The sequence below is a fragment of the Podarcis pityusensis genome (assembly GCF_964106645.2).
Source record: "Podarcis pityusensis genome assembly, chromosome: 18".
In the NCBI taxonomy this organism is placed as follows: Eukaryota; Metazoa; Chordata; class Lepidosauria; order Squamata; family Lacertidae; genus Podarcis; species Podarcis pityusensis.
Genome location: NC_138043.1, coordinates 6,670,199 through 6,958,556, shown reverse-complemented (window position 1 = coordinate 6,958,556; position 288,358 = coordinate 6,670,199). Strand labels below are relative to the sequence as shown.

The 288,358-nt window shown below is 48.4% G+C and overlaps 1 protein-coding gene across 5 annotated transcripts; it reads left to right on the top strand.

The window, feature by feature from the left end:
• Positions 1-102,670: 102,670 nt before the first annotated feature.
• On the top strand, positions 102,671-281,097 carry SEMA6B (semaphorin 6B). Of its 5 annotated transcripts, none has more exons than XM_080988822.1 (17): positions 102,671-103,363; positions 220,122-220,254; positions 223,765-223,891; positions 230,010-230,073; positions 236,118-236,180; positions 245,900-246,001; positions 247,896-247,986; positions 250,104-250,223; positions 252,306-252,394; positions 252,508-252,725; positions 254,675-254,806; positions 257,187-257,336; positions 260,023-260,217; positions 263,054-263,194; positions 268,982-269,059; positions 270,647-270,705; positions 273,525-281,097. In XM_080988822.1, exons 2-17 carry the CDS (start codon positions 220,149-220,151, stop codon positions 274,535-274,537), a joined length of 2,748 nt encoding a protein of 915 aa, XP_080844948.1. In that variant the 5' UTR covers positions 102,671-103,363; positions 220,122-220,148; the 3' UTR covers positions 274,538-281,097. The 5 variants fall into 5 exon arrangements, with proteins under 5 accessions (XP_080844948.1, XP_080844949.1, XP_080844950.1 ...); XM_080988823.1 differs by lacking the exon at positions 102,671-103,363 and adding an exon at positions 139,292-139,762; XM_080988824.1 differs by lacking the exon at positions 102,671-103,363 and adding an exon at positions 154,768-155,561.
• The last annotated feature ends 7,261 nt before the right edge of the window (positions 281,098-288,358 follow it).

Genomic DNA, 288,358 nt, shown 5'->3' with positions numbered 1-288,358 from the left:
GTTGGGAAAGATGGAGGGCACAAGGAGAAGGGGACGACGGAGGATGAGATGGTTGGATAGTGTTCTTGAAGCTACAAACATGAGTCTGACCAAACTGCGGGAGGCAGTGGAAGACAGGAGTGCCTGGCATGCTCTGGTCCAGGGGGTCATGAAGAGTCGGACACAACTAAACGACTAAACAACAACAACAACCTGACTCGAAAGCCTTTGTTGCCTGCATCCCAGCTCAGGGAAAGGACGTCTGCTTTGAGGGTGGCAGCGGAGCTGTGAGCTTGGTGGGAAAGCCAAGTGAGGTGCCACTTTTGCAACCCATTTGCAGAAGCCTTTCCTTTCCGCTCGGCAGATTTGCAGCCCTGCTGGGACCTCACCCCGGGCCAACTTTTACACCCTCCTTAACTCATTTATTGCCTGGGTTTAAATGGTTCCCTTTTAGTTAATCCAGGAGCCGTCAGAAGCGCTTGACTTTCCTGCATTCTCCTTTTCCTCCCTTGGTCCCCAGAGAAATCGCTTTGTGGATGTTTGCCGCTGACTCAACTCCACGCTCAGGGCTGCCTGTATTCCTCTGGATGGAGGCTGAAACTGAGAGCCACGTCTCAGCGCTGGCCCCTCACCGGCACCAGGTGGGCGCCGCAGAACCACCGCTTCCCCCCAATTCCCCCTCCCCACCTTCTCTGAAAGCTAGAGGTTTCTTTTCCCCAAAGGCCCACTTCTGCAGCTGCTTCCTTTAAAATAAAAATGAAAAAGAACAAAAATTAAAAAGCCAGCTAGCCAGCAGCTGCCTGGAGTTGATGGATTGAAAGTCAATCTGTTTAGACAAGGTATCAAACTACTCTTTCCCTGCAGATCTCCAGATACTACAATTCATGGCTCGAGACCAGTCTTTATCAGCAGTCTTCGGATCTGCTTACTCGCTCCGCCATCGAGGGAAGAGTGCGAGGAAAGGTTTGCAAGACCCTCTATCCACAGGGCATGGGGTTAAGTTTAAGGTAGTGGCATTGTCCTCAATAAAAGGCTGATCGCCGAAGAATTGATGCTTTTGAATTATGGTGCTGGAGGAGACTCTTGAGAGTCCCATGGACTGCAAGAAGATCAAACCTCTCCATTCTGAAGGAAATCAGCCCTGAGTGCTCACTGGAAGGACAGATCCTGAAGCTGAGGATCCAAGACTTTGGCCACCTCATGAGAAGAGAAGACTCCCTGGAAAAGACCCTGATGTTGGGAAAGATGGAGGGCACAAGGAGAAGGGGACGACAGAGGACGAGGTGGTGGGACAGTGTTCTCGAAGCTACCAGCATGAGTTTGACCAAACTGCGGGGGCAGTGGAAGACAGGAGTGCCTGGCGTGCTCTGGTCCAAGGGGTCACAAAGAGGTGGACACAACTAAGCGACTAAACAACAACAACAAAAGCTGGCTTTTGGGCCCTAACAGGACTGGCCAGGCTGCATCTAAAGTCCCAACTTCTACTCAAAGTGGGACCACTGAAATTAACAGGCTCATGTAAGTCATGTCCTTTAAATTCGACGTGTCTACTCTGAGCATGGTTAACCTTGGACGCAACTCACTATGTCCAGTTCTGGGTGAAAGGTAAGGCAAAGGACCCCTAGACGATTAAGTCCAGTCAAAGGTGACTGTGGGGTTGCGGTGCTCATCTCGCTTTCAGGCTGAGGGAGTCGGCATTTGTCTGCAGACAGCTTTCTGGGTCATGTGGCCATCAGGACTAAACCGCTTCTGGCGCAACTGAACACCATGACAGAAACCAGAGCGCACAGAAATGCCATTTACCTTCCTGCCGGAGTGGTACCTATTTATCTACTTGCACTTGACGTGCTTTTGAACTGCTAGGTTGGCAGGAGCTGGAGCAGAGCAACGGGAGCTCACCCCATCTTGGGGATTCGAACTGCCGACCTTCCGATTGGCAAGCCCAAGAGGCTCAGTGGTTTAGACCACAGCGCCACCCGCATCCCACATGTTAAGAATGCCACTGAGAAACATAGAAGGCTGACCAGGATTGTGAGACCAAATCCTATGAGGAGGGAGGGGGGGCAAAGCGGAGAATTTTGGTTCCCCCCACTTTCTCATTTTTCCAGTCTCATATCCTCAACCGTCCCAATCTGAGTGGGACTTCCTGGAATTACAGAAGCCACCCTAGCTTGTGCTTTGTCACGAATCAGCTGGCTCGCACCAGAGCGCTGGACCAAAAGATACTGATTATTTTTTCCCCATCGCATGAGTTATCTGGCTCTCGCGCGAGCTAAGGACCCCCCAAAAATGAGCACCTGCGTTTTGATTAGTGGGATGTTGGAGGGCATGCAATCTTAAATTGCGTTCTCTACCTTCCCACATCAATTTGTGATTTCCTTTAAAGTCCTCGTGGGGATTCGCCAGCGTTTTAGTGTAAATTTTCCCTAATCAGCACCTGCCCGCCTGCAATTTTGCCTAATCTACATGTTTCCGCAAAGCAATTCCACCTAATGGAATGTGCTTTTGTATACTTTCCGTGGGTGGATGAAAGGGGAGAACTGGGCAAAAGAAAGTTGAGGCGTTCTCAAAGTAAAGGAAGGATTGAACTCTGATTAATAAGAATACACACAGAGGCTTGAACCAGCAAGACTCTGGGAAGGATGCGTATAATAATCTCTCTCTGTGTCTCTCTCTGTCCCTCCACCCCTCGGCCCAGGTCGTTTTATTCACAAAAGAACTTTTTACAGAGTGTTTGTAAGAACCAATCAGATTTCTTCTAAGCATTTCAACAAACCCCACGCGGGAACAAAGTTAAACTACAAACACTAGTTAGGCATGCATACTTTTGGGTAAATGAATGAAAACTACAAAGGAAAACTACAAAACTACAATTCAGCAACCCCGGAGGTCATAAACGATCATTACACATGATAAGAAGGATGGCCAGGAGGACAGCGATCATTATCACCTTTATGTGAAACCTGTTTCCTGGCCCTAAGATTAACATCCTAAAATTAACATATCAGAAACTGCCCACTGTCTTTGATGACCCAGGACGCCTGCCTCTCTAAGTGGGTATGTGACTTGTCAAGAAAGAGAAATGGAACAGGGATGCAGAGGTGTTCATTGATCAAGAATCATATCAAAATAGTTTAAACCCAGTCAACGCAATGCTTTCATTGCTGACACAGATGGCTTACTCTATATTTGTTATAATTCCTCATAGCAATCCCACCTGATCACTACAAAAGTGTGTGTGTGTCCTTTTGGGACGCAGCAACTAGGAAATAAAAATATTGCTTCGTTCCGATCCTTGCAAACTCACGCTTGCTGCTGGGCGCAACCAACAGATTTTTCTGACTTCAGTTTCAGAACTACTACTGCCACCCCCAGACACAGCCATGAGGTGGAGCCGGATCAAAAGGAAGTTCAAATTCTGGGCGGAGCCTAGAGGAATGTGGAAGGTTGAGTGGAGGCTCTGGAGCAAAATGTGGGCGGGGCATGGAAGAATCTGGAACAGGGGTCTGCAACCCGCGGCTCCGGAGCCGCACGTGGCTCTTTTACACCTTTGCCGCGGCTCCGGGGCAGATACTAGCGAGGGGAGGAGGCGCATTGTGCGCCCCGACACTCCCCACTGTGGCGGGCGCTGTACTGGCTGTGACGTCGCAGGGGGGCGGTGCGTGCGTTAGTCACGCACCGGCCCAACATCACCTTCCCGCCCGCCCGCCCGCCCGCTACATTGAAAGGGGGCATGTACGCTGGTCACTGTTTTGAAGGGGAGTGAAGAACACACACACACAAAAAAAGGTAACTTGTTAATTTAACGTTTATTTCTATGAGGAGGAGTAATTCTGAGGGGTCAAACAAAGAAATAATAAAAAAGTGACAAAAAAGTTATTTTTATAATGACGAGTTTTGCGGCTCCCAGTTTTTTTTTTTCCAGAAACGGGTCCAAGTGGCTCTTTTTGTCTTAAAGGTTCCAGACCCCTGATCTAGAATGCCTGGGGCCAGTTTGGGGCGGAGCTTGATGGGTCAATGGGTGGAGCCTGGTGAAATCTAGATTTTATAGATTCTAAACCAGGGCTCAGCAACCTTTATCAGCAGGAGGCCGGTCCACCGTCCCTCAGACCATGTGGTGGGCTGTACTGTATTTTGGAGGGAATTCCTGTGCCCCACAAATAACCCAGAGATGCATTTTAAATAAAAGGACACATTCTACTCATGTCAAAACATGCTGATTCCCAGACAGTCCGCGGGCCGGATTGAGAAGGTGATTGGGCCACATCCGGCCCCCGGGCCTTTGGTTGTCTACCGCTGTCCTAGGCTGCCTCACTTCATTAAAGATGAATGGGAACCCTTTACAAAGTATTTGAAGATGCACCAAAGTGAATTGGACTCCCTGGCAGGTTTTGAATAAACATTCACAAACTTTTGATTGACAATAATCAGTTAAACAATTTAAGGAGATATACAACTTTGTAACATGCAGAGAACAGCATTCACAAAGAAACCAAAGACTGGAACTGAGGGAAGGCCGGGGATGTTTTGTGTGGGAGGGTGGGGGGAGGGAGGAAAATGGGGGGAAATTTAGGATGACATGTTTTTGGATAATATGTTTTGTTTAAATTTTTAATAAAAAAATTCAAACAAACAAATTATATAATATCTATATCAATATCGATATACATTATATTGATATACATCTATCTATATCTATCTATCTATCTATTTATCTATCTATCTATCTATCTATCTATCTATCTATCTATCTATCTATCATCTATATCTATCTATCTATCTATCATCTATCTATCTATCATCTATCTATCTATCTATCTATCTATCTATCTATCTATCTTCTATCTATCTATCTATCTATCATCTATCTATCTATCTATCTATCTATCTATCTATCTATCTATCTATCATCTATCATCTATCATCTATCATCTATCATCTATCATCTATCATCTATCATCTATCATCTATCATCTATCTATATCTATATTTATATTTATATCTAGGGACATGGGTGGCGCTGTGGGTTAAACCACAGAGCCTAGGACTTGCCGATCAGAAGGTCGGCGGTTCGAATCCCCGCGACGGGGTGAGCTCCCATTGCTCGGTCCCTGCTCCTGCCAACCTAGCAGTTCAAAAGCACGTCAAAGTGCAAGTAGATAAATAGGTACCACTCCGGTGGGAAGGTAAACAGCGTTTCCGTGTGCTGCTCTGGTTCCCCAGAAGCGGCTTAGTCCTGCTGGCCACATGACCCGGAAGCTGTACGCCGGCTCCCTCGGCCAATAAAGCGAGATGAGCGCCGCAACCCCAGAGTCGGTCACGACTGGACCTAATGGTCAGGGGTCCCTTTACCCCTTTACCTTTACCTATATATATTTATTATGACTGCCTCACTTCAGACTGCCTGAGAAGAACGTGTGTGTGTGTGTTTTAATGCTCAGACCCGCTAAAAACGCCTGGCTCACGGCAGACCCTCTGCATCCCTCTTTCAAAGAAGAGAGGCAGAAAATCTAATGCAAAAGAGTGCTTGCAAGCGCTGCATCCTGTTCCCTCTGTTTAAAGCCTTGAGATTTTGGCACGGTCAAAACCCAAGAAGGAAGCTTTAAACACAGTATTTTCCAAATACTGCTGAGCTTAGGAACAACGGCACGTGCGGAGTGACGACGAAATCCCCCCCCCCCACCTGCCTCAGCGGAAAACTCTGACTCCTTGACTGTCAAATATATACAAAGCTGTGAGCGCCCGGGGGGGGGGGCAGGGGGGTGTCGACCAGTCTTCTTTCCAGTCCTTCTCTCCTTTCTTTATCTTTTCTCCCCCAAAAAGACTCTGCATTAGGGAAAAAACCCCAGTTCAGCCTGACTTGGGGTCATTTTTTAAATACTGTATTCTGTGGCGGAATGGAATGGGGTGGGGTGGGGTGGGGGGAGAGACAGGATCAAGCTGCTTTTTGTCATGGGGATGGAAGGAGGGGAGGTAATGGCAGGGAATGCATTGAATGTTTAAGGACCGGCCAACTTAAGCGCTGGCGCCCAGTGCCAAAAGAGGATGGAGTTTGGCAGCTCGTTTTCTCATGCAAAACATTTTGTTGCCTCAGCGGGGGGCGGGGGGGGGGCGGGGGGATTGCTGCATCTGATCCTAAATATTTTGAAGTAGAGGGGATTAAGTCCCACCGGAGAGAGCAATATGGGAGGGGAGAGAAAAGAGACAACAGAAAGATTAGGTGTTTGGGTAAACAGCAGTCCGGAAGAATTCTGCTTGCGGGGAAAAAAGTGGATATACAGTGGTACCTCGGGTTACGTACTTAATTCGTTCCAGAGGTCCGTTCTTAACCTGAAACTGTTCTTAACCTGAAGCACCACTTTAGCTAACGGGGCCTCCCGCTGCGCCGCCACCGCACGATTTCTGTTCTCATCCTGAAGCAAAGTTGTTAACCCGAGGTACTATTTCTGGGTTAGCGGAATCTGTAACCTGAAGCATATGTAACCTGAAGTGTCTGTAACCCGAGGTTCCACTGTATGTTCTCTGTCCCCACAGGAGGAATGGGTGCTGGGTTCAAATCCTAACTCAGCCACGGGGGTCCTAGGCCTTGTCACACATTTCTGGTGTGAGGATTCTGCAGCCCAGTGGCCTTATTTTAATTTCATGTGACTTCCTGAGACGAGGATGGTCAGAGAGCGATGGAGTGTCGCAGAAAAAGAGACGGGAGGGGGATGAGGTGCAAAGAAAATTAAATTAAGCGAGATCTAATTTTTCTGAAGGCGTGATCCTAATTCAATTGCAACACCTGATTGCAGATAGTCCTTTGGCCACCACGCAGTCTAGGTTCGCTGGGGCATGCCAGATATTCAGACCGGACCGGAAGACACCAGAAACAGATTAATAGGGCAGAATTTTATTTGCGAGAAAGGTTGTTCTCTTATGCAGAAGTGAGGGTAAAGATTAAACCAGCAGATCAATACCTATTCCAGCAAGCAGCTGTGTCTTCCAGAATGACAGAGTTACCCCTCCCTTCTGAAGCTTGGAGACTAATTTGGGGTCCTCATCCTTATAGCCTTAAAATTATGTCAATGCCCAGCTTTTTGGACCTATGCAAATCACGACACTGCCCCCTGGTATTTAATTGGCTACTTATCCCTAAATGGATGACCACTTCCCCCATAAGGGACACACCTATTTCTGATTTGATAGTTTCTTCAAGATATCATTGAAAAGGGCTGTTCCTCTTACTCTTCCATCCTGACTTCTTAACCCAGCTCCTGTTTTTCCCCAGCCAAAATAGGCATAAAGGGTAAAGGGACCCCTGACCATTAGGTCCAGTCGTGGCCGACTCTGGGGTTGCAGCGCTCATCTTGCTTTATTGGCCAAGGGAGCCGGCGTACAGCTTCCGGGTCATGTGGCCAGCATGATTAAGCCGCTTCTGGTGAACCAGAGCAGCGCACGGAAACACTGTTTACCTTCCCGCTGGAGTGGTACCTATTTATCTACTTGTACTTTGACGTGCTTTGAAACTGCTAGGTTGGCAGGAGCAGGGACTGGGCAACGGGAGCTCACCCCGTCGCGGGGATTTGAACCGCCGACCTTCTGATCGGCAAGTCCTAGGCTCTGTGGTTTAACCCACAGCGCCACCCGCGTCCCGTATTTAATTGGCTACTTATCCCTAAATGGATGACCACCTCCCCTTGTAAGAGACATACCTATTTCTGATTTGATAGTTTCTTCAAGATATCATTGAAACGGGCTGTTCCTCTTACACTTCCATCCTGACTTCTTAACCCAGCTCCTGTTTTTCCCCAGCCTAAATAGGCATAAAGGGTAAAGGGACCCCTGACCATTAGGTCCAGTCGTGACCGACTCTGGGGTTGTGGCTCTCATCTCACTTTATTGGCCGAGGGAGCCAGCGTACAGCTTCTGGGTCATGTGGCCAGCATGATTAAGCCACTTCTGGCGAACCAGAGCAGTGCACGGAAACGCCGTTTACCTTCCCGCTGGAGCGGTACCTATTTATCTACTTGCACTTTGATGTGCTTTCGAACTGCTAGGTTGGCAGGAGCAGGGACCAAACAACGGGAGCTCACCCCGTCGCGGGTATTTGAACCGCCGACCTTCTGATCGGCAAGCCCAAGAGGCTCAGTGGTTTAACCCACAGCGCCACCTGCGTCATAGCTGAACACAATTTCCTCCACACACAGACCTCGTGTTCGCTTTCCTCCTTGCGTGGCAATTTCAGTTCTTCATTCTTGTTGGACATCTACGGCCTTATCCTGGTTTTCTGACACTTATACCTGAACATACTAGAATGTGCCTGCAATTAACGTTCTTCTATTTCGTATCTTTCAATTGGTCAATCCTGCTTTCACTCAGAGCCCTGTGCTCATGATTTTACTCTTTTCTAATTCTGAAATTTAGCCAGCACGGTGGTTTGCATTGTGAAGCCTGGTCCCTTCAAGCACTTTTGAGATCAGAACACTGGTGTATAATGAGTAGTGGGGAATCTCAGAGGAGAGAGAGAGAGAGAGAGAGAGAGAGAGAGAGAGAGAGAGAGAGAGATGGGATAGAGCAAAAAGGAATAGATAGATCATAGAATCATAGAATTGTTGAGTCAAGTTTGGTTATCCAGGCCAACTCCTTGCAAATACAGTGGTACCTCAGGTTACATACTGTCAGAGTTGCTTCCAGATCCTAGCTCACAGAGGATCACGCTAGCCAGCGATCATTAAATAAAAGTCTTTATTGAGTTACAGTTTCCATTCTCAAGCTGCTGCGTGCAACCCTACGTCTAATGGTTAGATCGGCGAAGCTCCATCTGAGTCTCCGCCCCTTGTACACCAACTTAATATCCTATCCTTGCTCCACCTTTTCCGCCTGACTGTTCTTCTCTGGGTCCCTCTCCCCCCCGGGGTCTCTTCCTTCCGGGATTCCTCTGACGCTGACCCCCCTGACTCTTCTCCCTCCTTTCGGCGGGCTTTAGGACCTGGCTCCCTTTCCGGGCTGCCTACTGCGCCACCTTCCTGTGCATTTGAACTTGGCGCGCGCGCCCAACCTTCCACCTTCCGTCTGACCGTTTCTTCGCTCCCCGATGGAGGTGTGGCCACTCCTGACTCGTGCCCTCCCCCCTGTTGTGAGCTGCCAGCGCTTGATCCCTGGCGCCCTTCCTCTTCCCTGCTCTCTGGCGGTGACGCTGGTCCTGATTTCCAACTGCTCCCCTCTGAGTCCCCTCTGGCTCTATCTTCCTGGGGTGTCCCCCTAGGCTCCCCCCTTGCCCTGGCCACTGGTGCTCCTTTCTGTGAATCTTCTGATTCACTGGAAAGACTCGGAGATCTCGGGTCGTCGTCATCACTCATCTTTTCTTCTGCCTCCTCTCCCTCGCTCTCTGTTTCCTCCCTTGCCCTTGCCTCTGCTCCTGAACCCCTGACACATACGATTCAGGTTACAGACTCCGCTAACCCAGAAATAGTGCTTCAGGTTAAGAACTTTGCTTCAGGATGAGAACAGAAATTGTGCTCCTGCGGCGCGGCAGCAGCAGGAGGCCCCATTAGCTAAAGTGGTGCTTCAGGTTAAGAACAGTTTCAGGTTAAGTACGGAGCTCCGGAACGAATTAAGTACTTAACCCGAGGTACCACTGTACAGCAATCACCGCTAAAGACTCTCTGGAAGACCTCCTGAGGGAGTCCGTTCCATTGTCGACAGCTCTTCCCGTCATAAAGTTATTCCCAATGTTTAGTCCTGATCTCCTTTCTTGTAACTTGAAGCAATTGGTTTGGGTCCTACCCACTGGAGCAATTAATCTCCTCCAGTGGGCATATTTGGGCAGAGTCAGACTGAAGGAATTGATCAGAGGCAGGACAAGATGACCTTCAAGAACCCTCCAGACCATATGATTCTGTGATTTTATTTTAGCATGCAGGAGGAGGTCGTGAACAGACTGGACTCTGACCTGCTTTCTCGAAAACAATCTGAAGCATTGCAAACTGAATGGCCGAAGGGGTAGCTGTTGGCGTTTCGGAAATTCAGTGGCCAGAAAAGAGCCATCATCTCCCAGTCAAGCTGATTAGGGGGAACGAGGCTGTGACAAGGGGAGAAATTGTGGGAATGTTCAGGGATGCAGGAGAGGATATATTGTTTGATTACATCCTTTCCAACATGTGTTAACAAGTTCTACAATTTAGCAGAGTAACATTCCCCCTTTTAAACCTGCACAGCGGATGCGTTTGCTCAGGCTCGCTAAAGCCTCTAAAATAAGTTTCCTTGGTAATTTCCCCTTTAGCCCCTCATAAAAAGATAGACACATCACAGTCTTCTATAAAAGTATGTTGTTGTTGTTGTTTAGTCGTTTAGTCGTGTCCGACTCTTCGTGACCCCATGGACCAGAGCATGCCAGGCAGTCCTGTCTTCCACTGCCTCCTGCAGTTTGGTAGCTTCGAGAACACTGTCCCACCATCTCGTCCTCTGTTGCCCCCTTCTCCTTGTGCCCTCCATCTTTTGCAACATCGGGGTCTTTTCCAGGGAGTCTTCTCTTATCCTGAGGTGGCCAAAGTATTGGATCCTCAGCTTCAGGATCTGTCCTTCCAGTGAGCACTCAGGGCTGATTTCCTTCAGAATGGAGAGGTTTGATCCTCTTGCAGTCCATGGGACTCTCAAGAGTCTCCTCCAGACCATAATTCAAAAGCGTCAATACTTTGGCGATCAGCCTTCTTTATGGTCCAGCTCTCACCTCCATACATCACTACTGGGAAAACCTTAGCTTTAACTGTATGGACCTTTGTTGGCAAGGTGATGTCTCTGCTTTTGTAAGATGCTGTCTAGGTTTGTCATTGCTTTTCTCCCAAGAAGCAGGCGTCTTTTAATTTTGTGACTGCTGTCACCAGAGTTTACTCACACATTCTGTTCACAAATGGATCCCAGAAGGCAGACTCAAGTTGCAAAAGTAAGATACCTGGAAACTATCCCATAAGGCGATAGCCCCTTTGTCCTCTTGGCTGGAAGATGTTGCTTCTTTGACAAATGTAGTCAGAGAGAGATAGCGACCTCCACTGAGGTATTTTGTTACCTGCATAGGTAAGGTCACGGCCACCTCTGGTCACATGTAGAGGAAGTCTGTCCCAGCCTAGGAGGAAACAGGAAGTTCTGACAGGCTGGTCCAGACATCCTCTTTTTATGTCCACTCTAGGGATGTTGTACTTGACTGCTCTGTGTTTCACATCCCACAGAAATTAGGTAGGAGATGCTGCCTAGGCATGGAAGGCATCTAGAGCAGCAGCAGTCCAGAGGGGTCCTAGTCCGAAGGCAGGGAAGGTAGAAAATGCTGATTGCTAAAGGCATTGGACACAACAAATTCATAACTTCATTTATGGTGGATTCGCAAAATAGACAAGCAGAGAAGCAGCGGCACAAGGAGTGAAACAAAGTGTGCTGGTCCCGTAGGTTTCCGTGAGGCGTAGTCCAAGTCCAGTCCGAGGTCGAGGGTGCAGTATTGAGGCCGTCCGTCAAAGCTGAGGCTGGGTCCAAAGCAGGGAGTCGGGCGAGGTCAGGAGCTCCTGCAGGACAGGATGCAGGCAGGCACTGGCCACCAACAACGTTGCTGCCGCAGCTTGGCACTGGGGCTGGCTGGCTTTTATCTGCCCCGAGGCATAGGGTGGCCCTGGTCCACAGGTGACTTGCCTCTCCTGGCCTGGAGGCCAGCACTCCTCCTGCAGGAACTTAGTTCCCTCCGCCTCTGCCCTGAGCCTCTGCAGCTCAGGAGAGGCTGGAGGGTTACCGGACCCAGAGGCAACCTCCTCTTCCTCTGACGGGGCTGGGAGAGGAGCACCTGCAGGTAATGGGTCCTCCATCACCTCAGGAGCCAGAGTAGACTCAGCTGGTGCCTGCACCTGGGGACCCAGCACAGGTGAGGACCCTTCAGGCTCAAGCCCCAGCCCCGGCTCAGCTGGTTCTGGAGGCGGGGACTCCTGTGCAGGCTGGGATCCCGCGGGTTCAGCCTCCGAGTCCGAATCCCAGGCCATCACACAAAGTATTTTTATTTTTTTTGCACGTTCTAGATTCAGGTAGGTAGCCGCGTTGGTCTGACGCAGTCAAAATACATTAAAAAAATAAAAAAATTGTCCAGTAGCACCTTAGAGACCAACTAAGTTTGTTCTTGGTATAAGCTTTTGTGCGCATGTACACTTCTTCTTCAGATACACTGAAACAGAAGTCACCTTATATAATTGAAAAAGTGATCTGATGCCTGTTCACTGACTCTATGCAAAAATTAGGCCTTCTTGGGCAGGCCCTGGGAAAAAGATAATTGGTTGTGAAGCAGTCTCGGTCACCCCTTTCGCTACTCAGTCACAATTAGAGACGGGTGTATCTGTCAATTTCAGTTTCTCATTTTTACGGTCTTAAAATAACATCCCCCGTCTCGCTTTCCTCCTTACAATCTTCACATCAGTTTGCAATTGATTTTTCTTTTAAAAAGAAAAAGGGGAAAAAAATGTCCTCGTGAATCCTGGGAACTATAGTGTGCTAATGGTGCTGGGGGCTGCAGCTCTGTGAAGGGGGGGCAACTACATTAGTCAGCAAAGCATGAGACTCTTAATCTCTGGGTCTCGGGTTCAAGTCCCACATGGGGCAAAAGATTTCTGCATTGCAGGAAGTGGGGCTTGTGGTCCCTTCCAATTCTACAATTCTATGATTCTACGAACAAGGGATGCAGGTGGTGCTGTGGGTTAAACCACAGAGCCTTGGACTTGCCGATCAGAAGGCTGGTGGTTCGAATCCCTGTGACGGGGTGAGCTCCCGTTGCTCAGTCCCTGCTCCTGCCAACCTAGCAGTTCGAAAGCACGTCAAAGTGCAAGTAGATAAATAGGTACCGCTCCGGCGTGAATGTAAAAGGTGTTTCCGTGCGCTGCTCTGGTTCGCCAGAAGCGGCTTTGTCATGCTGGCCACATGACCCGGAAGCTGTACCCCGGTTCCCTTGGCCAGTAAAGCGAGATGAGCGCCGCAACCCCAGAGTCGGTCACGACTGGACCTAATGGTCAGGGGTCATGATTCTACGAATCTGCATTTCCTGGGCTTCCCCGGGGGAACCTATGCATTTTAAATATGCGGCATGGACATAGAACCATAGAAAGCTGGAAATGGCCATGTGTTATAAGGGGGAAAAACTTCTCTCTTTCTCTTATGGGGTATCCAGGAGCCCGTATAGAGTCCTTAAGTAGGAGAAAATAACAGAGGCCAACCAGATAATATTGAGAAGCAAAGTGGCTAGTAAGCCTGATATTTATTAAAGGAAATAAACTGTTGCAACAGGGTCACCATTCACCATATGCAGGAGGGAGAGAACAACAACAACAACAACAACAACAACAACAACAACAACAACAACTTATTATTTGTACCCCACCCATCTGGCTGGGTCTCCCCAGCCACTCTGGGCGGCTTCCAACAAAGATTAAAAATACATTAAAATGCCACACATTAAAAACTTCCCTGAACAGGGCTGCCTTCAGATGTCTTCTAAAATGACAGGTAGTTCTTTATCTTTTTGACATCTGATGGGAGGGCGTTCCACAGGACGGGCGCCACTACCAAGAAGGCCCTCTGCCTGGTTCCCTGTAGCTTTGCTTCTCACAGTGAGGGAACCGCCAGAAGGTCCTCAGCGCTGGACCTCAGTGTCCGGGCAGAACGATGGGGGTGGAGGCGCTCCTTCAGGTATATTGGGCCGAGGCCGTTTAGGGCTTTAAATGTCAACACCGACACTTTGAATTGTGCTCGGAGAACTCTGAGCAACGGTGCACAAACCCTTATATAGACTTTTGAGATTGCCCACTCTGTAGCCCAAGACCAACCCCCTAAACATCATACATACATCACAGAAGGAGGCGGTCTGCAGCAGAAATCCTGTTTGCCAGGATACCTGATAACGGTCACTGATTGCTTTACCTGGGCAGCCTGGCCGTTCTTTTGTGATGGTAAATACTTTTATTTCCTGAATCCAGGTCACAGGCTCACCCTATTCATACACAAATACGCCCACAAATACGCCTGACTCCACCCTCTCTCCTTATAAAAACTTACATGAAAATGGCCCCCTAATTTTTCTCACAGGCTCATAAACAGCTAGGCCTGCTGAGCATTTAATGTCCCCAACCCTAATCTGCGGGTTGCCATGTGATTGGATTTCACTTTGATCCTGATTTGATGTATTTTAATTGATTGCTTGATTTTATGTTGATATGTTATATAGCTGATGTTAGCCACTCTGAGCCGGGTTTTGGCCGGGGAGGGCAGGGTATAAATAAAATTTATTATTATTATTACTATTACTATTATTATTATTATCATGAAAGGATTTGTAAGCAAAAGACAATGGAGAGGCTTTCTCATTTCCTTCCTCCTTGCAGAGAAATATTTGAGGTCAATTTGGGAGAGTCAAAATGGCTCTCCTGTACTATTTCAGACATGGGACGCGGGTGGCGCTGTGGGTTAAACCCCAGAGCCTAGGGCTTGCCAATCAGAGGGTCGGTGGTTCGAATCCCTGCGATAGAGTGAGCTCCCGTTGCTCGGTCCCTGCTCCTGCCAACCTAGGAGTTTGAAAGCACGTCAAAGTGCAAGTAGATAAATAGGTACCGCTTCGGCGGGAAGGTAAATGGCATTTCCTTGCACTTCTCTGGTTCGCCAGAAGTGGCTTAGTCATGCTGGCCACATGACCCGGAAAAACTGTCTGCGGACAAACGCCGGCTCCCTCGGTCAGTAAAGCGAGATGAGCGCCGCAATCCCAGAGTCGGCCATGACTGGACCTAATGGTCAGGGATCCCTTTACCTTTACCTTTACAGTGGTATCTCAGGTTACATATGCCTCAGGTTACAGATGCTTCAGGTTACAGACTCCGCTAACCCAGAAATATTACCTCAGGTTAAGAACTTTGCTTCAGGCTGAGAACAGAAATCGCACAACGGCGGCACGGCGGCAACAGGAAGCCCCATTGGCTAAAGTGGTGCTTCAGGTTAAGAACAGTTTCAGGCTAAGAACGAACCTCTGGAACGAATTAAGTACTTAACCCGAGGTACCACTGTACTGTTTCAGACACATGGTTTATATACTTATGTATGTGTTTGCCTGGTACATTTATGAACATTTGATTTTGTATTTGAGACCTTAGAATTCTTTACAGCACACGAGAGTCACCTAACCCAACCCCCTGAGACGCAGGAATCTTTTACCCAGCTTGGGGCTCGAACCCACAACCCGGAGATCAAGATTCTCATGGTCTACCCACTGAGCTCGTCGGCTCAGACTACCGGTGTTCTTGTCCCGCAAAGCAAGACAATAATAATAATAATAATAATAATATTATAATAATTTATTATTTATACCCCACCCATCTGGCTGAGTTTCCCCAGCCACTCTGGGCGGCTCCCAATCAAATGTTAAAAACAGTACAGTGTTAAATATTAAAAACTTCCCTAAACAGGGCTGCCTTCAGAAATCTTTTAAAGATAGGATAGCTGCTTATTTCCTTCACATCTGAAGGGAGGGCGTTCCACAGGGCGGGTGCCACTACCGAGAAGGCTCTCTGTCTGATTCCCTGTAACCTCACTTCTCGCAATGAGGGAATCACCAGAAGGCCCTTGTCGCTGGATCTCAGTGTCCGGGCTGAACGATGGGGGTGGAGACGCTCCTTCAGGTATACTGGACCGAGGCTGTTTAGGGCTTTAAAGGTCAGCACCAACACTTTGAATTGTGCTTGGAAACATACTGGGAGCCAATGTAGGTCTTTCAAGACCGGTGTTACATGGTCTCGGCGGCCGCCCCCAGTCACCAGTCTAGCTGCCGCATTCTGGATTAATTGCAGTTTCCGGGTCACCTTCAAAGGTAGCCCCACGTAAAGCGCGTTGCAGTAGTCTAAGCGGGAGATAACCAGAGCATGGACCACTCTGGCCAGACAGTCTGCGGGCAGGTAGGGTCTCAGCCTGCGTACCAGATGGAGCTGGTAGACAGCTGCCCTGGACACAGAATTAACCTGTGCCTCCATGGACAGCTGTGAGTCCACAATGACTCCCAGGCTGCACACCTGGTCCTTCAGGGGCACAGTTACCCCATTCAGGACCAGGGCATCCCCCCCCACCCGCCTGCTTCCTATTCCCCAAAAACAGTACTTTTGTCTTGTCAGGATTCAACCTCAATCTGTTAGCCGCCATCCATCCTCCAACCGCCTCCAGGCACTCACACAGGACCTTCACCACCTTCACTGGTTCTGATTTAAAGGAGAGGTAGAGCTGGGTGTCATCTGCATACTGATGAACACCCAGCCCAAACCCTCTGATGATCTCTCCCAGCAGCTTCATATAGATATTAAAAAGACAAGGAGCAATGGGTTGGCTCTGCTGGAGGACACAGCTACCTATGCAGGAAGAAGGAGCAAGCAGATGCAGGGAGGATGAGGGAAGGGAGCAGACTGGGGTTTGCACTGGTCACTGCCCTTTGAGTCCGAGGTAAGTTCATGACTGAGTGCGAAGCCCCCTGCAAAGAGCCTTTAATCTTTGGCGCTAGGTAACCTGTTTATCTCTCGGCGCATGTGACAGAAGTCGACTCCCCTGGCAAGCCCCGGCAGTGATGCTATCTTCTGAAGATTTAGAACTTCAAATCCTCCTTCCTCAAAGCATCTAAATACCTTTTCATCATCGCGGACTAGATATAATTATCTGCGCGCACAGATATAGAGATACAGATCTCTCTCTCTCTGAATTTATATTTTAGAAATAGCTGCTCTGCAACACCAAAGGGGAGAAAATAAATTCGGCGTTTCCGGGAGCAATTTCTGCGAGGTGCTTTCATTACTAATTGCAGGGTGCAATCCTGACCTGCCACAGCACTCCCTGTCCTGGGGGCTTCTGACACACCGCAGGCGATATCCTGCTTGTGGCGGGAGCGGTGCTCAGCCACTGTTTTTGGGGCAGATTGGTGAGAGCTTCTGACTCTCAAAAGTTAACAGCAGCAACAGCAAACCACAACTTTCCCCATAAATTAGGTAAAGGTAAAGGGACCCCTGACCATTAGGTCCAGTCGTGGCCGACTCTGGGGTTGCGGCGCTCATCTCACTTTATTGGCCGAGGGAGCTGGCGTACAGCTTCCGGGTCATGGGGCCAGCATGACTAAGCTGCTTCTGGCAAACCAGAGCAGCGCACGGAAACACCGTTTACCTTCCCGCCGGAGGGGTGCCTATTTATCTACTTGCACTTTGACGTGCTTTCGAGCTGCTAGGTGGGCAGGAGCAGGGACTGAGCAACAGGGGCTCACCCCGTCGCGGGGAGTCAAACCGCCAACCTTCTGATTGGCAAGTCCTAAGCTCTGTGGTTTAACCCACAGCACCACCCGCGTCCCCCGATAAATTAGGGGGCTGAAAAAATAATTCCGGGCACGAGCATTTCAAGCTTCTACTGCTTTGCAAACTCCAACCGTTCCCGACGATTTCCTCTGTTTGTTTGTTCTTGGTTCTGTGTGCGATTGCTGCTTATCTGTATGTTGTGCAAATGTTCTGGTATCTGTCCCGAGGAAGGGCAGCTTATAAATCTTTTAAATAAATAACAGAGCATAACAGAGAGGCCCAGAACAGAGGCTCCAGCATTGCCGGCAGACTGAGAATGGTGGCTGGCAATGTAAGAGCAGTTGCTGGATCAGGCCGGTGGCACATCTAGCCCAGGGGCCAACCAGATCCCTGTGGGGAGTGAAAAAGCAGGTCCCCTGTGCACGTCATTTGATCCACCTGTGAATCCCCATTAAACACTATTTGTGCAGGAAATTGCAGTCAAATACAACTAGCAAGCACAGGGTTAGTAAGTGCACGGAAGAGTTAAGGTCATAGGGCTGAATTCCTAGACTCAGCTAAGTCACGCCCCCTCTTCTCTGATGAGAGAGGAAAGGGAGCTTTGCTTTCTCCCTTCCTGTGGTTTCCAGCAACTGGGAGTCAGAAGAATTGCTTCCTCTTGCAATTGTTATAAGAATTTTAATTTTTTTTTTAATATAGATTTTTATTGGTTTTACAGCATTTTTTAAACAATACAAACAAATAAAAAGACAAACAAACATGTATAATTTCACAACCTTTTTTCCATAACCTTCGTTTCTCGGACTCCCCCATACCTCCCCTTTCTGCATCCCTGTTTGCAAAATTATTTCAGCAGCTTTTGAGCAATTTTATCAAATATATGTCCTCTTAGTCCTTTCTCTAACTTAATCTTATGTCACTGTTTCCCCTTTTCTCTCAGCACCTCGGCATTTTAGCATTCATCAATTTTATAATAGCTCTTAAGATAAGTTTTAAATTTCTTCCAGTCCTCTTCCGCCGTCTCTTTCCTCTGATCACGGATTCTGCCAGTCATCTCAGCCAGTGTCATATAGTCCATCACTTTCATCTGCCAGAATTTTAAGGTCATATATATATATATATATATAATAAATGTTCATAAATGTACCAATGTCTGGAGCAGCACAGGAAGACATTCCTGAAACCATATTGACTCCCAAACTGACCAAATGTTTTCTCTGCAAGGAGGGGGTAAGGAAACTTTCCCATTGTCTCAGGAAGCGGGTAATAACCAGGCAATCCGATAAGGCATTATCAGAGAACCTGCCAGACAAGAGTTAAACAACACACTCAGATTTCTGTTGTAGACTGCCTTTTCTGTGATGTAGGTAAGATGTATCTGGGGGTGGTGGTCTTGAGCTATACCCCTTCTGTGATGTAGGTGTGATGTATGGAGGGGTGGTCTTGCGTTCCAAGGCAGAGAATTTAAAATGTCTACATAAGGGTGGGAACACCTTTCTTCGGGGTCCTCCTCTCTCCTGCATGTGAGGGGAGCACCCTGTTGCAACAGATCAATAACGATCAGGCTTACGAGCTGCTTTGCTTCTCAATATTCTCTGGTTGGCCTCTGTTATTTTCTCCTACCAATAGGGAACCCACGTAAGGACTCTATATGGGCTCTTGGATACCCTATAAGGGAAAAGGGGCAGATTTTGTTTACAACACTGTGAAGGGCCAGCAGCCTTCGATAACCCTCTCCTCCGTGAATTTTTCTAATCAGAGGTGGATTTAGGGGAGCGTGACTGGTTCAGTCGCACTGGCGCAGAGCCTCAGGGGTGCTGCTGGGGACACCCCAAGTATTATTTAAAATAGAGTGTGAGAGACAGGATGTGCCAAATTTTAGCATTGCACCAACCACCACTGAAATCTGAGATCCGCCCCCATGCCCATCACCGTGTTCGTTTGCATTTTTAGTGCAGAAAGTATTGATGTGATGTGTAGAGATCTTTCCTACTTAATTCAAGAGGGTTCTGGAAGCTCCTCTGTGTGAAAGAAACAAGAAGAAAGTTCATGATGTTTGGGTTATTCCTTCCGAGAAGCTGAGTACAGCTGGTTTAAACTGGTTCTGTTATCTCTTCTGTCAAGGTCACACTGACTATAAAAGTAAGGCCAGAAGGAGACTGGGTTTCACTTTCTCTTTCTATCCCTTTTCCTTCTGGTGTGGTGTTTTGTACATGGTGTGCTATAGTGTCAAGGTTTAGACTTATTATAAGTTCTTGTAAGTTAAGTTAAGTCTGCTGCAACTGGATCTCTTATAGATAGTGGCAATCATGAATGAGGAGAGTCTCCACCCCCCTCGTTCTGCTCGGATGCTGAGGTCCAGCGCCGAGGGCCTTCTGGTGGTTCCCTCACTGCGAGAAGCAAAGCTACAGGGAACCAGGCAGGGGGCCTTCTTGGTGGTGGCGCCCGCCCTGTGGAATGCCCTCCCACTAGATGTCAAGGAAATAAACAACTACCTGACATTTAGAAGACATCTGAAGGCAGCCCTGTTCAGGGAAGTTTTTAATGTGTGACATTTTAAGGTATATTTAATCTTTGTTGGAAGCCTCCCAGAATGGCTAGGGAAACCCAGCCAGATGGGCAGGGTACAAATAATAAATTATTTTTTTTTTTAAGTTAGCAAGTTTATTATATCCTGAAAATGTTACACATGTACACAAAAGAGCAGAGAGCAGTGCAGGCCCGGGTTGCCCCTTCAGTGTTGGTTCTCTAGGCCTCTTCATCACAAGGGTCCGTCTCAGAAGTTCTTTAGCCGTTCAAGACTTGGTCCTTCCTTGTCACAAATGTGGGAGGGAATACCTGGCATATTGCCATCATCCCAAACTGGAACTGGATATGTACTGTATTTTTTGCTCTATAAGACTCACTTTTCCCCTCCTAAAAAGTAAGGGGAAATGTGTGTGCGTCTTATGGAGCGAATGCAGGCTGCACAGCTATCCCAGAAGCCAGAACAGCAAGAGGGATTGCTGCTTTCACTGCGCAGCGATCCCTCTTGCTGTTCTGGCTTCTGAGATTCAGAATATTTTTTTCTTGTTTTCCTCCTCCAAAAACTAGGTGTGTCTTATAGTCTGGTGCGTCATAGAGCGAAAAATACGGTATATGGTACAGCCTGGGTCATCACGGCGCTGTATTTTGTTAAGGGACTGACCCACAGTGCCACCAAAGCCATGAAACCAATGCCGAAAGAGAGAACGACAACTAGATCCTTTCCCCATGCATTTTTCAGAAATGGGATAATTTTGCTCAGCGCAGCCATCTTGAAAGGAAAGCGGAGGAGCAATTATTAATTATTATTATTATGTATTGGATTTGTGACCATTATTGTGCTGGTCCCAGGGGGTTACCTTGCGGCGTGGTCCAAGTCCAGTCTGAGGTTGAGGGTGTGGTATAGAGGCTGTCCGTCAATGCTGAAGCAGGGTCCAAGGCAAGGAGTCGGGTGTGGTCAGGAGCTCTGGCAGAAGAGCAGAACAGGGTGCCGGCAGGAACAGGTTACTGCAACCTGGGCCTGGGCTGGCTGGCTTTTATCTGCCCCGAGGCATAGGGCGGCCCCGGTCCACAGGTGACTCGCCTCTTCTGGCCTGGAGGCGAGCACTCCTCCTGCAGGAACTTAGTTCCCTCCGCCTCTCTGCCCTGAGCCTCTGCAGCTCAGGAAAGGCTGGAGGGTTACCGGACCCAGAGGCAACCTCAGCTTCCCCTGACGGGGCTGAGAGTGGAGCACCTGCAGGCAATGGGTCCTCCATCACCTCAGGAGCCAGAGCAGACTTAGCTGGTGCCTGCACCTGAGGATCCAGCACAGGTGAGGACCCTTCAGGCTCATGCCCCAGCCCCGGCTCAGCTGGTCCTGGAGGCGGGGACTCCTGTGCAGGCTGGGATTCCTTAGGTTCAGCCTCTGAATCCGATTCCCAGGCCATCACAATTCTGCTCATTTGCCTTCAGTAGCAGTCGTCCCTGAGTTGGTCTGGCATTGGAAACAGACCAAAGTACAGTGAACTTCAAAAGTAGGAAGTGCAGAAGAAATAGTAAATCATCGTGGAGGAAGCAGGAGGGGTATCTTTCACTGGAAGGGGCTGACTGAGCGCCGCACGGGGTGTGGGGCGTGCTCTTTGATGGGAGATCAAAGCCCGCTGGTTCTAATTGTCACAGTTCCAGGGGCCCTGGGTTTTAGAAGCTAATGGGAGAATTATGCTTTTAAGGCTGACATTACTAGCTTCTCCTCCATAGAAGGTAAGAAAGGATTGCTCAGAGGGAGGAAACTTGGCTGTTCCTCTTTGTGCCCACCCTGCAGGAGACGGCTAGTAATTAAGAGCTCTGAGTGGTGACACAGATGCCTGTTTTTTTTGGGGGGGGGGCTCCTGCCTTCAGCAAAGGAGTGCGCCACAGGCTTCGAACGGAGCTGAGCTGTTGATTAAATGAAAGGTATATCCCCCCACTTAATCTCACGTATAATTACATTGCAGGTAGAGCAAAAAGCTCGCTAACATTTGATGGCCCGGGTTCCGCGCTGCTGCAAGGTGGCTTCGAGTTTCCTCGCTGGCCGGCTCAGGCGTAGGGCTGATTCTCGCTGGGTGACAGATACCGGCATCCAGAGGTGTGTGCCGTGAATTTCAAATCCATTTTCCATAACCTTTCCCAATCGGAAATCTGAATAGTAAAGGTAAAGGGACCCCTGACCATTAGGTCCAGTCGTGACCGACTCTGGGGTTGCGGCGCTCACCTCGCTTTACTGGCCGAGGGAGCCGGCGAACAGCTTCCGGGTCATGTGGCCAGCAGGATTAAGCCGCTTCTGGCGAACCAAAGCAGCGCACAGAAAAGCCGTTTACCTTCCCACTGGAGCGGGACCTATTTATCTACTTGCATTTTGACGTGCTTTTGAACTGCTAGGTTGGCAGGGGCAGGGACTGAGCAACGGGAGCTCACCCCGTCGCGGGGATTCGAACCGCCGACCTTCTGATCAGCAAGTCCTAGGCTCTGTGGTTTAACCCACAGCGCCACCCCAAATCCCTTGCCCAGTGTGGATCTTGTTCCCTATCCAGACCTTGATGGCTGGGTGCTGTTCAAGGTGCTGCTTTTGCTTGCCTTCCTACGTAAGGGTTTTGGCCCTGACTTTGCCCATCTTGCCTGGACCTTCCTCACTTGTTCCTCACATGGCTTGTCCCAGCCTAGCTTGATGAAAGCATGAGTGCCTTGACTTCACTGGAGTCAGCAGAGAGCAGTCAATCTCCTTTGAGCAATGGATACATCTTTGGTGCGGTTGGAGGGGAACAGTGGGGCAATAGCAGAGAAAGATAATTTTCTTCCTTTTTTTTTATAAAAAAAATTATTTTCCTTTAAACAGCTTTCTCAACAATACATTGATCCACATAAAAACCCTTTTTTGCTCTGCCGAGCTTACAACTTCCCTCCTTCCTCGTGCAATCTAACTCTTTACAATGTCTACATTGTAGGATTTACTTCAATCCTGCTAGTGTCTTCAAATTTTTACCATTATCATTCAAATATACAATAGATTTACTCCAGTCTCTTTGGAATTTCTGATTGTCCTGGTCTTGGATCCTGCAGGTCAGTTCGGCCAATTCAGCAAAGTCCACCATCTTCACCTGCCACTCCGCAATGGTAGGTATTTATTGTAATTTCCATTTTTGGGCCAACAAAGTTCTTGCTGCAACTGTGGCGTACATAAATAGTCTTTGATATATCATTTCCCATCAAGCCTAGCAAAAACGCTTCCGGATTTTTGGGGAAAGTATATCTGAACATCTTCTTTAATTCATTGTAGATCAATTCCCCAAATGCTTTAACTTTATCACAAGTCCACCACACATGATAAAAGTCAGAGAAAGATAATTTTCAAGCAGACATTGCTAATTCCTAATCCTTAGGGATAATACGTACCCAGATTTCCCCTTCGTTTGGCGCTCAGGAATTCCCTGATTTAAATGGCCCTGCTGTAGGTAGATGGCAGGCAAATCCTCATCAGAATATCTGCTATGAGCAAACTGGAAGCATCTCGGAATCTGGGATGGGAGGAAGGAGGAAACATGTTGCTGTCACTTCTGGGGTTTGCCAAAAGCGTTCTCTCTTTCCCCTTGGATCTCATTTAGAGTGTTATGCCTCTTGGCCTCTTACAAGTTGCCTGTGGCTTCCTCAAGAAGGAGCTTACAAGGTGTTTGAGCTATTGAAAACCGACCAGAGAAGAGCTGAACATGCTCCAGGATAAGGCCGATGAAGACACATGTCATTTAGGAGTCATTTTGGACTCACAGCTGTCCATGGAAGCGCAGGTCAGTTCTGTGTCCAGGGCAGCTGTCTACCAGATCCACCTGGTATTCAGACTGAGACCCTCCCTGCCCATGGACTGTCTCGCCAGAGTGGTGCATGCTCTAGTTATCTCCTGCTTGGACTACTGCCATGCGCTCTACGTGGGGCTACCTTTGAAGGTGACCTGGAAACTACAACTAATCCAGAATGCAGCAGCTAGGCTGGGGACTGGGAGTAGCCGTCGAGACCACATAACACTGGTCCTGAAAGACCTACATTGGCTCCCAGTACGTTTCCAAGCACAATTCAAAATGTTGGTGCTGACCTTTAAAGCCCTAAACAGCCTCGTTCCAGCATATCTACAGATACACAGTGTGTCTGAAGAAGTATATTCAGTGTATCTGAAGAAGTGTGCATGCACACGAAAGCTCATACCAATAACAAACTTAGTTGGTCTCTAAGGTGCTACTGGAAGGAATCTTTTCATTTTGTTTCGACTACGGCAGACCAACATGGCTACCTACCTGTAACTAGTTCAATACAAGTTTATCGTTCTAGCCAAAGGCTGCGACAAACCCGCAGCTACAGCAGTGCCAATAAAACAATACAGATCACACATCCATAATATGAGCCAATTTCCAGGATGTAAGGGGAAAGTTATCAGAGAAACCAACAAACTGAAATCCAGCTTCTTTTCAGATTAAATCTCCGAATCGCCACAACTATTTACATTGATTTTATCTAACTCCTTTTTCCTGTTCTTCGTTTGCTTGTTTGTTTGCAACCAGTGCACAGAAGGGCATTTGCTGTGTTACAAAGCGATTATTGTCACTCAAAAGAAACTGGACCATTTCTGCTGCGACGCAACCTGCTTCCTTTTGTGTACAAAGGTTTCAGAAAGCGATCTCCTAGGTCTCTCTATATAAGGGGCAAACTAACAGTGAAGCTGAGGCTCCAATACTTTGGCCACCTCATGAGAAGAGAAGACACCCTGGGAAAGACCCTGATGTTGGGAAAGATGGAGGGCACAAGGAGAAGGGGACGACAGAGGACGAGATGGTTGGATAGTGTTCGCGAAGCGACCAGCATGAGTTTGACCAAACTGCGGGAGGCAGTGGAAGACAGGAGTGCCTGGCGTGCTCTGGTCCATGGGGTCATGAAGAGTTGGACACGACTAAACAACAACAAACAGTTACTGAGTGATTTCTTCCACCTCAGGTTGACCGCAAATATGACGTCTGTCTGTGTACGGGATTTTGTTGTAGTTGTCGTCTAAGACTGCGGTTAGCGTCACATGGAAAAACAGCTCAGTAAAGGTATTCCTTAAGGAAGTTTGGTGGGAGTTTGGTCAGATAACTAGGTCTAAAATGCCCTCAAGAGCGGATACCTAGGGGGAAATCTGGTGTTTCTAATTAGTTGTGGGTCCCTTCAAAGTCAATCCTTTAGTTGTCACTTACTCAAGGTCAAAGCAGAGCTCAGTTCTGGAAAATACCATATTTTTCGCTCCATAAGACGCACCTTTTTCCTCCTAAAAAGTAAGGGGACATGTTTGTGCGTCTTATGGAGCGAATGTGTGGTCAATCGCTGGCTCCCTTTCCAGCCCCGGCCCCTTGCCCAGGCCTCCATTGTTGAATGTTCTGCAGACAGAGGCTGTTTGTTTCCCCAGCGACATATGACTGGCTGATTAGATTATCTGTCTGGAAACTGTAGAAACGGCTCCCTTTCCTTTCCTAAAGAAGCTGCAAAACTGTGAGTTGAACCCCATAAAAACAGGATTTTTTCCCTTTGCAAAGTAAGCTCAACAAGTTTGAGCTGATCCTCAAAAAAGGGGGCTTTTCCCCTTTCCTCCTCTAAAAACTAGATGCGTCTTATGGTCAGGTGTGTCTTATGATGCGAAAAATATGGTTATCATAGTTGATAAGATCTTGACAAGGCTTTCCAGGGTTGGTTATCACTCAATTCCATATAGTATCGAGCGGGGGAACGCTTAAAAGGCATACAGTCATACCTTGGATCTCGAATGCCTTGGCTCCCAAACGATTAAACCCTGGAAGTGAGTGCTCTGGTTCATGAACGTTCTTTTGGAAGCCGAACGTCCGGCTTGGCTTCCAATTGGCTGCAGGAACTTCCTGCAGCCAATCAGAAGCCGTGCTTTGGTTTCCAAACGTTTAGGAAGTCGAATGGACTTCTGGAATGGATTCCATTTGACTTCCAAGGTACGACAACCAAGGCACGGCTTCCATCGGACGTTCAGGTTCCAAAGAACGTTCGCAAACCGGAACACTCACTTCCAGGTTTGCAGCGTTCGGCAGCCAAAATGTTCAACTCGCAACGCGTTTGGGATCCAAGGTACAACTGCATGTTAATTTGGATTCTTGTTTTTGTACTTGTGGGCTGGGGGGGTTGTATTTGCGTAGGGGCTTTTGTTGGGTGTGTGTGTGTTTTTATGGGTTTGTATTCTTTGGTATTGTTAACCATTCTAATTATTTTTATTATGTATTTTGGTATTTTCATATTGTAACTTTGTTTTGTGAACTGCCCTAAGACCCAAGGGTATAGGGCGGTATGCAAATTTAATTAATTAATTAATAATGGCACTTCAACAATGTCCCTATGGTTTTCTGTTCCCTGACTTTCAGTGCCTCCATATGACACTTCTAAGAGACGGATAATAATAATAATAATAATAATAATAATAATAATAATAATTTATTTATACCCCACCCATCTGGCTGGGTTTCCCCAGCCTGGACTCCAGGCAGTTCCCAACAGCAGCAGCAGCAGCAGCAGAAGAAGAAGAAGAAGAAGAAGAAGAAGAGGTGATAAAATATCAAACATTAAAAACTTCCCTAAACAGGGCTGCCTTCAGAGGTCTTCTAAAAGTCAGATAGTTGTTTATTTCCTTGATATCTGATGGGAGGGCATTCCACAGGGCGGGCGCCACCACCGAAAAGTCCCTCTGCCCTTTTTCACTAAAGAGTACACCCAGGAATCTGAGGGCATCCCTTTGAGTGCAACAAGGACTACAGCCGCGCTCCAAAATCTCAGCAAATTTTCATGTCCATTCACCAAATCAGCCCCCGGTTTCAGGGATCCGTTTTCGCTGCCTTGTTATTCCAAGAAGCATTCTGGGAGAGAAATGGCCGCTGCTTGCCAAATAGAGGCTGAATCAGCAGCGCAACTGGTTGTTTTCCCCAGCCTCTGAAGTTCCCCCCACTCTTGATTTCTCTTCTGCAAATGGAGATGTTCGATCATGAGGGTGTGATAGGAATTTTATGGTCTTAGAATCATAGAATCATAGAATCATAGAATCCTAGAGTTGGAAGAGACCACAAGGGCCATCGAGTCCAACCCCCTGCCAAGCAGGAAACACCATCAGAGCACTCCTGACATATAGTTGTCAAGCCTCTGCTTAAAGACCTCCAAAGAAGGAGACTCCACCACACTCCTTGGCAGCAAATTCCACTGTCGAACAGCTCTTACTGTCAGGAAGTTCTTCCTAATGTTTAGGTGGAATCTTCTTTCTTGTAGTTTGGATCCATTGCTCCGTGTCCGCTTCTCTGGAGCAGCAGAAAACAACCTTTCTCCCTCCTCTATGTGACATCCTTTTCTATATTTGAACATGGCTATCATATCACCCCTTAACCTCCTCTTCTCCAGGCTAAACATGCCCAGCTCCCTTAGCCGTTCCTCATAAGGCATCGTTTCCAGGCCTTTGACCATTTTGGTTGCCCTCCTCTGGACACGTTCCAGTTTGTCAGTGTCCTTCTTGAACTGTGGTGCCCAGAACTGGACACAGTACTCCAGGTGAGGTCTGACCAGATCAGAATACAGTGGCACTATTACTTCCCTTGATCTAGATGCTATACTCCTATTGATGCAGCCCAGAATTGCATTGGCTTTTTTAGCTGCCGCGTCACACTGTTGGCTCATGTCAAGTTTGTGGTCAACCAAGACTCCTAGATCCTTTTCACATGTACTGCTCTCAAGCCAGGTGTCCCCCATCTTGTATTTGTGCCTCTCATTTTTTTTGCCCAAGTGCAATACTTTACATTTCTCCCTGTTAAAATTCATCTTGTTTGTTTTTGCCCAGTTCTCTAATCTGTCAAGGTCGTTTTGAAGTGTGATCCTGTCCTCTGGGGTGTTAGCCACCCCTCCCAGTTTGGTGTCATCTGCAAATTTGATCAGGATGCCCTTGAGTCCATTAGATATATGGTAATGTTCATAACTATACCAATCAAGCACATACATAGATCAGCACAGGAAGGCCAACCTGGAACCATTTTGATTCCTAAACTGAGCCAATGTTTTCTCTGCAAGGTCAAACTGGAAAAGCTTCCCGATTGTCTTTTCCTTCACAAATCCTGTCTTAAGGGTATGTCTGTGTTTGAATAGGGTGTGAGCCTGTGACCTGGCCCAGGAACTAAGTATTTATCATTACAAAAGACTGGCCAGGCTCCCCAGGCAATCCAATCAAGTAACCTGCCAGACAGGAGATAAACAACAACAGGAGAAAAACAGTATTAAAATTTCTGTTTTAGACCGCCTTTTCTGTGATGCAGGTGTGGTGTATCTGAGGGGTGGTCTTAGGTTACACGCCTTCTGTGATGTATGTATGATGTTTCTGGGGGTGGTCTTGATCTACAGGGTGGCAATTTCAAAAGTCTTTATAAGGTCTTGCACACCATTTTTGTGGGTCCCTCCTCTCTCCTGCAAGTGAGGGGAGCACCCTGTTGCAACAGTTCAATAAAGGCCAAGCCTACAGGCTGCTGTTTTGCTCCAAATTATCCTGGTTGGTGTCTTTGTTTTTGTCCAAGGGAGCCCTCGGATTTTTCTGTTAACAAGGGGCAAGGGCAGGGAGCGACAACAGCACAGCTCTGGACAAAGCAGAGGTAAAACATTCAGCGTAGAATCTCATTCCACCCCTAATCTGTTTCCTGGCATGTCTCCAAGGCTTTCTGGCAAACTCTGAGCTATGTAACAGCAGCTCTCTTGTAAAGAAGTTATATATTCCAAAGAGGTGGATTTTTTCTGTTTTATTTTGTTATTTTAGCTAATCCTTTCTGGCGCTGTTTAGCCAATTTTGGCACACTCTGTTAAATCTTGTCTCCTGCGCTCGCTGGAGAATGTGGCAGTTTTAACCCCCACCCCATAACCTCTCCCCTCAAGAGATGTCTCTTTACGACTGATTAATTATGCAATTTTTTAAAAGGAAACGAGTCAGGAAAGAGAGGAACGGAAAGAGAAAAGGGACTGAATGGAGAGAAAAATGCAGGAGCGACAACAACGTAAAGTGAGACTTGTGGGAAGAGTTTTTTGGGCGAAGAATTCCTCACAACAGTATGACCGAGCTCCTCAGATAGGGAGAGATTTCTGGTACAGTGGTACCTCAGGTTAAGTACTTAATTCGTTCCGGAGGTCCGTACTTAATCTGAAACTGTTCTTAACCTGAAGCACCACTTTAGCTAATGGGGCCCCCCGCTGCTGCCACCACTGCACGATTTCTGTTCTCATCCTGAAACAAAGTTCTTAACCTGAAGCAATATTTCTGGGTTAGCGGAGTCTGTAACCTGAAGCGTCTGTAACCTGAAGCGTATGTATCCAGAGGTACCACTGTATAGGGATTGGTGAATGTGCAAGTTTTCTCCCTGTTTCTCATTTTCCCAATTGTAAGTTCAGTTCACATCAGTTTTGGGGTGTTTTGGTGTGTTTTTAAATAAAACTTCATGAAAATTCACCTGTATTTTAGTGAAAATTTATCTTGGTATACACCTTTGTATGAAAATTTGCCCAATGTACACATTCTCCCCCCGTCCCGAGCAGTTTCCCCTAATATAATACATTTTATGTCTTCTTTTGGGAGGAGGGTAAATAGTAATTTGTTCTATTGTTCCTGGATGCATTGTACGGTGGTACCTTGGTTTACAGACGCTTCCGGTTACAGACTCCGCTAACCCAGAAATAGTACCTCAGGTTAAGAACTTTACCTCAGGATGAGAACAGAAATCGCACGGCGGCAGCAGGAGACCCCATTAGCTAAAGTGGTACCTCAGGTTAAGAACAGTTTGAGGTTAAGAACGGGCCTCCAGAACAAATTAAGTTCTTAACCCTAGGTACCACTGTATATACATCAACCTTTGAAATAACTGTTACGGATTCAAAAATGACACATATCTGTACTGCTGAAGACGTCTTTATTATTCTTTACCTAGATATTATACTTGAAAAGAAAGAAAAAATATACAAAATAACAATAATGTACTTTATGCTCTTTTGTCACCAATCAATGCATTTTTATGCACACTTTACTTAGCCGGAGAGCCACATTTCAAAATGTGGAGAAGTGTGAAGGATGACTGTGTTTCAGTTTTTGCGTGTGTTTGGAAAGGTAGATTCAAATACGGCAGATACACCGAATCACATTCCTCCTCTGTCCCTAGAGGCAGATCGTGCTGATATTTTATTTATTGAACTGGAGCTCCCCCTTTCCATTACTCCTCAGCTAAAAAGAACTTGCAGGGCTGTATATCTACAATCAATTAAAACAAGAGTCCCTAAGAAACAAGGAAAAAGGGATGTGGAATTAAAACGATATATAATCTATTCACTGCTCTGGGCGGTGGGAATGTTCTAATCTGTAGTGTTACTGTCTCACCACTTGGGGCAGCAGCACATAGATTGGTGGGTTCTATGTTCCTAGCTCAGGCAGCTCCTGATTGTAGTTTAGCTCCTGTGAGGGAAGGAAATGGTCAGTTTGGCTGGTAAACCTCGCACACCTAGACATGAGAGGAGCTACTGTACATGTTGGTGGCAGGAAATGTTAGTAGTGCAGGAAGGTAGAGGGGAAGAGATTCCAGAAGTGATGGAGGCTAAGGTAAAGGTATAAGGTAAAGGATCCCTGGTATGTATGGAAGTGAAAGCTGGACCATAAAGAAGGCTGATCGCCGAAGAATGGATCCTTTTGAATTCTGGTGCTGGAGGAGACTCTTGAGAGTCCCATGGACTGCAAGAAGATCAAACCTCTCCATTCTGAAGGAAATCAGCCCTGAGTGCTCATGGGAAGGACAGATCCTGAAGCTGAGGCTCCAATACTTTGGCCATGAGAAGAGAAGACTCCCTGGAAAAGACCCTGATGCTGGGAAAGATGGAGGGCACAAGGAGAAGGGGATGACAGAGGACGAGATGGTTGGATAGTGTTCTCAAAGCTGCCAGCATGAGTTTGACCAAACTGCGGGAGGCAGTGGAAGACAGGAGGGCCTGGCATGCTCTGGTCCATGGGGTCACAAAGAGTCGGACACGACTAAACGACTAAACAACAACAACAAAGGACCCCTGGATGGTTAAGTCCAGTTAGAGGAGACTATGGGGTTGCAGCGCTCATCTCACTTTCAGGCCGAGGGAACCAGCGTTTATCCACAGACAGCTTTCCAGGTCATGTGGCCAGCAGGACGAAACTGCTTCTGGTGCAACGGGACACCGTGATGGAAGCCAGAGTGCATGAAACACCATTTATCTTCCTGCCACAGTGGTACCTATTGATCTACTTGCACTGGTGTGCTTTCGAACTGCTAGGTTGGCAGGAGCTGGGACTGAGCAACAGGAGCTCACCCCGTCGCAGGGATTCAAACCGCCGACTTTCCAATTGACAAGCCTAGGAGGCTCGGTGGTTTAGAACACAGCGCCACCCACGTCCCTGGAGACTAAGGAAAGAGATCTGGACCAGATAGTGGGTTGGAACGCAGGGGAAATGGACTTGGTGTGGGGGACTTTTAGCTCACGCAAAGACTAAAGGATCAGATGGGTTGTATTAGCAACTGAGACCCCAATAAGCTATTTTGGAGTTGTCTGTTTATTTTGGAGTTGTTTGTTGTAAAGAATGTATATTATGTGAATAAAATAATAAAGGATTTTTTTTTTAAAAAAAGTTAGCATCAATCAGGATAGACAATAATGAGTCTGATGGATACAGAGCAGCTTCCAGTGTGAATTAAGGATCCTAGCGGGTCAGGGATTCCCTAGGGGCTGTGCTGAGTTGAAAGCTAAAGCTTAGGCCAGGGACGGATGGGGAAACTGAAGCCCTCTGGATGTTCCTGGACTCCAACTCCCATAATTCCTGGCTAGGACTGGCAGGAGGTGAAGTCCAGGAATAGCTAGAAGGCCACCATCTTAGGCTGCAATCACATATAGGTGAAGGTAAAGGACCCCAATGACAAACCTAGACAGCATCTTAAAAAGCATAGCAGAGACATCACCTTGCCCACAAAGGTCCGTATAATTCAAGCTATGGTTTTCCCAGTAGTGATGTATGGAAGTGAGAGCTGGACCATCAAGAAGGCTGATCGCCAAGGAATGGATGCTTTTGAATTCTGGTGCTGGAGGAGACTCTTGAGAGTCCCATGGACTGCAAGAAGATCAAACCTCTCCATTCTGAAGGAAATCAGCCCCGAGTGCTCACGGGAAGGACAGATCCTGAAGCTGAGGCTCCAAGACTTTGGCCACCTCATGAGAAGACAAGACTCCCTGGAAAAGACCCTGATGCTGGGAAAGATGGAGGGCAGAAGGAGAAGGGGACGACAGAGGACGAGATGGTGGGACAGTGTTCTCGAAGCTACCAACATGAGTTTGACCAAACTGCGGGAGGCAGTGGAAGACAGGAGTGCCTGGCGTGCTCTGGTCCAGGGGGTCACGGAGAGTCGGACACGACTAAACGACTAAACGACGACAACAACAAAGGACCCCTGGATGGTTAAGTCCAGTCAAAGGCCAACTATAAAGGGAAGTGCCGGCAAACATCCCTCCCCTGGCCTTGAAGTGCCTCTCTCGTTTCCCAAAAGAGCCAACCCGCCACACTCACTTCCGCAGCGTCTGAAACGGTTTGCAAACATTTTCACAAGATCCTAGAGGTTGCTCAGTTCTGTGTGTGGAAACAAATCGGCACACCCTCATTTCTCTTGCTCTTATGTCAAGGCAGAGAAACACTCTGCGCGCTTGTTAATTAGACCCGCAGTGACAAACCTCCCATGATTCGATGGCAGTTCTTTGCCTTCCGACGGAGCAAATGGAAATTGCTTTGACAAAAGGAGGCGTCAGCGCAACGTGGGAGATAGATGGATGGAATCGCAAAGGGAAGGAGACGCCAGTCCGCCCCCCGCCCCCGAGAGAGGCTCCACTACCAGCTTGGATTGAATGCCTCTGAAGATCAAGGCCCATCAAATGACAGCTGAGACGGCAGTGTCAGATGTCCCTGCAAGGATCCAGACTTTGGGAAAAAGTCTTTTGGGGAAAGTGTTCAAATACATAGAGGGCACTTCCAGCTAGCAAAATCATGGCTTAGGGCAGAGCTTTCCAAACTTCTCATGTTCATGACACACTTTTTGGACAAGAGGCATTTCGTGACATGGTAATTCAGTTTTGCTAGCAAACCAGAGTTTAAACCAACCCCTTTCCAGCTGGGGCGGAACACGGGGAGCATTCGTGTGACACACCTTCTTCTTCTTCTGCAATTAGATAAATGGGTAGCGGGAAGGTAAACGGCATTTTTGTGCTCTCTGGTTTCCGTCACGGTGTCCTGCCAACCTAGCAGTTCGAAAGCACGCCAGCGCAAGTAGATAAATAGGTACTGCTGTGGCGGGAAGGTAAACGATGTTTCCGTGTGCTCTGGTTTCCATCACGGTGTCCCGTTGCACCAGAAGCAGTTTAGTCCTGCTGGCCCCATGACCCGGAAAGCTGTCTGCGGACAAATGCTGGCTCCCTTGGCCTGAAAGCGAGATGAGCTCTGCAACGCCAGAGTCGCCTTTGACTGGACTTAACCGTCCAGGGGTCCTTTACCTTTACCTTTACTGGGAAGGCTATTGCCTGTAGTTCAGTGGTTCACCACATGGAGGAGTCTCATGCCAGCCTAGCAGCTCGTGACATGATGCACACAACCATAAAACTCCTCGGGTGTCCCCAACCCAGTCACTCTTCCTCAGTCAACTCACAAGTTTGCTGTAATTATTGTTTTATTTTTATTATTTATTAAATTTATCTACTGCCCTTCCTCCAAAGATCACAGTGCGGTTCACAACATAAAAATGCAAAATGAGTATGGAAAATATATAATAAAACCAAAATGTGCAGGAGACACCCTATAGGCTTCCCTAAGCTCCTTGGGGAAAGGGGAACCAAATAAATAACTGGCTGTTTCAGGGGGTTGGGCTAGATGACCCTTGGGGTCCCTTCCAACTCTACAATTCTATTGTCGGTCTCAGCCACAGATGAACAAACAGGCCAATTTTCAGTTTTCCAAGTTTCTTACTTTCCAAGTCTTAAATTATCCACATTTCGTCGTGAGAACCCTTCAATTTTTGCATGCGAACTTTTCCTAACAAACATATATATATATGTATTGCAAAACACTTTCCCCAAATATAATGCACTGCTGTAAATTATTTTTGCCAATAATAATAATAATAATAATAATAATAATAATAATAATAATATTAATTTATTTATACCCCGCCCATCTGGCTGGGCTTCCCCAGCCACTCTGGGCGGCTTCCGACAAAATAGTAAAATACAGTAATCCATCAAACATTAAAAGCTTCCCTAAACAGGGCTGCCTTAAGATGTCTTCTAAAAGTCTGGTAGTTGTTTTTCTTTTTGACATCTGGTGGGAGGGCGTTCTACAGGCAGGGCGCCACCACCGAGAAGGCCCTCTGCCTGGTTCCCTGTAACCTCACTTCTCGCAGCGAGGGAACCGCCAGAAGGCCCTCGGCGCTGGACCTCAGTGTCTGGGCTGAACTATGAGGGTGGAGAAGCTCCTTCAGGTATACTGGACCGAGGCATGTTTTTGTGGACACTTTACCCATGTATATGCATTTTCTTACACATTACTCTGCTCGAGGACTACATTGCGAAATTCAGAGAAGTGCAAATTTGAAAAGAACGGCTGAAACGAATGGTGCTCCATTTTGTTCTGGAAAGTGCAAATTAAACAGGTTTGCCTTTAAATGCAAACTGAATTGCTCCCCCATCCCTAAGCTCAGCTCAACAGCCATCCTGCCCCCCTGTGCAACAGCAGCTAATAGATTTACCTGGAGTTTATGGAAATAATCTTTTCAGTGTGCTCTGAGCACCTGTAAAACCCTACAGAACCCAAAAGGTTTACTGTATTTATCAAACAGTGGCTTGCTTTTAATAGGAAAGGTTCTCAACAGTGTCTCCCTCTTTAATTCGGACAACTGCCCTCTCCACACCATCAGCAGCAGTCTGTGGGAAGACTGTGCGGGAGAGATTTTATTTTTAAATAGCACCTAAAACCCCGTGATTGACGGCCCTAAGATCTCCTGGCAAGTTGCTTGCTTTATTGCCGGGGATAAAAAGTTCCATGTATCCTCCATCACACGGAACGCTCATTTCATTGTTTTATGACCCTTCTCTATTTCTTCCCGTGTTTGTTATAAATTAGAAATTGATGGCTTTTCGGTCGCTTCTTGAAATTTCAGTTGTTTCTTGAAATCTGAAGAAGACTGCACAGGGAAGAGGACCTTTATAAACCCCACATGAAGTGGAATTATAGGAGAGATGAGTGTTGGATTTAATCCACTGAGAGCAGTCAAGTACAACATTCCTTGTTTTCCTAGAGTGGACATGCAAGGGAATGTTTGGTCCAGCCAGTCGAAACTTCCTGTTCCTCCTGGCCTGGAGCATCTTTCCTTGCATGTGACTAGTGGTTGCGCGTGACCTTTCCAGACCTGGTAAAAGGACAAGGCATGCTGCCACTCTCCCTCTTTTCCATCTTCCTTTCATCCTGCGAACTTCCCGGACTGCTAAGTGCAGTCATTAGGTAAACCCACATATGGGGTAAACCTGTTTTTATACTTTTGTAACTTTGTGGGGCTACCTTTGAAGGTGACCCAGAAACTACAACTAATCCAGAATGCGGCAGCAAGACTGGTGACTGGAAGCGGCTGCCGAGACCACATAACATTGGTCTTGAAAGACCTACATTGGCTCCCAGTATGTTTCTGAGCACAGTTCAAAGTGTTGGTGCTGACCTTTAAAGCCCTAAACGGCCTAGGTCCAATATATCTGAAGGAGCGTCTCCATCCCCATTGTTCTGCCCTGACACTGAGGTCCAGCGCCGAGGGCCTTCTGGTGGTTCCCTCCCTGTGAGAAGCCAAGTTACAGGGAACCAAGCAGAGGGCCTTCTTGGTAGTGGCACCCGCCCTGTGGAACACCCTCCCACCAGAGGGCTAAATCTGAATTCTAGCTAAATCTGTATTCATGATGCCCGTTCTCCTCTCAGCAGGACCCACCAAGTCAGGTCTCTGATCGGGAGCCAGAAGGCCCCGTGAAGCTTTGCTGCAGGTTTTATTTTGTTATATTTTATTTACATCCCAATTTTCCTTCAAGGCGCGTACATAGTTTTCCGGCTCCATTTTATCCTACCTTGCGAGGTAGGTAAAGGTAAGGTAAAGGACCCCAGGACGGTTAAGTCCAGTCCAAGGCGACTACGGGGTTGCGGCGCTCATCTTGCTTTCAGGCCGAGGAAGTCAGCGTTTGTCCGCAGACAGCTTTCCGGGTCATGTGACCAGCAGCACTAAACCACTTCTGGCGCAACGGGATACCGTGACGGAAACCAGAGCGCACAGAAATGCTGTTTACCTTCCTGCCGCAGCAGTACCTATTTATCTACTAGCACTGGTGTGCTTTCGAACTGCTAGGTTGGCCAGAGCTGGGACAGAGCAATGGGAGCTCACTCGGTTGTGGGGATTCGAACCACTGACCTTCCGATCGGCAAGCTCAGTGGTTTAGACCACAGCGCCACCCGCATCCCTTTACCCTACACCCTGTGAAGTAAGTTAGGCTGAGAGGCAGTGACTGGTCCAAGGTGGAGCTTAGTGGTTGAGTGGGGATTTGAACCCTCAACCTCGCAGGTCCTAGTCCAACACTCTAACCACTACGCTACACTGGCTCCGATTGCTTATATTGTTGAAGTCTTTTGCACGTATACCCAAGCAAGCCTTCATTATACCTCCCACCACACCAGATTTTTTCCCCCTTTAATAAATTGGGATTTAGAAAAAGCTATAAAGAAATGATCAAATATATTTTTTATATATCAAAAGCAGAACGTTAATCTAGATCAAAGCACAAGCCAGAGAGAGAGAGAGAGATAAAGAAAATGAAATAAAGATATAGAGGTTGTCAAATGGCTTGGCTCCTGGACAAATCGGCTCCTGACCTCCGCAAATCCGGATGGATGTGTTCCAGTTTTCGAATGCTTTTCAGAAGCCGAATTTCCGACACGGCTTCCGTTTGAGTTCAGGAAGTTCCTGCAGCCAATTGGAAGCCGCGCCTTGGTTTTCGAATGGTTTAGGGAGTCGAACGGACTCCTGGAATAGATTACCGTATTTTTCGCTCCATAAGACACACCAGACCACAAGATGCACCTAGTTTTTGGAGGAGGAAAACAAGAAAAAAAATATTCTGAATCTCAGAAGCCAGAACAGCAAGAGGGATCACTGTGCAGTGAAAGCAGCAATCCCTCTTGCTGTTCTGGCTTCTGGATAGCTGCGCAGCCTGCATTCGCTCCATAAGACGCACACACATTTCCCCTTACTTTTTAGGAGGGAAAAAGTGAGTCTTGCAGAGCAAAAAATACGGTAAGTTCGAGAACCAACCATTGTAGAGAGGAAAGAGGAAAATAGAGAAGAAATAAGGGGGGGGGGGATTAAATAAAGGAAAATAAACAACTTCTGATTCCTGGTCTATCAGCTATTTATAAACGTTATTAAACCCACCCACTCCGCTATTACACCTAACAAAACCGCTTTATGTAAACCAACATTATCTCCAGCCTGAAGTCGGTTCACTTTTCTTTGTGCAAAAAATCTATAAGGGTTTTCCAATCTTTAGTAAATGTTAACAATGACTTTCCTTTGGTTGAACACAACAGATTATTCCAACTTCTTACATACCTTGAGGGTGAGGTGGAGCAAGCTTATTTTCTGCTGTTCAAGAGGGTCAGACTTGAACTAAGAAATTCAAAGGATGGGAAGGGAGGAAGGAGATTCCGACCCAAAATCAGGAAGAACCTTCTGATGGTAGGAGACGTTGGGCAGTGGAACAGACTCCCTCGGGAGGTTGTGGACTCTCCTTCCTTGGAATATTTTTTCACAGGTCGGATAGCCATATTTCAGGGGGGTGGGTGGGTTCTGCTCTCATTCCTGCATTGCAGGGGGTTGGACGACATTTCCAAGAGGTCCGGAGGGTGGCAACACGAGAACGGGGCCTTCTTTGCAGTGGCTCCTTGTTTGTGGAACGCTCTCCCCAGTGAAGTTCACCTGGCGCCTTCATTATACACCTTTAGGCGCCAGGCAAAAATGTTCCTTTTTAACCAGGCCTTTGGTTGATGATGATGATAATAATAATTTATTTGCACCCCGCCCTCCCCGGCCAGAGCTGGGCTCAGGGCAGCTAACATCATAAAACTAGCACAGTATACAAAGAACATAAAAACAGGCAATCAATTAATTAAAATATATCTTAAAATTAGTTCAGAGCAAATTAAAATCTGGACAGATGGCAGTCCACGGGTAAAATAGAGAGTGGTTAATATTCTCCAGGGCCAACTGTTACCACTGGTCTTATAAAGGACCTGTGAGTGGGCTAGGAAAGAAAAGATTCAGACTGAACCCTGACCAAAGGCCTGGCAGAACAGCTCCATCTTGCAGGCCCTGCGGAAAGATGTCAAATCCCGCAGGGCCATGGTCTCTTCTGAGAGAGCGTTCCACCAGGCAGGGGCCATGGCCGAAAAGGCCCTGACTCTGGTCGAGGCCAGTCTAATCTCCCTGGGGCCTGGGATCTTAGGGTGTTATTATTTGCAGACCTTAAGGTCCTTCGTGGGGCATACCAGGAGAGACGGTCCCGTAGGTATGAGGGTCCTAGGCCATATAGGGCTTTAAAGGTTAAAACCAGCACCTTAAACCTGACCCTGTACTCCACCGGGAGCCAGTGCAGCTGGTATAGCACCGGGTGAATGTGATCCCGCGGCGAAGACCCCCTGCAGATCTGATTTACATCCCTACGCCCTTGTAAAATGTTATTTTTTTGGGGGGGTGTTGGCTATTGGGTTGTTGTTTTTATTTTTATTATGTATTTTGTGGTTACACATCTTGATTTTATTCTGTGAACCACCCTGAGGCCCCCCCGGGTATTAAAGGTAAAGGTAAAGGAACCCCTAACCATTAGGTCCAGTCGTGACCGAATCTGGGGTTGCGATGCTCATCTCGCTTTATTGGCCGAGGGAGCCGGCGTACAGCTTCCGGGTCATGTGGCCAGCATGACTAAGCCGCTTCTGGCGAACCAGAGCAGCGCACGGAAACGCCATTTACCTTCCCGCCGGAGTGGTACTTATTTATCTACTTGCACTTTGACGTGCTTTCAAACTGCTAGGTGGGCAGGAGCAGGGACCGAGCAACGGGAGCTCACCCCGTCGCAGGGATTTGAACCGCCGACCTTCTGATCGGCAAGTCCTAGGCTCTGTGGTTTAACCCACAGCGCCACCCGCGCCCCTTCCCCTGGTTATAGGGCGGTATATAAATTCAATAAATAATACAATGATAAAAATTACTCAGGGGTGGGGGTGTCCCTTCCAACTCTACGATTCCATGAGTTTCGTGTGCTGATTTACACGCTGTGCTTTAAAAAACTGCACCCCGCGTTACGAGGGACTGTGTTGTTATCGCTACGTAGAAAAGGTTATCGAATCACCTCCCGCACCCGAGACCAGTGTGGTTGTAGTGGTTTAGAGTGGTGGACTCGTAATCTGGTGAATCGGGTTTGAGTCTCCGCTCCTCCACCTGCAGCTGCTGGGTGATCTTGGGCCAGTCACACTTCTCTGAAGTCTCTCAGCCCCACTCACCTCACAGAGTGTTTGTTGTCGGGGAGGAAGGGAAAGGAGAATGTTAGCCGCTTTGAGACTCCTTTGGGTAGTGATAAAGCGGGATATCAAATCCAAACTCTTCTTCTTCTTCTTTTTAAAGAAACGGTGAGGTTTGCAATGGGCAACTAGACCAGCTAAGGCTGAAATCTTCCAAGCTCCGAGTGTGGATGAAACAGGCCGTGCGCTACACGCTGCTAATTCAAAAGGGTTCCTGCCTATTTTGTAGTAATCCTATGCTGGGCTTCTCGAAGATGCCGATGCGTTCTTACAAGGTTTTCCGCAGCTGAGCTGCATTTGCTAATTAACCTCGGGGGACTCCCAACCCTTTCTAAGTAGAGACACTTAATTCTGGTGGCTGTTGGAGCATATGGCTGCCTCGTGCGTAGGGCTGTTTTCATAGACTCCGGGTGATAATCTCCACCCCCACCCCCATTCAGTTCCTAATGAAAAGTGTTGCAACAGATGCGCCACGGGCCAAACCCCAAATTTACCGTATTTTTTGCTCTATAAGACTCACTTTTCCCCTCCTAAAAAGTAAGGGGGAATGTGTGTGCGTCTTATGGAGCGAATGCAGGCTGCGCAGCTATCCCAGAAGCCAGAACAGCAAGAGGGATTGCTGCTTTCACTGCGCAGCGATCCCTCTTGTTGTTCTGGCTTCTGAGATTCAGAATATTTTTTTTCTTGTTTTCCTCCTCCAAAAACTAGGTGCGTCTTGTGGTCTGGTGCGTCTTATAGAGTGAAAAATACGGTACTTACAGTCATACCTTTTGTTACGCTTGCTTCAGGATAAATCTTTTCAGGTTGCGTCCCGCGGCAACCCGGAAGTACCGGAAAGGGTTACTTCCGGGTTTCACCGCTCGTGCATGCGCAGACGCTCAAAATGACATCATGCGCAGAAATGGCGAATCGTGACCCTTGCACGCGGGTTGCATTCTGCTCATGTTGCGAATGGGGCTTCGGAATGGATCCCGTTCGCAACCAGAGGTACCACTGTATTTATTTTATTTACTAAATCTGCACGCTGCCCTTCACCCGAAGATCACAAGACTGTTCCCAAATTGTCACCAGGGACCCCAAAATCCACCTTCCCCATGGTTCTGTGGTGTCAAGGCAGTGGTCAGCAAAGACTCACAAGGTGTCCGGGAAATTAACTCTTTATTCAGGCCTTGTGTGCACGTCAAGTTGTCCCAGTCGGTCTTGCCAGAGCGCATGAATTGCTGTTTACCCTCCCACCGCAGTGGTACCTATTTATCTACTTGCACTGGCGTGCTTTCGAACTGCTATGTTGGCAGGAGCTGGGACAGAGCAACGGGGGCTCACTCTGTCGCAGTGATTCGAACTGCCACCCTTCCAATTGGCAAGCCCAAGAGGCTCAGTGGTTTAGACCACAGCGCCACCCGCGTCCAAAGGGGGGGGGATGGTATTGGTATGCAAAACATGCGTATATCTGGATAATTCTGCACTAAAAGGCTGATGGATTTGCACGAGGGGTTCCACCCCTCCCAAAAAACACTCCTCAAAAAACACAAATCTCAGTTGTACGGGTGTATGTATATATCTCAATTTTAACTCTTGAGCTATTGCTGCGATCTGCTCCGATTGTATATTTTATTTTTATGATAAATTTTTGTGTGTGTGTTTTTATTGTTGCTTTTATTGTGTTATGTTACGTGAGCTGGTCTTTCACCATAATAAATTATCTATCTGTCCACTCCTCTGTAGAATGTTGTGGAAATCTGGAGAACGAGAAACAGAAAGTGACTTGTTGTGTCCCTCACTGGCGGCTGGCCTTGAAAACACTCCCTGGGGCTCCAATTCTGCCTAGTCTATCTCCCGCTATTCCCTCTCCTGTCTTCCTGGTCCATCCTCCGAAGGCTCCCTTGTTCCTCTCCTTCCAACAACCAACCTTCTCCAAGGACGTCCTGTCAGGCTCGTTTTGAAGACTCCTCAGCCTGGACTCCTCCTGCCGCCCGACTCCCCTCGCCTTCCTTCTCCTTTGGGTGGTGAATAATTAATTTTCCCATCAGAAGGAAAAGCTCTCACTCACCACCCCCAGCGCCACGCCAGCCAGTCACCCACACCTTCCCCATTAATCTTTCAGAGCTTCTGCGAAAACGCTCGCCTGCCAAGGGTGGGGTGGAGACACAAAGGAAGTGGGGTGGGGGGAATCGATTGTCACCGGGTGCGGTGGACGGCGGTGATCAAAGGTGCCTCTGAACATCCATGCTGTGTCTAAGCAGAAAAGGCAGCTGGAAATGGACGGCCGGCTGAATCCTAACAGGAAACCGTCCGACAGGACCTTTCTTCCTAAAGATAGCTGTTGCTACTATGCTTGGTCTCATCAGAGACTCATTGCACCCCAGTAGGGGGACTCTTGTCACCCCCTGAAGCCACTTGAAAGCCCAGTTGCTCCTCCCTATTCCTGCTCCAGGTTCTGCCCCCCCCCCCGATTCTCGGTAGTGAAGTAGGGCCTTCTTGGTAGTGGCACCCGCCCTGTGGAACGCCCTCCCACCAGATGTCAAAGAGAAAAATAACTACCAAACTTTTAGAAGACATCTGAAGGCAGCCCTGTTTAGGGAAGCTTTTAATGTTTAAGAGGTTATTGTATTTTAGTGTTTTGTTGGAAGCTGCCCAGAGTGGCTGGGGAAACCTAGCCAGATGGGTGGGGTATTTTTATTTTATATTATTATTATTATTATTATTATTATTATTATTATTATTGTGGTACCTCAGGTTAAGAACTTAATTCGTTCTGGAGGTCCGTTCTTAACCTGAAACTGTTCTTAACCTGAGGTACCACTGTAGCTAATGGGGCCTCCCGCTGCTGCCGCTGTGCAATTTCTGTTCTCATCCTGAAGCAAAGCTCTTAACCCAAGGTACTATTTCTCTGTTAGAGGAGTCTGTAACCTGAAGCATCTGAAACTGAAGGTCTGTAACCCAAGGTACCACTGTATTATTATTATTATTATTATTATTATTATTATTATTATTATGTGGAGTCAGAATCTCCTTTATTGTAACTTGAAGCCATTGGTTCGGGTCCTACATTTCAGAGCAATACTAAACAAGCTTGTTCCCTCCTCCACGTGACAGCCCTTAAAATATTTGAAGATGGCTATCGTATCTCCTCTCTGTCTCCTCTTTTCCAGGCTAAGCATACCCAGATCCTTCAACCATTCCTCATCAGGCTTGGTTTCCAGACGCTGGATCATCTCGGTTTCCCTCCTCTGCACACCTTCCAGCTTGTCAACATCCATCTTAAATTGTGGTGCCCAGAACTGGTCTGAGGCCTGAGGCGGTACTATAAATCAGTAACTCGATAAAAGGAGAAATGAGACCAACAAAAACCAAGGCACGTGTAGGCTTCAGATCTTAAAAGGTCCACAGCCACTGGATGTGGTTTGACCAAGGCAAAAGAACAGGCCTTAAGATATTTGAAGATGGCTCTCATATCTCCTCTCAGTCTCCTCTTATCGAGGCTAAACATACCCAGCTCCTTCAACCGTTCCTCATCAGGCTTGCTTTCCAGACCCTTGATCATCTTGGTCGCCCTCCTCTGCACACCTTCCAGCTGGTCAACATCCTTCTTAAATTGTGGTGCCCAGAATTGGGCACAGTATTCCAGGTGTGGCTTGACCAAGGCAAAAGAACAGCCCTTAAGATAATTGAAGATGGCTATCATATCTCCTCTCAGACTACTGTTTTCCAGGCTAAACATGCCCAGCTGCTTCAACTGTCCCTCATATGGCTTGCTTTCCAGACCCTTGATCATCTTGGTCTCCCTCCTCTGCCCACCTTCCAGCTGGTCAACATCCTTCTTAAATGGTGGTGCCCAGAATTGGACACAGTATTCCAGGTGTGGCTTGACCAAGGCAAAAGAACAGCCCTTAAGATAATTGAAGATGGCTATCATATCTCCTCTCAGACTACTGTTTTCCAGGCTAAACATGCCCAGCTGCTTCACTGTCCCTCATATGGCTTGCTTTCCAGACCCTTGATCATCTTGGTCTCCCTCCTCTGCCCATCTTCCAGCTGGTCAACATCCTTCTTAAATTGTGGTGCCCAGAATTGGACACAGTATTCCAGGTGGGGTCTGACCAAGGCAGAACAGAGTGGTTCTGTTGCTTCTTCCCATTCAGTGTATACCTAGCATTGAGGAGGGAGGCAAAGGCTTTAAACTACCCCCAAAAAACCAACCACCTCAGTCTGGCAAGTCACCCAGTAGCCACTGTTCTGAGCAGCCGCCATTGTTCCCTATGCCTTTCTCAAGGGTTTGGCTCGACGCAGCTCAGTTTCCCTTGCAGCCAATGGCTTCCTTTCCACTTGAACCCGACAACGGAGTCTAAAGACCCTCCTTCACAGTGGCGGCAGCTAGTGTGCCAACTTGGGGTTGGGGTGCCGTGGGGAGGGGCGCCATTCTGACAGGGCGAAACCCGGGGACAAAAGTGTCTGTTGTAAGGAAACTCTTTTTAAACTCAGGGAAACCAGCCAAAGATCTAGAGTCTTTTTTTCTGTCTTCTATAATCAAAGGCGACAGTATTAGCATACCTCTCCCCCCCCCCCCAATATTTGCATCTGAATACATAATTAATTTTCAAGAAAGTAACCCATCCTTGCTTCATATTTGTCTTGCTGGAAAATGCTCTTTGGAGATTTTATTATAATTTTTGAGTGGGGGGTGGGGAGGCGGGGTGGGAGAAATATTAACTTCAAAAGCAAAGCTCCTTTGAATCCTTTTTGAACCTCGCTGATAAATATTCCTTCGTTAAGCAACCGGGGGAGGGGCAGGGGGGAGCGTTCTGGCATCACCTCTGTATGTGAGAGAGACGTGTTTCTATGCAGTTCTGGGTTGCAAGAAATACTTTTAAAAGCTTGCAATTAGCAGCAAACAAAACCCAGCGTTAGCCTGAGATAGATACAGATAGATATAGATAGATGATAGATGATAGATGATAGATGATAGATGATAGATAGCTAGATAGATGATAGCTAGATAGAGGATAGCTAGATAGCTAGATAGCGATAGATAGATAGATAGATAGATAGATAGATAGATAGAGGATAGATAGACAGACAGCTAGCTAGCTAGCTAGATATACAGTGGTACCTCAGGTTAAGTACTTAATTCGTTCCGGAGGGCCGTTCGTAACCTGAAACTGTTCTTAACCTGAAGCACCACTTTAGCTAATGGGGCCTCTTGCTGCCGCCGGAGCACAATTTCTGTTCTCATCCTGAAGCAAAGTTCTTAACCCGAGGTACTATTTCTGGGTTAGCGGAGTCTGTAACCTGAAGCATATGTAACCTGAAGCGTATGTAAACTGAGGTACCACTGTATAGATAGATAGATAGATAGATAGATAGATAGATAGATGCTGGATACAACTTTTGAGGTCAAGTGACTGCCTAAAGGAGAAAGCAAGTGGGGCTTGGAGACCCCCACCACGCCCTAAGAGCATGCAAAATAGGGTCCCCACAGCCAACGTCTGCTACAGTCGTGCTCCCCACGGCCTAAATGCTTCGGCAATATGTGAAGGAACTTCATGTGTGCCCACTGACGCACACATCCTTGCATAAACAAATGGATTGGGACCCTGAACATTCCAGTGGAGTACATGGATACTGGGTGGGTGAGGAGGGTACAGGTTGGCAGTGGGGTTGATGCTTGGTTGCTGAAAATGACCACTGTGCTTTTCTTACCCTTAAGTCAAGTGCACTCGTCAGAGTGGTGCATGCTCTGGTTGTCTCCCGCTTGGACTACTCCCATGCGCTCTACTTGGGGCTACCTTTGAAGGTGACCTGGGAACGACAACTAATCCAGATTGCAGCAGCTAGACTGGTGACTGGGAGCGGCCGCCAGGACCACATAACACCGGTCCTGAAAGACCTACATTGGCTCCCAGTATGTTTCCAAGCACAATTCAGATTGTTGGTGCTGACCTTTAAAGCCCTAAACAGCCTCGGTCCAGTATACCTGAAGGAGCATCTCCACCCCCATCATTCTGCCCAGACACTGAGGTCCAGCACCGAGGGCCTTCTGGTGGTTCCCTCACTGTAAGAAGCAAAGCTACAGGGAACCAGCCAGAGGGCCTTCTCAGTGGTGGCGCCCACCCTGTGGAACACCCTCCCATCAGATGTCAAGGAAATAAACAACTACCTGAGTTTTAGATGATATCTGAAGGCAACCCTGTTTAGGGAAGTTTCTAATGTTTGATAGTTTATCCCTTTTTTATTCTGTTGGGAGCTGCCCAGAGTGGCTGGGGAAACCCAGCCAGATGGGTGGGGTATAAATTTATTATTATTATTTGCCCAATAAAGCCGATCTTTATGTGGTTAACTACTGAGATCCACCTCTTTCACGTATGGGTCATGGCTTTGGGGTGAATATGCTGCCATGCATTGCCCAATTTTAACTGTACACCAGGATGCCAGGGCAAATTTCATCCTCCGAGGGGCAACATGCGATCGTGAAAATTACAACGCAAAGCTCCCCTGTTTTTCTGAGTTAACTGATTGCTCCCCCTGACGAAACAATTAACACTAGATTTCCAGAAGTGCCTTTTGCATTGTCTGAAAGATCACACAAAATGCAAGAATTGACAGGAAAGGAAATGTCAGGAAGACGGAGCAAAGTGCCATCTGATTATATTAGGTAAAGGTAAAGGGACCCCTGATCATTAGGTCCAGTCGTTACCGACTCTGGGGTTGTGGCGCTTATCTCATTTTACTGGCTGAGGGAGCCGGTGTACAGCTTCCGGGTCATGTGGCCAGCATGACTAAGCCACTTCTGGCAAACCAGAGTAGCACACGGAAACGCCGTTTACCTTCCCGCCGGAGCTGTACCTATTTATCTACTTGCACTGGCGTGCTTTCGAACTGCTAGGTGGGCAGGAGCTGGGACCGAGCAATGGGAGCTCACCCCGTCGCGGGGATTCGAACCGCCGACCTTCTGATTGGCAAGTCCTAGGCTCTGTTTATGTATAAAACATTATATTATTATGTATCTTGTCCAATGGCCTACTTCTGTATTTTGCTTGGTTTTGTGGCCTTTCGAACCATCCCGTCTCTCTCTCTCTCTCTCTCTCTCTCTCTCACACACACACACACACACACATGCACACCCCTTGGCACATAAGCAACCCTCTCCCCTGGTAAGGCTCTTTTGGAGCCCAAGTTCCCAGGCCCTCAAAGCAGTGGTGGCTGGGATGGCACGAGACCCAGAGAGACAGCTTGAAGAGAGCCTGCTTGCGAAAGGGACATCGATTGTGGCAGCCACCTCAAGCGTGGCTAACTCTGGAGCCTTGCTGGAAAGCAGAAGAAAGGGGGAAGCCGAGAGGATCACATTTTTGCCCCCAAATGTATCTTAGGCAACACAGGCAGGGAGAGAAAGCTTTGGGAGCACGGCTAGCGATTTGCGCTCTGTTGAGTTTGGAGGGCGTCCACTGGGAACAGGGCTGGGCAAGCGAAGGCGACCATGAATCCAAAGCAAATTAAGAAAACTAAGGAAGAAGGACTGCAAGAAGATCAAACCTCTCCATTCTGAAGGAAATCAGCCCTGAGTGCTCACTGGAAGGACAGATCCTGAAGCTGAGGCTCCAAGACTTTGGCCACCTCAGGAGAAGAGAAGACTCCCTGGAAAAGACCCTGATGTTGGGAAAGATGGAGGGCACAAGGAGAAGGGGATGACAGAGGATGAGATGGTGGGACAGTGTTCTCGAAGCTATGAACATGAGTTTGACCAAACTGCGGGAGGCAGTGGAAGACAGGAGTGCCTGGCGTGCTCTGTACCTTCCAGAAGAAACCAGAGGCCTTTCTCCTGGGCATGGTCGGCCAATTGGTGCCAAAGAAGGATAGAACTTTTTTTATGTATGCAACAACAGCAGCAAGAATACTCATCGCAAAATACTGGAAGACACAAGATTTACCCACTCTGGAAGAATGGCAGATGAAAGCAATGGACTATATGGAACTGGCGGAGATGACTGGCAGAACCCGAGACCAAGGTGAAGAGTTGGTGGAAGAAGATTGGAAAAAATTTAAAATTTATTTACAGAAACATTGCAAGATCCAGGAATGCTAGAAGGATGTTGGAATGAAGCAATGTGGTTTTAGCAGAAATGATATAAAAGATTAGGTAAAAATTGATTTTTTAAGTGGTGAAACGAGAATGTAAAATTATAGTACACTAAGATAAATTATTAGGATAAAATCCAAGCGGAAAGGATTTGCTGAAATATTTAACTGAACTAGAATACAAAAAAGGGAGGTGTGAGGAGGTCAGGGAAACAAGTAAATGAAAGATAAGACATGGAAAGATGGAAATGTTTTTAATTGTTTATATTTTCTTGTATTTTGTATTTTTTGCTCTCTTTTTTTTTTCCTTTTCTTTTTCCTTTTCCTTTTCTCTTTTTTGTAACTTCTTTGAAACTCTAATAAATATATATATATTTTTTTTAAAAAGGAGTGCCTGGCGTGCTCTGGTCCAGGGGGTCACAAAGACACGACTAAACGACTAAACAACAACAACAACAAGGAAGAAGGTCTTCTTCTGAGGTGCCACAAGACTGATTTGAGCAGCTGGGGAATTTGGATCTGACAGAGCAGCCTAGTCTTTATTTTGAACCCTCCTACACATGGGAAAAACACTTTATTATTAACCTGATATTATAAAAATTAAGCCACTTCTTTTTTTAAAAGAAGACAGATCTACATGACAATGAACATAAGGACAAAAGGAGAGGCTTGCTGCTGAATCAGATGACTCCAACTTCTTGGTTCCCATCTTGGCTGAAGCTGTTTGACAAGCTCTGCAGAGAGAGAAGGTGGACACAGGCTTCTTGCCTGAGCACCAGGGTGTTGGTCTCTGTGAGGAGGCCCTTGCCTATGCGCAACAGCAGAATAAAAGGAAAAACAGCCTTTAACACAACAAAACCATCACCATCATTTTATTTGTGTACCACCTTTCCATAGTTCTAGGGATGCGGGTGGCGCTGTGGGTTAAACCACAGAGCCTAGGACTTGCCGATCGGAAGGTCGGCGGTTCGAATCCCCGTGACGAGGTGAGCTCCCATTGCTCGGTCCCTGCTCCTGCCAACCTAGCAGTTCGGAAGCACGCCAGTGCAAGTAGATAAATAGGTACCGCTCCGGCGGGAAGGTAAACGGCATTTCCGTGCGCTGCTCTGGTTCGCCAGAAGCGGCTTAGTCATGCTGGCCACATGACCCGGAAGCTGTACGCCGGCTCCCTCGGCCAGTAAAGCGAGATGAGTGCCTTAACCCCAGAGTCGGCCACGACTGGACCTAACGGTCAGGGGTCCCCTTTCCTTTTTTCCTTCCATAGTTCTAGCAAGATGTCAGTCTGTACCTGTGCAAGATCTCAAAGTAGCTGTCTTATTAGAAAAGAATTTCAGAAATAGACTGGAAAGAGAAGTTGCTGAATTGCAACTTATTACCAAATTTAAAACCATGGCGAGACCTGGTCTGAATAGAGACATTGGATTCTTATCTCATTATACATGATAAAGCTATTTTTAGCCATATCACCCCTTGCTTTTTCCTGTAAGACCAATTGCAGTTGTTAACAGTCCCCAGAGCCGTCCGCGACTGGACTTAACGGTCAGGGGTCCCTTTACCTTTTAAAAGAGGGAGAGAGACAGACCAAAATTAACAGAGTCACCTGTTATGTATTCAGTGGTCTGTGTTTGCCTGAGCTTGAGTCTGGACTAAGGATTCTGAGCTCCTGTGTTCTGGTTCGATACGTGATGTCCAATCACAGAACATTTCGGGATTTGGGCCTCTGCCATTGGCCCTTGAGTCGTGATTCACAGCTTGGAAGTTTAGACAGCCAATCACGTTGGGAGTGGGAGCGGCCCAGGCTTCCAGGAATGTATATAAGCAGCTGCTTTGCCCTAGTTTCCCAGTTATGTAGTTCAATAAAGGTTCTTGCTGTTATCACTGTGTCTTGCCTCATGGGAACCAACCTACACTTCACCCCCACCCCCAGTTCTTAATTGTGCACCCCCCCATCTTTCCATTCAGAACTACCAGGGGAGGTGAATGGAAACAAGGAAGAAGTGAGCGAGAAAGCCCCTCCTCTTATCTGATGCATTCAAATAAAGCAGATATTGTGGTTTTAGAGCAAAAGCTTCTCCTCTACTCGGGTCATTAGACTGTCACACCTTTAACAAACCATTTTGCTCCCAATTGATTTAATGGGGGTCTAATATACCCCTGTGTGCTTTTAGCGGGAGCTCAAATTAAACACACAATTAGGGGAATCTGAAAAAGGATAAGCTTAGAACATTATTGTTGCACCAAGGGGCACGGACTAAGCCTTGCTCCCTGTTGCAAACTTGTGAATATTCTGTAGGTCCGGTTTTCAACAGCTTGGCTTCAGAAGCGAGAACGCATTCGCCAATTGATATTCAGAATTCCTATTTCCTTTAAAAAGAAGGAGGAAGTTTTACTTTTGCCGTGGATCTAGATGTAAGGGAAACAGACTTACATGGTGCCTTCAAGAGTTCAAAGCATTGAAATAATCCTTACAACTCCTGGATTCCTTTCTCTCACCCTCCAGGCCACCCAGTGAGTAAGACCATAATCAGAGGATCTCCTTTGGGCGAACCTTCCATCTCAAGTGTGGTGGGCGAGACAAGGGGATACGTTTTCGGTTTTGAACCTTTCAATTGCTTTCTTTGAAGAGAATACATTGATGTCTTTCCAGTTCCAAGTGAAGACTCCTTAATCTTCTGAGACTCTGTTGCTCTTCTAGGAGTTAGGACTCAATGAGGCTTACTTCTAAGTAGGCAAGCACTGGGCTGCCCTGTGAGTTGTTGCTGGCGTCCATCTCTCTTGAGAGACAATGTGAAGGAATGACCGCTCCCCGCATAAAACGGTGGGCGACCTTTGCGTGGACGCGCGCAGCCCCTGGATCTGGAGCGGCTCCATCAGCATAGGCTTGGCTTCGCCTTCCCTCAGGTGGGATACCTGGAGGTCTCCACCTACCCCACTCAGCTGTCTAATCCCACCTGGGGGAAGTGTTGCCAAGGAGACCAGGCCAGGTAGGGGAGGGATTACCTGCCCACACAATAGAGGGAGGATCTTACCTGGGAATCCTCACTTGGCTTCAGAGCTTCTCCCACCCTACCCACCCTCAGTTAATGTCTTATTTTGCAGGTTAACTTTTCTTCACAGGTATGCGGGCGCTGCTATGTTAAGGTCACTGTCAAAGGGCCAGAAAGGAATTTCCCTGCATTGGCAGGTTTCGCCTTTCCCGTAGCAAAACATCACAACTTTGGCGGTATCAGGCCTTGGGCGGAATCCTTTTGTCCATCTTCCTCTTTGCAGCGGCGATACCAGGGTTCCCCGTTAAAGGGGTTTCTGAAGGGAGGCTTTGACCGTACACTGAAAGGTCGTCATTGCTCTCCCCTCTGGCGGCGGCGTAACAGGGGCGGCTATCTCTGCTTGAACATATGTTCTCCAGAGCCGGCCCATCCCCCACACAAACACTGGATAACCCTGATGCTCCCTAGGTCCCCGGCTGGGGACTGGGGAGGGAGAACGCCCAATGCCTGAGCCAAGGTCTACTCACATTTGAAATTTAATAAAGTTGTGGCCAATTTAATCCCATAGCACGTTGTCTTGAGTCGTTATTCCACATGATGGGGGGACCGCTCGGGATCTGGGGACTCCGCCTGTCCATGCAATGGGTTTCTGTGCAGTCAGTTTGAAACGGGACCCAACCCCCCCCCCCCCGTTTTCTTCTTTCTCCAAGAGCATTTCTAAAATGCATTAACTTGAGCTGTTGAGCAAATGCATAACAAGAACACAGCTGAATAAACAAAGCTCTCTCCTTTATCAGTCAAGACAATGAACGACCTTGGCTGTTCCAGTGGAGTAGGGATGACATGTCTGAGTCTTATCTTACCACACTCTGACGCACAGACCTAGTTCGGGAACATCGCCAGAGTGTGTTCTTGGAGTTGGTGACCTCTTGCTCCAAGATAAGAGTATAGGAACAGGAATACCCTTTTATGGTCAGAAGTACAGGAAGGAAAACTCTTTTATGGTTAACAAGGCCCCCCTCTCTAGCCTCACTGATGGGGTCCAAAGGAAAGCAGAGCTAGACATTGGGCACCAGCTTGGCTTCAGGAGTTGCCTGAAGGAGGCCTACAAGGCGCTACCCAACCATCTCAGGTTGGATTTGGGTAGGGCAGTGGTTTTCAACCTGTGGGTCCCCAGATGTTGTTGGACTACAACTCCCATCATTCCTAGCCAGCATGACCAGTGGTCAGGGATGATGGGAGTTGTAGTCCAACAACATCTGGGGACCCACAGCTTGAGAACCACTGGTGTAGGGCATGGGTAGGCAAACAATGGCCTGGGGGGTCAGATCCAGCCCAATAGCCTTCTAAACGGAAGCGCAACACTCCGAAAAAAAGTTCGAAAAACAGAACACTTACTTCCAGGTTTGCAGTGTTTGGGTGCCAAGTTATTTGAGTACCAAGGTGTTTGAGAACCAAGGTACCACTGTATTTGTCTGGATTTGCTAAATTCAGAGAAGTGTGGATTTCAAAGGATGGCTGTTGTTTTGGTTCGCCTATTGTTTCAGGAAACATGAAACGAGCCCATTTACCGAATTTTTTGCTCTATATAACTCACTTTTTCTCTCCTAAAAAGTAAGGGGGAATTTGTGTGCGTCTTATGGAGTGAATGCAGGCTGCACAGCTATCCCAGAAGCCAGAACAGCAAGAGGGATCGCTGCTTTCGCTGCGCAGCGTTCCCTCTTGCTGTTCTGGCTTCTGGGATTCAAAATATTTTTTTTTTCTTGTTTTCCTCCTCCAAAAACTAGGTGTGTCTTATGGTCTGGTGCATCTTATAGAGCGAAAAATACGGTATTTATTCAGTGTGAAACATATATACCTCTCCATTGCCAAAACCCCTAAGTGGAATTTCTTCCCCAACTTTAACTTGGAGCTAGTCTGAGGCTTTGAGCTGCTCTGTTGTTCATTAATTGATTTGCGTGTGTGTGTGTCTTGTTTCCTGCTGCGGTTGGGCACCACCTGGAGTCTTATGTTCAGTTCTGAGCACCACAGTTCAGGAAAAATATCAACAAGCAAGGAAATGTGGAGGATTCGATCGTGCTGGGGAACATGCCAGGCCTCCCTGCCGCTCCTTCTTCCAAGCCAATGCCCTTATTTCGCACAGTATGGTTCCCATCCTTCAATTGACCTGTTAGGTAGGCATTTGGCATACAGTTCGGGCAGGCAAGGGGGTTTAAAAACTGAGTTGACAGGCACCTGGAAGCATTATTGGGTTAAGGGCACACTGGAGTCCCCTTCCTCTTTTTAAAATAATTTTTATTTGACTTTACAAATTCATTCACACAAGTAATTTTATTACAGATGTTAAAATTTGCACAGGATTCTTCCGAATATCAATACTTCCCTCCTCCCCTCCGTGGGTTCTTTAAATAACTTTTTTAAACTGAATATTATAAGTCCATTTAATTTACCATCCTTCCTTCCTCATGTTTGTAAGTTCAGCAGGGAAGCTTGGATAGGCTAGTTTTAGCCTTTAAGTAATCCAGGATGCTATGGTTTTCCCAGTAGTGATGTATGGAAGTGAGAGCTGGACCATAAAGAAGGCTGGTCGCCAAAGAATTGATGTTTTTGAATTATGGTGCTGGAGGAGACTCTTGAGAGTCCCATGGACTGCAAGAAGATCAAACCTCTCCATTCTGAAGGAAATCAGCCCTGAGTGCTCACTGGAAGGACAGATCGTGAAGCTGAGGCTCCAAGACTTTGGCCACCTCATGAGAAGAGAAGACTCTCTGGAAAAGACCCTGATGCAGGGAAAGATGGCGGGCACAAGGAGAAGGGGATGACGGAGGACGAGATGGATGGACAGTGTTCTCGAAACTACAATCATGAGTTTGACCAAACTGTGGGAGGCAGTGGAAGACAGGAGTGCCTGGTCCATGGGGTCACGAAGAGTCGGACATGACTAAACACCAACAACAAAAAATACCAGCTATAATTTCACTTGAGTCCCCTTCTCCTGCCTTCGGCTTGGGTGTCTTTGGGGGGTGCCCTTTAGGCCTGGAATTCACAATTTACCTAAAGGTAAAGGGACCCCTGACCATTAGGTCCAGTCGTGACCGACTCTGGGGTTGCGGCGCTCATCTCGCTTTATTGGCCGAGGGAGCCGGCGTACAGCTTCTGGGTCATGTGGCCAGCAGGACTAAGCCGCTTCTGGTGAACCAGAGCAGCGCACGGAAATGCCATTTACCTTCCTGCTGGAGTGGTACCTATTTATCTACTTGCACTTTGACGTGCGTTCGAACTGCTAGGTTGGCAGGAGCAGGGACCGAGCAACGGGAGCTCACTCCGTAGTGGGGATTCGAAACGCCGACCTTCTGATCAGAAAGTCCTAGGCTCTGTGGTTTAACCCACAGCGCCACCCGCGCCCTATTTGCATTTTGGGGGATGCTAAATGGTGGTGTCCGTGTTGGGTGAACGTGCCCAAGGCTCATTCAGCAAGGAAGGTGAGTATTATTCCATCCCTCCGCTCAGGAGCCACAGAATGTGCCAGGGGTTAGGAGCGATGCTCTCCTCCTAGATGTTAAACTGAAGCTTCCTGCCGGTGCTTACATAATTTGCTTATTTGTTGGCAGATCATCCATTGTTGCAATTAATAAATATGCCCTTTCCACCATTACTTGTCTCTTGAGCCTCCTTCTTCCAGGGCAATTAATTTCACTCATTTGGCAAAGGGCTCTCCAGGAGTTCCCTCGGACTGTGCAAAAGGAAGAACAGCAGACTCACGAGTGCCAGCTCAGCCCTCATTCCCCACCTCCCCCTCCCCGTTTTTGCACGAGGCATCCATGAGTCTCTGCACTGAGCACAGTTGGAAACCTTCGTGCATGGAGGAGGTGATGAAGCACATTCAGCCCAAATGCGCAAAGACGTCCCCTGCAGATGGCCTGCTCAGCGCACGAAGGAGAGGGCAGGGCTGCTGAGGTTACAGGGAACCAGGCAGAGGGCCTTCTCGGTGGTGGCGCCTGCCCTGTGGAACGCCCTCCCACCAGATGTCAAGGAGATAAACAACTACCTGACTTTTAGAAGACATCTGAAGGCAGCCCTGTTTAGGGAAGTTTTTAATGTTTGGTGCTTTATCGTGTTTTCAATATTCTGTTGCAAGCTGCCCAGAGTGGCTGGGGAAACCCAGCCAGATGGACGGGGTATTATTATTATTATTATTATTATTATTATTATTATTATTATTTTGTAGGAGGGGGACACTGGTATCACAGCTCATCATTGGGGGCTGTCCCCATGTGCCATTACCCTTACACTATGAAGAAGACGCAGGGTGAGCAAACTTTTTCAGCAGGGGGCCTGTCCACTGTCCCTCAAACCTTGTGTGGGGCTGGACTATAATTTCTGGGAGAAAATGAACACATTCCTGTGCCCCACAAATAACCCAGAGATGCATTTTAAATAAAAGGACACATTCTACTCATGTAAAAACACAATAATTCCCGGACTGTCCACAGGCCGCATTTAGAAGGCGATTGAGCTGGATCCGGCTCCCAGGCCTTAGTTTGCCTACCCATGAAGAAGAGGAACCTGCCTCCAGGGTCATGGATCTGCTGCATCTACTTTTTGCCAGACATCTGCCAGCGTTACTTCAACTGTGCTTCCTGCATTGCAGAGGTCAGGGTGCCTCCTCCTCCTCCTCCTTATTATTATTATTATTATTATTATTATTATTATTATTATTTGTTGTTGTTGTTGTTTAGTCGTTTTGTCGTGTCCGACTCTTTGTGACCCCATGGACTAGAGCACGCCAGGCACTCATATGCCTGTTGTCTTTGTCCATGGAGTTTTCTTGGCAGGGATACCGGAGTGGCTTGCCGGTTCCTGCTCCAGGTGGATCACGTTTGGTCAAAACTCTCCATTATGACCTGTCCATCTTGGGTGTCCCTGCACGGCATAGCTCATAGCTTCTCTGAGTTATTCAAGCCCCTTTGCCACGGCAAGGCAGTGATCCATGAAGGGGATTATTGTTATTATTATTATTATTAGACCCTTGAGGGGGGAGTTGAGTTGTAAAAGTCCAGCCCAATTTATTCTTCTATCAATTGATAACCCTCTCCCCCTTCCAGTTTTAGACAACTTCCAAGCACTTTTGAAAGACAATCTCGACTCTCCCTTTTAATGCGAACCCTTTTCTTAGGCTTCTGAAGTGGCGCCAAGGTCCAGGCAAACCCTTAGCAAACTACAGTTCCCACAAGTCTTTTTTTTGGGGGGGGAGAAACCGTGCTCTACAAATATACATTGTTGAGGGGTTGTTGTTGTTTAGTCGTTTAGTCGTGTCCGACTCTTCGTGACCCCCTGGACCAGAGCACACCAGGCACTCCTGTCTTCCACTGCCTCCCGCAGTTTGGTCAAACTCATGCTGGTAGCTTCGTGAACACTGTCCAACCATCTCGTCCTCTGTCGTCCCCTTCTCCTTGTGCCCTCCATCTTTCCCAACATCAGGGTCTTTTCCAGGGAGTCGAGTCTTCTCCTGAGGTGGCCAAAGTCTTGGAGCCTCAGCTTCAGGATCTGTCCTTCCAGTGAGCACTCAGGGCTGATTTCCTTCAGAATGGAGAGGTTTGATCTTCTTGCAGTCCATGGGACTCTCAAGAGTTTCCTCCAGCACCATAATTCAAAAGCATCCATTCTTCAGCGATCAGCCTTTTTTATGGTCTAGCTCTCACTTCCATACATCACTACTGGGAAAACCATAGCTTTTACTATACGGACCTTTGTTGGCAAGGTGATGTCTCTGCTTTTTAAGACGCTGTCTAGGTTTGTCATTGCTTTTCTCCCAAGGGACCATTGGTTAAATTCAGGAAGGCAAAGCGTGCGCTCATACACAGAATCTGCATTCCTGCTTCTGCTTCCCTGGATAAAATGCGTGGCAACTAGATTACCCAGTAATGAGCTTGGCACTCTGCATGTGCTCAGAGGCCCTGCTGCCTATCATTGCTTCATAGCAAAATGGAGTAAGTGAATAACAACGTAGGACAGCATATGGGTTGTAATGCGTGATGTTTATATATTTTTCATGTACACAGGGCATTATTTCATATTTGAATTATTTTGTAGTTGTGCTGAAGAAGATTCCAGCGAAACAGTCAGATTATCTGGGATCACTGTCCTACGTTGTTATTCACTTACTACTTCGGCACCATGAACGCCTAAAAAAGTTTTACCGCTTAGCCCACTGGATAGCATCTATTACTTTGTGTCAACTATAGACTTATTATACATCTACGGACTTTCAAAGATTGACAGATGTGTGTTCATTTGATTTCAAATATATTAGAGAATTAGGGATGCAGGTGGCGCTGTGGGTTAAACCACAGAGCCTAGGACTTATTGATCAGAAGGTCGGTGGTTCGAATCCCCGCAATGACGGGGTGAGCTCCCGTTGCTCAGTCCCTGCTCCTGCCAACCTAGCAGTTTGAAAGCACGTCAAAGTGCAAGTAGATAAATAGGTACCGCTCCGGCAGGAAGGTAAACGGCGTTTCTGTGCGCTGCTCTGGTTCGCCAGAAGCGGCTTAGTCCTGCTGGCCACATGACCCGGAAGCTGTACGCCGGCTCCCTCGGCCAATAAAGCGAGATGAGCGCCGCAACCCCAGAGTCGTCCGTGGCTGGACCTAATGGTCAGGGGTCCCTTTACCTTTACTATATTAGAGAATGTACAAGTGCACATATTTTGTTTTTGTTTTTGTTGTACTAAATTATGTATATTATGCAATAAGAATTGCAGTGCTATCTAGTACAGTGGTACCTCAGGTTAAGTACTTAATTCGTTCCGGAGGTCCGTACTTAACCTGAAACTGTTCTTAACCTGAAGCACCACTTTAGCTAATGGGGCTTCCTGCTGCCGCTGCGCCGCCAGAGCCCGATTTCTGTTCCCATCCTGAAGCAAAGTTCTTAACCTGAAGCACTATTTCTGGCTTAGCGGAGTCTGTAACCTGAAGCGTATGTAACCTGAGGTACCACTGTACTAAATTATGTATATTATACAATAAGAACTGCAGTGCTATCTAGTATACTGGTCTTCGCGTTGCTTGTGTTGTTTGTTGTGTTAAGTTTGCAACACAGGGGTTTGTTGTTCTAACATTGCTTCACAAGCTGCAGGGAAAAGTACGCACCCCTTTTCAGATTAAGCTTTGTCTCCCCTTTCCTTGAGCGCTCTCTCTCTCACACACACTAATCCCCCCGACACACCGCACCCTGAGAGACAAATTACTCTTTGCTTCTGATTTCTGAACGAGATTTGGGCTCCCTCAGCCTCTCTTCAATCACAAAAGTCCCCCCCCCACCTTACTGTAAAGAGATTTACCAGGGAAGCTTTAAAGAAGAGGAGGCCGGGGAAGGGGGTGGAGGATGAGTCGAGAAGAAGCAAAAATAGCCGTGTTCCCATTTTGCGACTTCTCTGCTCGTCCCCATTCCCCTGAGCGAGGCTGCGTCTTGTTACCTCCCTCTCTAAAACCAAAGAGCAGGAGGTCTTCTTTTGTGGTAAAACCTCAAATCCAGCTGCTCTGCCACTGAACTATGGCCTATCCCTTAAGAAGAAAGTGAGACGCTAGTTCTCAATATTCTGAGTGAAGGGCTGGTTTCAGTAGGAACATAGTGTAATGAGAACTTTAAGGTCTTAGATGTATAATAAAGGTAAAGATGTACAGTGGTACCTCAGGTTACATACGCTTCAGGTTACAGACGCTTCAGGTTACAGACTCCGCTAACCCAGAAATAGTGCTTCAGGTTAAGAACTTTGCTTCAGGATGAGAACAGAAATCGTGCTCCAGCGGCACAGCAGCAGCAGTAGGTCCCATTAGCTAAAGTGGTGCTTCAGGTTAAGAACAGTTTCAGGTTAAGTACGGACCTCCGGAACGAATTAAGTACTTAACCTGAGGTACCACTGTATGAAAGGTACCACTGTATAGTAAAGCTGCTCCACTACCGGCTGGGTCAGGAGAGGCTAAGGTGGCCCCTGGGTCTAGTAACCCACCAACGTCTCCCGAGCTGCAGAGACTGAGGTCTGAGAGAAGGAGAGACCTGAGTACCCGCAGGAGGAGTGCTCGCCTTCAGACGAAACAGGGAGGTGAGTCGCTGGGGGATCAGGACCAGCCGCTACCGCGACAAAGATAAAAGGCTGTCGGACCCCGCCCCAGGTTGAGGGAGCAACATTGCTGTATGCGAGATCCTGCCTGAGATCCTGTACCTGTCCTTGCCTGGTTTCTTGCCTCGTGTCCTGCCTTGATCCTGTTGGACTGACTCCTAGAGGAACCTTTGGATTCTGGACCGGATCTGGACAACGTTTCACGGATTACCCCCAAGCCCAGCACAGCCAGTAAGTTCCCAACATAGAAGCTGAGTGTAAAGGGGCCAAACCGCACATTATCATGGAATAGTAGACCTGGAAGAGTCTTGGAGGATCATCTAGTCCAACCTGGCAATGCAAGGATCTCAGTGAAGCATAATAATAATTTATTATTTATTACCCGCCCATCTGGCTGGGTTTCCCCAGCCACTCTGGGCAGCTTCCAACAGAACACTAAGATACAATAACCTATTAAACATTAAAAAGCTTCCCTAAACAGGGCTGCCTTCAGATGTCTTCTAAAAGTCTGGTAGTTGTTTTTCTCTTTGGCATCTGGTGGGAGGGCGTTCCACAGGGCGGGCGCCACTACCGAGAAGGCCCTCTGCCTGGTTCCCTGTAACTTGGCTTCTCGTGGCGAGGGAACCGCCAGAATGCCCTCAGAGCTGGACCTCAGTGTCCGGGCAGAACGATGGAGGTGGAGACGCTCCTTCAGGTCTACTGGGCCGTTTAGGGCTTTAAAGGTCAGCCCTAACACTTTGAATTGTGCTCGGAAACATACTGGGAGCCAGTGTAGGTCCATGACATATAGCCGTCCAACCTCTGCTTAAAAACCTCCAAGGAAGGAGAGTCCACAGCCTCCTGAGGGAGACCGTTCCACTGTCAAAACGCTCTTAGCATCGGAAAGTTCTTCCTGATGTTTAGTTTGAATCTCCTGTCTTGTAATTTGAAGCCACTGATTTGAGTCCTACCCTTCAGAGCAGGAGAAAAAGAAAAAAGCTTGCTCCATTTTCCATGTGGCAACCCTTCATATATTTGAAGATGGCTCTCATATCTCCTCTTAGTCTCCTCTTTTCCAGGCTAAACATACACAGCTCCTTCAACCATTCCTCATATGGTTTGGTTTCCAGACCCTTGGTCACCTTGGTTGCCCTCCTCTGCACACGCTCCAAGAAATTTTTGCAACCGTAAGGTAAAGGTAAAGGGACCCCTGACCATTAGGTCCAGTCCTGGCCAACTCTGGGGTTGCGGCGCTCATCTCGCTTTATTGGCTGAGGGAGCTGGCGTTTGTCCGCAGACAGCTTCCGGGTCATGTGGCCAGCAAGACTAAGCCGCTTCTGGCAAACCAGAGCAGCGCACGGAAACGCCGTTTACCTTCCCGCCGGAGTGGTACCTATTTATCTACTTGCACTTTGATGTGCTTTCAAACTGCTAGGTTGGCAGGAGCAGGGACCGAGCAACGGGAGCTCACCCCGTTGTGGAGATTCAAACTGCCGACCTTCTGATCGGCAAGCTCTAGGCTCTGTGGTTTAACCCACAGCGCCACCCACGTCCCTTTGCTACTGTGCCCCACTCCAAAAAAAGAAGAAGAACCCTACAGAAAATGAAACCCCTCTCATTGTTCCATAAGAGGAAATATTGTGCAAGAGATTTCTTTTCCAAGGCATCACAACGCTGGGTTCAAACCCAGAACCCTGAGATTCTCACGCTCTACCTGCGGAGGTATCCCTTATGCAGCCTCCAGGACCCAGTGGCCCGTGGAGAGGACTGCATGCGTATCCCATGTCAGCCCTACTCAGTGTAGACCCACTGGAAATAATGAACATGGCTAACTTTTGCCCGTCGATTTCGACAGGCCTACTCTAAGTAGGGCTTCGATTGGATACTACCCAGGCTCGGAGTTTTTAAATGGGTTTTAGGAAGCTTCGAGAATTCTCCCTAGATTCTGGAGTCCTGAATTAGCTGGTCTTGTTCCCCATGTGTGTTGGGGGAGGCAGCCGCCTATTGTTCTGCCGTTCTATTTCTGAATTTTCAACAGAGTTCTGCAGGTGCGAATCTTGCCCAAGCTAGGGCTGGATGAAACCATCTGTTTCAGGTCCATGCCATTTTTGCACATGTTCCTTAGTCAGTGCATTCTGTTTTGTTTCCACCTTAATACACTGATTAAATCACATTTAAAGACACATTTAAATTAATAGGATAATAGAATTTCAGAGTCCGAAGGGAGTGCTGAGGGTCATCTAGTCCAACCCCCTGCAATGCAGGAATCACAGCTCAAGAATCCCTGACAGATGGCCACCCAACCTCCAAATGCTTGTGAAACATGGACCACTTATAAACACCATCTCCAGCTCCTCGGAAGATTCCATCAACAGTGTCTCTGAAAAAATTTACACATCACTTGGGAAGATAGGCAAACAGATGTCAGTGTACTTGAAGAAGCAAAGATCACCCGTGTCAAAGAAATGATTCTTCAACATCAACCTCGTTGGACTGGTCATGTTGTGTGGATGGCTGCAACTACTCTATTCCAAACTTTAAAATGGAAAGCGTAATGCTGGTGGTCAACAAAAGAGGTTTAAAGACTCTCTCAAGGCAAATCTTTAAAAATGTAGTATAAACACTGACAAGTGGGAAACACTGGCTTGCGAGCGCTCCAGTTGGAGAACAGCCTTTACCAAAGGTGTCATGGGCTTTGAAGACATGAACTCAGGACGCAAGAGAGAAACGTGCTAAGAGGAAGGCACGCTTGGCAAATTCACACCATGATCAACTCCTGCCCGGAAACCTATGTCCGCACTGTGGAACGACTTGTGGATCCAGAATTGGCCTCCATAGTCACTTACAGACTCATGGTGGAAGACATTATGGAAGACAATCTTACTCGGCTACGAGGGATCACAGAAGAAGAAGAAGAAGAAGAAGAAGAAGAAGAAGAAGAAGAAGAAGAAGAAGAAGAAGAAGAAGAAGAAGAAGAAACCTTCAAGGAAGGAGAGTCCACCACCTTCCAAGGGAGTCCATTTCAGCTTTTACCACCAGAAAGTTCTTCCTAAATGTTCAGTCAGAATCTCCTTTCTTTGTTATTTGAATCCACTGGTTTGGGTTCTGCCCTCTGGGGCAGCAGAAAAGAAGCTTTTTCCATCTTCCAAGTGACAGCCCTTCAGATATTTGAGGATGGCTATCACATCACCTGTCAGTCTGCTCTTCTGTAGGCTGAAGATATCCAAGTCCCTCAACTTGTTCATGTTTTTAAATCTCTGCTCTCTCAAAAGGCATGTTTCTATGGAACGACTGAATTTAGGGCTTGCATCCAATTGTAGTTATTCTTGGAGTAGACCCATTGGGCTGTGGCTCAGTGGTCCTGGGGACTGACCCCAACACCGGAAATGATATATAATGAATTCGAGAAAAGAAGTTTAAAAGTAACTTTCCAAAAAAACATCAACAGAGTCCTTTCTGTTGGGGATTATCCACAGGGTGTCAAAAAAGATTATTTATGTATGCTACTCCTGCGGCCCATGTTTTGTTAGCCACCAAATGAAAAACGAGCGAGGTCCCAGTTAAAGAAGAATGGCAGCTTAAACTAGGGTTAGGCAACTTAAGGCCCAGGGGCCGGATCCGGCCCAATTGCCTTCTCAATCCGGCCAGGGGATGGTCTGGGAATCAGCATGTTTTTACATGAGTAGAATGTGTGCTTTTATTTAAAATGCATCTCTGGGTTATTTGTGGGGCAAAAGAATTCATTCATATTTTCCCCCCAGAATATAGTCCGGCCCCCACAAGGTCTGAGGGACAGTGGACTGGCCCCCTGCTGAAAAAGTTTGCTGACCCCTGACTTAAACTGATGGGATACGCGCATCTTGCAGATTTAACATATAGAATAAGAGAACAAGAAGAATGTACGTTTAAAGAAGACTGGAAAATGTTTACTGAATATATGAGTGAAAGCTGTGTTTATTTAAAAACACTGGTAGCATTAAGATAAATTAAACAGTGTAAATGAGTTTTGATGGATGTAACAATGGATTCCCTAATGGTTTAGTTCATGTAAAATATGCAGGGATGTATGGTATGTAAAATGAACCTCGGAAAGAGAAGAAGGGAAGTCATTGATTTAAGATTGTTTAAATGAATATTTTGAAATGTAAATTAGAAAATTTGATAAAAATTATATACAAACAAATCCCCAACACTGGGAGGTTGAGAGAGACCTCTGTCTGAAACTAAGGAAAGATGCTACCAGTCCGTGAAGATGATACTGAGCTAAATGGACCAATGGCCTTATTTGGTCTTTGGCAGGTTTCTACATTTCACTTAGAGTAGACCCATTGAAATTAATGGGCATGGATTTCCACAGGGCAACTCTGAGCAGAATTGGTTGGATATGACCCAAAGACTATAACGAAGGAGGGCTGAGCCAAAACTTCACTCAGGTTAAAAAGGAAATGGGTCGAACCTCTTTTTCAATATCTCCAAATCAGAAACACCATAAACGGGCTATTAACTTTTCATGGTTCATTAAGGGACTGTACAAGTTCTGAGTTGTTAATTTCAATTGTTAACCAACCACGTGGTCCGTTAATTCTGAAATAATTGCCAGTCTAGATCTGTCTGCAACCGGCATTCAGTAAAGTGGGAATTTAGAAATGTCATCTGAAATACCATCAGATAATTGAGAATGGATCTGAAGGAAGGCTCGCCATTTTACTCTTTCTATGCATGTTAAATAAAATGTTGTGTGATCTTTAGCTAGTTAGCGCTGAACATCTGCCAGATTAACCAAGATCAATGCAAGGGGAAGTGATTAATGTAGGCAATGGCAAATGAACAGAGCAAGTAAATTTTGTGTAGTAGTCATAGTCATCGTCATCATAGTAACAACAACAACAACAACAACAACAACAACAACAACAATTTATTACTTATACCCTACCCATCTGACTAGGTCCCCCCCAGCCACTCTGGGCAGCTTCCAACATAATAAAAGCACAGCAAAGCATCAAACATTAAAAACTTCCCTAAACAGGGCTGTCTTCAGATGTCTTCTAAAAGTCAGATAGTTGTTTGTTTCCTTGACATCTAACGGGAGAGCGTTCCACAGGGCGGGTGCCACCACCGAGAAGGCCCTCTGCCTGGTTCCCTGTAACTTGGCTTCTCGCAGTGAGGGAATGGCCAGAAGGCCTTTGGAGCTGGACCTTAGTGTCCGAGATGAATGATGGGGGTGGAGACGCTCCTTCAGAGATACTGGGCTGAGGCCATTTAGGGCTTTCAAGGTCAGCACCAAGCCTTTGGATTGTGCTCGGAAACATACTGGGAGCCAATGTAGGTCTTTCAGGACTGGTGTTATATGGTCTTGGCAGCTGCTCCCAGTCACCAGTCTAGCTGCCGCATTCTGGATTAGTTGTAGTTTCCAGGTCACCTTCAAAGGTAGCCCCACATAGCGCACATTGCAGTAGTCTTGGGAGCTGCAACATGGCTCCCTCTTTCTCTAGCATCAGACAGCAAAGAGAAAAAGAACAAAGGACAATAATCCCACTTCATGGAACACAGTAACACAAACATCCTGTCTCCGTCACTTCCCACTCTGTGGAATCAAAACATACACCGTCATGTGAAAGACAACAATCCCATGACTGCAGTCATGGAGCAGGAATTCTAACAGGGGCCTCCCTGAGCCAGACGTGGCACGCTCCGATGGGTGGCTGAGAGGAGAGGAGCGGGCTGACCCAGAGCGGAGAAGGGAGCGTGCCCTGACTCTCCTTCCCAGACACTCAGCCTGTGGCACCCTCCAAAATCTGGCGCCCTGGCACCCTGCGCCACTAATGTCTATTGGTTGTGCATATATCTTTCGCTCCATAAGACACACCCGACCATAAGACGCACCTAGTTTTTAGAGGAGGAAAACAAGAAAAAAAAATTCTGAATGAAACAGTGGGTGTATGATTTTTGTGGTTCATGCTGTGGCCACAGACATGACATGTGATTTGACGGTGAGTTTGGGTAGCCCAGTGCAAAAATCCTGAGGATCCATGTGCTTTTACCTCCCAACTCCCAGGCAGCCTCCTTTATCTCTAGAGTCCCTTATCTCCCTCCCCGATTGCTTGCCGATCAGCTGCTCAGCGGGTTTGTTTCAACACCCCCTTCCCTCTTTCTTTAAAAGAAAATAATGATCTCCTTTTTGCCCCTGGGCAATTCGGCTCCAGGGACCACACATTAGCTCCATAAGATGCACAGACATTTCCCCTTACTTTTTAGGAGGAAAAAAGTGTGTCTTATGGAGTGAAAAATACGGTATTTGTAATGAAGATGGAGAGAGGCAAACATGAAAGGCAGGTTCCAAGACCCTCCACCTAACCCTGCCAGGTAGCTCAGGCAAATGTGGAAGTGCCTTTGCATTCCCATAGCATTGCGCCTCACACATAATGAGCTGTCTTGGATGTTGTTTGTTTTCTTTCCTAAAGGGGAGCGCAGCGACAGTAGCTTTGCAGAGATCTCCTTTGCTCCTTTGCAATCTCCCTGGCAAATCGCATAGACTGTGCGTCTTTTATGGATGAGCCCTATTAAGTTAACATCCTTCTCCCCTGTTCCTGCTCCCCCCTCTCTCTCCCTCTCTCTCCCTTTCTGCAATGCCAGCATGACAGCGAACAATATCATTACGGCACAGAGGACGCATGTCGGGAGTGGGGCAGCTAGCACCAAAACATGCTTTAAGATGCTCAGTCTAGCCTGAAACGCACTTAAATCATTCCCGGGTAAACAATGAGCAGATATGATGAGCAATTAGTTTTCATTAGTGGGGTTGTTAGAGCTACCTCCGGGCTGCAGAAGCAGCGCCGGACTTCGCTGGGTGGCACTCGGTGACCTTCAAGCAGGCCTGGAGGAAAGATCTTGAGAAATTTGAAAGCAGAAGCAGGTGTTCCAACAGGAGACTTTCAGAAGCAAACACAGGGCTGTTGCATTGCTCGCACAAGGAACAGGATGAGGCTGTCACAGAATTCTGACGGAAACGGGAACAGAACGTGCTGATGCTCGCTTATTCGTTCTGTGTCAGGAGTGCAAATCGATCCAGCAAATATGGACAGCATTCGCTGTAGGGTTTTCTGCCCCAGTATTCACGGTTGTTGATTTCAGTCCACAAACGGAACCTGAATTGATTATATTTCCCCCACCCCACCCCCAGTTGTATTGCATTTCCCTTTGCACGGCGTGGCACAATGTAAGAAAGAAAAGCAGCCACACTGTTGTTGTTGTTTAGTCGTTTAGTCGCGTCCGACTCTTCATGACCCCCTGGACCAGAGCACGCCAGGCCCTCCTGTCTTCCACTGCCTCCCGCAGTTTGGTCAAACTCATGTTGGCAGCTTCGATGGCAAGAGTCTTATTAGCACAAGGATGGAAGAATGAGGAAATCCCAATGAAAGAACAGTGGCAAGAAAAACTGATGAACTATGCGGAAGTGGGAGGAGCAGGTCTGCAATAAATCACAGGGAGTAAGCGAAGTTAACACTTTATTACAAGAAACAGGCTGCTTGGTAGTGCCAGGCCTAGTATAATAATAATATGTTGTTGTTTAGTCGTTTAGTCGTGTCCGACTCTTCGTGACCCCCTGGACCAGAGCATGCCAGGCACTCCTGTCTTCCACTGCCTCCCGCAGTTTGGTCAAACTCATGTGCGTAGCTTTGAGAACACTGTCCCACCATCTCGTCCTCTGTCGTCCCCTTCTTGCTCCCTCCATCTTTCCCAACATCAGGGTCTTTTCCAGGGAGTCTTCTCTTTTCCTGAGGTAGCCAAAGTCTTGGAGCCTCAGCTTCAGGATCTGTCCTTCCAGTAAGCACTCAGGGCTGATCTCCCTCAGAATGGATAGGTCTGATCTTCTTGCAGTCCATGGGACTCTGAAGAGTCTCCTCCAGCACCAGAATTCAAAAGCAATGTAAGAAAGAAAAGCAGCCACACACAAAAATCGCAGTTGAAAATCATGCAGAATCTAGCATGGCGCATGGCAATTGCTACAAGGGGCGGGGAAATCACAAAGGGGGACCGCCTCAGAAATCTGCAAGTGATGCACAGGGGGCGGGGGAATAAACCTAATCTGGGAACCACGGATGTAACCATAATGCGATTAACTGCACGGCATTCTGCTATAGTGGACAGGGTGACGTTTAATATCGTTTTTGTCGAAAAGTGAACTGTAGCCTAACGGAAACGGTGCCGCATGGGGCGAAAGTGTTAGATCCCCAGTGTGGGGTTTGCAGTTTCATAACTTGGGTCGGTGAGACATTGTTTGCAAAAGCTGCTTTGGACATTCTCCACAGACAGGTTTCATCAGGCAGGGTTATTTATTTATTTATTTATGACACCGCTTGATTGTGATAAAAGAGAAACCTCGAAGCAGTCTACGAAAAGAATGAAACAATACGATTATCAGCGGCAAAATTTTATTTGAAAAAGAAAACTAGCAGGGTACTACTACTACTAATAAACTGTTTCCCCCCTGGCGGGACTCAAGGATGCTTACAGATAAAAATGAGAATAGAAAAAAAAAAACATAGAGGGAAAAACATTTTTTTTAAAAAAACACCTATTAAACATTAGTAGAATTAAACTATATAATATATAAAATACAGTGGAAACTTGGTTTTTGAACGTAATCCATTTCGGAAGGGTCTTATAACAAAAAAAAGGGGAGGGAGTCAGACTTGGCCTGTTGGAACAGCTCCATCTTGCAGGCCCTGAAGAAAGATGTCAAATCCCGCAGGTCCCTGGTCTCTTGCGACAGAGCGTTCCACCATGTTTCTTGCCCAAAAAATGGAAAGAAGAAGAAGTCCCAGCAAAGGAAGAAGGGATATAAAAACTCATGGAATATGCAGAAATGGAGAAAACTTACCAGAAGGATAAGAAATCAAGATAACAAACTTTTTATAAAAGAATGGAAATGCTTTATTGAATATTTACAGATAAATTGCAAACAGATAAAAACATTGGCAGGGTTTTTGTTAATAGCCTGCAGTTTCCTAAGAGTAGATATTTAAAGTAGATAATTAAATGAGCAAATTAAATGAATTTGGATATGCAGAAGATATTAAAAAATAATTGTAAGGAACCGCAGAAAGAGGGGGGAGGAAGTCAGACTTTGAAATGTTGATTGTAAAACTAGCTAAACGTATAAACTTGAAAAGTATAAATAAAAACTTTTAAAAGGGGGGCGGGGGAGAATGTTGACCCTGCACTCAGCAAAGGAGTTGAACTGGATCTTGGCCCTGCATTGGCCATGGGAGTTGTAGTTCAGCAACATATCTGGAAGGCCAAAGATTCTCCATGCCTGAACTAGATGAACTCCAGCCTCCAAGCATAGCTGTCAACCATGTTTTTGCCTGACGCCTAAAGGTGTATAATGACGGCGCCAGGTGAACTTCCCTGGGGAGAGCATTCCACAGACGGGGAGCCACTGCAGAGAAGGCCCCGTTCTCGTGTCGCCACCCTCTGGACCTCTCGAGGGGGGGCACACGAAGGAGGGCCTCAGAAGATGACCACAGGGTCCGGGTAGGTTTATTTATTCAAATAAGATCTGATGCGTAGCAACATGTTGAAAGAAGGCAGCCTGGGAAGTCGTGACGTTCAAACCGGATCGAGAGGCTCATAGATTTGATCCCGGAGTGGATCCTAAGCGCATGGCAATCGTCGTTGCTCTGCACCTGTTCCCTGCCTCGGGCCAACTTTGGAGGGAACTTGTACATAGCTGTCAACTGTCCCTTATTTGGTGGGAAAGTCCCTTATCCCAGCGCCGTGTCCCGCTGCTGTCCCTTACTGATGATGTCCCTTAAATTTCCCGGGTTTCAAAGGAAGCAGCTCCTCTCCCTCCCTCCCTGCCGGCCAGGGAGGAGGGAGGCTCCAACTGTGTTGCTTGGCTGCATTGCTCACCCAATAAGGAGTCTAAGAACGACTGGGGGGGTGGAGCTTGCATGCCTTGTGCTGATCAAATCGGCCGCATTGCCTGGGGACGCGCCTTTGCTCAGCACTTCCCAGCGGAGAGGTGACGGTGGTTTTCCTTGCTGCATCCCCTTTGCCGGGTTGCTGCGCTGTGGGAACCACTACTTGAGGCTTCGTTTGGCTGCTGGCTGGGCTTTCTGCCTTTGGCTCGGAGGGGCTCAGAAGTTGAACATACCTGTGCCTGGAAAATCCCTTATTTTGGCTGCTGACCCCTTATTTTCGAGGCTGCTGGTCCCTTATTTTCAAATCTGTAAGTTGACAGCTATGCCTCCAATTCTAATATGGACAGATCTGTGCCATGCATTGACAAATGCACATTAAAAGCGTGTGACAACCCCCCCCCCCGAATTATGGGAATTGTAGTTCGTTAAGGGCGCTGGGAATTGTAGCTCTGTGAGGGGGACAACTACAGCTGCAGGATTCATTTGTGGAAATCATGCACGTTGCATGTGCTCTAAATGCATGGCGTGAATCGGCGCTTATTCCCCGAAACTCTTATGCATCCGTTCTAGTCCCGCCGTCTGCAGCAACAGAGAACATATCATCAGCACGCTGTCCTTCCTTTTACAAAGGCGTTTAAAAGAAAAATAGCGGAGAGGTTTGTTGGCTGTCACCCCCCCCACCTCTCCCTTCTACTGCTTCCCCAATCCAAAGCAATTCCTTCCACCGCGGAAGCTTGCAAACGTCTCCCCCCCCTGCCCCCCTCCGCTCGGCGATCCGTCTTTGCTAAGCAGATCATGCGAAGGAAACGGCACATTATCCTAATTGGCGGCAATAAAATCCCCATCTTTCTTTCGCTGGCGGTACCGGTGTTTGTTATGTAGGGAGAGAGGCAGTTACAAGGGGGCGGAGCGGGGGGGCGGTTTGTCTCCTGCTGCCACAGGGGAATGAAAGCCTGGAGCAGGGGTCAGCTAACTTTTTCAGCACGGGGCCGGTCCACTGTCCCTCAGACCTTGTGGGGGGGGGGGCGGACTATATTTTGAAAGAAAAAAATGAACAAATTCCTATGCCCCACAAATAACCCAGAGATGCATTTTAAATAGAAGCACACATTCTTCTCATGTAAAAACACGCTGATTCCCGGACTGTCTGCAGGCCAGATTTAGAAGGCGGTTGGGCTGGATCCGGCCCCTGGGCCTTAGTTTGCCTACCCATGTCCAAGAACAGGGGTCAGCAACCTTTTTCAGCCATGGGCCGGTCCACCGTCCCTCAGACCTTGTGGGGGGGGCCGGACTATATTTTGAAAAAAGTTTATAGACCAAAGATTATATCTGTATGCAACAACAGCAGCTAGAGTTTTGATAGCCCAAAAGTGGAAGGCACAGGAGATTCCGACTGTAAGGGAATGGCAGATAAAGTTGGTCGAATACACTGAAATGGCAAAACTGACACACAGAATTCACAATCAGGAGGAGACGAAGTACCAAAAAGAATGGAGTAAATTCATGGTTTATATAAGTGAGAACTGTAGAAATATGAAAACGTTGGGAGGTTTGAATTAATTCTTATGTCATGGTGTAATTTTTAACCAATGAAACTATGAATTACAGATTGGAATAAGAAAACGGCTCTATGGAGTATAAAGTAGGATGTTTGTAACAAGACTTGATGTTTCTGTTGGCTGGTGTTGGTGTTCTTAAATCTCAATAAAAAGCATTGGGGGGGACGAAATAATGAACGAATTCCTAATGTGACCAATGGTAGTTGTAAATGAATATAGGCAGACAATAAGACTTGTATATACAGGAGTATTTATTGGACTATAGACACTCTATGGACAAATACAAAAGAAGAACAATAATATACAAAACGGATGAAGACAATGCGAAAAAGTTAGATGTGATATCAAAGGCCAGAAGCGGGAAGGAGGGAAGTCAGCTCTGGGAAGCAGGTGTAAATGTAACACAATATGTGCAAATGAAAACCAATAAAGAATATTATGGGAGGGAGAAAAGAAAGAAAAATGAACAAAGCTCAAACAGTTCCCAGTTCAAAAGTGTGGGAAAAGATTAGTTTCAAAATGTGCACTCTTTGAGAGAACTATGTGTTTTGAGAGAGACCACATGTTGAAGTTTGGATTTCAGGGCACACAGGAGGCAGGAGGGGGCTAATGTTCAGCCCCCTGACCTACTTTTGGGATGTCGCTGCTGTTTTCGGGGCCTATTTTGATAGGCTAGAGACTTCTCTGTCTATATGGTTGCATGATCTACATCACGGAAGTGTTCCTCTGCCTTCCATTGGTCGTGGGAATGTAGAGAAGTTAAAAAAAAAGTGGGCAATGATATATAATGAATTGAAGAAAACGTTTAAAACGACATTTGTTAAAAAACCAGAAGCATTTTTGTTAGGGATTGTAGGACAAGACCTGCCAAGGAAAATAAAGAATTTATTTATGTATGCAACAATAGTGGCAAGAGTCTTGATAGCACAAGGATGGAAGAATGAGGGAACCCCGACAAAAGAACAGTGGCAAGAGAAATTGATGAACTATGCAGAATTGGCTAAACTGACACACAAACTGCGAGACAAGGACAACTGTGGCTTCAAAGAAGAATGGGAACTTTCCACAAATTACTTAAAAAGACAACAAAATGAACCAGACTCCTTGGCAGGTTCTGAATAAACATACACAAATTTGTTGATTGATAACATGGTAGACAGGATTCGTGTATGGATTCGTATAATTTTATAACATGCAGAGAATAATATGTGCTGAGAAATCAGAGAGAGGAGCTGAGGGAAGTCTCTGGGGAGGGGAGGGAGTGTTTGAGGAGGGGGTGGGAAAAAAGGGGAGAAAATAATGAATATGATATGTATAGTTAAAGCTATGGTTTTCCCAGTAGTGATGTATGGAAGTGAAAGCTGGACCATAAAGAAGGCTGATCGCCGAAGAATGGATGCTTTTGAATTCTGGTGCCGGAGGGGACTCTTGAGAGTCCCATGGACTGCAAGAAGATCAAACCTCTCCATTCTGAAGGAAATCAGCCCTGAGTGCTCACTGGAAGGACAGATCCTGAAGCTGAGGCTCCAATACTTTGGCCACTTCATGAGAAGAGAAGACTCCCTGGAAAAGACCCTGATGTTGGGGAAGATGGAGGGCACAAGGAGAAGGGGACAACAGAGGACGAGATGGTTGGACAGTGTTCTCGAGTTTACCAGCATGAGTTTGACCAAACTGCAGGAGGCAGTGGAAGACAGGAGTGCCTGGCGTGCTCTGGTCCATGGGGTCACGAAGAGGCGGACATGACTAAACAACAACAATGTTTTGATATGTTGTTATGTTGAAATTGTTAATAAAAACATTTTTTTAAAAAAGGACTTCTTGGTTTAGAGGAAAGGAGAGCGACATAACCGAAGCTTATGAAATTGTGCTGTGGGATGGGGAAAGTGGATAAAGTTTTCCTCCCCCTCTCATGAGCACTAGAACTTGTGGCCATCCCATGAAGCTGAGGACAGAGGAAAAAGTCCGTCATCACACCGCATTTTTGAGGAGCCGCTTCTTCACAAGTTAGACCCGGCTCCTTGGTTAGCTCATGTGTCCAACAGCTGTGCCTTAGAAGTCTCCTTCAAAGAAGCCTTCAGGGCTTGGAAGAACACGCTGGAACATCTCTGGGGAACCTTGCTATGCCTTGAGCTTGCCTGTATAGGTGGACCTTGAACCAGTGGAGGGTTTTCCCCCTGGAAAAATGGTGGACGAACTCACCACGAATTTCTTTGTCTGTTTGTTGCAGGCCCAGTCGCAGTTCCGACCCCCGAGCGGTGGCTAAATGTAGGGTGTGATTAATAAACTCAAGCAGACAATTATCTGGATTAGAAATGGCCACCACTTTATGGATTACAGATATAGGTGGATTTTTGGCTCAGGCACTGGGTGTAAAGGTAAAGGTCAGAATCAGAATCAGAAGGTCGGCAGTTCGAATCCGCACAACGGAGTGAGCTCCCGTTGCTCGGTCCCTGCTCCTGCCAACCTAGCAGTTCGAAAGCACCTCAAAGTGCAAGTAGATCAATAGGTACCACTGTGGCGGGAAGGTAAACGGCGTTTCCGTGCGCTCTGGTTTCCATCACGGTGTCCTGTTGCACCAGAAGTGGTTTAGTCCTGCTGGCCACATGACCCGGAAAGCTGTCTGCGGACAAACGCCGGATCCCTCGTCCTGAAAGCGAGATGAGCACCGCAACCCCATAGTCGCCTTTAGCTGGACTTAATCGTCCAGGGCTCCTTTACCCTTTAGCTTACCTTCACAGGACATAAACTACAGTGGCACCCCCCAGACTCGCAGTTGAAACTTTGGAATAATCTTTTCCCATAGGAATCTGTGTTTGAGGAGCAGAGTTTAGGGGGGATTTGGTCTTTTGTGCCTTCTGAAAAACACAAGAAAGAAAGAAAGAAAGAAAGAAAGAAAGAAAGGAAAGAAGGAAGGAACTTTGGAGTAATCTTTGCCCATAGGAATCTGTCTTTGAGGAGCAGAGGTTAGGGGAAATTGGTCTTATGTTCCTTCTGAAAAACAAGAAAGAAAGAAAGAAAGAAAGAAAGAAAGAAAGAAAGAAAGAAAGAAAGAAAGAAAGGAGGTCTGCTGCTACAAAAGATGCAAAGGAATGGAAATAATGAAAGCAAGGCGACTGCAATGGGCAAACGATGAAACAAATGCCATTTTAGCAAATTAATAAGGGAACAAAAGCAGAGTTTAACCACGGAAGCGAATGGAGAAATAGCCAGTTTTTTAGGGGGAAGATTTGTGTTCAACTCTTTATTTCGACGCAGCAGCCAGATTTTGTTAAAGATGCTTCCCCCTCCCCCATGGTCATTTGGCAAGCTTAACGAGCGTTGGGCACGGTGCACTAACGAAAGAGATTATGAAGTCCTTGTGAAGAAGGTGCTGTAATGAGTCTAGAAAGCTCCATTGCAGGGACCTGGTCTACAGGTTGATTAGCATTTTTCTCTATTTCACGGAAGATGAAGTCCCCAAATACCACAGCCGCACTGAATAAGTCCACCATGAGTGGTGTAAAGGAGCTGGAACATTAGACGCCTCTCCAGTAATTAGCCGCAGGTGTTTTATAGACACAGTGAATTTTAAGAAGTGTACGATGCCAGCAGCCCAGCACTTCGAGTCTGGCTTTCTTGTCCTAAGTAGACATTGAACTACTACTACTACTGCTACTAATTTTTTATTTATACCCCGCCCTCCCCAGCCAAGGGCGGGCTCAGGGCGGCTAACAAGCAATAATAAAAACAAGTTGAATGATTACAACTTAAAACAAAATTAAAATAAAACATTAAAATATTGAAACATTAAAATATTAAAATGTAGCCTCATCGCAGGAGGAGAAGGAAAAGAAAAAAGAAAGAGAGGGAGGGAATCAAATTGGCTCCAAGCCAAAGGCCAGGCGGAACAACTCTGTCTTACAGGCCCTGCGGAAAGAAATCAGATCCTGCAGGGCCCTGGTCTCAGGAGACAGAGTGTTCCACCAGGCCGGAGCCAGTGTTGAAAAGGCCCTGGTACTGGTTGAAGCCAATCTAACTTCCTTAGGGCCCGGGACCACAAGGGTGTTGCTATTTATGGACCTTGAGGCTCTCCATGGGGCATACCGGGAGAGGCGGTCCCGTGGGTACGAGGGTCCTAGGCCGTGAAGGGCTTTAAAGGTCAAAAGCAGCACCTTAAATCTGATCCTGTACTCCACCGGGAGCCAGTGCAGCTTGAAAAGCACTGGGTGAATATGCTCCCATGGCAGAGACCCCGTGAGGAGTCTCACTGCAGCATTCTGCACCCGCTGGAGTTTCTGGGACAGCTTCAAGGGCAGCCCCGCGTAGAGCGAATTACAGTAGTCAAGCCTGGAGATGACCGTCGCATGGATCACTGTGGCCAGGTCGGGGCGGGGTTTGCTCTGTTATATCAAACACCATCAGCTAAAAAGACCCCAAATTAGAAAAAAATATTTGTAATGTGCTCCATAGAATGAACAAGGACAACGAGAAATAATCCAAATAAGGCAATAAATAAGAACAACCAGTTATGGTTCCATTTTGGCCATTAAGTCTTTCAAGTATGTCTGAATTAGTCCTAAATAAAGATGGGAGAATCTGACCATTTGTTTCTGTCAGCTTCTTATCCCACCCCCACCCCAAGTCATCAGTTCGGATTCCGACATCTGTGTGTGAATTCTTTCTTTCAAGGTAGGTCCTTGTGAACGTTCCCCAGAATGTTAGTGCAAAGGTGTGGGACACTTGGAAGGTTCTACACTTAGGTAGGAATAACTAGCTGCACAAATATAAGGTGGGGGACACTTGGCTTGCTGGTAGTACATGTGGAAAGGATCTAGGGGTCTTGGTGGATCACTGTTGACCACAGTCAACAGTGTGATGCAGCAGCAAAAAAACCTAATGTTCTTCTAAGCTGCATCCACAGAAGTCTAGGGTCCAGATCAAGGGAAATAATAGTTCCGCTCTGTTCAGCAGTAGTCAGACCCCACCTGGAATGTTGTTGTTGTTGTTGTTGTTGTTGTTGTTTAATCATTTAGTTGTGTCCAACTCTTCGTGACCCCCCTGGACCAGAGCACGCCAGGCACTTCTGTCTTCCACTGCCTCCCACAGTTTGGTCAAACTCATGCTGGTAGCTTCGAGAACACTATCCAACCATCTCGTCCTCTGTCGTCCCCTTCTCCTTGTGCCCTCCATCTTTCCCAACATCAGGGTCTTTTCCAGGGAGTCTTCTCTCCTCATGAGGTGGCCAAAGTCTTGGAGCCTCCGCTTCAGGATCTGTCCTTCCAGTGAGCACTCAGGGCTGATTTCCTTCAGAATGGAGAGGTTCGATCTTCTTCTTGCAGTCCATGGGACTCTCAAGAGTCTCCTCCAGCACCAGAATTCAAAAGCATCCATTCTTCGGTGATCAGCCTTCTTTATGGTCCAGCTTTCACTTCCATACATCACTACTGGGAAAACCATAGCTTTTACTATATGGACTTTTGTTGGCAAGGTGATGTCTCTACTTTTTAAGATGCTGTCTAGGTTTGTCATTGCTTTTCTCCCAAGAAGCATGCGTCTTTTAATTTCGTGGCTGCTGTTACCATCATGGAATACTGTGTCCAATTCTGGGCACCACAGTTTAAGAAGGATGTTGACAAGCTGGAAGCTGTGCAGAGGAGGGCAACCAAGATGATCAAGGGTCTGGAAACCAAGCCTGATGAGGAACGGTTGAAGGAGCAGGGTATGTTTAGCCTGGATAAGAGGAGACTGAGAGGAGATATGAGAGACATCTTCAAATATCTCAGGGCCTGCCACATGAACTCATAGGTTAAGAGAACTGTAGAGTAGATATGATCAGCATCTTCAAATATCTTAAGGGCTGTCACATGGAGAAGGGATCGTACTTGTTTTTTCCTGCTCTGGAGGGTAGGACTCAAACCAGTGGCTTCAAGTTACAAGAAAGAAGATTCCGACTAACATCAGGAAGAACTTTCCGAGCTGTTTGACAAAGGAACGGACACCCTCGGAAAGTGGTGGCCTCTTCTTCCTTGGAGGTTTTTAAGCAGAGGTTGGAGGGCCATCTGTCATGGATGCTTCATGTGATGGCCTGGGAATCAGACTCGGAGGCTTAACCTGAGGAATCCCATCCTGCACAGGAGTCCCTGCCTCCAGAACCAGCTGAGCCGGGGCTGGGGCATGAGCCTGAAGGGTCCTCACCTGTGCTGGATCCTCAGGTGCAGGCATCAGCTGAGTCTGCTCTGGCTCCTGAGGTGATGGAGGACCCATTGCCTGCAGGTGCTCCACTCTCAGCCCCGTCAGGGGAAGAGGAGGTTGCCTCTGGGTCCGGTCACCCTCCAGCCTCTCCTGAGCTGCAGAGGCTCAGGGCAGAGAGGTGGAGGGAACTAAGTTCCTGCAGGAGGAGTGCTCGCCTCCAGGCCAGGAGAGGTGAGTCACCTGTGGACCGGGGCTGCCCTGTGCCTCGGGGTAGATAAAAGCCAGCCAGCCCAGTCCCAGGTTGTGGGAGCAACATTGTTGGTAGCCTGTTCCTCCCTGCACCCTGTCCTGCTCTTCTGCCAGAGTTCCTGACCCCACCCAACTCCCCGCCTTGGACCCCGTTTCAGCTTTGACGGACAGCCTCCATACCACACCCTTGACCTCGGACTGGACTCGGACCTCACCGCACTGTTAACCCTCGGGACCAGCACACTTCAGTTGAGATTCCTGCATTGCAGGGGTTGGACCAGATGACCCTATGGGTCCTTTCCAACTACTTGACAAGAGACATCACTGATGCATTAATGATTTGCAGTATCTGGCAAATGGGCCTTGAATGGGAAGTCCTGGTATTTCCCCCCCCCCCCCATGTTTAATACATAAAGTGGGATTTAAACAAATTGCAGCAGATAAAGTTAGGAATAGTCAATACGCATGTTGACATTGGTTATGCGTGTATATGGGTTGTGAAGGACATTGTACATATTGATTTGTTTAAGAGGGCCACCAATATTTCCTTGTTTCATCGGCAGTGATATGAATATATTGATTTCGGAGAGACTTAGAGGCCGCCTATTTCCTTTTATCTTTTCGGACATAAGCTGTGATTTGTGGGCTTTGAAGCTTGTGTAGAACTCAGGAGTTTGGCTTGGCACCCAAGTACCTAAGAGAACGTCTCCCCCAACATCAACCACCTGCAATCCTTTTTGAAATGGATGCCGTGGACCAGCCAAAGCCAGTTTCTTTACAACACTACACGCAGGTGTGGCTGTTTGGATATCTGTATCTGCAGTGCATATAGTGATGTTTGGCTACTAATTCCTTGTGTTTGGATAAGTGATTTTGGGGGGGGCATAACGAGTGTTTGGCTAGCTGGACTTGCATGTACTAGAAGGAGACTTGGGGCTGCTGGAACGAGGACAGGGCCCTGGGCAGCAGCAAGGGTGCTGGGCTAGAGTTCAAGAGGAAGGGCTTCAGGACCACGGACAGCAATCCTGCAACAGAGAGAAGGAAACTTGTTGCATCAGCACTGGCTTGTGGAACCTGCCAGATCTTTATTGCTTGCCCAGTGTGATGGCCTGGGACTCGGGTTCGGACTCGGAACCAGAGGAGTCTCAGTCTGCACTTGATCCTTTGCCTCAGGCATCATCTGAACCAAGTCTGGGCCTGATCCTGAAGAGTCCCAGTCTGCACAGGTTCCCCTGCAACAAGCACCAGCTGGGCCGAGTCAGGGGCCTGAGCCTGCCCTGGCTCCAGATGCGGGGATGACCTCGTTGCCTCCAGCTGGGCCATCGCTTACAGCTGCTCCATTGCCGATTGGGTCTGGGGAGGCTGAGGCAGCCCCTGGGTCTAGTAACCCACCGACATCTCCTGAGTTGCAGAGACTGAGGTCTGAGAGAAGGAGAGACCTGAGTACTCGCAGGAGGAGTGCTCGCCTTTGGGCAAGACAGGGAGGTGAGTCACTGAGGGATCAGGACTGGCCGTTACCCCGACAGAGATAAAAGGCTGTCGGACCCCGCCCCAGGTTGCGGGAGCAACATTGCTGTTTGCCAGATCCTGCCTGAGATCCTGTACCTGTCCTTGCCTGGTTTCCTGCCTCGTGTCCTGCCTTGGCCCTGTTGGACTGACTCCCAGTGGAACCTTTGGATTTTGGACCAGTCCTGGACCGTGTTTCACAGGTTACCCCTGGGCCCAGCACACCCTGGAAGGTCCAGCATGAAGTTCTAGCTTCTATGTGCTGTAGCTGGTGACTTAAAGGGTCAACGTCCTTTGGTCTCACCATTGGGTCCTTCTAGGTTGCAGGTTTTGGGGCTGTAGAGAGCTGGATCCATGGAAGTTCTGCGGGGCTTTTTTGATCCTCAGAGGAGTTGGTAGTCGATCCCATGGAGCCCATAGGCAAAGGCACACCTTTGGGGTTCAGGTGTCTGGGAGCAAGATCTGGTGCTGGTCGGATGGGTTTGGGAGTGAGCTTATCTTCTTCTCCTGAGGGACTCAGAGTCTGGAGGTTCAGGGGAGCATGGGCATCCTATCTTCTTCTTCTTCTTCTTCTTCTTCTTCTTCTTCTTCTTCTTCTTCTTCTTCTTCTTCTTCTTCTTCTCCTCCTCCTCCTCCTCCTCCTCCTCCTCCTCCTCCTCCTCCTCCTCCTTCTTTTCTTCTCCTTCTTCTTCTTCTTCTTCTTCTTCTTCTTCTTCTTCTTCTTCTTCTTCTTCTTCTTCTTCCACTCGTAGCCAAGTAAAATTGTCTTCCATAAACACAGTTTAAACCTGAGTCTGTTGATCATGGTGAGGGTTTGCCAAACGTGCCTTCCTCTTAGCACGTTTCTCACTTTTTGTCCTGAGTTCGAGTGTCTTCAAAACCCATGACACCTTTGGTAAAGGCTGTTCTCCAACTGGAGCGCTCGCAGGCCAGTGTTTCCCAGTTGTCAGTGTTTATACTACATTTTTTAAAGATTTGCCTTGAGAGAGTCTTTGAACTTCTTTTGTTGACCACCAGCATTACGCTTTTCATTTTTAAGTTCGGAATAGAGTAGCTGCTTTGGAAGACGATCATCAGGCATCCGCACAACATGACCAGTCCAATGAAGTTGATGTTGAAGAATCATTGCTTCAACACTGGTGATCTTTGCTTCTTCCAGTACACTGGCATTAGTTTGCCTGTCTTCCCAAGTGATGTGTAAAAAATTTCAGAGACACCGTTGATGGAATATTTCGAGGAGTTGTAGATGGCGTTTATAAGTGGTCCATGTTTCAAAAGCATACAGTAAGGTTGGTAGTACAATAGCTTTGCAAACAAGCATTTTGGTTTCCCTGTGAATGTCCCGGTCCTCAAACACTCCAATCAGGAGAAAGCTGCACTCGCAGAGCTCAGGCAATGCTGGATTTTGGCATCAATATCTGAAAAGATAACTGCACAGGTAGGAAAAGTGACTTATAGAATGGGCTGGGAGTATGGAAAAACTACTCCAGGGACCTGAGGTAAGGGGGCTTGTCCCAAAGTCTGAAAAATGAGATAGTAATCTACAATAAGATTAATAGGACCCTGCAGGTGTATAGAAAGTTAGGAGTTAACATCTTAGCCTCCTGCAGATCTTTTAATGCTTGGTAAGTGTTACTTATTTGAAAACTCAAGCTCCTGGATTGCATCCAACTAAATTCTACTTAAAGTCGATCCCTTGAAATCAAAAGACCTAAGTAAGTCATGTCCAATGATTCCCATGGGTCTGCTCAGAGTATGGATAGCATTGGCTATAGCCCCTAATATTTTGTACCGTACATTTCCTTCCAAAAAAGGAAGGCCTCAACAGCTGGGTGACAGCAAAATAAATACGACAATCAACAGAAATATCAATTCAATACCAGGGAGGAGCGTAGCAATCCAATTAATGAATGCAATTCAGGATTCATAACCATGAAATCAAATCTCTAAAGTGTAAACATCTGCATAAATAAGTGGATAAATATCTGTTTAGGCCCATAGAAATTAGTGCACATAATTTTGCTCCATTAATGTCACTAATGGCTAAGTTAGGTCCATTCATCTCACTGGATAAACGTAGATTTACAGTACAGTGATACCTCAGGTTAAGTACTTAATTCATTCCGGAGGTCCGTACATAACCTGAAACTGTTCTTAACCTGAAGCACCACTTTAGCTAATGGGGCCTCTTGCTGCCGCCTTGCCGCCGGAGCACGATTCCTGTTCTCAACCTGAAGCAAAGTTCTTAACCTGAAGCACTGTTTCTGGGTTAGCGGAGTCTGTAACCTGAAGCGTATGTAACCTGAACCGTATATAACCCGAGGTACCACTGTATATCCATTGTCTCATCTCGTCATTTCTAGGGTCTGGGAGTGCGATCACACGCGCCACCAGCCCAGAAAAGCTTCAGAAAGTATACGTCACAGCTCTACTGATTAAAACTGGCCTGAAAATTAAGCTTTCATTGGCGAATGTACTGATTCAACCCAGTGAGGCTTGCAGCACTAATGCATGGCCTTTGGCACTAATGGTGTCTAGGATCAAGTCACCAGAGGCTTTGTCTTTCTTCGCTGTAAGTGCTCTCACATCACAACCCCTTCAAGATTGCTTTGAGGGGCCAGCGGTCGCGTTTTATCAGGCTGCATGTGTGCATTGGCTACGTTGATAAGGGAACACAGAAGCGAGTGGAATTAAATTACTGGAAAGGTGCAGCCCTCTCTTACGCTGCAAGTTCCAGAATTGACTGTGGACGTTCCCTTCCTGAAGCCAGAATTATGAAGGCAAGGAATGAAAGGAAGAAGGAAGGTGGAAGAAAGAGAGAAGGGGAGAAACCTCTCTGCTTCTTGGGCGATGTGAGTCCTGATCTCAGGACAGAATTCTGGTGTGGGTTGACAAGTTGAGAGTCTCACCTTCCCTGCCCACTCCATTGTCAGCTCCTGAGACAGAGCAGAGAGGCTGGGACCTCTGCTATGGAGTCTTCTGACTCAGAGGACAGCATACTTCAGCCTCAGGTGTATGTATATACCTGAAGGAGCGTCTCCACCCCCATCGTCCATCCCAGACACTGAGGTCCAGCTCTGAGGGCCTTCTGGTGGTTCCCTCCCTGCGAGAAGCCAAGCTACAGGTAACCAGGCAGAGGGCCTTCTTGGTGGTAGTGCCCGCCCTGTGGAACGCCCTCCCACTAGATGTCAAGGAGATAAACAACTACAGTCAAACCTTGGTTCCTGAATGCCTCCGTTATCGTACGTTTCGGCTCCCGAATGCTGAAAAATCGGCAGTAAATGGTTTTCGAACGATTTTCAGAAACAGAACATGCTATGCGGCTTCCATTTTTAGTTTCCCTATTGCATTAAGGCTTCCGCTTTCAGTTTTCAGTTGTTGAATGTTTCGGAAGTCGAACGGTCTTCTGGAACGGATTACATTTGGCAACAGAGGTTTGATCCTTTGCCTCAGGCATCATCTGAACCAAGTCTGGGGCCTGATCCTGAAGAGCCCCAGTCTGCACAGGTTCCCCTGCAACAAACACCAGCTGGGCCGAGTCAGGGGCCTGAGCCTGCCCTGGCTCCAGGTGCGGGGATTACCTCATTGCCTTCAGCTCGGCCATCACTTCCAGCTGCTCTGCCACCAGTTGGGTCAGGAGAGGTTGAGGTGGCCTCTGAGTCTAGTAACCCACCGACGTCTCCCAAGCTGCAGAGACTCAGGCCTGAGAGAAGGAGAGACCCGAGTACTCGCAGGAGGAGTGCTCACCTTTGGGCAAGACAGGGAGGCGAGTCACCAGGGGATCAGGACTGGCCGTAACCCTGAAAAAGATAAAAGGCTGTTGGACCCCGCCCCAGCTTGCGGGACCAACATTGCTGTTTGCTAGAACCTGCCTGGTTTTGTGCCTTGGCCCTGTTGGACTGACTCCTCGCAGAATCCTTGGATTCGGGACCAGACCTGGACTGTGTTGCTCGGTTTAAGAAAAAGAAGAAGAAGAAGAAGAAGAAGAAGAAGAAGAGTTTGGATTTGATATCCCGCCTTTCACTCCCCTTCAGGAGTCTCAAAGCGGCTAACATTCTCCTTTCCCTTCCTCCCCCACAACAAACACTCTGTGAGGTGAGTGAGGCTGAGAGACTTCAGAGAAGTGTGACTGGCCCAAGGTCACCCAGCAGCTGCATGTGGAGGAGCGGAGACACAAACCCGGTTCCCCAGATTACGAGACTACCGCTCTTAACCACTACACCACATTGGCTCTCCGGACCCAGCACAACTGCAGAGGTTGGAGTTCCTTCCAGCGGTTCTAATGTGACAATATCACCCACCCCAGAAGAAGCATGAAATCCAGGCAGGTAGGGTGGGAGTGGGGTGCAGCCACTGCACCGTGTCCCTCTGGCCCTCCAACTATCCCTCCATCAAGACCCACCTTGGCAGTTCATGTGACAGGTTGCCGGCGGTGCTTTGAGAGTAGGCCTTTGCAGCAGAAGTCCAGGGCCCTCTCTGGAGAATTTGGGGGAGGGCCTGATCACAGCAGGGCCGGCGCCTCACAATTTTGAAGCAATGCTCATTATTGTTTAAAGAGGAGACTGTCCAACAGAACCTCTGCGTGCAGTTAGCACGGGAGGGCTGTGCCGGGACAATGGGTCTTCTTCCTACCTCCGCACACCCTCCTGTAATCTCTCGCTCTGCCCCCCAGCCTGCCACACAGACTGCCAGCTGCATCAGAAGTGTCTAATCTTAGCAGCAGTCTCTTGTTCCCTCCCCCGTCACCCCCCGCCAAGCCATCCCTCTCAGCTTCACCATGGAGATCAAAGCAGTCTCCCTCCCTCTGCCTCTCCTGTTGCTGCTGTTTCATTAGGGATGTGACTCTCCTCTGCCAAACTGGGGCTTCAGAAGGAAGGAAGGAGACAGGGCCGAGAGGAGAGCCGCCAAGATGCCAATTAGCGAGGCATAAAGCCTCGGCACAATCCGCAGGAATGTCCTCGGTGGGTGCACCACCAGAGGAACGGCACCCACTCTGAAACGCCAGCTGCATCCGTCACCCATCTGCTTCTGGAGACAAGTCAAAGCCCCTAGAGATGGGCAGAAGGGGCAGTGCCCTCAGCCAGCCCCCGCCTGCCTGCCTTCTTCCTTCCCACCAGCCCAGGTCTGGCAATGATGCCTGTCCTTTTTCTCCTCCTCCTTCTCAGTGTTGCTCCCTCTGCAACTCAGCAGGGAGGACAGAAGCAGCTGGCTCCGTGGGAGGAGCGGGTCTGCAATAAATCACAGGGAGTCAGCGAAGTTAACACTATATTACAAGAAGCAGGCTGTTTGGTAGTGCCGGGCCTAGTACAGTGGTACCTCGGGATGCGAAGGGGATCCGTTCTGGAGCCCCGTTCACATCCTGAATGGAACGTAAGACACGACGGCGCATGCGCGTGACATCATTTTGACTGTCTGCGCATGCGCAAGCGGTGAAACCTGGAAGTAACGCGCTCTGCGACTTCTGGCTTGCCGCAGAGCGCAACCCAAAAGCACTCACCCTGAAGCACATTCAACTCGAGGTATGACTGTATAATAATAATATGTTGTTGTTTAGTTGTTTAGTCGTGTCTGCCTCTTCGTGACCCCATGGACCAGAGCATGCCAGGCACTCCTGTCTTCCACTGCCTCCCGCAGTTTCGTCAAACTCATGTTAGTAGCTTCAAGAACACTGTCCAACCATCTCGTCTTCTGTCATCCCCTTCTCCTTGCTCCCTCCATCTTTCCTAATATCAGGGCCTTTTCCAGGGAGTCTTTTCTTCTCATGAAGTGGCCAAAGTACTGGAGCCTCAGCTTCAGGATCTGTCCTTCCAGTGAGCACTCAGGGCTGATTTCCTGATAATAATAATAATAATAATAATAATAATAATAATAATAATAATTTATTGCTTATACCCCACCCATCTGGCCAGACCTCCCCAGCCACTCTGGGCAGCTTCCAACAGAAAAAAGCAATAAAACATCAAACATTAAAAACTTCCCTGAACAGGGCTGCCTTCAGACGTCTTCTAAAAGTCAGATAGTTGTTTATTTCCTTGACATCTGATGGGAGGGTGTTCCACAGGGCGGGCGCCACCACCGAGAAGGCCCTCTGCCTGGTTCCCTGTAGTTTTGCTTTTCGCAATGAGGGAACTGCCAGAAGACCCCTGGTGCTGGATCTCCGTGTCCAGGCTGAACAATGGGGGTGGAGACGCTCCTTCAGGTCTACTGGGCCAAGGCCGTTTAGGGCTTTAAAGGTCAACACCAAAACTTTGAATTGTGCTCGGAAACATAATGGGAGGCAATGTAGGTCTTTCAAGAGAAGTTTTTAATGTGTGACATTTTAAATGTATTTTTAATCTTTGTTGGAAGCTGCCCAGAGTAGCTGGGGAAACCCAGCCAGATGGGCGGGGTACAAATAATAAATGATGATGATGATGATGATGATGATGATGCAGGAGGTGGTGTGGGTTGCGCCCCTTGGGGCCTAGATCTGCTGTCCCTCCTAGCTGTCTCTGTGCCCCACTTACTGTGGAAACGCCTTTCAGTGGGGCAAGAGAGGTGTGTGTGTGTGTGTCTGCTTCTCAATGTCAGCCCCATGAAACATGGCTGTCTTTCTCCAGTTACGGACGAGTGTTTTATATTCCGGCAGCCTTCTGTCGAATGTGGCAGCTGAAGTTGTAATGCTTGCTTCAAACTGCTGCTTCTCTTGATTGTTTTATAACCATCGCTCCGAAATTATCCCTTTGGATTGGGCTAGGCTCCCTTCCACACACCCCCTCTGCCCCCTGCCCCACAAACCACCAGAGTGGTGCTTTTCCCACCAGACGGGTCCGGCGTAAAATGTTTTCGGCAAATCATTTCTTTCTTTTATAAGATCGTTCGGCGCTCGCCCTTCGTCTATGATCCCAGGCTGAGTTATACAATACAATAAAACAACACAGCCATAAAAACCCACAGCTTTATAAAGGCAGATTAAAGCACAACAGAGCTCTGGAAGCATGCAGGCTGCCAGCTGAGCTCCTCACTTGCAGCAGTAACAAAAATCCTTAATGCATATCCTTAATGCAAATGTCCTGGCACATGACCTCCATGCAGGAAGAGGCTTTGTCAGAGTTCAAGGACGGCCAGCCAGGCAAAAGCACTCAAGGAGAATGTGAAGCAAATTCAATGAGGGGAAGGAGCACGCAGTGGTATAGCGTGGATTGCTGGTACCCGGGGCAGGCAAACTGCTGACGCCACAGGAGTGGGCCCCCACCACTGGAACCAAGCGGGGCCGTTCTGTGCCTCCTGCCTATCCATGCAGGGGGTGGGGTGGGGGAACATGACTGGCCAACGTGGCCCTTGGTGCTGCAAGCTTCAGCCCCTAGGAGTTGGCCCCTATGCCCCCAACTCTATGATTCTATAATCCTCTTGGTTGCCTTCCTCTGACACAGACTCAGTGTAGACCCACTGATGCATCGCATTTAGGCCCAGTCGTGCCAGTCGGCCTACTCTGCGTAGCTCAGTTGGCTACAACACAATTTGCAAAACCATAAAAAGGTAAAGGTAAAGGGACCCCTGACCATTAGGTCCAGTCGTGGACGACTCTGGGGTTGCGGCACTCATCTCGCTTTACTGGCCGAGGGAGCTGGCGTACAGCTTCCGGGTCATGTGGCCAGCATGACTGAGCCGCTTCTGGCGAACCATAGCAGCGCACAGAAATGCCGTTTACCTTCCCGCCAGAGTGGTACCTATTTATCTACTTGCACTTTGACGTGCTTTCAAACTGCTAGGTTGGCAGGAGCAGGGACCGAGCAACAGGAGCTCACCCTGTCACGGGGATTCAAACTGCTGACCTTCTGATCGGCAAGTCCTGGGCTCTGTTGTTTAACCCACAGTCACCACCCATGCAAAACCATACACGAACTGAAATGCCATCTCTCTTTGAAAATTTGCACTTTTCTGAATTTTGTGGTGCCCTTCTCTAGCCAAACAATGTGTGCCCTCTAGGTTCAAGTGTTCCTGGCAATGCAAGCCTACCTGAGCTTAGGGGGCTGAGGTGATTATAACCTGCTGTTGTATTTTTTTTTCTTTTTGTATGTTTTCTAAAGCATGGTTGTGAATTATTCTTGGGTTCTTACCGTTTTACCTTTTTGTAGCTCCTTTGAGGTTGTTATTGTTGTTGCTTTAACAATCAAACAGCGTATCAGTTTTATGGAATAAATAGCCACCTGTCGCGGGTGGTGCGGTGGGTTAAACCACAGAGCCTAGGGCTTGTCGATCAGAAGGTCGGCGGTTCGAATCCCCGCGACGGGGTGAGCTCCCGTTGCTCAGTCCCTGCTCCTGCCAACCTAGCAGTCCAAAAGCACATCAAAGTGCAAGTAGATAAATAGGAACCGCTCCGGCGGGAAGTTAAATGGTGTTTCCGTGTGCTGCTCTGGTTCGCCAGAAGCGGCTTAGTCCTGCTGGCCACATGACCCGGAAGCTGTACACCGGCTCCCTGGGCCAATAAAGCGAGATGAGCGCTGCAACCGCAGAGTTGTCCGCGACTGGACCTAATGGTCAGGGGTCCCTTTACCTTTTAGCCAGCTGTCCAGTCAGCTTCCGGACCTGGAATTAGAACAGAGGGAGGGGACCACCTTGCCATTCCTTCCCCTTCTTGTCATGAAATGGAGACGAAGTTTCATGGCTTGAGCCCCTTTGGATTCTTGGCTGCCGCTAAGGGGTGGGAGGGGAGAGAGAGAGAGAGAGAGAGAGAGAGAGAGAGAGAGAGAGGCCTGCTGTCTCCTATCAGGCTGCCTTTAATTGGATCAGCCTCAGAGCTGTTCTCTCAAAACCCTTTCCTCCCTTGAGGATTTGCTCAGATACAGCAGCGAGGTTTCTTTTACTCTCGGATGCCATGGAGACTGCTGTGGCTCAGACAAATGTGTAACCAGAGAGCAGGGGGGGGCGGAGACACATTTTTTCCATTCTCCTGTTGAACATTCCATGACATCACAGCTGCACAGCCAATGGCAGAGGGCGGTCGGGTTTTGCCTTATTAAAAAGGTAAAGGACCCCTGACAGTTAAGTCCAGTTGCGAACAACTCTAGGGTTGCGGCACTCATCTCGCTTTAATGGCCAAGGGAGCCGACGTTTGTCCACAGACAGTTTTTCCGGGTCGTGTGGCCAGCATGGCTTCTGAACTTAAACTGATGGAATATGTGCAGCTTGTGGACCTAACATATAGAATAAGAGAACAAGAAGAACATAGGTTTAAAGAAGACTGGAAGATGTTTGTTGAATATATGGGGGTGGTGGAATTGTGTATATTTGAAAACTTGGGCAGCGTTAAGATGAATTCAACAGTGTAAATAGGTTTTGGTGGATGTAATAATGGAAGACTGAATGGTTTAGTTTATATGAAATATGCAGGGATTTATGTTGTGCAAATAGGGACGTGGGTGGCGCTGTGGGTTAAACCACAGAGCCTAAGACTTGCCGATCAAAAGGTCGGCTGTTCGAATCCCCGTGACGGGGTGAGCTCCCGTTACTCGGTCCCTGCTCCTGCCCACCTAGCAGTTTAAAAGCACATCAAAGTGCAAGTAGATAAATAGGTACCACCCCGGCAGGAAGGTAAATGTCATTTCCGTGTGCTGCTCTGGTTCGCCAGAAGCGGCTTAGTCCTGCTGGCCACATGACCCGGAAGCTGTACGCTGGCTCCCTCGGCCAATAAAGCGAGATGAGCACCGCAACCCCAGAGTCGGCCACGACTGGACCTAATGGTCAGAGGTCCCTTTACCTTTACCTTTTATGTTGTGCAAAATGAACCATGGAAGGACAAGAAGGGAAGTCACTGATATTTTAAGGTTGTTTAAATGGATATTCTAAAATGCAAAACAGAAACGTTAATAAAAATTATAGGGGCAGGGTGGAGGGAGGGACAAAGTCTATTTTGATAGCACCCCCAAGGAGAGAATGGCTGCACTCATCGGGTGAGATTCAGAGCAGGCTGCTCCCCCCCCTCCCAGTGCCGGCCTTTGATTCCCACTTCAAATGCCAGGTAAGGTTGACTCGATTCCTTCCTGCCCTTGTTCCTGAAGCAGATATTTGCTCCCTCCTTCTCCCTCGTCTGGGGTGGGGGCACCGTTAGGCAGCTTACCCCAGCTGCCCGAATGCCCCGCCATCTGCCCCCATGTTGTTGTTTGTTGTTGTTGTTTAGTTGTTTAGTCGTGTCCGACTCTTTGTGACCCCATAAACCAGAGCACGCCAGGCACTCCTGTCTTCCACTGCCTCCCGCAGTTGGGTCAAACTCATGCTGGTAGCTTCGAGAACACCATCCAACCATCTCATCCTCTGACGTCCCCTTCTTCTTGTGCCCTCAGTTTTTCCCAACATCAGGGTCTTTTCCAGGGAGTCTTCTCTTCTCATGTGGTGGCCAAAGTATTGGAGCCTCAGCTTAACGATCTGTCCTTCCAGTGAGCACTCAGGGCTGGTTTCCTTCAGAATGGAGAGGTTTGATCTTCTCGCAGTCCATGGGACTCTCAAGAGTCTCCTCCAGCACCAGAATTCAAAAGCATCAATTCTTCGGCAATCAGCCTTCTTGATGGTCCAGCTTTCACTTCCATACATCACTACTGGGAAAACCAGAGCTTTAACTATACGGACCTTTGTTGGTAAGGTGATGTCTCTGCTTTTTAAGATGCTGTCTAGGTTTGCCATCGCCTTTCTCCCAAGGAGCAGGCGTCTTTTAATTTCATGACTGCTGTCACCATCTGCAGTGATCTCTGCCCCCATGAACCAACCCGAACTGGGCACAAGGCAGTGCACCCACAATCTCACCCCCCCTTGTGGCTGTTTCGTCAGAACTTCCTCGTCTTACATATTCCCCCTCGCACGGGAAACTGCCAGGACCGATGCTTCGGGGAGCGGGTGCGACTCGAAGGAAGTGGGCCACGAATGCCTCTTCAGGCCCCCCACCCCCAAGCCAAAGCTTTAATTGCATGAACCACTTAAGTGACAATTGCGACTGGAGAGCCTGGTGGCAACAAAATGGGACCAAGCGACTGATGTCTCAAGAGTCGGGCGGAAAACAATGAGCCCAGCCATCAGAAGGATTCCGTGGTGATAGCTAGTGAGAGGTGGCAGAGAAATGAAGAGAGCCTGGGGGTGGACAGAATGACGGCGACAAAGCGGGGAGGACGGGAGAGAGGATGGGGAGGGCTTGTGGGGGAGACCAGTGTAATGCCAATGGATGGGGATGTGATGGCCTGGGACTCGGGCTCAGAACCAGAGGAGTCTCAGTCCGCACCGGATCCTTTGCCTCAGGCGGCAGCTGAACCTAGTCTGGGGCCTGATCCTGAAGAGCCCCAGTCTGCACAGGTTCCCCTGCAACAAGCACCAGCTGGGCCGAGTCAGGGGCCTGATCCTGCCCTGGCTCCAGATGCGGGAATTCCCTTGTTGCCTTCAGCTGGGCCATCACTTACAGCTGCTCCACTACTGGTTGGGTCAGGGGAGGCTGAGGCGGTCCCTGGGTCTAGTAACCCACCGACGTCTCCCGAGCTGCAGAGACTGAGGTCTGAGAGAAGGAGAGACCTGAGTTCTCGCAGGAGGAGTGCTCGCCTTTGGGCGAAACAGGGAGGTGAGTCGCCGGGGGATCAGGACTGGCCGTAACCCCGACAGGGATAAAAGGCTGTCAGACCCCACCCCAGGTTGCGGGGGCAATATTGCTGTTTGCTAGAACCTGACTGAGACCCTGTGCCTGACCTTGCCTGGTTTCCTGCCTCGTGTCTTGACTTGGCCCTGCTGGACTGACTCCTCGCGGCCTCCTTGGATTCTGGACCGGACCTGGACTGCGTTGCTCAGGTTAACCCCCGGGCCTAGCACAGGGGGGCTAGATTTGTGCAGCACTTCTTTCATTCTGTGGGTGGGCTTTCTGTGTATGGCAGACCCTCCAACGACAGCCCCCAGTTTACAGAAGCCGCCCCGGTTTCTGATCTGATCCCAGAATGTTCCTCTTCTCCTTAGGACATCCCTGTTTTCATCGACAAAGTCTTGGAGGGTAGGGGTAGGACACAGGTGGCGCTGTGGTCTAAACCACTGAGCCTCTTGGGCTTGCCAGTTGGAAGGTCAGCAGTTCAAATCTCTGCAACGGGGTGAGCTCCCATTGCTCGGTCCCAGCTCCTGCCAACCTAGCACTTTGAAAGCACGCCAGCACAAGTAGATAAATAGGTACTGCTCCAGCGGGAAGGTAAACGGCGTTTCCGTGTGCTCTGGTTTCCGTCACAGTGTCCCATTGCACCAGAAGCGATTTAGTCCTGCTGGCCACATGACCCGGAAAGCTGTTTGCATACAAACGCTAGCTCCCTCGGCCTGAAAGCGAGATGAGCACAGCAACCCCATAATAATAATAATAATAATAATAATAAATCAGGTGACAGCAAGAACTGCAAGGTTTTTAGCGGGGGCAATTAGAATAAGATCTACTATTTAATTATTGATGTAACCCCCCCAACAAAAATGCTTTTTCTATAGTTAAGTTGTTACCTCTGTCTTCAAGACATTTTATTCTATTTTATTGCTATTGCTAGTGGCTGAAAGATTCTGCTGATTCTGATGCATGAATCAGTGCCGGAATTATGTATAAGCCAGGCACAGGCAAACTCCGGCCCTCCAGATGTTTGGGACTACAATTCCCATCATCCCTGACCACTGGTCCTGATGAAGAAGAGAAGAAGAGTTTGGATTTGATACCTCGCTTTATCACTACCCGAAGGAGTCTCAAAGCAGCTAACATTCTCCTTTCCCTTCCTTCCCCACAACAAACACTCTGTGAGGTGAGTGGGGCTAAGAGACTTCAAAGAAGTGTGACTGGCCCAAGGTCACCCAGCAGCTGCATGTGGAGGAGTGGGGAATCGAACCCGGTTCACCAGATTACGAGTCTACCGCTCTTAACCACTACACCCACACTGGCTCCCACACTGATAGCTAGGGATGATGGGAATTGTAGTCCCAAACATCTGGAGGGACGGATTTTGCCTATGCCTGGTATAAGCTAAACAAGTTATAGCTTAGGGCCCCACTCTCTTGGGCCTCCCCCCAAAATCGCCTTCTCAATCCAGCCCATGGACAATCTGGGAATCAGCATGTTTGTACATGAGTAGAATGTGTCCTTTAATTTAAAATGCATCTCTGGGTTATTTGTGGGGCATAGGAATTCATTCATTCTTTTCCCTTCAAAATATAGTCTGGCCCCCCACAAGGTCTGAGGGACAGTGGACCAGCCCCCTGCTGAAAAAGTTTGCTGACCCCTGGCCTAGGGCATGGGTAGGCAACCTAAGGCCCGGGGGCTGGATCTGGCCCAATCACCTTCTAAATCCAGCCCTTGGATGGTCTGGGAATCAACGTGTTTTTACATGAATAGAATGTGTCCTCTTATTTAAAATGCATCTCTGGGTTATTTGTGGGGCATAGGAATTCGTTCATTTTTTATTCCCCCCCCCCAATATAGTCCGGCCCCCCACAAGGTCTGAGGGACAGTGGACCGGCCCCCTGCTGAAAAAGTTTGCTGAGCCCCGGCTTAGTACGTTTCCGAGCACAATTCAAAGTTTTGGTGCTGACCTTTAAAGCCCTAAACAGCCTCAGTCCAGTATACCTGAAGGAGCGTCTCCACCCCCATCATTCTGCCCGGACACTGAGGTCCAGCTCCGAGGGCCTTCTGGTGGTTCCCTCCCTGGGAGAAGCCAAGTTACAGGAAACCAGGCAGGGGGTCTTCTCTGTGGTGGCACCTGCCCTGTGGAACGCCCTCCCACCAGGTGTCAAAGAGAACAACAACTACCAGACTTTTAGAAGACATCTGAAGGCAGCCCTGTTCAGGGAAGCTTTTAATGTTTGATGCATTAATGTATTTTAGTACAGTGATACCTCAGGTTATATATGCTTCAGGTTACATATGCTTCAGGTTACAGACTCCGCTAACGCAGAAATAGTGCTTCAGGTTAAGAACTTTGCTTCAGGTTGAGAACAGAAATCGTGCTCCGGCGGCGCGGCGGCAGCAGGAGGCCCCATTAGCTAAAGTGGTGCTTCAGGTTAAGAACAGTTTCAGGTTAAGTACGGACCTCCGGAACGAATTAAGTACTTAACCTGAGGTACCACTATATTTTGTTGGAAGCCACCCAGAGTGACTGGGGAAGCCCAGCCAGATGGGTGGGGTATAAATATATTATTATTATTATTATTATTATTATTATTATTATTATTATTATACCTAAATCCGGCACTGTGCGTGATGATTCCTTGCGCCACCAGCCTTTTTGGAACGAGCTCCTAAGTGGCAGTCAGCCTGGAACCAAGTCACAAGGAAAGCGGTGTCAGGGAGGGGCCGATTTTTGCCTCCCCGATGGACTCTGCTTGCATGCGACTCGGTGGAGTGAATCTGCCGGAGGAAACGGCTCTCTGCGCACAGACCTGTTTTCTAGTTCCAAGTGGTTGGTTTCTATCTCCTTTCCCTTTGTTTCCCACAACCACAGCATGGGCTCTTTTGTAGCGCAGCCTATTTTCCTTTGAAGGAATCAAAAGGAAAGGTGGCTTTGCCTCAAAACCAAAAGCCATTTAAAAGGTGGGATATATTCCCCCCCCCTTTTTAAAAAAAGAATCGCCTGGAAAACGTAGAGCCGGAACAGAAAGGAACAGCGTGATCCGGAATACATGTCTACTCTGAAGTAGGTCGTGCTGTGTTCAGTGGGGCTTACTCTCAGGAAAACAGGCATTGGGTTGTGGCATGAGATATGATGATGATGATGATGATGATGATGATGATGATAATAATAATAATAATAATAATAATAATAATAATTTATTATTTATACCCCGCCCATCTGGCTGGGTTTCCCCAGCCACTCTGAGTAGTTTCCAACTGAATATTAAAAACAGTACAGCATCAGACATTAAAAACTTCCCTAAAGAGGGCTACCTTCAGTTGTCTTTTAAAAGTAAAATAGTTGTTTACTGTCTTGACATCTGCTGGGAGGGCGTTCCACAGGGCAGGCGCCACTACCGAGAAGGCCCTCTGCCTGGTTCCGTGTAACCTTACTTCTCGCAATGAGGGAACCGCCAGAAGGCCCTCGGCGCTGGATCTCAGTGTCCGGGCTGAACGATGGGGGTGGAGACGCTCCTTCAGGTATACTGGACCGAGGCCGTTTAGGGCTTTCAAGGTCAGCACCAACACTTTGAATTGTGCTCGGAAACGTACTGGAAGCCAATGCAGATCTCTCAGAACCGGTGTTATGTGGTCCCGGCGGCCACTCCTAGTCACCAGTCTAGCTGCCACATTCTGGATTAATTGCAGTTTCCGGGTCACCTTCAAAGGTAGCCCCACATAAAGTGCGTTGCAGTAGCCCAAGCGGGAGATAACCAGAGCATGTGTCACTCTGGTGAGACAGTCTGCGGGCAGGTAGGGTCTCAGCCTGCGTTCCAGATGGAGCTGGTAGACAGCCGCCCTGGACACAGAATTGACCTGCCGCTCCATGGACAGCTGTGAGTCCAAAGTGACTCCCAGGCTGCGCACCTGGTCCTTCAGGGGCACAGTTGCCCCATTCAGGACCAGGGAGTCCTCCACACCTGCCTGCCCCCTGTCCCCCAAAAACAGTACTTCTGTCTTGTCAGGATTCAATCTCAATCTGTTAGCCGCCATCCATCCTCCAACCGCCTCCAGTTTGAGTTTGGAATAGCAGCGATATTCCACTCACTTTTCCAACGGCGTTGTGATTTGAGATGGGGATTGTGGATGTTGAGTTTTAAACCAAACTCACTACAATTGACACTTTCCAAATAAATACGCAAACCTGTTTTAATCCGTGCTATTTCTCCTGCATTTCTGCAGGAAAAAAGCCCTGGTTTTAATGTCCAGGAAACAACTCTCATTTGAAATCTTCTCGGAATTTTGCAATGCACTTCTCGAACAACAGAATATGTATTTATTTTATAAAATCTATGCGCCGCTTGTTTGCAAGGGGGGGGGGGAATCCCTTCGGAGTTTTCAGAGGGGATGAAAACGTTCAAGAAATTGGAGTCCAGGGTTTGGCATTAGCACTGAGGAGATGGTGATTTGCATTCAGGGGCCTCACACGGTAAAAATAAGATAACAAGGACATGAAAATCAGCAAAGCGTAGTGTCTAAAGCACACGTCCTACAATTTACTTTAGGGGAACAAATCCTACACTTAACAGATGAGCACGGTACAAAGGCCACTTTATATCTCACTAACTTCCCGATGAAAAAACATAACTCTGGGTGAAGGAGAATATTTTTTGCCTGGTGCTTAAAGGCAGACAAAGATGGTGCCTGATACATTTTCCTGGGGAGAACATTCCACAAGCAGGAAGCCACCACCGAGGGGGCCTGTTCTTGGTCACCTTCCAGCTTGTCAACATCCTTCTTAAATTGTGGTGCCCAGAACTGGACACAGTATTCCAGGTGTGGTTTGACCAAGGCAAAAGAACAGCCCTTAAGATATTTGGAGATGGCTATCATATCTCCACTCAGTCTCCTCTTCTCCAGGCTAAACAAACCCAGCTCTTTCGACCGTTCTTCATCAGGCTTGACTTCCAGACCCTTGATCATCTTGGTCGCCCTCCCCTGCACACCTTCCAGCTGGTCAACATCCTTCTTAAATTGTGGTGCCCAGAACTGGACACCGTATTCCAGGTGTGGTCTGACCAAGGCAGAACAGAGTGCTTCTATTCTTTCCCTGGACATTAACCTTCTGTGGATGCAGCCGAGAGTAGCATTAACTGATAGGTGATCTGTTGCTGGCCCCCGAGAGCTATTACCTGAGAAATCAGGTGCTGCAAAGGAGGCAGCGGGCGGCAGGTTCAGGAGCACATTTCTCCAAGGCAGCTGATGCACACGGCTTGTTATCACCTCAAAACATAATTCCCACTCCCATCTCTCTTTATGTTGTGCTCGTAAATAACAATGGCCGCGTAACGGCTGCCAGTTTCCACCGATGCCATCTTTAATTGTTAACACGGCGATCAATCTGCAGGAGAGGAGGAGCAACAGATTTCCGAGCCGCCGGTGGAAGCCTTCCAAACACTGCCGCAACCCAGAGGACTGCTGAGACCACCTCCTCTCCTTTCCCTGCCCTCTTATTTAAATTAATTTATTTCCATCCTACCTACCTCATGGGCAGAGGAATCCTAAAGATGATTCCATGATGGAACAGAGGAACCTGAGAATTGGTTCATCTTCAAGCTTTCACTTTTAAAAAATCATTTTTATTCAATTCTACACTCTACATTAAAAGGGACGTGGGTGGCGCTGTGGGTTAAACCACAGAGCCTAGGACTTGCCGATCAGAAGGTCGGCGGTTCAAATCCCCATGACGGGGTGAGCTCCCGTTGCTCAGTCCCTGCTCCTGCCAACCTAGCAGTTTGAAAGCACAAAGTGCAAGTAGATCAATAGGTACCACTCCGGCGAGAAGGTAAACAGTGTTTCCGTGCGCTGCTCTGGTTCACCAGAAGCGGCTTAGTCCTGCTGGTCACATGACCGGGAAGCTGTACGCCGGCTCCCTCGGCCAGTAAAGTGAGATGAGCGCCGCAACCCCAGAGTCGGTTACGACTGGACCTAATGGTCAGAGGTCCCTTTACCTTTACACTCTACATTTGAATTCAAACATTAATCATAATCACCAATATTTAGGATTCCGTGAATCCTTAGACTTCCTTTCCATTATCAACCTGTTTCTGCTGCATCATACATTTTCTCTATTTTCCTTAAAATTTTTACCTTAGCTTTTAATACATTACAAGCGTTACTCGAATCCTGCCAAAGTTTTTAGTTGTTTACAGTGTTCTCTTAGTAGATTGTAATCCCCCCCCCCCATTCCTTATTAAAGTTTCTATCTTCCTGGTTTCTGATTTTCCTGGTCATTTTCACCATTTCCATCATCTTCATCAACCATTCCTCTCTGGTTGGGACTTTATCTTCTTTCCATCTCAGGGCCAAAAGAATCTGCTCTGCTGTCGTTGAATACATAAATAGTATTTTCTGCTCCTTTGGTATCTCTGCATCTGAAACTCCAAGTAAAAAAGCTTCTGTTTTCCCCCACAAACATTATTTTAAACACTTTTTTCACCTCATTATAAATCATTTCCCAGAATGCTTTTGTTATCGTGTACATCCACATGTGGTAGAACACACCTTCCTTCTCCTTACATTTCCACAAAATATTTGAAGCACTTCTATACATCTTTGCCATCTTCAAGCTTTCAAGGCACACACCTTCACAGACCTTGTGTGGTAGGAAAGGGTGGGGTAAAAAATTAAATATATTTATTTAAAATCTCCCCCCGCCCCGAGCCCCAGAATGAACATTGTTTCCCTAATAAAGTATGAAAACTGCAAGCTTTCCCTGAGTGGTTGAACTGTGAAGACTTTCCTTTAGCTTTCTTTATTCTTATTTTTCTCCAACACAACATCATCCTTCATTTTAACTTCCTTTGCTTCTGCCTGCAGTAAGATCTGAGGTTTGCCTCCATCGTGAAGATTCGTTGGCAGTGGAAATTATTCAGGGCATTGCAAAATTCAGATCTGGATGGAACTGTCAACTTAGGAATCTTAAATTCATTTCTCTTCATTTTTGTAGAATTTTTCTTTCTTTCTTTTTTTTTTAACCCTCATGAAAATTTATCAGCACTTAAGTGTGAATTTCTACTTGCTAACACGTTTGTGTATGTTCTTTTGGCTAATGCACACATTTTTATTTTTATTTTGCAAGCAATTTCCCCTGATATAATGATTTTTGTTTGTCGTTTTAACCAGTGCATTTATTTCCCCCTAAAACATGCACGTTTATAAGCATTCTTTGGAGAACTGTCTCTCAACATTCATAGAAGCACAAATTTCAAAGGATGACTGTGTTTGATATACTGTTTGGGGAGTGGAGGATTAGGTGGGCTTGCAAATCGAATCAAATTTCACCAGCATCCCTCATCCCCAGGAAATGGGATGGACTTCACACTGCCAAAAGTTGGGGCTGGGGGACGAGGTAAACCCCCTCCCTGTGGTTATTTTCCCTTGTAGAAAATCACTCTGTAATTCGCTCTACGCGGGGCTGCCCTTGAAGCTGTCCCAGAAACTCCACCGGGTGCAGAATGCTGCAGCGAGGCTCCTCACGGGGTCTCTGCCATGGGAGCATATTCACCCAGTGCTTTTCCAGCTGCACTGGCTCCCGGTGGAGTATAGGGGCAGGTTCAAGATGCTGGTCTTGACCTTTAAAGCCCTTTGTGGCTTAGGGCCCTCGTATTTACGGGACCGCCTCTACTGGTCTGCCCCGCAGAGGGCCTTAAGGTCCACGAACAACCATAGTTTAGAGGTCCCGGGCCCTAAGGAAGTCAGACTATCCTCCACCAGGGCCAGGGCCTTCTTAGAGATGGCTCCGACCTGGTGGAATGCTCTGTCCAATGAGACCAGGGCCCTGCAGGATTTAACTTCCACAGGGCCTGTAAAACAGAGCTATTCCGCCCGGCTTTCAATTTGAACTTAGCCTGATCTTTTATTCCCCTTCCTTTCCTCCCCCTCCCCTTTTTATGAAGATTACCCGCTCTGGGATCCCACATGTAATTCTCCCCTGGTCTCCTCGCTGGCCCAAGTAGGACTAATTCAGCCAGCTAGCCCTGGTGATCATCTAATGTTTATTAGATGGGTTTCCCCTAAATTGATTTCTGAACTTTGAATTTTATTGTTATTCATGTTTTTATACTGTATTTTATGCTGCTTTTACAATTGTTAGCCACCCTGAGCCCGGTTTTCTGACCTGGGAAGGGTGGGGTATAAATTTTAAAAATATTATTATTTGAAAATTAAGGTAGAGGAATTTCACAGGTGTGGAAAATCAAGCAAAGGAAAAATAGATCTGGGGTCAATCAAAGAATGGCCCTGCTTTTGTTGGGCGGAAAGAAAATCATCCCCCCCCCCGGAAGATATTTCCCAATCTGCACCCCCCCCTTTTAAAAAGGACTTCTCCTGCAAGTGTTGGTAGAGTTAGGCAAGACTCAAGGTAGTTGTGGGAGAGGGGTCCCCCCCCCAAAAAAATGAAAGGTCACTTTTGAAACAGATAATGTAAAACATTAATTTTCTGCAGCGTGGCTTTTAAAGTTTTGAGACTGCTGGTTCTTCTCTGGGCTCAGATCCCTGAGCACGATGACTCATTATACGGTCTCTGCTTCCATGACAGGCAATGTTGGGATGGAGAGGAAATTTTGAGCAAGGTAGTGGTGCCATGACAAACCTGGACAGCATCTTAAAAAGCAGAGACACCACCTTGCCGACAAAGGTCCGTATAGTTAAAGCTATGGTTTTCCCAGTAGTGATGTATGGAAGTGAGAGCTGGACCATCAAGAAGGCTGATTGCCGAAGAATGGATGCTTTTGAGTTATGGCGCTGGAGGAGACTCTTGAGAGTCCCATGGACGGCAAGAAGATCAAACCTCTCCATTCGGAAGGAAATCAGCCCTGAGTGCTCACTGGAAGGACAGATCCTGAAGCTGAGGCTCCAATACTTTGGCCACCTCATGAGAAGAGAAGACTCCCTGGAAAAGACCCTGGTGTTGGGAAAGATGGAGAGCACAAGGAGAAGGGGACGACAGAGGACGAGATGGTGGGACAGTGTTCTCGAAGCTACCAGCAAACTGTGGGAGGCAGTGGAAGACAGGAGTGCCTGGCGTGCTCTGGTCCAGGGGGTCACGAAGAGTCGGACACGACTAAACAACTAAACAACAACAACTCCCAAGTGATTAGATTGGAAAATTTTCAGAAGGGATTGATGGAAGTAAAAAAAAATAAATGTATAAGATGTAAACGTATGTTTAATTGCTGTTGAAAATGATATGTTAAAAAACTAATAAAAATTATATATAAAAATAATAATAGGGGTGCACAAGGGGGGGGCTACTTCACAATTGGCTCTGTTACAGGTGCCAAATAATATTCCTTCTTCATTTGCATGGTCTTTCCCTGTTGCAGCAATTGCCCTTCGGAACTCCAGGCCTCTTGAACCCCAGACTGGCGCTAAAAATATTATTTTTCAGGCAAGCCTATCCAGGCATGTGTCTTAATCTATTTATGGCTTAACTATTTTAATTATATTTTGACATATATATTTTTTTAATACCCGCAGGGCATTTTAACCCTCGTAATTTCTGCAAACCATGTGAAGGTCATGTGAAGGTCCCTCCTGCCACCAAGCAGTGTATAAATCTTGTCGGGTAAATAAAAACCAACGCACAACAGAGTACGTACACACAGCTCCTTGCTCACACCAGAGGGCGCCCCAGGCACACCTCTCATGCACAACACAATACACAAGGACACATGACATACACAACAGGGAACGCATACCTAGAGGCAAGAACATATCCACACACACCCCAATCTGAATCCCGATGGTGGCTCTGGGCTGGATGGAGGTACTGAAAGCTCTTTGCCTACCACGGTACTGCGATCAGGATCAATTCTGCTTCTCATTAGTTGATTGATCTGATTGATTAATCTGATGACGGCAGGCAGTGGGGAGGCAATGTTAAACCTCATCGTCCTGCTGCGATAGAATGAAAACCAGATAGTATTAATTCCTGCATTGCAGGGGGTTGGACTGGATGAATCATAGAATCATAGAATCATAGAGTTGGAAGAGACCACAAGGGCCATCGAGTCCAACCCCCTGCCAAGCAGGAAACACCATCAGAGCACTCCTGACATATGGTTGTCAAGCCTCTGCTTAAAGACCTCCAAAGAAGGAGACTCCACCACACTCCTTGGCAGCAAATTCCACTGTCGAACAGCTCTTACTGATGACTTCTGGGGTCCCTTCCAGCTCTGCTATGGTTCTATGTCCTTTCCCACCATACTGGTAAGGTAAAGGACGGCTGGATGGTTAAGTCCAGTCCAAGGCGACCGTGGGGTTGCGGCGCTCATCTCGCTTTCGGGCCGAGGGAGCCGGCGTTTGTCCACAGACAGCTTTCCAGGTCATGTGGCCAGCAGGACGAAACTGCTTCTGGCGCAACGGGACACCGTGGCGTGGGTGGCGCTGTGGTCTAAACCACTGAGCCTCTTGGGCTTGCCGATCAGAAGGTTCGTGGTTCGAATCCCCGCGACGGAGTGAGCTCCCTTTGCTCTGTTCTAGCTCCTGCCAACCTAGCAGTTTGAAAGCACACCAGCGCAAGTAGATAAATAGATACCGCTGTGGTGGGAAGGTAAACAGCGTTTCTGTGTGCTCTGGTTTCCGTCATGGTGTCCCAGCACCCCACTTGCAGGACTGAAACCTCCTGATCTCAGACAAGGAGATGGGATCAGGGCTTCTTCTCCCTCCTGACCATGTTTAACCAGGGTTTTAAAAACCCCAAACATCAGCCCCACTCCCCAAATTGATTTGGGGCTGGAGCACAGTGGGAATCCTCAGCCCAATCCGCAGAGCTCTTTGGCAAGGGGTGCAAAGCAAGGTGGGAAAGGGGGAGGCAGGGAAAGAGACCCCCCGCCTCTTGTGGCCCCCAACGGATGGAGGGCTTCGCCACTCCTGTAGTTCAGAATTCGCACACAGATCTCCAAGCCCAACACCACTTGTTCTTCAGACAAACGCCCATCCTGGGCGTTCCTCAAAAGGAAAACGCAACAGAGTTCAATGATGCTTACTTCGAAGGAAGTGCATGTGCTTGTTTGTGTGTGTGAGAGAAAGAGAGAATAACTGGATGTCACATAGGTAAAGGTAAAGGGACCCCTGACCATTAGGTCCAGTTGTGGCCGACTCTGGGGTTGCGGCGCTCATCTCACTTTATTGGCCGAGGGAGCCGGCGTACAGCTTCCAGGTCATGTGGCCAGTAGGACTAAGCCGCTTCTGGAAAACCAGAGCAGTGCACGGAAACGCCATTTACCTTCCCGCCGGAGTGGTACCTATTTATCTACTTGCACTTTGTGCTTTCGAATTGCTAGGTTGGCAGGAGCAGGGACCGAGCAACGGGAGCTCACTCCGTCGCGGGGATTCGAACCGCTGACCTTCTGATCTGCAAGTCCTGGGCTCTCTGGTTTAACCCACAGCGCCACCTGCGTTCCAGATGTCACATAGAAAGAGCTTAAACCTTCCTGGTGGTGCAACCCTGTACACACATACCTGGGAGGAAGCCCCATTGTACTGAATGGAGCAGGCCTGGGTAAATCTGCCCATTTTCATTTCTCATTCCCCACTTAAGTTTATTTCCACACCAGTAGAAAATCCATCCGCGAGGATTTTTAAATTTGGTTTTCCAAATTACAGTTTTACAATCACGTATCCAATGTACAATGTAAAAACAAGATTCCAAAGAATCTCCTGGACTTCCTTGCTCCCTTTTATGGGTCCTACTGTTAGCCATTTCCTCCTGCATCTTTTATAAGAATCCACATCTTTTACATCTCCATTAAATACAAAATTCACCGTTAAACTACAAGTTTCCGTGTGAATTTTGTATGTCGTTCCCCCCCTGACATGACACTTTTGCAAAGCACTACCCCCTGAAAACAATGCAGTTTTGTGCATGTTGTTCTCGCCATGCACACTTAACCCCAGTGCATGCCTCTTTTTTTGCTGGGGGTGGGGGCAGTGAGACACATGGTTCGGTGGCGAGCGTTGCACTACAAAATTCGGAGAGATAACCCCAATGGATAGCTCTGCTTTCAGATCGCTGGTCGTTTCGGAGAGCACAAACTGGGTAGATTCTCCTTCCAACTTGAACCGAACCGAATCCCTCCTCCGCCCCAACTTCCGAGTAGACCTGCCTTGGCTGGTGCTGCTGCTTGCTGAAGAGACTTCGGGATCCAGTTCCTCCCCCCCCCCATAATGATTATTAAATTTCATACAAAAACATAACTTTAACATAACAGAAAAAGAAAAAAAACAATAATAAAAGAAAAAAGAAAGTAAAAGAAATGAAGTATTTCACACCTCACATATACCACCACCTACAATACGGCTTAGTTAATTAATTAAAATCCAACTTCATAAACATATTACTTGACTTCCTCTAATCTCTTCCAACTGAGTTTCCTTGTAGGAGTTTCCAATATCATTATTCCATACAACAATATTCAGGTCATAATCAAAATTCCTAACTTTTCTTATCGTACTTTTTCTTATTTATTTACAGTGGTACCTCAGGTTAAGTACTTAATTCGTTCCGGAGGTCTGTACTTAACCTGAAACTGTTCTTAACCTGAAGCACCACTTTAGCTAATGGGGCCTCCTGCTGCTGCCGCGCCACCGGAGCACGATTTCTGTTCTCATCCTGAAGCAAAGTTCTTAACCTGAAGCACTATTTCTGGGTTAGCGGAGTCTGTAACCTGAAGCGTATGTAACCTGAGGTACCACTGTATTTAATCCTAATTTAATCCTAGGCCTAATTAGTTCTTTCAAGTGGTTACAAATCTTTAACATTACACTATTTATTCAAACAGTCTTTAAATTTCTTCCAATCTTCTCAATATTCCTCTTCTTCCTGGTCACGGATTCTCCCGGTGAGACCAGCCAGCTCCATAAAGTCCATCATCTTCATCTGCCATTCTTCTGCCGTCGGGGAATCCGGTTCCTTTGCCGAGCGAATCCATCTCTGTTTTTCCTGCCGGCCTCAGCTAGTTGAGTGTTTGGAATTGCCGCACCAGCCAGCTCTTGCAGTGTCAATGCTGGCGTTTTGCTCTCTCTGTCTCCCCCCGAAGCCAAGAACAGAAGCGGAGCCTGGAGGATCGGCAGTGAGACCCCCCCCATCACGGCACACACCTGCAACCTTATTTGCAGCTATCCCTGCCTGCCGCTGACCCCCCTCCTCTCATTTTCCAAAGGAAGACCAGAAAGATCCAACAGCTGAGAGACACGAGAAGGTGGTGGAGGCACCAGCTCCTCTCTTTTTTCCAGCAGCTGCCCCTCTGAGCAACGCCCCCCCCGACGAATTTTCACAAAAGGTGCTACCCCTTTTGAACTGCATTGTAACCCAGCTGGTGTAGAGTTTCTGAGGAGGGGGGGGTGTCTTTTTCTCCCCCAGCGCCACCCCCATGTCTTTCTCCCTGTCCCCGGCTGGCTACCGTATATATATTGTGTCGTTCGGACCCTTCGTAGCCAACGATGGCAGTTGAACTGAATGCAAGGCAGGGACAGGTGTAAAAAAAAGGGGGGGAGAGGAGAAGGAGGAGTCCTTGCCCCCCACCCTCCCTTCAATAGGCTTAAGAGAGCCTTGGAGACTTTTTAGCAAGAACTGCAGCAAAAAGAGAGAGGCACAGAGACAACGATTCCAGACTCGGTGGGAGACGCAAGGCAAATCCAAGGTAAGAAAAAAGGCACGTTTTGTTTGCGTTTTTAGAAATCTTTTATTAAACGGCGACGGCCGGTGTTCGTTTCGAATGCCCCTCCTCTCGAGCAAATAAAATCTATTTATTTATTTTAAACGTCAGGAAACTTTGTAGGTGCTCTCAGTATGGGGGTACGTGGTGGTGGTGGTGGTTGGGAGGGAAGGAAAGAACAAAATTGGGGAAACTTTAAAAAAAAAGGGAGAGACATCAGTGCAATCGTATAGGACGAGTGGGGTGTTTTACGATCGGTCAGTTTCGCCTCTTTGTGCGGTCGATTTCAGATTTGGAAGGCTATGTGTTCTTCCTTTAGCTTGGTTTTGTGTGTGTGTGTTTTTAAAGGAGACACACACACACACACACACACACACACATATATATATATATATCCCCACAAAAATCTCTGCAGCTCCTCCCCCCCCATATTATTTGTTATGTTTAAATAATATTACATCCTTATTTATGGGCACTTCTCTGATTTTCCCATGGAGCCTCTTGGTACCAGTTATTTTTCAATAGCCAGGTGTGTGTGTTTGGAGTGGGGGGGGATGAACACCTTGAAAAGGGTCATATAGGGTATTTCAGCCTTGTTAGAGGGGGTGGCTAAGAATTGCTTCCTAATCCTCTAGCTAGGAGACGGGATAGATTTTTAACAAGCAGGTGATGGGTTTCTTAGCCTGCACAAAAATGAGCGGGGGGGGGGCAGAATGTTGCTGTTATTATATTTCTTTCTTTTTATATCAGATTCTGGGGGTGGGGGGGGTGGGGGAAACCTCTCCAGAAATGTGAATTGCAAAACCCAAGGGGTGGCTGTGTGGAAATGGATAGGGGTGTGTTGCTGTTTTTGGCCGGGACCTGTGTTTGTGAATGATCATCCCATCCCTCCTGCCAGCTATACAGTTGGGGGTAGAGGAGCCGGGGGAGCTTCTCCCCCCCCCCGCTCCTTTTGAAGGGGGGGGGCTCTTTTTTCCCCCTAAGGGCACTAGACTTTGAAATCCACCCTCCCTGCGTGCTTAGAAGCTGATGGAACGGAATCCGATCCAGAATACTAAATCGGCTGAGAATGATTGGGGTGGGCATCTTCTATTGTCTCAATCTGCAGGTTTCTTTAGTGTGGGGGCCCACTGCTCCAAGGCTCAGATTATGGCTAGGGTGTCCTCTCCCCCCCCCCACCAATACCCCCTCCCAAACAATCCTACCGGGATTAGGTTCGCTTGCACAAAAGGAGTCAGTCCTTTCCAAGACATGATAGGCAGATGCAGAAATACTGGGTGGCAGCGGGGAGGCTGGGGGGGGGGAAGAATTGCATATTTCCCTTGCCCCCCCTCCCACTCACACCTATGTACTTTGGAATTTTAGCAGCTGGAGGGAAGAACAAGAGGAAACGCAGGGAGCTTTGTGAATTGATGTAGATATTATGCTTAGGGATGTGGAACCCAAGAGAGAAGGGCATATATTTAAAGCTATCCTTTTTAAAATAAGAAGTCCTTGTGGAATTTTTAGCAGGCCAGTTTATCAGCAAACGGGATTTTTTTGGGGGTGAATTTATAAAGAAGTCAATTTGTATGGTGCGGGGGGGGGCACTGCTAGTAGTCACCTGTCTCTCTCTCACACACACACCGCACCTTTGTGGCCTGGCACCCTTTACGGGTCAGGCGGAAACATTTGCACGATGGATCTGTCTGAGGTTTCCCTGCCCCCTGTGGCAACTGAGGTCTAGGAAGGGTCTAGCCCTGGACTTGGAGCCCCGCCCCCTATATGTACCTTCTGGCTGTAGCCACTTGGCGGCGAATCAGAGAGGATGCGCTCTGCGCATGTTCAGGGGCACCATCGCCGGCACTCGCGTCTATGGGACAAAAGCTGGGGTGGGATTAAGCACCCTGTACTTGGGGATGCGGGTGGTGCTGTGGGTTAAACCACAGAGCCTAGGGCTTGCTGATCAGAAGGTCAGCGGTTCGAATCCCCGCGACGGGGTGAGCTCCCGTTGCTCAGTCCCTGCTCCTGCCAACCTAGCAGTTCAAAAGCACGTCAAAGTGCAAGTAGATAAATAGGTCCCGTTCCGGCGGGAAGGTAAACGGCGTTTCCGTGCGCTGCTCTGGTTCGCCAGAAGCGGCTTAGTCATGCTGGCCACATGACCCGGAAGCTGTACGCCGGCTCCCTCGGCCAATAAAGCGAGATGAGCACCGCAACTCCAGAGTCGGCCACAACTGGACCTAATGGTCAGGGGTCCCTTTACCTTTACCTTTACCTTACTTGGGGATTACAAGACGGGATGCTGCCAAGGGCCTCCGGCAACACTGCTTTTCTCCCTATATTCCCCCCCAAGAGGTCCAGCCCACCCATAAGCCAAGGTGAGACAACCACCTCAGGCAGCAGATGTAGGTCTTTATCCTCCCTCCCTTGTTCCTGACATAGATCTTCACTCACCCCTTCTTACCTAGCGGGGAGGGAGGCATCATTCTGTGCTTTGCCTCGGGTTCCAAAATGTCTTGGGCCTGCCCAACACACATGGCATGCAACTAGTCCTCACTGTGTGACCTGCTGGTGTAAACCGATGGCTCTTGTACTCGGGGGAGAATGAATGAGCTTCCCCATCCTTGGCTGGAATCTCCTTTCTGTGTGTGTTGCCCGTCCCCAAAAGGTATCTGTTTGGGCGTCCTCTGGTGCAGGGTTGCCACTCTATATATGCTCAGAGGCTGCCCTCACCTGCTAGCTGGTCGCTTCACTCCTCCGGCGGCGGCGAGATGCTAAAGGCCGTTGCTTGGCTCCTGTTAAGCCCTGATTCTTTCGTGTTCATAGGTGAGGCTCTGGTGGTGCAGGGAAACACTTTGTGCATGCCTAGGGGGCGGGTGAGCATGGAATAAATAAAGAGCCCATTTGAATATGGACAAGAGTCTTCTGCCTCTTTCTCAGTTGGGTTTTTGCCACTGGGTAATTCTCTTCAACGTGTGTAAATCTCTGCTGGCTATCACCGAACCGATCTTTCACACCCGCCCATAAAACACGGCCTTGCATTCTTGCTTCACCTCTGCCCTACCGTGAGCCTGAATCTCTTGGGTCTGGGGCAGGTAGATCGAGTTGGGTCGGTGGAAGTCTGTGAAATGTGGGTAGCAGGCGCCTCTGAGCATGTGCAGAGTGCTTCTCACCCCTCCCCTTTGCCAGGGAATAGTTTGTGCCACCTCCAGCTCCTCCCTCGTTTGGTAGCAAACTCATCCTCATTAATGTTGATCCAGGGAGACCACCGGTCAAGGTTTCGATTGGGCCCTTCTGGTTGTCTCGGGGGGGGGGGCCCTGTGTGTGTTTCACGCCCCTCCTGCGTCCATCAAGCCTTGGCTTCTCCCAGAGCCCACAGATCCTGCCTCTGCACCCCTTTCCTTTCCTGGGAGCCTGATTTCTGCCAGCTCTTGCCTGGGAGACGGGGAGAGTTATGAAAACCAGATATCGCCAAGTCACAACTGTGTCAGCTTGGGAAAAAAAACCAAAGGTTATCTTTAATCATTAAGGCACTTATTGCAGAAATTGCCGGAGACCCTCTTGCTTAGTTATGAGGCCTGGGCTCTCTGCCACCCATTCACCTTTCGACCTTGGGCTGAGATGGCTCCATCCATTTCTCTCTGAGACTCCGTTGCAGAAATTGGGACTGCAAAGACCGTTATTTGTTCCGTCTTTTCATTAACAGCCTGGCTCTGAGCACGGGGTGTGGGGCGCTGAACCCCAAATCCTTTCTGGACAGAATAACCATAGTCTTTCTTTTTTTAAAAAAATAAATAAACATGAAATCAAGAAATATATTCTAAAATATATAAAGCTTCTCTTCTGCCTGCTTACTCTGGCTGCTAACAGGCTTTCTTTTTCTTCCAACCTTTTTGGAATTTCTTGTTACTCGAGTTTCAAGAGATAAGGACATTCTTCAGATATGGGCAGGCACTCAGAAAGGCATTTAACATACCTCGCTTTTATGAGCTTAGATCTGGTTTATAGAGATGCAGCAGAATAAGGAGGCAGATTCCTGCGGCTGTTGGATAGACTGTACCGTTTATATTTTCTTAGGGACCTCTCCACATTGTTGTCAATAATAAAAATAATAATAATAAATTTTATTTATATACCGACTTCCTCAGCTGAAGCCGGGCTCAGGGCGGCTAACCACAATAAAATAGTACAACATTCTAAAACCATTTCATTATAAAATTAATTCAAATCAAATTGATGGCAACAATTGGGCTAAAGTTCTGTGAAGATTGCCAAAGGAGGGAGTCAGGCTGTGCCCCGGCCAAAGGCCTGGTGGAACAGCTCTGTCTTGCAGGCCCTGCGGAAAGATGTCAAGTCCCGCAGGGCCCTAGTCTCTTGTGACAGAGCGTTCCACCAGATCGGGGCCACAGCCGAAAAAGCCCTGGCTCTAGTTGAGGCCAGCCTAACCTCTCTGTGGCCTGGGACTTTCAGGATGTTTTTGTTTGAAGACCGTAAGGTCCTCCGTGGGACATACCAGGAGAGGCGGTCCCGTAGGTACGAGGGTCCTAAGCCATATAGGGCTTTAAAGGTTAAAACCAGCACCTTAAGCCTGATCCTGTACTCCACCTGGAGCCAGTGCAGCTGGTATAGCACCGGGTGAATGTGATCTCGCAGTGAGGACCTCATAAGGAGTCTCGCCGCGGCATTCTGCACCCGCTGGAGTTTCTGGGTCAGTGTCAAGGGCAGCCCCATGTAGAGCGAGTTACAATAATCCAGTCTGGAGGTGACCGTCGCGTGGATCACAGTGGCTAGGTCAGGGCGAGAGAGGTAAGGAACCAACTGCTTAGCTTGGCAGAGATGAAAAAATCCTTGTTCATAGGAAACGGCCACAGTCAGGAGCAGTACCCGGGTTGGAACCCCAGTCTTGGATGTGTAGGCTTAAGTTTGTGCTTTGTTTTCACTTTCAAAAACTATTTCCTGCCCGTAGTGTGGACTCGAGATAACCTTGACAGGGTGGGGAACAGAGTCAAAAGCAACGGAATGGAAATTGGGCAAAGAGGGAGGTGAATTCCTGCACAAAAGTAGGAAGAATCAGCTGGGCAAACATAGGGTGGCAGTCCCCAACTTTGCAGCGATCCCTGAAGAAAAGGACCTCGCGTTTTAGGAGAACAAATATGAGACAGCAGTGTTATGCTGCAGGCAAAAAGACGAAGGCGATTCTAGGCTACTTCGGCAGAGATATAGCGTTCAGAATGCAAAGGGGGAATAAAAGGTAAAGGTAAAGGGACCCCTGACCGTTAGGTCCAGTCGTGGCCGACTCTGGGGTTGCGGCACTCATCTCGCTTTTTTGGCCGAGGGAGCTGGCGTACAGCTTCCGGGTCATGTGGCCAGCAGGACTAAGCCGCTTCTGGCGAACCAGAGCAGCACACGGAAACGCCGTTTACCTTCCCACCAGAGCGGTACCTATTTATCTACTTGCACTTCGTGCTTTCGAACTGCTAGGTTGGCAGGAGCAGGGACCAAGCAATGGGAGCTCACCCCGTCGTGGGGATTTGAACCGCCGACCTTCTGATTGGCAAGTCCTAGGCTCTGTGGTTTAACCCACAGCGCCCTGTTAAGTACAGGGTGCTGGTCTAGATGGGCCTTTGGCACGATCTAAATGGGCTTTTCTTCTGCCCTTAGATTTTAGACTCTGACTTAATGGTCTTATGGAATGCCCAAGAGTTGAATTACTGGAGAGTAGAGTATCCCTACTCTCACGGTGGCGCTGCGGGTTAAACCAGAGAGCCTAGGACTTGCTGATCAGAAGGTCGGCGGTTCGAATCCCCGCGACGGGGTGAGCTCCCGTTGCTCGGTCCCTGCTCCTGCCAACCTAGCAGTTCGAAAGCACACCAGTGCAAGTAGATAAATAGGTACCGCTCCGGCGGGAAGGTAAATGGCGTTTCCGTGTGCTGCTCTGGTTCGCCAGAAGCAGCTTAGTCATGCTGGCCACATGACCCGGAAGCTGTGCGCCAGCTCCCTCGGCCAGTAAAGCGAGATGAGCGCCGCAACCCCAGAGCCGGTCACGACTGGACCTAATGGTCAGGGGTCCCTTTACCTTTACCTTTACCTCCTGGTAAAGGAGCTGTGCCATGTCAAAGATACTGAGCTGAAAATCGAGATGCCCAGCAAACGCCCGGGTGGTTGCAGTGCCTAGAATGTCACACTATAGGACAACCTCGGCCTTCCAGATGTTTTCAGCATACAACTCCCATGATCCCTAGCTAGCAGGGCCGATGGTCAGGGATGATGGGAACTGTAGTCTCAAAACATCTGGAGGGCCGAGGTTGAGGAAGCCTGCTCTAGGACTAAAGAGACCCAGAAACAAATGTGCCAGAAAGCTCACCAGCCAAATAGCAAACTCCTAGGGTTGCTGGGAGGCTAAAAAATGGAAAAGCGGAAAGAACTATGGCAGGCATAGGCAAACTCAGCCCTCCAGATGTTTTGGGACTACAACTCCCATCATCCTTAGCTAACAGGACCAGTGGGCAGGGATGATGGGAGTTGTAGTCCCGAAACATCTGGAGGGCTGAGTTTGCCTATGCCTGAACTATGGTCTCCTTGGGGGAAGGAAAGTCAGGATATAGATGGAATCTGGGCTGCCCCCACTCATTTACCACAGGTGGTACAATGGAAAGTGCACCGTTCCCTCTAATATTTCTCTGATGAAAACAGGGGTGCCCTATTCCATAATAATAATAATAATAATAATTTTATTTATTCTCCACCCATCTGACTGGGTTTCCCCAGCCAATCTAGGTGGCTTCTAACATATATAAAAACATAATAAAATAGTAAACATTGAATAGCTTCCCTATACAGCGTTGTCTCCAGATGTCTTCTAAAGGTTGTAACATTGGTGCTTTTCCATTTTCACCTGTATGCTGCCTTTTGATCTGGGGAAAAGGCAGGATATAAATTAACAATGATGATGATGATAATTATTAATATCAGCCCTGAGTTTGAAAAAAGTTGGGCGCAATCCTTTGTGTTGTGCATGCACATTGATGTCCATGTACACTAGGGCAGATGAGAGTGTGTGTGTGTGTGTGTGTGTGTGTGTACACACACACACCACATTGTTCTTGAAGTCTAAGCTCTGAGCTAGCGCACACATCTCGGCGTGAACACTAAAACAAAATAAAGCACTAAGATGGCAACTCTCGCAACTTACACTCGCTGTCTTTTTAACTAGGGAGCCCTGCCCCCAAGTTTGCTTGGATCCTGAGGCTGTAAGGTGAGCAAGGGGCAGGGCACAGTTGTGTCAAATTATTTCCTTCACTGGAAGTTTTAAAGCAAAGTTTGGCTGGCCACCGGTTGGGAATTCTTTAGCTGTGATGCTTGCATTGCAAGGGCTTGGGATGTGGGTGGCGCTGTGGTCTAAACCCCTGAGCCTCTTGGGCTTGCCGATCAGAAGGCTGGCGGTTCAAATCCCCTCGAAGGGGTAAGCTCCTGTAGCTCGGTCCCTGCTCCTGCCAACCTAGCAGTTCGAAAGCACGTCAAAGTGCAAGTAGATAAATAGGTACCACTCCAGCGGGAAGGTAAACGGCGTTTCCGTGCGCTGCTCTGGTTCACCAGAAGCGGCTTAGTCCTGCTGGCCACATGACCCGGAAAAACTGTCTGCGGACAAACGCCGGCTCCCTCGGCCTGTAAAGAAAGATGAGCGCTGAAACCTCAGAGTCGTCTGCGACTGGACTTAAATGCCAGGGGTACTTTTACCTTTACCTTTAAGGAAAAGGGGGACATTCCAGGATCAAATCAGAAACCAGGACGGCTTCTGTAAATCCAGGACTGTCCCTGGGAAACAGGGGCACATGGAGGGTGTGTTCCACAACTCCGTCTGCCTCTGCTTCTCAGCCATTACAGGAAAGCCGTGAGTGGCAGCCCTACAGAGCTTTCCACTTTCTTCAGGGCATGGCCAGCCTGCCCGTGAGGCGTGGTGAGGCAGTCACCTCAAGTGACCGTGAGCTCCCGTCACTCTGTCCCAGCTCCTGCCAACCTAGCAGTTCGAAAGCACACCAGGGCAAGTAGATAAACAGATACTGTTGCGGCAGGAAGGTAAACGGTGTTTCCATGCGCTCTGGTTTCCGTCACAGTGTTCCAAACGCCGGCTCCCTTGGCCTGAAAGCGAGATGAGCACCACAACCCCACAGTCGCCTTTGACTGGACATAACCACCCAGGGGTCCTTTACCTTTTACCTGCAAGGGGTTGGTCTAAATGACACTTGGGATACCCTTTCAACTGGACACTTCTATGATTCTATGACTTGGTGTGCAGCCCAATGGATTGCAGAAGCTCCCACAGTAAGCGGAAAAGAGACTTCTCCCCCCCCCCCTTGATTCTGACTCCTTTCCTGCAGGCCAGAGGAGCAGGAGCAGGCTAAGAGCTTGAGAGTTGGCAACCTGCTCTGCACACCCCTCAAAGCTAAAATTAGGAAGAGCGGCTTGAACCACAGGGCAGGCTAGAAGGAGGAAGCTGCTGGTTTTATGCTCCCTCTTGAATTCTCTCCCTTCGCCTTCTCTCTGATGGAGAGGGTCGAATCTGCAACTTTATATTCTCATTGTCTCAAACTTAAGTTCTGCACTGATTCACATCCTTTTGCAAGAGGCTGGACGTGGTGGGGAAAAGAGATTATTTGGCCGAATCTGGTGCGCGGCCTTCATTTGCAATTTTGCAGAGAAAGAGCCCTCGTGAAAATTCATCAGCGCCCCGAATTTCTCCAAATATGGCCATGTTTGCATGCACTTTTGTCTAATGCACTCTTTTTCTTTTTTTCCTTATTTGCAAAGCGTATTTCCCTAACATTTATATTTCCCATGACAGAATGCATTTCTGTATATTTCTCCCCCCACGAAAACGTGCATTTCGACGCACGCTTTACCCGGTTATATGTGTTTTTCACCTATTCCTTGGTCAGAGAACTGCGCCGTAAAATTCAGAGAAGTGCAGGTGTCCAGGGACGTCTGCATTTCAGTTTTCAATTTTCCGGAAGTGCGAATTAGGTAGGTTCACCTTTAGACGTTAACAGCACAAAATTGCTTCCCCAATCCCTCCAGTCTCTGACTATGAGCAGTCTGGTCTCCAGCTTTGCATTCCTTCATTTTATATCTCGATGTCCAGTATTTACCGTATTTTTTTGCTCTATAAAAAGTATAGAGCAAAAAAGTAAGGGGAAATGTGTGTGAGTCTTATGGAGCGAATGCAGGCTGTGCAGCTATCCCAGAAGCCAGAACAGCAAGAGGGATTGCTGCTTTCACTGCGCAGCAATCCCTCTTGTTGTTCTGGCTTCTGAGATTCAGAATATTTTCTTTCTTGTTTTCCTTCTCTAAAAACTAGGTGCGTCTTGTGGTCTGCTGCATCTTATAGAGTGAAAAATACGGTATATTTTTCAGTGTGGGGGAGAATCAATCATACTTCCCGCCCCCATTAACATGGCTTAAATTGGGGGGGGGGGCTGGGGCTTTGTGGTTTTTTTAAGGGCTGCACCTATATCTTTCCTCAAGCATCTGGGATGTGCATAAAAACTGGGTGACTGGTGTTCTTCAAGGTGCCGGTCTTAGGGCTTATCTACATTTCCTCCCCACCGGGGAAAACTGCTCTTTTGTGCTCAATAGGAGCGAACAGCAATTCAGGTTTTCTCCAGATCGATGTTTGCTCTGAATTAGAACTAAAGAGTGAGTTTTCCCTAGGAAAGGAGTGAGCCGAGGGGGAAACCACTAGGATCCATGCCTAGAAAGTGTGTTTCAAGCAAAACAACAACAACAAACCACCAGGGATGGGCTTTCCAGGAACGAAACAAGTGGAAGTGTGGACTTAAGCACATAAAATACAAAATCTGTCTACGTGTATCTCAATCCAACTTGATGTAAAATGTGGTCTGGACAAGGTAGCTTTTAGGCTGATGTTTTGGGAATGTTCAGGGTGGCAGGAGAGGACATATTTTTTATTAATATCCTTCCTAACTTGGCCAGCAAGTTCCTTTACTTAGCAGAGTTTACATTCCCCTTTTTACGCACAGCAGATAACTAGTTGCAGGCTCGTGTGAGCCCCTCACTATTATACAATTCAGTCTGTCTGAGATTGAATTGTACGTTCCTGGTATGTTCCCTTGAAATCCTCTTAAAAAGAATAAAGACGCCACAATCTTATTCAAAGTCAATAAAAGAAGTTTACTCACATCAGTTCACAGTTGGATTCCTGAAGGCAGACTTGGTTACAAATACGTATACAGTATACAAATACATATACGTATACAAATACGGGTTACATACGCTTCAGGTTACATACGCTTCAGGTTACAGACTCTGCTAACCCAGAAATAGTACCTCGGGTTAAGAACTTTGCTTCAGGATGAGAACAGAAATCGTGCTTTGGCGGCACAGCGGCAGCAGGAGACTCCATTAGCTGAAGTGGTGCTTCAGGTTAAGAACAGTTTCAGGTTAAGATCAGACCTCCGGAATGAATTAAGTTCTTAACCTGAGGTACCACTGTACGTATATGTGGATCTAGCCCATATGGGGGAATAATCCCAGTGCTTCTGCTAGCTGAGAGCTAGCAGAGCAGTCCTAGCTAAAAGCTGGTCAAACGATGAAGGAAGTCAAAAAGAGAGGGGGGCACTGCTTGAATCGTCCTGTTATTACCTGGACAGGTAAGGTCACGCCCACCTTCTATCACATGCAAAAGGAAGGATGCTCCAGCCAGGAGGAACAGGAAGTTTCGACTGGCTGGACCAAACATTCCCTCGCATGTCTTCTCTAGGATTACCAGGAATGTTGTACTTGACCGCCTCTCCGCACAGTGCTTGAGTGGCGCCGGTGGCAAATTGCTATGTGCGGCTTCGCTACGTACGGTGCATGCATCATACACAGCGACGCCCTACGTAGTGACGCCCTGCATGGCACATTGAAGAAAGTGGGGGGGGGGGTATAAAATAGCAGGCCAGAAAAGAGTGGCAACAACAGAGGGAACTTCTTTTCAGGACTGGTATGGTGGAAGTGGCTCTTCTCTGCAGCTGGAGCAGCTCTGTCCCAGCTCCTGCCAACCTAGCAGTTCGAAAGCACACCAGCGCAAGTAGATAAATAGGTACCGCTTCAGGGGGAAGCCTAATAGGTGAGCCTAATAGGTGTGCCGGCCCTGAGTCAAAGAATGGAGAATGTTGGTCCTTTCAGCAGCCTGATCCAGTCTGGACTAGGGTTTGGTGGGAGATGGAGCCGTGTTTCTGCTCTCGCCTTTGTATATAATAAACACAGCGACGCGGGCATTGCTTCCTCTCTCTCGAACTGCCATTGCGCGAGTATATTTGGAGCCATGAAAGCATATTATCAGATAATTGCATTTTCCGACTATATCAAGAGCCCAAAGAACTAACGTTTCGATTCGGTCGAGGACACGCACTTGCGGAGGAGAGGAAATGAATATCGCCACCAATGGATGGAGGGGAGCCTCTCTCCAGCAAAAGCGGGGAGCCAAGATTTCTCTGATGAAAATAGTGACTTCCTGAATAATGTTGTTGTTGTTTAGTCGTTTAGTCGTGTCCGACTCTTCCTGACCCCCTGGACCAGAGCATGCCAGGCACTCCTGTCTTCCACTGCCTCCCGCAGTTTGGTCAAACTCATGCTGGTAGCTTCGAGAACACTGTCCAACCATCTCGTCCTCTGTCGTCCCCTTCTCCTTGTGCCCTCCATCTTTCCCAACATCAGGGTCTTTTCCAGGGAGTCTTCTCTTCTCATGAGGTGGCCAAAGTACTGGAGCCTCAGCTTTAGGATCTGTCCTTCCAGTGAGCGCTCAGGGCTGATTTCCTTCAGAATGGAGAGGCTGGATCTCCTTGCAGTCCATGGGACTCTCAAGAGTCTCCTCCAGCACCATAATTCAAAAGCATCCATTCTTCGGCGATCAGCCTTCTTGATGGTCCAGCTCTCACTTCCATACATCACTACTGGGAAAACCATAGCTTTTACTATTCGGCCCTTTGTTGGCAAGGTGATGTCTCTGCTTTTTAAGGTGCTGTCCAGGTTTGTGATAGCTTTTCTCCCAAGTAGCAGGCGTCTTTTAATTTCGTGACTGCTGTCACCATCTGCAGTGATCATGGAGCCCAAAAAAGTAAAATCTCTCACTGCCTCCATTTCTTCCCCTTCTATTTCCCAGGAAGTGATGGGACCAGTGGCCATGATCTTCGTTTTTTTGATGAATAATAGTAATAATCATAATTAATCATAATAATGTTTATTTATACCCTGCCCTCCCAAGCCAAGACCGGGCTCAGGGCAGCTAACACCAGGTATAAAAACCATCGATTAAAATACAACTTAAAAACAAGATTAAAATACAACATTAAAATGCAGCCTCACTTCAGTAGAAACTCAAATAAAAAAACTTTTTGGGGATGAAAATGTCAAAACTTCACCAAGGCCAACTATCCAGACTGGTCCTTAATAATAATAATAATAATAATAATAATAATAATAATAATAATACCCAGCCTTTCTGACTAGGTTGCCCCAGCCTCCCTGGAGGCTTCCAACATCTACAGGAACATAATAAAACATTAAATATTTAAAAACTTCTCTATAGAGGGCTGCCTGCAGATGTCTTCTATAGGTTATAGAGTTACTTGGTTCCTTGGTTCATGGATTGCATAACTCCAACATTTCTCCAATGGAAATAGGGATATCCTAAGGAAAAGTGGGTGGCGCTGTGGGTTAAACCACAGAGCCTAGGGCTTGCCGATCAGAAGGTCGGCGGTTCAAATCCCCGTGACGGGGTGAGCTCCGGTTGCTCGGTCCCTGTTCCTGCCAACCTAGCAGTTCGAAAGCACATCAAAATGCAAGTAGATAAATAGGCACCACTCCGGTGGGAAGGTAAACGGCGTTTCCGTGCGCTGCTCTGGTTCGCCAGAAGCGGCTTAGTCCTGCTGGCCACATGACCCAGAAGCTGTACACCGGCTCCCTCGGCCAATAAAGCGAGATGAGCGCCGCAACTCCAGAGTTGGCCATGACTGGACCTAATGGTCAGGGGTCCCTTTACCTTTAAGGAAAAGGTGGACATCCTGGGATCAGTTGAGAAACTGGGACAGCTTCTGTGAATCCGGGACTGTCCCTGGAAAACAGGGACCCTTGTAGGCTCTGGAAGAGAGGGTTTGGGTCATGACCTTTGCTATGAGGATTCACAGCAGTACCATCTTGCCCTCAGGATTGTGGGTGTCCGCTGCCGCAACACGAATGTGCAACATCAAACACACACACCTGCACATAGTGCTGCAGGCGTGGGATGTGGGTGGCGCTGTGGTCTAAACCCCTGAGCCTCTTGGGCTTGCCGATCGGAAGGTTGGTGGTTCGAATCCCCGCGATGGAGTGAGCTCCCGTTGCTCTGTCCCAGCTCCTGCCAACCTAGCAGTTCGAAAGCACACCAGCGCAAGTAGATAAATAGGTACCGCTGCAGTGGGAAGGTAAACGGCGTTTCCGTGTGCTCTGGTTTCCGTCACAGTGTCCCGTTGCACCGGAAGCGGTTTAGTCCTGCTGGCCACATGACCCGGGAAGCCATCTGCGGACAAACACCGGCTCCCTCGGCCTGAAAGAGAGATGAGCGCCACAACTCCACAGTCGCCTTTGACTGGACTTAACCATTCAGGGGTCCTTTACCTTTCTTCTTACATGCAGGCATGTGGCATCGCATGTCCATATTGCAGGTGGTGGTGGTGGTGGTTCCTCTTCCATTTTCATGTTGCCACCCTCTGGACCTCTCAAGGAGGAGACACACAAAGGAGGACCTCAGAAGATGATCTCAAGGTCCAGGTAGTTTGAGAGACTTGCTGCAAACAGAGTCCCTGTTCTGGACCCAGTATTGGGTAGAAATGAATTTGCTGTCCACCGCAAAACTGAGCTTCAACGCTGGAAACAGCCTTAAAATAGTTACAAACAAAATGTTAACAAAGATGCAAAGTAACACATTGCTCATAAACTGCAAGCAATCCGGCCCAGTCTTATTTTTAGTCCTTAATTCATTTCAATAAACTTTCCACTCTCTGGTCCTATGTAACTTGCTTGTTCATCATCCTGGATCTGAACATCTCCTGAAGCTTCTGGCTCCATCTCCTGACTTAGACGCTGACTTCTCAAGTTTCATTTTCCTGCGGTGAGAGTTCTCTGCTTGGGTTTATGGCGATGAGTCATCAATTAACCTGAACACTCAGATAGAAACATCCAGCCTTTCCTTGCCACTTTTGCTACAGATGATCCTCCTGCCTAAAACAATCCTCTCTGCATAGCATTTAAAATACAGTGCATGCAAACATTGCTTTTTATGCAGATTAAACTTACATCTTTAACACGGGTTGCATATTTGCTACCGGAACAAGTTCAAGGTGCTACGGTTAGTATATTCAGCCCTTAACAACTTGGGACTAGTTACCACAAGTATTTACTTGTGGTAAATACTGTTCTTCTTAATAATTCTAACACATTGCTGTCATTTCCAACAATATAAACACCTGTCTTTGTTGCCTCCTGCTCCCCAAACTACCAAGATTTCAGGGTACTTAGCTGAGATCTTTAAAGCTAAATCTAAAATTGCCTGATTTATTCATTGGTGGCTATCTAGACTTTTATATATTGTGCGTGCGTTTGGATTATCAATGTATTTGGATGACTTTGTAGGATTTTGTGATTTTACCGTTTTAACTTATCACAATAAAGGCTAGAGGTAGTAATTCACTGTAACGAGTTCTGCCTACGGCTGCCTTTGAAAAGCGCCGAAAAACTTGGGACCAGGTTACTTGGAAGACTGCCTGCTCCTGTATTGACCTGTAAGATCACATAGATCATGGGTCGGCAAACTAAGGCCTGAGGGTCGAATCAGGCCCAATTGCCTTCTGGATCCGGCCCACGGATGGTCCGGGAATTGCCGCGTGGATCGCCAGCGAGCACATTCTTTGCATCTCCCTCCCTCTCCTTCACAAGGTGGTGCCGGCGCCTCCTCCCTCCTCCTGGCTTCTCCCTGCCCTGCCTATAGGAGGAAGGGTGTCAGGAGTGCTTGCAGGAGCCAGGCCCTGTGACCAGTAGGACTTTGCAGGACTGGGGCCTTCCTAAGTTTGTTCTGAAGAGGCGGATGCACAGGTGAGGCTGATTGGTAACTCATAGCACCTGGTGGCAAGAGCCAGGAAGGGATATAAGGTCAGCATTTCCCTTCGGCTCTTTGACACAGCAGCAAGTTCCCTGATTTGATGCGTTTGGCTCCTTGACTCCTCGCTTCTTGATCCTCGGACCCCTGACTTCATGACTCCTTACTTCTTGATCCTTGGACCCCTGACTTTGTGACTCCTTGCTTCTTGATCCTCGGATCCCTGACTTCGTGACTCCTTGCTTCTTGATCCTCAGACCCCTGACTTTGTGAGTCCTTGCTCCTCGACCCTCAGACCCCTGACTTCGTGATTCCTTGCTTTTGATCCTCAGACCCCTGACTTCGTGACTCCTGTCTTCCTTACCCTCGGACCCCTGACTTTGTGACTTCTTGCTTCCTGATCCTCGGACCCCTGACTTCCTGACTCCTGGCTTCCGGACTCTCGTTCCTACTCCCACCCCGCTGTCTTACCCCCGGTCCCGACGTCCTCTGCCAGGACTTTGACCGCCCGTAAACCGGACTTGACACTATCAAGGCAAGCAACAGGCATTGTTAGAGATCCTGGGCACATCCCAGTCAGTCCCATGATGTGAGGTGGTGGCCAGCCCCTGCCGTTCGCAAAACACAGGTAAGCAGCCACTGGGGCTCGTGGTGTTCTTGCATCACCCCCCCCAAAATCTGCCCCCCCGCAAGGTCTGAGGGACAGTGGACTGGCCCCCTGCTGAAAAAGTTTGCTGGTCCCTGACATAGATCTTTAGTCAGTAGAGCATGAGACTGTTCATCTCAAGGTCGTGGGTTCAAGTCCTGCGTTGGATGAAAGATTCCTGCATTGTGTACTAGATGAACCTAAACTTCCAGCTATAATTCTGTCTCTATTATTCTACCTGGGGAAATTCTACTTGTGGCACGACACCCTGCAGAATATGGAGAATATTGCTCCTGTTCTATGGAATGCCCTTCCATCTGCCAAGTGCAAAGCCATGATTTCAGATGTCTTGCAAAGACTTCCTTTCTTCCCCTTGGGCCCATAAGACTGGACCCCTTTTTACGTGATTTAAGTCTGAATTTGTTTTATGTGCTTGAAAGTATTCTTGCTGCTTGATTGTTTTTTAGCTCGTGGTTTTGTTCTAACGACGCAATTGTTTGGAGGTGGTTGTTGTTTTTAGGCTGTGCACTGCGTGGAGATTTTTGAAATATTAATTGGCTTATAAATGCTTTTAGGTAAATAAAATCTAAGAGTAGACGGATTTCCAGCAGGGTTTCTGGCACAGAAGGACGCTTGGTAAGGTTAATCCTTGCAAATAACAATGCAAACAGACCTGGGCTCAGATCCAATGCCAGTCCTACTCAGAGTATCCCCACTGATGTTAATAGATAGGGCCAATCTGGGCCCATTAATTTAAGTGGGTCTACTGGAGGGACGCGGGTGGCGCGGTGGGTTAAACCACAGAGCCTAGGACTTGCCAATCAGAAGGACGGCGGTTCGAATCCCTGTGACAGGGTGAGCTCCTGTTGCTCGGTCCCTGCTCCTGCCAACCTAGCAGTTCGGAAGCACGTCAAAGTGCAAGTAGATAAATAGGTACCGCTCTGGCGGGAAGGTAAACGGCATTTCCGTGCGCTGCTCTGGCTCGCCAGAAGCGGCTTAGTCATGCTGGCTAAATGACCTGGAAGCTGTACGCCAGCTCCCTCGGCCAATAAAGCGAGATGAGAGTGGCAACCCCAGAGTCGGCCATGACTGGACCTAATGGTCGGGGGTCCCTTTACCTTTACTCATTCTGGGACCTCCCTCCAACCCCTGTTGTAATTCTAAACAGTCAGGCTGGAGAGGCAGTCTCCACCAGTTCTCCTCTCCTTAGTCCCTAGTCGTCTTTTGTTCTTGTGAATGAATATGTAGGTTAAAAAAGTAAAGGTAAAGGACTTTTACCTTACAGTATTGTCCTCAATAAGCTGGCTATGTGGCCCTAACAGGGCTAGGCAGGCTGCATCTAAAGTCCCAACTTCTACTCAAAGTAGGACCATTGAAATTAACAGCCTCAAGTAAGTCATGTCCTTTAAACTCAATGTGTCAGCTCTGAGCATGGCTTACCTTGGACGCAACCCATTATGTCGAGTTCTGGGTAAAAGGTAAGGCAAAGGACCCCTGGATGGTTAAGTCCAGTCCAAGGCGACTATGGGGTTGTGGCGCTCATCTCGCTTTCAGGCCAACGGAGCCGGCGTTTGTCCACAGACAGCTTTCCAGGTCATGTTGCCAGCAAGACTAAACCACTTCTGGCGCAACGGGACACCGTGACGGAAGCCAGTGCACCCGGAAACGCCGTTTACTTTCCCGCCACAGTGGTACCTATTTATCTACTTGCACTTTGATGTGCTTTCGAACTGCTAGGTTGGCAGGAGCTGGGACGGAGCAACGGGAGCTCACCCCGTTGCGGGGATTCAAACCTCCGACCTTCTGATCAGCAGGCCCAAGAGGCTCAGTGGTTTAGACCACAGCGCCACCCACGTCCCTGAATGAATATGTGCAAAATGGGCACAGAAATAAGTTCCTCTGTGCATTCCCAGCTGATGTCAGCATTCCCATGACACGGGCATCTCCTTTCCCTGCCAGCTTGCCAGGCTGGTAGTAATTAGGGTGGTAGTTGAGTTGAGGGTCAAGGCTGTAACTCTCTCGGCGTATTTTCACTGCCCAGCTATTAAACTTGGCAACCTTTTTATTGCACCCCCTCCAGTCCCGTTTCACGGCTGGTAGGTTTCCTGACCCCTGGGGTGAGCTGCGGCAAGAGATTCGGCTCTGCCATTGGAATAGCCCTCCGTATGCTTATAGAATAACGCTAATCTCTTTCTCCCCCGCCCACCTCCTATGTGCTTCCTCATTTTTCGCTTCAGCAAAATATTTTTATTTGCTCTGCACACGGCGACCCTCCATGCGCCGAAAGCCTGCATCAGCCGGGAGGGAGCAGCTTGGAAATATGTTTTTCTTCTCCGCTGCCATTCGGATAAAAGAAGCAAAATGAACAAACCCAAAGCCTTTAGCGAGTCTGGCATCCTTTTCGGGAGAGGGGAAGCTGGCAGCCATGCGATGGTATCAGGGAGAGCACATTCGTTCCTCAGGTTCAAGGTGGGAGGGAGTGTGGACTCTGTTGCAGCGCCGACACTCCGAGAGAAAGCAAAATGTCTTCGGAGTCAGGATGGGAGGAATTTGATTCCATGCCTATTTAAAGAGAGCCAGTGTGGTGTTGTGGTTAAGACTCGTAATCTGGTGAACCGGGTTCGCTTCCCCGCTCCTCCACATGCAGCTGCTGGGTGACCTTGGGCCAGTCACACTTCTCTGAAGTCTCTCAGCCCCACTCACCTCACAGAGTGTTTGTTGTGGGGGAGGAAGGGAAAGGAGAATGTTAGCCGCTTTGAGACTCCTTCGGGTAGTGATAAAGCGGGATATCAAATACAAACTCCTCTTAAAGAGGAGCCTAACCTGTTTCACACTTTCTCTTTGCGAAATGTTTTGGTTGCCATTCTCAAACTGAAACAGAAAGTTGTCATCACAGGCAATTGCAAGTGCAGAAAACACTGCTGGCAATGAATGTGTGATATCACAGAATCATCCAGGAGGCATCTGCAAAGGATGCTTGGGCTGATATTCCTTGGTGCAAGTAGATAAATAGGTACCGCTCCGGCGGGAAGGTAAACGGTGTTTCTGTGCGCTGCTCTGGTTCGCCAGAAGCGGCTTAGTCCTGCTGGCCACATGACCCGGAAGCTGTATGCCAGCTCCCTCGGCCAATAAAGCGAGATGAGCGCCGCAATCCCAGAGTTGTCCACGACTGGACCTAATGGTCAGGGGTCCCTTTACCTTTTAAAATTAGGAGCAGTGAATCTGCCGCTCCTGGCCCAGCACATTCTGAATCTCTGGGCACCTCTAACTCTGCTTTGTTGGCCTCCTCTCTCTGAGCTATGTCCCTAGTTTCAGGAACCCTCTTCCCAGCTTTTAGCTCAACATCCATGTGGTCAACTGACCCTTTTCAGGGAGTCTGTTCTCGTGCACCGTCCTGCTTGACACATTTTCACAGTGCAGAGAAGAAAGCCCGCACCCCAGCCTTCTCCCCCCACTGGAGCTAGCATCCTGCTCCAAAGGCATTTTCGACCAGGTTAGAATTTCATCTGCCCGTCCGCTCTGCCACATCATTTCCCTTTGCTTACATGTGTGGGCCAGGCCGCAGCTGTAGACAATCAAGGGATGTGACTTGCACATTTTGGAGTGCCAAATCACTGGAAGATTAGCTTTAAAATAACCACCCGTATGGGTATGGTAGATGCAGTTCGGTGCAGGGCACAAATGGCTTTTTCAAAAAATGATATACAGCTGTGGCAAATTTCCATGGGCTTTTTTTCTCCTCCCTGGAAAAAGCACCGCTCCTTGAAAGCAGGGGAGGCAACAAACACGTTATCCTTCCCCTCTCTCTAAATGGAGGGGTCACTTCAGCGCGGTGGGTGGCTTCCTGTCACTTTTCCAGAATGGTTCTGACGCACCTGATGATGAAGAAAAACCAGCCCAGTAGCTAAAGTGTACATACAAATAACATATAAAAAACCCTATGCTATATTTGGAGGAAGTCAATATGCAAAAACATGGTAGGTTATGCAAAATGGTGCACAAAAAAATATGCATGAGAAATGTGCTCTAAAACTCCCTTCTCTTGCGGGGGCCCAATTAGTGCCATTGCCTTCCATTAAGAGTTTGGGTGTACCTTAATCCTTGACGCCTCCCTTTACATGGAGGTGCAGGTTACAGCAACAGCCAAGGCGACCTTTCTCCACCTTCGCCGCATCAAGCAGTTGGTCCCTTACCTTTCCCACCCTGATCTGGCCACAGTGATCCATGCGACGGTCACCACCAGGCTTGACTACTGTAATTCGCTCTACACGGGGCTGCCCTTGAAGCTGACCCAGAAACTCCAGCGGGTGCAGAATGCAGAAGCGAGTTTAATGTATTCATTCAACTTGTTTTATTCTTGCTTGTTAGCTGCCCTGAGCCCGGCCTTGGCTGGGGAGGGCGGGGTATAAATAAAAATTATTATTATTATTATTATTATTATTATTATTATTATTATTAATTAAAAGCCTGGTGAATTTTCACCAGCGTCTTTTAAAAAATAAATTCAGGAACCGATGTGCAAATGGGGAGAATGGAACTCAAGTTTCAAAAAAACCCAGAAACTGAAACGGGCAGCTGAGACTTTGCCCAATGAACTAGTTCAGTTCCATGACGTTCGCTGAGTTACTCCTAAAATCTCTGAACCACACTTGAAAGTATTCCCCCATGGTTGCCACACGAACCAAATGTTTATTAAGTTGGTTTTAGGGCAGATTGTCAAATGATTCCTCATTCATCTTCATTTTCTTACGTGTTGTTTCTGACCTGCTAGACTCCTTGGGCCTTGAACCTTAAAGATCATAATGGCTGGGGGAAATAAATTAAGCCGCTCGCGTTCCACTGTGTGCGTTTTGATGTTTTCTTCGTCTTCTGAAGCGTATTTTTATCAGCTCAGCAGCTTAGAACATTCCGAATGCCAAGGAAAAATTGGCTGAGGATAATTCAGATGAACTTGAACAGGAATGGGAAGTATATCTTCAGCTTTTTCAGAACCAAGACCTACTTTCAACCCAAAGGTTGATTGGGGGAACCATTTCTTAACCTTTCTCCCTATATTTTTCTTGGTGGTCGTGCTGCAGTTGTGATCCATATTGGATCGGATTTCAACTCACTGGCGGGTGCTCATCCACCAGTTGAATACCAGTGAACTAGATCATTTAGCAAAGAGATGAATGTGAACTGACATTCGCTCCTTTTTAAAATGACCTCTCTAAGCTCTACTAATATCTGGGGGGGGGGGGGAGAGAAGGGTGGTGACTGGGGAGAGGGCCTTTTCGGCAGTGGCACCCCATTCATGGGACTTGCCCTCTAAGAGTGTTTGCCTAGAGTCCACCTTGCTGCTGTTTCAACCCCAGATTGAGGTTGAATTCTGACAAGACAGTAGTACTGTTTTTGGAGGACAGGGAGCAAACGGGTAGGGAGGAATCCCTGGTCCTGAATGGGATAACCATGCCCCTGGAGGACCAGGTGTGCAGCCTAGGAGTCATTTTGGACTCACAGCTGTCCTTTGAAGGTGACCCAGAAACTACAACTAATCCAGAATGCGGCAGCTAGACTGGTGACTGGGAGCGGCTGCCGAGACCATATAACACCGGTCCTGAAAGACCTACATTGGCTCCCAGGACGTTTCCGAGAACAATTCAAAGTGTTGGTGTTGACCTTTAAAGCCCTAAACGCCCTCAGTCCAGTATACCTGAAGGAGCGTCTCCACCCACATCGTTCACTAGGTCCAGCTCCGAGGGCCTTCTGGCAGTTCCCTCCCTGCGAGAAGTGAGGTTACAGGGAACCAGGCAGAGGGTCTTCTCGGTGGTGGCGCCCGCCCTGTGGAACGCCTTCCCACCAGATGTCAAGGAAATAAACAACTATCTGACTTTTAGAAGACACCTGAAGGCAGCCCTGTTTAGGGAAGTTTTTAATGTATGTTTTATTGTATTTTTAATATTCTGTTTGGAGCCACCCAGAGTGGCTGGAGAAACTACTGGTTTGATTTTTGGCGTTTATTGTGATGGGAGTTGATCTTTTTTTATATATACAGTACTGCTTTTATTTCTATTCTGCGATTGTCATGAACTGCCCTGGCAACTGCCAGGCTGCAGGCAAAATATATATACTAGTCAGAGTTTTGACCAAACGTGATCCACCTGAAGCAGGAACTGGCAAGCCACTCCAGTATCCCTGCCAAGAAAACTCCATGGACAAAGACAACAGGCATATGAGTGCTTGGCGTGCTCTGGTCCATGAGGTCACGAAGAGTCGGACACAGGTAAATGACAACAATGTGTATTTAAAGGATGTGGATGGTGCTGCAGTCTAAACCACAGAGCCTAGGGCTTGCCGATCAGAAGGTCAGCGGTTCGAATCCCCGCAATGACGGGGTGAGCTCCCGTTGCTCGGTCCCTGCTCCTGCCAATCTAGCAGTTTGAAAGCACGTCAAAGTGCAAGTAGATAAATAGGTACCACTCCAGCGGGAAGGTAAATGGCATTTCCGTGAGCTGCTCTGGTTCGCCAGAAGTGGCTTAGTCCTGCTGGCCACATGACCTGGAAGCTGTATGCTGGCTCTCTTGGCCTATAGAGCGAAATGAGCACCACAACCCCAGAGTCATCCGCGACTGGACCTAACGGTCAGGAGTACCTTTACCTTTATATGTGTGTATATATAAGCTTTGGTTATAATTCCACCCACCCACAGAGCTCACAGATGCAGGTGACCTGTGGCCTGAGAGGGAAGGAGGGGCAGAATCGGGTTATGGGATGCCCCTTTGGCTCCCAGCAGGGCAGGATCCCTCTCATTCATCACCCTTGGCTCGGTTTCTGTGCACAGTTGGTTGCAATAATTGCATTGTTTCTGGAAGTGACTTGCATCCTTGACTGGCTCCCCAGGTTGTCTTCTTTCTGAGAATGGGCCTCTCTGCTTGGTTTCCTTTCTGTCTGGTCCAGATATGATGCTGTTTAGGTAGTTTTAGGTACTGTAAAAGAACTCTGAAGAAAAGAGTAACAGGAATTGCTGGTGTTCATTTATTGAGCCCAAGTCTGGAATGCAAACCAATTCAGTAAATATGATAGACATTCATTGTTGTTGCTTTAAGTCCCCAAACAATACATAATTGATTGCATTTCTGGAAAGAGGGGAAAAAACAAAACGCCTCACCTCATTTGTATTGTGTTTCCTTTGCATTAAAATTATGAGATGGAATAATGTAACGACAGCTTAATTATGCCATTTGTGTAATTAACGGTGTAAATGATTTAAGTTATGTGGGTTTTTTTTGCCAAAGCAGACAGTGAGATGAATATTGTAGTTCTTGGCAGAAGCCGAACTGCAGTGGAACAGAAACAGTGCTGCGTACGAGGAATGCAAGGTGGAATCGGAACCAGCCCTTTCATGAGACACAATAAGGCAGCTGCCTCGGGCGGCAAATTCTGACGGGCCACCTGATCTGCCCTGCCTAAGCTTGCTTGCTGCCCTAGGGTGCAGTGGGGGACTCTGCAGTGTCACCAGCGCTGAAGTAAGATTCACCTACCAGCCCAGTCAGATTTTGTGCACAGAATGGCAAATGCACTGTCTTCTCCTTTGCCTTGGGCAGCAAAATGGCTTGGGTGGCTCCTGGGCAAAATGGGAAATGATGTCTTCTTAGGTCCCTCTGACGTCAAGAGACTGGGGCCCGTTAGGTGGTAGTATGCAGCCAGCAGAATCTGGGGACCCCTGCCACTCATTCCACTGAGTGTGGCCCTGAATTTTGCCCCCAATGTCCTATCCAGACAGCATTACTACCACTGAAGTCTAGGGTTGTGTCTAAGTTCTACTCAGGTAAAGGTGGAAGAAGAAGAAGAGGAGGAGTTTGGATTTGATATCCCGCTTTATCACTACCCGAAGGCGTCTCAAAGCGGCTAACATTCTCCTTTCCCTTCCTCCCCCACAACAAACACTCTGTGAGGTGAGTGGGGCTGAGAGACTTCAAAGAAGTGTGACTGGCCCAAGGTCACCCAGCAGCTGCAGGTGGAGGAGCAGAGACGCGAACCCAGTTCACCAGATTACGAGTCCTCCGCTCTTAACCACTACACCACTGACCATTAGGTCCAGTCGCGGACAACTCTGGGGTTGCGGCGCTCATCTCGCTTTACTGTTCGAGGGAGCCGGCGTACGGCTTCCGGGTCATGTGGCCAGCATGACTAAGCCGCTTCTGGCGAACCAGAGCAGCACACAGAAACGCCATTTACCTTCCCGCCTAAGTGGTACCTATTTACTTGCACTTTGACGTGCTAGGTTGGCAGGAGCAGGGACCGAGCAACAGGAGCTCACCCCGTCACGGGGATTCAAACCACCGACCTTCCGATCAGCAAGCCCTAGGCTCTGTGGTTTAACCCACAGCGCCACCTGCGTCCCTCTATTCAGGTAGGACCATTGAAATGAATGGGTCCAAGTTAGGCATGCTCATCCATTTCAGTGAGTTGACTCTTGAGTAGACTAAGATTTGATACAGCCTCTAGTGTTTGTGGTTAATAATATAACTATACTATTTAGCTTTTTGTGTTTTATCCATGATGGTTTTAAGCTTTCGTGAGCCGCCTGGAGTCCCAGTTCTGGGGCAAAGGGTGTGTGTGGATAATAACGCCCCACATCTTTTTCCAGAAAAGAAGCCCACAGCTGGAGGGTAACAACACATCAGCCACAAAATCATCAGCCACAAAATAATTCAGTTACATGGCGTGAAGAAGGCAGGATTAGTTATCCAATAATTGGAGGTAACTCGGAATTCATAAACAAAACCCCCTAAAGTATAAACATCTGCACGCATAAGTTTGCTAAATGTGTTTATATTAATTGAACAAAGATAGAGAAACAAAACAATGGAATGATTAGATTTCTAGTCGCGTAAAGTGCGCATGAAAGGAAGTCTAGAAAATGTGTTCAGATTTGAGTGGAGGCCAATTAGGTGGAAAGTCTGTGGGATCATATTTGGAGATCGAGATCGAGAGATAGATAGATAGATAGATAGATAGATAGATAGTGGTTTCTAGCTGTACAGGTACAAAAGAATATGGAAAAATTGGTTTTTAATATGTAAAAATTTAAAGTTATAATATATCAAGATTAAAGATTAGGATTAAAAAGGAGGGAAAGGAATCGTTGGATTAACAAATTTAATTGGAATACAAAAGAGGGAGGTATGAGGAGGTCCGGGAAACAAGTAAACGTAAAAGAAGTGAGGAAAAGATGGAATTGTTTTTAACTGTTTTTTCTTTTTTTCTACTTTGTATTTTTCCTTTTCATTGTTAATTTTTTTTTACTAATGTGATTTTTTTTCCCTTTGAAACTTTAATAAATATTATTTAAAAAAAAAGAAAGACAGTGGTCTAGACTGTCACTGAACTCAGAGCTGGTATGTAGAGATTAATCTATTAGTAGTATTTACTAAATTTGTCATTTTATCTTGCCCAGGGCAACCCAAAGTCACTTAGAACCAAACAAACAGACAGAGGAAAAAATAAAACCCCAGTGTAGCTGAATGGAGAGATCCAGAGGGATCACAGTGGATCACATTGATGGCACAGTGCTGAACTGTACACATTGTCAGAAGGGCTGAGGTGTGTGTGTTTGTGGAGGGGGAAAAGCTCCCCTCCACAAGCTCAGAAGAACAGCCCCAACCAGCAGAACGTGCAAAACTTGGTTGGGGCACAAAAATTTGTGGGTGGAAATTAAAGCGGTGTTTTCACATCAATGGGGGGAAAGACTGGAAGTATCCCATTGCAAGCAGCTCTGGGGACAACTGATGACATGGGATGAATAAAAGCAGCCATTTCTGTCCTGATCTGCCGTCATCAACACCAGAGCTGCTTCCTTTCCGCTGTAGTTGTTTCTGTTGCGACATTATTCGTCTTGAGAGGGACACGGGTGGCGCTGTGGTCTAAACCACTGAGCCCCTTGGGCTTGCTGATCGAAAGGTCGGCAGTTCGAATCCCCATGACGGGGTGAGCTCCTGTTGCTCTGTCCCAGCTCCTGCCAACCTAGCAGTTCGAAAGCACACCAGTGCAAGTAGATAAATAGGTACCGCTGTGGCGGGAAGATAAACGGCGTTTCCGTGCGCTCTGGTTTCCGTCATGGTGTCCCGTTGCACCAGAAGCAGTTTAGTCCTGCTGGCCACATGACCCAGAAAGCTGTCTGTGGACAAACGCTGGCTCCCTCGGCCTGAAAGCGAGATGAGCGCCGCAACCCCATAGTCGCCTTTCACTGGACGTAACCATCCAGGGGTCCTTTACCTTTTATTTTTATTATTTATTTGCTAACCTTGCATTGATTTCAATTGTAAAGGAAACATATAAGCAATGTTTAAAAAGGTAAAGGGACTCCTGACCATTAGGTCCAGTCTTGGCCGACTCTGGGGTTGCGGCGCCCATCTTGCTTTATTGGCCGAGGGAGCCGGCGTACAGCTTCTAGGTCATGTGGCCAGCATGACTAAGCCGCTTCTGGCGAACCAGAGCAGCACGCGGAAACGCCGTTTACCTTCCCGCCGGAGCGGTACCTACCGTATTTTTCGCCCCATAGGGCGCACCGGCCCATAGGACGCACCTAGTTTTTTGGGGGGGAAATAAAGGATTTTTTTTTAATCCCCCCCCCAGATGCGGGGCTGGGGCGGGGGAAGACCAAGCTTCCCCTGACCCCAGCCCCCAGAACAGGCTGCTATCCGCAAGCCGTGGGAGAGCTGCGTGACTTCGCACAGCTCTCCCACGGCTTGCGGATAGCTTCCTGAAGCCTGGAGAGCGAGAGGGGTCGGTGCGCACCGACCCCCCTCGCTCTCCAGGCTTCAGCGAAAGCCTGCATTCGCCCCATAGGACGCACACACATTTCCCCTTCATTTTTGGAGGGGAAAAATTGCGTCCTATAGGGCGAAAAATACGGTATTTATCTACTTGCACTTTGACGTGCTTTCAAACTGCTAGGTTGGCAGGAGCTGGGACAGAACAATGGGAGCTCACCCCGTCATTGCGGGGATTCGAACCGCCGACCTTCTGATTGGCAAGCCCTAGGCTCTGTGGTTTAACCCAAAGCGCCACCCGCAATGTTTAGAAAGTCATTAATCACATACTCTTGCACTGGAGGTTTTAAAGCAGAGGTCTGATGGCTACCTGCCAGGGATTCTTTAGCTGTGATTTCTGGGTTGGACTAAATGACCTTTGGGTCCCTCTATGATTCTGTGATGTGAACTAATAATAATAATAATAATAAATAATAATAATAATTTATTTCTACCCCGCCCATCTGGCTGTGTTTCCCCGCCACTCTGGGCGGCTTCCAACAAAAGATTAAAAATACATTAAAACATCAGTCATTAAAAACTTCGCTAAACAGGGCTGCCTTCAGATGTCTTCAAATACTGATCCTATCTCCTTTCTGCTTTGTTTTCTGCGATTGTTGGTATTCTTTGGCATCTACTTGGTCCCAGGTCACAAGGTGGTTAGACTGGTCTCAGCTAGGGCCAGGGCCTTTTCAGTACTGGCCCCGACTTGGTGGAACGCTCTGTCCCAAGAGACCAGGGCCCTGCGGGACTTGACATCTTTCCGCAGGGCCTGCAAGACAGAGCTGTTCTGCCTGGCCTTGGTTTGGACTCAGTCTGACCCTTATGTTTCCCTCCCCTTATGGTCTTGATTTATCGGCTACTTTTAAAATGAAGCTGCATTTTAAATTGCATTTTAACCCGTATTTTAAATTGGTTCCACACACCCCCTATTATGTTTTTTACTGTGATTTGATTGGTATTAGCCGCCCTGAGCCCGGCTCTGGCCGGGGAGAGCGGGGTATAAATAAAATTTATTATTATTTATTATTAGTATTACTGGTGTTGCTGTTCTTCAGCTCTCATCCACCCCAGGGAAGCATGATGGTCAAGGATCATGGGACTTGTAGTCTTGCAACATCTTTCGAGCACCAGGTGGGTGGGAGGATGCTCTTGGGCAGGGGTCAGCAAATTTTTTCAGCAGGGGGCGAGTCCACTGTCCCTCCGACCTTGTGGGGGGGGGTGGACTATATTTTGAAAAAAATAATGAACGAATTCCTTTCCACAAATAACCCAGAGATGCGTTTTAAATTAAAGCACACATTCTACTCTTGTGAAAACATGCTGATTCCTGGACCGTCCATGGGCCGGATTGAGAAGGCGATTGGGCTGGATCCGGCCCCCGGGCCTTCGGTTGGCTATCCATGCTCTTGAGGAAAGATGATGAGGAAGGTTGGGAATGTTTATTGGTCTCCGAATGGTGCTTAAGATTATTATTATTTTTGCGGGGGCGGGTATAGGATAGGGGGAACTGAATGCTTGGGGGAGCCCCTTTTGCAGGAGACGATAGCAACCATTGCAGAGATGTTTCTTCTTCTCCCTTCCCCTCCCTCTTTTTTCCAAGCCGTGGGAAAATAGCTCCCCACCCCCACCCTTTATCAGCCCCATTCATCATTCCTCCTCTTCGGGATGTCGAGATAAAGCGGCAGTAAATTAAAAACGGTTAAGGAGGCGATTGGGGAGACTTGCGGGCCTAAGTGTGTGTGTGTGTGTGTGTGTGTGTGTGTGTGTGTGTAGGCAAAACCATCTCTCGCCCCTTCTTTGTCAGCCTGCCCAGAGAGGACCGTCCCCACATCCTCCATCCTCTCAACCTCAGAATCCTCCGGTTGCCATGGAGATTGTCTCGTTTCCTCTTCCCCCATCCCTGCCACTGGCAGCCGATGATCAAAGTCTCCATCTCCCAAGGAGTGTGGGTTGCAATTTTTCAACCTCTGGTGTCGTCCCCCTCGTCTTCCCAGAAAGGCACCAGTGGGGGTTATATCCTATAGATGTGCATACCTGACAGTGTTCGTTTCTCTGGTTTCTCGCCCCCCCCCCCCCAATTCTGAGCAAAGACTGTGCTTTTTTTCTGGGGGTGCTTAAGGGTGTGCAAATGTTTTAAGGGTGTACAAATTTTTGGGAGAAAAGCAATGACAAACCTAGACAGCATCTTAAAAAGTAGAGACATCACCTTGCCAACAAAGGTCCGTATAGTAAAAGCTATGGTTATCCCAGTAGTGATGTATGGAAGTGAGAGCTGGACCATAAAGAAGGTTGATCGCCGAAGAATGGATGCTTTTGAATTCTGGTGCTAGAGGAGACTCTTGAGAGTCCCATGGACTGCAAAAAGATCAAACCAATCCATTCTGAAGGAAATCAGCCCTGAGTGCTCACTGGAAGGACAGATCCTGAAGCTGAGGCTCCAAGACTTTGGGCACCTCATGAGAAGAGAAGACTCCCTGGAAAAGACCCTGATATTGGGAAAGATGGAGGGCACAAGGAGAAGGGGACGACAGAGGCCGAGATGGTGGGACAGTGTTCTCAAAGAGACCAGCATGAGTTTGACCAAACTGCGGGAGGCAGTGGAAGACAGGAGTGCCTGGCGTGCTCTGGTCCAGGGGGTTACGAAGAGGCGGACACGACTAAGCGACTAAACAACAACAAAGGGTGTGCAATACCAACACCTCCCCCCCAAAAAAATTGTTAAAAGTGTGGCACTTACTATAACAACTTCATGGTGAGTGGCAGCACCTTGCGCCCCCCCTTAAAAACAAAGAAACAAAACACTGAGTACAGTTCTCCCCCATTTGCACATCAGTTTTAAAGTTCATGAGCATTTAAATAATAATAATAATAATAATAATAATAATAATAATAATAATATTTATACCCCGCCCTCCCCGGCCAGAGCTGTGCTCAGGGCGGCTAACACCAGTAAAATTACAATAAAAACACAATAGGGAAATTATTATTATTTTAATACAGGTTAAAAAGCCAGGCGGCACAGCTCTGTCTTGCAGGCCCTGCGGAAAGATGTCAAGTCCCACAGGGCCCTAGTCTCTTGGGACAGAGCGTTCCACCAGGTCGGGGCCACAGCCGAAAAGGCCCTGGCTCTGGTTGAGACCAATCTAACCACCTTGCGACTTGGGACCTTCAAGGTGTTGTCATTTGTGGACCTTAACGTCCTCCGCGGGGCATACCAGGAGAGGGCATACCTGTAGGTACGTAGGTCCTAGGCCGCGTAGGGCTTTAACGGTCAAAACCAGGACATTAAACCTGACCCAATTTATGCCAATTTATATGCCAATTTAGGTCAGCAGTTCGAATCCCCATGATGGGGTGAGCTCCCGTTGCTCGGTCCCTGCTCCTGCCAACCTAGCAGTTCGAAAGCACGTCAAAGTGCAAGTAGATAAATAGGTACTGCTCTGGCGGGAAGGTAAACGGCGTTTCCGTGCGCTGCTCTGGTTCGCCAGAATTGGCTTAGTTCTGCTGGCCACATTACCCGGAAGCTGTACACCGGCTCCCTCGGCCAGTAAAGTGAGATGAGCGCCGCAACCCCAGAGTCGGTCACGACTGGACCTAATGGTCAGGGTCCCTTTACCTTTACTTAAGGTAAAGGTAAAGGTACCCCTGCCCGTACGGGCCAGTCTTGCCAGACTCTAGGGTTGTGCGCTCATCTCACTCTAAAGGCCGGGGGCCAGTGCTGTCCGGAGACACTTCCGGGTCACGTGGCCAGCGTGACAAGCTGCATCTGGCGAGCCAGCGCAGCACACGGAACGACGTTTACCTTCCTGCTGGTAAGCGGTCCCTATTTATCTACTTGCACCCGGGGGTGCTTTCGAACTGCTAGGTTGGCAGGCGCTGAGACCGAACAACGGGAGCGCACCCCGCTGCGGGGATTCGAACCGCGGACCTTTCGATCGGCAACTCATAGGAGCTGAGGCTTTAACCCACAGCGCCACCCACGTCCCTTGATTACCTTTACTTACTATATGCCAATTTATACCCCGCCTTTTCCCCTGAAGGGACTCAGGGCAGCTTATGGATAAAAATAAAAACTACTAAAAACACAGGGAAAAAATCATTTATTTTTAAATAGACATTGATAGAATTAAAAACTGGTTCATATTAACTGGTTGTTCTGCTCTGAGGGAGAAGAGGCAAGGCGATTTTCTGCAGGACCCCATGACCTCAGGGCTATGCATTATGTGCTAAAGAGATGTGTCATTTATTCATTTATTATATATTTATTTATACTCCTTTCTCCCAGACACGGACTCAAGGCAGCTTAGAGATAAAAAGAAGTACCACTAAAATCATGGGGGGGGGGGGGACAGTCATTAAAAAAAGCCATTAAACATTGATAGAATTAAAACTATATACGGTCATATCTCGGAAGTTGAACAGAATCTGTTCCGGAAGTTCGTCCAACTTCGGAAGCCAAAGCATGGCTTCTGATTGGCTGCAGGAAGCTCCTGCAGCCAATCGGAACCCACGGAAGCCCCGTCGGACGTTCAGGGCAAAATTTAGGCCACAACTTTGATTACAGCAAGGTGAATGGTATTGGCTTAGAGATTGGCAGCAGACTATAACTGACTCCTGCCTCTCTGGCTGGTAGTCTGAAAGGGTAAACACCAAACAAGGGAGCAACATCGATGAAGATCAATCGAAGCTCAGCCCAGGGTTTCTGTGGTCCTGGCATGGCCCTAGCCCCTCAACCGGACTTTGGATGAGATCCAGGACCCCCCGATTCCTTTTTAAAAATATATCGTTATTGATTTAAAATAAATACATATATGAGAAAACAGACGAACAAACAACTAAGCAAAAATACAATCAAGCAAACAAATAGAAGAATCAAACAAACAACCACAGTATAAGAAACAACAAGATTAATATAACTAACATTTATACTCCTGGTACTCAGGGCCCCCAAATTCCTTGACTGGAATACCCTTATTCATGGAGGGGCAGGTGATGGCCGCACCTGCCCCCCCCCCACTTCAATAAGCCAATGCCTAACCGCCAAACCTTACAAAGTTGTGACGATTGCTGGGCGGGGTAGGCAAAAACCAAATGGCCACTGCCAATTTGCCAAATGGGAAAAAAATCCTACCCGGCCTCTGTTCCAAAAGAGGTGACCACCAAAATCCGAAGCAAGGCCAAAGTGTTGTTGTTCAGTCGTTTAGTCGTGTCTGCCTCTTTGTGACCCCCTGGACCAGAGCACGCCAGGCCCTCCTGTCTTCCACTGCCTTCCGCAGTTTGGTCAAACTCATGTTTGTAGCTTCGAGAACACTGTCCCACCATCTCGTCCTCTGTCATCCCCTTCTCCTTGCGCCCTCCATCTTTCCCAACATCAGGGTCTTTTCCAGGGAGTCTTCTTTTCTCATGAGGTGGCCAAAGTACTGGAGCCTCAGCTTCAGGATCTGTCCTTCCAGTGAGCACTCAGGGCTGATTTCCCTAAGAATGGATTGGTTTGATCTTCTTGCAGTCCATGGGACTCTCAAGAGTCTCCTCCAGACCATAATTCAAAAGCATCAATACTTTGGCGATCAGCCTTCTTTATGGTCCAGCTCTCACTTCCATACATCACTACTGGGAAACCCATAGCATCCTGGATTACTTAAACTAAAAGGCTAAAACTAGCCTATCTAAGCTAGGAGTTTGTACATTTCCCCCCCAACAAAATATAGACCGGCCCCCCACAAGGTCTGAGGCACAGTGGACCGGCCCCCTGCTGAAAAGGTTTGCTGACCTCTCCCAATCTGCCATTTGTATATTGTGCCCTAAGTCCTTTGCCCAGTTTATCATAGCATGAAGTCTTTTTCAAGCCTCTTCCTCCCTTCCTCCTACCTGTAAAAAGTTCTAAATAAAATTTTAAAATAGCTTGTCTCTCTATAATTCATCTTATTGGATGCCTGCCTGTGAATCCTAGACATGGGGGGGGGGGGGGGAGAGAGCTTGCCTGTAGCTGCTTGCCAGCGCGACAGATGAGCACTTTGGGCATGCCCAGAGACGCTCTTTGGCACAGGTTCATTCGGAACGGGCTCCGATTCTGGTCCTTGGCTCGGACTCAGCCCTTACAGTCGATTGTCTCAGGGCCGCCCTCTTTGCTTCCCCTTTCGTGCGCAAGCTCTGGCGCCTCTGTGGTGTGTTCACAGTTACTGTAAAAAAAAAGAGGAAGAAATTGGACGGGATTTGTGGTTTCTCCGCGATGCTGGTTGTGAACTTCCCCAGCTCATTAATGCAACATGATCTGACAGCTTGCGGTGCGAAAGCCAAGTCCGGAGGCTTTGAAGTGCATGCGGCGTCAGAGATCTTGCGCTTTTGATGTGGCGCATGGCTGCAAAGGAGACGGGGGTCTCTGGAGACGATGAGCCCGTTGTGTGGGTACCTGGCCCATGTTCCCGATGCTACAGATTGTCAGCAGAGCATGGGAATCGACTCTGAGTACATTCAAGCATGTACAGAGTGCCTTCCCAAACTGAAGCACCCTCACATGTTTTGATACATGGACCATATTTGGGTTAGGAGTGGAGAGCTTACCCTCCAACATAAAGGTAAAGGGACCCCTGGGACGCGGGTGGCGCTGTGGGTTAAACCACAGAGCCTAGGACTTGCCGATCAGAAGGTCAGCGGTTCGAATCCCCGCGATGGGGTGAGCTCAATGGAGGATTAAGATGGATTTTTTTAAAAAAGAATGTGGATAACGGATTGATACACAGTTGTAAATGTTGACTCATGCAGGGGATAGCGGGAAGTCGTGAGACTGAGTAATCTCTTTATATGGATTTGCAATTGATTTTGTTATAACTTTATATATATTTTAAACCAAATAAAAACTATTTTACAAACAAAAAAAGGAACCAACTTAAAAAAGAAAGAAAGAAAAGATACACGTCCTGATTTTTGTTAGAGTAATGTTGGAAGGTACTGGGGTGGTGCTGTGGGTTAAACCACAGAGCCTAGGACTTGCCGATCAGAAGGTCGGCAGTTCGAATCCCCGCAATGACGGGGTGAGCTCCCGTTGCTCGGTCCCTGCTCCTGCCAACCTAGCAGTTTGAAAGCACGTCAAAAGTGCAAGTAGATAAATAGGTACTGCTCCGGCAGGAAGGTAAACGGCGTTTCCGTGCGCTGCTCTGGTTCGCCAGAAGCGGCTTAGTCCTGCTGGCCACATGACCCGGAAGCTGTACGCCGGCTCCCTCAGCCAGTAAAGCGAGATGAGCGCAGCAACCCCAGAGTCGGTCACGACTGGACCTAATGGTCAGGGGTCCCTTTACCCTTTACCTTTAAAGTTACTCAATCTCACGACTTCCCGCTATCCCCTGCATGGGTCCTAATGTCAACATTTACAACTGCGTATCAATCTGTTATCCACATTTTTTAAAAAAAATCCATCTTAATCCTCCATTGTCTTCGTTACCTTAGAAGTGAGATTAAAATCCTGCTAGTGTTTCCATCTGCTTACAATGGTCTCCTAAATAAATTACAAATTTTCCCCATTCTTTTTTACAAACTGGCCTTACTGAGGTCCAGTGCCGATGGCCTTCTGGCGGTTCCCTCACCAGGCAGGGGGCCTTCTCGGTGGTGGCGCCTGCCCTGTGGAACGCCCTCCCACCAGATGTCAAAGAGAACAACAGCTACCAGACTTTTAGAAGACATCTGAAGGCAGCCCTGTTTAGAGACGCTTTTAATGTTTAATAGGTTATTGTATTTTAATATTCTGTTGGAAGCTGCCCAGAGTGGCTGGGGAAACCCAGCCAGATGGCCGGGGTATAAATAATAAATTATTATTATTATTGTTGTTGTTATTATTAGCATTGCGAGTTAAAACATTTCAGAACACGAGGATAAATTTAAAAGGGAGAGGAGTGAGGCTGATGGAGGATCACAAGGTGTTCGATTGCTCTGCTTCACCCTGTCTGTTCCCCAGTGAGATGATTCATTAAAAACTCTTTCAGGTAAGATGGAGATTAAAAAGAAAGCCACTGGGGCAGTAACACCCTTGTCCCTATCCGCTAGGAGGAACCTGATTTGGCATTCTCTTGGAGCTGTGGGTCATAGGTCCAATACCTTGCTCAGCATCTGTTTGTGGAGTCTGCTGTGCAAAGGGCCTTTGTTGTTGTTTAGTCCTGTCTGCCTCTTCGTGACCCCCTGGACCAGAGCACGCCAGGCCCTCCTGTCTTCCACTGCCTCCCACAGTTTGGTCAAACTCATGTTCGTAGCTTCGAGAACACTGTCCCACCACCTCGTCCTCGGTCGTCCCCTTCTCCTTGTGCCCTCCATCTTTCCCAGCATCAGGGTCTTTTCCAGGGAGTCTTCTCTTCTCATGAGGTGGCCAAAGTCTTGGAGCCTCAGCTTCAGGATCTGTCCTTCCAGTGAGCACTCAGGGCTGATTTCCTTCAGAATGGAGAGGTTTGATCTTCTTGCAGTCCATGGGACTCTCAAGAGTCTCCTCCAACACCATAATTCAAAAGCATCAATTCTTTGGCGATCAGCTCTCACTTCCATACATCACTATTGGGAAAACCATAGCTTTAATTATACAGACCTTTGTTGGCAAGGTGATGTCTCTGCTTTTTAAGATGCTGTCTAGGTGGCCTGGGAATACTATAGATACCGCCTTGGGGTCTATATTGAGAGAAAAGTGGGAATATTAAGTGTATTCAGTCCACTTTTCATTTACATTCACTTCAGTCTCCAGCTCTACAGCCAGGAACTCTGATTTGTGCGTCCGGCATTGTGTTCATGGGCATTTTGGGGTTCTTTGCTGTTATTATTGCCATAACGAGCTGATAAAATGTTTACGCTGCATTTTATTTGCTGGGGATAAATCATCCCTGCAAATGTACGCATTAGGGTTGCGAAACAGGCTGCGGCTGGAGTATAAACATCTCGATCCTGATCCATTTGGCCAGTGCCGGGGGACCTTTTCTGAGCGGGAGGGCCGTATTCCATTCTATGCAGGATTCCGAGGGCCACGTGGGCAGGGTCCAGGGCTAAAAGCTTTTTCAAAGTTCCAAAGCTTTTCCCCCCAAAACTTTTCCCCCAAAGCTTTTCCAAACTTCCAGAGCTTTTCTAAGATTTAAATATTGACACCCCCCCCCCCGATATTCTTTGAACTTCTTCCAATCTTCTTCCAATGTCTCTTCTCTCTGGTCTAGGAGTCTCCCGGTCAGTTCGGCAAGTTCCATATAGTCCATCATCTTCATCTGCCATTCTTCGATAGTTGGCAAATCTTGTTTCTTCCAATTCTTCGCTAGTAATATTCTCGCAACTGTTGTGGCACTTTGCTCACGTTCCAGCTTGTCGACAGCCTTCTTAAATTGTGGTGCCCAGAACTGGACTCAGAACTCCAGCTCTGGAGCGACCAAGGCAGAATAAGACAACACTTTGCTTTGCATTTGTCTCTGCCCATTTGTTCCACGTCCCATGACGAGGCTCATATAGCAGGTCTGGCAACAGAGCTGGCACAAAACTTGTCTGGTGCCCATACTTTGCTCTGATTCATCCCTTGGAACTGTTCCAGGATGACGCCTGGCCCTCTTCCTCTTAATCTGGGAAGATCGCAGGCGCGTGCTGCTGTTGCCGATTCAAGATACTCTGTGGGAGGGCACCGGATGTGGATTTGCAAAAGGCGGCCAGTTTGAGGCGATAGGAAGTACTATATGGCTGTCATCAGCGCTCCAGGATGAGCTGGCACTCAACGAGGGATTTTAAATCGCCTGTGTTTGTTTTTCTGGGCACTCGTCTTCTGCTGAGCTCCTGGTTTAAAGAACTTCCACCTGACTGTCCTCTCTGCTGTTGGGATCCAGGTCAGATTAACCAGAAATGTGGGACGCAAACTGTTTTGGGTTGATGTTACATGGTGGTTGCCATGTGTCCTCTTTTTCCAGGACATGTCCTCTTTTTCAGGGGTAGAATTTCTTTCTGGGTGGATTTCTTAAATTTGCCAGAATGTCTCTAGTTATACTTTCTAGATGAGACCTAGACATAACTGGGGGATGAAGACTTGAATTCCTCTTTTGTTCTCCTGCCCCCCTCAGCAATATATCACAGCTTCTATTGCCTGTATACAGTGGTACCTTGGTTCTCAAACTTAATCCGTTCCGGAAGTCTGTTCCAAAACCAAAGCGTTCCAAAACCAAGGCATGTTTTCCCATAGAAAGTAATGCAAAACGGCTTCATCCGTTCCAGACTTTTAAAAACAACCCCTAAAACAGCAGTTTTAACATGGATTCTACTATCCAACAAGACCATTGATCCATAAAATGTAAGCAATAATCAATGTACTGTACAATAAAATAAAATAAATAAGACTGTATTGTAGATGATAAAAAATAAAATTACTATTTTTTCTTACCTGCACTAATGATAGTCATTGTTTGGATGGGGGGCTTTTATCCATTTCCGTAGTCACACAATCAATCCATCAGTAGCTGAACTGGGTTCCACACAGTCACAAAAACAAATGAACCGAAAAAGCCTCAAAAACAAAAATGCAAAATGAATAGTAAAAACAAAAGCACCAAATTTTATCAGTTCCAGAAGTCCATTTGACTTCCGAAATGTTCGAAAACCAAGGCACAGCTTCTGATTGGTGCAGGCGCCCCGGAAACAATAGCTTACAGCCACATCGGACATTCGGCTTCTGAAAAACATTAGAAAACCGGAACACATACTTCTGGCTTTTCGGCATTTGAGAACCAAGGCATTTGAGTACCAAGGTGTTTGAGAACCAAGGTACCACTGTATAGTAGGGGTATTTAAAATGAGAGTCGTCATAGCGTCCTCTTTTTTGCTCTTCAAAATATGGCAGCCTTAAAGTAAGAGAGATCTCTTTCCCCCGCAAAAGCTTACAAGGAAGCAAGACTGTCACCCTAAAAGTTGTGGCAGTGGAACTGAATGGGCCTACTCGGTTGGGTTGCAACTCAATATGGAAGAGCAAAAAACTCGGGGCAGGAGATGAGAGCCAATGGTCTCGAAGCCTTTGAACTTGTCTTAATGATATTTCAGCAAACGGAGACGGTTTTGAATATGCGGTTTGCTCAAGATGCTGTTGTTTAGTCGTTTAGTCGTGTCCGACTCTTCGTGACCCCCTGGACCAGAGCACGCCAGGCACTCCTGTCTTCCACTGCCTCCCGCAGTTTAGTCAAACTCATGCTGGTAGCTTTGAGAACACTGTCCCACCATCTCGTCCTCTGTCGTCCCCTTCTCCTTGTGCCCTCCATCTTTCCCAACATCAGGGTCTATTCCAAGGAGTCTTCTCTTCTCATGAGGTGGCCAAAGTTCTGGAGCCTCAGCTTCACGATCTGTCATTCCAGTGAGCACTCACGGCTGATTTCCCTTAAGAATGGATAGGTTTGATCTTTTTGCAGTCCATGGGACTCTCAAGAGTCTCCTCCAGCACCATAATTCAAAAGCATCCATTCTTCGGCAATCAGCTTTCTTTATGGTCCAGCTCTCACTTCCATACATCACTACTGGGAAAACCATAGCTTTCCATGCCTTAGCCCTGTCAGGGTAGAATGAGAGATGAGGAGCTTGACAAAGGCCAACGAGTGAGTCATTGGCAGAGACCCAAGCCCTGGTTGTTGCCATCAAGTGTGGGTTCCCCACCATTTTGCTGTCGTAAAAATTCACCGAATGTGAGCAGGTATATCAAGGGTGATAAGGAATGTCCTTGACTCCGATGGTCTCCTTTTTCCTTTTAAAAAATAATCACTTAGCTGGGGAGTTCATTAAGTTTTTTATTCTTATTATTTCACGTGTGGCTGGTTTTTAATCAGCTTAGGACTTGTGCCTCGAGGGGTCTGCTTTGCGATACGTTCCGGCCTCCTTTTTACGGCTACGAGGAAAGAAAGCCTGCGGCGAATGTCCTTCTGAGCGTTTTGACACAGCTTACGGCCTGTTTAATTAAATCAGCAGCCGGGTCCGCTGCCAAATTTGTAGGATCCTTTGGAAGGGATTTTGGGAGCTCTGCCTACCTGGAAGTGAGGCACTGAAGTCAAATAAGTGATCATCCCACGTAAAGGCTGCCCATTCACAGCCCACTAGCGTATATCGTTTAGCGGCCTGAGAGTAAAGAAACAGAAAAGAAAGGGGGGGAAACTCCTCCAAATTTGCAAACACGTTGTTTCCTGTTCACCTGGAGACAGTTTTCAACTCACCATAGGTGAGTAAGCAAGTCCTTGTTTTCTGCTTCCTGGAGCTTGCAACCCAGTTGCTTGAAAGTTTGTCTAAGTTTTGTTTTGTTTCAGTCTGTTCTATTCTGGTTTTAGCTTGTTTCGAATCATGGTTGCAAATGGTTGCGATGATTTTATTGTTTTATCTTTCTCGTAAACCGTTTTGAGGTCTTTTAAAAAAAATTACACAAGCGAGCGGTATATGTAATTTTATAGAATAAATAAATTGTGACATTCTTATTTCCTGACCTGGCATGGCTTGAGAATGTTGGGCATCTAAAGTCCGAAGCACACGAAATAAAATTTCACCCAATGACATAAAAGCCTTCTAGATCCTCTTTGCCGCTAGAGACCAGGGTCGGATTTAGGTTTGATGAGGCCCTAAGCTATTGAAGGTAATGGGGCCCTTTATATGTCCAGCTGTCCTTTGTCAACAACAAATGGTCGCTGTTTTTTGTGTGAGGAATATATGCTATATGGTAATTTATGGACCTAATAGGCATCTAAAGCCATTTGCACATAACAAATTATGTATTATATCAAAGTAATTGTTGAAAGATGTTGAAAGTCGATGCAGAATGTAAAGGTAAAAGGTAAAGGTACCCCTGACTGTTAGGTCCAGTAGCGGACGACTCTGGGGTTGCAAGCTCATCTCGCTCTATAGGCCAAGGGAGCAGTGTTTGTCCGTAGACAGCTTCCGGGTCGTGTGGCCAGCATGACTAAGCCGCTTCTGGCGAACCAGAGCAGCACACGGAAATGCCGTTTACCTCCCCACCGGAGTGGTACCTATTTATCTACTTGCACTTTGATGTGCTTTCGAACTGCTAGGTTGGCAGGAGCTGGGACCGAGCAACAGGAGCTCACCCTGTCACAGGGATTCAAACTGCCAACCTTCTGATCGGCAAGCCCTAGGCTCTGTGGTTTAGACCACAGCGCCACCCGTGTCCCCATGCAGAATGTAGACACCTATATATATAGAAATGAGCAAACCAGTGATATTTTAGGGAGCAGACTAGCAGGCGGGGCCCATTACTTACATCACAGGAGCCTGCACAGCACAAAACACTGTTGTTGTATGTAGGTTTTATTTTATTTGTTTTTTATCTTATATTTTGGAAATGTACATCCAGGTTTTTTTTTCCTTTAAATTTTTGGGGGGCTGTAAGAGAGCGGGGCCCTAAGCTATAGCTTGTTTAGCTTATATGTCAATCCGGCACTGATAGATGCACAACTTACGTGTTTATCTCTCCCCCCCACACACACACTATAGCCAAAATCCACAAGTTCTCAGACCACAAATGTAGATTTTTAAAGGTTTTGTTGTTGTGGCTGGGCTATTGAAATCCTAGCCTCAGCTAACACCTGGAGCAGCTATCTTAATATTCCAGCAGATATTTTAATTGAAGTCTGGTTTTATTGTTTTAACCATCCTTTACCTAAGGGACGCGGGTGGCGCTGTGGGTTAAACCACAGGGGCTAGGACTTGCCTATCAGAAGGTCGGCGGTTTGAATCCCCGCAATGACGGGGTGAGCTCCCATAGCTTTGTCCCTGCTCCTGCCAACCTTGCAGTTCGAAAGCACGTCAAAGTGCAAGTAGATCAATAGGTACCGCTCCAGCAGGAAGGTAACCGGCGTTTCCATGCGCTGCTCTGGTTCACCAGAAGCGGCTTAGTCATGCTGGCCACATGACCCGGAAGCTGTACACCGGCTCCCTCGGCCAATAAAGCAAGATGAGTGCCGCAACCCCAGAGTCGGCCACGACTGGACCTAACGATCAGGGGTCCCTTTACCTTTACCTTTACTGTGACGCACCTCTTGTGCGCTGCTGATGGTTGTTAAGTGGCATATAAATTGTTTTTAAAAATAAGCTCCTCCAGTCTGGGGGTGCGGGTGCAGTGATAGGAAAGACACCCGCCCCCCAGTTAAGAGCTGCTGGATTTCAATGTCAGCTATGCAGCTATTCAGAATTTCATGGACCCTAGAAAAGACTGCGCTAAGGAATATTCAAAAATTCTTCTCCCAGAAAGGCAGGACTCTGAAATGAAATTAATTTGCATAGTTATTTGGTATCGCTTTCCCGGGATGTGGGGAGAGAAGGTTGAAACCTATTATCCAGCTTCCAGTATTTAGAACAGGCAGCGCTTGTGTAGTTTGAAGTCGGGATGGGAAAGAAATTAGATCCTATTTGCATTTAAAGGCGAATCTATCTAATTTGCACATTCCTCAACAATATGAGGACACAGGAATCCTTCCAGCCTCACACTCCTCCAGACATTGCAATGCACTTTTCCAGCCAAGTACAGTGGTACCTCGGGTTAAGAACTTAATTCATTCTGGAGGTCCGTTCTTAACCTGAAACTGTTCTTAACCTGAAGCAACACTTTAGCTAATGGGGTCTCCTGCCACCGCCGCGCCGCCACCACACAATTTCTGTTCTCATCCTGAAGCAAAGTTCTTAACCCGAGGTACTACAGTGGTACCTTGGGTTACATACACTTCAGGTTACATACGCTTCAGGTTACATACGCTTCAGGTTACATATGCTTCAGGTTACAGATTCCGCTAACCCTGAAATAGTGCTTCAGGTTAAGAACTTTGCTTCAGGATGAGAACAGAAATTGTGCTCTGGCGGCGCGGCGGGAGCGGGAGGCCCCATTAGCTAAAGGGTGCTTCGGGTTAAGAACAGTTTCAGGTTAAGAACGGACCTCCGGAATGAATTAAGTATGTAACCTGAGGTACCACTGTATTTCTGTGTTAGTGGAGTCTGTAACCTGAAGCGTCTGTAACCCGAGGTACCACTGTACCTCGGTTTAAGAACAGTCCGGTTTAAGAACGATTTGGTTTATGAACTCCGGCATTTGTCTGCAGACAGCTTTCTGGGTCATGTGACCAGCAGGACTAAACTGCTTCTGGCACACAGAGGGCTGTGATGAGTGCCAGATTGCATGGAAACGCCGTTTACCTTCCCACCGGAGCGGTACCTATTTATCTACTTGCGCTGGCATGCTTTCGAACCACTAGGTTGGCAGGAGCTGGGATGGAGCAACAGGAGCTCACCCCGTCGCAGGGGTTCGAACCGCCAACCTTCTGGTCAGCAAGCCCAAGAGGCTCAGTGGTTTCACAGCACCACCAGTAAGGTCTAGAAACCATATTTGGTTGTGGGGGGTGTTTTTTTAAGGTTGGAGTCAAACCCTCCCGTTGCTGCGATGTGCAGTTGTGCGCAGTCAAGCGAGTACCCAGATCCGCTCATAAGCTGGCCTCTCTGTATAAAGCAGCCTTGTGTTGCACAAAAACCAAATGTGTGGTTTCCTGCGGTGTGGGTGGCGCGGGGGCAAGAGGAGTGGTTGATTCCACAGCAGTCCTTTTGTGCACCCCAGCCCGTTCGTGGCTCTGTCAATCTCGACACCCACCCCCTGGCAAAGAGGCCACGGCGAGAGAGACACAAACCTCCTGGCATTTTAATATTTCAAGCGCTGCCTCCTTTAAGTGATGGATGAGGCAGCTCCTCTGCGCCCGGCCTTGATGCGAGCTATAATTGAGAGTTCTCCTGAGCCTCAGCAGCTGCCCTGAGCTGCCTTTCCTTGTCAGCGTCCCAATTTCCTCCCTCCGGGGGTCTCCATTCCGCTCCCTTGCAACCAGTTGCCCTTGGAGGCTGAGGGGTGTGTGTGCGTTGAATCCCAACAAGGAGTTAAATCAGATGCATAAAATATGGAATCCGCTCTGGTCCCTGGTCCAGAAGCTGCAGCTGGTGCAAAACCCTGTGGCTAGTAGACTGCTGATGGGGAGAAACGTCCACCAGCGCGGACGACCGTTGCACAAAATCTTGCAATGGGTTCCTCTGTTCCAGGTGGAAGGTGCTTGTTATTCCATTAGGAGAGGATGCAGGATCAGGCCCATGGCCCATCTACTCCAGCATCCTGCCGATAATAATAATAATTTATACATACATACATACAGGGACGCGGGTGGCGCCGCTGTGGGTTAAACCACTGAGCCTAGGGCTTGATGATCAGAAGGTCGGCGGTTCGAATCCCCGCGACGGGGTGAGCTCCCGTTGCTCGGTCCCTGCTCCTGCCAACCTAGCAGTTCGAAAGCACGTCAAAGTGCAAGTAGATAAATAGGTACCGTTGTGGCGGGAAGGTAAACGGCGTTTCTGTGCTCTGCTCTGGTTCTCCAGAAGCAGCTTGGTCATGCTGGCAACATGACCCGGAAGCTGTTTGCTGGTTCTCTCGGCCAGTAAAGCGAGATGAGCGCCGCAACCCCAGAGTCGGCCACGACTGGACCTAATGGTCAGGGGTCCCTTTACCTTTACATACATACATTCCCTGCCCATCTGGCTGGGTTTCCCCGGCCACTCTGGGCGGCTTCCAACAAAATATTAAAATACAATAATTAAAGCTTCCCTAAACAGGGCTGCCTTCTGATGTCTTCTAAAAGTCAGATAGTTGTTTATCTCTTTGACATCTGATGGGAGGGCACCACCACCGAGAAGGCCCTCTGCCTGATTCCCTGTAACCTCACTTCTTGCAGGGAGGGAGCAGCCAGAAGGCCCTCGGAGCTGGAACTCAGTATCTGGGCAGAACGATGGGGGTGGAGAATTTGTCCGTGGCAAGTCTGTGTTTATATGCACGTTGTTCGTATGTCGCGAGTTTGTGTAAGTCTTCAATCCGATCGTAGAAGAGAGCCACATTATTATTTTCCCAATTCATCAGGATCAGTCTTTTTGCCTTAGAATAGAATCATAGAATCATAGAATCATAGAGTTGGAAGAGACCACAAGGGCCATCGAGTCCAACCCCCTGCCAAGCAGGAAACACCATCAGAGCACTCCTGACATATGGTTGTCAAGCCTCTGCTTAAAGACCTCCAAAGAAGGAGACTCCACCACACTCCTTGGCAGCAAATTCCACTGTTGAACAGCTCTTACTGTCAGGAAGTTCTTCCTAATGTTTAGGTGGGATCTTCTTTCTTGTAGTTTGGATCCATTGCTCCGTGTCCGCTTCTCTGGAGCAGCAGAAAACAACCTTTCTCCCTCCTCTATGTGACATCCTTTTATATATTTGAACATGGCTATCATATCACCCCTTAACCTCCTCTTCTCCAGGCTAAACATGCCCAGCTCCCTTAGCCGTTCCTCATAAGGCATCGTTTCCAAGCCTTTGACCATTTTGGTTGCCCTCCTCTGGACACGTTCCAGTTTGTCAGTGTCCTTCTTGAACTGTGGTGCCCAGAACTGGACACAGTACTCCAGGTGAGGTCTGACCAGAGCAGAATACAGTGGCAATATTACTTCCCTTGATCTAGATGCTATACTGCTATTGATGAGGCCCAGAATTGCATTGGCTTTTTTAGCTGCCACGTCACACTGTTGGCTCATGTCAAGTTTGTGGTCAACCAAGACTCCTAGATCCTTAGTTAGGGCATGGAGATTCCACTCACATTGACCTTTTGTAAGGTTCCACATGCTGGGTATATAACTCAAGAGGATATTTTGCTCCGTAAATGTAAGGCTGTTCCGTACAATTCCATTGATGGTTTCAGTTCCCTTCTGCCCAAAATCTTTCAGTATAGCACAATGAAAAAAAAGTATGTTTTAGAGAAGCATTATCCTTGTTTCACCCCCACCTGTTAGATAACTTAGATAGCCCCTTTTTTTAAACAAACGTAATGGGGTCCAGTATATTCTAAACAGCAGGCGTAGCAATAACTGCAGCAGAGATGCATAACTTCCCCTTCTTTGCTAATGTTGGCATCATGCAACCTCAACTTGGAGGCTCATACCAACATCACAGAGGGTCATATTCATGCCATGGCTCCCTCCAATGAACCTTGGGAACTGTAGTTTGCCAAGGGTGCCGACCTGAACTATAACTCCCGGCGCCTTTAACAAACCGGAGCCTTCCGCGGCTGATGAAGGCACCATTTTGTTGTTGTTGTTTAGTCATGTTCAGCTCTTTGTGACCCCCTGGACCAGAGCACACCAGGCACTCCTGTCTTCCACTGCCTCCCGCACTTTGGTCAAACTCATGCTGGTAGCTTCGAGAACACTGTCCAGCCATCTCATCCTCTGTCGTCCCCTTCTCCTTGTGCCCTCCATCTTTCCCAACATCAGGGTCTTTTCCAGGGAGTCTTCTCTTCTCATGAGGCGGCCAAAGTCTTGGAGCCTCAGCTTCAGGATCCGTCCTTCCAGTGAGCACTCAGGGCTGATTTCCTTCAGAATGGAGAGGTTTGATCTTTTTGCAGTCCATGGGACTCTCAAGAGTCTCCTCCAGCACCATAATTCAAAAGCATCCATTCCTTGGCGATCAGCTTTCTTTATGGTCCAGCTCTCACTTCCATACATCACTACTGGGAAAACCATAGCTTTAACTATGCGGACCTTTGTCGGCAAGGTGATGTCTCTGCTTTTGAAGATGCTGTCTAGGTTTGTCATCACTTTTCTCCCAAGAAGCAGGCGTCTTTTAATTTTGTGGCTGCTGTCACCATCTGCAGTGATCATGGAGCCCAAGAAAGTAAAGCACCCTAAGAGTGCTTTAAAGGTGGAGCTCTCCCTCCAGCAAACAGAGTCCTTCTCAGCAGTCCTTCCTCAACGCCTCCATCATCGCCACCTCGACAGCCGCATCCTTGCATTTTCCCCAGAGCAGCTGACGAAGGTGGAAACTGGGACTGTTTTGCCACATAAATAAAGTCTCTGTTTTTTGGGGGTTTTTTGTCAAGCGCCGTAACATATATATTATTTTAGCGATGAGCCAAATCCTAAAAAAAGGATCTGGAGGAAGCTGGTGCAAAGTGCTGTTAGATGCAGATATATATATTTGTGTGTGTGTCTTGCTTTGCAAGAATTGGCTACAGTTTTCCCGATAGGGGCAAGTAGCCAAGTGTGCCTGTGTATCTGTGAGGCAACAGCACGGAGGAAACAGCCTCCGACGAATAAACTGAATTTATGCTGCCAAAATTAATCGCCGAGGGGCAAAAGACACTTGAGGGGGGAGGGGTTCAGCTTTGCTTCGCGCTTCAGCTGCCGGGCGAGGCCTCACTGAGACCTGGAAGCTTAAAGCGGTCTCCTTGGTTACTTGGCACCTTCGCTTTTCATCTTCGGGCTTCTTTTTTGGATTTGCATGTAGGTTGTTGTTCGTGGTCTCTGTGTGTGTGTTTTTCCTAGGCAGCTGGAACTCCTTAGACAAGAAAACAAATGGATTTGAGATGCTGTTTAGTCGTTTAGTCATGTCCGACTCTTCGTGACCCCCTGGACCAGAGCACGCCAGGCCCTCCTGTCTTCCACTGCCTCCCGCAGTTTGGTCAAACTCATGCTGGTAGCTTCGAGAACACTGTCCAACCATCTTGTCCTCTGTCATCTCCTTCTCCTTGTGCCCTCCATCTTTCCCAATATCAGGGTCTTTTCCAGGGAGTCTTCTCTTCTCATGAGGTGGCCAAATTATTGGAGCCTCAGCTTCACGATCTGTCCTTCCAGGTACCACTTTAGTTAATGGGGCCTCCAGCTGCCGGTGCGCGATTTCTGTTCTCATCCTGAAGCAAAGTTCTTAACCCGAGGTACTATTTCTGGGCTAGTGGAGTCTGCAGCATGAAGCGTCTGCAACCTGAAGCGTCTGTAACCCGAGGTACCACTGTACTATTCATTGTATTAAATAGTAGATTTCAACAGAAATAGCTCGTAAAGTTCAATGAAAAAAGTAGAAGACACAGTGGATCACACCAAAGGTAGGAGCTAAAGGTAAAGGTAAAGGGACCCCTCACCATTAGGTCCAGTCGTGACCGACTCTGGGGTTGCGGCGCTCATCTCGCTTTACTGGCCGAGGGAGCCAGCGTACAGCTTCCGGGTCATGTGGCCAGCAGGACTAAGCCGCTTCTGGCGAACCAGAGCAGCGCACAGAAACGCTGTTTACCTTCCCGCCAGAGCGGTACCTATTTATCTACTTGCACTTTGACATGCTTTCAAACTGCTAGGTTGGCAGGAGCAGGGACCGAGCAACGGGAGCTCACCCCCTCGCGGGGATTCGAACCGCGACCTTCTGACCACCAAGTCCTAGGCTCTGTGGTTTAACCCACAGCCCCACCCACGTCCCTTAAGGTAGCAGCTACTACTGTGCTATAAGATCCACTGTCCTGTGATATCATATATGAGTTTGTGCTATCGATGAAGCCGAAGGCTAATATTCTGCTGTTACAATTCCTATCTCTTTTGCTGCCGAATTTCTGGTGCAGATTTATGTAGCGCGAACATTCATGCAGCCGGCCTCTTCAGCAGCCCAAGGCCATTTGGAGCAGTTCTGCTAGCTTGTTTGAGCGAAACAATGTCTGTTTCTGCAAAGGTAGCTTCCATGGCTCGCCGACGTCTTTCTTTTCTTTTTTCCCTCGCTCAGTTTGGCACATCCAACTGAATCCCAGAGCAGGGAGGTGAGGAAGGCAAGTTGCCAGAGGCACCGCGAGCCTGAGGTATGAGTCATGCATTGCTTTGCACATTCTCCATCATGGGAGAGAGCGAATGGAACCTTGCGCTCTTAGCCTCTTGTTTATAGGCTAACTATTGTTGCAGCCAAGAAAACAGGCTGCTTCTCACTCCTTGACCTTGCAAGGGGGTTGGAGCCGTGCTGGGAGACTGGGGTGAGCCAAGGATTTCAGGGCTCGCAGAGACCTTTCCGGGAGATCGGCGACCCTTCGTGGGAACCGCTGTGAGCTATCCAGGATGTAGGAGGAGATTCCTCCTCCGCTGGACCCTCCCGGGGGGGAAGAAAGGGAGGCAAGCACTGAGAAATTGAGCAGCAAAGTGGTCCGCCCATGCTGGAATGCTGGGCTGGAATTTCCTCTGGCAGGGAGATATTTATTATCAATTCGCGGAGGGTGCGACTCGCCTGCTGAAACGGCAAGACTCGAGGGTTCCTGTCGAGGTGGTTCCAATCATTGCAACAATGGTTTCGCGTCAGGAGCCAAGAATGTAAGACGAGTTTGGCGGATCGGGCCAGTGGTTCATCTCGCCTAGCAATCCTGTTCCTGCAGCAGCCAACCAGATGCCTGTGTGAGCGGGACCCGAGTGCGAGAACACTCCCCCCCCACACACACACTTGTGATGCCCAGCAGGTGGGCTTCATAATAAATAATAATATTTTTTTATTTATACGCTGCCCTTCCTGATTCAGGAAACCGGGCTCAGGGCGGCTAACAAAAAAATTAAAACATTTAATTGATGCAACAACAACAAAACCAGCATAAAATACAGTATAAAGCATAAATAATAATAAAATCAAAAATCACTTTTGGGGGAAATCCATCCAATAAACATTAGATGATCCCCAGGGCTAGCTGGCTAAATTAGTCCCTCTTGGGCCAGCGAGGAAACCAGGGGAGAATTAGTTGTGGGATCCCAGAGCGGGTAATCTTCACAAAAAGGGGAGGGGGAGGGAAGGAAGGGGAATAAAAGATCAGGCCAGGTTCAAATTGAAAGCCAGGTGGAATAGTTCTGTCTTACAGGCCCTGCGGAAGGAAGTTAAATCCTGCAGGGCCCTGGTCTCATGGGACAGGGCATTCCACCAGGTTGGAGCCATCACTAAGAAGGCCCTGGTGGAGGATTATCTAACTTCCTTAGGGCCCGGGACCTCTAAACTATGATTATTCATGGACCGTAAGGTCCTCTGTGGGGCAGACCAGGAGAAGGTGGTCCTGTAAGTACGAGGGTCCTAGGCCGTGAAGGGCTTTAAATGTTAAAACCAGCACCTTAAACCTGACCCGATACTCCACCGGGAGCCAGTGCAGCTTGAAAAGCACTGAGTGAATATGCTCCCATGGCAGAGACCCCGTGAGGAACCTCACTGCAGCATTCTGCACCCGCTGGAGTTTCTGGGACAGCTTCAAGGGCAGCCCCGCGTAGAGCGAATTACAGTAGTCAAGCCTGTCGCATGGATAATTGTGGCCAGATCAGGGCGGGAAAGGTAAGGGACCTTCAGGGCCAGTTTCACAGCCTCCAGCAGTTTGAGGCACAGCATGACTGATAACCGCTGGTAACCTTGTCCTTCGTTAATTTGTCTGATGCTCTTTCGAAGCCTTCCTGTGGCAGGCAGTTCCGTGGGTGAACTGAAAACAGTGTGCGTGAAGAAGTGCGACCATCACCTCCAGACTGGATTATTGTAACTCGCTCCACGTGGGGCTGCCCTTGAAACTGACCCAGAAACTCCAGCGGGTGCAGAATGCCATGGCGAGACTCCTTACGGGGTCCTTGCTGCGGGATCACATTCACCCAGTGATTTACCAACTGCACTGGCTCCCGGTGGAGTACAAGGTCAGGTTTAAGGTACTGATTTTGACCTTTAAAGCCCTATGCGGCCAAGGACCCTCATACCTACGGGACCGCCTCTCCTGGTATGCCCCGCGGAGGACCTTAAGGTCCATGAATAACCATAGTTTAGAGGTCCTGGGCCCTAAGGAACTCAGACTATCCTCCACCATTTTGGAGGTCTCAAGGTGGTTAGATTGGTCTCAACTAGGGCCAGGGCCTTTTCAGTACTGGCCCCGACTTGGTGGAACGCTCTGTCCCAAGAGACCAGGGCCCTGCGGGACTTGACATCTTTCCACAGAGCGTGCAAGACAGAGCTGTTCCGCCTGGCCTTTGGTTTGGACTCAGTCTGACCCTTCTGTTTCCCTCCCCTTATGGTTTTGATCTATGGGCTGCTTTTAAAACGAGGCTGCATTTTACATTGCATTTTAAATTGGTGAGGTTTTTTCCTTATTATGTTTCTTACTGTAATTTTATTGATGTTAGCCGCCCTGAGCCCGGCTCTGGCCGGGGAGGGTGGGGTATAAATAATACTAATACTAATACTAATACTAATACTAATACTAATACTAATACTAATTAATAATAAATTTTGTTAGCCTGTCCTGAATGGAAGATTGGATCCGACTCTTGACTATATTGCTCAGTATTGTCTCCTTTCATGACAGCAACTCTCCAGGGTTTCAGGCTGAGAGCTGTAAAGTACATCCTCTACCCTGAACTTCAACCCCTCTCCTGAACACTTAGCTCATAGTTCAGCTATGGAATTTGCTTCCACAAGACATGGTGGCGACTTCAGTGTTGGGGAGCTTTAACAGGGGATGTGAGAAATTCATGGATGAGGACGAGGCTGTCCTAGGAGGGCCTTCTCGGTAGTGGCACCCGCCCTGTAGAACGCCCTCCCATCAGATGTCAAAGAGGTAAACAGCTACAGTGGTGCCTCGCAAGACGAAATTAATCCGTTCCGCGAATATCTTCGTCTAGCGGTTTTTTCGTCTTGCGAAGCAACCCTATTAGCGGCTTAACGGATTAGCGCTATTAGCGGTTTAGCGGCTATTAAAGCCTTAGCGGCTTAGCGGATTAGCTGCTAAAAGGCTATTAAAGGCTTAGCGGCTTAGAAAAAGGGGGGGGAGCGGAAAAAAAATCTCAACTCGCAAGACATTTTCGTCTTGCGAAGCAAGCCCATAGGGAAATTCGTCCTGCGAAGCGCATTGAAAACGGAAAACCCTTTCGTCTAGCGGGTTTTCCGTCTTGCGAGGCATTCGTCTTGCGGGGCACCACTGTACCTGACATTTAGAAGACATCTGAAGGCAGCCCTGAAGTTTTTAATGTGTGACATTTTAATGTATTTTTAATAAATACATTAAACATTAAAAGCTTCCCTAAACAGGGCTGCTTTCAGATGTTTTCTAAAAGTCTTGTAGTTGTTTTTCTCTTTGACATCTGGTGGGAGGGCGTTCCACAGGGAGGGCGCCACCACCGAGAAGGCCCTCTGCCAGGTTCCCTGTAACTTGGCTTCTCACAGGGAGGGAACCGCCAGAAGGCCCTCAGCGCTGGACCTCATGGTCCGGGCAGAACGATGGGGATGGAGGCGCTCCTTCAGGTCTACTGGGCCAAGGCCATTGAGGGCTTGAAAGGTCAGTACCAACACTTTGAATTGTGCTCGGAAACGTACTTTGTCAATTTTGGCTTCTCTCATATATCTGAAGGGTTGTTCCATGGAAGCTTGTACTCCCCTGTAGGACCCAAACCAACGGATTCAAGTGGCACAAAAGGAGATTCTGACTAAACAAGGGTGCCACCACCGAGAAGGCCCTCTGCCCGGTTCCCTGTAACTTGGCTTCTCGCAGGGAGGGAACCGCCAGAAGGCCCTCAGCGCTGGACCTCAGGGTCCGGGCAGAATGATGGGGGTGGAGACGCTCCTTCAGGTTTACTGGGCCATTCAGGGCTTTCAAGGTCAGCACCAACACTTTGAATTGTGCACGGAAACGAACTGGAAGCCTGTGTAGGTCTTTCAAGACTGGTGTTATATGGTCTCGGCGGCCGCTCCCAGTCACAACAACCCAATTACAACAACCCTGTAAGGTAGGCTACGTTGAGGGACAGTGACTGGCCCAAGTTCCTCCCCCTCTCTTCATGGCCAAGTGGAGATTTGAACTCTGGTCTCCCAGGTCCCAGTCCAATATTCCAGCCATAAATTGAAAATAATAATCACAAACTGATGTGCAGAAGTGAACGTCAGATTGGCAAAAAGGCTAAAACAATGGAGCCCTTACCCATCCCTAGATAGAACCGGGCTCTTTCCATCTTGGACCATGGGGTGAGCCTGACACAGAAGCTCCCCCCCCCTCCATTTTTGAGATGTTCTCTCCAAAAAAGCCAAGCACCCCAAACCGCTTCTGCCCCAGTTCATTGCCTTGTTCAATCTAAAGTCGCGGACTTTGCTGTGTCGGCGTGCGTCTTTTTAGAGCAAGGATTTACAACGCGTCCCGGCCCGGCGTGTAATTCGAAGCCCTCCCTCTCCTCAAGCAGATGAGGGCGAAATCTTGACACTAATTTCTGACAAATGCTGGAAGCTTCAGGTTCCTTTGCAGCCCAAGAATACTCCCACGTGGACCTGGAATTAATTGTTCCACATTTCTCCCCTTCAGGCCAGTTTTTCTTTCCTGGCAATGAACGTGTTTTCTCCCTGCAGTCCTCTGGACTCTTCCCTCAGTCCTCGGGTGGCCTTTAAATCTCTCGCTGGATCACACAGCTGAGTCTTAAAGGATCTCTGGGTCTGGTGCTCCCACCCCCCATGTGTGGGCCTTTGGCAGCCCCTTCCAAATCTCCTCCCCATACCGCAGAGATTGCTCCAGGAGGGTGTAGCTTTGAGGAGGCCTGAACTGGAACAGGGGTTGTGTATGTTTTAAAAAGAAAACAGCTTCTCGTTTCTAGGGAGTTTTGGAAACGTCAAGAGTTGCCTCTCTGGCGTGATCTAGATTTGGAATTTCAGAGCAGAGATTTCCAGGTGAAACGTTGGGATCCATTCCTCAGCGGCAGACAGGGACGTAAGGAACCAGCGATTTCCCTCCTGACCCGAACTCATCGCAAACAGCGCTGTTTCCCTTTTGCCGCAGTTCTGTTGCTTGTCTGCTGTTGAATGTAAGTAACTTGGGTAACTATATTTTTTGCTCTATAAGACTCACTTTTTCCCTCCTAAAAAGTAAGGGGAAATGTGTGTGCGTCTTACGGAGCGAATGCAGGCTGCGCAGCTATCCCAGAAGCCAGAACAGCAAGAGGGATTGCTGCTTTCACTGCATAGCGATCCCTCTTGCTGTTCTGGCTTCTGAGATTCAGAATATTTTTTTTCTTGTTTTCCTCCTCCAAAAACTAGGTGCGTCTTGTGGTCTGGTGCGTCCTATAGAGCGAAAAATACAGTATTTGTTGCATTCGTTGCAATGCAAAGGAAACATCAAAATGTATTCTTTTTTTCTTTTTTTAAGACCTCCCATCATCCATTACGTGTCATTTGTGGACTTAAAAACAGCAGCAGCAATGTGAATGGATGCCAGTCGTATTGAGCTTGACTGGTTTCTGTTCCTGACCATAGACAAACTACACAAACAGCAGCAATTTCAGCTACCGTTTCCAATTTTGTGGGGGAATCACTGGCAATCCTGGTGGTCGGGCGTATGCACTGCAGCCAAATTGTTTCAGGTTTTGGATGGCTCAGTGTAGTGGTAAAGTATAGGTAAAGGGACCCCTGACCATTAGGTCAAGTCGCGGACGACTCTGGGGTTGCGGCGCTCATCTCGCTTTATTGGCCAAGGGAGCCAGCGTACAGCTTCTGGGTCATGTGGCCAGCAGTACTAAGCCGCTTGTGGCGAACCAGAGCAGCACACGGAAACGCCGTTTACCTTCCCGCCATTGAGGTACCTATTTATCTACTTGCACTTTGACGTGCTTTCGAACTGCTAGGTTGGCAGGAGCAGGGACCGAGCAACGGGAGCTCACCCCGTCGCAGGGATTCGAACCGCCGACCTTCTGATCAGCAAGCCCTAGGCTCAATGGTTTAACCCACAGCACCACCCGTGTCCCAGTACAGTGGTACTTCGGGTTAATAACTTAATTCGTTCTGGAGGTCCATTCTTAACCTGAGGTACCACTTTAGCTAATAGGGCCTCCTGCTGCCGCCGTGCCACCGCCGCGCGATTTCTGTTCTCATTCTGGAGCAAAGTTCTTAACCTGAGGTACTATTTCTGGGTTAGCGGAGTCTGTAACCTGAAGTGTCTGTAACCCGAGGTACCACTGTACAGGGGTCACCAAGGCTTACCGGCCATGGGCAGATCACTCCTGCGGAGATCATCCGTGGACCGGACCAGCGCAGCATGACGCCGGAAATCGCGTCTGCGCATGCCCAGACATAGCACCTGCGCAGAAGCCATTTTTAGCATCTGGGCATGTGCAGAAGCAATTCCCTGTATCTGCGCATTCACAGACGTGATTTCCGGCGTTGTTCTGTGAGTCCCTGTGCTGTGCTGGTTTAGTGCAGCGTGTGGGGGACTTGCTGAGCAGGAAGCTTGGTTCGGGGGTGGCTCACGGGCTGGTAAAACGGTCTTTGTGGGCCGGATCAGGCCCATGGGCTGCAGGTTGCTGACCCCTGGCTCAGTAGAATGTGATAAGAGGAAGCATGCATTTTTATCTCATGTTGTAATAGCAATAATAATAATATTTTTTATTTATACCCCGCCCTCTCCAGCCAAGGCCGGGCTCAGGGCGGCTAACAAGCAATAATAAAAACAAGTTGAATGAATACAACATAAAAACAAGATTAAAATGTTGAAACATTAAAATATTAAAATGCAGCCTCATCACAGGAGGAGAAAGGAAAAAGAAAAAAGAAAGAGGGGGAGGGAATCAAACTGGCTCCAAGCCAAAGGCCAGGCGGAACAACTCTGTCTTACAGGCCCTGCGGAAAGAAATCAGATCCTGCAGGGCCCTGGTCTCATGAGGCAGAGCGTTCCACCGGGCCGGAGCCAGTGTTGAGAAGGCCCTGGCTCTGGTTGAGGCTAATCTGACTTCCTTAGGGCCCGGGACCTCTAGGGTGTTGCTATTTATGGACCTTGAGGCTTTCCGTGGGGCATACCGGGAGAGGCGGTATGTAGTGTAGTGGAGAGATTCCTGCCCCCCACCCGCCAAGGGAGCCAGTGTGGTGTAGTGGTTAAGAGTGATAGACTCGTAATCTGGTGAACTGGGTTCGCATCTCCGCTCCTCCACCTGCAGCTGCTGGGTGACCTTGGGCTAGTCACACTTCTCTGAAGTCTCTCTGCCCCACTCACCTCACAGAGTGTTTGTTGTGGGAGAGGAAGGGAAAGGAGAATGTTAGCCGCTTTGAGACTCCTCCGGGTAGTGATAAAGCGGGATATCAAATCCAAACTCTTCTTCTTCTTCTTCAAGGTCAAGAAAAGCTGGGGTGGGGGTAATGGTTTTGAACAGAAGCACAGCTGAATGGGGAAAGGGTTTAGCAAGCCCCTCTATTCCTGCTGGAAACCCCTGGTTTGGAAGCTGCTGTTTTTGTTAAGCAGAGATATACAGCTGCTGCGCATCTAACATGCACTTTGGATGGCAGAGAGAGGAAGAGGATGGGGGACGAGGGGAGCTTGCACAAAGCCAGGAACCGCGTGTTGATTTGAAAATAACCTGTCAAATATTTGGCGGCAGGCTCTGGGAACGTATTTATTGTTGCCATTAATAAGAGAGAGATTCAGAGTGGAGTGCCTCAGAACATCTATTGATGCCAAGGTTAAACGCAAGGCAGGTGCGAGATGCACAAACAGGCTCTATTGAGGTCCCCACTTCAAAATTTCCAGTTGACGTCCGTGTGCTTCGAGAATGCTTTTCTTGTAGGCTGAGGTGAAAGGTGCACCAATATGAATTGGAAGATAGCAGCATCAGCTTTCTCCCACGCTATCTGCAATGTCTCTTTTCTGTAAGAGGAACACAAAAAAGGTACCCAAAAAATAAAATAAAATCTGGTACTGGCTTCAAAATCCGGCTTCCCAAGACATTTCCTTCTTCTCATCCCTCGCCACCGTCGCACAAAACAATCAAGGCATGAATATTCGTCGCACTAATGCGTAAGGCATAGGTAGGCAAACTAAGACCCGGATCCAGCCCAATCTCCTTCTCAATCTGGCCCACGGATGGTCCAGGGATCAACGTGTTTTTACATGAGTAGAATGTGTCCTTTTATTGACAATGCATCTCTGGGTTATTTGTGGGGCATAGGAATTGGTTCATTTTTTTATTATTTCAAAATATAGACCCACACAAGGTCTGAGGGACATTGGACTGGCCCCCTGCTGAAAAAGTTTGCTGACCCCTGTAAGGTGTGTGGTGAAATTAATGCACTAATGCAGGTGAGCTCAAGGTGTGTGGTGAAACAGACACGCAGGTACGTGCTCTTGGACAATAGAGGGCGCAAAACTGAGGTGAAAATGTCCTCCCATTCAGAGCGAAGGTAGGAAGCTTTGCCCTTGCTCTGACTTGGCTTCCTGGCAGCACCACTGAGGCAAATCGGATCGGTCACATGGTGCTACAATGCCATACTGGGTCCCTGTTTAGTAAGCACGAACGCTAACACTTTCCAAGGGCAGAAAAGCAAAAGGATGGGACCAAAGAAGAGTTTGGATTTGATATCCCGCTTTATCACTACCCGAAGGAGTCTCAAAGCGGCTAACATTCTCCTTCCCCTTCCTCCCCCACAACAAACACTCTGTGAGGTGAGTGGGGCTGAGAGACTTCAAAGAAGTGTGACTAGCCCAAGGTCACCCAGCAGCTGCAGGTGGAGGAGCAGGGAAGCGAACCCGGTTCACCAGATTACGAGTCCACAGCTCTTAACCACTACACCACACTAACAGCATCTTTTGCCTACAAAGGTCAGCCCAATTTCACCTGTGGGCTTTTGAAGGGAAGTGGAACACAGCCCAGCTCAGTCCCCACTAGCCTCGTCTTTCTTGCCTCCCTTCTCCTCTCTTGGAAATATTGTTTGGCAATTCCTGTGCTGTTTTGCTTCTGGTAAACAACAACCAGAGGAGTTCCTTTCTGTAAGATTCCCGCCTCCTCTGCCTTAAATGCACACAGCTCTTTCACACCTGGGAACACCTGCCAGCTATTTCAGCGGCGGGTCAGGTTTGTGGGTCAGGAGGAATCCAGGCTGAAAGCGGGGGGGGGGGGAGAGCCGTCGGTAATCAACCCTCCGCCAAGTGGAACCGGCAGCCCGAGGAAATGACTCGCTAATACACCTCCCTGCCCGAGATTCCTGCGCGGGCGGAAACTTGGCAAGCCGGCCTGGAGGAAGTGATTCAGCCAAGGTCGCTGTGAAGAGGCAGTGGCAGAGGCTGGGCAAACAAGACACGGAAATGCCATCCACCAGCGCTTGGAATGTGCAAAAAGGAAAGGCGGGGGAATCGCACGCTTTGCAACGTTTTTCAAAAAGCGCCAAAAATAATACAGCACTTGGCAGCGTGGCTCGTTTGGCTGCAATTTCTCCTCCTTCCCTCCCCCATCTAAGAATACTTAAAAAGAAAGAAGAAGAATATTACAGTCCTAACTGCTCTTTAGGATTCTCTGGACGTAATCCCGTTGAATTCAGTAGGAATTCCTTCTGTGTAGACATAGATAGGGTGCGGTTATCAGGGACGCAGGTGGCGCTGCGGTCTAAAGCACTGAGCTGCTTGGGCTTGCTGATCGGAAGGTTGGTGGTTCGAATCCCCGCGATGGAGGGAGCTCCTGTTGCTCGGTCTCAGCTCCTGCCAACCTAGCAGTTCGAAAGCACACCGGCGCAAGTAGATAAATAGGTACCACTGCAGGGGGAAGGTAAACGGCATTTCCATGCGCTCTGGTTTCCCTCACGGTGTCCTGTTGCCCCAGAAGTTGTTTAGTCATGCTGGCCACATTACCCAGAAAGCTGTCTGTGGACAAACGCCAGCTCCCTCGGCCTGAAAGCAAGATGAGCGCTGCAACCCTATAGTTGCCTTTGACTGGTCTTAACTGTCCAGGGGCCCTTTACCTTTTGCCTGCCTTTATTAGTCCCTTTGAGCACAAGTGGGACTTACTTCTGAGTAAGTATGCAGAAAGGCATCATTTTCTGTTCCCACGGGCATCCGCGTGCGGCGTCGCTTCTGTTGCACAGCAGTTCGTGTTTCGCAAAAGCAACATGATTCGAATTGCTCTTTGCTGAGGCCAATTTAATAACGCAGTAGTTCTTCTATGGCGATGTGATTCCACGCCACTCATTCAAATGGGAGGCGGGGCAGGGAATGTCATCAATGGTGTATCGTTTGTGTACTTAAAGAAAATATTGAAAGTGAATGTTAGAGTGATGTTGGACTGAAAATAAGCGGTTTCCAGCTGTACAGGTTAAAGTTAATGATAGACTAAGATTAAAGATTAGGATTAAGGATGTTTAAGGAAATGGAAATTTGACAATTAAGAGGTAAAATTTTAATGTTATATTACATTAAGATCAAAGATTAGGGTTAAAGAAGTAGAAGTTATATATTCTAATATTATATCAAAATTAAAGATTGGGATTAAAAAAGTGGAAAAGAAATTGCTGGACAAACAATTTGGATTGGAATACAAAAGAGGGAGGTATGAGGAAGTCCAGAAAATAAGTAAATTTAAAAACGGAAATGGAAAAGAGATATTGTTTTTAATTGTTATGTTTTTTTTATTGTTGATTCTTGCTTTTTGTGGTTTTTTTTATTTTCTCTTTGAGATTTGTATCGTGTATTTGTGTATCTTTTTTATGTTTTTCTTTTTTTTCTTTGCTGTTCAATTTTTGATTGAAACTTTAATAAAAATTATTTAAAAAAGAAGAAGAAAATATTGAAAGTGAATTGCGGATTGGTGGGGGGAAATAATGGCAGCAAAGACTGATGACATTCTCTGGCCTCATATCACGGTGTGGATTTGCCAAGCGTGCCTTCCTCTTAGCACGTTTCTCCCTTTCGTCCTGAGTTCGAGTGTCTTCAAAGTCCATGATGCCTTTGTTCTCACAGGCCAGTGTTTCCCAGTTGTCGGTGTTTAAACCTCTTTTGTTGACCACCAGCTTGACGCTTTCCATTTTTAAGTTTGGAATAGAGTAGTTGCTTTGGAAGACGATCATCAGGCATCTGCACAACATGACCAGTCCAACGAAGTTGATGTTGAAGAATCATTGCTTCAACACTGGTGATCTTTGCTTCTTCCAGTACACTGACAATAGTTCGCCTGTCTTCCCAAGGGATGTGTAAAATTTTTCGGAGACACCGTTGATGGAATCTTTTGAGGAGTTGGAGATGGTGTTTGTAAGTGGTCCAGGTTTCACAAGCATATAGTAAGGTTGGTAGTACAGACAGTAAGGTTAGTAGTACAGTACAGTAGTACAATAAGGTTGGTATACTTTGCATTTAAAGATGAGTGTACTCTTTCTGAAACAATACACTGGCTCATACTCAGCCGGTCGTTCAAAATTCACACCTCTCTGAATTCGCAAGGCAGTTCTCTGAAAAACACACACCCATAAAACACATATATCAGAGAACATACAAACATGCATTATGTTACCGTATTTTTTGCTCTATAAGACTCACTTTTTCCCTCCTAAAAAGTAAGGGGAAATGTGTGTGCGTCTTATGGAGCGAATGCAGGCTGCGCAGCTATCCCAGAAGCCAGAACAGCAAGAGGGATTGCTGCTTTCACTGCGCAGCGATCCCTCTTGCTGTTCTGGCTTCTGAGATTCAGAATATATTTTTTCTTGTTTTCCTCCTCCAAAAACTAGGTGCGTCTTGTGGTCTGGTGCGTCTTATAGAGCGAAAAATACAGTACATACAATTCGTGCCAAAAAGTTTCAAGAGGTTTTTAAAACAAAGAAAACCCACCAATCGCCGCGGAAATCCGGACGACCCAATTTAAGATTGGAAAAACAGAAAATGGACAGCTCTGTCCATCCCCTACCTGTGGCCCGTTAATTACGTTCTCTTTTAACGAGCATTTTAATCTCCTTTGAAAATGACGTGTTGCAAAGGTCCCTCCCCCTCCCTTCCAACTATCTGGATTTTTCATCAAACGCCCCCCCCCATTTCCCCCCTTCTTTCCGTTTCCTCCCTTTTGCAAACGTGCCCAATTTCCAAACAGTGAAAGACGGTAATTAAAATTAATTAGCCACCGCGGAGCTGGCTGCATCCAGAGAAACGTCGGGCACAATGCGGGGGGTGGGAGCGAGACTGAGCCACCCGGCTGAATAATTCACAAGGCCTGCCTTGGGGAATCTAATTTGAAGAGCCCGGCTCTACCTGGATGAAACTCGCCACCTCGGCCGGATGAATTATTTACACCTGCCAAAGGTATACAGACCCCCCCTCCCGCCCCCCCTGCCCCAGAGACATGCTCCCTTGAAGCACAGGTGATATAGTGATGGAGATCAGGTCAGCGATACTGTCCACACCTTGAAGCGATTCAAGCTGAGATGAATAGGAAAGCAAGGCTGCTGCAGACTTAAATCTCCCAGTGCAATATCCTGAGTTCCTCCTTGCTCTTCTGTGGGTGTTGGCGGTGATCCCAAAACATTCCTCTATGCCCAATCCTATCTGATTTACTCTCTCTGAGAGCCAGTGTTGTGTAGTGGTTAAGAGCGATAGACCGCTCCTCCACCTGCAGCTGCTGGGTGACCTTGGGCCAGTCACACTTCTCCTGGAGTCTCTCAGCCCCACTCACCTCACAGAGTGTTTGTTGTGGGGGAGGAAGGGAAAGGAGAATGTTAGCCGCTTTGAGACTCCTTAAAGAGAGTGAAAGGCGGGATATCAAATCCAAATTCTTCTTCTTCTTCTTCTCTCAAGCGCAGCCGCCAACTTGAACAGAAGATGGGGGGGTGGGAGAGAAGGAGCCGCCAGCCACTGCACTTGGCTCCACAATCGTAGAATTGTAGAGTTGGAAGGGACCCAGGGGTCATCTAGCCCAACCCCCTGCAATGCAGGAATCTGAATTCAAGCATCCATGACAGATGGCCATCCAATCTCTGCTTAAAAATCTCCAAGGAAGGGAGAGCCTGCCACTGCTCAAACAGCTCTTACCATCTCAGGGTTCTTCCTGATGCTGAGTCGGAATCTCCTTTCTTGTAACTTGAGGCCATGGGTTCGAGTCCTACCCTCCAGAGCAGGAGAAAACAAGCTTGCTCCATCTTCCATGTGGCAAGCCCTTGAGATATTTGAAGATGGCGCTCATATCTCCTCTGTTCAAGTCTAAACATACCCAGCTCCTTCAAGCGCTCCTTGTAAGGCTTGGTTTCCAAACGCTTGATCATTTTTGGGTGATCATTCCACTGTCAAACAGAAAGGTCCTTTACCTTTCTACCTTACTTTCAGAAAGTTTTTTCCCAGATGATTAGTCAGAATCTCCTTTTGTGCCACTTGAATCCGTTGGAAGCTTGTACTCCCCTGTAGGACCCAAACCATGGAACAACCCTTCAGATATATGAGAGAAACCAAAATTGACAAAGTACGTTTCCGAGCACAATTCAAAGTGTTGGTACTGACCTTTCAAGCCCTCAATGGCCTTGGCCCAGTAGACCTGAAGGAGCGTCTCCATCCCCATCGTTCTGCCTGGACACTGAGGTCCAGCTCCAAGGGCCTTCTGGCGGTTCCCTCCCTGTGAGAAGCCAAGTTCCAGGGAACCAGGCAGAGGGCCTTCTTAGTGGTGGCACCCGCCCTGTGGAACACCTTCCCATCAGATGTCAAGGAAATAAAACAACTATCTGACTTTTAGAAGACCTCGGAAGGCAGTCCTGTTTAGGGAAGTTTTTAATGTCTGATGTTTTCTCATGTTTTTAATATTCTGTTGGAAGCCGCCCAGAGTGGCTCGGGAAACCCAGCCAGATGGGCGGGGTATAAACTTATTATTATTATTAGCCCAATAAAGCTGATCTTTGTGTGGTTAACTATTGAGATCCACCTCTTTCACGGATGGGCTGTGGCTTTGGGGTGAATATGCTACCATGCATTGCTCAGTTTTAACTGTACGCCAAGATGCCAGCGCAAATTTCATCCCGCAAGGGGCAACAGTGCGATTGTGAAAATTTCAACGCAAAGCTCCCCTGGTTTTCTGAGTTAACTGATTGCTCCCCCTGCCGAAACAGTTAACACTAGATTTCCAGAATTGCCTTTTGCATTGTCTGAAAGATCACACCGAAGGCAAGAATTGACAGGAAAGGAAACGTCAGGAAGATGGAGCAAAGTGCCATCTGACTGCAGCCTCAAGCCGTTCGTGACACTCCTCCAATGTCTATGGATTTTGGAAATGCACACAATCCCTATGTGCCTTCAAAAATAGTTATGACATATTGGATTTGTCTCTTTCTCAGGCCTGTCTTTGTTTAGGTTAAGGTAAAGGGACCCTTGACCATTAGGTCCAGTCGTGACCGACTCTGGGGTTGCAGCGCTCATCTCACTTTACTGGCCGAGGGAGCCGGCGTACAGCTTCCGGGTCATGTGGCCAGCATGACTGAGCCGCTTCTGGCGAACCAGAGCAGCACACGGAAACGCCGTTTATCTTCCCGCCGGAGCGGTACCTATTTATCTACTTGCACTTTGACGTGCTTTCAAACTGCTAGGTTGGCAGGAGCAGGGACCGAACAACGGGAGCTCACCCCGTCGTGGGGATTCGAACCGCTGACCTTCTGATCGGCAAGTCCTAGTCTCTGTGGTTTAACCCACAGCGCCACCCGCGCCCCTTTTGTCTTTGTTTAGCTGAGTAGCAAAGAAACGATCTCTTAAGAAGCACGTTTCACTTGGGCTAAACCAAAGCGGTTTTTCAAGCCCAAAGTTTTCTATTTGGTGTGCGATCTGCCTGTTTCTCGTTTCTCCAATCTCAAATTCGGTTCTCCACATTTTGCAGCAGTCTGGGATTTTTTTGAATTTTTTTAAATCCTCGTGAAAATTCACCAGCATTTTGGTGTGAATTTCCCCCAGTGAATACACTTCCATAGGCAGCTCTAACCAATGCACACATTATTATTGCAAGCAATTTCTCCTACAAAACGCATATTTGTATTTTATCTTCGCTAGCATCTTCATTTTTGCATGCACTTTCCCCAATATATGAATTTTTGTGAACACTGGTAGGAGTATCGCATTGCAATTTTTACTTTTTTAAGTGTTAACTTCAAAGCCTAGCTGCGTTTGGCTTCTCATGTTTCAGAAAGCGAAGATTTGGTAGATTTGGCCTTAAATGAGTACTGAATCGCATTGCTCCTCCATCCCCAATTCGATGCATGAAGATGATGGAGCAGGTTGGGTTTTGCAAAGCTAGTGGCAAGTTTGGCAAGTCAGGTCTTGCAAAGCTTACCTTAAACGCTGGTCCAATTGGTATCAATACACTGACGAGTCGAGGGACCAGATCGGTTTCAATGGATGTGGACAGCAGAAATCAGCTGTAATCATGGGCATATCCTGCGGGGTGTTCATATCTGAGGCTGTGTGACCTAATGGCTAGAGCAGGTCTGGCCTGGGCAGCCCAGCCAGCTTGCCGAAAAGCCCAGAAACCGCTCGTTAACCCTGTGCGGCACTCCGCAGAAGATGCAAAACGCTTCCCTTGTCTCTTGCCATCTTGATGTCTCTCGCAATACGACCCCTTTATTTATTTGTTAGAATTCCAGAGCTGCCTTTTTCTGTGTGTATGTTTATTTTTGGTGCCAATGCAAGATGACTTCCTCTATGCAAATGGGCACTTAATATGCAGATTGGTGTGTATTTAATATGCAAATTGCCCTGCGGATATGGAGGGCTGCCAGACTCTCCTTGGGTGTCGCAGACGTTCGGCAGTCTTCCACTGCGCAGGCCACTCAGGTCAGGTGGGGATCGGACCCCCTCACCATCTTACAATTTGAAGGGGCTTGTTTGGGGTTACCTTGGTGGTGCGGAAGGGGGGGAATGTCAATTTGGTGTAAATTTAAAGGAAAACCTACCTAATGCATCCTTTCTGAACCAATCACTTAAAGGACCCCGGACGGTTAAGTCCAGTCCAAGGCGACTACGGGGTTGCGGCGCTCATCTCGCTTTCAGCCCGAAGGAGCCGGCATTTGTCCACAGATAGCTTTCCGGGTTCTGTGGCCAGCAGGACTAAACCGCTTCTGGCGCAACGGAACACCGTGACAGAAAACAGAACGCACAGAAATGCCGTTTACCTTCCTGTCGCAGCAGTACCTATTTATCTACTTGCACTGGCGTGAAGTAAGGTTAATGAAGTGAGGTTACAGGGAACCAGGCAGAGGGCCTTCTCAGTGGTGGCACCTGCCCTGTGGAACACGCTCCCACCAGATGTCAAGGAAATAAACAACTATCTGACTTTTAGAAGACATCTGAAGGCAGCCCTGTTTAGGGAAGTTTTTAATGTTTGATGTTTTGCTGTGTTTTTAACATTCTGTTGGGAGCCGCCGAGAGTGGCTGGGGAAACCCAACCAGATGGGCAGGGTATAAATATGTTGTTGTTGTTGTTGTCTGATGATGATAAACAGCTTTCTCCAATACTGAAGGCCTCTGAATACTAGAACCCTCCTGCCATCCAACAGCATCCTTCTTATGTAGGTCTATTGTTGTTGCTGTTTAGTCGTTTAGTCGTGTCCGACTCTTCGTGACCCCATGGACCAGAGCACACCAGTCACTCCTGTCTTCCACTGCCTCCCGCAGTTTGGTCAGACTCATGTTTGTGGCTTCGAGAACACTGTCCCACCATCTCGTCCTCTGTCGCCCCCTTCTCCTTGTGCCCTCCATCTTTCCCAACATTAGGGTCTTTTCCAGGGAGTCTTCTCTTCTCATGAGGTGGCCAAAGTATTGGAGCCTCAGCTTCAGGATCTGTCCTTCCAGTGAGCACTCAGGGCTGATTTCCTTCAGAATGGAGAGGTTTGATCTTCTTGCAGTCCATGGGACTCTCAAGAGTCTCCTCCAGCCCCATAATTCAAAAGCATCCATTCTTCAGCGATCAGCCTACTTTACGGTCCAGCTCTCACTTCCGTACATCACTACTGGGGAAACCATAGCTTTGTAGGTCTATTAGCTCACCAAAATCAAACCTTCCTGAGCAAGGGCAGTCTACCTGAGATTACTAAAATCGAACCTTCCCGAGCAAGGGCAGTCTATCTGAGATTACATGGGGCCACGGGGCATGGGAAGGAGGCTGCCTTCAAGCCCTGCCTGTGGCCGGGCACAGCAACAGGACGCTGGGCCGAATGGACACAAACACGGCCTGGCCACCTTGCGGCAAATGGCGCCCCCCCCCCCGTGCGCAGCGAGCTCCCTGCGGGGAGAAAGGGTGAACATGAACCGGCAGTGTTGTTGCAGAAGGCGGCTGTCTCCGCCACTTTGCAGCTGGATCGATGTCTCCCGAGCATGGCTTCCTGCTGTGTTGACACCCCCCCGGGAGCCGGGGACGTGTAGATTCAATTTCAAGATCCACTTACAGCTGCTGTTAATTGGAACCCGGTCCTCCTTCCTTCTCCCACCTCCCCTGCTTTGCACTTTGAGCTCCCCGCAGGCAGCATGAATCACGTCTCATGCAGGCTCCCCGGTCTCTCGCCACGAGTGCGGAGGGCGCAGAGATTACAGCCGCTGTTCTTTCTGGCTCCAAGGTCCCCCACCTCCCCAAATATAGTCTTGGCATTAAGGCTGGCCTGTCAGCAGCGGGTGGCACTGTGGGTTAAACCACAGAGCCTAGGACTTGCCGATCAGAAGGTCGGCGGTTTCAATCCCCGCAACGTTGCTCAGTCCCAGCTCCTGCCAACCTAGCAGTTCGAAAGCACGTCAAAGTGCAAGTAGATAAATAGGTACCGCTCTGGCGGGAAGGTAAACGGCGTTTCCGTGCGCTGCTCTCGTTCGCCAGAAGCGGCTTAGTCATGCTGGCCACATGACCCAGAAACTGTACGCCCAGCTCCCTTGGCTAATAAAGCGAGATGAGCGCCACAACCCCAGAGTCGGCCACGACTGAACCTAATGGTCAGGGGTCCCTTTACCTTTACCTTTTATGTCACTCTTTAGGTGCCAGACGAAAACGTTCCTCTTCAACCAGGCCTTGGGCTTGTTAAAATTCTGAAGCCTTTTTAATGTGTTTGCAGGGATTACTGTTTGGTTGCTTCTGTTTCGACTATTTATTTGTGCTATTTTCTTGTGTTTTTATCTTGTCCAGCCGCCTTGAGACCTTTTGGTGAAGCACGTAATCAGCGGTGCTTTTCTAGAAAAAGAGGTGTTGGAACTCACCGTGAACTTATTCTCTTATAATGGCAATACCCCGCCCATCTGGCTGGGTTTTCCCAGCCACTCTGGGCGGCTCCCAACAGAATATTAAAAGCACAATAAAACATCAAACATTAAAAGCTTCCCAACACAGGGCTGCCTTCAGATGTCTTCTAAAAGTCAGGTGGTTGTTTATTTCCTTTATATCTGATGGGAGGGCATTGCACAGGGCAGGTGCCACCACTGAGAAGGCCCTCTGCCTGGTTCCCTGTAACCTCACTTCTCGCAGGGAAGGAACCATCAGAAGGCCCTGGGAGCTGGACCTCCGTGTCTGGGCTGGATGATGGCGGTGGAGACGCTCCTTCAGGGCCAGAACTGAGTCCCGGTTTGTTCCAGCTGGAAAAAAAGGCCTAAATCATCACCATCCAGCCCTTTCTTCATGAGGACTGGATCCTTGCTTTTATTTTGAGGGCGAGGAGCATAGCTCTCTGGTAGATTATTTCCACAGACCCATAGAATTGTAGAGTTGGAAAGGAGCCCTGACGATCATCTAGCCCAACCCCGCACAATGCAGGAATATGCAGCTGTCCCATATGGGTATCGAACCTGCAACCTTGGAATTGTCACCACCCTGCTCTAGCCAGCCGAGCTATTCTTCCATAGGCATCTAGGAGTCAACCTGCAATAAAATCGATCAACGACAGCAGGAAATGGCAGTGGCTCTGTGGGTTGCGTTACAGCATGGGTAGGCAAACTAAGGCCCAGGGGCCAGATCCGGCCCAATCACCTTCTAAATCTAGCCCATGGACAGTCCGGGAATCAGCGTGTTTTTACATGAGTAGAATTGCCCTTTTATTTAAAATCCATCTCTGGGTTATTTGTGGGGCACAGGAATTCATTTATTCCCCCCCCCAAATATAGTCTGGCCCCCCACAAGGTCTGAGGGACAGTGGACCCGGCCCCCTGCTGAAAAAGTTTGCTGACCCCTGCATTACAGTTTGCCCTTTCCAAACCAATTCATGAACACAGCCATCTACTGCCAGTCACAGTAGACAATAGATGAATAGAATAGGTAAAGGGTAAAGGGACCCCTGACCATTAGGTCCAGTCGTGGCCGACTCTGGGGTTGCGGCGCTCATCTTGCTTTATTGGCCGAGGGAGCCGAAGTACAGCTTCCAGGTCATGTGGCCAGCATGACTAAGCCGCTTCTGGCGAACCAGAGCAGCGCACGGAAACGCCGTTTACCTTCCCGCTGGAGTGGTACCTATTTATCTACTTGCACTTTGACGTGCTTTCGAACTGCTAGGTTGGCAGGAGCTGGGACCGAGCAACGGGAGCTCACCCCGTCGCGGGGATTCGAACCGCTGACCTTCTGATCGGCAAGTCCTAGGCTCTGTGCTTTAACCCACAGCGCCACCCACGTCCCTAGAGCTGGATTTACATATAAGCTAAACAAAGCTATAGCTTAGAAGATCCCTCAACCTCTGGCTCTTTGACGTGCTTTTGAGTCTGGTGTAATTCACTGAGGACGTGAACTGCCCTGTCCCCCGCTCACGCCCTTAGGACAGAAAGACTAGAGCACCTGTCAATCGCCAGGCATCACAACGCCATCATGTGATTTGGTCATGTGATTTGGTCGCCTTGAAGTTCCAAAGTCCGCAAGCAGCGTATATTAATGGAAATAACCTACCAAAAGACATTATATTGGAGGCATGGGGAGATTGCAAAAAAATATTATAGGTTATGTGTGTATTAGGAATTCACACCAAAACGCTGACAAATATTCATTAGGGTTTTGTTTTTAAAAAAATAAATTGCAAATTGCTGTGGAAATAGGGAGAACTGAATTTAACTGATTGGAAAAACGAGAACCTGCAACAGAGAGGTTTCTGTGTTTCTTGTGTTCAGCTCTCCTTTCCTGGAGGTGTAACCAGAGGCCGTAGGAGCATCTGGCAGGCAGGCTAAAATAGCATCCTGCCTTGCGTTGAGCAGTGGTTGAACCAGATAATCTTATAAAGGTCCCTTTTAAATCCATGATTCTAACTGGCATGTGGGAGATCCCAGGGTTCAGTTCCTGCCCTCTTCCTGGTTTAAAGCGGACAAGGGTGGCGCTGTGGGTTAAACCACAGAGCCTAGGACTTGCCAATCAGAAGGTCGGCGGTTCGAATCCCCGTGACGGGGTGAGCTCCCGTTGCTCGGTCCCTGCTCCTGCCAACCTAGCAGTTCGAAAGCACATCAAAGTGCAAGTAGATAAATAGGCACCACTCCGGTGGGAAGGTAAACGGCATTTCCGTGTGCTGCTCTGGTTCTCCAGAAGCGGCTCAGTCATGCTGGCCACATGACCCGGAAGCTGTACGCCGGCTCCCTCGGCCAATAAAGCGAGATGAGCGCTGCAACCCCAGAGTCAGTCATGACTGGACTTAATGGTCAGGGGTCCCTTTACCTTTAACTTTGGACAGAAACTGGAGATCCCTCTCTCCAGCTTCTCAGATGAGAGGAGATAACTTCCGAGCCAACACACTGATGCTACTTTCTTTGTAGAGAGTGAGAAATCACTGAGCTAATCTCAAATTCTACCCAATTACCATTTTCGAGGGGACAAAACGTTGCAACCAGGGAACGTGGTTCCCTCTTGCCCCCTTCCAGCAGGTGTAAGATATCGCCCATTGCTGCCGCCACCTAACCAGTTGCCCGGAAGCAGGACCCCTCCTACATATACCCTGTACTACCAAACCCATATTGCAACCTGTTGCACGCAAACACTGTACTCCTGAATCCATGATGCAGTGCGATGCGAAGCAATCGAGCGCTTGCACGAACGCATCGGGGTCCTTTCAAACCAAGTCACAAATGAAATGTAAAGCGTTGCAGGAGTGTTGAAAGTGTCAGCTTCCGTTCTCACCTGTAACCCCGCAAAAGGCAGAAATTGGGTACAATAAAACAGGCTGCTTGGCTCAGGGGTCTGAGGAGGGATTTGCAAATGAAATTCCATTTGTGGTGGTGGTGTGTGTGTGTGTGTGTGTGTTAGAAATAGCTATTCAGTGCCTTTGTCCCAAAGTGTCAAGGAATGCAACTGTCCAACTTGCTCAGTGATTGGATTTGACCCTTACTCTTGGAGCAGAGTGGGACGTGGGTGGTGCTGTGGGTTAAACCAAAGAGCCTAGGACTTGCCGATCAGAAGGTTGGCAGTTCGAATCCCGTTGCTCGGTCCCTGCTCCTGCCAACCTAGCAGTTCGAAAGCACGTCAAATTGCAATTAGATAAATAGGTACCGCTCCGGCAGGAAGGTAAATGGCGTTTCCGTGCGCTGCTCTGGTTCGCCAGAAGCGGCTTAGTCATGCTGGCCACATGACCCGGAAGCTGTACGCCGGTTCCCTCGGCCAGTAAAGCGAGATGAGCGCCGCAACCCCAGAGTCGGTCACGCCTGGACCTAATGGTCAGGGGTCCCTTTACCTTTACCTTGTAGCAGAACTTTAATTGCGACACAAGGCTCACAGTGCTCCTGTAAAATAGAGCTTAGCCATGGTCCACCCCCCTCAAAAAAAACCCTTATGATATTCTTCTCTCCCCCCCCCCGAAGGCAATTCAGCACGTAGAATTGGTGGCCGCTGTTACTGGTTTCAGTCCACAAATGATAAGTATTTGATGGTTCCGCTCTTCTTTTCTGCATTGCCTTGAAATAAACGGTGTGGAGTAATGGTAACATAATGAATTGCGTAAAATTCTGCCGCAGTGGACAGTGGGATGAATGGTGTAGTCTTTGGGGGGGGGGATGTCAGAAGCCGAACTGCAGCAGATGAGAGACAGCGCTGCGTGCAGCAAACTCACGCCCAAATGGAGAGCGATGTCTTCTTCCATCTCTGCCGCCCTCGCAGTCGCTGCTGTCGCCTCCTGTAGCAGCAGCTGCCGCCGCCACAAAAGTAAATAAATATACTTTGGGGTGGGGAGGGGGGGAGAGAAACCCTTTGCAAACTTCTCCACCGCCCACCCCTTTGAAAAAAAATCAGTGCAATTCCTTTCTTTCTTTCTTCCTTTTTTTCCCCCCAGTCTGATTTGTACTATTTGCTTTATTGGCATTCGGTGTTGTGTCAAGGAAATCCCCTCTAAAACACCCAATATCTCTAAACAGCCTTCCTCGCATTAAAAAGCGAGTGGTTTTTTTGATGCTTAGATAATCTCTCCCAGCAAAGCCCAGAGTTTACCTGATCCACTCGCCATTAAAGGATTCCAGACTAACCCATTACTTTCTCTCCGAAATCTCCAAGTGCCCGGAACTGATGTTACCTTCTTCCCTTTTAAAGAAATGTCACGCTTTTGAGAGAGTTATCCTTTTAGCTTTCTTTTCCGTCCCCTCCACCCCCCAACTCTGATGATAATATATATATATATATATAAGTATTTGTGTGTATAATATAGCCCTTTTGGGATTCAGCCAGTATCCCGATAAAAATCTCTGCTTCTTCCAAACCGATAAGGGAGCCAGCCAGAGTATAATCGCCTCTCTGAGGAAGCAGCTGCGTGCTTCAAGCAGAGAGAGAAGTCACGGGCCAATTTGGCTGCGGTGCAGGGATTGTAAGTTACTGTGGCTGTCACCGGCCGGCCTATGGCGAGGGGGGTGAAAGGTCGTGTGCCATTAGATGCGGAGACCGGCTCTTAAAATCCACTCTTGGCGTCCAAATCGGCTTGCCGGTCGCGCTGCGCTCTAAATCTCTCTGCCTTGCGAGCAGCCCGGGAAGAGGAGCGTCCCCCCCCCTTTCCGCAGGGCCCCATCTATCATCCGCTTTCCCAAGGGCCTGTTTCTCCAGATGCATCAGCTTCAATTAGGAAAGGGGGGCAGTCCCGGGCAGGCAGCCTCTGGCTCCCCTCTTGTGCCCATAATGCAAATCCTGAAATGAGAGCTGTTCCATTTCTGCAGTTATCTTTTCTTCTTTTCCACGTTTGTTATAAGAAAATACTGCTCCTTTTCCCTTATGGGGTATCCAAGAGCCCATATACACTCATAGTAAAGGTAAAAGGAATCCTGACCATTAGGTCCAGTCGCGGCTGACTCTGGGGTTGTGGCGCTCATCTCGCTTTACTGGCCAAGGGAGCCAGCGTACAGCTTCCGGGTCATGTGGCCAGCATGACTAAGCCGCTTCTGGCGAACCAGAGCAGCGCACGGAAACGCCGTTTACCTTCCCACCAGAGCGGTACCTATTTATCTACTTGCACTTTGACGTGCTTTTGAACTGCTAGGTTGGCAGGAGCAGGGACCGAGCAACGGGAGCTCACCCCGTCGTGGGGATTTGAACCGCCGACCTTCTGATCGGCAAGTCCTAGGCTCTGTGGTTTAACCCACAGCGCCACCCGCATCCCTCAGTATACAGTCATACCTTGGGTTAAATATGCTTCAGGTTGAGCGTTTTCGGGTTACGCTCTGCTGCGACCCGGAAGTAACGGAACACATTATTTCTGGGTTTCACCACTTGCGCATGCACAGATGCTCAAAATGACATCACGCGCATGCGCAGAAGTGGTGAATCACAACCCGCAGACGCGCAGTCGGGGGTTGCATTCTACTCAGGATGTGAACAGGGCTCCGGAATGGATCCTGTTTGCATCCAGAGGTACCACTGTAGAGTCCTTAAGTAGGTCCCCTATTGGAAGGCGAAAATAACAGAGGCCAGCCAGAGAATATTGAGAAGCAAAGTGGCTAGTAAGCCTGATCTTTATTAAACTGGTGCAACAGGGTCCCCACACACAAGAGGCAGGAGGGACCCTGAACAATGGTGCGCAAGCCCTTATATAGACTTTTGAAACTGACCACCCTGTAGCTCAAGGTCACCCCTCAAAACATCATACATACAACACAGAAGGAGGCAGTCTCCAACAGTCTTCCACAGAAATCCTGTTTGTCAGAATACCTGACAATGGTCACTGATTGCTCCACCTGGACAACCTGCCCATTCTTTTGTGATGGTTAATACTTTAGTTCCTGAGTCCAGGTCACAGGCTCACTCTATTCATGCACAAATATGCCCTTAGGACAGGGTTTGAGCAAAGAGACAATAGGGAGACATCCCTATTTCCTTCCTCACTGCAGAGAAATATTTGAGGTCAATTGGGGAGAGTCAAAATGGCTCTCCTGTACTATTTCAGACACGTGGTTTATATACAGTAGTACCTCGGGTTACATACGCTTCAGGTTACAGATGCTTCAGGTTACAGACTCCGCTAACCCAGATATAGTACCTCGGGTTAAGAACTTTGCTTCAGGATGAGAACAGAAATTGCACGGCGGCGGCAGCGGGAGGCCCCATTAGCTAAAGTGGTGCTTCAGGTTAAGAACAGTTTCAGGTTAAGAACGGACCTCCGGAACGAATTAAGTTCTTAACCCAAGGTACCACTGTACTAATGTATGTGTTTGCCTTGTAGATTTATGAACGTATGATTTATATATTAAATAAAAAAATTCCTTCCTGTAGCACCTTAGAGACCAACTAAGTCACAATGTTAGAAGATGAGCAATTAAATAGTCCTGATATGGTATGTTTGATGTTGTTGGGGCCAGTAATGGTGTTCTCCAAGAGCATGTGGCAGCAAAGTTGGCATCTGGTTTTATTGCAGGCTCTGGTACCAGTGTCCATGTTAAGTCTGGTTGTTGTATTATTGTGGGTGAGGAGTTGTTTAAGATTGGGTGGCTGCCTGTAGACGATGAAAGATCTTTCTCCCAGAGCTTGAGAAAGAGAACTGTCATTGTCTAGGAGAGGTTGTAGATCTCTGATGGTGCGTTGAACTGTTTTAACTTGGGAGCTGTATGTGATTACTGTTGTTGTTGTTGTTTGTTTAGTCGTGTCCGCCTCTTCGTGACCCCCTGGACCAGAGCACGCCAGGCACTCCTGTCTTCCACTGCCTCCCGCAGTTTGGTCAAACTCATGCTGGTAGCTTCGAAGACACTGTCCCACCATCTCGTCCTCTGTCGTCCCCTTCTCCTTGTGCCATTAATGGGATCACGAAGAGTCGGACACGACTAAGTGACTAAACAACAACAAACCCATCGACAGGTTTTGTGTAGACACCCCTTCTCTGATGTATGTATGATGTATTGGGGGGTGGTCTTGGGCTCCAGGGTGGGCAATTCCAAAATGTCTATATAAGGGCTTGTGCGCCATTGTTCGGGGTACCTCCTTTCTCCTGCGTGTGGTTGTGAGCACCCTGTTGCAACAGTTAGTAAAGATCCGGCTTACTAGCTGCTTTGCTTCTCAATATTCTCTGGTTGGCCTCTGTTATTTTCTCCTACCGATAGAGAACCTACAAAAGGACTCTATATGGGCTCTTGGATACCCCATAAGGGGAAAGGAGCAGTTTTTCCCCCCCTTATAACAGGCTCCATCCTTGTTGTCTTTCCACTGGGAAGTTGAAGGCTTTCCAACAAGCTATTGGGAACAGACAGCTTTTAATAAAAGGGCAGTTGCCGTGCCGCTTTTAATGCAATCATCTGTGTGGTTTTAATAGCGTTTAGATACGTATATATTTTTAATTCTGTCAATGCGTACTTGTTTTTAATGGTTGATATTTATATGCTTGAGCAGTTCTTAATTTCATTGGTAAGCCACCTTGAGGGAAGGGGTTGGACATACATAAATATATAACAATAAACAGATAGGCCTAAAACCAATTATGTATCTCTTCTGCACGTAATGCTTAGCCCTGAGGGGCAGTCCTGCAAGAAATGTCGCTTAGAGCAGAGGGACCTGTTCAGAAGAAGCAGTACACATGTAAGACCATAAAATCCCTTTGTACCCTAAATTTCAGGACCCCCTCCAGGTGAGAAAGCTGAGCTGCATTCGCCACAGCTACGACTGCTTTGATAGGCGCGTTGCATTTTCTTGCGGCCAGTGGGGAAACAGAACAGTAGGCCCATTGAAATTGCCATCCATCTGTCTTGGGAGAAAATGGTGGAATGCGCCTTTGGGGGTGAAGTCAAACTGTTGGACGGTTGCAGGGCCTGCTGTGGCTGCAGAGACCGATATGGGAGAGAAATGTTTTGTTGCAGCTGGGGCAAATGGAGGCATCCGGTTGTGCTGCTACAGATGCGACAGGATGTTTCTTCTCTCTGTGTTCCTCCCTGTGGTCATTCCTCCTCTCACTGCTGCTATGAATATACAGCCGCACCTCTGAAGTCGAACGGAATCCATTCCAGAAGTCCGTTCAACTTCCAAAACGTTCAGACACCAAGGCACGGCTTCCGATTGGCTGCAGGAAGCTCCTGCAGCCAATCAGAAGCCGCGTCGGACATTCGGGTTCCAAAGAACGTTCGCAAACCGGAACACTCGCTTCCGGGTTTGCGGCATTCGGGAGCCGAAACGTATGACTCGCAAGGCGTTCGGGATCCAACTGTATATAATACCGTATTTTTCGCTCTATAATACGCACCAGACCATAAGACGCACCTTGTTTTTGGAGGAGGATAGCAAGAAAAGAAATATTCTGAATCTCAGAAGCCAGAACAGCAAGAGGGATCGCTGCGCAGTGAAAGCAGCGATCCCTCTTGCTGTTCTGGCTTCTGGGATAGCTGCGCAGCCTGCATTCGCTCCATAAGACGCACAAAGCTTTCCCCTTACTTTTTAGCAGGGAAAAAGTGAGTCTTATAGAGCAAAAAATACGGTAATAAGAATGATAAAGGGCAGTCTTGGGAACTTGGAGATCTCTCTCTCTCTCTCTTTTCCCCTTTTTCTCACTAGTCCCAACCCTTGGGAAAGCCATTTTCTGCCACTTTTCAGGGCTGGGCAAGACAGACAAGGAGTTTGCCCGGCATGTGACAGCCGCCTCAGTTTCTGTTTGGGCCCTGGTTCATTAAGAGCTATGATTCCTACGATTGCTCAGAGTAGGCCCATTGAAATGGGGGTGGGGGAAACATTCCTAACCAGGCTCTGTTTACTCCAGTGTGCCTCCTCTGATTAGAGCTTAGTTGCATTCAACCCGTAGTTGTGGGTCCTTGTGCAAAATCCACTTTGTGGCGATTGCCTCCCAATTTTGTTGGATTATGCAGCAACTTCCAATTACATGCCTTCTGATCGGAGATCAAAATATTATCACGAGGAGGGGAAATTTAATTAAAACGTGAAATAAATTCCGAAGGCATGTACATAAATTATAGATGCATCTTTACATGTGAGAATTAATCGACGTGACAAAAGATAGGTTTTAGGCTGTCGCTGCAACTTAATTTTTATGGCAGCTGGGGTAGGTTGGTGGGTTTGGCGGGGGACCGTGAGAGCTGGCGGAGAGGGAGTTGTCGGACGTTTTTGGGGTGCCAGCTGGAGTTCAGCACCATCTGAGAGGGCCTGGGGTTCTGCTTGAGACTTCAACCTCAGGCTTGACATTGAGGCTGGATTCAGGAATTGAAGGACTGTATTTTTCGCTCTATAAGACGCACCAGACCACAAGATGCACCTAGTTTTTGGAGGATGAAAACAAGAAAAAAAATATTCTGAATCTCAGAAGCCAGAACAGCAAGAGGGATCGCTGCGCAGTGAAAGCAGCAATCCCTCTTTCTGTTCTGGCTTCTGGGATAGCTGCACAGCCTGCATTCAATCCATAAGACGCACACACATTTCCCCTTACTTTTTAGGAGGGAAAAAATGAGTCTTATAGAGCAAAAAATACAGTATTTACCATCACAGAAGAATGGCCAGGCTGCCCAGGTAATGCAATCAGTGACCATTATGAGGTATCCTGGCAGACAGGATTTCTGCTGTAGACCGCCTCCTGTGATGTAGGTCTGCTGGAGACCGCCTCCTCCTGTGATGTATGTATGATGTTTAGGGGGGTGGTCTTGGGCTACAGGGTGGGCAATTTCAAAAGTCTATATAAGGGCTTGCGCACCATTGTTTGGGGTTCCTCCTCCCTCCTTCGTGTGGGGAGTGGGGACCCTATTGCAACAGTTTAATAAAGATCAGGCTTACTAGCTGCTTTGCTTCTCAAAATACTCTGGTCGGCCTCTGTTATTTCCTCCTACCCATAGGGAACCTACTTAAGGACTCTATACAGTCATACCTTGGGTTACAGACGCTTCAGGTTGCGTTTTTTCGGGTTGCGGACTGCCAAAACCCGGAAGTACCCAGAAGAAGGTACAGGGTTATAAAGACTAGGACTAGCCGCCTGAGAAACAGTTTCTACCCAAATGCAATTCTGGTTTTAAACGCAGTATAAGGAATCTCTATAGGAGTATATTATGGGATGTGGTTGGCACTGTGGGTTAAACCACAGCGCCTAGGACTTGCCGATCAGAAGGTCGGCGGTTTGAATCCCCATGATGGGGTGAGCTCCCGTTGCTCAGTCCCTGCTCCTGCCAACCTAGCAGTTCGAAAGCACGTCAAAGTGCAAGTAGATAAATAGGTACCGCTCTGGCGGGAAGGTAAACGGCGTTTCCGTGCGCTGCTCTGGTTTGCCAGAAGCGGCTTAGTCCTGCTGGCCACATGACCTGGAAGCTGTACGCCGGCTCCCTTGGCCAATAAAGTGAGATGAGCGCTGCAACCCCAGAGTCGGCCACGACTGGACCTAATGGTCAGGGGTCCCTTTACCTTTACTAGAGGAGTATATTGTATTTTAAAATGGGGTTTCAGAGTTTTTAGGGGGTTTTGAATGTCTTATGCAGATATTTCAATTTCATTGTTCTGTCAGGGACAATGACAATAAAGATATTATATCGTATTGATGGGTTACTTCCGGGCTTCGGCAGCTGCGCAGAAGCGCTAAATCGCGCTTTGCGCATGTGCAGAAGCACCGAATCACAACCCATGCATGCACCGACTGCGGGTTGCGAGAGTGCATCCCGCACGGATCACGTCTGCAACCCGAGCTTCCACTGCACAGGCTCTTGGATACTCCGTAAGGGGAAAGGAGAAGGTTTTCCCCTCTAACACTCCCAATGGGCGTTGGGGAGGGTGGGGGCTGCTTCCCACCCCCCTTTGCTAGCTGTCACAGATGCAGAAACCCTGACCACCACCCCAGACCACCCTCCCCTCCTCCCCAGGACGTCAGGATAGGACCTTGGTAACTCTACGCCTCAATGGAGGCCACATTCCCCTGACATCACCAGCAGGCTGTCCAGAACGATGGAGCCAGCTTGGCAAGACCAGCAGCTGCTTGCAGCCGAGGCTTGGGTTACAGCGTGACATCAGTTCTCTCGGATCACCTGTTGCAGACAAGGTTTTTTTCCTGAGGGGGGCATCCTTGCAGCAGGTGAGGGACAGCTGACCCATTAGCGTCCCGTTCCCCGTCCCCCACACACCCAGCAGATCCTACAAGCCTCTTAATTCTCACCTGCCTCCTTTTTGCATCAAGCTGGGATTCCCAAACGCCTGACAGGCTCTTTTGTTTCCGAAGCTACTGCTTCTTCTTCACTCTTTTGTCCCAAAGGTTTGAGGGACTCCGCAACGGGGTGAGCTCCCGCTGCTCGGTCCCTGTTCCTGCCCACCTAGCAGTTTGAAAGCACATCAAAGTACAAGTAGATAAAGTGCAAGTAGATACCAAACCATTCTACGTTCTAAATCTTGTATTAATAATCCAAAAATTGAGAGAGCTATGTACAAGATCGGGACACGGGTGGCGCTGTGGGTTAAACCACAGAGCCTTGGACTTGTCGATCAGAAGGTCGGGGGTTCGAATCCCCGCGACGGGGTGAGCTCCCGTTACTCGGTCCCTGCTCCTGCCCACCTAGCAGTTTGAAAGCACACCAGGGCAAGTAGATCAATAGGTACCACCCCGGCGGGAAGCTAAACAGCGTTTCCGTGCACTGCTCTGGTTCGCCAGAAGCGGCTTAGTCTTGCTGGCCACATGACCCGGAAGCTGTACGCCGGCTCCCTTGGCCAATAAAGTGAAATGAGCGCCGCAACCCCAGAGTCGGCCACGACTGGACCTGATGGTCAGGGGTCCCTTTACCTTTACCTTTAAAGTGGGGGGGCAGCATTGACACTGAACATCTTTGGGCAGTTGCCAGAGCCCCCCGCCCTCCAGCAACTGGCTTTGTCGCAGGCCTTGGGCCCGTTTTTTAAAATTTAATCATAGAATTGTAACATCAGAAGGGGCCTCAAGAGTCATCTAGTCCAGCCCCTTTCAATGCAGGGAGTTGGACTAATTTATATCCGAAGTGAGTGGCCGCCAAGACCATATACAGTGGTACCTTGGGTTAAGTACTTAATTCATTCCAGAGGTCCGTTCTTAACCTGAAACTGTTCTTAATCTGAAGCACCACTTTAGCTAATGGGGGTCTCCTGCTGCTGCCACGCTGCCGGAGCACGATTTCTGTTCTCATCCTGAAGCAAAGTTCTTAACCCGAGGTACTATTTCTGGGTTAGTGGAGTCTGTAACCTGAAGCGTCTGTAACCTGAAGCGTCTGTAACCTGAGGTACTACTGTAACACCAGTCCTGAAAGACCTACATTGGCTCCCAGGACGTTTCCGGGCACAATTCAAAGTGTTGGTGCTGACCTTGGAAGCCCTAAACAGCCTCGGTCCAGTATACCTGAAGGAGCATCTCCACCCCCATCGTCCTGCCCGGACAGTGGGTGCAAAGGTCCAGCTCCAAGGGCCTTCTGGCGGTTCCCTCCCTGCGAGAAATGAAGCTACACGCAACCAGGCAGAGGGCTTGTAAGGTTGTGGATAGGTACTGGTTCAGGTGATAGGGATGGGAGAACGCTCTTGCCATCCCTATGTGACCGGTATTCCATTAAAGGAATCCAGGGACTCAACTTGGTTTGGTCAACCCCAAGAGGGGCTTGTGCCCGTGCCTGAGTCCAGTGGAACATCTGGGGAGTGAACAGAGTCTGTCCCTGGGCTTTTCACCTGCCTCAGGTGGAGTGTCCTTCTTTGGAGGTCTTTAAGCAGAGGCTTGACAACCATATGTCAGGAGTGCTCTGATGGTGTTTACTGCTTGGCAGGGGGTTGGACTCGATGGCCCTTGGGGTCTCTTCCAACTCTATGATTCTATGATTCTAGGTGTTCACCTTTGGCTGACCTATGAGAGAGCTCTCGGTCAGCGCTACCTGCATGGGAGGGAGCTAGTCGAACCAGAGCCTATGCAACCCCTCACTTTCTGTAATTAACAAAGTTGTGGCCTAAATTCTGCCAAAAACCAAAACTAAAATTGGGTGTCAAATGTGTGTTTATTTAGGGGGGAGGTCATTGGGTCTGAACATGCAACAAGTTTTGTGGGAAGCAGCAGTAATCAATCCCTCCTGCTTTTCCATGCCCAACAGATAATCATGTAACGAGTTTTGTTTGTGGGGTGTGTGCTTGTCCTTCTGCAAACCTTTGGGGTTCCCCTGAGCCCCCTGATAACGCCCCCCCTTTTGTGTCTGCCATGTGGTGCTGTTATGGCTACGAAAGCAAAGGGACACACTCCTGAACATCGGAACAAGAGGGAGTGGTTTGGGATGGGTGCGTTGTGTTCTAATTACCGTATTTTTTGCTCTATAAGACGCACCAGACCACAAGATGCACCTAGTTTTTGGAGGAGGAAAACAAGAAAAAAAATATTCTGAATCTCAGAAGCCAGAACAGCAAGAGCGATCGCTGTGCAGTGAAAGCAGCAATCCCTCTTACTGTTCTGGCTTCTGGGATAGCTACGCAGCCTGCATTCGCTCCATAAGACGCACACACACTTCCCCTTACTTTTTAGGAGGGAAAAAGTGAGTCTTATAGAGCAAAAAATATGGTAAATAAGATAGCTTGGCTAACTTAAAATACAGTAAATAAGATAGCTTGGCTAACTTAATAGGTAAAGGTAAAGCTAAAGGGTCCAGTCTTGACCGACTCTGGGGTTGCGGCGCTCGTCTCGCTTTACTGGCCGAGGGAGCCGGCGTTCAGCTTCCGGGTCATGTGGCCAGCACGACTAAGCCGCTTCTGGCGAACCAGAGCAGCGCACGAAAACGCTGTTTACCTTCCTGCCGGAGCAGTACCTATTTATCTACTTGCACTTTGATGTGCTTTCAAACTGCTAGGTTGGCAGGAGCAGGGATCGAGCAACAGGAGCTCACCCCGTCGCGGGGATTCGAACCACCGACCTTCTGATCGGCAAATCCTTGGCTCTGTGGTTTAACCCACAGCACCACCCGCGTCCCTTCTAACTTAATAGGTATTCTCTAATAATAAAAAGAGAGATATAAATCGCATCCTTTGAATTTCCTTTTCCGTTTTTAAATATAATTAATTAAGATCCTGCTATTTCAGAGGGCGTTTGGGACCGGAGAGCATTTATTGCCCTGCAGTTTGTCATGGTGTCTTTATTTTTATTCCGTCTTTATTTAAACCAACCACGCCGAAGTGCTGTTGGTGACAACATGAATCCATCAGGTGGGTTGTGTGTGTGTGTGGGGGGGGAAACAGCCTATGAATTATTTCCAATATCATGTTAATAAGCAAGAGGTTTTGCTCATTACTGGAAGGAAATGTCATGATTCATAGGGATGCACAAATTTGGACCGAACTTGGCCCAATACGTACAAATATTATTTATTTGTGCAGCAGCCAAAGTCAGGACAAAAATTAAAACCCGTAAATAAAATACGTTGCACAGTTTGAGAGAAAAACATTTACACCAGCCATTTTGTTAGATAAGAGTTTGCTCCTCTGGAGAATTTAGCTTATCATCTCCCACAAACTTTTCCAGCAAATATGGAATATTCTCTGTAATTGCGACAAGCCAGAACTGGTTTCAAAATTCAATACCCATCAAGGGTGGGATGCGAAAGCATGTAGACATTTGTTTTAGCGGCAGGTTTCTGTTGCCGTTGGCTCTCATTGACAGAGTGCTGTCATTTCACCAAAGAATTTCAGGGAGAGCAGGAGAGGTGATGGATTATCTGCTACTGAAAGCTGAGATGGGTGTTTCAAACTGGCGCTTCTTCCATCCCACCCACCGAAATTGGTTCTGGAGAACATCCTTGGAAGTTCATTAGAAGGTTACTTCTGGCTTCTCTCCTCTCAGAAAAAGCAGGATGCAAGGCTGGGACCTGGTTTAGGGTAGAGCTAGGAACAGAAGTAGTGATGTATGGAAGTGAGAGCTGGACCATAAAGAAGGCTGATCACCGAAGAATGGATGCTTTTGAATTATGGTGTTGGAGGAGACTCTTGAGAGTCCCATGGACTGCAAGAAGATCAAACCTCTCCATTCTGAAGGAAATCAGCCCTGAGTGCTCACTGGAAGGACAGATCCTGAAGCTGAGGCTCCAAGACTTTGGGCACCTCATGAGAAGAGAAGACTCCCTGGAAAAGACCCTGATGCTGGGAAAGATGGAGGGCACAAGGAGAAGGGAACGACAGAGGACGAGATGGTTGGACAGTGTTCTCGAAGCTACCAGCATGAGTTTGATCAAACTGCAGGAGGCAGTGGAAGACAGAAGTGCCTGGCGTGCTCTGGTCCATGGGGTCACAAAGAGTCGGACACGACTAAACGACTAAACAACAACAGGAACAGCAGAAGAGGAAGGACCTCCAGATTTCATCTAGTTGGGTCCTCTGACAAAGCAGGAAATCCACCGTTCCACCCAAGAAATTGATTCGCTGAGCAGATCTGTAGGGGGGGCAGTTGCACCAGGTGAATTAGTCAGGACGGCGGGGTTAACTTTCCTGGTTCTCAGCTGGTTCCTGAGCCAGGGCCTCCTCCAACAAAGCCTGCAAGCAGCGCTTTGTTGCCGGTTCTGGGTTCAAGACCTGGTCCGTTGAAAGAATGCATAAAGGATTCAGTCTGTGAAGCAGAGGCAGAACTTTGCTAACATGGCTCCCGGAGCAAGGGCAACATTTTGCGCCCAGCCCAATAATTCTTATTTGCACAATAATTACACTTGGTTGCTTTTTAAGGTATCCGTATAAATTATGGGTTGCTATTGCTGCTGCGATTGTTGTTATTTGGTCCCCCTCAGTGCGGTGCCCTGTGTGAGGGAACCACCCGAAAGCATCCAATATAAACTGACCCAATGTGTTATTAGGCAGATAGGAACTGGAGTGGTCTTCCAGAAAGTTCCGACACAGTTCTTGCTTCAAAATAACATTCCCTTGGGCGGGATGTGATTGAGGTGGTTATGGTGGGTCTCCCAAGAGGCAAAGTGGGAGTGACATGGATTGAGTTGGCATTTTGAGGCAAGCCAGCTTAATTCAGACTTCCCAAAATAATATGGGAACTGAAATCAACATATCTCTGAAATTTGTTCTGCAGGCATGTCATGTGTACAAAGATGCTTGTACTGGGGTGTAGTTTGCATAGACCTATGGGATGCGGGTGGCGCTGTGGTCTAAACCACTGAGCCCCTTGGGCTTGCCGATCGGAAGGTCAGTGGTTCGAATCCCTGCGACGGAGTGAGCTCCCGTTGCTGTCCCAGCTCCTGCCAACCTAGCAGTTCGAAAGCACGCCAGTACAAGTAGATAAATAGGTACCGCTGCAGTGGGAACGTAAACGGCATTTTTGTGTGCTCTGGTATCCGTCACAGTGTCCCGTTCTGCCAGAAGCGATTTAGTCCTGCTGGCCACATGACCCGGAAAGCTGTATGTGACAAATGCCGTCTCCCTTGGCCTGAAAGCGAGATGAGCGCCCCAACCCCAGAGTCGCCTGGGGTCTGCAGTGGCAGAAAGGGATTTCTGAATGCAAAAAAATGGGGAGTTTTTGCATCAAGAAAACCAAACCTGAATTAGTCCAGGAAAGAGCTGGGGGCAACCCAGCCAGATGGGCAGGGTATAAACAATAGAATTATTATTATTATTATTATTATTATTATTATTATTATTATTATTACAGTGGCTCCTGCCAACCTAGCAGTTTGAAAGCACTTCAAAGTGCAAGTAGATAAATAGGTACCGCTCTGGCGGGAAGGTAAACGGCGTTTCCGTGCACTGCTCTGGTTCGCCAGAAGCGGCTTAGTCATGCTGGCCACATGACCCGGAAGCGATACTCCGGCTCCCTCGGCCAGTAAAGAGAGATGAGCGCCGCAACCCCAGAGTCGGCCACGACTGGACCTGATGGTCAGGGGTCCCTTTACCTTTACCTTTACCTTGGGTTACATACGCTTCAGGTTACCGACTCCGCTAACCCAGAAATAGTACCTCAGGTTAAGAACTTTGCTTCAGGATGAGAACAGAAATCGTGCTCCGGCGGCGCGGCGGCAGCAGGAGGCCCCATTAGCTAAAGTGGTGCTTCAGGTTAAGAACAGTTTCAGGTTAAGAACGGACCTCCAGAACGAATTAAGTTCTTAACCCGAGGTACCACTGTATTACTATTGCTATTACTATTACTATTTATTCCCATGAGCTACACTGACTGTAGCAGATGGGAGTCAAGCGTCTAAGAATCTACGGTGTTTGAGTTTTGTCCGACAGAGCCAATGTGGGAGAACCGACCGCCTGGGCCTCTTTGATCCGTACCTGAATTTGCGTGGTGGGGTGGCAGGTGGGGTCGCCCCAAGCCCCCGCTGGCTGGCTGGTGTCCCCTAGTGGCACCGCGGAGGTATGGCACCTGCTCTTCTTAAGCGATGGAGAGCCTATTCACACCTGTCTTCCGGACAGCGGCTGTTGGGTGCGGCTGTGTGTGAGCGTAATCCCATCCTGCAGCCCGAAAGTCGGGGTTGTTTCTCCCCCTTCCCTCCCCCCCCCAAGCAGGCGGGGGGGGGCGGGTTTGCCCTGTGAAACTTCAGGACTGGAGAAGGGGAGGGGAGGAAAAGGTCGGTGCTTTTTAATGCTGGAGCATGGGGGACGACTGGTAATATGAGCCTGTTTATTGTCTGTGCAGGAAAGAAGAAGAGACATAGGAACTCTGGCGGCTGGGGGGGGGGGATGGCTGAGGAACAACTGGCTAGAGAAGGAAGAACGACCCAGCGGGGGGATCAGGTGGCCGGGAGAAAGAGAGACACACACAGGGCTTGCTTTTTTAGAATGAGAGAGGGAGAGGATTCTATTCACCGCTGCTCTGGCGGCGGAGACAGGCGACAGGGGAAGCTTTGGTGCGGCCTTTGCTGGGGAGAGATGGGAGGGTGAATGGCGTCTGCAGACAGGGGAGGGTTTGCCGTGCTGGATTGGGGCCCCAGGCCGTTCAGAAGCTGCTGGCGAGATGCTCCCGGCCAGCGCAGGAGGGAGGTGACGGACGGCCAGGCTCCCCCATCACCTGGGCCTGGCAGGACAGGTTGCTCCCTGTGGCAGGTAAGTTCAGGTGCGGCTTGGAAGGCAAGCAGGCAATGTCCAACCTGTTGTTGTTGTTGTTGTTTAGTCGTTTAGTCGTGTCCGACTCTTCGTGACCCAATGGACCAGAGCACGCCAGGCCCTCCTGTCTTCCACTGCCTCCCGCGGTTTGGTCAAACTCATGCTGGTAGCTTCGAGAACAGTGTCCCACCATCTGGTCCTCCGTCTTCTCCTTGTGCCCTCCATCTTTCCCAGCATCAGGGTCTTTTCCAGGGAGTCTTCTCTTCTCAGGAGGTGGCCAAAGTCTTGGAGCCTCAGCTTCAGGATCTGTCCTTCCAGTGAGCACTCAGGGCTGATTTCCTTCAGAATGGAGAGGTTTGATCTTCTTGCAGTCCATGGGACTCTCAAGAGTCTCCTCCAGCACCAGAATTCAAAAGCATCCATTCTTCGGCGATCAGCCTTCTTTATGGTCCAGCTCTCACTTCCATACATCACTACTGGGAAAACCATAGCTTGAACTATACGGACCTTTGTTGGCAAGGACCTTTGTTGTCTAACCAGAGCCATTCTCAAACGAGACCCGCTGGCGTTGAACGGGCAGGCCTTATGTAGGTCCTCTTTTTTTCCTTTCTGAAATAACTTTTTATTTGGTTTTCAAAAATATATACGTATAAGAAAATCAATTCCGAATCCAGATGTCGAGATTAGTCTCCATCTCATGACTCACCCCCCCAATCCCTTCCGTGGGTCCTATTGATACTATTTTCCACTGCATATCAATACTACAGTTGTACCTCGGATTACAGACACTTCAGCTTACAGACTCTGCTAACCCAGAAATAGCACCTCGGGTTAGGAACTTTGCTTCAGGATGAGAACAGAAATTGTGCCCTGGCAGCGCGGCGGCAGCGGGAGGCCCCATTAGCTAAAGTGGTGCTTCAGGTTAAGAACAGTTTCAGGTTAAGAACAGCCCTCCAGAACGAATTAAGTACTTAACCCGAGGTATCACTGTATAACAAAATCAATTCCGAATCCAGATGTCGAGATTACTACCCATCTCCTGACTCACCCCGCCCCAATCCCTTCCGTGGGTCCTATTGATACTATTTCTCACTGCATATCAATACTACGGTGGTACCTCAGGTTATAGATGCTTCGGGTTACAGACTCCGCTAACCCAGAAATAGTACCTCGGGTTAAGAACTTTGCTTCAGGATGAGAACAGAAATCGTGCGGCAGCAGCGGGAGGCCCCATTAGCTAAAGTGGTGCTTCAGGTTAAGAACAGTTTCAGGTTAAGAACGGACCTCCGGAACGAATTAAGTACTTAACCCGAGGTGCTACTGTATATTGTTTTGGCTGGTGGAATTATTCTCTGTGAATTGGGCAGCTAGCTAGCGACTTGCAAAAAGTTGCCGACTTACCATCAGCTCCAGCCAGCATGGCCAATGGTTAGCGATGATGTTCGCCGATGGAGGGCCAAAGGTTTTTCCTCTCTGTGGTCTTAAAGGTAAAGGGACCCCTGACCGTTAGGTCCAGTCATGGACGACTCTGGGGTTGCGGTGCTCATCTCGCTTTACTGGCTGAGGGAGCCGGCGTACAGCTTCTGGGTCATGTGGCCAGCATGACTAAGCCGCTTCTGGCGAACCAGAGCAGCGCACGGAAACGCCGTTTACCTTCCTGCTGGAGTGGTACCTATTTATCTACTTGCACTTTGATGTGCTTTCGAACTGCTAGGTTGGCAGGAGCTGGGACTGAGCAACGGGAGCTCACCCTGTCGCGGGGATTCGAACCGCCGACCTTCTGATCGGCAAGTCCTAGGCTCTGTGGTTTAGATCACAGCGCCTCCCGCGTCCCTTTCCGTGGTCTTACTGCTTTTCCAAAAAAAGTTTACACTGTTGTTGCTCGCCTTCACCTTAAAAATGGGGCAAGGGAGAAAGGGAAATGGCCTTTAGCCCATTGTTAGAGACCAAGAGGAAAGACTGGGACAATGCTTGCTTTCAGGAGCGGGGCAGTTTAGCGCACTACACCCGTCTCCACCTGGCGCAAAACAGACTTGCTCGAGGCCGGTTAGGCTGCGAGGCTTTGCTGAGGTTAGATCTGCCGACGCCAACTATCAATTAACTGACATGCTGTTTGCTATTGACGCTAATTAACTGTGGGGCCGTTTGGGGAGGGGGGGAGGCCTGCCGCTTGCCCGGTTCTATATTGAATGCGCATCGAATTCCTATCGGGATCGCAGCCTCCACTTCCCTTTAGCAGCCAGGCACATTGATTTTCACCTCCCCTCCAAGGCAACGAGGTTCACTGTACATCTCCCAGCAAACCACCACATCGCTCTCAATCCAGCTTCTTTGAGCTTGCTTGTTCTCCTGGCAGTGCTCAAAAGCGTGAGGGCTGGACACTGGGTTTCTCTCTTTAAAAATAAATAAATAAAGCGGGATAAAAATTAAGCCATCTCCCGTAAATTCCAAAGCTCAAACCTCTCCATTCTGAAGGAAATCAGCCCTGAGTGCTCACTGGAAGGACAGATCCTGAAGCTGAGGCTCCAAGACTTTGGCCCCCTCATGAGAAGAGAAGACTCCCTGGAAAAGACCCTGATGCTGGGAAAGATGGAGGGCACAAGGAGAAGGGGACGACCGAGGACGAGGTGGTGGGACTGTGTTCTTGAAGCTACCAGCATGAGTTTGACCCAACTGCGGGAGGCAGTGGAAGACAGGAGTGCCTGGCATGCTCTGGTCCAGGGGGTCATGAAGAGTCGGACACGACTAAACGACTAAACAACAACAACGTAAATTCCACGCAGCAGTTTTTGTGGCTAAGTGGTGCTCTAGCAGCCCATTCCAGCCAGTGAACCCTGCCCAAAGGCCCTCATAGACCCTCATAGTTGGAAGAACTTCTTCTTCTTCTTCTTCTTCTTCTTCTTCTTCTTCTTCTTCTTCTTCTTCTTCTTCTTCTTCTTCTTCTTCTTCGTCTGGCACCTAAAGATATGTAATGAATGCGCCAGGCAAGTCTCCCTAGGGAGAGCATTCCTCAGGCAGGGAGCCACCACAAAAAAGGCCCCTCGGGACCACTCATGGAGCTGGCTCACGAAGAAGGGTCTCGGATGATGCTCCCAGGGTCCAGGTTGGTTCATGAGTACTATGAGGTGCTGGACCACTGATGGAGCAAGCTCGTTTTCTGCTGCTCCAGAGGGTACGGCCCAAACCAATGGATTCAAATGACAAAGAAGGGCAGTCCAATAATTTATTATTTTCACCCAGCCTATCTGGCTCGGTTTCCCCAGCCACTCCAACATAATAAGAAAGTGATAAAACATCAAACATTAAAAACTTCCCTAAACAGGGCTGCCTTCAGATGTCTTCTAAAAGTCAGATAGTTGTTTATTTCCTTGACATCTGATGGGAGGCTGTTCCACAGGGCGAGTGCCACTACCGAGAAGGCCCTGTGCCTGGTTCCCTGTAGCTTTGCTTCTCGCAGAGAGGGAACCACCAGAAGGCCCTCGGTGCTGGACCTCAGTGTCCGGGCAGAACGGTGGGGGTGGAGACGCTCCTTCAGGCCTACTGGACTGAGGCCGTTTAGGGCTTTAAAGGTCAGCACCAACACTTTGAACTGTTCTCAGAAATGTACTGGGAGCCAATGTGGGTCTTTCAGGACCGGTGTTATATGGTCTCTATGAATTACAGCATCGAGGAAGTTCCTCTTGCGCTGGAGCCTGGCAGAGGAGAGGTGCAGACATCCTGACATGCCTCTCCTCCTCTCCCACCCCTGGGTCAGGCTTGATCTGGGAGCTTCAGCAGAGCAGCACTGGGAGGAGGTGCCAGATTCTGAAGAGGCAACAGGGTTTAGTGAGCGGGAAGAGTCTGTGGCAGAGAGCAGTCCAGACTTAGAGGCAGAAGCTGAAGCAGGAGAGGAGGGAGACCAAGAAGCAGAGATGAGTCAGGCTGCTGAAGAAGCCAGGGTGTATCCCTCTCATGCTGCAACAGTTTTCCCTGCCCTCTGGTCTCCCAGGAACAGCAGAGGTATGAAACAGGAGGAGCAAAAACAGGCACGCTGGCGTAGTCTCAGATTGCTTGGGGAAGACCTGGGAAAGGTGGAAACTTAGGTAAATGTGGGAAGGCATGGACCTTCTGTCTCTACAACTGCCTCATTGGGGCAAGAGTAATTGCTGTGCTCAAAACTCTTGAGCTGACCTTGTGTCTTCTATAACTTCACTTCCTCTGTGTGATTTATTGCTGGCTTGCTCCCGACAGTTGTGCTGAGCGTGCATAGACATCGGACTGCTGCACAGAGCTAAATTTTGCATTCATGTTGTTGTTGTTGTTTAGTCGTTTAGTCGTGTCCGACTCTTCATGACCCCCTGGACCAGAGCACGCCAGGCCCTCCTGTCTTCCACTGCCTCCCGCAGTTGGGTCAAACTCATGTTTGTAGCGTCGAGAACACTGTCCCACCACCTCGTCCTCGGTCGTCCCCTTCTCCTTGTGCCCTCCATCTTTCCCAACATCAGGGTCTTTTCCAGGGAGTCTTCTCTTCCCATGAGGTGGCCAAAGTCTTGGAGCCTCAGCTTCAGGATCTGTCCTTCCAGTGAACACTCAGGGCTGATTTCCTTCAGAATGGAGAGGTTTGATCTTCTTGCAGTCCATGGGACTCTCCAGAGTCTCCTCCAGCACCAGAATTCAAAAGCATCCATTCTTCGGCGATCAGCCTTCTTGATGGTCCAGCTCTCACTTCCATACATCACTACTGGGAAAGCCATGGCTTTAACTATACGGACCTTTGTCGGCAAGGTGATGTCTCTGCTTTTTAAGATGCTGTCTAGGTTTGTCATTGCTTTTCTCCCAAGAAGCAGGCGTCTTTTAATTTCATGACTGCTATCACCATCTGCGGTGATCATGGAGCCCAAGAAAGTAAAATCTCTCACTGCCTCCATTTCTCCCCTTTCTATTTGCCAGGAGGTGATGAGACCAGTGGCCATGAACTTTTTTTTTTTGATGTTGAGCTTCAGACCATATTTTGCGCTCTCCTCTTTCACCTTCATTAAATGGTTCTTTAATTCCTCCTCACTTTCTGCCATCAAGGTTGTGTCATCTGCATATCTCTGGTCTCTGGTTCCTCTGCCCCTTCGAAATCCAGCTTGCACTTCTGTGAGTTCTGGGTCTACATACTGATTGAGCCTACTTTGTAGAATTTTAAGCATAACCTTGCTAGCGTGTGAAATGAGTGCAATTTCGGACTCTGCCCTCTGCTGGCATGTGGCCCTCGGAAGCTCACCCAGAAGCAAACGTGGCCCTCAGTCTGCAGAACGTCTCCCCGGCGAGGTCTTTAAACCGAATCCAATGTTCTGCCAGGGCGATGGTGGGAGGAGAAACATAAGGAGCTGGGCGATTGCCTGAAAATGGGGTGGGGCTCTGTTCGAAGTGGGAGACCTCCGAGTTGAGAAGTCAGGGGGCAGGAGGGAAATAGCCGAAGGGAAGCCATCGCTGCTGAGCCAAGGAAAATAAATCTCCTCCTGCGGAAGGTCTCCTTTGATTGAAGAAAACGGCGCTTTAAAAAGCAATCGCAACGCGGCGAAAGGGCATCCCGGGGACAAGAGCACAGAGCTTTGCGATGTGTTTAAGCCGAGCCTGAACAAGAGAGCCCCAGGCACAGGCAGGCAGCTGATTTATTGGGCTCCTGGAAGCCTTCCTGCCCAGACCCCCTCACAGATGACCAGTTTACAAGGCTGCCAATAGCCATGGAGAGATCTTGAGCACATCACGATATCGTAAAGGTAAGGGGACCCCAGTTGTGGCTGACTCTGGGGTTGCGGTGCTCATCTCGCTTTATTGGCCGAGGGAGCCGGCGTACAGCTTCCGGGTCATGTGGCCAGCAGGACTAAGCCGCTTCTGGAGAACCAGAGCAGCACACGGAGACGCCGTTTACCTTCCCGCCGGAGCGGTACCTATTTATCTACTTGCACTTTGACGTGCTTTCGAACTGCTAGGTTGGCAGGAGCAGGGACCGAGCAACGGGAGCTCACCCCGTCGCGGGGATTTGAACCCCTGACCTTCTGATCGGCAAGTCCTAGGCTCTGTGGTTTAACCCACAGCGCCACCCGCATCCCTTCACGATATCATACCCTCTGACATGTCTCTGATGAAAATTGGGACGTCCCGTTTCCATAATGATAATTTTACTATTTATATCCCCACGCATCTTTCTGGGTTTCCCCAGCCTCTCTGGGCAGCTTCCAACATATATAAAACCATTTTTTAAAAAAACCTTCCCTATACAAGGTTGCCTTCAGACGGCTCGGGAGATGGATAACTCCAACCGCTTCAACATTTCTCCAATGAAAATAGGGATGTCCTAAGGAAAAGTGGGATGTTCTGGGGTCAAATCAGAAACCGCTTCTCTAAATCAGGGATGTCCCGGGAAAATAGGCTCGGTTGGATGGTCTAAAAAACATGGGTAGGAAAACTAAGGCCCGGGGGCTGGATCCAGCCCAATTACCTTCTCAATCTGGCCCGTGGATGGTCCGGGAATCAGCGTGTTTTTACATGAGTAGAATGTGTGCTTTGATTTAAAATGCATCTCTGGGTTTTTTGTGGGGCATAGGAATTTGTTCTCTCTTTTTCTTTCCAAAATATAGTCCGGCCCCCCACAAGGACTGAGGAACATTGGACCGGCCCCCTGCTGAAAATGTTTGCTGAGCCCTGGTCTGCAATATGTGCTTACTGCCCTGCCGTTGCTCACAAACCTTTAAACATTTCCACATCAGTGGGCTGTGGGCTGGGAAGGTCTGTGTTCAGATCCTCACACAGGCCCAAAGCTCACCAGATGGCCAAAGTGGCCTTGCGGTGGCAGCAGCAGCAGCAGGGGTCTTGGCCTTCGGATGTGCCTCCTTCCCCTGAGTTCGAATGCCGACTCAGCTGCAAAGTCTTCCAGGTGACCTCTCAGCCTGGCACACATTGCAGGGCAGGCAAGAACTAACCAGCATTGTGTCCCAATTCCTCATCGTATATGCAAGTTGCAGCTGCTTCTGGAGGCGTTGTGGTCTAAACCACTGAGCCTCTTGGGCTTGCTGATCGGAAGGTCGGCGGTTCGAATCCCCGTGACGGGGTGAGCTCCCGCTGCTCTGTCCCAGCCAGTGTGGTGTAGCAGTTAAGAGTGGTAGTCTCGTAATCTGGGGAACCGGGTTCACGTCTCCGCTCCTCCACATGCAGCTGCTGGGTGACCTTGGGCCAGTCACACTTCTTGAAGTCTCTCAGCCCCACTCACCTCACAGAGTGTTTGTTGTGGGGGAGGAAGGGAAAGGAGAATGTTAGCCGCTTTGAGACTCCTTAAAGGGAGTGAAAGACGGGATATCAAATCCAAACTCTTCTTCTCCTTCTCCTGCCAACCTAGCAGTTTGAAAGCACACCAGCGCAAGTAGATAAATAGGTACCACTCCAGCAGGAAGGTAAACAGTGTTTCCATGCACTCTGGTTTCCGTCACAGTATCCCGTTGAGCCAGAAGCGGTTTAGTCCTGTTGGCCACATGACCCGGAAAGCCGTCTGTGGACAAACGCCGGCTCCCTCAGCCTGAAAGCGAGATAAGCCCCACAACCCCATAGTCACCTTTGACTGGACTTAACCGTCCAGGGGTCCTTTACTTTTATGTTTACTTGTGACAATGGCGAGGAAGGCACAGTCTGCCTGTAGTGGCTCCAGTGGCAAGCAGCTGACAAGCCATGTATGCCCCAAGTTGCCTTCTGTTCCTTTTCTGGCATCTTGTGACCAAAGGGGTCCTTTACCTTTGCCTTGAGACCCTTTGAAGATAAAGTTGGCACGTAAATGTAACAAACAAATAAATGTATGCAGGTCTGGGTTTTTGTCTGGTTGGCTGCTTGGCTGGGCAAGGTAAAGCAACTCATAAGTTTAATAAATAAATAGCTTGTACATAGCTGTCAACTGTCCCTTATTTGGCGGGAAACTCTCTTATCCCAGCGCCGTGTCCCGCTGCTGTCCCTTATTGATGATGTCCCTTAAATTTCCCGGGTTTCAAAGGGAGCAGCTCCTCTCCCTCCCTCCCTGCCGGCCAGGGAGGAGGGAGGCTCCAACTGGGTTGCTTGGCTGCGTTGCTCACCCAATAAGGAGTCTAAGAACGACTGGGGGGCGGAGCTTCCATGCCTTGTGCCGATCAAATCGGCCACGTTGCCTGGGGACTCGCCTTTGCTCAGCGCTTCCCAGCGGAGAGGTGACGGTGGTTTTCCTTGCTGCATCCCCTTTGCTGCTGATCCCTTATTTTCGAGGCTGCTGGTTCCTTATTTTCAAATCTGTAAATTGACAGCTATGAGCTTGTAACAATCCGGATACCAGACTGAGGAACTTTGAACTGAACTGCAAACCAAACCGGAAACAAACTGCTTTGTTTTGTAAAGGGATGAACGTGAACTGGAATGAGTTCCTTTGGAGGAAGGTTGAACTAGAACAGGCACAGGCAAACTGGGCCAACCCAGATGTTTTGGGACTACAACTCCCATCATTCCTAGCCAGCATGACCAGTGGCCAGGGATGATGGGAGTTGTAGTCCAACAACATCCAGGGACCCACAGGTTGAGATCCACTGACCTAGAGGCTCAGGGATGCAGTCAGGGCTTCTTCCCATTTTGAGGACTCACCCTTTCCCTCTGCCCCCAGCACTTCCAATAGATTCTCCTGCCGCTGCAACTTCTCTGTTGCACAGCCTTCTCGTGTGTGTGTGTGTGTGTGTGTGTGTACTTCCCCAGCCGATCAGGGCATAGGCCCAAGGCTTTAGGGCAATGTGGGGCTTGCTGTTTCACCGTGGTCATGGCATTTGCCCCATATCTTGTCCGGAAGAGCTGCATGCAGCGCAGAAGGGGAAGGAGGGCAGCAACTGCAAGGAAAGAAATGAGGATTTAGCAAGTCAGCGGCTGTCGGCTTTTCTCAGGAGAGGTATTGACTATCAGTCAAGGGATATTAGACCAGGGCACCGAAGGACGGCGAGGGCACAGCTGGTTTTATTTAATATGTATTGGGACGGCTGTCCTTTCCCTGAGCTGAACGCCATGGCAATGCAACCAAAATCAATTTCCTGAGAATATCATCAGAGTTTCCTGGATCAGGCCCGTCCAGCATCCTCTTCTTACGGTAGCCAACCATATGCAAGACCTGAGTTCACCTTTCTTAGGGGTGGGTGGGGAGCAACTCATAAGTGCAGTAAATAACAATACAGTGGTACCTTGGTTCTCAAATTTAATGCGTTCCGGAAGACCAAAACCAAAGCGTTCCAAAACCGAGGCACGCTTTCCCATAGAAAGTAATGCAAAATGAATTAATCCGTTCCAGACTTTTAAAAACAGCCCTTAAAATTAACATGAATTTTACAATCTAACGCAGGGGTCAGCAAACCTTTTCAGCTGGGGGCCAGTCCACTGTCCCCCAGACCTTGTGGGGGGCCAGACTATATTTGGAAAAAATAATAATGAACGAATTCCTATGCCCCACAAATAACCCAGAGATGGATGTTAAATAAAAGCACACATTCTACTAATGTAAAAACACCAGGCAGGCCAAACTCATGTTCGTAGCTTCAAAAACACTGTCCCACCATCTCGCCCTCTGTCGTCCCCTTCTCCTTGTGCCCTCCATCTTTCCAGAAGCTGTACGCAGGCTCCCTTGGCCAATAAAGTGAGATGAGCGCCGCAACCCCAGAGTCGGCCACGACTGGACCTAATGGTCAGGGGTCCCTTTACCTTTACATAATAAAGTAAGAACACTGCTTTAAATCTATAATGCAGATGGGGCCTTAGATGGAATGATTTTGAGTCCAATTATAAGGCAATTCCTTGTCCCCACATCTCATCTGCTCCTTCGGGTCCCCACAATGCAAATGTCTCCTCTATATCAGCCTCGTTGGTGATTAGCGGTCATTAAGGAACACCTACGCCTGAGCAGGAAACCTTAATTTCTTTCCCTTCTTAATCTATTATTGTACTATAGGAAAAGGAGAGAAATTGAATAGACAAAGGAGCTGTTTAACATGCATGCATATCCCAAAATAAAATAAAATAAATACTGAATGACGAAGGAACGGGCTATAAATAAAACTGGGAAAATAATTCAGAGGGAAAGGAGTAGTTATAAGAACATCAAAATGGGGCGTCTGTCCTTCACACACACAGGAGCTTCTCAGGAGTAAGGAAGGTTGTGTTTAAGGATTTTAGAGAATTCCAGCACAAATCTCTGCCGTTCACTTATTTGGTCCACGTCTGAAATGAAAACCAATCCAGCAAATATGAGCCATATTCACTGTTTTCGTCGATTTCAGTCCACAAACGGTGTCTAATTGATTAGGTTCTCTCCCTGCATTTATTTGCATTGAAACGAGGGCGTTGGGATAACGTAAGGGCACCGTAATTTACACAATCTGCTTTAAAAATTACGTAAGTTACAAAACGTTGGCACAGCAGGCAGCAAGAAGAGTAATGTGAATTTATTAATTTCAGTCACAGACCAGTTCCAGCTCACATGCGATATCAGGGAAATCATACAATACGATGATACCCAATCTGCAATTGGGTATAACAGGGACAATAGCAGCAGAAGAATAATGGGGTTTCTGGTGGAAGGTAATAGAATCACTGAGTTGTAGAGGTGGAAGGGGACCCCAGATGTCATCTAGTCCAACCCCCCAGAGATGCAGGACTCACAGCTAAAGAACCCCTGACAGGCGGTGCAGTTGGTCAAATCCTGGCAGCTGAAATGCTGAATGGCAGCTGTTCTGGTGGCACACCTTACCGTTACTGTTGCACAACTCTCAGCCTGTTAATATTATTATTTATACCCTGCACATCTGGCTGGGTTTCCCCAGCCACTCTGGGTGCCTCCCAACATAATAATCATAATCATAATCATAATCATAATCAATAATGTGACCAAACATCAAACATTAAAAAACTTCCCTAAACAGGGCTGCCTTCAGATGTCTTCTACAAGTCAGATAGATGTTTGTTTCCTTGACATCTGATGGGAGGGTGTTCCACAGGGCTGGTGCCACCACCAAGAAGGCCCTCTGCCTGGTTCCCTGTAACTTCACTTATTGCAGTGAAGGAACCACCAGAAGGCCCTCGGAGCTGGACCTCAGTGACCGGGCTGAACGATGGGGGTGGAGATGCTGGTATCCTGGGCCGAGGCCGTTTAGGGCTTTAAAGGTCTGCACCAACACTTTGAATTGTGCTCGGAAACATCCTGGGAGCCAATGTAGGTCTTTCAAGACTGGTGTTATGTGGTCTCGGCAGCCGCTCCCAGTCACCAGTCTAGCTGCCGCATTCTGGATTAGTTGTAGTTTCTGGGTCACCTTCAAAGGTAGCCCCACGTAGAGCGCATTGCAGTAGTCCAAGCAGGAGACAACCAGAGCATGCACCACTCTGTCGAGACAGTCTGCACATTTCTGCAATAATTTATTCTTATTCATGAAAACTCACCAGCAGTTTAGTGCGGATTTCTCCCAACAAACACATTTCTGCAGGTACTTTTGGCAGACCGACACATTTTTTTGCAAGCAATTTCCCCCAACGCAATACATATTTCTTTCTGCCTGTTCTACCTGCCCCTTTCTCGAATAAGCCACCTTGCCTCACGAAACCGACTTCTTGAGCGGCGTGTTCCCCCCACCGCCACCACCACCGGTGGCTGCAGTTTTGCAGAACTGGGATATTTTCGGATGAAAGCTTAATTTCGTGCGTGTTTGACAACACATTAAATCTAATGTAGGGCTGTCTGTGTGTGGGAAGCCCGACTCAGATTCCTTATTAGGAGGAATGGATAGGGGTCCCTGAGGAGCTTCCTCTGTGAGGGATCGCTTGCGAAGCAATGGCATTAAATGACGGTTCGTTAGATGGAGGCTTTGGGAAAACAATATTAACTACAATTTCTATCCAAAACCATTTGTTGCTTTGTTGCTGTTGACAGGGCAACATCTAGAATACTGGGTTGCGTCCAGCTAAGTTCTGCTTTTGAGGAGACCCACAGAAATTCATGGGCCCAAGTTAGTCATGTCTATCAGTTGCAATAGGTCTACTCTGAGTAGACCAGGGCATTCAGCTTTGGTCTTGCAGATTTCACACCTCTCTCTCCTTATCTGCAACACGCATACCATGGCCTGCATTCAGCCAAGCCCTACTCAGAGTAGGCTGGGAGAAACCGACACATCTAAGTTAGCTGTGCCTATCAATTTCAATAGCTCAGTTGGTAGAGCATGAGACTTAATCTCAAGGGTTGCGGGTTCGAGATCCGAGTTGGGCAAAAATAGGGGGTTGGGATGAATGACCCCTTGTGGCCCCTTCCAACTTGATGATTCTATGAGGCTACTCTGTGTAGGATTTACACTGGAGGCAGCCCCATGCATTTAAAGCCTTCTTCTGGCACTCTAGCTGTTATGTACTGAAGTTCTCAGCCTGGGCCAGCAGATAGTTCAGGTCCACATATGCAAATAAGGGATCGAAAGTGACGTTCAGTGATTGGATAGTTACAGAAAGTTGTTACAGTTACATTGTACTGGAGCTCTATATAAGCAGGCTGACTGAACCTTCCAGTTCTGTTCTGTTCTGGCCTGTGAATAAACAAGAGCTGTTTGAAGAATCGCTGTGTTGTCGGATATGTTCACCCACAACTTAACACTAGCAGTCATGGGTTCCACTGAATAACCCCGAAGAACTGTAGTGTGTTAAAGGTGCAGAGAGTTTTTAGGAGACACAGACAGCTACAGTTTGTTTGTTTGTTTGTTTGTTTGTTTGTTTGTTTGTTGAATTTATATACCGCCCTATACCCAGAAGTCTTAGGGCGTCTCACAAAAAAGATCACAATATATAAAATCAAAATAAGAACAATAACCCAATAGCACCCACTCCAAAAAAAGAGGCACATTTTAAAAGGGTACGGGATGTGGATCAGGTCAACCAAAGGCCTGGTAAAAAAGGAATGTTTTTGCCTGCTGCCTAAAGGTGTATAATGAAGGCTCCAGGCGAACTTCCCTGGGGAGAGCATTCCACAGATGGGGAGCCACTGCAGAGAAGGCCCCGTTCTCGTGTTGCCACCCTCCGCACCTCTCGAGGAGGAGGCACACGAAGAAGGGCCTCGGAAGATGATCTCAGGGTCTGGGTAGGTTCATATGGAAAGAGGCGGTCCTTGAGGTATTGCAGTCCTGAGCCATTTAAAGCTTTATAAGTCAAAACCAGCACTTTGAATCGGGCCCGGAAATTAATTGGTAGCCAGTGCAGTTGGACCAGGACTGCAGCCAATCGGAAGCCACGATTTGGAAGTCGAACGGATTTCCGGAACGGATTCCGTTCGACTTCCAAGGTACGACTGTCATTGCAAAGGGATGTGGAAAAGGTGGAGAACAGAATCTGCGATTGGGGAAGAGAGCGAAACAGAGAGAAAACAGGACTGACAGATTCATTCCTCCTTCTCTCCAGGTCCCAAAAAGTCTGGAGCCAATACCTGCTGTTTAGCTGCGGCCATTCTGCCATGGTTTGACGCTGCAAACAGACATAACTCCACTCTTGCGCATGCACACACATGTGCCTCTCAACCCGCCGCGAGTGCGCTGTGCCCAGAGACTCCTTCCCGTGCTGGGTGAAATGAAGTTTCTCCCAGCGGTCCAAGACAGGAATTATTTCTGCCTGGGCCGCTCTTTCGAAAAGCCATTAACGATTTAATTGCAATAATTAAAGGCTGGGTATCTCCTCCCAGGGTGACTCTTCGGAGCTCGCGCCACCTGCGCAGAGTAACAACCTCTCCTCTCGATGGCTCTCCTGGGACCTCCGGCGGCAGTTGGCTTCCCATTTACCTTGAAATCCCTTTTTTTAACTTGCTGTCTGGGATGGCTCAGGAAGGAACAGGACCAGAGCAAGCTATGCCCCTTTCCTCCTCGCCCTGGGATGCAGCTGTCCTTGCCGGCTTGCGAGGACAAACGCTTTGGCAAGCTTCCGCCACCTCTCAGAGACGTATGTCCCTTCCTCCCTTGAACCCGGAGCCGTTGGCGTGCAAGCCGTTCCATTTGGCATTAAGGCCTGCTTATCCATTAGGGCTCTCACACAGACACAACTTTCCTGGAAATGATTTTCCTCCGCAAAGATACGGGCAGGTTTCCTGATTCTTTCCTGAGAGAGACGACTCACTCTCTCTCTCTCTTTTTGGAAATAATTTTTATTTGATTTTACAAGTGTAGAATTGCAACAATACAAAATGCACCTCCACATTTAGAGATTTCCCTGAATCACCAGACTTCCCAGCTTCCCCTCCATGGGGCCTATTATCAACTTACGGCATTTCCGTGCGCTGCTTTGGTTTCGCCAGAAGCGGCTTAGTCCTGCTGGCCACATGACCCGGAAAAACTGCTGGCGGACAAATGCTGGCTCCCTCGGCCAATAAAGTGAGATGAGCGCCGCAACCCCAGAGTCGTTCACGACTGGACTTGTCAGAGGTCCCTTTAACTTTACTTTTACTAGTGTTATTAAAGGTAAAGGGTTTAGGGACCCCTGACCATTAGGTCCAGTTGTGGCCGACTCTGGGGTTGCAGCGCTCATCTCGCTTTACAAGCCGAGGGAGCCGGCGTACAGCTTCCAGGTCATGTGGCCAGCAGATGTCAAGGAAAGAAACAACTATCTGACTTTTAGAAGACATCTGAAGGGAGCCCCGTTTAGGGAAGCTTTTAATGTTTGATGTTTTATCATGTTTTTAATATTCTGTTGGGAGCCGCCTAGAGTGGCTGGGGAAACCCAGCCAGATGGGAGAAGTATAAATTATTATTATTAGTGCTGAAACCCCCACGGTCCCTAGGAGTTGGCTCCTATTTTGCAAGCATCTGGTGCATTGTTTAGTCGTTTAGTCGTGTCCGACTCTTGGTGACCCCCTGGACCAGAGCACGCCAGGCCCTCCTGTCTTCCACTGCCTCCCGCAGTTTGGTCAAACTCATGCTGGTAGCTTCGAGAACAGTGTCCAACCAATCTGGTGCATATGTTAGTGGAAATAAGTCGGTTCTTAAGGGAGATGTGCCGTTGTTCCCCACTAGGGACGAATGCATCTGGCCTCTCAAGTTGCTCTCCATTTATAATAATAATAATAATAATAATAATAATAAATTTTATTTATATCCCGCCCTCCCCAGGCAAAGCCGGGCTCAGGGCGGCTAACAACAATAAAACAGTACAAAAGTACAGCACAAACAACACTCTAAAATCATTCATTATAAAATTAATTAATTCAAGCCACTGGCAACCATTGGGCCAGAGCTCCGCGAAGATTGCCAAGGGAGGGAGTCAGGCTGTGCCCTGGCCAAAGGCCTGGTGGAACAGCTCTGTCTTGCAGGCCCTGCGGAAAGATGTCAAGTCATCTCTCATTTCTCATTTCCCCAGGCTTCAGTTCCCTCGGTTTGCAACGAACGTCCAGATGCTTTCTTGATATTTGCATTTTTGCAATCAATTCCTCCTAATATATTCTACATGTGTTTTTTTCACGCCTGTGCCCCCTTTTCAATAAAACATGCAGGGAGCATGGGGTTGGTTGTGGAAGGCTGCGTTGCAAAATTTGGAAGTTGCATGGATTTCTCTGCCTGAGAAGAACCAGGTCCGTCTTAAGCATGTACGGCGCCGTGATGCAAAGATCCCTCTGGCGCCCCCCTGGCAACTCCAAAACAAGGGAGGGGGCGGTGGAAAATGTCCTCTGCCTCCCCCACCGCCCTGATCCCCAGCATGGTGGCGACGATCAAGCAGGAAAACGTGCTGTCGAACATTCTCTCCTGCGTCGGGGCGCCCAAGAAGGCAGCCTGGGGAAGCTGCGCGCTGCCTTTTGCCAGAAAGCAGGAGGAGGACAACGACCAGGATCAGGGCCATCTTTAGCAGATGTAGAGGCTTGGGAGGGATGCAGCGTCCATCCTAAGCCTCTGTGGGGACTGCTCTCCTCCTGCGGAGGCTTGGGAAGGAAGCTGTATGCCCACCAGCCATATAGTTGGCGGGGCGCAGCTGGGCTGCCCGCAAAGCCGCGCAGCTCCCCCACTCGCTAGGGTGCCCCTGAGAAGCCGGTGCCCTGACGCGCCGCACCACCAAGACCATGGGTAGACAAACTAAGGCCCAGGGGCCGGATCCGGCCCAATCTCCTTCTAAATCTGGCCAGCAGACGGTCCGGGAATCAGCGTGTTTTTACATGAGTAGAATGTGTCCTTTTATTTAAAATGCATCTCTGGGTTATTGTGGGGTACAGGAATGCGTTCACCCCCCCAAAAAAAATATAGTCCAGCCCCCCACAAGGTCTGAGGGACAGTGGACCGGCCCCCTGCTGAAAAAGTTTGCTGACCCCTGGTCTGGACTAAGGATTCTGAGCTGCTATCCCAGCTATCCCAACTCGGTTAGCCCCCTAAGAACTCTGATACCCCATTTTTAAATACAATATACTCCCGTAGAGATTCCTTACACTGTGTTTAAAACCAAAATCGCATTTGGGTAGAAATTGTCTGGCAAGTATCTGCTAAGCTGAGTACACTCTCAATATAGATTCAGGAACTAAGTATTTACCATCTCCAAGGAATGGCCAGGCTACCCAGAAAAGGCAATTGATAAGGCATGATCAGGTATCCTGGCAGACAGGAGAGAAGCAACACACTCCAGTATCTGCTGGGGACCACCTCTTTGTGTGATGTATGTGTGATGTATTGTGGGGTGGTCTTGAGCTACAGGGTAGGCAGTTTCAAAAGTCTATATAAGAGCTTGCACACCAATGTTCTGGATTCCTCCTCCCTCCTGCGTGGGGTGAGTGGAGACCCTGTTGCAACAGTTTAATAAAGATCAGGCTCACTAGCTGCTTTGCTTCTCAATATTCTCTGGTTGGCCTCTGTTATTTTCTCCTACCGATAGAGAACCTACTTAAGGACTCTATATGGGCTCTTGGATACCCCATAAGAAATAAAGGAGAAGTTTTTTCTTATAACAATATCTTCAACAAGTAGAATCTGGCATTTTTTTAAAAAAAAGCAAATCGCAAGTGTCTGCAGAGGTGATGATGCGGTGCCTTTTTGCATGGTAGCTTTTCCGTCCAATTTCTCTGTTCGCACAAAAGCTTCCGACGACTCGTTGTACGTCAGTCGCATCCCTAAATGCGCACATGACTCACGGCTGACACGGTTTGCTCCCTTGTGTCTGCCAGCAGCACTCATCCCCACGGCTTTGTGTGCCGAGGGCTATTGAAGTTGGAATGTCTGTAAATATTCCGTGGCTCCTCAGCAGCTGAGCCAATAACTTCAGAGGTCTCATTTTGACACACCGGAGGTGACAGGGTTCCTACAACCAATGGCTGTGGACCTTTTAAGTTCTGAAGCCTACACGTGCCTTGGTTTTTGTTGGTCTCATTTTTCCTTTTATCGAGTTACTGATTTATAGTACTGCTTCAGGCCTCAGGCCAGTTCTGGGCACCTCAGTTTAAGAAGGATGTTGACAAGCTGGAAGGTGTGCAGAGGAGGGCAACCAAGATGATCAAGGGTCTGGAAACCAAGCCTGATGAGGAACGGTTGAAGGAGCTGGGTATGTTTAGCCTAGAAAAGCGGAGATGAGAGAGCCATCTTCAAATATCTGAAGGGCTGCCACATGGAAGATGGAGCAAGCTTGTTTTCTGCCATTCCAGGCACATGAGCCAGGCACATTGGCACATGAGCCAGGCACATTGGCACATGAGCCAATGGATTCAAATCCTAACTCAACATCAGGAAGAACTTTCTGGTGGTAAGAGCAGCTTGGCAGTGGAACGAACTACCTTGGAAGGTTTTTCAACAGAAGCTCTCAGGGATTTTTCAGCAGAGATTCCTGCATTGCAAAGGGTTGGACTAGATTTCCCTCGGGGGCCCCTTCCAACTTGCAGGATCTATGATTTAAGGAACAAAATGGTAAATACCTGTAGGACCACTTACCCCACCAGGGGGGGGGGGAATATGTGGGCTTGCTTGGGTGTGGATTTGATATGTAGTTCACTATCAATAGCTCAGTGGATTAAGCCTGAGGCTCTTCATCTCAGGGTTCTGGATTCGAGTCCCACCTTCTGCCAAAGATTCCTTCATTGCAGGGGGTTGGACTAGGTGGGTCTCTACAATTCTATGATTCTGTTATTCTTTTTAACCACCATAGTACACTCAGAGAGAATCTAAAGCTGTCTTTGACATAGATGAGAGGTAAATACATGCCTATGGCTCTGTGTTGACTGGTGAGAAGGGAAGAGACCCGAGGACAAATTCTTTGAAGCAGTCTGCTTAAAATGAACATCTCTCTCCTCTCCTGCCTCCCACCCACCTTTGTCCCTCCCTCCCTCTCCTCCCCTCTTCCCCCTTTCTCTGCCAGAGAACCTTAATGACTCAGAACCCCAGGGAACCTGGACAGCGCGGTTGTCTGTTCGTGCATCCACCCCGTGCGCAAATGCTACCGATAATTCTTCCTCGTCTCTCCTCTCCCCCAACAAGTTACGGCAGTAATCTGCCAAGCTGTGTGCTGGCTCGGCCATACTAATGGAGTTTGAGAAATACATTTAATTAAAGAAAGGCTCATGGAGCCCGGTGGCTTGCAATGCGAGGGCCCTGGCTATGGATGCTTAAAGCCGCAGGTACTCTCTCTAACCTCCCTGGGGAAACAGTTCCTGGGTGATGTGGCCTCTGTGTGTGTGCATGGACTATCTCTGTCTGAGACCATGAGAGGCCACGGTGAGGTAGACAGAGAACTGGCACTCATTCGCATGGAGTTATGCGCATTGAACAGAGGAGGCTGCCTGCAAGACCTCTGTATGAGTCCCTAGGTTTTATGGGGTATTTGGCCACTGTAAGAACAGGGTGCTGGACTGATTCAGCAGGCCTGCCTTGTGTTCCTTATCAGTGCTGGATTTAAAGGTCCAGTCGTGGCCAACTCTGGGGTTGCGGCGCTCATCTCGCTTATTGGCCGAGGGAGCCGGCGTCTAGCTTCCGGGTCATGTGGGCAGAATGACTAAGCCGCTTCTGGTGAACCAGAGTAGCGCACGGAAACGCCGTTTACCTTCCCGCCAGAGAGGTACCTATTTATCTACTCGCACTTTGATGTGCTTTCGAACTGCTAGGTTGGCAGGAGCTGGGACCGAGCAACAGGAGCTCACCCCGTCGCGGGGATTTGAACCGCCGACCTTCTGATCGGCAAGTCCTAGGCTCTGTGGTTTAACCCACAGCACCATCTGCGTCCCTAGTGATGGATTTACATATAAGCTAAACAAAGCTATAGCTCAGAAGATCCCTCAACCTCTGGCTCCGACATAAATCAGTGACTCAGGCTAGCTAACTTGAGCACACTATACGTAGCAGTGTAACCTGCACAAACAGAAGAGGCTAAGGCTGTGGATACATACGATGAACTATGGATTTCTTAAACGTAAATCAAGACAAAGAAACATGTTGTCTCTCCTTGCCGTCTTCTCAGAGAGAGAGTAAAACAAAAGCAATACAGCGGAAGTTCCGCTTACGCCAGCAAACTGTGCTGGAATGTAAACAGACATGTGACACGTAACAATCCCGTGTCGGCAACTAAAGGTGGAATGGAAACTCCCAACAGGGCCCCACTCTCTTGGTAGGTCCCCCAAAAAATAAAGGGGGGAAAACCCTGGATATACATTTCCAAAATATAAGATAAAAAAACAAATAAAATAAAGCCTGCATATAGCAACAGTGTTTTGTGTTGTGTAGGCTCCTAGGATGTAAGTCATGGGCCCCGCCTGCTAGCCTGCTCCCTAAAATATCACTGGTTTGCTCATTTCTATATCTATTACTTTGATAAAATGCATCTTTTGTGATGTGCAAATGGCTTTAAATACATATTAGGTCCATAAATGACCATATAGCATATGCTGTTGTTGTTTAGTTGTTTAGTCGTGTCCGACTCTTCGTGACCCCCTGGACCAGAGCACAGCGGCGTAGCGTGAGTTGTCAGCACCCGGGGCAAGGCAAGTAATTTGCGCCCCCCCCCAACCCCTAACCTGCCGATCTGAGTCGAGTTGCTGCTGGCGCTGCCGCCCAAACCACGCCGCTTGCCCGGAGGAGGAGGGGGGCAGAGAGGCGAGGAAAATGCAACATGGCCCAGCAGCTGCAGCAGCAGCAGCGGAGGCGGGGCTGTGAGGAGGGGCTGCCTGGCACGTCCTCCGCGGCCCTGACGCGCGGGGCTGAGAGCCGCTGCCTGCCGGACGCCTTCAGCCCGGGCGCGCGCACAGCTCGTCGGTTCCACGAGACATGGGGCTCTGCTACAGCCTGCGCCCGAGGCTCTTCGGCGACTCCAGAGGCAGCGAGCGCGCCCCCCCAGATGTTGCGCCCGGTGCGGCCGGCCCCCCTGGCACCCCCCACGCTACGCCACTGCCAGAGCACGCCAGGCACTCCTGTCTTCCACTGCCTCCCGCAGTTTGGTCAGACTCATGCTGGTAGCTTCAAGAACACTGTCCCACCATCTCGTCCTCTGTCGTCCCCTTCTCCTTGTGCTCTCAATCTTTCCCAACATCAGGGTCTTTCCCAGGGACTCTTCTCTTCTCATGAGGTGGCCAAAGTCTTGGAGTCTCAGCTTCAGGATCTGTCCTTCCAGTGAGCTCTCAGGGCTGATTTCCTTCAGAATGGAGAGGTTTGATCTTCTTGCAGTCCATGGGACTCTCAAGAGTCTCCTCCAGCACCAGAATTCAAAAGCATCAATTCTTTGTCGATCAGCCTTCTTTATGGTCCAGCTCTCACTTCCATACATCACTACATATAGCATATAGTCAACACAAAAAAACAGCGACAACTGGTTGTTGGCAAAGAACAGCTGGGCATAGAAAGGGCCCCGTTATCTTCAGTAGCTCAGGGCCTCATCAAACCTATATCTGGCCCTGGCAGCACTCATTTGCATGGAGTTATGCGCATCAAACAGAGGAGGCTGCCTGCAAGACCTCTGTATGAGTCCCTGGGTTCTATGGGGTATTTGGCCACTGGGAGAACAGGAACCTGGAGTGATTCAGCAGGCCTGCCTTGTGTTCCAATGATTATTGGGGAAAGCCATTTGCTTCAAATGTATTCTGTGAACATGACCTGCCAGTCACCTTATAGCAGGCTTTCTTAGAATCATAGAATCATAGAGTTGGAAGAGACCACAAGGGCCATCGAGTCCAACCCCCTGCCAAGCAGGAAACACCATCAGAGCACTCCTGACATATGGTTGTCAAGCCTCTGCTTAAAGACCTCCAAAGAAGGAGACTCCACCACACTCCTTGGCAGCAAATTCCACTGTCAAACAGCCCTTACTGTCAGGAAGTTCTTCCTAATGTTTAGGTGGAATCTTCTTTCTTGTAGTTTGGATCCATTGCTCCGTGTCCGCTTCTCTGGAGCAGCAGAAAACAACCTTTCTCCCTCCTCTATGTGACATCCTTTTCTATATTTGAACATGGCTATCATATCACCCCTTAACCTCCTCTTCTCCAGGCTAAACATGCCCAGCTCCCTTAGCCGTTCCTCATAAGGCATCGTTTCCAGGCCTTTGACCATTTTGGTTGCCCTCCTCTGGACACGTTCCAGTTTGTCAGTGTCCTTCTTGAACTGTGGTGCCCAGAACTGGACACAGTACTCCAGGTGAGGTCTGACCAGAGCAGAATACAGTGGCACTATTACTTCCCTTGATCTTCCCTTCTTCTTTCTCCCATGGGAAGAAGGAGCACATGTTGCTGCTAGAATCATCGGGTTGGCAGGGTCCCCTAGAGTCATCTAGTCCAACCCCCTTACGGTGATCGAACCTGCAACCGCCGTGCTCTAACCGACGGAGCTGTCGTTTTTTTAAAACACGCAAGCAAGCAGATGTCTCTCTCTCCGGGGTCCAAATTCGGAAGTGTCTCTAAAATAGTTCCCCCTGCTTCTCTCCCCTTTGATGGCGTGTGGAATTGAGGGGGGGGGGCGTGAAGAATCAACAAAGTTCCCACAGACTTTGGGTGATTCACTTCCCTCTTGTTTTTAATTGGGTGGCTTGAAATAGCAATGTTCTCATCCTCGTGTGATAAATGTCTTAATGTTCATTGTCACCTTTTGGGGGAGAGAGAGAGAGAGAGAGAGAGAGAGAGAGAGAGAGAGAGAGAGAGAGAGAGACTGTGAACCTTCTTCCTAAGTAGGAATACAACAGACAGACAGACCTTCCCTCTGTCCTTTCTTCCAGACCTCCCTGAGGATTCCCCCTTTCCCCGACTCCTTTTGTCTCCCCCTCACATTCTGCCGCAGCTTGAAAGATCCTTATCAGTGTCTCACGTTCCCACAATTATGTTGCCCAGACAGGCTCTTTTTTCTTTTTAGGTTAAAAAAAAACACAAACCCCTGAAACAGAGCTTGACGGGAAATTTGGCAGCCTTGAACCTAGTGATGTGCAAACTACGGTCTGGGATGCAGAACCTCTGGTGCACTGGGAGAAGAAACTGCTTTAAAAAATAAAAATGGAGCCTCAAAACATCGATTTGCAGGGGAGGCTGCCCCGCTGCCGCTCTGTATGAGTCCCTGCTAGAGTCCTTGAACTCACGTGGGGGGGGGAGGATGTTGGCCACGGTCCAAATCTCTGGGGGAGGGGGGATCCATAAAGGGGGAGAGACTGAGCATGCTCAATGGAGGCAGAATTCTGAGGAATGGAATGGAGTATCCCTGCAGAAGGCATGGCTGGCTGGGAACATTTGCTGGGGACTTTTCTAAGCCGCCAAGATTATGCGATTAAGATTCGTTCTTTCTGCAAGGTTTGATCTTCTTGCAGTCTATGGGACTCTCAAGAGTCTCCTCCAGTGGTACCTCGGGTTAAGTACTTAATTCGTTCCGGAGGACTATTCTTAACCTGAAACTGTTCTTAACCTGAAGCACCGCTTTAGCTAATGGGGCATCCTGCTGCTGCCGCGCCGCTGGAGCACGATTTCTGTTCTCATCCTGAAGCAATGTTCTTAACCCGAGGTACTATTTCTGGGTTAGCGGAGTCTGTAACCTGAAGCGTATGTAACCCGAGGTACCACTGTATATAGAGATTTGTCGGCAAGGTGGTGTCTCTGCATAGCCAGAGACATTTTGGAAAATCCACCTGGACAGAAATTTTACCCCTGGAAAAGAGGACATGTCCTGGGAAAAGAGGACATATGGCAACCCCACCTACTGCCTGCCAAACTACTTGATCATATCTATTTACCTAAATCCCATATCGCAATCTTTTCAATTTTCTTGCCGTTACTCATAGGTCAAAACTTGTTTGAAGTTTTATTTGGCTGGATTGCTTTTTTAAATAGACCGAAAACGGTCCCCGTTCTTTCACATCTACCTCGTCTTTCTGATTCCTTCTTTTAGCAGTGAGTTTTGCCCTTTCTGAATAAAAGGGACCCCTGACCGTTAGGTCCAGTCGCGGACGACGCTGGGGTTGCAGCGCTCATCTCGCTTTATTGGCCAAGGGAGCCGGCGTTCAGCTTCCGGGTCATGTGGCCAGCAGGACTAAGCCGCTTCTGGCGAACCAGAGCAGCACACGGAAACGCCAGTGTGTTGTAGTGGTTAAGAGCAGTGGACTCGTAATCTGGTGAACGGGGTTCGCTTCCCCGCTCCTCCACATGCGGCTGCTGGGTGACCTTGGGCCAGTCACACTTCTCTGAAGTCTCTCAGCCCCACTCACCTCACAGAGTGTTTGTTGTGGGGAAGGAAGGGAAAGGAGAATGTTAGCCGCTTTGAGACTCCTTACGGTAGTGATAAAGCGGGATATCAAATCCAAACTCTTCTTCGTTTACCTCCCGCCGGAGCGGTACCTATTTATCTACTTGCACTAGCGTGTTTTCAAACTGCTAGGTTGGCAGGAGCTGGGACTGAGCAACGGGAGCTCACCCCGTCACGGGGATTCGAACCGCCGACCTTCTGATCGGCAAGCCGTAGGCTCTGCGGTTTAACCCACAGCACCACCCAGTTCCCTCCCCTTTCTGAATACTGTACTCCAAATAGCTTGAGTATCCATTTCTCCTTTGTTGGGATTTCCCCCCATTTTTTTGTGTGTAGAGCCAGTGTGGTGTAGTGGTTAGAGCGGTAGACTCGTAATCTGGTGAACGGGGTTCGCTTCCCCTCTCCTCCACATGCAGCTGCTGGGTGACCTTGGACCAGTCACACTTCTCTGAAGTCTCTCAGCCCCACTCACCTCACAGAGTGTTTGTTGTGGGGGAGGAAGGGAAAGGAGAATGTTAACCACTTTGAGACTCCTTCGGGTAGTGATAAAGTGGGATATCAAATCCAAACTCCTCTTGTGCCTAATTTTCTGCCACCTCTGGCTGCCCTGGTGGCATAAACAAACGCTTTTACCAACTTTCTGGTTTGTTTTTTGAAGGAAGGCTTCAAACACTGATGTGATCCACTTGAATTTGGCCTGGAGCAAGATGGGATCAAACGAGGTCATTTGTAGGAAGCTGAGTGTTGGCTGGTCCCCTTTGGCTTTCCCCATAGACATTTGTGACTCATCATCTTTGTGGGCTTGTTTGTTTTGAATTCTGTTGTTTTCACTCCTGTTCCTCATTTCCTCCTCCCTCAAATGGGAGCTGCAGGCGTCTCCACAAAGCCAGATGTTTCAAATGCCCCTGGGACCCAACTAGGAATTGACATACAAGGGGTGGTCTGTAGCTCTGGGTGGCCCCGATACATATAAGCTAAACAAGCTATAGCTTAGGGCCCCACTCTCTTGGGGCTCCCCCAAAAAATTAAAGGGGAAAAAACCACTGGATGTACATTTCCAAAATATAAGATAAAAACAAACAAAATAAAACCTACATGCAGCAATTGTGTTGTGTAGGCTCCTAGGATGTAAGTCATGGGCCCCGCCTGCTCCCTAAAATATCACTGGTTTGCTCCTTTCTATATACAGTGGTACCTTGGTTCTCAAACTTAATCCGTTCCAAAAGTCCGTTCCAAAACCAAAGCGTTCCAAAACCAAGGCGTGTTTTCCCATAGAAAGTAAGGCAAAACAGATTAATCCGTTCCAGGCTTTAAAAAGCAACCCCTAAAACAGCAATTTAACATGAATTATAGTGTCTGACGTGACCATTGATTCATAAAAAGAAAGCAATAATCAATGCACTGTACCATTAAAAAACAACAACAGTATTGTAGATGATAAAAATTATAATTAAATTTTTTTCTTACCTGCACTGATGATAGTCATTGTTTCGATGAGGGGCTTTTATCCGTTTCCACAGTCACTCAATCAATCAGTAGCTGAACTGGGATCCACATAGTCACAAAAACAAATTAACTGGAAAAGCCTCAAAACAAAAAACATAAATAAATAGCAAAAACAAAAGCACCTAATATAAGCTCCAAATATCATCTCAGAACTTGTATTTCAGTTCAACAATTACTTTGATAAAATACATATTTTGTTATGTGCAAATAGCTTAGATACCTGTTGTTGTTGTTTAGTCGTTTAGTTGTGTCCGACTCTTCGTGACCCCCTGGACCAGAGCACGCCAGGCACTCCTGTCTTCCACCGCCTCCCGCAGTTTGGTCAAACTCATGCTGGTAGCTTCGAGAACACTGTCCCACCATCTCGTCCTCTGTCGTCCCCTTCTCCTTGCGCCCTCCATCTTTCCCAACGTCAGGGTCTTTTCCAGGGAGTCTTCTCTTCTCATGAGGCGGCCAAAGTCTTGGAGCCTCAGCTTCAGGATCTGTCCTTCCAGTGAGCTCTCAGGGCTGATTTCCTTCAGAATGGAGAGGTTTGATCTTCTTGCAGTCCATGGGACTCTCAAGAGTCTCCTCCAGCACCAGAATTCAAAAGCATCCATTCTTTGGCGATCAGCCTTCTTTATGGTCCAGCTCTCACTTCCATACACCACTACTGGGGAAAACCATAGCTTTAACTATACGGACCTTTGTCAGCAAGGTGATGTCTTTGCTATTGTTATTATTATTAAATCCATGTGACTGACAGGCACCCTGGACTAAGAAGTCACCTTGCAAGGAGGCCACTGGGTGTTGAGCCAGCATCAACAGGTGCTCAACCCAACCATTCATTTCCGGATGTGTTGAGCATGCGCCACCTGTGATTTGAGGATTGCACACTGATGGCCTGTGTAGGCGAGGAGTGTTCTTCCGTTCTGCGTCCCAGAAAGGTCATTGCTGCAGCTGACTGGATGTTTTCCTCTACTGGTCAAGCTGTCATTGCCAAGGGTTATAAATCTGGAAGCCACACCTCGGGATCTTTTCTTATTCCAAGCAAAGCCAGGGTTTTGGGGGGTGGGTTGCCAAACATGCAAGGAGTACAGCCTTCAGAATGGGTGCTGTTACCAGAAAACAGGGTGGGTGGGTGCCTTTAACAGCCTGCTGCTCCCAAGGACGAGGGACGCAGGTGGCGTTGTGGGTTAAACCACAGAGCCTAGAACTTGCCGATCAGAAGGTCAGCGGTTCGAATCCCCACGACGGGGTGAGCTCCCGTTGCTCGGTTCCTGCTCCTGCCAACCTAGCAGTTCGAAAGCACATCATTGTCTATATAAAAGTCTATATAAGGGCTTGCACACCATTGTTGTGAGTTCCTCCTCCCTCCTGCATGTGGGGAATCGGGACCCTGTTGCAACATTTAAATAAAGATCAGGCTTACTAGCTGCTTTGCTTCTCGATATACTCTGGTTGGCTTCTGTTATTTCCTCTTACCCATAGGGAACCTACTTAAGGACTCTATACAGTCATACCTCGGGTTACAGACGCGTCAGGTTGCGTTTTTTCGGGTTGCGGACTGCCAAAACCCGAAAGTACCCAGAAGAAGGTACAGGGTTATAAAGACTAGGACTAGCCGCCTAAGAAACAGTTTCTACCCAAATGCAATTCTGGTTTTAAACGCAGTATAAGGAGTCTCTATAGGAGTATGGGACACGGGTGGCACTGTGGGTTAAACCACAGAGCCTAGGACTTGCCGATCAGAAGGTCGGCGGTTCGAATCCCCGCAATGACGGGGTGAGCTCCCGTTGCTCGGTCCCTGCTCCTGCCAACCTAGCAGTTCGAAAGCATGTCAAAGTGCAAGTAGATAAATAGGTACCACTCCGGCGGGAAGGTAAACAGCGTTTCCGTGCACTGCTGTGGTTCGCCAGAAGCGGCTTAGTCATGCTGGCCACATGACCCGGAAGCTGTACGCCGGCTCCCTTGGCCAATAAAGCGAAATGAGCGCCACAACCCCAGAGTCAGTCACAACTGGACCTAATGGTCAGGGGTCCCTTTACTCCCAAGGATAGAGTTGCCATATTTCAAAAAGTGAAAATCAGGACTTTGCTTTTGGGGGGAGTCGGACACGACTAAATGACTAAACAACAACAGATAATAGTCCCAAAGTGCATGGTAATTTAAGGGTGGGGGAACACCCTACAATTGCCTGATTCTGAATTGGGCCGGATCTGCATAACCAAAGGGAGTTGGAAACAAATAAGCTCTGTTGTCTGGTTAAACTTGGCAAAGCAAGGGGGATCAAGACAACGATCTCTGGATAATTAACATGCAGATGAAATGCCTTGGGTGTCATTTACATGGGTGCCCATGTTTCCATGCATTCAGGAAAGACGGGTGCGAGGAGGGGGGTGTTAAATGTTGCATATGAATGGCTGCGCTTTTTTTTTTTTTTACAAAATACGAGGTTTGCCTCCTATGATTCGCAATTCCTCTTCTTTCTGAAAGCTGCAAACTAGGGGTCACACCCCAACCCGACTTTTTAAAACAATCTTGTACGGCTTTTACAGTACCCTAGGGGTTGTAGTTTGCTGAGGGTTCTGGGAATTGTAGTCCTTGGCAAACTATAAATCCCAGGATTCTTTGGGAGGGAAACCATGGCTGGTAAAAGTGGCATGAGTACTTTGAATACATGGGGTGAATATCACTTCTGAATGCTTCATAGCCTGCACATAGTTAAAGGTAAAGGGACCCCTGACCATTAGGTCCAGTCGTGGCCGACTCTGGGGTTGCGGCGCTCATCTCGCTTTATCGGCCGGGGGAGCCGGCGTAAAGCTTCTGGGTCATGTGGCCAGCAGGACTAAGCCGCTTCTGGCGAACCAGAGCAGCGCACGGAAACGCCGTTTACCTTCCCGCCGGAGTGGTACCTATTTATCTACTTGCACTTTGACGTGCTTTCGAACTGCTAGGTTGTCAGGAGCAGAGACCGAGCAACGGGAGCTCACCCCGTCGTGGGGATTCGAACCGCCAACCTTCTGATCGGCAAGCCCTAGGCTCTGTGGTTTAACCCACAGCGCCGCCTGCGTCCCCTAGCCTGAACATAGCGAAGTGCAAAATTAATGCTTTTTTCTTTTTTATTGCATCAAGAGACTGGTGCGTGTGCGTGTGTGTGTGTGTCGTGTCACGGATGCGCTTGGAAAAGTTTTGATAAAATATTAAGTGCCTCCCCCAACCCACCTGTCCCTAAATGGGGGTTGGGGAAACCTCATAAGTCCCAACTGAAAGAGTGCTAAGGTCCATTCATATATATTTGGTCTTGCTGTAAAATAAAATAAAATAAAATAAAAAAATAAAATAAAATAAAATAAAATAAAATAAAATAAAATGCGGTGTCTCATGCTCGTTCTCTCTCTCTCTCTCTCTCTCTCTTTCTCACAAGCACCATCCTCATCTTTCTCACAATCTCACATCACGCTCTAACCAACTGAGCTATCCAGGCTCCCTCTGGATGTTTGGTGCATAAACACTCGTGCCATTATCACCTGCCAGCTAAAGGTGAGAATGAGGATTCAAAACACCTCTGCTCAGGAGGGGTGTGTGAAGGACTATTGCGCTTTTGTGTGTGTGTGTGTGTGTGTGTGTGTGTGAGAGAGAGAGAGAGAGAGAGAGAGAGAGAGAGAGAGAGAGATGTTTCAGAATGAACCACTTTGGTGAACAGCCTAGTCATCAAAAGCGCAGCTCACATGGCTCCAATATATGCACATAAACCTATTAAGGGTTGGGACGCGGGTGGCGCTGTGGGTTAAACCACAGAGCCTAGGACCTGCCAATCAGGAGGTCGGCGGTTCGAATCCCCGTGACGGGGTGAGCTCCCGTTGCTCGGTCCCTGCTCCTGCCAACCTAGCAGTTCGAAAGCACATCAAAGCGCAAGTAGATAAATAGGTACCACTCCAGCAGGAAGGGAAACCTTCTGACCTTCTGATCGGCAAGCCCAAGAGGCTCAGTGGTTTAAACCACAGCACCACCTGTGTGGGGGTATAAATACAGTTAAACCTTGGGGCCCGAACACCTCCATTTTGGAATGCTTCGGCTCCCGAACGCCGAAAACCCAGAGGTAAATGCTCTGGTTTTCAAACGTTTTTCGGAAGCCGAGTGTCCGGCGCAGCTTCCGCTTGAGTGCAAGAAGCTCCTGCAACCAATCAGAAGCCACGCCTTGGTTGTCGAACATTTCGGAACATTTCGGAAGCTGAACGGGCTTCTGGAATGGCTTCCAAGGTTTGACTGTAGTAAAAATATCATTATGGAAATGGGACATCCCTATTTTAATCGGAGAAATGTTGGGGGGGGGGGTTATGCCACTGCAATCCTTGTGGAGAACACCCTGGAGAAACAGACCTCTGCATCCAGCAGGATTGGACCCTTCAGCTGAGGAGGGAAGGGTTCAATCCTGCTCAGTTTTGCTTTGTGCACCTGTTCCGCTGTCTGGTGTGCACAGCCAAAGCTAAGTGTGGGGCTGTTTAAAATCCCTGCACTGCTTGCAAAGAGTGTTGTTGTTTAGTCATGTCCGACTATTCGTGACCCCCTGGACCAGAGCACACCAGGCCCTCCTGTCTTCCACTGCCTCCCGCAGTTTGGTCAAACTCATGCTGGTAGCTTCGAGAACACTGTCCAAGCATCTCGTCCTCTGTCGTCCCCTTCTCCTTGCGCCCTCCATCTTTCCCAACATCAGGGTCTTTTCCAGGGAGACTTCTCTTCTCATGAGGTGGCCAAAGTCTTGGAGCCTCAGCTTCAGGATCTGTCCAGCCCAGCCTTCTGACCGTTGTCTGGACGGCTCATCCTGGGCCGATCAAGGGTATCTCAGCCCAGCTCAGCTGAAGCCCAGTCCTGCCCAAAGCAGACTGGATTCGGGTTTCGACTGAATCTGGTGCACTGCCTTAGAATGTGCCGTGTTCCTTAAAATATTTATAAACCACACTTCCTCAGCAAATATTACAAGGTGTTGCGCAGCATAAATACACAACCCAACAAGAACAACATTGGTAAAGACATCAGCGGTGCGTCTGTGGGGGGCGAAAAACAAAACCCGCGTTGCCAACACCTGTCTGAACAGTTTTGTTTTCCAAAGACAGTTTGAAAGAGCACAGAGAAGACCTCTCTTGGCTAAGAAATTGACAGGCGGGGTGTTATGTACTGAGTTGAATAGGATCCAAAATGCAGCAGTCTGATTGGTCCTAGAACAATGCAGCAGTATGATTGGTCTGAAGGAGCCACCCAATCAGGCTCCAGATGGAAGTGAATCCACAACTTGATTGGCCTACAGGAGAATTCTGGAATTAGCCAATCACGTGCAGCCCATTGGGTAAATAATGTATATAAAGCAGATACTTTGAGGGGACTCACATTCCTCCTCACCACTATGAGCTGAATAAAGAGCATGAAATCCACTCTCGACTCCGAGTATATTTCACGGGGTCTCCTACTTAATCCCCTTTCCGCTGTAAAAGCTGAGCAAACTTAAAGGGCAAAGTGACCCGTGGTGATGATGATATTTATTTAAACCCCAATTTTCCCCTGACAGGCATTCAAGGTGGCTTACAGATCAAAACAAGAACCAGCTAAAAACATAGGGAAAGAAACAATCAAACATGGATAGAATTTTAACTTATTATATTCTATATATATATAGTACACACACACACACCTCTCATAGAAATAATTACGATAAAAACTAGAACACCTCTGCCTTGTCTGGATTAATGACTCAGCTACACAGCTGCAAAAATAATGTTTTAAGTGTGTTTTTAAGCGCATTATACAAAGGGGACACTAGATGGTGATGGTGAGCTGACAGCAAATTCAATAAATTCAATAAATTTTAAAGGTGAACCTACCTAATTCACGAAGACAGGAGTGCCTGGCGTGCTCTGGTCCATGGGGTCACGAAGAGTCGGACACAACTAAACGACAACACCTAATTCATACTTACTGAAACCATAATGGGAAATGAAACACAGCTGCCCTTTAAAATTTGCACTTTCCTGCCCTTTGAAATCCACACAGATTTTGTAGTGCTGTTCTCCAGCCAAAAAGCACAGACTGGGGGGTGTGAAAGGCGAATTGAAATGTGTGCATTAGGGGAAAGTGTGCGTGGAACTGCGTCTGTAGTGAAAACAACGTGCAAAAGCGCATCATCGTATTAGGGGGAATAGCTTTGCAAAAGCGTGTTCTCTCCAAACAAAAGAGAACTAAACTTCGGAATGGGTGGGAAATGAGAAACTAAGAGAAACCAAAGCTGATGGATTCGCTACCTCGTTATGTGTTAAATGCTTCTTAAATTGAGCTGTGATTCCTGCATGGCCTTTGGGGTCCACGATTCTTTGATTCTAAAAAAATGCTTTACTTGTGGGGAGTAACTGGGCTCCCTTGGAACATGGGAGCATCAGTTTTGTGGGGCTGAAACACAAAACTGGCAATGGGGGGGAAGGTCCTGTCATTTGGGATTACCTGGTCAGTGAGAGATCAGGAGGAGGGAATCAAAAGAGCTTCTTGTCTTATGACACAGACAGCTGCCCAACCTGTTGGCTCTCAACAACTGGTGCGTGCATCTGTCTGTCGGAAACCGATGTGCAAATGTTCTCCCTAATCCTCTTTTTTACAGGCGAGCTAACCCCCTCTGCCCCATCCCATCACACCTTGCAATTCTGAAAAAACAGCTGCTGCAGTGCACCATTTTGATCCAGAGTAGAACTCCGACGTATACCGTATTTTTTGCACTATAAGACTCACTTTTTCCCTCCTAAAAAGTAAGGGGAAATGTGTGTGCGTCTTATGGAGCGAATGCAGGCTGCGCAGCTATCCCAGAAGCCAGAACAGCAAGAGGGATCGCTGTGCAGTGAAAGCAGCAATCCCTCTTGCTGTTCTGGCTTCTGAGATTCAGATTTTTTTTTTCTTGTTTTCCTCCTCCAAAAACTAGGTGCATCTTGTGGTCTGATGCGTCTTATAGAGCGAAAAATATGGTATTCAGAACTTCCTCTGGGGCTTCCTTTTCCTTTCATTTCCAGCAGAGACATTTGAATGAGGGAAGGGAGCTCTCAAAGCAAAACTGTTTTAATTTGGGTGAGATGCCTTGCTTTAGCCAGACCTTGGGAAGTTCATTTTTGAAAGGAACTACTGCCGTACCTTGGACGCGGGTGGCGCTGTGGTCTAAACCACTGAGCCTCTTGGGCTTGCCGATCAGAAGGTCGGCGGTTCGAATCCCCACGATGACGGGGTGAGCTCCCATTGCTTGGTCCCTGCTCCTGCCCACCTAGCAGTTCGAAAGCATGCCAAAGCGCAAGTAGATAAATAGGTACCACTCTGGTGGGAAGGTAAACGGTGTTCCCGTGTGCTGCTCTGGTTCACCAGAAGCGGCTTATTCATGCTGGCCACATGACCTGGAAGCTGTACGCCGGCTCCCTCGACCACTAAAATGAGATGAGCACCGCAACCCCAGAGTCGGTCACCACTGGACCTAATGGTCAGGGGTCGCTTTACCTTTACCTTACTGCCATACCTTGGTTCTCGAACGCCTTGGTGCTCAGACGTTTTGTCTCCCGAAGGCCGCAAACCCATAAGTGAGTGTTCCGGTTTGCGAATGTTTTTGAGAAGCTGAATGTCCGACGTGGTTTATGCAGATTGAGTGCAGGAAACTCCTTCAGCCAATCAGAAGCTGTGCCTTGGTTTCTGAACCGTTTCGGGAGTCGAACGGATTAAGTTCGACAACCAAGGTACGACTGTAGTTCAAGTTTAACGTGTCCCAACCAATTTCAGTTTACGTTCATCCCTTTACAAAATGAGCCAGTCTGGTTGCCCGTCAGTTCAAATGACCCTTGGCCAAAAACGTCCAGCATTCGGAATGCTCTGAGCTGCGGTGTCAAATCCGAAAAGACTAAGCAAATATCAAGATGGTCCGGTGTGATTTGTTAAATTTATTTCCCCCTAAAATTATGATATTGAAGATGAAAGCACCAAAAGGGTCTAAATCAGGGGTTGTCAGCCTGGTCCCTACTGCCCCGGTCCCTACAGGTTGTCATTGACGCGGACCACAATGCACACAGCTAATGGCTTAACGTTACTCTGTCATCTTGAACCCCTGCAGGTGTGAGGCGCGCTCCGAGAGGAGACGATGAGGCCCGCCTGTCTGCCACTCGTTCTACTTTTCCTACTGGAGAGGGAAACTCACGCACTCTTCCCCGAAGAACCTGCTCCCATCAGTGTGGCCCTTGACGACTGTAAGTGAGGCTGGGACAGGATGTGGCTGGAGGAGGATGGAGCTGGGCTGGCGATTCTTCAAAGGGGGGGGGGGCTGGCCTAATTCCCTCTGCCGCCACCCCAAAAATTATTTTTCATTCTCACCAAGGGCTGGGGAATCTATGGGGCCATCAAAGAAGTCATGGAAGTCCAGCTCCCATCCCATAATGGTCAGCAGTCGAAGCCAAAGGGACTTTCTTGCTCCCCAGACACTGTGTGCAGTTTTTTTTCTCACCTAAACACCTTCCATCTGGCCGGGCCTCCCCAGTCACTCTGGGCAGCGCCCAACAGAATATTAAAAACACGGTAAAAGAACAAACATTAAAAACTTCCCTAAACAAGGCTGCCTTCAGATGTCTTCTAAAAGTCAGATAGTTGTTTATTTCCTTGACATCCGATGGGAGGGCATACCACAGGGTGGGTGCCACTACCAAGAAGGCCCTCTGCCTGGTTCCCTGTAACCTCACTTCTCGCAGTGAGGGAACCGCCAGAAGGCCCTCGGAGCTGGACCTCAGGGTCCGGGCTGGACGATGGGGGTGGAGACGCTCTTTCAGGTATCCTGGGCCAAGGCCATTTAGGGCTTTAAAGCTCAGCACCAGTGCTTTGACTTGTGCTCAGAAACGTACTGGGAGCCAATGTAGGTCTTTCAGGACCAGTGTTATATGGTCTCGGCGGCAGCTCCCAGTCACCAGTCTAGCTGCTGCCTTCTGGATTAATTGTAGTTTCCAAGCCGCCTTCAAAGGATAGCCCCACGTAGAGCGCATTGCAGTAGTCCAAGCGGGAGATAACCAGAGCGTATACCACTCTGGCAAGGCAGTCTAGTGTTATGAGAGAGGGAGGAATTCTTTTTCTCTTTCCACTTTCTACATGCCCGGCATAATTTTGTAAACTTACTCACCTTTTCACTGAACGAAAAACTCCCAAATTTTGCACCTTTTCTCCCTGGAGGAGTTACTCCAACCCTGTGATAATTACGCTGGCCCTTTTCTGAACACTTTTCTTTTTTTTCTTTTTTAAAATAATTTTTATTAACCGGCCAATCAAATCAAATTAAATCACATCACATAAATTCCGAATTACATAGCCGAATTTTAATTTTTGTTGTTGTTGAGGGGGCCCATATTTCAAGATCCGAATGGGGATTCTGATCATCTTCTTGCTACTGCTTTAATGTCCAAATCAGTCCAAATCAGTACAGAGTTCATAATTCTATCCAGTCTTATCTTGCTGTTTCCACATCACATCTTGTTCATATATTTTCTCTTTTTTCTTTATGATCTCTTCTGATAGTCTCCTTAAGCCGATAAACACCAGTAATAATCCTGTGTGAATTTTTCCGTTCTTCCAATCCTCAAATCGAGATGGTTTCCATATATCATCGCCTTCATAGATAATATCGCTCTTTCCATCATTAATTACAGAACTGTCGTTCTTAAGTCCCTCTGAGGAGTTTCACCCACAATATAAAAACAGCTCTATTTCTCTATTTCTCCTCCCAGACTTAAGTCCTCCGACAGAACTTCCCAATATGGCGACGGCATTTTTAACTGCGTCATTCCAAAGCCCTTATACATTCCACGCTCTTCTTAAAACATGCTTTGCTTCGAAAGTTTATCTCCACACAGCCTTAAATCCACAGCTTAAGTCCTTAAAACAACATTTCTGACTTGTGAGGGGAGGGGATTCTTGTTTAATCACATAAGGAAAGAAAGGAAAGTTTTTTTCCCTCTCCCCCATCAGTCATCAGTCCCTTTACCATACCGAGTCTTGGCGTATCTTCTCATAATCTATACTTGTTCCTCCGACTCGTCTTGTTTTATCAGAGATCTCTTCTGTTAGCAGTCTTTACTCCCCCTCCTTCCTTGAAATATGTGCATTCGCTTCATCCAAATTGTTTCTTTTGAAGTTCTTGCAGCTAGTGGCGCGGATCAGAGACGGCGTCCAGGAGCGCCGAAATCCCACAGGAGGGCTTTGTGCCTAGTGCCCCCATCCCCACAAGTTCGGGGGTGGCATAGGTCACAGCAGGCAAGGGCAGTCCTCCCCACCATCCTTGGGGGGGGGGTAGGGAGGCTAATTACTCCCATCATAGCCTCCAAATTACCTCGTGTGGGTCGGAGAGATGTTATTGTCAGCCATCTTCTGATGCGCCCCCTAGTGGCCCCTTTTCTGAACGCTTTTCAATCTTCGATGTCCTTTTTTGGGGTCAGGAGGCCAGAATTGCACACAGCACTCCACATGCAGTCCGTCTGTCGTGTGCTTGAGCTGACATTCCTTGCATTCTAGGGGGTTGGACTAGATGAGTCTGAGGTGTCCCTTGCAACTCTAAGGTGCCATCCCATTCTATTCAATTTGCATCATGGATGAGAGATGGGACCTCCTTTGTGTCGGTGAAGGTGCCTGTTCTGAAAGGCACTTTTTAAAATTATTCCGACAGCTTTTGTTTTTATGAGGTAGACAGTGGGTTTCATTCAATGTGAGTCCTTCTCAGAGGTCTGTTAATTCCAATGGGTCTATTCCAGCCGTAGGCAAACTCGGCCCTCCGGCTGTTTTGGGACTACAACTCCCATCATCCCTAGCTAACAGGACCAGTGGTCAGGGATGATGGGAGTTGTACTCCCAAAACATCTGGAGGGCCGAGTTTGCCTATGCCTGGTCTCTCCTGGTCTGCCCCGCAGAGGACCTTAAGGTCCATGAATAACCATAGTTTAGAGGTCCTGGGCCCTAAGGAAATCAGACTATCCTCCACCAGGGCCAGGGCCTTCTCAGTGATGGCTCCGACCTGGTGGAATGCTCTGTCCCAGGAGACTAAGGCCCTTCAGGATTTAACCTCTTTCCGTCGGGCCTGTAAGACAGAGCTATTCCGCCTGGCCTTTAATTTGAATTCAGCCTGATCTTTTATTTCCCTTCTCTTCCTTCCCCCTCCCCTTTTATGAAGATCACCCGCTCTGAGACCCCACAGCTACTTCTCCCCTGGCCTCCTCGCTGGCCCAAGTAGGACCAATTCAGCCAGCTAGCCCTGGGGATTATCTATTTGATTTTTTAATTTTGAATTTTATTGTTATTCATGTTTTTATGCTGCTTTTATAATTAAGTGCTTTAAATTTGTTGTTAGCCGCCCTGAGCCCAGTTTTTGAACCAGGAAAGGTGGGGTATAAATAAAAATTTGTTGTTGTTATTATTATTTATCTACTGACCCTGGTCTCTAGTATCTGTACACATTACTAGGAGGTACATTTAAAGCACATGACTTCCTCCAAAGAATCCTGGGAACTGTCGCATGTTAGGGTTGGCGACTAATACAGCTCTGTGAGGGGTGCACTCTACAGCTCCCAGAATCCTTTGAGGGAAGCCACATGCACTGAATGTGCTTCGGCTGCATGGTGTGGCTGTGGACCCGGTTTCCACTGGAAGAGTGATCTTTAAATGCGCTAACACATGAACGTAAATAAACTTCTCCAACTTCCCCTTGACCTTCTCTCGCTTTCCCCCAGATGTGAAGCATTACCCGGTCTTCGTGGGCAACGGGATGGGCCGGTTTTCCAGCCAAGATGGCGGCGCAGAGCGCCTCCGGATCCAACGAATGTTGACGTTCAACAGGACTTTGTACATAGGAGACAGGTAACCCCATACAACCCAGCCATATTGGCATGTTAAGATGTTCCTGGCGTCCCTATAGCATTCCGAAGCTCAGTGCATGATTTAGAAATGGGGACCGTGGTTATTCGGTGAAGGCAAGAGGGACTTATTCCCTTCTAAAAACTGAGAGCTGCAATATGAATTACCTATGGTGGACGCGGGTGGCGCTGTGGGTTAAACCACAGAGCCTAGGACTTGCCGATCGGAAGGTCGGTGGTTCGAATCCCCGTGACGGGGTGAGCTCCCGTTGCTTGGTCCCTGCTCCTGCCCACCTAGCAGTTCGAAAGCACATCAAAGTGCAAGTAGATAAATAGGTACCTCTCCGGCGGGAAGGTAAACGGTGTTTCCATGTGCTGCTCTGGTTCGCCAGAAGCGGCTTAGTCATGCTGGCCACATGACCCGGAAGCTGTACGCCGGGCTCCCTTGGCTAATAAAGCGAGATGAGCGCTGCAACCCCAGAGTCGTTGCACCTTTACCTTATGGTGGAATAATACCCTCCTAGCATCCCAATTTTCCAGGGACAGTCCTGGAATTACGAAAGCCATCCCAGCTTCCTGTCTGATCCCAGAATGTCCCTATTTGCTGGCCCGTCCATGAGAAGGGAAAGGCATTCTGCGCATGTTCAAATGCACTCTCTCCTCAGTGACCCCGCAATGTGAGGCTCCTGTGCCTTTAAGAGTAGCATCGAATATTTGTTGGAGGAGCCAAAGGAGGGTGGAAGCGGAGACATAATACAAAGGGGGTGCAGAGTTGCCTAGCTTGCGGACTGCTGCATCTCCATAGCAACCTGAAATCCACAGGAAGAGCACAGCAGAAAAAGCAGGATAAATTAAGAATGGCGAGGCCGGGTTAAGGCACTCTGCCTGGTAGATTTCAGAATGCTCCGCAAACTGCTGCCTTGCCTAATTTCAGAGTTGTGCGGCCTTCCCAGAATGAGGTCTAGAGCCTTGTCGCGAGGTATATAGCGAAGCCGCGGTTTCTGCCCTGCCCTGCGCTCACCGCAAACCGCGCTGTTTCCGTAGCACTGCGTTCCGGCTTCTGCTGAAACCTTTGCTATATTCACCTTGCGACGCTCACAGTGGCCAAAACTAAAGCAATGAATAGGGCTGTGCATCAGATTTGGGCAAGGCCTGTTCAGAACGACTCAGGAGTCAGATGTGTCAGGTTTAGACAGCAGTAGATTGCCCAAAGATGCAAAATCTCAAAGAAGAAGAAGAAGAAGAAGAAGAAGAGCAGCTATTTTTAATAAAATTCGTCAAAATCTACATTAACGACATGGGCTGAATACCAGCTGAATACCAGCTAAGTCAGGTAGTTGTTTATTTTGTTGACATCTGACAGGAGGGCGTTCCACAGGGCGGGCGCCACCACCGAGAAAGCCCTTTGCCTGGTTCCCTGTAACCTCGCTTTTCGCACAGAGGGAACCGCCAGAAGGCCCTCAGTGCTGGACCTCAGTGTCCGGGCTGAAAGATAGGGATGGAGATGCTCCTTCAGGTATACTGGGCCGAGGCCATTTGGGGCTTTAAAGGTCAACACCAACACTTTGACTTGTGCTCAGAAACGTACTGGGAGCCAATGTAGGTCTTTCAAGACCGGTGCTATATGGTCTCGGCGGCTGCTCCCAGTCACCAGTCTAGCTGCCGCATTCTGGATTAGTTGTAGTTTCCATTGGGTGGGCTGGCTCTTGAATGGTCATCATGCATAGCCATTTTAGATGCTCTGGGGTGGTATCCGCACCCCCACCCCAATAAAGCGCTAAATCACCTCCAGACATGTGCATGGATTTCTCCTCAGTGCGCTGCCTTCTTCCCTCCTTTCGCACCTCACCCCGGAGCCTTGCACATCATAAATCCCGTTCTGGGTATATAATTTTTATCTATATGCGTTTTTAATGGGACTTTTAAAGTCTGGGCTGCGCAGATGGGGTTGGTGGGGTAATGAAGCGCGACTCTGCCGTTTGTAAACAGAGCGCCTGGATGCGCCGCTGAGGCCGGGAGACCTGTCACTCACAAGTGGCGGCGATGCGCCTTTCGGGTTGCGCGCGGGAAACCGCGGGGCCCTGGTACGTAGTTGGTTCTGGCATCCAAACTTGCTTACCCTTCAGAGCGGTGGCACAGGGTGTCTTAGGTGAATGCTAGGGCGCACCGTCACTCATGGAAGTTGTGGTCTAGGTAGAAGTTCAATTTGGCTCACGTTTAAAGGAGAACACACCAGACTTGCATTTTCTGAAGCAATGCGTGCATTTATCTGCATGTTGCAATGCAATTCTCCCCACCAAGTGCAGTGGTACCTGAGGTTATATACGGTTCAGGTTACAGACGCTTCAGGTTGCAGACTCCACTAACCCATAAATAGTACCTTGGGTTAAGAACTTTGCTTCAGGATGAGAACAGAAATCGCGCTCCGGCAGCGCGGCGGCAGCAGGAGACCCCATTAGCTAAAGTGGTGCTTCAGGTTAAGAACAGTTTCAGGTTAAGTACGGACCTCCCGAACGAATTAAGTACTTAACCCGAGGTACCACTGTAATGGGGGACGTAGGTGGTGCTGTGGTCTAAACAACAGAGCCTAGGGCTTGCCGATCAGAAGGTCGGCGTTTCGAATCCCCGCAATGGGGTGAGCTTCCGTTGCTCGGTCCCTGCTCCTGCCAACCTAGCAGTTCGAAAGCACGTCAAAGTGCAAGTAGATAAATAGGTACCGCTCTGGCAGGAAGGTAAACGGCATTTCCGTGCGCTGCTCTGGTTCGCCAGAAGTGGCTTAGTCATGCTGGCCACATGACCTGGAAGCTGTACGGCAGCTCCCTCGACTAATAAAACGAGATGAGCGCCGCCACCCCAGAGTCGGCACGACTGGACCTAATGGTCAGGGGTCCCTTTACCTTTACCTTGCCACTGTAATACGTTCCAAAATGCAGATATATTTTTTTTAAAAAAAACCATTTAGGTCCCAAGGCACCGCATGTTTAAGTGAAGTCACGTATATTTGAAGCACCATGGAAAAACCCTGCAAACATCCCCTTGTAACCTTTCCACAAGGGCCGACATTGATGCCGAAATCCAGCATCGCCTGAGCTCTGCGAGTGCAGCTTTCTCCCAATTGAAATGCAGAGTGTTTGAGGACCGGGACATTCGCAGGGAAACCAAAATGCTTGTTTACATAGCTATTGTGCTACCAAGCTTACTTTATGCTTGTGAAACGTGGACCACTTATAAACGCCATCTCCAACTCCTCGACAGATTCCATCAACGGTGTCTCCAAAAATTTTTACACATCACTTGGGAAGACAGGCAAACTAATGCCAGGGGACTGGAAGAAGCAAAGATCACCAGTGTCGAAGCAATGATTCTTCAACATCAACTTCGTTGGACTGGTCATGTTGTTTGGATGCCTGATTGTCGTCTTTCAAAGCAACTCCTCTATTCCGAACTTAAAAATGAAAAGCGTAATGCTGGTGGTCAACAAAAGAAGTTGAAAGACTCTCTCAAGGCAAATCTTTAAAAAATGTAGTATAAACACTGACAACTGGGAAACACTGGCCTGCGAGCGCTCCAGTTGGAGAACAGCCTTTACCAAAGGTGTCATGGGCTTTGAAGACACTCGAACTCAGGACTAAAGGGAGGAACGTGCTAAGAGGAAGGCACGCTTGGCAAACCCTCACCGGGATCAACTCCCGCCCGGAAACTTACGTCCCCACTGTGGAAGGACGTGAGGATCCAGAATTGGCCTCCACAGTCACTTACGGACTCACTGTTAAAACTGTGTTTATGGAAGACAATCTTACTCGGCTACGAGGGATCGCCAAAGAAGAATAAGATATTTGAAGCACCATGGGAAAATCCTGCAAACATCCCCTTGTGTCCCCCCCATACTGCCTCTGCCCTGCCCCTTTTTGGGATGTTGTTGTGATGTTTTTGGGATACTTCTGGGTTCGGCTCGATGCACACACATATCGGACGCACCTAAAACCATCACTGTCCTCTATAATAATAATAATAATAATTTATTATTTATACCCCGCCCATCTGGCTGGGTTTCCCCAGCCACTCTGGGCAGCTTCCAACAAAACACTAAACTACAATAACCTATTAAACATTAAAAGCTTCCCTAAACAGGGTTGCTTTTAGATGTCTTCTAAAAGTTTGGTAGTTATTTTTCTCTTTGACATCTGGTGGGAGGGCGTTGCACGGGGTGGGTGCCACCACAGAGAAGGCCCTCTGCCTGGTTTCCTGTAACCTGGCTTCTCGCAGCGAGGGAACCGCCAGAAGGCCCTCGGTGCTGGACCTCAGTGTCCGGGGAGAACGATGGAGGTGGAGACACTCCTTCAGGTATACTGGACCGAGGCCGTTTAGGGCTTTAAAGGTCAGCACCAACACTCGGAATTGTGCTGGGAAATGTACTGGGAGCCAATGTAGGTCTTTCAAGACCGGTGTTATATGGTCTCGGCGGCCACTCCCAGTCACCAGTCTAGCTGCCGCTTTCTGGATTAGTTGTAGTTTCCGGGTCACCTTCAAAGGTAGCCCCACATAGAGCGCATTGCAGTAGTCCAAGCGAGAGATAACCAGAGCATGCACCACTATGGAGAGACAGTCTGCAGGCAGGGAGGGTCTCATCCTGCGTACCAGATGGAGCTGATAAACAGCTGCCCTGGACACAGAATTGACCTGTGCCTCCATGGACAGCTGTGAGTCCAGAATGACTCCCAGGCTGCACACCTGGTCCTTCAGGGGCACAGTTACCCCATTCAGGACCAGGGAGCCCTCCACCCCTGCCTGCCTCCTGTCCCGCAGAAACAGTACTTCTGTCTTGTCAGGATTCAACCTCAATCTGTTAGCCGCCATCTATCCTCCAACTGCCTCTATGCATTAGTGAAAATAATGGACAGTGGTGCGTTGTCTTAAAGAGCATCGCTTTGCAAATCATGCGTACATTAGGCAAAGCTGCGTATGAAAATGTCATTATCGGGAGAAATTTGCAGTGATGTGCCAGTGAGATTTTTAAAAACTCGCAAATGGATGCGGAAGTGTGATGGAGACTTGAACAATGCAAAACTGAGAGAAAGCAAAGTTGACAGGTCTTTCCACCCCCGCTCTCCCCACCCCCCCGCCAACTCATACGCCCAGCCTCCCTGGAATCCTCAATGTTAATTCGCTGACACTGCAGAGCTTTTTGTAGAGTATTGCATTGTGGAGAAATGAAAATGAGGGACGAGGAATGCCAGCGATTTAACCCAATGTTCATGCTGATCTGGCTGGTGCTGCCAGTCTAAGCCTAGCACAGCATGCCAGGGGGCACTGGGGGCACTTTGCTAGCACCGCCTCGCACCCAGAGCCGGCTTTACAAGCATTCGAACCCAGAACCTGTTACCCAAGCTTGGCTCTGGATATGTGGAATTTCCAAACGGATACCTTTTCCAGAAGAAGTGTCTTCTTTGGGGAGGTGCGGTTCTGGGAGGGAGAAACTGGATTTTGGGTGCCTTTTGATCTGACGATGGGAGACTTGGCTCTCCTCCGAAAATCTGCAAAGTTGAAGCAGCAGGTTACATTTTGAAGCAGAGAAGCAGTTTGGGGAGGTGATTAACCCTCCCCGCTGAGTTTCTAATGCAGTTGGACTCACCAGAGTTTGGGAGAGTGAAAAGTGGTATTCTCAGATAGCATTTGGCACTGCCTCCTGTCTGATTGTTGCAAAGACAGGGGGTTACAAAGCGAATACAGTGGTACCTTGGTTCTCAGACTTAATCCGTTCCAGAAGTCCGTTCCAAAACCAAAGGGTTCCAAAACCAAGGCGTGCTTTCCCACAGAAAGTAAAGCAAAACGGCTTAATCCGTTCCAGACTTTTAAAAACAACCCCTAAAACAGCAATTTAACATGAATTTTATGAGACCATTAATCCATAAAATGAAAGCAACAATCAATGCGGATTGCTCTTTTGTTAAATCAAGAAATGCTTGGGGTATATCCTGGGAACTCTGGTTTGCATTCCTATTTTTGGCTGACGAACGGTGCAATTTAAATTTGGCCCGCCCTGGTCTTCTAAAAGATGGGAGAGGAAGCAGAATATCTCAGACTTCATTTTTTATTCTTTTCTCCCTTTCTTTTCTTCTCAGGGACAACTTGTACCGCATCAGCCTTGAACCCGAGGCCTCGGCCAGTGAAATGCGCTACCATCAGGTACGTGATAAATCTCAAAAGTGAAGGGTCTTTGTAGCCCTTGTCAGTGAAATTAATTTGCATGATTAACTTAGGCCCATTCGCAGGGCAGCAGCTGAAGAAGGAGCAAAAAGGGTTTTCTTGTGTGTGTGTGTTTCTTTGTGGCTGATTAGCTGCTCTCCCTGTGCAAAGGTCAGAGGGGGCAGGGTTTCTGTTGAGGCAGGTGGTTAGCTGTGGGAGGAGCTTATCAGAGCTTGCGCGCCTAGCGGCGCGCACAGTTTGATCCATCTTTTAGATTTAGGGGAGCTAGTCTCAAACGTTTGTTGGGGGAGACCTAGGTTTTTTGGGGGGGAGTTATTTGTCCTGTCTTCACGCTTTTTATGATGGAGGACCGCTGTAGCCACCCCCAACGACACGTTCTCAAGATGGAGGGGGAGGGAACAGCTGCAGTCGCCTGCAGTTCCTGCGCAATGTTTGCCATCTTGCCAAAGGTTGCAGGCAGCTTTACCTGCAGCAATTGCATGTTGATTGCCCTCTTAGAAGACAAAGTCCAGCAACTGGAGGAACGTGTAGCTACGCTCCAAAGAATTAGAGAGCTGGAGCTCTTCTTGGAAGCAACAGAGCACACCATCTCCACCAAGGAGGAGACAGGGGACTCCCCTGAGAAGGAGGCTAGTTCACCAACACAGGAGCCAGATATATGGAGAAACGTGACTCAAAGAAGTAGGAGGCCCAGGGTTCGCTCTGATTGTTTAGAAATACACAATCGCTTTGAGGTCCTCTCCCCTAGCATGGAAGACGAAGAGCAGACTCCATTTGAGGATCTCTCCCTCATTACAGTCGATCAGGTATATGAAGACGAGCAGCAAAGTCAGTCCTCAGGGAATGTGCAGGCGACCTTGGAACGGACAGCTCACGGAAGAACCCCGACCAAACCTAAGAGGAGGCGTGTAGTGGTGATAGGGGATTCCCTACTGAGGGGAACAGAAGCAGTGATCTGTGGGCCTGACAAGATGTCTCGGGAAGTGTGCTGTCTCCCTGGGGCTAAGATCCAAGATGTAACTGAACGACTGCAAGGAATCATAAAACCCACTGACAAATACCCCTTCCTCTTGGTTCATGTGGGAACCAATGACACTGCAAGCAATAGCCTCCAGAAGATCAAAAGAGACTACGAGGCTCTGGGCAGGAAATTGAAGCAATTAAATGCACAAATTGTCATCTCATCTGTCCTCCCAGTTGAACGACATGGCCCAGGGAGAGAGGGGGAAATAGTGGAAGTGAACAGCTGGCTTCGCAAATGGTGTAAACAGGAACGGTTTGGATTCTTAGATCATGGACTGCAGTTTCTTGAAGTTGGACTTCTGGCAAGCGATGGGCTGAACCTCACAACGGTTGGGAGGAATGTTTTTGCCAAAAATCTCAGAAACCTCATCAGGAGGGCTTTAAACTGACTAATGTGGGGGAGGGAGACAGTGCTCCTGAAGGTAGGAGTCTATCAATTGATGAAGATGATCATCCAAATGTCATAGACCAAATGGAGCAAACAGCATGCAGACCTAGTGGTGGGAGGAAAAAATCCTTAAATAAGAGACATGGGGGAATGATTAATGGACTTCAATGTCTGTACACTAATGCGCAAAGCATGGGAAATAAACAAGATGAGCTTGAGCTCTTGGTACAGCAAACTAAATATGACATAATAGGCATCACTGAAACCTGGTGGGATAAGTCCCACGATTGGAATGTAATAATGGAGGGATACAATCTATTTCAGAGAAACAGACCAGACAAGAAAGGAGGAGGAGTAGCGTTATATGTCAGGGATGTGTATACCTGTGAAGAGATCCAAGATTTAGAACCTCAAAGCCAAAGTGAGAGCATTTGGGTCAAAATTAAGGGAGAGAAGAATAACAGTGACCTCATTGTGGGAGTTTACTATAGATCCCCAAGCCAAACGGAGGACATAGATGATGCCTTCCTGGAACAGATGGCCAAGCATGCAAAAGGAAGGGAGATAGTAGTAATGGGGGACTTCAATTACCCGAATATTTGTTGAATGTCAAACTCAGCCAAGAGCATAAGGTCAAACAGATTCCTCACTGGCCTTGCAGACAACTTCATTGTCCAGAAAGTGGGAGAAGCAACAAGAGGAACAGCCATTTTAGATCTGGTCCTAACCAATGTTGATGACCTGGTTAGTGGGGTAGAAGTGGAAGGATCATTAGGCGCGAGTGATCATGCTCTTCTGAAGTTTACTATACAGCGGAAAGGAGCAGCCAAGCATACTAGGACTCAATTTCTTGACTTTAAGAAAGCCGACTTCATAAAACTTAGGGAAGTGCTGGGTGAGATCCCATGGACAGTAATACTAAAAGGAAAGGGAGTTCATGATGGCTGGGAGTTTGTTAAGAGGGAGATAGTAAAAGCACAACTTCAGGCAATACCAGTGAGACGGAAACATGGAAGGTGCCTAAAGAAGCCAGGGTGGCTATCTAAAGAACTTTTAACTGAGTTAAGATTAAAAAAGGATGTGTACAAAAAATGGAAAAGGGGGGAAACCACCAAAGAGGAATTCAAACAAATAGCCAGCACGTGTAGACACAAAGTCAGAAAAGCTAAAGCACAGAATGAACTCAGGCTTGCTAGAGAGGTTAAAAGCAACAAAAAAGGCTTTTATGGGTATGTTCGTAGCAAAAGGAAGAACAAAGAAACAGTGGGGTCACTCAGAGGAGAAGATGGTGAAATGCAAACAGGGGACACAGAAAGGGCTGAACTCCTCAATGCCTTCTTTGCCTCAGTCTTCTCCGATAAAGAAAACAATGCCCGACCTGAAGAATTTGGAGCAAATGATTCAGCAGACGAAACACAGCCCAGAATAACTAAGGAGATAGTACAAGAATACTTGGCTAGTTTAGATGTATTCAAGTCTCCAGGGCCAGAAGAACTGCATCCAAGAGTATTAAAAGAACTGGCAGATGTGATCTCAGAACCACTGGCAGACATCTTTGAGAATTCCTGGAGAACAGGCGAAGTCCCGGCAGACTGGAGGAGGGCAAATGTTGTCCCTATTTTCAAAAAGGGGGAAAGAGAGGACCCAAATAATTACCGCCCAGTCTGACATCAATACCAAGGAAGATTCTGGAGCAGATCATTAAGCAAACAGTCTGTGAGCACCTAGAAAGGAATGCTGTGATCACCAATAGTCAGCATGGATTTCTGAAAAATAAGTCATGTCAGACTAACCTGATCTCGTTTTTTTGACAGAATTACAAGCCTAGTAGATGAAGGGAACGCAGTGGATGTAGCCTACCTTGATTTCAGCAAGGCATTTGACAAGGTGCCCCATAATATTTTTGTAAAGAAGCTGGTAAAATGCGGTCTTGACTATGCTACCACTCAGTGGATTTGTAACTGGCTGACTGACCGAACCCAAAGGGTGCTCATCAATGGTTCCTCTTCATCCTGGAGAAGAGTGACTAGTGGGGTGCCACAGGGTTCTGTCTTGGGCCCGGTCTTATTCAACATCTTTATCAACGACTTGGATGATGGACTCAAGGGCATCCTGATCAAATTTGCAGATGACACCAAACTGGGAGGGGTGGCTAACACCCCAGAGGACAGGATCACACTTCAAAACGACCTTGACAGATTAGAGAACTGGGCAAAAACAAACAAGATGAATTTTAACAGGGAGAAATGTAAAGTATTGCACTTGGGCAAAAAAAATGAGAGGCACAAATACAAGATGGGTGACACCTGGCTTGAGAGCAGTACATGTGAAAAGGATCTAGGAGTCTTGGTTGACCACAAACTTGACATGAGCCAACAGTGTGACGCGGCAGCTAAAAAAGCCAATGAAATTCTGGGCTGCATCAATAGGAGTATAGCATCTAGATCAAGGGAAGTAATAGTGCCACTGTATTCTGCTCTGGTCAGACCTCACCTGGAGTACTGTGTCCAGTTCTGGGCACCACCGTTCAAGAAGGACACTGACAAACTGGAACGTGTCCAGAGCAGGGCAACCAAAATGGTCAAAGGCCTGGAAACGATGCCTTATGAGGAACGGCTAAGGGAGCTGGGCATGTTTAGCCTGGAGAAGAGGAGGTTAAGGGGTGATATGATAGCCATGTTCAAATATATAAAAGGATGTCACATAGAGGAGGGAGAAAGGTTGTTTTCTGCTGCTCCAGAGAAGCGGACACGGAGCAATGGATCCAAACTACAAGAAAGAAGATTCCACCTAAACCCTAGGAAGAACTTCCTGACAGTAAGAGCTGTTCGACAGTGGAATTTGCTGCCAAGGAGTGTGGTGGAGTCTCCTTCCTTGGAGGTCTTTAAGCAGAGGCTTGACAACCATATGTCAGGAGTGCTCTGATGGTGTTTCCTGCTTGGCAGGGGGTTGGACTCGATGGCCCTTGTGGTCTCTTCCAACTCTATGATTCTATGATTCTATGATTGCAATGGGACTACTCTGAGCAGGACTAAAGTTGGCTGGATAGTGTACTTTTTTTCTGGGGGTACTCAAGGTTACGCAGTACCAGCACCTTTAAATATATACCGTATTTTTCGCTCTATAGGACGCACTTTTTCCCCTCCAAAAATTAAGGGGAAATGTGTGTGCGTCCTGTGGAGCGAATGCAGGCTCCTTGGCTTCAGCGAAAGCAACGCGAAGCCTCCAAAGCGCAGAGGGAGCGCTCCCTCCGCGCTCCGGAGGCTTCGCGTTGCTTTCGCTGAAGCCTGGAGAGCGAGACGGGAAGGGTGCGCACCAACCCCTCTCGCTCTCCAGGCTTCAGGGATAGCCGCCTGAAGCCTTTGGAGCGCAGCGGGACCTTGCGCTGCACTCCAAAGGCTTCGGGTTCCTTTCACTGAAGCCAGGAGAGCAAGACTCCTGGCTTCAGCAGAGAGTGACAGCTGCGCAGCGCCCCTTCAGCCAAGCGGGAGAAGAAACGGAAGAGGCTCCATTTCTCCTGCCGCTTCGCTGAAGGGGCACTGAGCAGAGAGGGGGAGAATTTTTTTTCTTGTTCTCCCCCTCTAAAACAAGGTGCGTCCTATGGTCGGGTGCATCCTATAGAGCGAGAAATACGGTATATTAAAAGTCCAGCACTTTCTGTAACAACGTTGGTACCAACACCTTTTTTTCCTTCTTCTTTTTTTAAAAAAAGCACTGGATCGAACCCAATGTTTTGAAACGAAAGACCCTGCTAAAAAGTACTCCCTTGGAGGTTGACTGCCTCTCAGAGGGATATGGATCTTCACAGGACTGGGCTATTTTTAAATAGGCTTTTATTGATTTTCTCAGTAAAACAAAACGGAGATATAACAGTACAGAACACACCCAGTAAGAGCCGGTGTCACAGCTCAGCAGCGTAGCAAAAAGGGCATTTTTGAAATGGATACTGAGCCCAGGGAAAAGAGGCAACAGGAAATTATAGGCTAGAACCAGGGAGGTCCCTCCGAAAGAAGATTTTTCAGTGCAAATGAAACCATGTCTGCTCAGAAGTAAGTCCTATGGAATGCAATGAGACTTACTCCTAGGCAAACGGGGTTATGGTTGCAGCCTTTGGGTGGCAATCAACTACGTTTTACTGAGAGCAGAACTGCTGGAATTAATGCGCCACATCCATTCATTTCAGTGGGTCTATTCGGTGAGTAAAACTTAGTTGAATACCACTTTGGTTGGTAAATCTTATACAGTTGTACCTTGGAACCCAAACGCCTGGTACTCGGACGTTTTGGCTCCTGAACTATCAAAAACCAGAAGTGAGTGTTCCGGTTTGCGAACGTTCTTTGCCAACCCGAACATCCGACAGGGCTTCCGGGGCTTCCGATTGGCTGCAAGTGCTTCCTGCAGCCAATCAGAAGCGGCACTTTGGTTTCTGAACATTTTGGAAGTCGACTGGACTTCCGGAACTGATTCCTTTCAATTTCCAAGGTACGACTGTACTGTTTAGAAGTGTGTTTTGGGGGGTGGAGGGGAAGAGACTACAACACCCTCCACACAGATATCATTGTCTCCCAATTTTTCTTTCACCCATTTTTGTTGTTGTTCGGTCTTTGCCTAGAAACTGACATGGAGGTCGAATCAACACGATATCAACATCTGCCGGATGAAAGGAAAACACGAGGTAAGTCTGTTTTGCAGCATCTTACAATGCCAAGTTCACATATAAATGCACATACCTGTATTAGTGGGGAAAATAGCATGCAAAAAATGTGTTGTTTTAGGGGAAATTGCTTTGGGGAAATGTGTTTACAGTGGCACCTTGGTTCGCGAATGCCTCTGTTGTCGTGCGTTTTGGTTCTCAAATGCCGAAAATCCGGAAGTAAATGCTTCCGTTTTCGAACGTTTTTCAGAACCCAAGTGTGCAACGCATTTTCTGCTGAGTGCAAGAAGGTTTGCAACCAATGGGAAGCCATGCCCCAGTTATCGAACGTTTCGGAAGCTGAACGGGCTTCTGGAATGGATTTGTTCGAGATCCGAGGTAGCCCCTGTATTAGGCAAAATTGCACACCGAATGGTGTCTATCAGGAGAAATTTGCCCTAAGATGCCAATGAATTTGCATGGGGCCTTTAAAAAAATAAAAAAAAGTTTGCAAACAGATGTGGAAATGTGCGGAGCTGAAGGTAAGATTGGAAAAATAAGAAACTTGAACCTTATCAGGAAGAGGAGACCCAGGGAACAGCTGGCCAGAAATCTCCACTTATTTGCTGTTGCATGTTTTGCGAGGCTTTTTAACATCCAGGTCCTGGGCTAACATAACTGACGCCGTGCTCCGAAGAAAGCTGGACTCGGCAGCTTGAATAAATCATTACGCTTGCCAGTAATGACATCTTTTGCATAATTGGTTCTGCCACTCACGGTGTGTCTTCGTGTTGCACACTCAAGCATGTTCAGAGAACCTAGATTTCGCCCCCCACCCTCAATCTCACATCTAAAGTATTACTGGGCACAGAGTTTTCCCCCTCAACATTCTCATATGTCTGCAAAACTCTGCGGAGCCTCTGATACCCTAGCTTTAAGGAACTTCAGCTTAACTTGGGCTGCCATTTCCGTCAGAAATTGCGTCCGGGCGGAATTTCCAAAAATCGGTAAAAAATGTCCAGGAAAACCGAGGCGTATGGCAACACGTGTCAGGACTGTTGGTTTTTTGGCGAATTTCCTTAAAAATAGCTGAAAAACATCAACTTCCTATGGAAAAGCAAGACATTCCGGGATCAAGTCAAAAACTTGGGATGGCTTCTGTAAATCCAGGACTTTTTGTTGTTAAGTCGTTTAGTCGTGTCCGACTCTTCGTGACCCCATGGACCAGAGCACGCCAGGCCCTTCTGTCTTCCACTGCCTCCCGCAGTTGGGTCAAACTCATGTTAGTAGTTTTGAGAACACTGTCCCACCATCTCGTCCTCTGTCAGGGGGACAGAGAACACTGCAGTTTTGAGAACACTGTCCCACCATCTCGTCCTCTGTCAGTCCTCTGTCTCGTCCTTCCTGCTCTGGCAGGAAGGTAAACGGCATTTCCGTGCGCTGCTCTGGTTCGCCAGAAGCGGCTTAGTCATGCTGGCCACATGACCCGGAAGCTGTACGCCGGCTCCCTTGGCCTGTAAAGCGAGATGAGCACCACAACCCCAGAGTCAGCCACGACTGAATTAACTGTCAGGGGTCCTTTGTTGTTGTTTACTCGTTTAGTCGTGTCCGACTCTTTGTGACCCCATGGACCAGAGCACGCCAGGCACTCTTGTCTTCCACTGCCTCCCGCAGTTTGGTCAAACTCATGCTGGTAGCTTCGAGAACACTGTCCAGCCATCTCGTCCTCTGTCGTCCCCTTCTCCTTGTGCCCTCCATCTTTCCCAACATCAGGGTCTTTTCCAGGGAGTCTTCTCTTCTCATGAGGTAGCCAAAGTATTGGAGCCTCAGCTTCAGGATTTGTCCTTCCAGTGAGCACTCAGGGCTGATTTCCTTCAGAATGGAGAGGTTTGATCTTCTTGCAGTCCATGGGCCTCTCAAGAGTCTCCCCCAGCACCAGAATTCAAAAGCATCAATTCTTTGGCGATCAGCCTTCTTTATGGTCCAGCTCTCACCTCCATACATCACTACTGAATCCAGGACTATCCCTGGAAAATAGGGACACTTGGGGAGATCCTCAGTGTGGTCCTTTGCTTTTGAATAGGATGTGTTGATTTTTAAGGACTCCTGGCCAATTTCTGCAGGTGTTTGGACGTCTAGCTCTAGAGTGACTCATCCCTATAAATGGGTCAGCATTTTACAGAAATGGGGCAGGGACGACTAAGGCCTTCCTAATCGCCAGGATATTTTCAAACTGAGCTTTGCAATAATAGGGACTAGGAGATTGCATAAAACAGAGGTCTTCAACCTTTCTGAGTCCATGGCTCCCTTGACCAACGACAGTGATACCTCTGTTTTTGAACGTACAGTACTACCTCGGGTTACAGACGCTTCAGGTTACAGACGCTTCAGGTTACAGACTCCTCTAACCCAGAAATAGTACCTCAGGTTAAGAACTTTGCTTCAGGATGAGAACAGAAATTGCACAGCGGCGGCAGCGGGAGGCCCCATTAGCTAAAGTGGTACCTCAGGTTAAGAACAGTTTCAGGTTAAGAACAGACCTCCAGAACGAATTAAGTTCTTAACCCAAGGTACCACTGTAATCCATTCTGGCAATCGTCTAGTGTCATTCTGACGTTAGGTGATTGACAGGTGGGTAGCCCCACCTCCTGTCAAATCTGGTCTGCGAGGGAAGGGGAAACAAAAGAACTGGATGGATCCACCCCTTCTTCGGTGCATCTCTGAGATTCTCTCATTCCAGCTTCTCTGTCTCTCCTTTTGTACCTCGCTCAGCTGATCCGGGATCATGTGACCACGGTGACAAGGCCATGTTTTCAAGTAGCCAGGTGGCAGTGGCTCTCTGACAGCCCCACAGATCCAATACTCAAAATGGGAATGTACATTTTGCTCTGTAGCCGTTTGATTACAGTCAGCAGCCAGGATCAAGATGAAAAACACCGACGAGAAAACTTAAAAGCTCGGAACAAAATAAAAGAGTACAGAATACAGTGGTACCTCTCTTTCTCAAACGTAATCCATTCCAGAAGACCGTTTGAGTTCTGAAATGTTAGAAAACTGAGGCGCAAAGGGCTGCCAGCAAATTCAATTGAGAAAATTGAAAAACACACAGCGGAAGCTGTTTCGACTTCTGAGGCGCTTTCAAAAACGGGAGCATTTACTTCCGGGTTTTCGGCGTTCGTGTTCCGAAAGGTTCAGCAACGGAGACGTTCAAAAACCGAGGTTCCGCTGTAGAGCATTCTGCTCTATTTCAAAGACCAAATAATCACAGGGATTAACTTTGTGTTCCTGTGAAGTGTTAGCTCACGTCCTTTAAATAGGCCGCTAAAAGAGTTTACCTGCTTGCCCTGACACACACTTACCTCAGTCACAAGGTGCCTGCGATCCCCGCTCCCCAGTTGCAGGCAAGGAGACTCCCCAGAGTTTCTCTCTGCTGGTCTTGAATCCTTTTGGGATGTCTCCTGGGAAAGTCTGGCTCTTCTCCCTCGCACTCGGCCCAGGGAGGCGTTAATAGAATCTGGAAATTGGATTTCGCACCGATTATGAGATGTGTCTGTTCCGATCAACAGACCAGAAATAATTAATTACAAAACCAATTATATCAGCCTCTTAATAAATCACGTTGGATATAAAACGTTTGCCAGGAGCTGAAGGGAGAGTATGAAACACGGCGCGCAGGTCCCAGAGAGGCTCCAGTTTGGGCCATCCAGAGACTTTCCCTGGGAGAACAGAGAGCGGTGGGGGTCAGAGGGTGAAAAATTAAACAGGGTTTAATTTCTTGGGCTCCATGATCACTGCAGATGGTGACAGCAGCCACGAAATTAAAAGACGCTTGCTTCTTGGGGGAAAAGCAATGACAAACCTAGACAGCATCTTAAAAAGCAGGGACATCACCTTGCCAACAAAGGTCCGTATAGTTAAAGCTCTGGTTTTCCCAGTAGTGATGTATGGAAGTGAGAGCTGGACCATAAAGAAGGCTGATCGCCAAAGAATGGATGCTTTTGAATTCTGGTGCTGGAGGAGACTCTTGAGAGTCCCATGGACTGCAAGAAGATCAAACCTATCCATTCTGAAGGAAATCAGCTCACTGGAAGGACAGATCCTGAAGCTGAGGCTCCAATACTTTGGCCACCTCATGAGAAGAGAAGACTCCCTGGAAAAGACCCTGATGTTGGGAAAGATGGAGGGCACAAGGAGAAGGGGACACAGAAGACGAGATGGTGGGACAGTGTACTCGAAGCTACCAGCATGAGTTTGACCAAACTGCAGGAGGCAGTGGAAGACAGGAGTGCCTGGCGTGCTCTGGTCCAGGGGGTCACGAAGAGTCGGACACGACTAAATGACTAAACAACAACAACAAATTTGCCAAACATGAAATGCCAGAGGCTGCCCTGTGGTCCTTCTCCAAATCCTAGGTATATTTGGCCGGGGGCGGGAGGCAGAGAAATCCCGTTTGCATTTCAAGGCGAAACGACCAAATGCACACTTTTCCGAAACAAGGTGCAAACCAGCTTTCGAAATTTATAGTTCTCCGAATTTCACATCGCAGTTCTCCAGCCAAGCAGAGAAATGCACACGCTTATGAAAAAGGCACATATTCGACTGGGGTAAAAATGAGGAACCCATACTGATAGCTTCATAACTCCAGATCCTCCAACATTTCTCTGATGAAAATAGGGGCATCTTATTCCATCCCCTCCAACATTTCTCCAGTGAAAATAGGGACATCCTATTCTATCCTCTCCAACATTTCTCTGAGGAAAATAGGGACATCCTATTCCATCCTCTCCAATGTTTCTCTGAGGAAAATAGGGACGTCCTATTCCATCCCCTCCAACATTTCACTGAGGAAAATAGGGACGTCCTATTCCATCCCCTCCAACATTTCTCTGAGGAAAATAGGGACATCCTATTCCATCCTCTCCAATGTTTCTCTGAGGAAAATAGGGACATCCTATTCCATCCTCTCCAATGTTTCTCTGAGGAAAATAGGGACGTCCTATTCCATCCTCTCCAATGTTTCTCTGAGGAAAATAGGGACATCCTATTCCATCCTCTTCAACATTTCCCCAATGAAAATAGTGACATCTTATTCCTTCCCCTCCAACATTTCCCCAATGAAAACAGGGACATCCTAAGGAAAAGCGGGAAATTCTGGGATCAAATCAGAAACCAGGACGGCTTCTGTAAATCCAGGATTGTCCCTGGAAAATAGGAACACATGGAAGGTCTCCATTTCTGGGGATTAAAACACACACACACCATTTCCCCCCCCCCCCCTGCCTTCCACCCTGGCAGGGATTATGGCTTCGAAAGATGAAGTAGAGATGCTAGCAGGAAGTAGGAAAGTGAGCGGAGTTTGCGGGGAGGGGGGGAATGGCTCACCCAACCTCCTTCCTCTCTCTCTCTCTCTCTCTCTGGCCTGCTAGGAAACCATGGAAACAGAGAGAGAAGAAAGGTGCTTAGATGGGAGAGCAAAGAGAGAGGATGAGAACTCACAAGAGAAACACAAAGGTCTCTGCTAGAGCAGGCGAGGGTGAAGGAGAAGAGGTAGCAAGCTTGGAGCCAAATAGCTGGCCACGGAGATGGGGGGCGGGAGCGAGAAAGGTGTCCTTTCCCATTTGTTACCAGTAGTATTATTACTACTGGTACCCGCACGAAGGTGGACGCGGGTGGCGCTGTGGGTAAGACCTCAGCGCCTAGGGCTTGCCGATCGCATGGTCAGCGGTTCGAATCCCCGCGGCGGGGTGAGCTCCCGTCTTTTGGTCCCAGCTCCTGCCCACCTAGCAGTTCGAAAGCACCCCTAAAGTGCAAGTACAGTGGTGCCCCGCAAGACGAATGCCTCGCAAGACGGAAAACCCGCTAGACGAAAGGGTTTTCCGTTTTGGAGGTGCTTCGCAAAACGAATTTCCTATGTGCTTGCTTCGCAAGACGAAAATGTCTTGCGAGTTCCTGCAGGGTTTTTTTCCTTCCCCCCCCCTTTTTCCCAAGCCGCTAAACCGCGTATCAGCTGATGGCTAAGCCGCTTAACAGCTGATGCTAAGCCGCTTATCAGCTGATCGTTAAGCCGCTTATCAGCTTATCGTTAAGCTGCTTATCAGCTGATCCGCTAAGCCCGCTAAGCCGCTAATACTGTAGCACTAATCCGCTAATCTGCTAAAGGGCTTGCTTCGCAAGACGAAAAAACCCGCAAGACGAAGAGACTCGCGGAATGGATTCTTTTCGTCTTGCGAGGCACCACTGTAGATAAATAGGTGCCGCTTTATAGCGGGAAGGTAAACGGCGTTTCCGTGTGCTGCGCTGGCTTGCCAGAGCAGCTTCGTCACGCTGGCCACGTGACCCGGAAGTGTCTCCGGACAGCGCTGGCCCCCGGCCTCTTAAGTGAGATGGGCGCACAACCCTAGAGTTGGACACGACTGGCACGTACGGGCAGGGGTACCTTTACCTTTACCTTTACTACCCGCACAAGATGTAAAGAGTGAGGTGCAAATGTCAAGATATCGCCAACAGCAAGTTTTTTTAAAAAAGCATAACCTGAAACCAAGAACAAGATAAGAGACTCCATTTTGCTCACGTTTAAGGGGGGGGGGCAAACATAGACAGCATCTTAAAAAACAGAGACATCACCTTGCCAACAAAGGTGTGTATAGTTCAAGCTATGGTTTTCCCAGTAGTGATGTATGGAAGTGAGAGCTGGACCATAAAGAAGGCTGATCGCCGAAGAATGGATGCTTTTGAATTCTGGTGCTGGAGGGGACTCTTGAGAGTCCCATGGACTGCAAGAAGATCGAACCTCTCCATTCTGAAGGAAATCAGCCCTGAGTGCTGGAAGGACAGATCGTGAAGCCGAGGCTCCAAGACTTTGGCCACCTCATGAGAAGAGAAGACTCCCTGGAAAAGACCCTGATGTTGGGAAAGATGGAGGGCGCAAGGAGACGGGGATGACAGAGGACGAGATGGTTGGACAGTGTTCTCGAAGCTACCAGCATGAGTTTGACCAAACTGCGGGAGGCAGTGGAAGACAGGAGTGCCTGGCGTGCTCTGGTCCAGGGGATCACGAAGAGGCGGACACGACTAAATGACTAAACAGCAACAACAAACCCACACTTTGCGAAACGATACGCAAACGATTCCGCTTCGCTATCTGCACCCTTCCAAATTTGGAGACCCGGTTCCCTGACGGAACAATTCACGCAAAGAGGCGTCTGTCCGGGGAAAGTGTGCTTTGAAACAGCATGGATTAGATCGATTTAAAAATAAAAAATTCTACACTGCCCTTTGTCCGGGGATCACAGGGCAGTTTGCAATATAAAAGCACACGCACACAAAATGCACAGTGTAATAAAAACAAAACAATAGCATGCAAACATGTCCATGATTCCTGGTCAAAAAACACTGCTTTTTGGGGGGTGAAGGGCACTTCTATGGTTTGAGAGTTTTGTTGGATTCTATTGTACGTCTCCAAACTTCAGAGACATCAACCCCCCCCCCCAAAAAAAACCCATGTTGCTTCTCATTTTTCTAATCTGAAACTCGGCTCTCCACATTTCCACAACAGTTTGCGAATTTTTGAAAAAGAAGTCCTCGTGATAATAATAATAAAAATAATAATTTATCATTTATACCCCGCCCATCCAGCTGGGTTTCCCCAGCCACTCTGGGCAGCTTCCAACAAAATATTAAAATACGATAGTCCGTCAAACATTAAAAGCTTCCCTAACCAGGGCTGCCTTCAGATGTCTTCTAAAAGTCTGGTAGTTGTTGTTCTCTTTGACATCTGGTGGGAGGGTGTTCCACAGGGCGGGTGCCACCACCGAGAAGGCCCTCTGCCTGGTTCCCTGTAACTTGGCTTCTTGCAGTGAGGGATCCGCTAGAAGGCCCTCAGCTCTGGACCTCAGTGTCCGGGCAGAACGATGGGGGTGGAGATGCTCCTTCAGGTATACGGGGCCGAGGCTTAATTGTAGCATCTTAGGGCAAATTTTGCTCAATATTCTGTATGTTTTCTCCTTCTAATACTGTACTAGAGTTGTCATATTTCAAAAAGTGAAAATCCAGACACAAAAATTCTTGAGCTTTTTTTTTTTTTTTTGTAATATCTAAAAAAAAGAAAGAAAAGTTTTTGAGCTATTTTTAATGAAATGTGACAAAATCCACACTTCTGGATTTTCCTGGACATTTCAGCAATTTCTGCCCAGGTGCTGTTTACAAAGGCCGAATTCTGGTTACGTTCTGGACGTATGGAAACCCTGTCTAATGCACACACTTTTGCAAAGCAATTCCCCCCATATAATGCATCTTTGTATTCTGTTTTCCCTAATACAGTGGTACCTCAGGTTACATACGCTTCAGGTTACATACGCTTCAGGTTACAGACTCGGCTAACCCAGAAATAGTGCTTCAGGTTAAGAACTTTGCTTCAGGGTGAGAACAGAAATTGTGCTCCGGCGGCACGGCAGCAGCAGGAGGCCCCATTAGCTAAAGTGGTACCTCAGGTTAAGAACAGTTTCAGGTTAAGTACGGACCTCCGGAACGAATTAAGTACTTAACCTGAGGTACCACTGTATACACATTTTCCTACCTTACTATATAAATGCACATCTCTTGCCCAGGGAACTACACCACAAAAATTCAGAAAAGTGCAAATTCTAACAGAATGGCTCTGATCCGGTTTGCAAAGCGCAGACTTAGTAGGGTCACTTACAGATGTGAAGTGGACTGAATTTGGCCCCGCACCTGACAGCACGGAGCACTGAACTTGCAATTAGGGGGAGTAAAAATGATGATAAAAGTGTTTTGCTTGTTCAGAAGGAGTCCTGGCTTGTTTTTATGAGGTGTGTGGTAGGTACAAGAAAAGAAGCGTCAGAGACTCGATCTGACCTGGGCGCCACCTGCCTTCAGCCCCCTATAGGGCTCGCTTCCCATCTAGGCCAGCAGAGTAACGTTGCGTGGCGAGTTCCCGACCTCCCCAGGCGGAAATAATGACACATGACATAGTTATTAAGGTTAATGGGCTAAAAAAGGCCACAGCTTTATTGGTTACAGGTGATGAGCGGTATTGGCTTAGGCATTGGTCCTAACCCACTATATCCTACTCCAGCCCATCTGCTTGAAGTCCGGGAAGGGTTAACCACCAGTAGGGGGAGTCCTGCTGATGCACATCAACTAGGAACTCCCCCGGGGTCACCGATAGGGGGCGGGTCTTAGGCCCTCACCTCCCTAGGCTTCGGACAGGGCCACGCCCCCGGAATCCTTTATTGGACTACCCTTCAATATGTGGGGCAGGTGATGGCGCTTCCTCCCCTCTTCCATCTACAGAACCATACCAATGCCTAACCGCCAATACCCAGAAAGTTGTGGCGATTTGCTACGAGGTAGGCGAAAACCAAGTGGTTGGTGCCAATTTGCCAAGTGGGAAAATTCCTACCAGGCCCCTCAACGGCGACCGACCAAGGTCCATAGCAAGGTCAAGGAACGAAAACCTTATAGGGTGGGAAAACAGGAACAGCTGGTGGGCAGCAAAGAGGGAGATCTCCGGCCGTGGCCTGCCTATATAGGGCAGGCCACGCCCCCCGAACCTGCCGATTGGCCGGCTAGGGGAATCCCCACAATCATGCAGGGCTGGCTTCCACCCACTGCGCGAGTGGAGGGGCCGTGAAGCCCGCAACCCCACCACCTCCTGAAGGCGGAAGTGGCCTTGCAAACTCTGAGCATGTCAGGAGTGCTTTTCGCTTTGCAGCCTTCATCGCTTCGCTTCTCCTCCCCAGGCAGAGTGCCGGAATTTTATCAAAGTGCTTTTGCTTCGCAACGACAACCTCCTCTTCGTGTGCGGCACCAACGCTTTCAATCCCATCTGCGCCAACTACACTGTGAGTATCAGGAACTTGGGGCCGGCCAGGTGGTGCCCGTAACTCGTCGCTCACCCCAGTTTGCACCCGGCACAAATATCCCTTGCGCCCCAACTAGTCTGGCTGAATCGTGTGAAGCGAGCATCCAGATTCCTGCTTCCCCTCCCAATATACACGGCCGACATTATGGGCTATTATTTCATGCCCAATGGTTCAAATAGTGTTCTGGCCAGGGGTGACTGGTGCCCCTTGGGCAGAAGGCCAGGAGCCCAACGGTAAAGGTAATGGGACCCCTGACCGTTAGGTCCAGTCGCGGACGACTCTGGGGTTGCGGCGCTCATCTCGCTTTACTGGCCGAGGGAGCCGGCGTACAGCTTCTGGGTCATGTGGCCAGCATGAATAAGGCACTTCTGGTGAGCCAGAGCAGTGCACGGAAATGCTGTTTACCTTCCCGCCGGAGCAGTACCTATTTATCTACTTGCACCGATGTGCTTTTGAACAGGAGCAGGGTTGGCAGGAGCAGGGACCGAGCAATGGGATCTCACCCCGTTGCGGGGATTCGAACCGCCGACCTTCTGATCAGCAAGCCCTAGGCTCTGTGGCTTAACCCACAGCGCCACCCGCATCCCTGAGCCCAACAGTAGGGGTGCCAAAGACAGTGGAAGGCAGAGCCAGCTAATTCTTGTTTTGCCCCCTCCCTTCCAACTTCTACAAGGGGCAAACACTGAGTCGGAGGAGGGGGACAGTCATTGACAATCCCCTGGTGTGGTTGCGAGTAAAAAGAGCGGGTGGGCAGTTTGCTGCTCCCCTCCTTTGACAGCCACCTGTGGTTGTTCTGTGGTTCTGTGCTCACTTTGAGCGGTTTTGGTGGCTGCCCACCAACACCTAAAGATGTCTTGCAGCTGCTGTGAATTTCAGGGTTCCCTCAAGTCTGCCGATAACACCCTCTTGCGTGCTTTGGCTACAAATAAGGTTCGACACTTGGCAAATGGCTCTGCTTCGAGTGTACAGGTTGTACACCGAAATTCTAGCTTTCTGTTGCAGAACCACCCCAATCACTGCTGGATGAGCAAGACCGAAACAACTGCAATAAACCGAAGGGCAGATGGAATGGGCGTTCAGTATATGCACTTATCTATATTGTAAACTAGGGATGCGGGTGGCGCTGTGGTCTAAACCACAGAGCCTTTTGGGCTTGCCGATCGGAAGGTCGGCGGTTCGAATCCCCGCAACGTGGTGAGCTCCCATTCTTTGGTCCCTGCTCCTGTCAACCTAGCAGTTTGGATGCATGTCAAAGTGCAAGTAGATAAAAAGGTACCACTCTGGCGGGAAGGAAAATGGCATTTCCATGTGCTGCTCTGGTTCACCAGAAGCGGCTTAGTCATGCTGGCCACATGACCCGGAAAAACTGTCTGTGGACAAACATCTGCTCCTTTGGCCAGTAAAGTGAGATGAGCACTGCAACCCCAGAGTCATCCGAGCCTGGACTTAACTGTCAGGGGTAAATCAGCGTCCCGGGCTTCAAAAGCCAGGGCACACTGTCAACAGAGATAACTGCACACAGAGAATAGGTGTGAGGCTTGTGGAAGCATACTGCATCTACAGATTTATTAATCATATATCAGGACAAAGAAACATGTCGTCTCTTTCTCGTGTCGTCTCAGAGAGAACGGGGAAAACAAAGGCTATACACACAACGGAAGTTCCCAGCAAGCTGTGCTGGAATGTAAACAGACATGTGACACGTAACAATCCCATGTCTGTTCCTTAAGGTGGAACAGAATTCTCAACATCTTACCTTTAACTTGGGTCCATTAATGCCAGTGGGTCCTGGGTCGTTGGGTACAGCCCGTTTCCTTTTGCCCAGCCCCTCGAGAGATCTGCAGTTTGTCTAACTATCTTTTCCTCCCACCAGATGGACACGTTGGAGCCCACGGGAGACAACATCAGTGGGATGGCTCGATGCCCCTATGACCCCAAGCACGCCAACGTCGCTCTCTTCACAGGTCAGTTCAGAGCACGGAGGGAAGTATTTTGACCTGGTTATTATGACTCATAGCTGTCAACTTACAGATTTGAAAATAAGGGACCAGCAGCCTCAAAAATAAGGGATCAGCAGCCAAAATAAGGGATTTTCCGGACACAGGTATGTTCAACTTCTGAGCCACTGCGAGCCAAAGGCAGAAAGCCCAGCCAGCAGCCAAAAGAAGCCTCAAGCGGTGGTTCCCACAGTGCAGCAACCCGGCAAAGGGGATGCAGCAAGGAAAACCACCGTCACCTCTCCGCTGGGAAGCGCTGAGCAAAGGCGAGTCCCCAGGCAACGCTGCCAATTTGATCGGCACAAGGCATGCAAGCTCCACCCCCCAGTCGTTCTTAGACTCCTTATTGGGTGAGCAACGCAGCCAAGCAACACAGTTGGAGCCTCCCTCCTCCCTGGCTGGCAGGGAGGGAGGGAGAGGAGCTGCTTCCTTTGAAACCCAGGAAATTTAAGGGACATCATCAATAAGGGACAGCAGCGGGACAGGGTGCTGGGATAAGGGACTTTCCCGCCAAATAAGGGACGGTTGACAGCTATGTTATGACTCAGCAAGCAGAAACAGCATTTATACCTCACCTTTCCTGCAAGGAGCTCAAGGTTGCCTGCATGCACCCATTCCCTGCCCCCAGCCCTGCAAATATATATGGGTTTCCTTAAGCATCACAACAACCATGAGGGGTAGGTTAAACCGGGGACACATTCAAGGCTACCAATCAAGGATTTGAACCTGCCTCTCCCCAAGCCTGGTCTCACACGCACAAATAATGAGCTCTTTCAACGACAGAGAAGCAAGCCAGTCTCTGGTTCCTATGGCGACAATGAAGTGGGTTATCTGTGGTCCTTGAGATACAAGGCGTTTTTGTGTGCGTTAGCAGAGGGATGACCCTGCTTGTTAAGAATCATAGATGCCTTCCCTGCCTCTGTTTGGTCCTATGTGCCCAACCTTAAATTAAAAACACACCCACAGAGTCACATGGTTTCTAATAAATATATTAGAATATATACCTGGAGGAGCGTCTCCACCCCCATCGTTCAGCTCAGACACTGAGATCCAGCGCCAGGGGCCTTCTGGCTCTTCCCTCATTGCGAGAAGTGAGGTTACAGGGAACCAGGTAGAGGGCCTTTTCGGTAGTGGCGCCCACCCTGTGGAACACCCTCCCTTCAGATGTGAAGGAAATAAGCAGCTATCTTCTCTTTAAAAGACATCTGAAGGCAGCCCTGTTCAGGGAAGTGTTTAATATTTAACGTTGTATTGTTTTTAACACTTGATTGGGAGCCGCCCAGAGTGGCTGGGGAAACTCAGCCAGATGGGTGGGGTATAAATAAATTATTATTACTACTACTATTATTATTATTATTACTACTGCTACTACTACTATTATTATTGTTGTAATGGATTGAGTTGGCATTCTGAGGCAAGCCTGCTTAATTCAGACTTCCCAAAATAATATGGGAATTGAAATCTGCACATCTTTGAAATTTGTTCTGCAGTCATGTCACGTGTACAAAGAGTGTGGTTTGCATTGACCTATGGGACGCGGGTGGTGCTGTTGTCTAAACCACTGAGCCTCTTGGGCTTGCCGATTGGAAGGTCGGCGGTTTGAATCCCCGCGACGGGGTGAGCTCCTGTTTCTCTGTCCCAGCTCCTGCCAACCTAGCAGCTCGAAAGCACGCCAGCGCAAGTAGATAAATAGGTACCGCTGTGGCGGGAAGGGAAACGGTATTTCCGTGCGCTCTGGTTTCTGTCATAGTGTCCCGTTGCGCCAGAAGTGGTTTAGTCCCGCTGGCCACATGACCCGGAAAGCTATCTGTGGACAAACGCCGGCTCCCTCGGCCTGAAAGCGAGATGAGCGCCGCAACCCCATAGTCGCCTTTAGCTGGACTGAACCATCCAGGGGTCCTTTGCCTTTTACCTTTTTTATTGAATTGGGGACCTTTTGTACGCAGGGCACGCACTCTCTGGCTGAGCTAGAGCATTTTCTTTGGTGGTTCCAACTTCTGGGCGCTGCGCAACATGCCCACCTGGCGTTATTTACAACTCCTCTCTCTCACAACACCTCATATCTATCTCCCCTTCCCTGACAGGTGGAATGCTTTTCACCGCCACCGTGACGGATTTCCTGGCCATCGACGCAGTAATTTACCGCAGCCTGGGAGACAGCCCGACTCTTCGCACAGTCAAGCACGACTCCAAGTGGTTTAAAGGTGCTTTGTCGATTCGCTCCGCGGTGGGGGGAGGCCAGGGGGAGGCAGGAGTGGGAAAAGCCCCTCCGTTCGCTCATAACACGAGGCAGCATGCTCAACGGATGAATCAGTGTTGAGGAAAACGTCCTTGCGACGAATCGACTGAGGCTTCTTTAAATCGGCTGGCAAACCGGAATAAAATACATGGGGTTTTTTTTTGTTTTGCTTTTAAACATCTTTATCGAAAGTTCAAAAAGTACATAATTACTGTATTTTTTGCTCTATAAGACTCACTTTTCCCCTCCTAAAAAGTAAGGGGAAATGTGTGTGCGTCTTATGTAGCGAATGCAGGCTGCGCAGCTATCCCAGAAGCCAGAACAGCAAGAGGGATCGCTGCTTTCACTGCGCAGTGATCCCTCTTGCTGTTCTGGCTTCTGAGATTCAGAATATTTTTTTTCTTAGAATCACAGAATCATAGAGTTGGAAGAGACCACAAGGGCCATCGAGTCCAACCCCCTGCCAAGCAGGAAACACCATCAGAGCACTCCTGACATATGGTTGTCAAGCCTCTGCTTAAAGACCTCCAAAGAAGGAGACTCCACCACACTCCTTGGCAGCAAATTCCACTGTCGAACAGCTCTTACTGTCAGCAAGTTCTTCCTAATGTTTAGGTGGAATCTTCTTTCTTGTAGTTTGGATCCATTGCTCCGTGTCCGCTTCTCTGGAGCAGCAGAAAACAACCTTTCTCCCTCCTCTATGTGACATCCTTTTATATATTTGAACATGGCTATCATATCACCCCTTAACCTCCTCTTCTCCAGGCTAAACATGCCCAGCTCCCTTAGCCGTTCCTCATAAGGCATCGTTTCCAGGCCTCTTGTTTTCCTCCTCCAAAAACTAGGTGCGTCTTGTGGTCTGGTGCGTCTTATAGAGCAAAAAATACGGTATATGTGCACTAAACAGGGGGATACGTAAATAAAATATAGAAAGAGAAAGAGAACCCATGTAAAAGGGAAAATAAATTGGGGAGGGGGGAAACAAAACTTTATATTTTACAAGGTTGTTATTGTACTTCACCAGATTTTAACCTATTACAGTACAGTGGTACCTCAGGTCTTAAGTACTTAATTCGTTCCAGAGGTCCGTTCTTAACCTGAAACTGTTCTTAACCTGAGGTACCACTTTAGCTAATGGGGCTTCCTGCTGTCGCCGCGTGATTTTTGTTCTCATCCTGAAGCAAAGTTCTTAACCCGAGGTAATATTTCTGGGTTAGTGGAGTCTGTAACCTGAAGCGTCTGTAACCTGAAGCGTATGTAACCCAAGGTACCACTGTATTTGCAAGAATGGGTTCCAAATATCACAGAATTTGTCCATGGCATCTGTGTTTATATGCAAGTTGTTTATATGTTGCGAGTTTGCATAAGTCTTCAATCCAATCGTAGAAGGGAGCCACATTTTTATTTTTCCAGTTCATCAGTACAGTACAGTACAGCGGGAGGCCCCGTTAGCTAAAGTGGTACCTCAGGTTAAGAGCAGTTTCAGGTTAAGAACGGACCTCCAGAACGAATTAAGTTATTAAGCAGAGGTACCACTCTACAGCGATAAATGATATGCAACGTAAATAAGAATTTAAATGACTTAAAGGTGACAAGTGGTGGTGGAGGGGAGTCAGATGGGTGTGGTTCTTCATCCTTTTTTCTTTCTTACCCTTTCCCTTTACTCTCTGGTTTTGGGGGTTAAGTGTGTGTACCTTATTGTTTGTTTGTTTGTTTGTTTGTTTGTAAATACCTCAGGATGCAAACAGGATCCATTCCGGAGCCCCTTTCGCATCCTGAAACGAACGCAACCCGTGACTGCGCGTGCGCGGGTAGCGATTCACCGCTTCCGTGCATGCACGTGACGTCATTTTGAGAGTCTGCGCATGCGCGAGCGGCGAAACCCGGAAGTAGCGCGCTCCATTACTTCCGAGTCACTGCGGAGCACAACCCGAAAGCGCTCAACCTGAAGCGTATTCAAGCCGAGGTATGACTGTATGCTTAAATAAAGCATTAAACCATACAAATAATAAAAATAACCTCCTTTATCTGGATTCTCCCCACCCAGAACCATATTTTGTCCGCGCTGTGGAGTGGAAGAGCCACGTCTATTTCTTCTTCAGGGAGATCGCAATGGAGTTCAACTACTTAGAGAAGGTAAGATGGAGAGAGGAGGTCTACATGGGCATTGTTGACCAGGCCTGGCGCCAGCCCCCAAGAACCCTTGGACCCAGATTCCTCTGACCTTCCTTGATGTCCCCACAATGTAGGTGGTGGTGTCTCGGGTGGCCAGAGTTTGCAAGAACGACATGGGCGGCTCTCAGCGTGTTCTGGAGAAGCAGTGGACCTCCTTCCTCAAGGCCCGCCTCAACTGTTCCGTCCCGGGAGACTCCCATTTCTACTTCAATGTCATCCAGTCTGTCACGGACATCCTGGAGATCGATGGCCGGCCAGTTGTGCTTGCCGTCTTTTCCACACCTGCCAACAGGTCAGTGGTGGTTGGGAATGGCGGGGGCCCAGATCTGAGTTGGGGTGGGGGGCTCTCCAGGACTCAGCCCTCAAAACATCTAGAGTTCCTTCTGCCTTGAGTTTTTGCACTGCATTTGTTTACACTGATATTATTATTGTTGTTGTTAACCACCCATCATCCGAAGATCACAAGACAGTTTACAGTATAATAACACAACATTATTTATTTATACATACAAACATACATAGGGACGTGGGTGGCGCTGTGGGTTAAACCACAGAGCCTAGGACTTGCCGATCAGAAGGTCGGTGGTTTGAATCCCCGCGATGGGGTGAGCTTCCATTGCTCGGTCCCTGCTCCTGCCAACCTAGCAGTTCGAAAGCACCTCAAAGTGCAAGTAGATAAATAGGAACCGCTCCGGCAGAAAGGTAAACGGCGTTTCCGTGCGCTGCTCTGGTTCACCAGGAGCGGCTTAGTCATGCTGGCCACATGACCCGGAAACTGTACGCCGGCTCCCTCGGCCAGTAAAGCGAGATGAGCGCCGCAATCCCAGAGTCCGTCACAACTGGACCTAATGGTCAACGGTCCCTTTACCTTTTACATACATACATACCCCACCCATCTAGCTGGCTCCCAACAGAATATTGAAAACATGATTAAAACATCAAACATTAAAAACTTCCCTAAACATAGTTGCCTTCAGATGTCTTGTAAAATTCAGATAGTTGTTCATTTCCTTGACATCTGATGGGAGGGCATTCCACGGGGCGGGTGCCACCACCGAGAAGGCCTGGTTTCCTGTAACCTGCAAGGGAGGGAATCTCCAGAAGGCCCTTGGAGCTGGACCTCTGTGTCTGGGCTGGACGATTGGGGTGGAGACGCTCCTTCAGGTCTACTAGGCTGAGGCTGGTTAGGACTTTCAAGGTCAGCACCAACACTTTGAATTGTGCTCAGAAACGTACTGGGTGCCAATGTAGGCCTTTCAGGACTGGTGTTATATGGTCCTGGCAGCCGCTCCCAGTCACCAGTCTGGCTGCCGCATTCTGGATTAGTTGTAGTTTCTGAGCCCCACATAGAGCGCATTGCAGTAGTCCAAGCGGGAGATAACCAGAGTGTGCACTGTTCTGGAGAGACAGTCTAGGACACAACAACAAGAAGAAGAACATGGAAAACAGAGCTGATTGTGACAAATATGGATTGGACCTTGCCAAGGGTTTGAGGCTACCCTCACCTGGTTTAGCCGGCCAGTCAAAGCCGTCGCTGCTGTTGAAATCCAGTCTGTCGTTAAAACACTTCATCATTAAAATGCAGTCGGTTCAAAGAGTGCTTTAGAACCCGTCTTAAGAATAAGCAACTCTCTGCCTTGAAATGACGGCAATATATTTCAAGGGCAAAATGGCTGCAGAAATCCGGAGAACTGTATTTAAAACGGTGTGTGTGTGTGGAGGGAATAAGAGAAGGAAATGGCAGGTCACTTTTGCAGTTGGGCTTATTGAGGCTGGGACGCGGGTGGCACTGTGGGTTAAACCACAGAGCCTAGGGCTTGCCGATCAGAAGGTTGGCAGTTCGAATCCCCGCGACGGGGTGAGCTCCCGTTGCTCGGTCCCTGCTCCTGCCAACCTAGCAGTTCAAAAGCATGTCAAAGTGGAAGTAGATAAATAGGTACCACTCTGGCGGGAAGGTAAATGGCGTTTCCGTGCGCTGCTCTGGTTTGCCAGAAGCGGCTTAGTCCTGCTAGCCACATGACCCGGAAGCTGTACGCCGGCTCCCTCAGCCAATAAAGCAAGAAGAGCGCTGCAACCCCAGAGTCGGCCACGACTGGACCTAATGGTCAGGGGTCCCTTTACCTTTACCTTATTGAGGCTGAAGGAGAGCAAAGTGCCTACAATTTGCCATATTGTGAATTCACAGCACTCTTTCTTTTTTTCTCTCTTTCTCTCTCTTTTTCTCTTTTTCTCTTTCTCCAGCATACCAGGCTCTGCTGTGTGTGCCTTTGACATGGCCCAAATCGCCTCCGTCTTCGAGGGGCGCTTCCGCGAGCAGAAATCCCCCGAATCCGTTTGGACCCCTGTGCCAGAGGAACTGGTGCCAAAACCACGGTGAGTGAAACTGACAGCTGCCACGTTCTTTCAAGCCACCAGTGAAAATAATAATAATAATAATTTATTATTTGTAGCCCGCCCATCTGGCTGGGTTTCCCCAGTCACTCTGGGGGGCTTCCACAAAGACCAAAAATACACTAAGATGTCATATATTAAAAACTTCCCTGAACAGGGCTGCCTTCAGATGTCTTCTGAATGTCAGGTAGTTGTTTATCTCTTTGACATCTGATGGGAGGGCGTTCCACAGGGCGGGTGCCACTACCGAGAAGGCCCTCTGCCTGGTTCCCTGTAGCTTTGCTTCTCGCAGCGAAGGAACCGCCAGAAGGCCCTCGGCACTGGACCTCAGTGTCCAGGCTGAATGATGGGGGTGGAGACGCTCCTTCAGGTCTACTGGGCCGAGGCCGTTTAGGGCTTGAAAAGTCAACACCAACACTTTGAATTGTGCTCAGAAACATACTGGGAGCCAATGTATGTCTTTCAAGACTGGTGTTATATGGTCTCGGTGGCCACTCCCAGTCACCAGTCTAGCTGCTGCATTCTGAATTAGTTGTAGTTTCCGGGTCACCTTCAAATGTAGCCCCACGTAGAGCGCATTGCAGTAGTCCAAGCGGGAGATAACCAGAGCATGCGTCACTCTGGCGAGATAGTCTGCGGGCAGGTAGGGTCTCAGCCTGCGTACCAGATGGAGCTGATAGACAGCTGCCCTGGACACAGAATTGACCTGCAACTCCATGGACAGCTGTGAGTCCAGAATGACTCCAAAGCTGCACACCTGGTCCTTCAGGGGCACAGTTGCCCCATTCAGGACCAGGGAGTCCTCCACACCAGTGAAAGCTGCAACAGAACCGTCGCATTCAGAGGTGGCACCAGGGACAAACAGCACGTAAGGAGGTGTCGTTACAGATCTTCACGTCCCGCCCCAGGGCTTCTGAGAGGCGCTTGGTCAGTCACTGCAGATATCAAGATGCTGGTCCTTTGGTCTCCCCTAGCAGGGCTGTTCCTTATTTATGTCCTCAAAGGGAACTCCCCCCACATGGGCTCAGCTCCTGGGATGGCACGGGATGTTCACAAACACCCAAACAGTGCCAAGAAAGGGATCTTGGTCTGGAAGTTGCTGTCTTTGGATGCTAAGAACAGGAACAGACTGCTTTGGGAAACCGGGCTCTGGACCAGACGATCCCTTCGTCTGATCTAGCAAGGCTTTTTCTTATACAGCGGTACCTCGGTTTTTGAATGTAATCCGTTCCGGAAGACCGTTCGGATTCTGAAACGTTCAAAAACCGAAAACTTAATACGGAAGCCTCAGTACGGAATGTAATCCATTCCGGAAGACCATTCGGATTCTGAAACGTTCGAAAACCAAAAACTTAATACAGAAGCCTGAATGCAGAACACTCAATAGGAAAACTCAATATGGAAAACTCAATATGAAGCCATGTGGCATGTTCAACTTCCGAGGCATGTTCGAAAACTGAAGCGTTTACTTCTGGGTTTACGGTGTTCGAAAACTGAAATAATAATAATAATAATTTATTACTTATACCCCGCCACTCTGGGTGGCTTCCAACGAAATGTTCGTCAACAGAAGAAACAGTGGATGTGTGTGTTTTTTGGTGCAGGCTGTAGCCATGAACATGCTATGTGATCTGATGGTGAATTTGGGGTGACCCAATGTAAAAACCTGAGGATCCATGTGCTTTTACCTCCCCACTCCCAGGCAACCTCAGCTAGCGTCCCTTATCTCTCTCCCGATCCCACCGATCAGCTGCTTCCTTTCAACACACCCTTCCCTCTTGTTTGCCTTTGTGTCTTTTCCTTAGCTGGAGCAGTTTTTTGCTCCTCCTTTTCTTCTAATTTCTCTCCTTATTGCTTTAGTCTTCCTGTTTCCCCCCTTTGCAAGTTTGCTGTCTTTACCTCCCCACTCCCAGGCAGCCTCCTTTATCTCTAGCGTCCCTTATCTCTCTCCCCGATTGGCAAACAATCAGCGGCTTCGTTTCAACACCCACTTTCCTCTTCCAGAAAAAAAAGCATGATCTGCTTTTTGCCCCTGGGCAATTCGGCTCCAGGGACCACACATTCGCTCCATAAGACGCACAGACATTTCCCTTTACTTTTTAGGAAGAAAAAATGTACGTCTTATGGAGCAAAAAATACGGTAATTTCCTCCTGGAGCCTGATTGGTCTTCTCCTGCAAGCCAATCACTTGTTGCATTCTAGGATCCTACCTGCCTATTGTTCTAGAATCCAAGCTTAGTACATAACAGATGGGTTTGGGTGTTTCTTCTGTCGGGACATCTAAATAGCCCCCGTCCGGCTACGAACCTCTTTCCTTGCTCACGTAGCGCAGAATCTTGACTTCTGGATGTTTGCCTCGCAGGCCGGGTTGTTGCGCAGCTCCGGGGATGCGCTACAATTCCTCGAGCTTCTTCCCGGACGAGATCCTCAATTTTGTCAAGACGCATCCGTTGATGGACGAGTCGGTTCCGTCGCTGGGCAACGCGCCCTGGATCATAAGGACCATGACCCGGTAAGGGAGAGCTAAAAAAATTTCAACGTGGGTATGTTTAGCCTGGGATGCGGGTGGCACTGTGGGTTAAACCACAGAGCCTAGGACTTGCCAATCAGAAGGCTGGCGGTTCGAATCCCCACGACGGGGTGAGCTCCCGTTGCTCGGTCCCTGCTCCTGCCAACTTAGCTGTTCGAAAGCACGTCAAAGTGCAAGTAGATAAATAGGTACCGCTCTGGTGGGAAGGTAAATGGTGTTTCTGTGTGCTGCTCTGGTTCGCCAGAAGCAGCTTAGTCATGCTGGCCACATGACCCGGAAGCTGTACACCGGCTCCCTCGGCCAGTAAAGTGAGATGAGCGCCACAACCCCAGTCGGCCACGACTGGACCTAACGGTCAGGGGTCCCTTTACCTTTACTTATGTTTAGCCTGGAGAAGAATGAGGGGTTAAAGTCTGCTGACCAATTTAATCAAGAGGCAGCCAGGGTATTTTTTCAGCTGATTTACCTAATTTGGATTAATCAGCTACCCAGAGCTGCTACCATTCCGTTTCCATGCAATATATATTGCAGACCTCTCTTGCGTGAATACTTTGTGCATTTTACGTGTGTGTGTGTGTGTGTGTGTGTGTGTGTGTGTGTGTCAGAGACGGGAAAACAAGCACTTTCCATTAATTTCCTAAGCACCGCCGCCAAGGAGAGCTGGTTCTAATTAAATCTGTCTTAATTGATGTTTTATGTGAAATTAATCAAGCATCGTTCCTGTTGTCTCTCAAGCCAGAAATGCACACTGGGAGATTTTGGGCTGGGGGGTGGGGTCTGTGTGCATCCTTCAGGCTGTGCTTAGCCCAAAAAAATAAAATTGGGGGGGGGAGAGGAGCTCCGGACAGCGGCAGGAACGGAGGCAAATACATACATAACCACCAGCAGCAAAGGACATAATTTACATCCCCATAGAGTAGAGATTGTCCATCACAACTCTACTCCTCCCTATAGCCCTTTGCACCTCCTTCACCCCTCTCCTCGCCCGGTGCTGCTAGCGAGGCTAGCTTCACATGCAAAACAGCCAGAATTAATTGGTGGGGATAATTGCAGATTTAATGAGATGACAGAAAACTTTCCTCTAATTGACTACCCGCTGCCACCCGCTTTGCAAAGGGTAGAGCAAGCTAGCCAAGGCGGGTGTTTGAGAAGGGGTGGGTGGGATCTGGCTGACTAAATGTGTCATTGCGTTTGGCATCCACGATCACAGCTGTTTTAGAAACAGGGGTGTGGCAGGCGGAGAATTTGGAGGAGAGGCGAGGTTCGTCTATCCTAGGAAAGTGGCTTGCAAAATTCCCTGCGATTGATAGGTTCTACGGGAGGGATTTTAAATATTGTGTATAGAGGGATGCGGGTGGCGCTGTGGTCTAAACCACTGAGCCTCTTGGGCTTGCCAATCAGAAGGTCAATGGTTCGAATCCCCACGACAGAGTGAGCTCCTGTTGTTCTGTCCCAGCTCCTACCAACCTAGCCGTTCGAAAACACACCGGCGCAAGTAGATAAATAGGTACCACTGCGGCGGGAAGGGAAATGGCATTTCCATGCACTTTGGTTTCCATCACGGTGTCTCGTTGTGCCAGAAGCAGTTTAGTCCTGCTGGCCACGTGACCCGGAAAGCTGTCTGTGGACAAATGCCAGCTCCCTCAGCCTGAAAGCGAGATGAGCGCCACAACCCCATAGTCACCTTTGACTGGACTTAACCATCCAGCGGTCCTTAACCTTTACCTTTAACTTATTACCTTTTGTGTATAGACACACACAAACAGACAAATCTCATTTTCTTTTTGGCAATCCCTCATAGCCAAGGAATATTGTCTTTCATGAACATGGTCTTGACGGTGTGTCCGTAAGTGACCTTGAAGGCCAATTCTGGATTCACACATCCTTCCACAGTGGGGACATTAGTTTCCAGGTGGGAGTTGATCCTGGTGAGGGTTTGCCTTCCTTTTAGCACGTTTTTCCCTTTCGTCCTGAGTTTGAGCATCTTCAAAGCCCATGACAACTTTGGTAAAGGCTGTTCTCCAACTGGAACACTCGCAGGCCAGCGTTTCTCAGTTGTCGGTGTTTATATTACATTTTTTAAGATTTGCCTTGAGAGAGTCTTTAAACCTCTTTTGTTGACCACCAGCAGCATGCTTTCCATTTTTAAGTTTGGAATAGACGATCATCAGGCATCCGCACAACATGACCAATCCAACAAAGTTGATGTTGAAGAATCATTGCTTCAACACTGGTGATCTTTGCTTCTTCCAGTACACTGGTACAGTGGTACCTCTATTTACGTACTTCATTCGTTCCGGAGGTCCGTTCTTAACCTGAAACTATTCTTAACCTGAAGCACCACTTTAGCTAATGGGGCCTCCTGCTGCCGCTGCACAATTTCTGTTCTCATCCTGAAGCAAAGTTCTTAACCCGAGGTACTATTTCTGGGTTAGCGGAGTCTGTAACCTGAAGCGTATGTAACCCGAGGTACCACTGTATTAGTTCACCTGTCTTCCCAAGTGATGTGTAAATTTTTGGGGAGTTGATGTTGAGGAATCATTGCTGTGACAGTGGTGAGCTTTGCTTCTTTCTGCACACACACACACAAACACACACACACACACCAGCCCTCCACTGGTTTTGTGCGCGCAGATGATAAACCCACAACCTCTGTTTCTCTGGGCAGGTATCAGCTGCGCAAGATTGTGGTGGACCCCACAGCAGGGCCCGGCAGGAACCACACCGTGGTATTCCTGGCCTCCGACACAGGCACCGTCTTCAAGTTCCTCATCCACACCAATGTCAGCACCAATTCTGCGACCGTAAGGGCCAGCAGCCAGAGTTTGCTGCTGGAGGAGTTCGAGACCTATCCCAGCGACAAGTAAGTTTGGCCGTGGGCAAGAGTTCTTTAGGATTTGGTGGCAAGAGCAACTCTTGTGGAGAGACGTCGGGTGCTGTCACTGAGCAGCAGGCTTGAATACAGAATGAAAAGCAATGAAGCAGTCCTTTAGATAAGTCCTCTGAGGCCCTTCTCCGTCTTCTCCCCATCCCAGAGACATTTGGAGGCTGGCAACAAGAGAACGGGACTTTTCGGTGGTGGCCCCCCTGATTGTGGAATGCTACATGTCTGTGGGTTAAACCACAGAGCCTAGAACTTGCCGATCAGAAGGTCGGCGGTTCGAATCCCCGCGACGACGGGGTGAGCTCCCGTTGCTCGGTCCCTGCTCCTGCCAACCTAGCAGTTCAAAAGCACGTCAAAGTGCAAGTAGATAAATAGGTACCACTCCAGCGGGAAGGTAAACGGCGTTTCCGTGCGCTGCTCTGGTTTGCCAGAAGCGGCTTAGTCATGCTGGTCACATGACCCGGAAGCTGTACGCCAGCTCCCTCGACCAATAAAGCGAGATGAGCGCCGCAACCCCAGAGTCGACCACGACTGGATCTAATGGTCAGGGGTCCCTTTACCTTTACCTTTACATGTCTTTAGGCACCAGGCAAAAAACATTCCTCTTTACCCAGTCCTTTGGCCATTAAATAATCTATGCCCTGTGAAATTGTGGAGGACTGTTATTATGATGACTATTTTATTATTATGAGGCTATCTGCCAGTATGCTTCCTATTATGTTTTTATTATTGATGTTCTGTAACATGTTTTTAATGTGATACACTGCCCTGGGTTCTTCTGATAAAGGACGGTACAGCAGATGCTTGGGTTGCGAACACGATCCGTGCGGGATGCGTCTGTGCACATGCGGGTTGCAATTCGGTGCTTCTGCGCATGCGCAAAGCACGATTTAGTGCTTCTGCGCATGTGCAACCACCCAAACCCGGAAGTAACCAATTCCGGTACTTCCGGGTTTTGGCGGGTCTGTAACCCAAAAAAACGCAACCTGAAGCGTCTGTAACCCAAGGTATGACTGTTTATTATTATTATTAGTAGTAGTATTAGTATTATACAGTGCTATTTTTCTAGAAAAAGAGGTGCCAGAACTCACTATGAACACCTCCCTTGTTCTCTTAGAATGGCAATGGCACCTTTCTGAGAGGTTCCGGTTGAAAACCCCCCCGGATAATAACAAACAGAATTCGGTCGTACCTTGGAACCCGAACGGAATCCGTTCCAGAAGTCCATTCAACTTCCAAAATGTTTGGAAACTAAAGTGCAGCTTCTGATTGGCTGCAGGAAGCTGTTGGACGTTGGACGTTCAGCTTCCAAAAATAGTTCGCAAACCGGAACGGTCACTTCTTGTTTTTTTGGCATTCGGGAGCTAAAACTTCCAAATACCAAGGCATTTGGGATCCGAGGTATGACTGTAATCAGAATAACATAGGAGAAGCAAGAGAAAATTCTTCCATGTTCAGTTATGGGAGAGAGATTCCATTGTACTCTCCTTCTGACTCTTTTGCAGTTGCCAAGCCAGTAATTTTCCACATTTATTTGCCGGTTCAAAAGTCTTTTGTTTCATCAATTTAATTTTCCATTCAATTTCTTGGTTTACTATTTGTGAATACAGAGATTGTAACGCTTTAATTTCCTTTTGAATCTGTTGATTTTTGGGGTTACATCTCAGTTTTTTCTCTTTCTCCTTTAATTGAGACAGAATCTTTTCCTTTTGCTCATTCTATGTTTTCTTCCTGATAAGAGTTCTGTTGAATCAAAAAACCTTGCATTTCCGCTTTATTTGCATCCCATACGACCCTTGCTTCAATTCCAGGATTTAGGTTCAACTCAAAATAGTCCTTTAGGGTCTTTTGAGCTTTATTTACAATCAAATCGTTTCTCAGCAAAGCGTCATTCATCCGCCATCTAAAAGAACCCTGTAGATGATCCCTATCTTCAAGTCTGAACAAAATGCTTGTTTAACCTGGAGATAGGCTGTCTGGACGCGGGTGGCGCTGTGGGTTAAACCTAGGACTTGCCGCTCAGAAGGTCGGCGGTTCGAATCCCTGTGATGGAGTGAGCTCCCGTTGTTTGGTCCCTGCTCCTGCCAACCTAGCAGTTCGAAAGCACATCAAAGTGCAAGTAGATAAATAGGCACCGCTCCAGCGGGAAGGTAAACAGCGTTTCCGTGTGCTGCTCTGGTTCGCCAGAAGCGGCTTAGTCCTGCTGGCCACATGACCTGTACGCCGGCTCCCTCGGCCAGTAAAGCGAGATGAGCGCCGCAATCCCAGAGTCGGTCATGACTGGACCTAATGGTCAGGGGTCCCTTTACCTTTACCGTAACCTAAACGGCCTCGGTCCAGTATATCTGAAGGAGTGTCTCCACCCCCATCATTCTACCCGGACACTGAAGTCCAGCACCGAGGGCCTTCTGGCGGTTCCCTTGCTGCAAGAAGTTACAGGAAACCAGGCAGGGGGCCTTCTCGGTGGTGGCGCCCTCCCTGTGGAACGCCCTTCCACCAGATGTCAAAGAGAACAACAAATACCAGGCTTTTAGAAGACATCTGAAGGCAGCCCTGTTTAGGGAAGCTTTTAATGTTTGATGTATTACAGAATTTTAATAGTTTTTGGGAAGTCGCCCAGAGTGGCTGGGGAAACCCAGCCAGATGGGGGCGGGGTATAAATAAATTATTATTATTATTATTATTATTATTATTATTATTATTATTTAGGCTGTCTGAATTGTGCATTGCGTTGTAACAATTTGTTGGGTTTCTGGACCGTAATAAAGATTGATTGATTGATTGATTGATTGATTGATTGATTTTTCCCCTCCAGGTGCGGAAAAGACAATGTGGGTGAACGGAAACTTCTGGGCATGGAATTGGACAAGGCCACGGGGTCCCTGCTCCTGGCTTTCCCGCCCTGCGTGGTTCGTGCCCCCGTGGCCCGGTGTCAGCAGCATTCCGGTTGCATAAAGTGAGTTTTCCATTCCTGTTCCCATGTGCTGGGGTTTTTAACGCAGCCTCCCCCCCCCCCCGACAATGGGTTGGGGCAGAGGAGGAGAGTCGATTCATTTTGCATCAAAAGGCAGGCACCTTAACACCAGTAAAGTTGGTGAAAATGTTTAGGATGAGGGATAAAAAAATGTTGGAAATGCAAAGAGGCTGACGGGGATTTTTATCACATGTGGTGGACTTGTGATAAAGTTAAGAACTTTGGGGAGCTGATCTATAATGGACTTAAGAAAATATTTACCGTATTTTTCGCTCTATAAGACATACCAGACCACAAGACACACCTAGTTTTTGGAGGAGGAAAACAAGAAAAAAAATATATTCTGAATCTCAGAAGCCAGAACAGCAAGAGGGATCGCTGCGCAGTGAAAGCAGCAATCCCTCTTGCTGTTCTGGCTTCTGGGATAGCTGTGCAGCCTGCACTCGCTCCATAAGATGCACACACATTTCCCCTTACTTTTTAGGAGGGAAAAAGTGAGTCTTATAGAGCAAAAAATACGGTAAATATTTTACCAAAAAACCAGAAGCCTTCTTACTGGGTTTGATGGGGAAAGAAATCAAGAATTCGGACCAAAGACTATTTATGTACGCCACAGCAGCGGCAAGAAACATGCTAGCCCCAAATTGGAAATTACAAGAAATTCCTACCATTGCGGAGTTTCAGGCGAAAATGATGAACTATGTGGTGTTAGCCAAGCTGACCAGCAGGATTCGGGATTGGGACGATCAGAGATTCCAGGAAAGTTGGAGTAAATTCACTGTGTATCTAAAGGATAATTGGAAAATCTTAAAAACACCGGCAGGGCTGAAATAACTCCTACAATGTAAAGACAGATAAGAGGTTTAATACTAAAATATGCAATCTAAGAGAATAAGGGATACCTGTTGAAGGGAAGGAGGGAAGTCGCAAGCTTGGCAGAGCTAAAAGTATATGTTATTTGATGTATTGTATAAGACTGTGTTTGGGGTGTGGGTGGCGCTGTGGGTTAAACCACAGAGCCTAGGACTTGCCGATCAGAAGGTCAGCGGTTCGAATCCCTGTGACGGGGTGAGCTCCCGTTGCTCAGTCCCTGCTCTTGCCAACCTAGCAGTTCGAAAGCACATCAAAGTGCAAGTAGATAAATAGGTGGGAAGGTAAACGGCGTTTCCGTGCGCTGCTCTGGTTACGCCAGAAGCGGCTTAGTCCTGCTGGCCACATGACCTGGAAGCTGGACGCCGGCTCCCTCGGCCAGTGAAGCGAGATGAGCACCGCAACCCCAGAGTTGGACACAACTGGACCTAATGGTCAGGGGTCCCTTTACCTTTACCTTATAAGACCGTGTTAAGAAAATAATAAAAATTTATTGGGGGGGGGGGGAGAAAATAAAGGCAGGCTTCCACAATTCGCAGTTTACAGAACGAAAAGTCAGCTATCCCTCAGAATTCACACTTCTCTGAATTTTGTAAGGCGGTTCTCCGGCCAAGTTGGGCGTGGGGGGAGGAAAGGGATATTCTAGAAGAAAGCGTGCGTATAAAAATGCATATGTCAGACTCTGAAAAGCTCGTTATCACTGGGTCAAGAAGATCGGTGTTGCTGAATTAATTGAACCGAATAGTTTCAACTGGATATTTGGGGGGGGCGGGGTGTGCAAAAAATGCATATATTAGCAGCAAATAAATAAATTAAATAACGTTGCATGCATTACATTGGAGGGCATTGCTTTGCAAAAAAAAAAAAAATGTATACAATAAGGGGAATTTTGCACTAAAATGCTGGTGAATTTTCACAAGGACCTTTCTAAAATAAGCACGTAAGTAAACAACAAGCTAATGTGGTATTGTGGAGAACTGAGCATCAGGCTTGAAAAAATGAGGAACTGAAATTTATATATTTTCCTGGTCTTGTTGAGGAAAGGGTTTGTACTGCAGGTTAATACAGAGAATTTCTGCACAGCCAATTCATTCCGGCGCTCGCCCTGCCCTCAGTTGCCAAGTCCAACACCTGATTGACCAGTCAGAAGTGTCCACGGGGTCCCCTGTCGCGTCACTTAGAGCTGGTACAAAAATTCACAGAAGAAAAGTTCCCTGACCCTGCCATAAGCAGGAAGGGGCTCAAGTTGACCAATTCCCTCCCCAACCCCAATTTTCTGTTTTTGTTTTTCAACTGACACTCAGCTTTTTGCAGCTACTGATGGACGGGGCGTGGGTGGGTTTTCCCCTTACATTCTTTTTTTAAAAAATTGTTCGTCTGAAAATCTTGTGCTTCCCCCAACCGTTCTGTGAGTCCCATTTTAGCCACAATCTCGTCACCAAATCTGCTGTGAGAGAAATAGTTCCCGTTGAAATAATGAAGTGATTCTCATTCCAAGCGGCTTTTCATCGCAATTGGAGCCGTTTCCGTTCCTCTGCGGTTCAGTTTCCACCAAATACATTACATCATTTGTCTTGCTGTCTGCTATTTAACATAATTTCAGCAACTATTCACTTATTATTCGTTTCAACAGAAAGGGGCCGCCAAAATTATCTAGCCCCGTCATTTTGTTGTTTATCTTCTGTTTTTCAAATAATTAAAAATGTTTACAGTGGTACCTCGGGTTAAGTATTTAATTCGTTCCAGAGGTCCGTTCTTAACCTGAAACTGTTCTTAACCTGAAGCACCACTTTAGCTCATGGGGCCTCCTGCTGCTGCCGCGCCGCCAAAGCACGCTTTCTGTTCTCATCCTGAAGCAAAGTTCTTAACCCGAGGTACTATTTCTGGGGTAGCGGAGTCTGTAACCTGAAGCATATGTAACCTGAAGTGTATGTAACCCGAGGTACCACTGTATTTAAAAAGGAAAATTGAAGGTGGAGGAGGGCCCATCTTAAGAGCAGAGGGATGGCACTTTTAATAATAATAATAATAATAATAATTTATTACTTATACCCCACCCATCTGGCTGGGTTTCCCCAGCCACTCTGGGTGTATTCCAACAGAAGATTAAAAATACATTAAAACATCAGTCATTAAAAAACTTCCCTAAACAGGGCTGCCTTCAGATGTCTTCAAAAAGTCAGGTAGTTGTTTATTCCTTTGACATTTGATGGGAGGGTGTTCCACAGGGAGGGCACCACCACCGTAAAGGCCCTCTGCCTGATTCCCTGTAACCTCACTTCTTGCAGGGAGGGAATCGCCAGAAGGCCCTCATAGCTGGACCTCAGTGTCCAGGCAGAACGATGGAGGTGGAGATGCTCCTTCAGGTATACTGGGCCGTTTAGGGCTTTCAAGGTCAGCACCAACACTTTGAATTGTGCCCGGAAACGTACTGGGAGCCAATGTAGGTCATATGATTCTGGGCTCCTAGCGCAGCAATGCAGCCTGCGTGTCCCAGAAAGCTCTCCACGGCAGCTGTGTTTTGAGGACACAACGAGGCGCACACGTCTTCGCCTGTGAGGTCTCGAGCTGATCCCCACAGAAGGCGACGGGCTGCCCCGCCTCAACGTGATATTGGAGTCGTTTGTCACCCACCGTGGGGGCTGCCGCCATCTCTCTGCGGCGCACGCAACATTCCCTCCCCATAATTGCCAGGCACAGAAGCCCCATTATTCACAAATTCCCCACTTAATACCTGGCCCTGGAACGGGGTGGGGGGTGGGAAAATTTAAAACGCGAGAAGTGAAATAAAAAGAGCAGGCTTGTCTCCGAACGAAAGGTCACGGGGCCTGGGGGTTTGGAGCTGGAGGATGGATTATCCCAAAAGGGCATGGGAAACCAGAGAGGGGGGTCTTCTCCCCCCATTCTCCTCTCCTCCGTGCTTGCATATAATCTCACACTTGGGAGAGGCTGTGGGGATAATTGGTAGGAGGGCATTTGTCTTTTTTTGTGGGTGGGTGGTGTCATGCACGTGCACCTGAGATGAAAACTTGCCAGGGCAGTTCTCGCTCCCAGCTTCCCACCAGACCCAATATTTCCTGGCTTGAGAGCAGTACATGTGAAAAGGATCTAGGAGTCTTGGTTGACCACAACCGTGACATAAGCCAACAGTGTGACGCGGCAGCTAAAAAAGCCAATGCAATTCTGGGCCGCATCAATAGGAGTATAGCATCTAGATCAAGGGAAGTAATAGTGCCACTGTATTCTGCTCTGGTCAGATCTCACCTGGAGTACTGTGTCCAGTTCTGGGCACCACAGTTCCAGAAGCACACTGACAAACTGGAACGTGTCCAGAGGAGGGCAACCAAAATGGTCAAAGGCTTGGAAACGATGCCTTATGAGGAACGGCTAAGGGAGCTGGGCATGTTTAGCCTGGAGAAGAGGAGGTTAAGGGGTGATATGATAGCCATGTTCAAATATATAAAAGGATGTCACATAGAGGAGGGAGAAAGGTTGTTTTCTGCTGCTCCAGAGAAGCGGACACGGAGCAATGGATCCAAACTACAAGAAAGAAGATCCCACCTAAACATTAGGAAGAACTTCCTGACAGTAAGAGCTGTTTGACAGTGGAATTTGCTGCCAAGGAGTGTGGTGGAGTCTCCTTCTTTGGAGGTCTTTAAGCAGAGGCTTGACAACCATATGTCAGGAGTGCTCTGATGGTGTTTCCTGCTTGGCAGGGGGTTGGACTCGATGGCCCTTGTGGTCTCTTCCAACTCTATGATTCTATGATTCTTCTTCATCTCCAGCTCCCCAAACATGAAACCACTAGAGCAGCCTTTCTCAACCTTGGGTCCCTAGATGTTTTGGCCTACAACTCCCATCATCCCTGACCACTGGTCCTGTGAGCTAGGGATGATGGGAGTTGTAGGCCAAAAACATCTGGTGACCCAAGGTTGAGAAAGGCTGCTCTAGAGGAACCATAGAATTGTGGAGCTGGAAGAGACCCGAGAGTTGGTCACTCCCAACTTTACTCCCAACTGCCTAGAGGTGGTTGGAGGACGGATGGCGGCTAACAGATTGAGGTTGAATCCTGACAAGACAGAAGTACTGTTCTTGGGGGACGGGGGGCAGGTGTGGAGGACTCCCTGGTCCTGAATGGGGCAACTCTGCCCCTGAAGGACCAGGTGCACAGCCTGGGAATCATTTTGGACTCACAGCTGTCCATGGAGGTGGAGGTCAATTCTGTGTCCAGGGCAGCTGTCTACCAGCTCCATCTGTATGCAGGCTGAGACCCTCCCTGCCCGCAGACTGTCTCTCCAGAGTGGTCCATGCTCTGGTTATCTCCCACTTGGACTACTGCAATGCGCTCTACGTGGGGCTACCTTTGAAGGTGACCCAGAAACTGCAACTAATCCAGAATGCAACTGGGAGTGGCCGCCGAGACCCTATAACACTGGTCTTGAAAGACCTACATTGGCTCCCAGGACATTTCCGAGCACAATTCAAAGTGTTGGTGCTGACCTTGAAAGCCCTAAATGGCCTCAGCCCAGTAGACCTGAAGGAGCGTCTCCACTCCCATCATCCATCCTGGACACTGAGGTCCAGCTCCGAGGGCCTTCTGGAGATTTCCTCACTGTGAGAAGTGAGATTACAAGGGAACCAGGGAGAGGGCCTTCTCGGTGGTGGCGCCTGCCCTTTGGAACATCCTCTCATCAAATGTGCTTTTAATTCTGTTGGGAGCCACCCAGAGTGGCCGGGGAAACCCAGCCAGATGGGTGGGGTATAAATAATAAATTGTTGCTGTTAGTCAGTGATTTTAGGATTCCTGGTTTTTTATGTCCTCGTGGTTCTATAGAAATTTCTCTGTGCTTTTACTGACCACCACTCCCCCAAAAACCCGTCTTCCTTTCTGCCCTTCAGAAACTGCCTGGGGAGCCGTGATCCATACTGTGGCTGGACGCCAGAAGGCTCCTGTATTTTCCTGGAACAGAGCACAAGGTAATATCTGGTAGCAAATGCCCCTCTTTGATGATGATGAGGAGGAGGAGGAGGAGGATTACGCTTCTCCTTCTACAGAAGCTTCTACACCTGCCCCACAGAGGCTATAAAAGTATGGGTGCATGTCAAAAGGGAGCGTGTCTGTGGGTGGAGGGTTTGCTTTTGGGTGGGGTGCGTGTCCCCTGCTCTGGGACAAGGCTCAGCCAGGGTGTAGGACTGCATGGGGTTCAGGGGGGGCTGCCCCACAGCGCACAGGCTGTTCTCTGGGCTCTGAGGTTGCTCCAGGATTCTCCTACTCTGACCAGAGCAGAGGAGGCTTGGGTCGTCCAGGATCTTGGTAAGAGGAGTCGTCAGATTTACCGTGTTTTTTGCTCTATAAGGCTCACTTTTTCCCTCCTAAAATGTAAGGGGATATGTGTGTGCGTCCTATGGAGCGAATGCAGGCTGCGCAGCTATCCCAGAAGCCAGAACAGCAAGAGGGATCGCTGCTTTCACTGCACAGCGATCCCTCCTGCTGTTCTGGCTTCTGAGATTCAGAATATTTTTTTTCTTGTTTCCCTCCTCCAAAAACTAGGTGCGTCTTGTGGTCTGGTGCGTCTTATAGAGCGAAAAATACGGTAAACATGTTTAAGAATGTTTAGGGGTACAGTCATACCTCATGTTACGTTTGCTTCAGCTTGCGCGTTTTCAGGTTGCGTACCGCGGCGACCCGGAAGTACCAGAAAGGGTTACTTCCGGGTTTCACCTCTCACGCATGCGCAGATTCACAAAATGACGTCACGTGCATGCACAGAAGTGGCAAATCGCGACCCACAGACACGCAGACGCGGGTTGCATTCTGCTCATGTTGCGAACAGGCCCCCGGAACGGATCCCATTCGCAACCAGAGGTACCACTGTACTCTCATTTTAACTCAAGAAAATCACCATTCTATAGCTCAAACTGAGGAAAATAATTACAGTAAATGGACAAAAGTACAAAGATTCACAGGGACACGGGTGGCACTGTGGGTTAAACCACAGAGCCTAGGACTTGCTGATCAGAACGTCGGCGGTTCGAATCCCCACGACGGGGTGAGCTCCCGTTGCTCGGTCCCTGCTCCTGCCAACCTGGCAGTTCGAAAGCACGTCCAAAGCACGTCCAAGTGCAAGTAGATAAATAGGTACCGCTCTGGTGGGAAGGTAAACGGCGTTTCCGTGCGCTGCTCTGGTTCGCCAAAAGCGGCTTAGTCCTGCTGGCCACATGACCCGGAAGTTGTACGCCTGCTCCCTCGGCCAATAAAGCGAGATGAGCGCCGCAACCCCAGAGTCGGCCACGACTGGACCTAATGGTCAGGGGTCCCTTTACCCTTTACTTTTACAAAGATTCACCAAATGTTTGGGGGGGTGTACCCCTGCGTACCCCCCAGAAAAATCAATGGTGAAATGTATAAATTTGAAAAGTATAAATTAAAATTTAAAAAACAACATAACAACAGAAGTTGAACCCTTCAGAGGTCCTGCATGGAACAGACTCACTTAATAGAAGCCACCCTTTATTTTTATCTAACTCTGTGCTTCCCTCTCTTCACCCTTCGTCTGGCTACAGGGTCGCGTTCGAGCAGGACATCATCGGAGGCAAGACCTCTCACCTTGGTGACTGTGAAGGTGTGTGCCTGTCCACCATTCCTGGCTCTGGGGTTGAGGACGGCTGGGCAAGTCCGCTGCTCGGATCCTGCCACAAACTCACCACGGCCGCACAAACCCCCACACCACACACTGAAAATGCTTGGCTTCCCCCCAAAACAATGCTGGGAGCTGTTAGGGCCAGATGAGGCCATTAGGGGCCATATGTATTAAGCAGAATGTATGGGCGGTATGGGGAGGGCCAATATTGCTGGTGAGGGACACATTGTGCTCCTTCTGGGGATGCAGGTGGAGCTGTGGTCTAAACCACTGAGCCTCTTGGGCTTGCCAATCGGAAGGTCGACGGTTTGAATCCCCGTGACGGAGTGAACTCCCATTGCTTAGTCTCTGTTCCTGCCAACCTAGCAGCTCGAAAGCACGCCAGTGCAAGTAGATCAATAGGCATAGCTGTGGCGGGAAGGTAAATGCCATTTCCATGTGCTCTAGTTTCTGTCACGGTGTCCCATTGCGCCAGAATCGGTTTAGTCCTGCTGGCCACATGACCCAGAAAGCTGTCAGTGGGCAAACGCCGGCTCCCTCGGCCCGAAAGCGAGGTCAACGCCGCAACCCCAGAGTCTCCCTTGACTGGACTTAACCGTCCAGGGCTCCTTTACCTTAACTTTTACCTAGTTTGTCCACCAATGGTTCTCCCCTCCCCCCCACCGTCGCCACTGCCCCTGCACTCAGCAATCACCTGTGGCTCTTAGTAGCTGTCAGCATGTGACAGTAGCCACACCCTCACGTTCGAGAACTAAGCTGTTCAAAAACCAAGGTACGACTGTACACAGATCTCCACGGGAAGGGCAGTTGCCCACTCTAACCCCGACTTCCGACTTCCGCAGCAAGACAGGAAGTTCCTCCCTCTCACTGCCTCCCTTGTTCTCTGATATGTTCAGACCTCCAAGTTCGGGGAGAGAGGGGTCCCCCATACTCTCGAATGACGTCTCTCCAAGCTGTCACCTCCCTTCTGGTTCTCCTGTCATTATCTCATAGCTGGATAACTCCTCTCTAATCTGTTTAGCTTCTGTGTCTGAGTCTGCCTCTCTGCTTCTGAAAACGCTGGAGGCGGGGGGGGGGGGAGAGGAGAGCAAATATTCCCCTTCCTCTTCTGAGATAAGCTGATCCCCCAATCTTCAGATCCAGACCATTCCCTTTTTTAAAAAAATAATATTTATTATTTTTCCAAAAACTTAAACACTAAAAAGAAGATAAACAATACAATACAACACATCAAATTAACAAAACAAGACAAAGACAATAAGATAAATCAAACAATTTCATTATCCCATCTTTCATTCACTTATTTCCACGACCTCCTCACACCTCCCTTTTTGTATTCCACTTCTGTTAATTATTTCAGCGATTCCTTTCCATCTTCCTCTGTTTTCTATCCTATAATTATCTTAACTCATTCTAACCTTATTTTTTCCTTTAATGCTCTATTAACCTATCTGTACTTAATTCCTTATAACATTTCTACTAAAGCCATATAACTTCATTCCAACATTTTTCTAGCATTCATTAATTTTACAATATTTCTGTAGATAGTCTTTAAACTTTTTCCAATCTTCTTCCACCGACTCTTCTCCCTGGTCTCAGATTCTGCCAGTCATTTCTGCCAGTTCCATGTAGTCCATCAGCTTCATCTGCCATTCTTCCCGGGTGGGCAAATCTTGTGTCTTCCAATACTTCGCGATGAGATGAACAGTTGCTGCTGTTGTTGCATACATAAAAAAAGTTCTATCCTTCTTTAACACCAATTGGCCGACCATGCCCAGGAGAAAGGCCTCTGGTTTCTTCAGGAAGGTATATTTAAATACCTTTTTCATTTCATTATAAATCATCTCCCAGAATGTACATGACACCAGTCAAGCTCGCAAAAATCTATCATTTGCCCGATAAAAAATGTTGGAAATGTAAAGAAAATGAAGGTACATTCTTTCACCTTTGGTGGACGTGCCCAAGGATTAAGGCTTTCTGGGAGATGATCTATAATGAATTGAAAAAGGTATTTAAATATACCTTCTTGAAGAAACCAGAGGCCCTCCTCCTGGGCATAGTCGGCCAATTGGTGCCAAAGAAGGATAGAACTTTTTTTATGTATGCCACAACAACAGCAAGAATACTCATCGCAAAGTATTGGAAGACACAAGAGCTACCCACCTTGGAAGAATGGCAGATGAAGGTGATGGACTATATGGAACTGGCGGAAATGACTGGCAGAATCCGAGACCAGGGAGAAGAGTTGATGGAAGAAGACTGGGAAAAGTTTAAAGACTATTTACAGAAATATTGTAAAATTAATGAATGCTAGAATGATGTTGGATAGAAATTAAGTGGTCTTTAGCTGAAATGTCACAAGGGAATGTGAAAAAATGGATTATTAATAGGTAAAAATTTAAAATTACAATACTTTATGATTAATGACTAGGATATACAAAGAGGGGAGGGATTTGCTGAACTAACAAATTGAACTGGAATACAAAAAAGGGAGGCGTGAGGAGGTCCGGGAAATAAGCAAATGAAGGATAAGTAAAGGAAAGAATGAATTGTTTTTAATCATTTTTATTTTGCATTTTTTTTTTTTTATCTTGTAATACTCTGAAAATCTTAATAAATATCTTATAAAACAAAAACAAAAACAGAATGTCTTAATCCTTGGGCATGTCCAGAGATCCAGACCATTCCCTGACACCGCCCCCTTATTACGTCATTCCAATCCTGCAACTCTATGAGAACAGATCCGGCACATCCACACTCACGGTCAACCCACCAGCTAACGCTGTCCCTCCCTCCCGCAGGCTTGTTGACGGAGAGCTTTGTGGACGAGCCGGACGGCTTGGTCTCAGTGAACCTGCTGGTGATCTCCTCCGTGGCGGCCTTCGTCATCGGCGCCGTGATCTCTGGCTTCAGTGTGTGCTGGTTCATCGGGCACCGCGACCGCAAGGAGCTGGCCCGGCGCAAGGACAAGGAGAACATCCTGTCTCACAGTGAGTCGGTGGTGAGCGTCAGCCGGCTGGGCGAGCGCCGCTCCCGGGGCGGCCCTGGCGGGCAGCCCGAGAACCTGCTGGCCCCGCTGATGCAGAACGGGTGGCCCAAGGGGCTGGTGAAGGTCAGCCAGCACGACCTGGATTCCGGGGTGCTGCCCACCCCGGAGCAGACCCCCCTGCAGCAGAAGCGCTGCCCCAAGCCCTGCACCTGGGAGTACAGCCACAATCTCATCAACGCCTCCTTGCGCAGCGGAGACCCGCCCTCCTCGGTCATCCTCCTCCACGCCGGCCACACCGCCGTGCCCTCGCACCACCTCGGCTCGGGGCGTGTGATTCCCATCTCCTGCCACTCCATGCTGATGGACCAAGAGCTGGAGAACGAGGCCGGCGACCTCTCACTGGACATGCGGTACTTGCCGGTCAGCGCAGGAGAGGGGGCGCGGGTGGCCCAGCAGCAACAACAACATCAGCACCAAGCGCCGCCCACACACCGGCCGAGCGGGACTCGGAGCTCCTACGGTGGAGAGTTGCCCATCACGCCGCATGGCAGCCCTGAGCGGCGGCGGGTGGTGTCGGCCCCCGGCGGGGAGACGGGGGACCCCGCCCCGTGGAACCCCGAGAAGCTGAACTCGAATAGTAACAATGCGGCCAGCAGGGCAAGCGCGCAACTGAAGCGCACCCACACTTTCAACAGCGGGGAAGGGCAGGCGGCCTACGCCCGGGCGGCGCGGGGACCCACGTTGGGAGCCCAGCACACCCTGACGGACTTCAGCCACCTCCTGAAATACAGCGGCGTGGAGCGGACTGCCTCCTCCGTCAAATAGGGGGACCGGCCCAGGGGGCGTGGCTTGGCTCGGCGGCCTCCCTCCTTCGAAAAGGGGCGGGGTTTCACAGCACGGAGGAAGAGCGGATCAGGAAAAGGACAACGCGAGACCCTGGGTCCCACCTGAGGAGAGGCGGAGGGGGGAGGAGAAGGACCTGTGCTCCCCCCCAACCTCCCAGGCGTACGGATTATTGGGGAGAGGGGGGGCACTCGGGAGATGCTGCTTGAGGCAAAAAAAACAAAAACAAGCAGGGAGGGTGACCTCTTCTGTGTGTGCGTGCGTGTGCGTGATTTGGGGTTTATTTCATCCGGGTGCTTCCTCATTGGACTCTTCCTCCCGCGACGCTCCGCCTCCTTTCCGAGAGGCGGGGCATGGGGCGGCCTCGGGTGCGGCTCCGCCCCTTCCTCGCAAAGGTGCCGTGGAAATAAGGGGGGGCAGGATTTTGAACGATGGAAATAAATAATAACCAACGGCGGTCGCCAGGGAAATTTCAAAGGTCAGGGACGGGTGGGGTGGGGAATCTCCCTATCCGTTGCCCCCAGTTTCTTCCCGAGTGGTTGAAGGTGGTGCCAGACTATGAAAGGTGTTTAAAAAAGCAAAACGGGGGGCTGGCATTCCTTCCTTCGTTTCCATCTGATTTCCTCTACCTGTTTGGTGAGGTTCTGTGTGTTACTTACACGCTTGCACATGCACAAAACACGAATCCTTGCTCGTGCCAGGCAGGAATGGTTCGGGAGCGGCTGTTCGTCTACTCTGGCATGGCAAGGATTGCCTTTTTGCTTTTCCTCTCGGATCGAGAAATTTCTCAGAAGGAGAGGACAGTAAAGACTTTCTACATGCACTGGGAAAGCAAATCCCAGCATTGCCGGGTGGGGGGGTCAACAAGATGGCGCCTCGGGGTCCCTTCCACTGCGATTCTAACGGTGCTAGTGGCTGCGGCGGAAAGCAGTGCAACTTCAGGGTGTCAAACCTGCCCCCTCTTTTTCATGGTTCTCGGCGCTGCGGGGTTTCGGGCCATTTTGACGCCTGCTCAAGTTAAGCCCTGGTTTAAAGAATCCTGCGGGTTGTGATTGGGGGACGGGGGGGTGAAGATGGCTGGGAATGAATCTGTGCGGAGGGCCTCAGTTCAAAAGTCAGGACAATATTCACAGGGTCCATAACTGGTTTGATTTGTAGTGTCAGCACTAATCCCTCACCGTTCTAAGTCTGGCCTGCCTCAGCATAGATCATGGCATTTAACGCCATATCGGTCGGCAAGGTTTATCTTGCCTGGGCCGGTTTACTCCAGCAGAGATCCCTCCATGGGCCGGATCCCACAATTCCCAGCATTTGCATCTGTGCAGATGCGATTTCCGGCATCGGTGTCTGCGCAGATGCGATTTCCAGCACCGCGGAAGCGAGTCCCTGTACCGCGCTGTACCAGTTTAGCGCAGCACGCGGGGACTTGCTGATCGGGCGGCTCGGTTTGGGGGCAGCTCGTGGGCCAGTTAAACAACCCCCGTGGGCCGCTTTTGGCCCATGGGCCTTAGGTTGCTGACCCCTGTCTTAAGGAAATGCTGTGTCATCCACAAAAACTCTTCTGTGATTTGAAAATGGATCGGAGTCTGAAGAGGGTGGTTTAACTCTGCCCTTCTCTAGAGTGTGTGGATCGCACCTACAGCCTACCTATATGCGAAGCCCCCCCAGATAATCAATTGCAGATGAACCAAGTCCGACGAGGCGATCTCCGCTGTGTTTACACAATCTAGGATAGCATTTTCCCCAAAATAAGCGCTCACCTTTCTCCTGTCAGTCCCTCAACGTGGGCGCAGCTGTTGTCGGGGCAGAAGGAAATTCGGGAAAGGGGCTCATCCAGAGATGCAACAGGTAACATTCCTTTTGAGGGCACGCAACTCTGCTACGCCTTTTTAGCACCGGGAGCCACGGAATAATCCAACGCAGGCGTGTGTGTCGAGATGGGCGCGCACAAGTCGTGTGAAAGCTGTTTGGAAGGAGGTGGGGGCTTGTGCTGAGACAGAGAGGGCGGCTGCCTCATGGGTTGGGTCATTTTTAAGCCACAAGATCTGTTAGTTAATTTGTTTATTTCTTGGGGTATGCCTGGGAGCAATTGGGGAAATCCCCGGTCTAGGGTCCAAGGGGTCAGCAAACTTTTTCAGCAGGGGGCCGGTCCACTGTCCTTCAGACCTTGTGGGGGGCTGGACTATATTTTGAAAAGAAAGAAAAAGAACAAATTCCTATGCCCCACAAATAACCCAGAGATGCATTTTAAAGAAAAGGACGCATTCTACTCATGTAAAAACACGCTGATTCTCAGATCATCCGTGAGCCGGATTGGGAAGGCGATTGGGCCAGATCCGGCCCCCGGGCCTTAGTTTGCCTACCCATGGGACTCCAAAGAAATGGCTAAGCAGAGCTGTCTTCTTGACTGCAAAATTTAAGCTGTTGGGTTGCAACTCTAGGGTAGGGAGGTCAGCTGAGCATCCTTTTCGTTTCCCATTCCTCCCCCCACTCTTAAAAAACCCCAGATGCAGACATGCCAGAGATCCTAAAGAGGGAACTCGCTGTTTGCAATTGATGCCCTGATTTGGCAAAGACAGAACCCATTTTCCATCCTTGGATTGGCAACAGCATCTCCCACGGTCCCAGGCAGAGGGACCAGGGACCAGGCCTGTCCGCCTGCCAAGCCAGTGTGGTCCCAACTGGGAGACGGACCCTCCCAGGAAAACCCAGCCAGCCTTTTCCCCTTACGAGCAAACGCAGAACGTGTCTGAGATTCGAACCCAGGACCAGCCAGCCGAACAGGTTTGCTCATTGTCGTATTTCAAGCTCTTACGCTGAAATGACTCGACTGCATCTGTGGACTTCCAAGGGTGTTATTAACATTACAAACATAGCGTTCTTCCCCCCCCCCCCCGGTCCAAAGCTTGGTTTGTTGCCCCTCTTGAAACGTATTTTGTTTTTTATCTGGCTGATAGCTCAACGTTTTCTCCCAACGAACTACGGCAGCTGCCTGGAGCATTTGTGTGTCTAGAGACCTCCAGACGCTTGAGGTTGTGGATGAGCAAAAAGGGGAATAGGTTGCTTTCTGTAACCCCGCAGGGCTCCTTTCAAATTCACCATCCACTGCTACCATTCCACACATAGGCAAAGCAGCTGTACAATTTATTTTTTTCCTGGGACAGCTTTAGAAGAGGGGAGTTGACCACTCAACCACAAACATGAATCCTTAGGCAGATGCTCCAACAAAGGACACCAACGATGTCTACCCTGGACCCCAGGCCGTCATTTTGCTATCAACAATGTTGTTGTTGTTTAGTCGTTTAGTCGTGTCCGACTCTTTGTGACCCCCTGGACCAGAGCACGCCAGGCACTCCTGTCTTCCACTGCCTCCCGCAGTTTGGTCAAACTCATGCTGGTAGCTTCGAGAACACTGTCCCACCATCTCGTCCTCTGTCGTCCCCTTCTCCTTGTGCCCGCCATCTTTCCCAACATCAGGGTCTTTTCCAGGGAGTCTTCTCTTCTCATGAGGTGGCCAAAGTATTGGAGCCTCAGCTTCAGGATCCGTCCTTCCAGTGAGCACTCAGGGCTGATTTCCTTCAGAATGTATAGGTTTGATCTTCTTGCAGTCCATGGGACTCTCAAGAGTCTCCTCCAGCACCAGAATTCAAAAGCATCCATTCTTTGGCGATCAGCCTTCTTTATGGTCCAGCTCTCACTTCCATACATCAAGAAGGCTATCAAGAATAGACCACTACAGAAACAGCATGACCTCTTCATTTTCAGGCTGGCAGCCATTTCCCCCACCCACAAATTGAGTTTCCAAGCTTTTTTGCATGGCAGCGGGAGGAAGGCAGGGAGTACTATAAAAACACGGACACTTCCGAATTTTCGTGGTGACGGCGTTTCGTTTCCCTCCCTCACAACAGCCTGAAAGTTCAGCCATCTTCTGGGGCATCGTTGCATATCCTCCAACAAGGCAAAATTCAGGACACCCGTCTTCTCGCTTTTTATCATGAGAATGGCAGCCTTTGGGGGATGACATGATCTTGCGTGATTTCGTATCGCGATCCCCCCCCCGCCCCTCCAAAGCATTTTTTCAGGCGCAGGGCCTGAAAACATGTATTTGGGGGCACCATGCGAGATCACAGCTCCAGAAAACACACCCTTTTAGGAGATCATGGCACTAAAAAATGCCCGCACTCAAAAGAAAAAACAGGATGTCTCGTTTTTTCCGGGACATTTGCAGGATATGTTGGGGGCGGGGGGGAATCATGGCCATATGAACTCACTGGTACCCCCAAGCTTGACACCCCATGTCTCCCCCAAACCTTACAGGGGGCACAATTGTAGGAGGGGGTCTCAAAGAACAAAGCTTTGACAAGAGAGCTTCTCTTTCCCTTAACTCCTCTTCCCCAGTTCACACACACTTCCAGTCTTCCCTTCCCAGTTTTCTCCCCCCAACGCAAGTCAGGGTGTGACCGCTTGTGGCCCCCCACAACAAAACTGGGAACTGTAGTTTAGAATTCCCAGCACCCTTAACAAACTACAGGTCCCAGGAAGCTTTGGGGAAAGCGGTGTAATGGAAACGTATGGTGCAGACGGGACCTAAATGAGCAACTTAGTTTCTTACTCAGTGTAGACCCGCTGGAATTTATGGGCCTCCGTTACCCCTTCGTTTCAGTGGGTCGGCTCTGAATATGACTAACAATGGATGCGACCCCCAAGTTGGGGGCAGCGAGGAGGCTCCATTCCAATGTTAGTTTCCTTCCTTCCTTCGCTCTCACACCATTTTCGAAGTCGCCTCCCTCCCTTCTGCTGCAAGCAAGGGCTCTTTTAGCTGATTAGCAGGTAGAAGTTCAACAGGAAAAGCTGCCCCTTGTGGATTTCTGCCACACCCCACATTTGCTGCAACCCCCCCCCCCCCAGTTCAGTGCCTTTGCAAGTAGCTAAAGGAAATGTGGGGAGGGAAAAGTATTGGAGAGAAAGAGTTGTAAGCATCATTGTAGATTTCCTTGGTCTGCCATTTTCAAGTGGCATTTCAGGATTTGCAGGTGGAAATCCAACATGTGCGGTTTTTGGCTCGCGGGAGGACAAGCAACACCTTGATGGGTTTGTCTGTCGTTTGCAGACACCTGCAGAGGGAGAAAACGATCTGCCTGAAACAGCCCTCAAAATTTCCGATGGAAAAAAAGGCAAGGGTTTGTTCCTGATCTCACAGAAGGAACTCAAGGTAGCAAGTTAGCACAAAGTCGTTCCCCCTGGGGGGGTGCCTCCTGGTCCTGGCCCCCGCTCCCGTGTGTGATACAAGGAATAACGATTCCGGCCTACCTTACAAGGTTGTTGTAACGGAGGCATCAATGGCAGGAAGCACTTTGACTTTTCAAAACAGAGAAGTGGCTTTGTTATTGAGTCTTGGGTTGACAAGGCGTGTTTCCATGAACTGGCTTTGAACCGGTTCCGCTCCTGGGAACTGCGAAAGTCTGTAGGAGTCGGTGCAGCACCGACAGACTGAAATCTCCATAATTTGGGGGGGGGGGGCCGAGGCAATTTGTCCGGTTGGAAATCAGCTTAAAATCCGTACTAGAATGCTGATATTGCAGGGCAGGCCACTGAGTCGAGCCCATTCTGAAATCTCTGCGATGGGAGTTCTTGGCCAAACATTTTGAATTTGCTTATTGCGACCTCCACATTCGGAGGCAGCGCATTTTCGAAGCAGGGGAGACTGGCCTACGGAGCAGGGGGGGCAAATCCTTGGCCCGTCCACTCCTTGCCCCCAGCCTTGAGGGTGGCCCTCCATATCAGCTGCCAACCTTCCCCTGAGCCCCAGCGTTTCTCCTTGCAGAACTCAGAAGGATGGGGGCAAACGCAGAGTTGAGTCTTTTGCACTGGCCCTTGGCGCTGGCTCCCCGTACGGCAGGTCTCCCCAGCGCCAGTCCCATGGGGCACCGAACGCCCCTGCCCTGGAGGCAGAACCCACAGCCAGGATGTGTGGATTGTGTGCCCCTTGTGGGTCTCCCAGACGCACTGCGGGAAATGTTCTGTCTAGCCAGACAACTTCGGTCTGATCCTGCCATGGGGGTGCAGGGAGAATCTTGTGCTCCCTCTTTTATTACGTCAAGGTTTGGAGTGCATTCCTGATTTCAATTTAATCCTGCTCCGAGGGTTGGGGGGCTCCTGAAGCTGTAGATTTGGAGAGGCTGTTGGGGTAGCAGAAGGGGTCTGCCACTAGGTTTGGAAAGCAGAGATGGGTGGGGGGGACTCCGCTGTGTTAGGGGAACTGCAGAACGGTTGGTTCCCACCCACTCCATGGGGCAAAGACTCCTCCCCCCCCCCCCAGAGAAAGAAAGAGAAGCACACTGTAAATAGGGCGTGGGTAGCATGTGCGTAACAAGGGGGCTAGTCTGACGCAAGTTCTCTCGTGACCTTTGCCCCCCACCCCGGTGATTTTTCATCTTTTAACTATGTGCAGGTCCTGCATGCAACAGCAGTACAAACTCCTCTGTATCACTCTGGAGAAGCAAAGACGATCTCCCTTCCAATAAACCTTTGTTTACAACGGCTCTCGGCTCTCTGTCCGTCCTTTTCCCTTTTCTGAAAGGCTGTGCGTTGAATGTGTTAGGGGAAAATCTAGGTGTGAGGCTGCTCAGTCACCCAGCTGGTCGGGCAGGTCCCTGCGGAATAAAGGAAGGAGTCCAGCCAACCGGAGCAAATAGCTGTAGACCAAAGTTTATTGCGCAATAGGTTCAAAGAGCAAATTCTGAACCCCGAGGATGGGGTGACAAAGACTTTTAAAACTTTCCCACCTGTTATGTACTGAGTTAAATAGGATCCAAATTGCAGCAGTCTGATTGGTCCTAGAACAATGCAGCAGTTTGATTGGTTGGCAGGAACCACCCAATCCTGCTCCAGATAGAAGTGAATCCACAACCTGATTGGCTTACAGTAGAATTCCAGAATTAGCCAATCATGTGCAGCCCATTGTGTAAATAATGTATATAAAGCAGATACTTTGAGGGGACATTCATTCATTCCTCCTCACCACTATGAGCTGAGTAAAGAGCATGAAATCACTTTGCGACTCTGAGTATATTTCACCACCACATCCCAGAATACAGTTCGAAGGGGAGGGGTTAACCTTGGCAAACATGTCCAGACAAGTCCTTGGTACAAGATTAGCATAAGCAGACACGGCAGGGCAAGACTCAGGTATAAGATTAGCACAGACAAATATGTCTTAAGTACCCACCACCCAAAAGTACAATAGAAGTTCCTTTGCATGTCTGGAGCCTGAGGCAAGTCAGGGGATTTGGCTTCCTTTGGCTAACAATGAGCCCAGAAATTGTCACCTCTGGGAACTTCCTGGAGTCCCTTTTCAAGGGGAAAAAAGCTTTGGAATGGAGGAAACTGGGAAAGGAGATGATTTTATATTATTTTTAAAGCTAGGTAACTTCCCTGAGCTGTCAAGTTGAAAGGATACATTCAGGCATAATATTTGTAATATTTAACTTTAAGGATGTGCCCCCCCCCCCCGTAATTTCCGTAACGTTTGAATGAACTTTACTACGGTCACAGACCAGGATAAAAAACAAAAAAACATATAAATAAAATAGCAGTTAGGGTTTTGGGGTTTTTTTAACTGATAAATGTTGGAGCAAATAAGGACAAAGAACAAGCATAAGAATAAAATACAACAATAAATACAAGAATTAAATACAAGAATAAAATACAAGATTATCTGAATAAAATACAAGATTAAACACGGATAATGGATGGATAAAAACTGATCATTAAAACAGATAAAAACTAAAAACAAATAAAAACATGCAGCTAAAACAACTGTAAGAGCGTAAGAACTAGAAGACTCGCAGTTAAAACAGCTGCAGAGTAGAAGCCTCTGAAATAGAGGACCCTCGCAGCATTAGAAACTGATGTGCAAATATGCTTAAAACAGACAATTAAAACAATGCACAGCAATAAATTTAGACACAATGTGCAACAATAAACTATGCGTTTTGCGGAGAGGGAACATGCCGCTCGGAGCTGGAGCGAAAACGTCGGGAATTGCAACACCAAAGGCAATTGCAACTGTGGCTGGGAAGCGCTGAGCATCGCCTGCCACGTAAGGCTGGAAGCAACAGAGATGGCGGGGGGGGTGGGAATCAAATTCAGTTGGCATTTAATTTTCGCTTTCTGGAACAAGGGGCGAGGGGAAGCTCAAGGCCTTCCTTTGAAATTCACACTTCTCCAAATTTTGCAACGCGGTTCCCCGAGCAAGCAATGTGTGCAAAATTCTAAATACAGGGCAAAAGAATGCACGTCTCTGTGAAAACGACGTACAAAAATGCATTATATTTGAGGAGGGAAGTTTACTTGGCAATAACGTGCATTTTCGTAAAAATGACTCACCTATGCAGTGGCAACTTGGTTTACGAACTTAATCCGTTCCGGAAGTCCGTTCTTAAACCAAAGCGTTCTTAAACCAAGGCATGCTTTCCCATAGCAGCGGGGGACTCAATTTACAAATGGAACACACTCAACAGGAAGCGGAACATGTTCTTATTCCAAGGCAAAGTTCACAAACCAAAACACCTGCTTCCGGGTTTGCAGCGTTCTTAATCCAAGTGGTTCATAAACTAAGCTGTTCTTAAACCAAGGTACCACTGTATTTAGGAGACATTTGTATTAAGCTGCTTGTGAACTTTCGTGAGGGCTTCGCATAGTTGGTGCAGAAATGTGGGCAAGGTTGGGAAAACAAGAAACCAAAATAATAATAATAATAATAATAATAATAATAATAATTGTACCCCACCCATCTGGCTGGGCTGCCCCAGCCACTCTGGGCTGCTTCCAAAGCATATATAACATAATAAAACATTACACATTAAAAAGCTCCCCTATACAGGGATTTATTTCCCCTATACAGTGGTACCTCGGGTTAAGTACATAATTCGTTCTGGAGGTCCGTTCTTAACCTGAAACTGTTCTTAACCTGAAGCACCACTTTAGCTAATGGGGCCTCCTGCTTCCGCCGCTGCGCGATTTCTGTTCTCATCCTGAAGCAAAGTTCTTAACCCGAGGTACTATTTCTGGGTTAGCTGAGTCTGTAACCTGAAGCATCTGTAACCCGAGGTACCACTGTAGTTGTTGTTCTCTTTGACATCTGATGGGAGGGCATTCCACAGGGCAAGTGCCACTACCCAGAAGGCGAACCAGAGCAGCATACGGAAACGCCGTTTACCTTCCCGCCGGAGCGATACCTATTTATCTACTTGCACTTTGATGTGCTTTTGAACTGCTAGGTTGGCAGGAGCAGGGACCGAGCAACGGGAACTCACCCTGTTGCAGGGATTCGAACTGCCGACCTTCTGATCGGCAAGTCCTAGGTTCTGTGGTTTAACTCACAGCGCCACCCGCGTCCCGAGTACAGTGGTACCTCGGGTTAATAACTTAATTCGTTCAGGAGGTCCGTTCTTAACCTGAAACTGTTCTTAACCTGAGGTACCACTTTAGCTAATGGGGCCTCCCGCTGCTGCCACGCCGCCAGAGCATGATTTCTGTTCTCATCCTGAAGCAAAGTTCTTAACCCGAGGTACTATTTCTGGGTTAGCGGAGTCTGTAACCTGAAGCGTCTGTAACCTGAGGTACCACTGTATGTGACGATGGCCTGTCTGGATGGAAGACTCACTTATCTGACCAAAGGCAGCCTCCTTCCTCTTACCCAGCCATGCCTCCTCCCATTCCTGGACCTCTTTTGCCCCCCCCCCCCCGCAATCTAATTGAAACAGCAAGCAGGAAACAATTACTGGCTCTGGAAGGGAGCCAGGCCTTGGGGAGGGGGTCAAACTTAACGCCTACGGGATGCCGCTCCACTTTTCTGTCTTTCTCTAAAGCACTCCGAGATAACAGGATGACACACAGACCTGAAGATGGATGACTCATCATCCATCCTGTCTTCTTCTGCCCAGAGAGGCCACAGCCTTCCTGGCCAGGTTGGCGGTCCCGAAAGGACAGCCACTTGAACCCTAGAGGTCGAGGTTTGTGGGGCAGGGAGATTCCAGCCCCACTCCTCTCCTCGGCTCTGTTTCAGGGCTCATGAGCGCAGTGCTTAATTTGCTCCAGAGGAGAAGACGCCAGCTGGCACCTAAGTGTGGCGTTGTGGGCGGAGTCATCGGGGTTAAGGGCGGGGCCTGAGCCGAGTGGGGCGGAGCCTACCAGGTGGGGGCAGGCCCAAGGAGAAAGACCGATGATGATGATGATGATGATACAACATAATATAACTTGATAGTGATGATAATGCTAATGCTAAAGCTAATGCTAATGCTAATGATAATAATAATTTATTTATACCCCACCCATCCGGATGGGTTTCCCCAGGGACCCTGGGACCGAGCAACAGGAGCTCACCCCGTCACGGGGATTCGAACCACCGACCTTCTGATCAGGAAGCCCTAGGCTCTGTGGTTTAACCCACAGCGCCACCCGCATCCCATGGGGATTAGCAGCTAATAAAAGTTTGGGTTCTCTTTTGTTCGTGGTGTTACCGGAAAAATCCGAGGGCTCCCTTGGACAAAAACAAAGACACCAACCAGGATAACTTGGAGCAAAACAGCAGCCTGTAGGCTTGGCCTTTATTGAACTGTTGCAACAGGGTGTTCCCCTCACTTGCAAGAGAGAGGAAAGACCCAGAAAGATGGTGTGCAAGACCTTATAAAAACTTTTGAAATTCCCATCCTGTAGGTCAAGCCCACCCCCAGAAACATCATGCATACATTACAGAAAGGAGGGGTTGAGGGAGGAGTTGTGGTGGTAACCTGAGTGTCCTGTCACCTGGCTGGTTCCTCCTTTCCCCCTGCCCATGAGTCACTTCCAGGAGACAAAGGGGAGTTGGCAGTTTCCTGCCCCCAGAGGGAAGATCTGATCATTGTCCTTTGTTTCAGTCCATGCTGAATCCACTCCCATATGCAAGTTCTTTGTGATCTTGATGGTCTTCTGTCTAGGACCATCAGGGTTGGCATAGCAACTGGGCAGGGCTCCTGTGGATGTGCTGGGATGGTGAAGGGATTATGGCTGACCAGAACCAAGCCACCCCCCTTTGATAGTCCTTGTCATATGGAGTAAAATAAAAATGGAACAGTGCAAATCCGATGTATGGTTGATTTTTCTATGAATTTATAACAGAAGTGTGGCATATGTAGTGTGTGAGTGTGAGTGTGTGAAGTTTGTACAAACTGAATGATTGGGGTGGGGGGTTCCTGCTACAGTGGCTTCCATCTTGTTCAACCTTCAATAAAGACCAAGCCTACTGCTGTTTTGCTCTGGTATTCCTGGCTGGTGTCCTTGCTTTTTGCCCAAGGGAGCCCTCAGATTTCTCCGTTAACAGAAGCAACTGTGCCCTCCTGAAATTCAATAGGAACTGAGCAGTAGGCATTGCCTGCAACGGGCTTCGTGTGGGTCTCTGGGAGGAAACAGATTGCCGCCATTAGTTTTGGAGAGTTGTCTGACAGCTAGTGCGGGAAGAGACACGGGTGGCCCAGAATCTGGCTGCCGCGGAAGCGAGGCCTAGTGTTGGATCTCACCTCCTCTTCGCCTTGGCAGAGCTCTGCTGTGCGCGTGGTGCCAATAAAGCTGATTGAATCTAATGGGGAGGAAATTGACCGTGTCAGTGCCAAGCTGCCCTCGCCTCGTTCTTTTCTGTGTCGCAGCCGGCCTCTGGCAGGTGGGTGGGCAGCTCGGGAACCAGTTTCCCTGGGTAAGGAGGATGCAAAACCCGGAGCCACGCCAGGCGCCTCTTCCTGAAAAGAGAGGAGCGTCTATGCCATAACACATCGCCCTTTTTTGTTGTTGTTGTTTTCCCAGGGAGTTAACTCAGAGTCACCCATGGAACAGAGTTTGGGGATTTTCATGCCGGACTATTTTGAGTTGGGCGATGGTCCGCGCCTACAGATTTATACACAGAATCTGGCGACCGTCCAGATCTTCTTCTGATCTTTGCCTAACAGCAAAAGGTCAAATTTTTGCTTTTGCAGGAGGTCGGCAAGCCTCACCAGTAGGGGATCAATGAACTTACTACGTGCCTCTTCGTAAAAGGGACATTTAAAGAACAAGTGTTCTGGGCTTCCTATCTCTCCCAATGGACAGGTGCAAAGTCTCTGAGCGTACGGGACTTTTCTAAAGGCTCCATCCAGGACCGGCGAGGGAAGAGCCTTGCTTCTGGCGAGTGTAAAGGCCCTTCTTGCATTTTTGGATACGAGAAAGAAGAGATATGCTGCCGGTGCGGCTATATCTCTCTCAATTTCTCCAGTTTTATAGTCGGGGCACCTTGAGCAGTCCTGTTGTCTCTCGGTATCTAATATTCTTTGCCTGACCATGGCTTTTGCCTGGCCCAAGCCCAGACTTAGAAGGGCCTGAGGGGCAAAACCCAGTTTCTGGAGGGTGTTCAGAACTGCAGTCTGCCAGCCTGACTGGAATTGGTCGCAGAGGATCAGTGGGGCTATCCCTCGGGGGAGCAGATTCAATGTCAGCCATTTGTAGATTGATGTTAAGCAAATGCTAGCCTCCACTCTCATCTTCCTGAAAAGAGGGGAGGGTCTCTGCCATAACACATCGCCCTGTTCCCCCAAATTCAGACCAGGCTCTCGATGAGAGAAGTAGCAGGCATTTGCGGGGAGACAAGGGGCTCTGAGATTTTGCTCACTTGACGCTTTCCCTGTACATCAGCAGTGGTGGTGGTGATAATAATAATAATATAATAATAATAATTTATTATTTATACCCTGCCCATCTGGCCAGGCTTCCCCAGCCACTCTGGGCAGCTTCCAACAAAATATTAAAATACAGTCATACCTCGCGATGAATACGCTTCAGGTTAAGCATTTTCAGGTTGCGCTCCGCGGTGACCCGGAAGTAACGGAACGCGTTACTTCCGGGTTTCGCAGCTCGCGCATGCGCAGACGCTCAAAATGACGTCACTCGCATGCACAGAAGTGACGAAACAAGACCCACGGATGCGCAGATGCACAGTCACGTCTTACATTCGCTTCAGGATGAGAACGGGGCTCCGGAAGGGATCCCATTCACTTCCAGAGGTACCACTGTACAGTAATGCATCAAACATTAAAAGCTTCCCTAAACAGGGCTGCCTTCAGATGTCTTCTAAAAGTCTGGTAGTTGTTCTTCTCTTTGAGATCTGGCGGGAGGGCGTTCCACAAGGCAGGTGCCACTACCGAGAAGGCCCTCTGCCTGGTTCCCTGTAACCTCACTTCTCACAGCGAGGGAACCACCAGAAGGCCCTCAGAGCTGGACCTCAGTGTCCGGGCAGAACGATGGAGGTGGAGACACTCCTTCAGATATACTGGACTGAGACCGTTTAGGGCTTTAAATGTCAGCACCAACACTTTGAATTGTGTGATGATGATTTGTTATTTATATGCCCCCCATCTGACTGGGTTACGCAAGCCACTCCAGACGGCTTCCAGCGAATTAAAATACAGTAAGACCTCAAACAGTAAAAAGCTTCCCTGTACAGAGGGCTGCTTTCAGATGTCTTCTCAAAGTTGTGTCAGTTCACACCTTCCAACATTTCTCCGATGAAAATAGGGACGCCCCATTCCATAATGATAGTGCTACTATTTACACACCACACATCTTACTGTGGTGCCCCAGTCACTCTGGGCAGCTTAAAGGGGCCCCTGACCATTAGGTCCAGTGGTGGCCGACTCTGGGGTTGCGGAGCTCATCTCGCTTTACTGGCCGAGGGAGCCGGCGTACATAAATATATACTATAGACATAACTGCTTTGTGAAGTAGGGCTGTCGTACGTCC

Coding starts and splice junctions, on each gene's coding strand:
- SEMA6B (XM_080988822.1), top strand. CDS start 220,149: ATGAGGCCCGCCTGTCTGCCACTCGTTCTACTTTTCCTACTGGAGAGG. Junction 220,255..223,764: donor CAGTGTGGCCCTTGACGACT/GTAAGTGAGGCT, acceptor GCTTTCCCCCAG/ATGTGAAGCATTACCCGGTC. Junction 247,987..250,103: donor CAACGTCGCTCTCTTCACAG/GTCAGTTCAGAG, acceptor CTTCCCTGACAG/GTGGAATGCTTTTCACCGCC.